This window comes from Aquarana catesbeiana, linkage group LG04, assembly GCF_042186555.1.
Source record: "Aquarana catesbeiana isolate 2022-GZ linkage group LG04, ASM4218655v1, whole genome shotgun sequence".
In the NCBI taxonomy this organism is placed as follows: Eukaryota; Metazoa; Chordata; class Amphibia; order Anura; family Ranidae; genus Aquarana; species Aquarana catesbeiana.
This window is the reverse complement of record NC_133327.1, coordinates 39,001,290-39,289,647: the sequence shown is the minus strand read 5'-3', so window position 1 is coordinate 39,289,647 and position 288,358 is coordinate 39,001,290. Positions and strand designations below refer to the sequence as shown.

General features: G+C 42.4%; 2 protein-coding genes and 1 pseudogene across 7 annotated transcripts in view; all 3 read left to right on the top strand.

Annotated features, from left to right (window-relative positions):
- LOC141139172 (cytochrome P450 2K4-like) overlaps positions 1-96,934 on the top strand; it is a 114,284-nt pseudogene extending 17,350 nt beyond the window's left edge.
- Positions 96,935-134,084: 37,150 nt separating this feature from the next.
- LOC141139169 (cytochrome P450 2K4-like) lies at positions 134,085-246,849 on the top strand. 6 transcript variants are annotated; one of them, XM_073625068.1, is made up of 13 exons: positions 134,085-134,207; positions 134,449-134,518; positions 135,014-135,098; positions 157,329-157,545; positions 160,141-160,337; positions 162,881-163,043; positions 169,646-169,795; positions 178,868-179,028; positions 206,864-207,040; positions 208,881-209,022; positions 218,571-218,755; positions 226,382-226,523; positions 246,013-246,849. In XM_073625068.1, exons 5-13 carry the CDS (start codon positions 160,155-160,157, stop codon positions 246,189-246,191), a joined length of 1,482 nt encoding a protein of 493 aa, XP_073481169.1. In that variant the 5' UTR covers positions 134,085-134,207; positions 134,449-134,518; positions 135,014-135,098; positions 157,329-157,545; positions 160,141-160,154; the 3' UTR covers positions 246,192-246,849. The 6 variants fall into 6 exon arrangements, with proteins under 6 accessions (XP_073481169.1, XP_073481168.1, XP_073481167.1 ...); XM_073625067.1 differs by having other exon boundaries at positions 157,304-157,545; XM_073625066.1 differs by lacking the exons at positions 134,085-134,207; positions 134,449-134,518 and having other exon boundaries at positions 134,884-135,098; positions 157,304-157,545.
- Positions 246,850-288,092: 41,243 nt separating this feature from the next.
- The window catches only part of LOC141139171 (cytochrome P450 2K1-like), a 69,664-nt gene continuing 69,398 nt past the window's right edge, over positions 288,093-288,358 (top strand). The window contains exon 1 of the mRNA XM_073625071.1: positions 288,093-288,239. The gene's annotated coding sequence lies outside the window, so the exon portion shown is untranslated. The remainder of the gene's footprint in view (positions 288,240-288,358) is intronic.

The following is a 288,358-nucleotide window of genomic DNA, read 5'->3' as shown; positions in this document are numbered from 1 at the left end:
TACAGTCCAGGGTCAGTGCAGGCAGAGATTGTCAGCAGTGCCGAAATATTGATCCTGGTAGTATGCATCAACATGGTCCATCCATGTGGTGTGGTCAGTTCATGCGACAGGCAGAGGCATGATGGCATAGGTCCTACAGGCAGCAGGCAGAAGTAGGGCCTCGTTCAGGACAGAATGGGGACGGGGTAGAGGCTTCTCCCACCCAAATCTCTTTGAAGCCTCTGAGTCTCCAGACCCTAATCTAGGAATGAGAAAACAAAAAAAGTTTTCTTCATCCAGAAAAACAATTCTGGAGCCCCTCACATATGTGAGACCCGTGTTATGAATCCCACTAGTCCAGTGGCAGGGTACAAGATCAGTCCAAGAGGCAGGCAAAAAGGATGGTCAAACAGTCCAGGGTCAGTTCCAGATCAGGCAGAGGTATGAACAGAATCGGTAGGCAGAAGCATGGTCGAATAACAAGCCAGGGTCAGTTCCAGATCAGGCAGAGATATAAACAGAATCAGTAGGCAGAAGCGTGGTCGAAAAACAAGCCAGGGTCAGTTACAGAGCAAGTAGAGGCATAAGGGGCGTGAAGGTAAATGGCAGGAAGTGAGGGTTATGTTTACCATACTTCACTAATAATTTAGTGAAGTATGGTAACGGCGGAAACAGTCACTGATGCAGAGGCCTGGTTGGGAAGGACATTGGGGACAATAAAAAGTAGTGTCTCTTCTCACTCCTCCTTTGGTGCACACCCGGCATTTTTTCTGCCATTTTGGCCTGTTGGTCTGGGGGGTATTTTTTCGGGAAAGTGGCGTTCGGAAAGTCTGCTAGTTACATCGGATCGAATGGTTTCTGGTGGGCCGTTCGGGAATACAAGGGCAGTGGTGATTTCCTCCTGGTAGCCAAGGAAGGATTTGGGGCTTGCAGTGGATTTATGATAAATAACATAGCTGTTATATATGGCCAAATTGAACAAATAAATTGAAACTTTTTTATACCACTGGTATGTTCGTCTCGTGGCAAGGTAGGGTTCGAGCATCTGGTCGTTGAAGTCGACACCCCCCATAAACTTGTTGTATTCGTAAATACATGTTGGCTTTTGGATTAGCCCATTCCTCCTGGTTATCTCCACGACAGTATTATTGGGGATTGATGAAAGGACGTAGACGTCCCTTCTGTCCCTCCACTTCACAGCTAGAATTTCCTCATTCCGTAAGCTCGCCATCTCCCCTCTTCTTAGCTTTTTGTTGACAAGGCTTTGAGGAAAGCCCTTCCGGTTCTTCCTTACGGTGCCACATGCTGGAGTCTTCTGTCTGTGAAGATTGCGGAACAGGGGCAGACTAGTGTAAAAATTGTCCACATATAGATGGTAGCCTTTCTCCAGGAGTGGGTTTATGAGTTCCCAAACGACTTTCCCACTCGATCCAATGTATTCTGGGCAATTAGGGGGATGTAGCTGGGTGTCCTTCCCTTCGTATACCATGAAGGCATAGGTATACCCTGTAGCTCGGTCACATAATTTATACATTTTCACCCCATAGCGGGCCCTTTTGGTGGGAATAAATTGTTTTATGCCCAACCTGCCACTAAATTTGACAAGGGACTCATCCACACATATGTGCTGGTCTGGGGTAAATAACTGGGGGAAGATTTCAGAAAAATATTTTAGTAGTGGGCGAATTTTATAAAGCTTGTCAAAATTTGGGTCATTTCGGGGAGGGCACTGGGTATTGTCATTGTAGTGTAGGAATCTCATAATCATGAGATATCTGGTCCTGGGCATTACAGAGGAATAGATGGGCATGTGGTGGATGGGGAGGGTAGACCAATAGGAACGTAATACTTTTTTTTGGTTAGTCCCATACAGAATGTGAAGCCCAAAAAAATTTTACACTCCTCCACTGTTAGGGCTCTCCATTCGTAGGGACAGGCATAATAGGATGTTGGGTTACTTGCTATGTATTGTTGGGCATATAGGTTGCACTGGGACACAATCGATGCAAGCATGTCCTCAGTAAAAATAAGGTCGAAAAAATCTATTGGTGAAAAATTTTCTGTGTCCACCTGGACTCCTGGCTGGGCAGTGATAGGGGGAATGATAGCTTCTCCTGAATTAGGAGGAAGCCATAAGGGGTTCTCAAGGGAGTAGGGAAGGCTGGCATGGGACCTAACACTTTGGGCCTGAGGTGACACCCCACTGGTACGTGGCCTTTGTCGAGGTACTGCGGTGCTGGTGGATGGCACTGCGGTGCTGGTGGATGGCATTGCGGTGCTGGTGGATGGCATTGCGGTGCTGGTGGATGGCACTGCATCCTCACCAGTACGTCTTCATCTGGAGGGCGGACTCTCATCCTCCTCCTCTGAGGCTGTCAGTGTACCACTGCTAAGGACAGGCTCGTAGTCCACTGATGACACTGATGTGGCAGGTGACACACAGGTGGCACTGATGTGGCAGGTGACACACAGGTGGCACTGATGTGGCAGGTGACACTGATGTGGCAGGTGACACTGACAGGTGACACTGATGTGGCAGGTGACACTGACAGATGGCACTGACGACAGATGGCACTGATGACAGATAACAGCAATAGTAATGAGCACTGTGGCACTGAATGGGCACTGTTGGGCTCTGATGTGTGTTTCAACTAAAAGGTTGGCACTCACAGTTTCACAGGTCGCTCTCCCTCCTCACACACGGTCTCTGTGTGAGGAGAGAAAGCCGGCAATGAGAGATGATCTCATGTGTTTACATTTGAGATCTCTCATTGGAAGCTCCGATCGCGCTGTAAACGGCCGCTGTGATTGGCCGTTTATGGCGATCTGTGACTGGCTGTGTCCAAGGGACACGGCCAGTGCAGAATTTCCCCAATGCGCGCTCGCGGGAGCGCGCATCATGGAAGTGAACAGGAGGACGTCCAGGGACGCCCTCCCAGCAATTGGAGTCTGCGCTGTAGCCGTCTTTCGGCTATAGTGCGGACGCCTAGTGGTTAAAAAAGAAAAACTGAAATATCACATGGTCCTAAGTATTCAGACCCTTTGCTCAGTATTTAGTAGAAGCACCCTTTTGATCTAATACAGCCATGACTCTTTTTGGGAAAGATGCAACAAGTTTTTCACACCTGGATTTGGGGATCCTCTGCCATTCCTCCTTGCAGATCCTCTCCAGTTCTGTCAGGTTGGATGGTAAACGTTGGTGGACAGCCATTTTTAGGTCTCTCAAGAGATGCTCAATTGGGTTTAAGTCAGGGCTCTGGCTGGGCAATTCAAGAACAGTCACGGAGTTGTTGTGAAGCCACTACTTCGTTATTTTAGCTGTGTGCTTAGGGTCATTGTCTTGTTGGAAGGGAAACCTTCGGCGGAGTCTGAGGTCATGAGCACTCTGGAGAAGGTTTTCGTCCAGGATATCCCTGTACTTAGCCGCATTCATCTTTCCCTCAATTGCAACCAGTGGTCAAGTCCCTGCAGCTGAAAAACAACCCACACAGCATGATGCTGCCACCATCATGCTTCACTGTTGGGACAGGTGCTGAGCAGTGCCTGGTTTTCTCCACACATACCGTTTAGAATTAAGGCCAAAAAGTTCTATGTGTAGGTGTTTTTTTAGCAAACTCCATGCGGGCTTTCATGTGTCTTGCACTGAGGAGAGGCTTCCGTCGGGCCACTCTGCCATAAAGCCCCGACTGGTGGAGGGCTGCAGTGATGGTTGACTTTCTACAACTTTCTCCCATCTCCCGACTGCATCTCTGGAGCTCAGCCACAGTAATGTTTGGGTTCTTCTTTACCTCTCTCACCAAGGCTCTTCTCCCCCGATAGCTCAGTTTGGCCAGACGGCCAGCTCTAGGAAGGGTTCTGGCCGTCCCAAACGTCCTCCATTTAAGGATTATGGAGGCCACTGTGCTCTTAGAAACCTTAAGTGCAGCAGATTTTTTTTTGTAACCTTGGCCAGATCTGTGCCTTGCCAAAATTCTGTCTCTGAGCTCTTCAGGCAGTTCCTTTGACCTCATGATTCTCATTTGCTCTAACATGCACTGTGAGCTGTAAGGTCTTATATAGACAGGTGTGTGGCTTTCCTAATCAAGTCCAATCAGTATAATCAAACAGAGCTGGACTCAAATGAAGGTGTAGAACCATCTAAAGGATGATCAGAAGAAATGGACAGCACCTGAGTTAAATATATGAGTATCACAGCAAAGGGTCTGAATGTTTAGGACCATGTAATATTTCAGTTTTTCTTTTTTAATAAATCTGCAAAAATGTCAACAATTATGTTTTTCTCTCAATATGGGGTGCTGTGTGTACATTAATGAGGAAAAAAAAATGAACTTAAATGATTTTAGCAAATGGCTGCAATATAACAAAGAGTGAAAAATGTAAGAGGGTCTGAATACTTTCCATCCCCACTGTGTGTGTGTATATATACATACATATATATATATATATATGTGTGTGTGTGTGTGTGTGTGTGTATGTATGTATGTATGTATGTATGTATGTATGTATGTATATATATATATATATATATATATATATATACACACACACACACACACACACACACACACACACACACACACTGGGCAAAATTATAAACGCAACACTTTTGTGTTAGCCCCTATTTATCATGAGCTGAACTCAAAGATCTACGACTTTTTCTATGTACACAATAGGCCTATTTCTCTCAAATATTGTTTACAAATCTGTCTAAATCTATGTTAGTGAGCACCTCTCCTTTGCAAATATAATCCATCCATCTCACAGGTGTGGCATATCAAGATGCTGATTAGACAGCACGATTATTGCACAGGTGTGCCTTAGGCTGGCCACAATAATAGGTCACTCTAAAATGTGCAGTTTTATCACACAGCACAATGACACAGATGTTATAAGTCTTGAGGGAGTGTGCAATTGGTATGCTGACTGCAGGAATGTCCACCAGAGCGGTTGCCCCTGAATTGAATGTTCATTTCTCTACCATAAGCCGTCTCCAAAGGTGTTTCAGAGAATTTGGCAGTACATCCAACCGGCCTCACAACTGCAGACCACGTGTAACCACACCAGCCCAGGCCCTCCACATCCAGCATCTTCACCTCCAAGATCATCTGAGACCAGCCATCCGGACAGCTGCTGCAACAATTGGTTTGCATAACCAAAGAATTTCTGCACAAACTTTTAGAAACCATCTCAGGGAAGCTCATCTTCATGTTCATCTTCCTCATCGGGGTCTCGACCTGACTGCAGTTTGTCGTTGTAACCGACTTGAGTGGGCAAATGCTCACATTCGATGGCGCCTGGCACTTTGGAGAGGTGTTCTCTTTACGGATGAATCCCAGTTTTCACTGTACAGGGCAGATGGCAGACAGTGTTTGGCATCGTGTGGATGAGCAGTTTGCTGATGTTAACGTTGTGGATCGAGTGGCCTATGGTAGCGGTGGGGTTATGGTATGGGCAGACGTATGCTATGGACAATGAACACAGGTGCATTTTATAGATGCCATTTTGAATGCACAGAGACACTGTCACGAGATCCTGAGGCCCATTGTTGTGCTATTCATCCATGACCATCACCTCATGTTGCAGCATGATAATGATGCACGGCCCCGTGTTGCAAGGATCTATACACAATTCCTGGAAGCTGAAAACATCCCAGTTCTTGCATGGCCAGCATACTCACCGGACATGTCACCCATTGAGCATGTTTGGGATGCTCTGGATCGGCGTATATGACAGCGTGTTCCAGTTCATGCCAATATCCAGCAACTTTGCACAGCCATTTAAGAGGAATGGACCAACATTCCACACGCCACAATCAACAACCTGATCAACTCTACGCGAAGGAGATGTGCTGCACTGCATAAGGCAAATGATGGTCACACCAGACACTGACTGGTTTTTGTAGCCCCCGGACCTCCCCCCCCCCCAATATAGTAAAACTGCACATTTTAGAGTGGCCAGCCTAGGGCACACGTGTGCAATAATCCTGTCTAATCAGCATCTTGATATGCCACACCTGTGAGGTGGATGGATTATCTCAGCAAAGGAGAAGTGCTCACTAACACAGATGTAGACAGATTTGTGAACAATATTTAAGAGAAATAGGCCTTTTGTGTACATAGAAACATTTGTAGATCTTTGCATTCAGCTCATGATAAATGGGGGCAAACACAAAAGTGTTGCATTTATTATTTTGCTCAGTGTATAATAGATAGAACAGGACTCAGTACAGAGCCTTGTGGTACACCACTAGTGGCTGGTCTTGGTTCTGAATGAACACCATTTACAACCACGCTCTGGTATCTATCCTTTAGCCAATTGCATATCCACTGAACCACCCAAGGGTTAAATCCTAGTTTGTACAGCTTTTGTATTAGATCATTGTGTGGAACTGTTTTAAATGCCTTGCTGGAATCAAGATATGCTATGTCCACAGCACCACCCTGGTCCAAAACATTGGTAATATAGTAAAAAAAAAAAACAGTCAGATTAGTTTGACATAATCTGCCCTCAGTAAAGTCAGGCTGCTTTGGATCCAGCAAGTTGTGTATTTTTAGGTGATCAGTGATCCTTCTTTTCAGGAGCGATTCCAATAACTTAACTACAACTGATGTTAAACTCACCAGCCTGTAATTGCCAGCTTCTACCTTGCTGCCCTTTTTGTGGATAGGTACTGTACAATATTAGCTGTCTGTCAGTCATGGGGAACTTCACCCGTCAGAAGAGATTGATTAAAAAGATCCATTAATGGTCCCACACCCACAAAGATATCTTAAAGTTCTCTTAGAACTCTGGGATGAATACTATCAGGGTCCATTGCTTTATTAAGTTTTAACCAAGCCAGTTCCTCTGCTCCCTCTGTCTCCAGAAATCCCAAAAATGAACCGTCATTACTAGAACTAATAGGATTTCCCAACTTGTTATTGTTAGTGCAATTTATTTCTGAGAAGACTCAACAGAAGTAATTGTTTAAATGGTTTTCTACCTCCAAATCTCCCTCAACATATGTGTTGTCCAGTTCTCACTTTAGTGATCCCGTTGTATTTTTTCCTTCTCTCGCTAATGTACCTAAACAAAAAAAAAAAAATTTAATAAATTTAGCAATTTCCTCCCCTTTCTGTACAGTAATGTGTTTGGCCTCCTTGTGTCTATTCTTATACTCTTCTTGGTCAGCTACAACTCCCATTTCCTTGAATCTTCTATATGCTGATTTTTTCCCTTTACTATCCTACTTACCTCTTTAGTGAATCATATTGGTTTTAAGCAGCTTCTTGGCAAATGTTTGCTCTTCTTGCAGGAGCACCATTCGATAACACTGCAATCGTGAATGCTGCTGTAGCCAATGTCATTGTTTCTATCCTAATGGGCCATCGCTTTGAGTACGATGATCCAAAACTTCAGAGGCTTTTGACAACCATCAACGATAACATAAGAATCGTCGGAAGCCCAATGGTTTTCGTAAGTTCACCTTTACTGCAACTCGTTCATATCTTATATGACCGAATACCGGTCAATTGGGCTTCTTAAATAATATATGAGTATACTAGCAAATGTGCTTGTGCAAAAGCAGGGTCATTTTTTAAATTGGTGCAGGTTGATGATTGTGTTATTTTTGTGCATATGGAAGGTTTCACATTAGGATATTACATTTCTATTTTGTCTATGAGTTAAAGTGCTTCTAAAGGCTGAAGGTTTCTATGCATGAAGGGAAAAAACCTTCTGTGTGCACCCCCCCCCCCCCCCCATCATCATCATCATCATCATCATCATTACCTGACCCACCTCTAATCCATCGACATTTAGGGTAGTCTTGGCTGTATGAGGACTCTCCCTCCTCATTGGCAGAGACAGAAGCAGGATCGCATTGGCCTCCACTGCTGTCGAACACAGCCAATGAGGAGAGAATGGGACCAAGCTGCGGCTCTGTCTTATGGACGCATAGAGTAGTGGCTCAGGAATGCACGTGCCATCTTGCCCCTAGGGCAAGTGGCTTTCTCTGGCGGCACTGCTCAAAGGGGAGGATCCAGGAGCACAGGTGGGGGACCCGAAAATAAGGAGGAACAGGGCTGCTCTGTGCACAATCACTGCAAAGAGCAGGTGAGTAACATGTTTGTTACTAAAAAAAAAAAAAAAAAAAAAAAATTTATATAGAAGCTTTGGTTTTATTTTGCACCCACAATGACACCTGATATGGCGATTTTTAGCTACCTCACTTATATGCTTAATGATACATAAAATAAGTGATTAAAACCTTTTATCTATATATGAATCAATAAATGCGGTTGCAGCTATAACCCATGAAATCAATAAGAAATGATAACTGTGCAAAAAGAATAACAATCACATTTATTTATACAGAAAATAAAGGTTAGAATAATCAGAGATTACCACATATAGCATAGTGATGTTACAAATGCAGTGTTGCCAGTCTACAAAGATAATTAATGCAAAAAGGAGATATAATTACAATTAACATACACATGCTATCAAGGTATTACCTAGGATAGAAAGAGGTTAACAGAAGAAAAGAAACATAAATCGATAATACAGATACATTACCTAGACAGCCCTTATGTTACCATTCTTGCAGGGAGGGGGGGGGGGGGGGGGTCACACCAAGAGGAAGAGAGTGCGAGTAGCTCTCTGTACTGCTTTTATACCCCCCCTGCCCCTACTCCCACCAATCCAGGTTTTACCCACCCTGGAACCTTGTCATTGGTCCAGAGTTGCATCAAATTCTGATTGGCTGTAATTTCAAGTCCAGTTAAACATCATGCTTAAACATTAGACTCTCTCTGGTGCCTCTTTGTCTGCCTTAAAACAGTCAGCCCTCTTTGATCTTAATATAACCAGTTCCAAAATTAGCATATCAAGCCTCCAAGACCAAGTGGAGACACAGCGTCTGATAGGGCCATCTCTACAAACAATAGGGTAACTTAGTTATCAACTGACCATTGAAGACAAACAGCTTCTGAGAGGCACTGAAAAGTAGTAAGCTGGGCCATAAAATATTAAGTACACACGTTCCTATAAAATATACATATAAAAAACGGGGCAGGGTAATTTGATTAGAAAGTCCTCACAATGGTTCCCTTGAAGCTCCTTGATATAAATATTACTTCCAAAATTTCTACATCAGTTCCCCCTGAAGTTCATTCTTGAACTTATGTCCTCCCTCAATGATCCTGTATCCACCCACAACAGTCCAGAAGCCCAAACCCTTCCCCACCACCACTGAGGCCTCCTCTTCCTTTCTTGAACACGCCGGAACCCATCAAGGTAGACTTGAGACAGCAAAGCAATCCTGGTGCCTTTGAGACTCCACATCCCGACCATGAGTGCCTGTGCTGCGATGTCTCCACGCTCCTCTGCCTTGGAAGAGCGGAACTCCAACATCAATGGTGGGATCCTGGCATATCTAATCCTATAACTTGGGAATATGGTGTAATGGTTGCACCGATTGGATCGGACCGCGAGACAGCACTTTTCAGCATGGAGAAGGAAGTTCTGGAGAGTCTTATTCGTTGCACATTGGTCTCAAGAAATTACTTGGTTGTCGTTGCTTCTTGAGGTGGTGGTAGGGCAGGCCTCCAGACAGTCGTGCATGAATACAAAAAAAAAAAAAAAAAAAAAAAAAAAAAAAAAAAAAAAAAGAAAAGAATGTCAGTGTACAGTTATTGAAGGAATGCCGGACAGGAGCAGTGGGTTGGCCATTAAGACTAAATGCTTATAAGGGGTGTAATGTGGATCAGTAAAGTGGGATCCCCACAGGGTGCAGAGTCAACAGCCAGTATCATCCATGGCCCTTGATGGTAGGGATAGTCAACACTGCCTGCTATTGCCAGGTCCCTGGGTTCACCACACCTACTCACGGGGCTCAGGTTAAAGCAGTAGACAGAATTACAGAAGACCTGGATGTCCAGGGTTACTTTGGTTTCACTGGGTGTAAAATATGGTCCTGGCGAGCAGGAATGCTCACGCCTCCTAATTTGTAAAAACAAAAATTATATGACTGATGTCTTAGTTACATTATTCTGAGGAGATAGATGATAGAAACCAAAAAGGAAAAACTTAGAGAGCATAATAATAAAGAATGAAAAGGAACAGAAGAGAGGTGAGTAATGAAAATGAATAAGAAAAATAGTAAAATAATGAAAAAAAAAAACAAAAAAAAACCCACTATAGATTTAAAGCTGCTCCAACCAAGATTTTTAGTTTAGCGATTCTATTTTAGACTGTTAAAGAGCATTGAAACTGTATTATTATTATTTTTTTTTTTAAATCAGTTGCACTAAAAAAAAAAAAATCTTTTGCTGACTGCTAAAAAATAAAAAAAAAACTCATCTCCCATACTAGTAATTAGCAGTATTTCTGCAGGTCAAGTACACAGATATTAACAATGAGAGAGAAAAAAAAAAAAAAAAAATTATAATATATATATATATATATATATATATATATATATATATATATATATATATATATATATTAGTTCTAGGGTCCTCTTTTAAATGTGTACAATACTCTACCTCTGTCTCTTAATAGTTACCCACATCGGGACAGCAACAGGGTGGAGTTTACTAAAGCTGTGGCCCTTGACTGTACCTGAATGATCTTTTCTCATTAAGAAACCTTAGTTTGAGATATTTGGTGTAGCAATACCTCTCGGTGGAGCTGCTGGTTTAAGCGGGTCTGTTACCTTCACTCTGCCTCCCTCTGTTTCACCGGCACCGGGTCTAGGGTTCCATTGAGTTTACTTCTGGACGACACACGCACCAACACTGGAGTACATTTTCAATGCTTTATTAAACAAACGACTTAGGAAATAGCAGGAAAGAGGTGGAAAGGAAACTTGCAGAAGAAACTCAAATATCCTCTTGTAGGGTTCTTTTGACAAATGTCCTGGTAGAATTTAGATACTATATGGAATGCGCTCCCCTCGTGGGACACACTCTCGCCTGGATAGGCCTCTCTCACCGGTCTAGCAGCCAGTACGCAGCACAAATCAAAGTCTCTGCTACAGACTTGTTTGGGAACAAAACCCGTACGATCCTCTGCCACAGGATGTATCAGATTTTCTGTAGTGAATGTCAGTCACAGTGCTTGAACCTTTAAGCCAACCCGGCAACACTATGCTGTATAGTTACTTTCAGATACGTCCTCCAACCGAGTCACCAGACCCCTCTATAGACCAGCACTCTGCCTGATCCCTCCAAGACTGGTCCTCCCCTGGGATCTCCTCGGTTGTCCAGCTTCGTCACACAGGACCGACAGCTCAGGACCATTCCTCGGCGGTAGGCCCCAGACAAGCGTCTGGACCCACCCCTGCACCGCAGTATCGTGGGCCTCCAGAACGAAAGGCCACGAGGTAGCTCCTTAACGCATACCTGTCGGCCAGGAGGGCCAGCAGGTGGCTGAAAAATTAACCCCAAAATATGGCGTCTGTCCCATAAATACCCTCACCCAGAATGCAACTCGGAGGACCACCTCCACCGAGTTGTCTCCGGGACAGAAGAGCAGCCATACGCTTCAACACGTTGCCTTTCCAACACTAACCAGTGGAAACAGGGACACCCACCGGTCGGCACGGAAACACACACACACACACACGTCAGCCAAGCTGGAACAGAGGCAAAAACTTAACCTTCCTAACGCACGAATTACTAAATTTACCTAACATGCGGTAGATTGCAAATCTACCAGTGCTACATTGGATTAACCTCTTTTGATCTTGAAATCACCCAAATCGTCCACTTCACTCCTAAGACATCCTGAATTCCAGCTCCCTTGTTACCTCCTCCCATGCTCAACCTCAGGACTGCTCCAGAACCTCTGGAACTCCCCCACCCCAATACGTCCAGCCAGGCCCTACCCTTTTCACACCTAGGTGATCCCAAAAAAAAAAAAAAAAAAAATTTTTTATTCCTGGAAGCCTACCCCGCCTCTACCTAAAATGTTACCTCAGCCAGCTCCATATCAGATAATTCCCAGCAGCTATTATTTTTGTACCACCCTGCTCTCCTTAGATCATAAACCCCTTGAGTAGGGCCCTTCTATTCATGCCCTGCACAGACCGTTGGGCAATTCTGTCGCCCAAACTACCCAACTTTTAACTCCTCCCAAATCCCAACAGAAGTTTCAGGGGGATGTCAGGTTTGCTATAAAGCCTTTCTTCAGGGTTGATCAGGGTACAACCCGGTGTTCCTGCTATATCCATGCCAAGGGCAAGAGGAGATGTACAATAGACTCCCCGAGTTAGTGTACCCTGCTGAGTACAATTTAACCTCCTGCTTAAAACGGTGCATCATTAGATATGCGATACCAGCACCAGTACCCTGGTCTCAGGTCTAAAGTATTTTTAACTTTGTTTAGGACCAGTTGGGACACTACCCCGGCATCCATTAGACACGACCCCCTTCTGTGCCAGCATTGTTGCCTTTGCCCATAGCACAACACCTTCCTTTCTCCAGCAGTTATCAGTACCAGTCATCTGAGGCTGCCCAGACTCAAACCATCAGAACAAGATGGACTCCAGGGTGTAACACAGTAGAGTCTGATAGGATAGTATCCAGATTGACCATGATATCTGCACAATGTTCTATCCCTGCCATTAGAAATGAGAACAGTGCAAGTTAGATTTTGACGATCCTGGAACTGAGTCATCCACCAATCTATTACGACTCATAGGCAACCTGGATACTATCCCCACCTGCCTGTCCTTGCAAACTGATGCTGGACAGAGCAAGTTGGCTTTCCTAACCACCTCCCTGATATATAGCACAAGACCTCCCAATGTGGTCTTGAGTATATCCAGCTCCATAGTGTTTTAAGGTACCCAGTGCTCCACCTCCAACGGCAGTCTTTATTAAGCCTCTCTTTATCCCAAGTATGGAAAATAGTCTGAATATCCAGATTGAAAACCACCTGCCAACAGGTACACTTGATTCTTTATAGAGGCTGCACACCTTTTCCCTCCTTTATCAATTCAATAATCAGACAATGTTATCCTTCACCCATACAAAATAAACTACCTACACTCTTCAGGACAGGACTCACATGAACGACAGGGGCATAGTGTAGCACTGGGGCACTGGTCTTCCTGGCATGCAGGACACAGACAACTAGTTAAGGTACACAAGGGGTCTAGGACAGGAAGGACGCCTGTGGGAGAATACAGCATGCCCACACATACAGGTGATACTCGAAAAATTAGAATATCGTGCAAAAGTTCATTTATTTCACTAATGCAACTTAAAAGGTGTAACTAATATATGAGAGACTCATTACATGCAAAGCAAGATAGTTCAAGCCGTGATTTGTCATAATTGTGATGATTATGGCTTACAGCTCATGAAAACCCCAAATCCACAATCTCAGAAAATTAGAATATTACATGCAATTAATAAAACAAGGATTGTACATATAATTTTCAGAGGTCTGATATTGTTCTAAGCATGCATATGTACTCAAAAGTTTTTATTAAGGAAAGGATGGTTTACAAAGTTCAAAGTGTACATGAGTACAGCAAATCAGCACAAACCGTCATGAACTTTCGAGACAAGAAAGGAAAACAAAACAATAAAAACATAACCATAAACACTGATAATGGTAGCTGGTCTCTAGCGAGACCCTGGCCTCAGATCACAGCATGGCATGCGAACTAGCACTTTAATCTTGGTAGCTTGTCTGGACCCTGGGCCAGCAAGATGAGCTACACAAAAAGGGGGAATGGGAAAGAAGTAAGGGTCGTTGATAAAAAGGTCCTTGGTGAGAGAGCCTAATGACGGATTTATCAATAGGGCGAGTATGAAAGTCGTTAGTGTCTATATGAGAAACAATGACATCTATCTTCTACAGTGGTGAACGTTCAGTCTGTGTTCCAACATACTAGAGGTGGTAAAGAGTAATGGTCCAAGTTAAAATGATGGTTTCAACCTGTATCAAGTTGTAAGTATTGGTCAGAGTACCAGAACACCACCCAGGGAGACCATAGCTTGTAAAATTTTTCAAAGGATTCCCTAGCAATGGCTACGGTTTCCTCCATGTGATATATATATCTCCTATGGAGTGAAGCCATTCGGAGAGGGAAGGAGTGTCCTTCGATCTCCAGTGTCTGGGAATCAGGATTTTTGCTGCATTTAGCAAGTGTCTTGTCAAAGACTTTTTGAAACATCTCATGGAGCAATCCGCAATATGCAGCACATAGGTTTGAGAGGGATTTTGGTGTCTGTAATGAGTTTGACCAGTTCACAGACCTTAGTCCAGAAGGGCCTCAGCAGGGGACAGTCCCACCAGATGTGTAGTTCCATGCCCTGAGCTTGCTCACATCTCCAACAAGAGTCTGAGGACAGTAGGTACCACTTTTTAACCTTAACTGGTGTGGCGTACCAATTTGTTAATAGCTTATAAGCAGTGGCGTAGCGTGGGGTGTGCAGGGGGTGCCGTGGCCCCGGGTGCAACATTTAGGGTGGCGCCAGTATGTGTCACTGGCAGCCTCCTCCTAATTTTGAATTTCTGTGTCCCCGGGCTCCAGCCGCCATGTTCAGTGTCCGGCGCCCTGTGATTGGGCGTATGGGGGTCATGTGAGGCGTAGAGCTGGCCTATCCTCGATCACTCCTGAAGTCCCGCCTCCGCACATGACCCCCATAACTCCCAATCACAGTGCACTGCGCCAGACACTGAATATGGCAGCTAGAGCGTGGGGGAGAGAAGCAATGTGAGCCCCCGCTATCTTCTCCTCCTCCTCCAGACTGATGCAGGCCAGCCAGACACGAAGGTGAGTGAGACTCCCTCGTGAGATTCGTGTTACTGGCTCCGGGGGGGGGGGGGGGGATGAGAAAGTCAGTTATTGTAGTATGGTGGGTATTTAGTGTAGTATGGTGGGTCAGTGTAATGGTCAGTAAAGGAATCAGGTTGGTCAGTGTTGAAATCAAGTAGGCTAGTGTAGTGGTCAGTATAGGAATCGGGTAGGTCAGTACTATTGTATTTGAAGGGACTCGGGGAGTGCTAAAAGTCCGCAGGTTAGGGGGGCGCAAATTATTTGCCTTGCCCCAGGAGCTGGCAACCCACGCTACGCCACTGCTTATAAGACATTTCTTGCAGTCTTGTACCAATGGAGCATTTGTGTGTGAAAATTGAGGCTTGTTGCCATTGTTTATCGGTAAAGTTTGTTTCAAGAGCTTTTTCCCCATCCTTTGTCCTATACCCCCCCTTTCGGTTTTGTAAGGGTTTTACGTTTTATGCATGTTTTTTCCCCATCCAGATAAAGGTGCGTATGATAGCCTTGAGTCATTTAAAGAATTTACAGGGGATTGGTATGGGCAGAGTATGGAAATGGTATAGAATCTAGGCAGTGTTACCATCTTAAGTATGGCAGCCCTGCCAAACCATGAAAAGGGTTTAGATGTCCAACCCTTAAGGTCTGTTTGTATGCGGTTTAACAATGGAGGAAAAGTTATAGGTATCTACTAGGCTGCCCGTAAGTTTTATTCCCAGATATGTGATGGATGAAGGTACCCACTTAAACGATCAAGCTAAACAATAAAACAATGGACCCCCTAATGGTGGACTTTTAAAGGCACTTGGATAAAATATTACAAAATATTAATACCAATGTAACTTATGAAATTTCAACATTAAAACCAATAGTAATATAACAAATACTATACAGAATGCATAATAGACATTTTTACATGTATGTACACAGTTTCAGAAGTATTCTTGCACCCGACGTGTTTGAGTAAATATACCTCCTTCCTCAGGGATGGGTGTAAGTTAGAGACATTTTTATTCTAAAAAAGGGTATATAAGACAAAATAGACATATATGTCAACATTCAAACATATATATATGGGTATAGCAATATGGTTTAATCTCCATGTATTTTTACACTTACACTATTGTGGTGTGTTACTGACTTGGCATTCCATATAATTGAAAATTAAAAGCAACAGCAGGGACACGGTCTGTCAACCATAGAAATTCTTGGTTCCAAGAGGAAACAATGGTTTTCAATTGTTAGAAATTTGTTTGGCATCCGTATTGGGAAAAAATTGAGATGAAAAAATTCATTCAAAAATATCTTTGGTGAGGGAGGGGGGTTAGATCCTCCCTTGGCCTTCCAACAAAAAGAGGAAGGGAGGCCAGTAGGGGGCGTAAGGATATAGTATTTCTGAGAATACACTGAGGCCGAAAGGCAAATCCTGCAAAAAAAGGCATAATAGAAAAATAAATGTGTCATATTTTCTGGAAATTACAAACACTATTTTTATTTATTTTATTATAGTTTTTTAATAGAGGTAGTTTGTGTGCAAACGATAAATCATACCTGAGAGTTATTAAGCGGCCCAGCTACTGATGTTGCTAGTGTATAGGGAGTAACTATAAAAGCAACAAATGAAAAGTCACCTGTTTAGTTAATTGGTACTTTTTGGATTTTTAAATCTTATATATAGACATCACAGATGCACTAACGTGTTTATTGTTTAGTTGTAACCTTTAGATAGATTTGTTACCAATTACTGGGAAATGAAAAAGCACTGAGCACTAGTAGAATGCTCTTAATGATACTCTCAATTACTTTAGTTTACCAAAATAGGATAACAGCATTCTTTTAATTTTAGATGGCATTTTAGTATGACATTAAGGTAGCACATAAGTGGAGTGGTAACAATCAAAGAACAAAGGAGATGTCTTACCTGAATGTTCCAAAGATAAGCAAACTTCTAACAGCACAGACCGGTGTCATACAGCAGAGTGTAATAGACATCCGGCTTGCTGATGTGCTATCAGTATAAAAACCCTCTTCCTACCAATCAGCTGTTGCTGCTAATTGCAACAGCTGATAGTGTGGGAGGGAGAGGAGACAGGATTTGGCATGTATGGCCCCCCGGGCTAAGTGCACGCCGCCTCGTCCATGACGCGCATGTGCGAGCCCGCACGCACGTCAGAGCGAGGCCGTCCACTTCACCAGCCAACACAGCAAGCTTCCCCAGCGGACTGAGCATGTCCCCTGGGGTCGCAATGTGGGGAACAGTCACAAGCTGTGTAGTGACTGTGCCCGCACAGTAAGCCGTCATGGGTTACATAGCCCTGGCAGCTTTGTGTGCCGGGCGACGCTCAGATTCAGAATCATACTTGGTAAACAGAAATTTTATTCCATGTATAGATGTGATGCACTTGATTATAATGCAAAACCTATTGGAAACAAGAAGGATTGGTGACAGATGTTATTTAAAATGACAGGGTTGCATAGAGTTTTTTTAGTTACATGGATCCAGGCATATTAAAAAGTATAGTATGAATATACCTCAATAGTTAGATGGAAGTACTTATTGAACGACATAGACATGTTGCACATTGTGTTCACTCATAAATAATGACATACATTTTTGGCAGGATCAACATGACTGGAACACATTTGAACATGGTGTAGGGCAAAAAAAACAGACATCTACTTAGTATAGTGGTTGATACTGGTTATTGGAGACACAGTTAAATTTAAATAGAAAATGTAGTCGCATCAAGTGATATATATTCTAGCAGGATCAAGTAGTGTATATGGTATCAAATGGTATTTTAGTATTTTGGCAGGATCAAATGTAGAAATACATGAACAATTTAGATGATATTGCTTATTGAACAATATAGGTATATTGCACATTATGTTTACTGACATACATTTTTGGCAGGATCGTCATGAGTGAATACATTTTTGGCAGGATCTACGTGAGCAAAACACATTTAGACATGGTATAAAGCAAAGGAGTAGAAATCTGCTTAGTATAGTGGTTGATATAAGTTATTAAAGACACAATTAGAAAAAGTTTGGTCATATCAAGTAATATATATTTTATATTTTAGCAGGATTAAGTGGTATATATCACATAAAGTGGTATTTTGGCAGGATCAATACAAAGCATTTCTTGTTGAAATATACTGTGCATGTTTCTATGTTGGCAAATTTTTTATTGTTCCCTTCCTCCCGAGGAGAAACCTTTGAGGAAGGGTTGATACCAGATTGTTTTGTTTAAACCGGGGGGCTATGTAGCTTTTAATCTTTGAATCCACCGTGATTCCATTTGCAATAGTATTTTGTTCCAGTCCCCTCCTCTGGGACTTGGGTGTATACGGTCCAAAATTAGGAACTTTATTTTCGGAAATTTTCCATCATGAACTAATGTAGTGTGTCGACTAAGAGGAAGGTCAGGGTCGTAAGTTTGCATACTCGTTACATGTCTATATGCCCTTCTCCAGAATTCTAATTTAGTTTTGCCAACATAGAAACACGCACAGTCGCATAGAAGCAAATAAATCACTCCTGAGGTTTTACAATTAGAGGGAGAGGGGGGAGCCATCCTGAGTAGGCACTACAGGAAACCCACATCGAGCAATTCTATCCTACACGCTACCAGTTTCCACCCCAAACCCCTTATGGACTCTATTCCTTATAGCCAGTACCTCAGGGTAAGACGGAATTGCTCAAATGATACAGTCTATAAAATGGAAGCCAACAAATTACGAGAAAGACTGTTGTTACGAGGCTATTCCCATGCCTCGTTAAAGCGATCTTTCAAAAAAGCCTCGTTACAATCTAGGAATGGACTGCTATACTTTCAAAAATCAAAAAATGACACAAATGCTATTAGAATTATCACCAGATATAGCAATCAGCATAAACATTAAAACTAGTATAAACAAATACTGGCATATGCTTCAATGTGACCCAGCACTGGGACAATTTGTCCCATCTAGGCAACTATTTACCTTTAAACGGGCTACATCTCTTAGGGACAGGATTGTCACCAGTGAATACAAAGGAGAGATGAATAAATCTCGTTGCAAGTATAAAGGAACTGTAATGTACTTATTGTAAATTCATGCTCACACAAAAAAATCCCACTCTCCCGAATGGCCAAATCTTCTACCCAAGGCACTTTTCTAATTGTAAAACCTCAGGAGTGATATTTGCTTCTAAGCGACTGTGCCTGTTTCTATGTTGGCAAAATGAAATTAGAATTCTCGAGAAGGGCATATAGACATGTAATCAGCATGCAAACTTGCGACCCTGACCTTCCTCTTGGTCGACATACTACATTAGTTCATGAAGGAAAATTTCCGAAAATAAAGTTCCTAATTTTGGACCGTATACACCAGTGGTTCTCAACTCCAGTCCTCGGGACCCACCAACAGGCCAGATTTTAAGTATTACCTTGGGGAGATGCAGACTAGAATACTGCAATCACTGAGCAGCAAAGGAGATCACCTGTGATATATTTCAGTTATCTTGCAAACCTGGCCTGTTGGTGGGTCCTGAGGGCTGGAGTTGAGAACCACTGGTATACACCCAAGTCCCAGAGGAGGGGACTGGAACAAAATCCTATTGTAAATGGAATCATGGTGGATTCATAGATTAAAAGCTACCCAGCCCCCCGGTTTAAACAAAACAATCTGGTATCAACCCTTCCTCAAAGGTTTCTCCTCGGGAGGAAGGGAACAATAAAAAATTTGCCAACATAGAAACATGCACAGTATATTTCAACAAGAAATGCTTTGTATTGATCCTGCCAAAATACCACTTTATGTGATATATACCACTTAATCCTGCTAAAATATAAAATATATATTACTTGATATGACCAAACTCTTTCTAATCGTGTCTTTAATAACTTATATCAACCACTATACTAAGCAGATTTCTACTCCTTTGCTTTATACCATGTCTAAATGTGTTTTGCTCACGTAGATCCTGCCAAAAATGTATTCACTCATGTCGATCCTGCCAAAAATGTATGTCATAAACATAATGTGCAATATACCTATGTTGTTCAATAAGCATTATCATCTAAATTGTTGATGTATTTCTACATTTGATCCTGCCAAAATACTAAAATACCATTTGATACCATACACACTACTTGATCCTGCTAGAATATATCACTTTATGCGACTACATTTTCTATTTAAATTTAACTGTGTCTCCAATAACCAGTATCAACCACTATACTAAGTAGATGTCTGTTCTTTTTGCCCTACACCATGTTCAAATGTGTTCCATTCATGTTGATCCTGCCAAAAATGTATGTCATTATGTATGACTGAACACAATGTGCAACATGTCTATGTCGTTCAATAAGTACTTCCATCTAACTATTGAGGTATATTCATACTATACTTTTTAATATGCCTGGATCCATGTAACTAAAAAAACTCTATGCAACCCTGTCATTTTAAATAACATCTGTCACCAATCCTTCTTGTTTCCAATAGGTTTTGCATTATAATCAAGTGCATCACATCTATACATGGAATATAATTTCCGTTTACCAAGTATGATTCTGAATCTGAGCGTCGCCCGGCACACAAAGCTGCCCGGGCTATGTAACCCGTGATGGCTTACCGTGCGGGCACAGTCACTACACAGCTTGTGACTGTTCCCCACATTGCGACCCCAGGGGACATGCGCAGTCCGCTGGGGAAGCTTGCTGTGTCGGCTGGTGAAGTCTGACGTGCGTGCGGGCTCGCACATGTGCGTCATGGACGAGGCGGCGTGCACTTAGCCCGGGGGGCCATACATGGCAAAATCCTGTCTCCTCTCCCTCTCACACTATCAGCTGTTGCAATTAGCAGCAACAGCTGATTGGTAGGAAGAGGGTTTTTATACTGATAGCATGTCAGCAAGCCAGATGTCCATCACACTCTGCTGTATGACACCGGTCTGTGCTGTTAGAAGTTTGCTTATCTTTGGAACATTCAGGTAAGACATCTCCTTTGTTCTTTGATTGTTACCACTCCACTTATGTGCTACCTTAATGTCATACTAAAATGCCATCTAAAATTAAAAGAATGCTGTTATCCTATTTTGGTAAACTAAAGTAACTGAGAGTATCATTAAGAGCATTCTACTAGGGCTCAGTGCTTTTTCATTTCCCAGTAATTGGTAACAAATTATAATAAACAAATCTACCCTGTTTCTAAAGGTTACAACTAAACAATAAACATGTTAGTGCATCTGTGATGTCTATATATAAGATTTAAAACTTCAAAAAGTACCAGTTAACTAAACAGGTGACTTTTCATTTGTTGCTTTCATAGTTACTCCCTATACACTAGCAACATCAGTAGCCGGGCCGCTTAATAACTCTCAGGTATGATTTATCGTTTGCACACAAATAAACTACCTCTATTAAAATAAAAACTATAATAAAATAAATAAAAATTGTGTTTGTAATTTCCAGAAAATATGACACATTTTTATTCTATTATGCCTTTTTTTGCAGGATTTGAAATAAGGAATTTTGGGACTTTGAATGTGGTTTTTTATTTTGTTATGTTGTATGCACTTCACTTGATCAAATAAATTTGTACCTTCATCTTAGCCACCTCCACGTTGTCCATGGCCTCATTCAAAGTCCCAAAATTCCTTATTTCAATTTCTGATTAAGGGATGGAGGAACATCAACATGTGCCTCATTTAAAGTCCCAAATCCCCCCTTTCTCTTTTTTGCAGGATTTGCCTTTTGGCCTCAGTGTATTCTCAGAAATACTATATCCTTACGCCCCCTACTGGCCTCCCTTCCTCTTTTTGTTGGACGGCCAAGGGAGGATCTAACCCCCCTCCCTCACCAAAGATATTTTTGAATGAATTTTTTTCATCTCAATTTTTTCCCAATACGGATGCCAAACAAATTACTAACAATTGAAAACCATTGCTTCCTCTTGGAACCAAGAATTTCTATTGTTGACAGACCGTGTCCCTGCTGTTTTTAATTTTCAATTATATGGAATGCCAAGTCAGTAACACACCACAATAATGTAAGTGTAAAAATACATGGAGATTAAACCATATTGCTATACCCATATATATGTTTGAATGTTGACATCTATTTCTATTTTGTCTTATATACCCTTTTTTTAGAATAAAAATGTCTCTAATTAACACCTACCCCTGAGGAAGGAGGTATATTTACTCCAAAACGCGTTGAGTGCAAGAATACTTCTAAAACGGTATACATACATGTAAAAATGTCTGTTATGCATTCTGTATAGTATTTGTTATATTACTATTGTTTTTAATGTTGAAATGTAATAAATTACATTGGTATTAATATTTTGTAATATTTTCTCCAAGTGCCTTACAAGTCCACCATTAGGGGGTCCATTGTTTTATTGTTTAGCTTATCACTGGATGTGGCACAAAAACATATACAGTAAGCTGCCGTTTCACAACAGAATCCTTAACCACTTGCTTACTGGGCAGTTAAACCCCCCTCCTGCCCAGACCAATTTTCAGCTTTCAGTGCTGTCGCACTTTGAATGACAATTGCGCGGTCATACAACACTGTACCCAAATTAAATTTTTATCATTTTTTTTTTTTTTTTCCCCACAAATAGAGCTTTCTTTTGGTGGTATTTAATCACAGCTGGGATTTTTATTTTTTGCTAAACAAAAAATTGAAAATTTTTGAAAAAAAAAAAAAAAATCATATTTCATAGTTTGTTATAAAATTTTGCAAACAGGTAATTTTTTCTCCTTCATTGATATGTGCTGATGAGGCAGTACTGATGGGCACAGAAAAGGTGGCACTGGCCACTGATGGGGGGCACTGATGGGTGGCAGTGATGGGCGGCACTGATGGGCACTGGTAGGTGGCACTGTGCAGCACTGTTGTTGTGGCACTGTGGGCACTGATGGGTGACGCTGGTGGGCACTGGTAGGTGGCACTGCTGCCTATTGCTAGGTGTCACTGGCAGGGGGCAGATGATTGGGACTGATGTCCCTCTCTTGGCCGCCGGTGATCGGCTTTTATTTTTTTCCTCCTCACGCTGTCAGCGCATGGAGAAAAAATAGCCGATTACCGGCTCTGTTTACATCACATGATCAGCTGTCATTGGCTGACAGCTGATCATGTGGTAAGGGGTCGGGACCGACCCCTTACTCTGATCTGTGATCAGGCGAGTCTCATAGACTCGATCACCGAGCGTGCTGCGCGCGCCCTGCAGGGGGTGTGCAGGCTGCTCGTTCATGGCACGACGTCAAGAGACGTAGTCTCGGCAATGTAGGTCTGCGCTGTTGCCGTCATTTGGCAATAGCGCAGATCTGAAGAGGTTAAACGAGCAAGGGGTATGTGCTCTGGCTAGTAGGGCAGGTGGTAGCGTAAGGTTGAGGGCTTCTGACTTGGTGTAATTTATTTTCATATTGGATACGTAACCAAAAAGTTTAAAGGCCCCGATTAAGTTCAGGATCGAGACATGTGGCTGTGAAAGAGAGAATAGGAGGTCATCTGCAATTGCAGCTACTTAATTTTTTTTTTTTTTTGTTTACAAATGATTTTATTGTTGCAAAAGGTCATAATTTGGTACAAATGTATAACAGAAACATAGATACATCTAATATATATCAGGGATATGCTTAATATGAGGTAAATGGTATATATCAAAAAGAACTTAGCAATACATTGTAAAAACGATATTGTTTATATCCCAGAATTATTTTTTTCCATAAGGTTATGTAAGTTACATCTCCATTTTGTTCTAGGCTGATAATAATCGGGCTACATTAGGTGTTATTCAGGGTTGTGGAATATCCCAAGAGGACTTTTTTTTTTTTTTTACAAAATGTGCATGGTGTCAAAGAGTGTGGTGGATACGCTCTGAAAGTTTTATTTGATCCATTCTACTCAGTACTTGAGACCAAGTAGCTGTTTGTGATTGCCAATTAAATGCTATTGTCCAGTGGATTGAGTTTAACAGTGTGTGAATTAATCTAATATGCTGTATGGGTATATTTGGTATGGGTGCAAACAGTAAACATATCTTAGGAGTGAGGAAATTTTTTTTGCCTATGATATGTTCGATCTTAGCTGCTGCTAGTGACCATATGGGATTCAAAATTTTACAGTTCCAGAAGGTATGTAAGATGGTGCCTTGATCAGCGCAACCCCTGAAACAAGTGGGGGAAACTGACAGCTAAAAAGTTAATTTTAGAGGGAGTTAGGTACCATCTGGTGTGTATTTTGATGGCTGTTTCTCTCGCCGAAATTGAGCGAGTACATTTTAGTAGGTTTTGGATCATAGTGGACCATTCTGGTAGTGTAAAAGATAAGTCCAAGTCAATTTCCCATTGTAGCATTGGTTTTGATTTTTCTGAAAGAAAATTAATTTAAACAGCGATAAATATGAGAGATCAAGCCCTTATCTCTTGGTGAGGAAATGCAGATTTGTTCAAATTGAGAATAAGGAGTGTGCAATGTTAGAGAGAAGTATTTTTGGTAGAATGTTTCAATTTTGGTCTAGTGGGGTAATTCTGAAATTTTCAGATTTATGCGAACTATATAATCTCTCAAAGAGTGAAATTTGTTATTCATAGATAAGGGTTTCAGAGTAGTGAGGTTGTATAATTTCTATATACCGAACATATTACGATTTCTAAAGGCCGGAGTGAAGCGTGGGTCACCTACAAAAGATGCAAGGGGGGGGGGGTAGAGCACATCAAATCAAATTTATCTTTATAACGATGCCATAACTGATATGAGTGGGCCACCACCCTATTTAAAGGAAAGCTATCTCTAGGATGAATTGACTTGGACCATAATATTCCTTGAAGATGGAATGGTATAATTGTTTTTCAAAATGCAACCAGGCCACTGGATTGGAGGGAGCAAACCATTGAGCCAACTGTGTAAATCTTGCTGCTAGATAATAACACCATAAGTTAGGAAGGCTCAAACCACCATTGGAATGAGATCTGTACATAAGAGAGTAACCGAACCTCGTTTTTTTTTATTGAGCCATACATTTATTTATTTCTCTTTGTAGTTAGTCTAGTGTATTTTTTTTTTTTTGGGGATCAGTATGGGTAGAGCTCTAAAGTGAAATAGTAGTTTAGGTAAAATTACCATTATGGTAGCAGTTATTCTCCCCAAAGGAGATGTGATAGTTAGACCATAATTTTAGTAGTGTTTTAATTTTTGAGAATAGTTGTGGATAGTTGGTTTGAAAAAGTTTTATATGGGGTAAGGAGGATGCCCAAATATTTAAAAGAATGTGATGTCCAGGCAAAAGAGAAACTCTCCTGTAAAGATGCTGTTAGTGGTGGGATATTTATAGGCATTGCCGTACATTTGGATAAATTATCCCCTAGGCCGGTGAAATCCTAGAATATTTCTAGTTCTTTGCTCAGGTTGGGAAGGGAAATTAAGGGGTCTGAAAGGAATAGCAAAACGTCATTGGCGTATAGGCTCAGTTTGAAGTCTATTAGGCCTTTGGCGTAGCCTTTAATATTGATATTTTGTATGGCACAAGCGAGGGGTTCGACGGCCAGGGCAAAAAGGAGTGGGGAACAGGGGTCACCCTTGTCTAGTACCTCTACCCAATGCAAAGAATTCAGAGTTTTCTCCAGGGAGTCTAATTCTAGTTTGAGGATTTTGATATAAGGCTCTAAAGCCATGCATGAATTCATTGCATAGATCGTATTTGGGGAGTAATAGTTCCAGGTATGACCAGCTGACACTATTAAAGGTCTTGTGAATATCAAGGCTGAGAATAACTACTCAGTTTGCATGTAAATGCCTGTACACACGATCAGACTTTTTGACAACAAACATGCAAATTAGCTGTTTTGGAGCAACATCTGACCGTGTGTACGCTCCATCGGACAAACTTTTTCTGTTTCCATCGGACTTTTGTTGGCTGTGCGAAACGACAAACTTTCCAGCAACAAAAGTCCGATGGAGCAAAGTCCGATTCTGTGTACACAAAAGCATCAGACTTTTGTACAAACTACAGTACGCGGCCTCGAATGTTTCTCAGCGACAGGGTACTGTACATCTCGCACTGGCTGCAATAGGAAAAACACATTTTCCTATTTCGGCCAGCGCAAGAGGGAATTCCCCTCTGGGGGCATTCCAGGCCCTTAGGTCTGGTATGGATTTTAAGTGGAACCCCTACGCCGAAAAAACGGCGTGGGGGCCCCCCAAATCCATACCAGACCCTTATCCAAGCACGCAGCCCGGCCGATCAGGAAAGGGGGTGGGGACGAGCAAGCGCCCCCCCTCCTGAGCCGTACCAGGCCGCATGCCCTCAACATGGGGGGTGGGCGCTTTGGGGGAGGAGGGGCCCTGCGGCCCCCCCTCCCCCAAAGCACCCTGTCCCCATGTTGATGAGGGCAAGGGCCTTTTCCCGACAACCCTGGCCGTTGGTTGTCGGGTCTGCGGGGGGGCTTATCAGAATCCGGGAGCCCCCTTCAATAGGTAATAACTCATTCACATAGGGTTTGGGGGCCGGGATCTGGGGGCCCCCTTATTAAAGGGGGCTCCTGGATTCCAATAAGCCCCCACCCGCAGACCCCGACAACCAACAGCCAGGGTTGTTGGGAAGAGGCCCTTGTCGTCATCAACATGGGGACAAGGTGCTTTGGGGGGGCCGCAGGGCGCCCTCCTCCCCCAAAGCACCCACCCCCAATGTTGAGGGCATGTGGCCTGGTACAGCTCAGGAGGGGGGTGCTTGCTCGTCCCCACCCCCTTTCCTGACCGGCCGGGCTGCATGCTTGGATAAGGGTCTGGTATGGATTTGGGGGGGACCCCCACGCCATTTTTTTTTTTCAGTGTAGGGGGTTCCCTTTAAAATCCATACAAGATCTAAGAGCCTGGTATGCCCCTGGAGGGGAACCCATGCCGGTTTTTTTATTTCAAATTTGGCGTGGAGTTCCCCATCAAGATTCATACTAAATACAGTGCCTGGCATTGGAGGGGATCCAAGTCGGATCCCCGCACCAGTGTGAACCCGGCTCGCAAGGTGTCAATCTCGCCAATAAAAGTGGCGAGATTGACTCAATATCAGACAACAATACAGAAGTTGACCAAAGAGTGGTGGTAAAGAGCTGAAAAACCACGTGATTTGGTGAAAGATGGCTGGAAAAGTCCTGCCGTCTGTATACAAGACAAACTTCTGGCCAACACCCTTTGTACAAAAATCCAAGGGAAAGTTTGTACAAAGTCCTATCGTGAGTATGGGGCTTTAGTTAGTGTCTTGTACTATATTTGTGACAAGCCTTAAATTATCTGTAATCTGTCTTCCTGGGATAAAACCCGTTTGGTCTGGATGGATTAGTGAGGTGATGACCGCAGTCATTCTGTCCGCCAGCAAATGGCGGAAAATTTTGAGGTCATTATTTATAACTGATATTGGGCGGTAATACTGTGGAGAGGTGTGATCTTTATGGGGTTTGGGTACTAGACACATGTTGGCTAGAAGAATTTCCTCTGGGAACATATTGCCTTGTAAGATATAGTTGTATAATTTGGATAAATGTGGAACCAAAATATGGGAGAATTTTTTTGATGATAAAGGGTAGAATATTCATCTGGGCCAGGTGCTATGGAAGTTTTTAGGGACTTAATAATCTCAATTATTTCTATAGCGGTGCATGGAGCATTCAATTTTTTCAATTTATTGGGCGGACAGAGTGGGTAGCAAAATATCACCAAGCCATTCCTGTGAAGAATGTTTTGGTGAAGAATGGGGAGCAGATAGCAAATTCCTTTAGAAATCTGAGAAGATCTCCATAACTTAGGGTGAGAGACTAAATTCCCGTTGGGATTGAGTAATTTGTACACATGTGGGGGGTTAGTAAATTGTTTAAGCTTTCTAGCAAACATTGTAGAGGCAGAGTTGCTATATAATAATTCTGCTTTGGACCATCTGAAGGTCTTTTCTGTGTCAGCAGACAATAATGTGTCTAGGGTTCTTCTTTTATTTTGGATTTGATTATATAAGTCAGAAGAAGGGGATTGGAAATGCTTGTAATATAATTTGTCTAAATCTTTAGTTAGGGTATTAATAATCATTAATTTTGATTTATTTTTGGCTGAGGCGGTATTAATTAGGTGACCTCTCATGACCGCCTTGTGTGCTGTCCACAAAGTGGTAAAAGATGTTGGGAGTTATATTATGAGTAAAGTAATCTTCCAATTTTGTTGAAAGTTGTTGGGTAATATTGGGGTCTGTTAAAAGAGACATTGATATGCCACTTATATGGGGTAGGGGCCATGCCTATGTGAGAAGTAGTGAAAGAGACTATGTGATGGTCAGACCACAGGGCATGTGTGGATGTCTGCATTAGATGAGTTGGCCATAAGGATTGGGGTTCTAAAAATATAGTCTAATCTGGCATACCTTTCATGTGGATGAGAGTAAAAATTATAAGCCCTTATACCAACATTATGAGCTCTCCATGTATCTATTAATTGAAGATTGTGTAGGGAGAGGGTGAGAGATTTAGGGAATGCATTTGAGGAATAGACAATTTTACTTCTATCGAACAGAATTTGCTGCCAAAATGAAGTCTCCTCCTACTATTAGGTGGGGGAATGATATTTGTCCAGAATATCAAAAAATGTTTAAAAAAATGTAGATTGGGCTTCATTGGGGGAGTAAATTGAGGCGATAGTAATTTGACGGACATTGAGAATGCCTTTTAGGATCAGGTATCTACTTTCTGGGTCTTTGTATACGTTTAGTATTTCCATGACTAGTGATCTCCTTGTAAAGATGGTGGTACCATGAGTCTTGGAAATGTAGTCTGTACAATAATGTTGGTGTCAGGGAAGGTTCCATCCGCTGATGACACTGCCTGATATTTGGCGTGCAGTACTGATATTTGGCATACAGCAGGTGTCTCCTAGCAGTCTGGAACTGCCAGGGGAGCTTTCCCCTGTTGATAGTATTATCTTTGGGCCGCAGTACTGGCATCCACCAGCGGATGGATCCTGGCAGTGTGGAGCAGACAGCACCTCTTGCAATCAGGTGTCACTTAAAACCAATTACAGGCATATAAATACCCGGCAAACACTCACATGTTTGGTATCTTCCTTGTGCCCTGACCTGCTACCTTGTGATCCGATCCTGAACCTGTTCCTGTGCCCTGAACCTGTGTATCTGTTCCTGTTTTCCTGTCCTGATCCCTATCCTGTCCCACCTCTTACCTTCATCCATGCCCTGCAGTCTGATATGTCCGTCCATCCTCTCCCTGTCCTGTGTTCCTTACCCCATCTGCTGATCTCCCTGTGTATGACCTTGGCCTGAGCACTATTTGCATTTGGGGTGTTACTTATTTACCACTTATCTTTAATAAACTTTATATTATTCACTTCACTATACGTTTTGGTGTCCTCTGTCGCAGATCACACGGTTCTGGTCACACATGTTCATGACAGTTGGTTATAAGACCTGTCAAAATATTGTGGGTGATTATTGGTGGCAAAGTGGGTTTCCTGCAGTAAGATAATATCCGCTCCTAATCTTTTATAATTGTGGAATGCTTTTTTATGTTTACTGGGCGAATTGAAACCTTGAACATTATGCAATAACACTTTAAGTCCCATTGTAGTTTTCATAGATATAGATTGGTTTGATAAAATGGTATGTGTTGTTTACTACCATAGGGGCTACAAAAACCAGAATTCTATATCCAGAGTAATCGCCCATACTGTTCACAAATTCATTGAAAATGGTGAATATAGTATTTATCAAGAAGAACATTAGAGATGATAACCCTATAGAAACTATCCATGTTGCATTGCATAATGTTAATTCCATATAATGCTTTAAGGAAAATACTGATTTTTTGTTAGACCTTTTAAAAGACTTCTAAAAATAGAGTAGAGTAAATTTTGTAAAACTATGAGAGGTATTATGTATAACTTTGGGGTCAGGGTGGGGTACACCGTCTGATCAAGAAAAACTTTGGTGTCCATTACTCACAAAAGGAGTCCCAACCATTGAAACAATAGATGGCATGAACAGTCGTATAAAATTTATCAGGAGCTGAACCATGTTTTGGGAACGCTATGTGAGCAGGGGGACAAACTAACTGAGGCAGAGCAGATCAGCCTCAGTGAGGATACTATATATAACAAAAATGTAAGTGCATAATGTATATCATATATTGCAAACTGAAAAGTAGAATGAATAAGTTTGTATAAAAGAAGCAATGATATACTAACTAAAGTCATATAATTTTTTTTTTTTTTATTATTATTACATTTTCATAACATTTGACATAGCCATTAGAACCACCTTCATAACATATTTATATTTATCACAAAGAGTCAACACATCTTTATCTGTTTCCCAATTCCACCCCCCCCCCCCCCAAAAAAAAAAAAAAAGGGGGGAAACTTTCCCTTCTCCTCCCTCCTCCAAATACCTTATATTAAATGTGCTCCCAATTCACCCAAACTAAGAGAAAAAAAATTAAGAGGCTTCTGTGAGCCATGTCCATATCACTCTTAACACCCAAAAAAGAAAAAAACAAACCCGAAAAAAAATAAATTATGAAGCTTCTATAAGCCACTAAAGTCATTTTAAAGGTGTGTAGATCAGGTATTTACTTTGAGCTGTCAATTAAACTTGCGAACTTTGTAAACTTTAATAACTTTTCATTGAACTTGAATGGAAAAGTGGAAGTCTTTAATCCTTCCATTAAATTCCCTTTTCCAATTTGTTGTATTTTTAATGAGAAAAAGACATGTTAGTTAAAGGACTGAGGCATCCTAATCTTCAGGCATCCATGTTTCTGAAGGATTGTCGCCATTTTCTTTGATCTCTGCATGTGGCTGGGGTAGCCCAGATAGGTGAAGTATGGAGAGTAGTAGGGGGTCTTGCATCCACAACCGGCTCTAAAAGACCCAACTTCACCAGGAGATCTGACACATTGAAGACCGTGTAGATGGTGCCATTGTGTGGGACTGTTAATTTAAGTGGAAATCCCCACCGATATCTAATATAAGCAGGTTGTAATACAGAAGTTATTTCCTTCAATTTGCGTCTCCTTTCTAGGGTAGCTTGGGAGATGTCGGGAAATATTAATTTTTGTGCCATCCAATTCAATGTTGTGCATATTTCTGGATACTCTTAATATGCTTTCTTTTGTGATGAAGTCTTTCATGCATAGAATGATTTCACGTGGGGGGTTATCTGGAGGTGGTTTAGGACGCAAGGCCCTATGTATTCTCACATGTAAATGAGGATGGGGTTAACTCCGGAAGGAGATTGTGGAACAATTTGGACGCATCAGGTCAGAGACTGATTCTGGAATGCCACGAATCCTTAGGTTGTTCCTGTGGTTTTGATTATCCAAATCTTCCACTTGTGATTGTAAATGAGTAGTTTTCCGCTAAGTGTTCAAAGTCTTTACTAAGATCGTTATGTGCAAGTGATCGCTCATCATGTTTGGTTTCCAGAATGTCTGTGCAACCTCCCAGGGTTGCTATTTCTTGTGTGAGTGTGCTTGTTGGGTTTTTTTTTTTTTTTGAAGCTCAAACTGTATTTTATCAGCAAGCTTTTCATAAATCTTGGTTAAGCTGGAATCCAAATCAGCTTTTGTAAGCTGAGAGGAGAACTCACTCTTTTGTGTGAAGGCAAACTCCTGCAGAGGGTCGTCTGCTGTCATTGGAGACTGTACAGACTGTGGTGAACCGGCGCCTTTTTGAGCCATTTTCTTCTGCTCTTTATTACGCAGCAGATATGTGGTCCAAGAGTGCTGTTGAGACTGGCGACTGTGCGTCTTCTTGCCCGACCGACAGCATGCACTGGTGTAAATTGAAAGGGCGATTATGGAAATTATCAGGGTACGTGGAGATTTCTCCCTGTGGTGTCAGTTATATCCTCGCTGATCTGATGGGGCTCCTAAAATAGAGGTGGCAATCTGCATCGCACCGCGTAAGCGCCCCCTTTAAGATGGGAACGTGGCCTTAAAGGGGTTGTATTAAGGTGAAAAAACATTCGACAATACTGCCACCCCCAGCCCCCCCGTTTTACTTACCTGACCCCCTTGAAAGTCCCGCGCTCGCTCCCGACATCCTCTTCGCTGCTCAGCCTGGCCACTGATTGGTTACAGTGGATGGATTAAAAGTAGCGCAGATATTGGCTCGTGCTGCTGTCAATCACATCCAATGACGCGGCGGGGCCGAGTGATACAGTGAGTGGCTATAGCCGCCGGCTGTATCACGGGAGCGTGCCTGCAAGCACTGCACACAATGCGAGGGAGCTCGCATTAAGGTGTTGCGTCCTTGCGGGGAGGAGCTGAAACAGCCGCCATGGGACCCCAGAAGACCAAGTTCAGGGCCACTCTGTGCAAAACGAGCTGCACAGTGGAGGTAAGTATAACATGTTTGTTATTTAAAAAAAAAAAAAAAAAAAAAACCTTTACAACCCCTTAATTCATTTTTATCACCTTCTTCTTATGTTAAGGTAGTGATAAACTTCAACCTTGCTGAGGGGATACAAATAGTCTGATGAGGGAGCTATGGAGCCCTGTTAGTGCAAGGATCAGGTACAAAAAAAAAAAAAATTCAGGGAAAGCAGAGAAACGTTGGTGGGATGTATCAATATGGCTGCCACTTCTATGAATGTTATTGAGAACTGCACTTCCTGAGGCAGTGGTGGAAGGGGGGACTTTGATGAGGGCTATATATTGCAAGCGGATGTGCTGGATGGTACTATTGAATTTGTATGAGTTGATCCAGGCACAGGGGGATAGAAAAGCCCCAGTAACCCTGCTGTCGGGTGAAGCAAGATGGCCGCTGCACATGGCTATGGGGACAGGGCCTCTGCTGCCATCAGCGCTAGTAATGTCAAAGGGACCCCTGTAAACCTCGATCAGAGTCTTGCTCTGTATGGTCGGGGTATGCCTGGTGTGTGGTGGGGTGTCTATCATGCTCAGGAGAGATAAGGAGGCTGCTGATGTGTGCCCGGGTGTAGCAAGATGGCTGCGTCTCACCTGTTTTCTTGCTGTTAACTCCGGACAGTTCAGGAGCGGTATCTCGGGGGTCGCGGGCACTAGGCTGAACAGCCGAATGGCTTGCATGGAGGGAGAGGGCCACAGGAGAGCCAGAGACCCCAGGAGGCGATGTCAGTACTGCTGCCGAGTGGGACAAGATGGCCGCCACTCCAAGTGAATAGGCTGGAGCTGCGGCCTGACGCTTGGATGTTTGGTCCAGGGAAGAGCGCCGCTCCAACTGCACCAGGTGGTCCAGTGGCTGGGAGACACAGGGGACCATGCAGAGATCCAGTCAGGACTGCTAGAAACTGAGATTCCTGCTATGTGTCTGGAATGCAGGAGCTCCTGTCTCACACATCCGCTCGGTTCAACGACCGGACACGACCCCTATTCAGCTACTTTATAAGTGTGGTCACTTATCTGGAAGCCTCTTATGTCCGGGTTTGCTTTAATTAATTGAATAAAGGGCTCTAAGGACAAAATAAACAAAAGAGGGGATAGGGGGCAACCCTGCCTGGTGCCATTGTTGATATCTACTGCCTCCAAAAGGGTACCATTTATTTTAAGCTGTCTGTGGTTTGTGATAAAAAGCCGCTATCCATGCCATCATGTGCGATCCGGGAACCGATGTGTCTGCAGGTAGAAAATAGGTAGTCCCAGGCCACACGGTCGAAGGCCTTCTCCGCATCACTTGACAGGAGAAGGCCTTCGATTCTCTTTGTGTGTGCAATGGATCAGGTTGAGGGCCTTTGTGACATTGCCACGTGCTTCCCTTCCCGGCATGAATCCCACCTGTTCTGGCCGAATAAGATTTGGGACAAAGGATGTCAACCTAAGGGCCAGAATTTTGGCCAGGAGTTTTAAGTCCAAGTTCAACAGAGAGATTGGCCTATAACTTGAACAGTCTGTAGGATCTTAGCCAGTTTGGGAAGCAATGTGATATGTGCCGACGTGAAGGTATTTGATGTGGGTGGTGAAGTCTTAAGATGATTGAGGGCACAGAGGAGGGGTGCCTTTTTAAGATGTCAGTAAAGGTTTTTATAATAATGGGCTGTAAACCTGTCTGGGTCTGGGCTCTTACCCGCTTTGAGAGCCTTAATAGCCAATAAAAGCTTGTTCTCTGTGATAGGTGATTCCAAAGATTCACACTCGGACGGAGTTAAAGTGGGCATTCGACTCTCCTCAATGTAGTTACGCAAAATGTGTTCTCTAGTGCCCTGAAAATCTGGGGGTTTGTGAGGCAAGGGCAGATTATAAAGCTTTGTGTCAGGTCTGCCAGGAGATTCCAACTGTCACTCCGGTTTCCTGACCGGTAGTCTTGTTATCCCAGTATCAGGCGGAAGGACGGTTGAGATCCTGCAGCCAGAATAAAGGGACCACAATAGATGGTGCAAACAGCCTAACAAGGAACCACCAGCAAATAACTCACGGTTAGTAGAGGCCAAAGACAGAAACCCGGTGGGTGAAAGGACAATCCAAGACAGTGGACCAAGGCAGAAGCACACAGGGGTCAACTAGAAAGCAATGTCGGAAACAGGCAGGATCAGCAAGGAGATCAGTGTAAATCCAAGGGGTAATCCAAGAATCGGAGTCAGGAACAAGCGAAGTCAGCAACCAGAAACAAATGACATCCACTAAACTAGCTCTAGCAGGAACCTATACTAGGGCAAGGATAGGAATGGGAAAGGGAATCGTTCCCGAGTTTCTAGCAATTCCAAAGAGGTGGCTTCTGCACGAGACTGCTTATGTTGGCTTTCTAATAACGCGTTTTTTTTTCTGCCAGCGACGCAATGACTTTGATGGCTTCCTTTTTCTTATGGGTGCCCAAGCAGATAAGTTCGCCATGTATGACGCACTTATGAGCTTCCCAAATTGTCATAGGTGACACGTCATCTGTTTCATTAAGTTGGAAATAGGTTTTAAGTGCTGCGGCAATTTGTGGACAGGTGGCGGGGTCACATAGTAACGTAGGATTCAGTCGCCAGCTGCACATTTTGTGAGGTTTGTCAGTCTGTGCCAGGGAGATTGACACCGGGCAATGGTCTGAGAATGGTTTTTATGCCTATGTTGGCAGCATGTAGCAGAGGTAGGTCACGTTGTGTGATGAAAATATAATCCATACGTGAGTGTTTTTGTTGCAAAGATGAGTAAAACCTAAAGTCTTTACCTGTTGGGTGTACCAGGGGCCAAGCATCAACCGATGTCAGAGTTCAGCAGAGTCTTAATTTTCTGTAAAATATAATATGAGATACTAGATTTGCCATTGGAAGTATCCTGCAGAGGAAGCAGAGGGATATTAAAATCCCCTCCTAATATGATACAACCAGTGGCAAAGCTTTTTAGTTCGTCCACAAGGCGGCGACAAAATGCCAAATGTCCCGAGTTAGGAAAATAGGCATTCGCAAAAATAATCTGTCTATTATGCCAAGTCCCCTTCAGGAATAAAAATCATCCCTGAGGGTCTGCATATTGTTGGGTCACCTTAAAGTTTGCATGTCTATACAACAAAATCAACACTCCCTTAGATTTGTGATCTGGGTTTGGTGCATGGAACACCTCTGGGAAATGTCTGTCAAACAGTCTTGGCACTGATTGAGTGTGAAAGTGTGTCTCTTGTATAAACGCAAAGGCAGGTTGTGCCTTTTTCAGTTCCCTTAAAAGGGATATCTGTCTTTCTGGTATATTAAGGCCCCTAAGACTGTGTGAAATCAGTGTGGGACACCTGCCCAGAGAAGAGTGTGCCATTCCTGCCCAGTTGAGTCTAAGCAGAATAAAAAGGACCTCTACTCGCCAAAAAAAGACACAAGGAGGGGAGGGGGGAATAGGGGAAAGGGGGTCCCCTGGATAAACAGGAGGATTAAGTAACAATGGGCACACGTCTACTAACTGTAGAGGGGCTCCTCTAGTTGTGCCTACCTTATGGCCCAAGGAGTAATTAAAAAAAAAAAAAGAGAAACTGGGCAAAAGGAGGAAAAACACTGTGGAGGCACTGAAGGTAGGGCACAGTGTGGGGTACGTGGGAGAAACTGGCAGGTTAGTTGGGGAATCAAATAATCCGTCTATATGGAAGGTAGAAAACGGCTCCTTCCCGCAGCCTAATAAAACATAATACAAATAAATAACTATAACACTGACTTATATAAGCATAGCACATGTTAAACGTAAACGGGTGACCCCGCCCCCTCTGACAACACAGGGAAAGCCATAGAGAAGTTCCTGTGTGTCAGAGGAGGGCGGGGTCACCGGGTGGCCCCACCCTCCGTTATATAAGAGGTGTCAGAAGAACCGAAGCGTCACACATCGGAAGACTCCCACTGAGGCGGATCATGCGGACGGAGTGGAGAAGAAGCCGGAGGAAGATGCGGGACGAGAAGAGCGAAGGAAGAAGAAGATGAGGAAGAAGAACACCGATGGAAGATCAGAAGAAAGAAGCTGAAAAAAGAGGAAATTAATAAAGGACTTGCCAAAAACCGGCTCTTGTGTTTTTTAACCTTTTTGACATTTTTTTTTTTTGTGAAATGGTAGGGGTACATTTGTACCCCATTACCAATTCACACAGGGGGGAAGGGCTGGGATCTTGGGGTCCCCTTGTTAAAGGGGGCTTCCAGATTCCAATAAGCCCTCCGCCCGCAGACCCCCACAACCACCGGGCAAGGGTTGTGGGGATGAGGCCCTACTCCCCATCAACATGGGAATAAGGTGCTTTGGGGGGCTACCCCAAAGCACACTCCCAATGTTGAGGACATGTGGCCTGGTATAGTTCAGAAGGGGGGGCGCTCTCTCGTCCCCCCTTTTCCTGCGGCCTGCCAGGTTGCGTGCTTGGATAAGGGTCTGGTATGGATTTTTGGGGGGACCCCACCGCCTTTTTTTTTTTTTTTTTTTTTTTTTTTTTTTTTTTTTTTTTTTACATTTTGGTTCGGGGTTCCCCTGTGGGGAAATTCCATGCCGTTTTTATCAATAAACTTTTATGTGTATTGCCGGACTGACAATTCATTATAGCTAGCGATAGTTTTTTTTTCCTTTTGTCAGACTGTTCGAAACATGTGCCCTTTTACAGGCATACTATAGACACCCCCCAGGTACTAAATTTAAAGGAATATTACACTTTTATTGTTTCACTTTAAGCATTATTAAAATCACTGCTCCTGGAAAGTCAGTTTTTAAAAACATTTTTTGCATTGATGCATGTCACTTAGGAGCAGGACCCAGGTCCCCAAACACTTTTTATGACAATAACTTGCATATAAGCATTTAAAATAAGCACTTTTGATTATTCATGTTTGTGTCCCATAGACTTTAACGGTGTTCAAACAAATTTTTTGCCTGTTCGCATGTTCTGGGGGGTGTTCGGCTCATCCCTAATAGCCACTGACTTTTGAGGATTGGATCCAACAAAAAAAAACAATTTTTGTATAAAGTTGTCTATGGAGGCTGTGATTTCCTTTTGTTCTGAAAGCCATGAAACCCAATTATTGAATCTGAGGGTTAACACACCAATAAAATTTTAGTAATAAACATTAAATTTTTCCTCCTAGAAACAAAATAAACCAATGTTTATATACCTGTAACAAGACATTAGCATATGAAACACAAACATACATTACATTTCATGAAGAAAGTCTTTCTTATTTGTTTTGGAACAGTGCACTTCCTTTTTTTTTTTTTTTTTTTTTTTTTTTTAATACTAAAAATTGAGCTCAATTTTAATTACCCTTCCACGTGGATTGTTTTATGGTATACCATTAATTTCACCATGGTGAGAAAAAAAATTTGCAACTCATAATAAACCTTTTAGCGGGACCATTTATCTACAACTCATAATACCTCACCACAAAGAACCTCTCTCTGGAGAACTGTCAGAACTCTCTCTCTGGAAAACAAACACATTTTAGTAAATGCATATTTACATATTTCAATTCACTATTACAGATATTTATCTTGGCTCAGGTAATTTGCATGTCAATACAACACACACACACACACACACACACACACACACACACACACACACACACACACACACACACACACACACACACACACACACACACACACACACACACACACACACACACACACACACGGTTAAAGACGAACTCTAGACATCACACATGTCAGCATGTTTTCTATAATAACCTGTATTTCTTCTTAAACCCATAACATTCGTTTGGGGATGGATTTCTGAAAGAATTTTAAACCATACATTTCATTAGCCCCTTCTCAGCCTGTATGGGTGCAGTCTCAGGATTTGAAACAAACGGCTTTGTTTTAGACGACTGAGAATGTTCCATGGCTACAATTGGATTAGTAGCTGGCTGTTTACACGATATGGGGGCAATTTAAAAAAGAAAAAAACTATTACCTTACAGGGATTTATTCCTGCAGAAATGCCAGGGATAGAACATGGTTGGTACATACCTTAGGTGTGGAGGATGTTCCCCTGAGTTCAGACATACCCAAATCCGTTGCTCTGTTATCGCCTCTATCTGAAAACTATCAGAATTGTGTTGTGGCTCTCCCTTTTTGTCAGCCACTGAACACTCTGCTGACAAGGACTGGGCAACTGAAGTCATATGGCCGTGTCATCTTTGTGTGATTAGCATGGTACAGATCTTCACATACTTTAAGTTTAACCTTTCTTAGAAAACCTCTTCCCCGTCCAAAAATCCCAATCACAAATATCCTAGTGCCCATATTTAACCCATCCTTACGGATGCTTGGACCCTGACCTGATTTCCCAACCTTTTTATAAGTTGTTCCTCCAGAGGTAGCGACCCTCTGGACTGTGATTGGGTTGACAGGTACCACCCCTGTCACCTTTGCTGCTTTTTTTTCACTACTTGTCAGAACAATTCCCTGTCCTGACTATAGTCCTTCAAAAAATTAGCCTGGAGATTTCCCAAACTCAATCCCCCCATGGACTTTTCTGAAGTATTTTAAAAGAAATGCTTAAATAAGGGCTATTACTTCTGTAATCTGAAGAATGATTAGCACAAACTTGGATAATCAGAACCCTATGAGTGCTTGTAGTAGGGATGAGCTGAACACCCCCGGTTCGGTTCGCAGCAGAACATGCGAACAGGCAAAAAATTTGTTAGAACACGCGAACACCGTTAAAGTCTATGGGACACGAACATGCAAAATCAAAAGTGCTAATTTTAAAGGAAGGCTCATATGCAAGTTATTGTCTTAAAAAGTGTTTGGAGACCTGGGTCCTGCCCCAGGGGACATGTATCAATGCAAAAAATGTTTTTTAAAATGGCCGTTTTTTTGGGAGCAGTGATTTTAATAATGCTTAAAGTGAAACAATATAAGTGTAATATTCCGTTAAATTTCGTACCTGGGGGGGTGTCTATAGTATGCCTGTAAAGGGGCGCGTGTGTTTCCCGTGTTTAGAACAGTCTGACAAAAGGAAATGACATTTCTAAAGGAAAAAGGGTCATGTAAAACTACTATTGCTAGCGCCGGCTATAATGAATTGTCGGTCCGACAATACACCTAAAAGTTCATTGATAAAAACGGCATGGAATTTTCAGTGATTTTAATAATGCTTAAAGTGAAACAATAAAAGTGTAATATTCCTTTAAATTTCATACCTTATGCCTGTAACGTGGCACATGTTTCCCGTGTTTAGAACAGTCCGAGAGCAAAATGACATTTCTAAAGGAAAAAAAGTAATTTAAAAGTACTCGCGGCTATAATGAATTGTCGGTCCCGACAAAAGTTCATTGATAAAAACGGCATGGGATTCTCCCACAGGGGAACCCCAAACCAAAATAAAAAAAATGGGTGAGGTCCCCCCAAATTCCATACCAGGCCCTTCAGGTCTGGTATGGATATTAATGGGAACCCCGCATCAAAATTAAAAGAAAAAGGCGTGGGGTCCCCCCCAAAAATCCATACCAGACCCTTATCCGAGCACGTAACAGGCCACAGGAAAAGAGAGGGGATGAGAGAGCACCCCCCCTCCTGAACCATACCAGGCCACATGCCCTCAACATTGGGAGGGTGCTTTGGGGTAGCCCCCCAAAGCACCTTGTCCCCATGTTGATGGGGAGAAGGGCCTCATCCCCACAACTCTTGCCCGGTGGTTGTGGGGGTCTGCGGGTGGGGGGCTTATCGGAATCTGGAAGCCCCCTTTAACAAGGGGATCTCAGCCCCCCTGTGTGAAATGGTAACGGGGTACAAATTGATGTTGTGGGGATGAGGCCCTTCTCCTCATCAACATGGGGACAAGGTGCTTTGGGGGGCTACCCTCCCAATGTTGAGGGCATGTGGCCTGGTACGGTTCAGGAGGGGAGGCGTCCTCCCTCTTCTCCTGAGGCCTGCCAGGTTGCATGCTCGGATAAGGGTCTGGTATGGATTTTGAGGGGGACCCCCACGCAATTTTTTTTTTTTTTGGCGCGGGGTTCCTGCACCATAATCAATTATGAAATTAATCGGCCAGTAACTCAAAGGGGTTGAAAAAACCAAAATGAGCCCTCTATAGTACAAAAAAGAGCAAACAATCGCTACTGCAAATATTACTTTCACAGTTCTACAGTAAAAAAATTAACCCCCTTACAGTAGTGATTATCTTCTCCTCCCTACACCACAAAGGGCCAACCCTAGCCTTCTCAACCCCATTATGTTAATAAACGTCTTAGACCTGGTTCACATCTATGTGTTTTTTTGTGCTTTTTACAGAAACGCACTACAGTTCATTTACATGGTTTCCTATGAGACACATTCAAATCTATGCCCCCTTCAGCCACATCTCACCCGGAAAGGGCCAGGGACTTTTTCTCAATGCAAAATGGTGCTCCATTGGCTCAATACACTTCAACGGAGAAGCTGCAGAAAAGCACGCAATGTGTTCCCGCAGCAACCCGTGTTTTTTAATCTGATCAACAACAAATTGGCCAAAAAATGCAAAAACGCAAATCGCAGAAAAATCACGTGCGCAAAGATCAAAAAGCACTGCAGAAACAGATCTAAAGCAAACTGCATAGGCATGCACCGAACCCCTTGCTGGCCATACGGACCAACCCCTAGATGAGAACACTCAGACAAAAAATCCTTATACATTCGCTGAATGAAAGAATGTTTGAAATTTTCTAACATTCTGTTTTTAAAATGAATGCAATTTCTGAACAAAAACCAGATACACTGTCTGAAAATTTCTTTGACCAAGAATATTGCTATTTCCATATTTTCCTGTCACTGTGGCCGAAAATGAACTATGACTTGACCCCACCAACGGTTAGAAAATCGAACGAACGTTCTTAAAATTAATTTTTTTTTTTTTTTTTTTTTTTTAAGGAAGACACTAATATATCTCTCCTCTAATAATTTATACAGTCTATCTCCTCTAATAGTGTATATACAGTATATCTCTCCTAATAGTATATACAGTATATCTATTCTGTCCGTTACTCTCAGAGCGGACTGGATATTTCACTCCCCAAACATATAGCTGGTTATTTATGCCTACCACTGCATAGAGATATCTAAGAATAAATTGCCCTTTCTTTTTTAACTTTACATATTAACTAAACACCACTTTTTTTTTTTTAAGGTTATTAATCGAAACAACAATCGTTAGTCGCAGCCCTAATTCATACACTTCAAGATTATTCAGTGTGACCTAGGCTCTGTTTCCACTAATGCAACTTGCCATGCGACTTTAAACACAAAGACGCATTACAAGTTGCAGCCCATTGATTTTAATAGCACCCGTTCCAATCTAAAGCTGCAACGACTATGAAAAGGTACCTGCACCACTCTGATGCGACTCTGACCCAGAGTGTAAATTTGGATCAAAGTCTCACTCAAAGCCACACCACAGTCACTCTAAAGTAGCACCTCAGTCACACTCTCAATCGTGCGACCTTGGAGTTGTACCAGTGGAAACGTAGCCCTATGACCACAGGTGCATTTCAATCACAACGATTGGCCTAATGTCATTCAAAGGGTCAACTGAACTTGCTTTTTGGCAGAGAGGCACATATCCTTTTCCACTGCCTCCAAGATTCCAAATCGAGCCCTCATCAGTCGCACTTAGTTTCATTCTATATATACATTTTACAAAATCGGTCTCATCAAAGTATTAGTATAGACAAAAGGTAAAAATTAAGTTCTGATAAGTTTGTTAGTCTGGGTATTCGGACGGGGGACAGGTAAATACAAAAGACATAAGAAAAAAATGCTTCGCGTTTCTGGGGTTAGGTATAAACCAGCTCTGTCTTCTATACAAGAAGTCACATTCACCCAAACATTAAACTTCCTCACACAGGGGCACCATATGATTTGGTGAATTTTACCTACCTCACTTATATGCTTAATGATAGATAAAATAAGTTATTAAAACCTTTTATCTATATATGAATCAACCAATGCGGTTGCAGCTATAACCCATGAAATCAATAAGGAATGATAACTGTGCAAAAAGAATAACAATCACATTTATTTATAGAGAAAAGAAAGGTTAGAATAATCAGAGATTACCACATATAGCATAGTGATGTTACAAAGCCAGTCTACAAAGATAATTAATGCAAAAAGGAGATATAGTTACAATTTACATACACATGCTATCAAGGTATTACCTAGGATAGAAAAAAGTTAAGAGAAGAAAAGAGACATAATAGATAATACAGATACATTACCTAGACAGCTCTTATGTTACCATTCTTGCAGGGGGGGGTGCACACCGAGAGGAAGAGAGTGTGAGTAGCTCTCTGTACTGCTCTCATACCCCCCCCTTTGCCCCTACTCCCACCAATCCAGGTTCTACCCACCCTGGAACCTTGTCATTGGTCCAGAGTTGCATCAAATTCTGATTGGCTGTAATTTCAAGTCCAGTTAAACATCATGCTTAAACATTAGACTCTCTCTGTGCCTCTTTGTCTGCCTTAAAACAGTCAGCCCTCTTTGATCTTAATATAACCAGTTCCAAAATGAGCATATCAAGCCTCCAAGACCAAGTGGGGACACAGCGTCTGATAGGGCCATTTCTACAAACAATAGGGTAACTTAGTTATCAACTGACCATTGAAGACATCAAACAGCTTTTGAGAGGCAGTGAAAAGAAGTAAGCTGGGCCATAAAATATTAAGTACACACGTTCCTATAAAACATACATAAATATATAAAATATACATATAACGGGGCATGGTAATTTAAATAGAAAGTCCTCACAATGGTTCCCTTGAAGCTCCTTGCTATAAATATTAATTTCAAAATTTCCACATCACACCCACAATATTATGCCATCAGTCAATGAACCTCCACCAACTGTCATACTGACTAATGTCACAACTACTAATGAAGTATTCCCATTTGGCCACAGAAGATTAAGCACCACTTATCCCTGGAGCACCTCTATGAACTCTGCATTTTATGCTTCCATAAACAGAAAACATAAAGACTCACCCAGTCATTTTTCTTTCTATCCATTTACGACTCGTTGATACTTTGCTTGTTCAAATTTTTTATTGAAGGTAAAAAACAAGAAATCACAACAAAATACATCAGAAAGACATCTTCTCCCTGGATATGGGGAGGTAATAGTAGTGTAGCAACACAATGATGAGTTAGAGATGTAGCCCTTTTGTAATAAAACATACGGAATAGAACAGTATACCAAAATACAACAACAGAGGACCATAAAACGTGGGTCAGCTAAAGGACGTGCAGGGGACTATGTTCTGATGGGGTTCAGAAACCAAATTGGTTCTTTAGGACCATGGGTATTTACATAGGATTCCAAGAGGAGTTGTCCTGTGGTTTAAAAAGAAGCAGATATTTGAGGGTCCTTCTGCCGGGTACAGGTTAAGTTGCATGGTATACCCGCAAGCATTAACAGATCATAACTCACGGGGTTTGTAGTTAGACAAGAACGCTTAACTTCAACTTGGAGAGCAGTTAAGTCAGTTAGAATTGTGAAGTTTACATCCAGGAGGAAGGAGCTAATGAGAGGGGGGAAAAGAGAGGAAGGGAGGAAGTGGGAAAGTTGGAGTAGAGAAAGAGGGAGATTGTTGATACTTTTCATGAAGTGCTAAGGACTTGTCATAAAGGCATCCTGGACTTGCTGAAGCCTTCATCAGAAGAATTTTGTATATTCTCCTGACTTCAGATCTTCTTTTTCTAGATTTATATTCTGTATCACATGTCAAAGATCTACCATTCCTTCCGCTGCCCACTTTAATACTGACAGGGAATTACCATCTGTCTATGAAAGCCTTTCTCCACCAGGGTTCCTCTAGAGATTACTAGTGTTCCTTAGACACGCAGCAATTTTAGCTTCTCAGGTAAGTTACCATTGACACTAATGATCTTTTTGGCTATCTTTAAGGAGGCATTCTTGCCACTGGCCACCAATTAAGGGATATTCTCCTCACTGACCTCTAGACAATTGGCCCCTGAGCTGTGGCTTTAGTAATAATTATCAGGGGTTTCCTGAGACCTGAATATTATATCCATGTGAAAAAGGTTGAGAGAGGCTGGTTTATGGGATTTAACATATTACCTATTTCATATATCTATTCCATCTATAAGTATATGTTGTTTTTTTTTTTTTTTTTGGTGAATTAGTCATTCTAGAAAATTTGACTATGAATGTGCTTAAATGCAGGGCCAAAACTGGGAGGGGGGGTGTTATATGTGCCCCGGGCATCGAATTGAGGGTGTCACCACCGTCCCATACTGCAGGAGGGGAATCCATAGGCTGTATTTTCCTTGCAGAAGCTGAAAGTCGGCTTCTTCTCTCTAACCGGCCAGCATTCAGTTGCTGCATGAGGAAACTACAGCCTAATAGTTCTAATAAATGCCACCCTATACACATGTAGCGCAGACAACCTTTGTTTCTAGCTCTGTGTATTATACAGTACATAGGTTGTGTTAGTGCCATCTTGTGGACAATTGAGAGAGTACAATACGTTTATGTTTCATGATCAAGTGAAATGACATGGAAGTGATTCATTGTTTACTTCGAAACTTTAGCTCTGACCCACCCACAATGCTCCTGGACAAGGTGAGAACTGAACTGTATTGTGGGAGGATATAAAAAGGGGGAGGAGCGGCCATCTTAGGTCTCTTGTTCCTGGGATGCGTGGCCTGTCAGCAGAACCCTGTGGGTGTGTGTGTCCTACAGGGTTGCAGCCTACTTTGCGAAGGAGCGGAGCAGCTGCAAGGATCCTGCCATCACATCACAGCATGCCGGAGCAGCTGAAGAGATCGTTCCGGAGACCCGTGGGGATATAAACGAGAACTCCTGGTCGTTTGTGAACGGAACAGTGTGACGGCGTGGTGGTGTCTTGATACGGACTGAGAACTGCTGAAACGGAGACATCCATCTGCTCGGATCTTGTGCGATGAAAGGGTTAACACCCAGAAGTTTGTTTAACTATTACATACACAGTTAGAACTGTTTCAGAGTGTTGCTGGGACTGATAGTCCCACGGAACAAGTGAAGTTGGAGAACTTTACACCAGAATAGACTTCAGTATTCAAGAACGGATGCTAGATGCTCGTTTCTTCATATAGCAACACTTAGTCAACCTGTTGGATTACAATTGTTTTAGTGTGATACATTACGCTGCGCAACACCCAGGAGGAACCCCTTGTGGATTACAATAATAAAAGCTAGCGAAGACTGAAGAAGTTCAGACTACGTTATCATTGCAGGGCCCTGCATTTAGTTACAAAGTATAGTGACTTTAAGGTCTAGAGCAGGGGGAGCTCCCGGGTATATTTATATATAATTAGATATATTTGTGTCTGTTACTGATTGTCACAACTATTCCTTATACTGTCACACTACATTGGTGTGATAGTATAGTCCTTGTAATAATTCTTTATATAAATATATTATTCATTCAAGGAAAGAAGTCATTGTTGGTTATTATTGACACACACAAAGTTGGAGAGCAGGAGATAAAATTTTCCGACAACAAAATCCGATAGCGTCAATTCTGACCGTGTGTGGCCTGTTCCGACGCACAAAGTGCCACGCATGCTCAGAAGAAATTCCAAGATGGAACAGCTCGTTCTGGTAAACTTAGCGTTCGCAATGGATACAGCACTTTCGTCACGCTGCAATGTTAAAAATGGTTTAATACAGCGCACTCTCTTCTTCTTTATAATGTGACAAGAATGAAGTAGTTTTGCTGCTCATATTCACACACACACTTCTCACAAACTTATTTCGTTACTATTTATCGTGATTCCATCAATATATTTTGATTTCTCACATCTGACAACATATTTTTTGTATATATTTTTTTTTTATATATTTTTTGTCTTTAATGTAGATTCTTTTTTTGTGTTTATTTATATTTTTTTTTTTTTGCGATTTTGATTTGTACTCCCGAAAATGTTTGTGTGTGTTTTTTGTGACAAGTTCCCACAACACCATTGATATGTTGTTCTATTTAATCTGTAGGAGATTGTTTGGTGTTGTTGTCTCTTGTTAATTTCACATTTTATGTTAGAAATGTACCTGAATCGTCACCAACAAACTGTCCTTTTTGGATGAAAACACACACAGGAGAGTATAATTTACCTAAAAAATGTTATTAAGGGCTCACAACTAAACAAAGAGGGAGGCAACGCTGGAGAAACTGCAGAAGTGGATGAAGCCTTGGACCCCCAGGGCAGACATCAACTATTTTTACGCAAAATTGGTGGCCTGAGGAGTCCTTATCTAAGGGAGGGCAGTCTGGTCCAGAAGTCCCAGAGATCATGAACAGCAGCAGATGACATCTGTGTCCCCAGGCTGTGGTCATACGAGAGACTGCAGCTTTTGTCAGACCAGACTGAACCCAGGGTCATCACTCTCTTGCCTTCCTTCCATGCTTCCTTACACGCGGTGGCTCTGGTGGTGGAGTTGTGGCAGCAGGAGGAGGAGGAGGATGGTCCAACTCAACCACGTTGGTCTTGGGTGTTAGTTCCCCACTCACCCCCTTACGTAGGACTTTATACAGAAGGTCCTCACAGAGCCTGCGTTGACCCTCCTGCATGCCCAGCAATTTGGTGGCAGCCATGCAGGCAAAGGCCTCTTCAGGAGTTGGTAAGGCTCGGAGGGACGCCGAAGCCTCCTGGATCAGCCTGAATGCTGAATCCTGCACAGGACTCGGAGTGGCCTTCCTGGCTCGTTTATATGGCAGGCGGAGGGGAGGGACCTGAGACTCAGTCAGGCTGTGACTGGTCCCTGGCTTCTCCTGGCTGACACTTAGCCCTGCCTCCTCCTGGCTGCCACTAATCACCGCCTCCTCCTGACTGCCACATTCCACAACCGCCTCCTGGCTGAGGTCTTCCTGTGTATGAAAAAGGGACATAGTTTTAGTATTTTTTCCATCAATCACACACAATTTTCACCTCCTAACTGCTGCAAATTGAATGTTAACAAATATAACAGACTATCCTTCTGAGCCCAGCAGTTTTCATTCTTGTCCCAATTTTGGGTGCCCACTACTGTCTATTGATATGTGAAACACTTTCAATTGGTGATCAATAATAACATCTAGTAAACATCATTTCTTTATTGCCCAGAAATCTGTAGAACAATACTATACCTGGCTCCAGCTGGGCTCCTCCACTTCTTCCTGGCTGGAAGGCCCAGGTTGGACAGCAGAAGCCTCAGCTGGGATGGAAGGAAGAGTGGAAGGAAGAGTGGAGAGGGATTCCCTGACTTCAGTGTGGTCTGAGAGAAATCGCAGTCTCTCGTAGTACCACAGCCTGGGGACATAAACGTCATCTGCTGCAGCTCCGGATCTCTGGGAATCTGTGACCTTCTTGCGCTCCCTAAGATAAGTGCTCCTCAGGCCACCAATTTTGGCTTTTAAATAAGGGATGGTTGCTGTGGGGACCACCGGCTTCACCAACTCCAGCAGTTTCTCCAGCGCTGCCTGCCTCTTCTGTTTGTGTTTTATAGTGGGGGTGTCTCACTTGCCACAGACAGGGCAGCTCCCTGTATTTGTCAATGAACAGGGGCAGGAAATTGTGGTCGTTGAACCCATCCATTTTCTCTGCAAGACACAACACAAGACAAACCCTAATGTCAGGCAAAACTCCTCTAATCTTGTTACAATATTCCATTTGGAAGCAGTATAGGTGCAAGTTTAGATCTTACCTTCGTTATCACGATCGGCGTGTCCGATGCTTCTTCCTCCGCTCACAGATCATACGTAATACGTACGTGTGTTACACTTTATACACACTGCGCATGTGTATAACTCCGCCCACCCCTGACGTTCTTTCTAGTCTATTCCCCGCCCCTTTTCGTTCGGCGTAGTGGGGGAAGAGCACATGGCGGATAGACAGCAGGTGCGGGCTAATTGTAGCGAGGAGGAGGAGGAGGAAAGGCCGGATCCGGACACGTCCCGATCCAGAAGGAGATTTAAGGACTCAAATATGTCCTTTGGGGAGATGTTGGAGATGGTGGACATCCTGAAGAAGGCTGACTATGATGGAAAGTATGGGCCTTACCCCAACCCCAATGTCCGAAAGGCCAAGATCATGGCGAAAGTGGTCAGGAGTCTGCACCGGAATTTCGGGGTACGACGATCGAAAGATTAGCTCAGGAAACGGTGGTCGGACCTCAAATTACGAGAACATGAGCAGTACAGAAAGATCCGGAGAGTGCTGCAAAAAAGTAAGTAGTTGTGCTGTGTTCCTATTCTTTATGTTTATTACGTTGGTGCTGCTCCATGTGCTTTTAGGAACTGTTGTACAGTTTAAAATGGCAACTTTCATGTTCATGGGCACATTATTTGTTCGGATCAAACATTTTTCTTTCCAACTATAAAATACCATTGTTTAGCCCATATGCATTTGGCCACCATTTTGACGCCCTATACTTGTCTGCAAAGAATTGGGTTGTGTAGATGGCTTTGTTACTAGAATGAAATGCAAACTAGATTCTGTGCAAGGAGAGGACACTGAGCAGCTGTTTTCACATCTGGACACTGGAGCACTAGTGTGGGACAAATGAACACCATTTTTATTAGGGGGCCACACAGGTGCTCCAGTGTATACTATAGGGGGGGGCTACATCTGTGAAGCTTGTACAAAACAGTTAAAGTATTGCATGTTGACAAAGGACACTAAAAAAGCTACATCTTGGAACTCTGCTAAAATTGACAATTGTACCCCACTTCCAAGCAATGTTTCATCTTTATAGTTCTGCCATCAAATATCTGTGTGCTAAGTATACCATTTTTGCTTTACATAGGGGATAAAAGACTCGGAGGACACCCCTCATCTGAGGAGACCAGAGCCCCCCCCTCTGGAAGAAGGGGAAATCCCCCCAACACAAGCTGAGCAGGAGGAGGAAGAAGATGTGGTGGAACTAGTCACCACAACAGGTGAGTGTCTGCTACCATAGGCTCAGATAAGAGATGGATGGCGGCATTTTTTTGAAACCTAATTTATTTTGGGGTTCCTCTCTTTTTAGGTGATCGTGAGGTTGTGGATCCAGATCCTTTCACATCCGAAAGTGCCCAGATCCTGATCGGGGAGATCATGGGGTGTAATCTACAATTGCAAAACATCAATGATGTTATTCCAAAAAATAAAAACATCATTGATGTTTTGGGGCGAGTTTAAAGCCCCTCCAAATCATTTTCTTCTTTTGTGTGCTACAATGTGCAAAATGTTTTTGTGATTTTTCCCAAAGCCAAATTTGGAGGATGCACCGAGTGTGTCAACATGTGCTATCTGCCATCACGGGAGATCAATGGACGCGTTTTTGAGGGTGCAACCCCTTCCTCAATAAAGTAACTGAGAGGAAGGGCTTGCTCCCCCAAAACACATCCCTTGATCCCCCGTGATGGCAGTTAGCACATGTTGACATTGGTAAATTGGTGTGCATCTTCCAAATTTGGCTTTTCCAGGGGTGATTTCCCCCCATCTGAATGCAATATCAAACACAGTTCCTAAATACTCATGTCTGATTTTTGCCTTCAAATTCAACCAAAAGTGACGTTTGTAAGTTAGATTTGTGTCTTTTCTTGTTGGTTTTACACAGGCCTGTTTTATCTAAAATGGACATTTTGAGTTTTGATAATGCCACCACAAAAATTGGTATACCACAAACATGTTGGTTTGTTTGAAAAACCTTTGGTAAATGCACATGTGATTGTGCAGGTATTAAAAAGATTGTTAATCAAGAATGTGTGGATTATTGTCTCAACGCTACAACACTTTTGGGGTGATGTAATTGTTGTTTTCTGAGAAAATGGGGGTTATTTCCTAAGGGCAAATCCACTTTGCACTACAAGTGCAGTTGCAAGTGCACTTGTAGTGAAATGTGTTTTTGCATTTAGTAAATAACAGCCAACAGTGCTTTGTATAAGGTTACACAATCACGCCATTTTCTGCACTCAAAACATTTCTGTCAGGGTCAGCTAAAACAAACACAAGCAAATGTCCACAAAGAATTTCTTTTTTTTTTTTTATTATAAAAAGGCTTCACAGATTGTCTGGCATATTGATAGCCCCCCTACCCACAAAGAACTCCAGGTAGCGTAACCGGACATCACGGGCACTCAGGGAGGGCAAGCCAGGACAGCCACTTTCAAGTGCCGTCAGTGTGGTTTGATGTATGATTCCGGCCTCAGGCCCAACTGAGCCAGCATAGTTGGCCGAATGTTTCCTTAAAAAGTTATGGAGAATACAGCACGCCAGTATAATATGGTTCAGTTTATACTCCGCCATATGGATGGGTGTCATAAATAGGTGGAACCGGCTGGCCAGGATTCCAAATGTGTTCCCCACCACTCTTCGGGCTCTGGCCATCCGGTAATTAAAAACCCTCTGTTCCGGGGTGAGGGACCTCATTGGGAATGGCCGCATCAGGTGGTCCCCCAGCGCAAATGCTTCATCAGCAACGAACACAAATGGGAGTCCTTCAACATTGTCCTCTGGAGCTGGCAAGTCCAAGCTGCCATTCTGGAGATGCCTGTAGAACTTCGTCTGGGCGATGACTCCACCATCGGACATCCGGCCATTCTTCCCTACGTCCACATACAAGAAGTCGTAATTAGCCGACACCACCGCCAACATCACTATACTATTGAACCCCTTGTAATTATAATAGTACGACCCCGAGTTGGGTGGTGGGACGATGTGGACGTGTTTCCTATCAATTGCCCCTCCGCAGTTAGGAAAGTCCCACCGCTGGGCAAAGTGGGAGGCCACAGTCTGCCATTCCTGTGGCGTGGAAGGAAACTGTTGAGGAAAAAAATAATAAACATTACTATTTTTTTCACAGAAACATGCCAAGCAGATTAGACACAAACATTATGGGGCAACCTCCAGATAGCATTTAGTAAGGGGAATTTAACAAGGCCAAAGTATAAGGTACACCTATTATATTCCCCCTCCCCCCCCCCCCCCCCCCCCTCTCATGGGCCATTTCTAACATTATAGGGGGTGTGTGGAAATCTTGGACAGGTAACCCTCTTCACTTCATTGAGAGATGAATGCCTAAATATAGGGTATTACTTTGAACAGACCCTCCTTAGTTACACTATTGGCAGTCCACTGGACAGGTAAGACGTGTCATAATACAAAGATATAAATACACATTGTACACATTTGAGGACATTTGGACATTCTGCTATTACCTATCAAGATAATAATAGGATCCCAAAAATGTAAACAGTACCATTTGAAAGTATACAGGCAGGCCCTTGCACTACATGCTTTGGGGAATTCATCCATAAATCTGAGCACTAAAGAGGTGGGTATAGTGTGTATGGGTTTGGCAAAGTCAGCAGATAGATGATTGAGGATAGAGAATTGGGATCAGCTGACTTAGCAGTTGGGGGAGGGAGGGTTACTAAAAATTATTTGGGGACACCACAAAAAATAAGCCTCTGGCACTCTGCCTGAATTTAAAGCAAAAATAACATTTCTCAACATTTTAGGGGGTGTTTGGGGTAAAGCACTACTATGGAGCCGATAAAATACATTGTTAAGTGACTACATGCAGTGAATATAGGCCAGGAGACACCATGCTGGGGAGGTTAGTGAAGGGCAAATATGTATGAAGGACCTAAAATAATAATTACATAAAAATCCAGCATGCATGAGAACAAAGGGGACATTCACAGCATATTACAATCATGGTAATTAGGGGATGAGGAAAGAAATACAATATATTAGCAAACATTCAATACAATAAAATGTGATATAAAAGGATAAAAATCTTACCTTCATATACTCCTTCTGTAGGACCTGGATGATGGAAGAACAGGTCTCTGGGATAATGATCCCCAGAGCCTGGGGGGAGATGCCTGTCGAGAACTTCAAGTCCTGCAGACTTCTCCCTGTCACCAAATACTGCAGGGTAGCGACCAACCTCTGCTCCGGAGTAATGCCTTGCCTCATGCAGGTATCCTGCCTGCTGATATAGGGGGTCAGCGAAGCCAACAGACGGTGAAATACGGGGTCCGTCATCCTGAGAAAGTTCCTGAAATCATCAGGATTATTCTCACGGATCTCACGGAGCAAAGGCATATGAGAGAACTGGTCACGCTGAAGCAACCAATTCTTGCTCCATGAACTCCTCCCCACCCTGTTCATGGACTGGACTTGTGTCAAGGTCAGGACCCCAACACCAAGCCCCCGCACAGCACGAACTCTACGAGGAGTACGCATACGAAACATGGCTAGAAAACGGTCGGCTGCTCAGAACGAAGTAACAGAACGCACTGAAGAACAGCAAGGCCTGTGAAGAGCGACCTGAAAAACAGTAACGAACGAACAAGAATACAATGACTACTTAAAGTCATGCGGAACTTGCTGCACGCACTGAAGAGCAGATACAAACCCACAAGCACAAACTGAACGGCAGAAAACGTTCTGAAAGCCTCGAGTCTTAAAAAGCGCGAATCGTCTCTCACCAAACTTTTACTAACACGAGATTAGCAAAAGGAGCCCAAAGGGTGCCGTGCTTGGTTCTGAACTGGCCTTTTCTAGTCTCGTCGTACGTGGTGTACGTGACCGCGTGGTTGGCGATCGGAAATTCCGACAACTTTGTGCGACCGTGTATAGAAAAAAAAAAGTTTGAGCCAACATCCGTCGGAAAAAATCCTAGGATTTTGTTGTCGGAATGTCCGAACAAAGTCCGACCGTGTGTACGCCCTATAAGTGTATGTTGTGGGTTAAAGTTGATACTCATATTATTATAACACTGCACTACATTTGTGTCAAGGGGATTGAACAATTTAAGAAGGGTGAGGAGCATAGAGGACAGGCCCGCTTAAACCAGCAGCTCCATCGAGAGTTATTGCTACACACAGGACTGACTCCCCAGGCTTTACATTTCCACACATACACCCTGTGCTTACTGCTCTGCAAACTGAGCACTCTGTACACCCTCGCCCTGCCCCCCGTTTCCCATGTGAAAAAGTAAACAGTTCCTTGGTTTCTAGCACACAATGACATTGCTCAGTTTGGATCCACCTTCCAGTAACCCAGAACTCCATGGAATGTTCATCCCCTCTCCCGGTCACAGCAAACATGACACATGTCCCAGCACTTCTGGTTGGGAATGGAGGTTGAGTGATCAGTATCCTGTTATATTGTACATTGACAGCTGATATCAGTGCAGTGCAAGGCGTTCAGCGTGTCGTCTCTCTTATGTTTATTTCTTCTGCTGGTGATCTGACCACTTATGGATAACGCTGCCTACAGGTCAGGCTGCTGCCCACCAGTCCCTGTGTAGTCTCCTGATTACTGCTGATACTAGGTTCCTGCAGGACCAAAACTAGGGGGAGCATTTGCCTCATGTGCCTCAGGCACAGCATTGAGAGGCACCGCCATCCCCCATCCCTATAGTTATTAGAGGGGTGCTGCCAGGAAGGAAGAAGAGCACACAGAAACAGACCTTATGAAATATACGCTTCTTGGCTCACTTCTTTCCTGGTGGCACCCCTCCTAATTGGTGCTGGATTAGAGGCTTGAAATCGCCTCATTCAACTCTCACCTACAGTACGCAGTGATTAATAAATGGAAGGAATATTTTTCTACCTACTTTATTTCTGAGAAATATGGAGAATGTGAAGCTAAAACAACCTACAGCAGCATGGAGCTGCTGGATATTAGGCCACGCCAAAATATGCTGGCTAAAGCTGGCTTCTCCAGGAAATGTGACATCCCTACAGACACAGCCCAGTAAATTGAGAGGCTGCCACCCATTGTTACTTTGGGTAATTTGTGAATGAAATGATGTGAGAGAAAACAGAAGCACTGTTGTTGAGCGGGAACACTGGCAAGATTGAGAAAGCAAGCACACAGGCCTCCCTTGCCTAGCCTCCTTCTAACAAATGCCAGATCTCTTGCTCCAAAAATAAATGAACTGCAATTGCAGATCGCCACGTACAGCTTGATTCAAAACTGCTGTGTGATGATCTTTACAGAGACATTGCTTCATAATTCCATTACAGATACTGCTATGCAATTATCTGGATGGACTTTTCACCGACAGGATAGAACACTAGACTCCCCGAAGAAAAGGGGCGGGGGGCTATGTATCTATATTCTGAATGCTTGGTGTTCAGACAGCAGGATTGTGTACAATCATTGTTCTCCAGATTTAGAATGCTTGGTTGTGAAATGTTGACCCTTTCATTTGCCAAGGGAATTCACGACAGTATTCATCCTTGCAGTATACATACCGCCAGATGGGAATGCTGCTGCGACTCTGGATACTTTGGCGATAGGTAAACTCCAATGTGCAGATCCTGATGGGGTGCTTGTGATTTGCTGGTGACTTTATCCAGGTAAATTTTGAGGTCCGCTTTCCAAGGATTCCATCAATTTTCAACTAGGGGTGCAAATACACTTGATATGGTTAATTCTAATGTTAGGGAAGCATACAGAGCTGTTCCATACCTTATCAGATCATACATCCCTCTTTCTCATTCCATAATATATTTCAATTAGGCAGAGAATTTCTCGAGAGAGCAAGGAAATAAGGATTTGGCCAGATGGCTCTCTCGAGCGGTTACAGGACTGCTTTGAGAAGACTAACTGACATTTTTGAACATCATGACTTAAATGCATGTACTGAGCTACATTACTACAGGACATTAGTGTGGACATTGTTACAAAAAGGAAGCATATTAAGGTTTTTCCTAATCAGAAGCCCAGGATGACCAAGAGAGTACGTTGTCTTTTGAGAGAACGGGATAGTGCCTTTAGGAATGGAGAGCAAATCTAGAGAGGGGCAAAAAAGAGGCCAAATTAGTTTATAAAAATAAAATTGAAGAATATTTTACAGGGAATGATGTACGGAAAGGTTGGAAAGGGATACAGCACAACCTAAATCACAGAGAACACTCAACAGGGTACAAATCTTAATATTCAATTGGCTGAGGAATTAAACAACTTTTTCTCACGTTTTGAGGAAGCTGTACCCCGGAAAACACAACGTTCAAGCCTGAGTATGGGAGATGCTGTACCTGTGGTACATGAATACGAGGTGCATCAGGCATTCAAGTTCATTAATGTTAGGAAATCAGCCTGTGGCTACCAACTTGCAGTGGTCTTTACTAATATATTTAATCAATCATTATCATTGGCTGTGGTTCCAACCTGCTTAAAATCTGCTATTATTACTCTGATACCCAAAAAGGATAGACTATAGGCCAATTGCACTCACACCGGGAATAATGAAGTGCTTTGAGGGACTGGTTTTACAACGTGTCAAAACAGCCTTACCAGGTAGCTTTGACCCCCACCAATTTGCGTATAGAGCCAATAGAAGCACTGAGGATGCTGTAGCACTTTCACTACCTGTGGCTTTAAAGCGGAGTTCTGCCCAATTAAAAGTCACAAAAAAGTGTAGCTACTGACTTTTAATAATCAGACACTCGCCTGTCCCAAGGTCCAGCGATGCAGGAGAACAAAGCTCCGTTCCTCTCCCCCTCCTCTCTGCGGTGCCAACATTGTAACTGTGGGCGCCCAGCTGTGGCTTCATAGCTGGGCACCCACTGCACATACGCGAGCTGTGAATGGCCGGGCAAACCTCTGGGACCTGAGACGGAGAATTGGTAGAGCGGGTTCCCATTTTTAAGTTTTTAGGAATTAATATTTCAGAAAATGTATCCTGGTCATTGAACGTGATGGCTGTCACCAAGAAGTATCAGCAATGTTTATATTTCCTAAGACTTCTCAGGAGAAATGGTCTAGGGAAACACATCTTGGAGTCCTTCTATCGCTCCTCCATTGAAAGTGTACTGACATACTGCATTTTGGCTTGGTATCCCAACTGCACACTAGCAGAAAAAGCTTCCCTTCAAAATATAATAAAAGCTGCACAGAAGGTGGTGGGATGCAGATTAGCTTCTCTAAATGAAATTTACAAGTCCCGCTGTGTCAATAGGGCAGGCAAAATAGCGAGTGACCCGTCCCACCCTGGAAAATATCTTTTTGAACTCCTGCCATCTGGCAGGAGGCTCAGAAAAATAAAGGGGAATACAAATAGATTCAAGGAAAGTTTATTTTCCAAAAGCTATCAAAGCCCTGAATGGAAATTTTGAAAAATAGTATTTACCGTATTTATCGGCGTATAACACGCACTTTTTTTCCCCTTAAAATCAGGGGAAAATCGTGGGTGCGTGTTATACGCCGATCCCCGCTAATTGTGAGCTATCGGCGGCGATCGCCGCCGACATTCACATAGTGAGTAGTTTTAAATATGGCGCCGCGGAGTTCGGAGGGACTCAGCGGAGTTGAACGAGCGCCGCCGAAATCACAGAGCCGAGATACACATAGTCGAGTGTATTCGGCTCTTTCCGGCGCCACTCAGTCACGCCCAGTCCCGCCATTGGATCTGTGTTATGTCCATCATTGGGCGGGACTGTGAGCGGCACCGGAAAGAGCCAAATACACATATCTCGGCGGCAATCGTTCAGTTCCGCTGGCGCCGAGTCCCTCTGAACTCTGCGGCGCCATATTTAAAACTACATGCAGCTATGTGTATGGCGGCGGCGGTAGGCATGGACACTGGGGGCAAGGCTGCACTGACCACTGGGGCAAGGCTGCACTGGGGCAAGGCTGCACTGGGGCAAGGCTGCACTGACAAGGCTGCACTGGACACTAACAAGGCTGCAGATGAACACTGATGAGGCTGCATTGATGGGCATTTTAATGTAAGTTTCTTTTCCTTAAACTTCCCTCCTAAAATTTTTTTTTCCTTAAAATTCTCTCCTAAACTTGGGGTGCGTGTTATACGCCGGCACGTGTTATACGCCGATAAATACGGTAATTGTAGGTGACTTTGCTTGCTGCTGTAGCGGGGGGTTCTTTTTTAGTGTTTTTTTTTTTTTTTTTTTTATTGGGGGTATAATTGTCTATATGTGTGTATGTTATGGTTGTTGTATGTTTACATATGTGTGGAGCTTTTAGAGAATTTCATTGTAATTTGCATTGCAATGACAATAAAGAATGTATCTATCTTATCTATCTATTGTGTCGGCCTTCACATTTACTGATATACAGTGGGGATGGAAAGTATTCAGACCCCCTTAAATTTCTCACTCTTTGTTATATTGCAGCCATTTAAATTCATTTTTTCCTCATTAATGTACACACAGCACCCCATATTGACAGAAAAACACAGAATTGTTGACTATTTTGCAGATTTATTAAAAAAAGGAAAAACTGAAATATCACATGGTCCTAAGTATTCAGACCCTTTCCTGTGACACTCATATATTTAACTCGGGTGCTGTCCATTTCTTCTGATCATCCTTAAGATGGTTCTACACCTTCATTTGAGTCCAGCTGTGTTTGATTATACTAATTGGACTTGATTAGGAAAGCCACACACCTGTCTATATAAGACCTTACAGCTCACAGTGCATGTCAGAGCAAATGATAATCATGAGGTCAAAGGAACTGCCTGAGGAGCTCAGAGACAGAATTGTGGCAAGGCACAGATCTGGCCAAGGTTACAAAAAATTTCTGCTGCACTTAAGGTTCCTAAGAGCACAGTGGCCTCCATAATCCTTAAATGGAAGACGTTTGGCACAACCAGAACCCTTCCTAGAGCTGGCCACCCGCCCGAACTGAGCTATCGGGGTAGAAGAGCCTTGGTGAGAGAGGTAAAGAAGAACCCAAAGATCACTGTGGCTGAGCTCCGGAGATGATAGAGTTATAGAAAGTCAACCATCACTGCAGCCCTCCACCAGTCGGGGCTTTATGGCAGAGTGGCCCGACGGAAGCCTCTCCTCAGTGCAAGACACATGAAAGCCCACATGGAGTTTGCTAAACACCTGAAGGACTTCAAGATGGTGAAAAATAAGATTCACTGGTCTGATGAGACCAAGATAGAACTTTTTGGCCTTAATTCTAAGCGGTATGTGTTGAGCAAACCAGGCACTGCTCATCACCTATCCAATACAGTCCCAACAGTGAAGCATGGTGGTGGCAGCATCATGCTGTGGGGGTGTTTTTCAGCTGCAGGGACAGGACGACTGGTTGCAATTGAGGGAAAGATGAATGTGGCCAAGTACAGGGATATCCTGGACGAAAACCTTCTCCAGAGTGCTCAGGACCTCAGACTGGGCCGAAGGTTTACCTTCCAACAAGACAATGACCCTAAGCACACAGCTAAAATAACGAAGGAGTGGCTTCACAACAACTCCGTGACTGTTCTTGAATGGCCCAGCCAGAGCCCTGACTTAAACCCAATAGAGCATCTCTGGAGAGACCTAAAAATGGCTGTCCACCAACGTTTACCATCCAACCTGACAGAACTGGAGAGGATCTGCAAGGAGGAATGGCAGAGGATCCCCAAATCCAGGTGTGAAAAACATGTTGCATCTTTCCCAAAAAGACTCATGGCTGTATTAGATCAAAAGGGTGCTTCTACTAAATACTGAGCAAAGGGTCTCAATACTTAGGACCATGTGATATATTTCAGTTTTTCTTTTTTAATAAATCTGCAAAAATGTCAACATTTCTGTGTTTTTCTGTCAATATGGGGTGCTGTGTGTACATTAATGAGGAAAAAAAAAGAACTTAAATGATTTTAGCAAATGGCTGCAATATAACAAAGAGTGAAAAATTAAGGGGGTCTGAATACTTACAGTCCCCACTGTATACTGGGGGTAAAATAAGTATTGAACACGTCACCTTTTTTCTAGGTAAATATATTTCTAAAGGTCATATTGGCATTGAATGTTCACCACATGTCGGTAACAACCCATGCAATCCATACATACAAAGAAACCAAAACAAATAAGGCTTATTTATGTATTCGGTACTCTTGAACTTCTCTCTCTGGGCAGGGGGTTGGTGGTGTGTGGATAGAGAACTTTGCTTTTTTTGCCAAAAATATGTAGAAGAATATGTATCGACCTAAACTGAGGAAAAAAAAATGTTTTTTTATATATTTTTTGAGGATATTTATTATAGCAAAATGTAAAAATTATTGCGTTTTTTTTTCAAAATTATTGCTCTTTTTTTGTTTATAGCGCAAAAAATAAAAACCGCAGAGGTGATCAAATACCACCAAAAGAAAGCTCTATTTGTGGGGAAAAAAAGGATGTCAATTTTGTTTGGGAGCCACGTCGTATGACCGCGCAATTGTCAGATAAAGCGACGCAGTGCCGAATCGCAAAAAGTGCTCTGGTTTAGGCTCCAGCGAAATGGTCCAGGGCTTAAGTGGTTAAAAATTAGAATTTCTTCTCCAACCTGTCATTGTCTACTTTGCAAGCTTTACGTAGTCTTGAGGTCAATTAGATCAGTTTTCCCCTAATGGAGGCTTTGTGTGCTGCCCATAGAGTGATTGGGAAAATGTAATTGACATCATTCAAATAGAAAATATTCCTGGATGACTTTTTTGATTTCACAGACATGGGTAAGGTTGCTAAGGATTGAGGCGTTTAGTCTCCAGCTGTACCCCTGCTATTGTGCTGTTGGTCTGTTCATTATTAGGCGGAGGAAGGAGTGGCCTGAGTCTTTTTTATGATGGATTTCGTCACCAGCGGGATATGATTTGTCAGTATAAAGAAATGTTATCAAGGAGAGTGTCCTAGTTCATAGTACCTAAAAACAGGGTGACACTGTAGGTACTTTGAAGAATTGTGCCAACGTCCCCAAAATTGTGAATGTGACCATATGAAGACTAAAAAAGTGGGACTTTGGGGGCACAAGGATATTTAAACTACAAAAACATAGGTATGGTTTTTAAATTTTATTAAACAAAGTACAAAAAACAGACATATAGGTTTAAAAACAATTCCAACTAAATGTAGAACCTTAATTCATACACCAAATGGATCCTATCCTGCATTAACCAATAATAGCTCTTGTATCTATTGTATACATTCCAACATTCAAAATTCAAAGGAAAAGGAAACCTTCCCCAAACAAGTGGTAGTTATGAATGTGGAACTGAAATTGAATGGAGTTGCAGGTCTGGTAGTCCAGATGGGATGCTCTCTAACTGCTCAACATGTTTCACGTTGCAAAACGCTTCTTCAGGAGCTAGAGGTTCTGTTAAATATACACAAAAAAAGAGAAGGGTATCACAATACCAGTATTTGTACACTGTTATCAAAAACGTAAGCATACAGAATATATACATGTAAAACCAGGTATTATGGAATTTCAACCCCCCTGTGATGACCCATGGAGAAAGCCCTATAAAAGATAATGGTCTCCCTGGGATGGGCGGCACAGCCCGGTGGTCTGGGGAAGCCAATCAAAGTGACATATGCGGCGCTATAAGGTGTGTACCAGAAAGATGTACCATGCAGTAGGTTACAGAATGAAGAGTAGCTAGTAATCTCCACATAGGGACTATAGATCTAAACGATCTCCTATGACCATCAGATATTTAAAAACATATTAAGAATATGCAAGGAACACAGGAATGGTGCAATTGTCACAGAGAATATGCAAATTAGATGATCTAAATAAACCCCCATTTGGTGTGCCGCATTGTACAATCACAACATTGCTGGATAATTGGTACATCAATACGAGGATAAATATAGGGGCAAGTGTTCTGGGTATGGCAATAGTAAAATAGGGAGAGAAGGGGAGAGGGGGCGGGGGAAGGGGGAGGGGGGGGGGGGACAGAAAGGGAAGGGGAAGAAGAAACGAAAATCAAACAGGAAAATATCCTGCATGGCAGTCCAGACAGGTTAGAATCTGTACATTAAAGCACAGGGGAGATATATCAAAAGGTATTTGGCTTACCATCTGTGTGTAGTGGTTTGAAAAAATACTAACAGTGGAACAGACAATCAATTGATTGCAGACAGACCATGGGTAGTTGTATCTGAGGCATATCAAGAAGCAGCGGTCAGAGCCAGGGACTTCCAAGGTAATAGAACCCCGTGCAGTCTGAGGTATAGGTAATAGCTATCACAAGCTATGGTTCTATTATATAAAGAGAGCATGATATAAGTTTTCAGAGATAATAGTCAGCGTAAATAGCATAACAAACAATAGTTTAAAAAAATCGTAAGATAGTAGCTCTAATAGTAGGGTGTGTGGGCTTACCCAGGGACAAATGGAAGACAATTCCGGGATACACCGCTGCTTCAGACCAATGTATCCTCCATTACCTTAACAGGACACCGCAATGTCCTAAAATAGGAGACCCCGACCGGAAGATGCCGGCTCCGTGGAGCGCAGCGTCTCCCGGCCCCATTGCGGGCTGCTGCGCATGCTGCGCCGGTGGCGTTGTTCGGCGCATGCCATACCTATGTTTTTGTAGTTTAAATATCCTTGTGCCCCCAAAGTCCCACTTTTTTAGTCTTCATATGGTCAGTATAAAGAAATGATCTATTCTAGCGAAGGTATTGTGAGGACTAGAATAGTGCGTATAGTCCCGTGCCTTTGGGCTGCCTGGCGGGACAGATATGGTCCTTGCCCAGAGGGCGGGTTTTATCTGTCCCCGCGTCAAAAGCAATATTAGAGTCTCCTCCGTAGATGACCAGGCCTTCGATAAGTGGGTCTAGAGTATGAAAGAGGGTCTTAAAAAATTTAGATTGACCCCTATTTGGCATGTAGTACGAGACGAGGGAGTAGAGCTGGTTGTCAGAGAGACATTTCACGAGTAGGAATCTACCTTCTGGGTCTTTAAATTCAGAAACAAACGATAACTGAGATTTGTGGGAGAAAAACAAGCCTACTCCTTTAGTTTTAGTGTCAGAATTTGCTAGGTAGAACCTGGGAAATTTAGAGTGAATGAAGGAGGGGGTATAAGATTTTGGGAAGTGTGTGTCTTGAAGAAACAATATGTCTATTTTTTGTTCATGGTAATACTGGAGGATTTTCCAGTGTTTAATGGGAGAGTTAATCCCCTGCACATTGTGTGAAACAATGCGTAGGGCAGATCTAGAAGTGGTAAGATCAGCCATGGAGCAGCCTAGGAGGTAATGCCAATGATCTCCAATCGCCCACCTTCCGCCTGGTGGATGGCCCAGAGTCCAGGAGTGCGAATAAGTCCATAGTAATGCCTTCCAGGGTCCTGCAAAGGTGCGAGATCACATGCGTCACTAAAACAAAAGTAGAGTTAGTAAAGGGCAGAAAAAACAGAAAGAAGACTAGAGAGATAAGGGGTAAGAGAAGGCTTCAAGGGTAGGGGAGGAGTATATCCACCATACCCTGAGAGACAAACATGGTACCCCCCAACCAGTTGGGGAGATCCTGACAAGGAGAAAATTCTGCAGCTCCGAGTACAGGAGGAGGTGCATTATTACAGCTCTGTCCACAGCACTCCCTGATATTAGGCTAAAATACAAACTTGAACAAACTAGGGTGCACCACCCTTAATAACTGTAACATGGTAACATTAAATGAAGGTTAAACTAAGGTAGGCATGATAACTGCTGGGGATTCAGGAAGAGAGGGGTAAGATGTTATAGGGACGGGGATGATCCCTCTGAAGGGGGATGTGGGGAGCAGACTTCTAGGGAAGGAAACAGGGTGAAAATTGAGGGAGCTCCAGGGTATAATGGTTATGGGGCCTAAAAACTAATCTACTGCCTAGTTACTGTTAGAGGGGACAAGGACTGTGACTGCCCCCTGGAAAATCGTGAGGACAGCAATCAAGGCTAGGAGAAAACCGAATCTAAGAGAGTTAAGTAGTCCACCAATTCCTTGAGATCCAGAACTATATAAAGGATAGGTTGCACCGTGGTGATTAGTTCGAGGCTCGGTGCAGTAGATTCAGGTGGGTCTTGAGAAAGTCCTTGTCCGGGGTAGAAGAAAGCCAGTAGAGGGGCTAGTTATAACCAGAAAATATTATAGCAGTGCGATAAGTTATAAGAGACAGGCCTGAAAAGAAGGGAAAATAGGAGCTCCTGACGTCAATTGGTTTGTGAATCCAGGTGGGCATTAATTCCCGAGGGGGCCTAATGGGCCCAGTCCCAAAAAAGGGGGGATGTTAGGAGGTAAATGAAGACTATCTCCAGATCAGGGGGGTATTCCTTCTTTGGCTTTTTTATTTTTAGGCTTCTGCCACAGAGTTGAGTGGGCTAGATGGAGGAGATCGTTTGGTCAGGCTGGAGGTGGAGGACTGCATTGGAGAAGGTGGGTCTTTGGGAATTGTCCTCAGTTTCTGCAGTAGATGCTCTCCTTCTGGAAATGTAGAGAATCTGAAGGGCTTGCTATTAAACTTGAACTTCAGGCTAAAGGGGAAAAGCCACCAATATTTGATGTTCTTCTGTGTCAGTACCGTCAGAAGGGGCTTGAGTGTTCGCCTTCTCTGAATGGTGAAAGGAGAAATATCAGCAAAGATTTGGATTGGATGTCCCATAAGATGGATTTGTGGAGTGGCACGAGCCCTCCTCATAACTTCCTCTTTAACATTGAAAAGAAAATGAGAGAGAGAGAAAATCACTCCCTCATAAGGTAATGGGATTTTAACGGATGCATTTTTTACAAAGTGTACATGATTTAAAATAGATACAATAATAACATTCAGTCATATGTGTATTTGACCAGAGTTGATACTCAATCCTAAGCGCTTGAAACAGATGCTTGTGTGTATGGTTTCGCAGACTACTTATCTGCTTCTTCGGGGCTGTTCACCATGCATCTATATCATTGTTCAAGTTATAAAAAGATATGACATTAGTATCAAAATAGAGAAAATTTAGTCAACATATTCACAATATTAACAATATTTTATTAAAGTGCTCACCAAAACGTTTGGCATTAGGTCACCGCAACATCGGGGGGGGGGGGGGGGTGGGGCAGAAACAAATCACATCCAGTGATTATAAGGTCATATCAGAATCACCAGTATGGTCTGATGGACATCGGACCATGTACAGGGCATGGATATTGGATCTATAATTATCTAAAAATAAAAACATATATGTTGAGATGCAAAACATCTTACATCGACATATATGTCCACAATGGATACAGAAATAATCAGAACAATGCATTGATCCGGTGGCGTGCATCAGTATAACTAGAGATAAAAACTATAGCCAAATGCCTCAGCACATATCTAAATAAATAACGATACTTGTCCCATATACTCATATCAAAGAACATAAGCAGGATATATAGGTTGTCAAATAGACAATCATCCAATATCCCCATATATATCACAGAATTGGTATGTTAGGCTGGGGGTAATGAAAAAGAAAAGAAATTGATGCACTACTGATAGTTGAAAATGTATAGCCACTGGATAATATTGCATGGAACCAGATATCAATCTAATAAAGGCAGAGTAAAGATTCAACAGGGAAGATAAAAAATATAGTTAGCTACTTGATCAGTGTCTGCCAAAGGGTCGGGAACGCATGCATGTAATGCTAAAAAAAAAAAAGGTACAATTGCACCACGGTCTAGAGCCAGTCCTTCCGCGTCGCCGTAATGTGTGCCCTGGCAGAAGGCTAATCAAGGCTGCCCTTAAATACACGATCCTACCGGAAGTGAGTGAGTCGGAAACAGCTCACTGACATCACTTCCGGTGCGGGTGCCCTAGGTATTGCGCATGCGACTTGACCCCCCAGCCGCCATGTAAACAGCGGATGAAGGGCCAGAAGCGGAAGTGCCACCAAACTGCCAGAATAGAAACCGCAGATGATTTTCGAGAACTAAGCCTCCTCGTCCACAAGGGGCACCCGAACGTCAAGTCAAAATAACCAACACTGATATAAAATTCGTCCACTCTCAATGATGCATAAACGCCCGCAAATCATCAGCCAAAACATTTACAATATTAAGATATCCATCATAATAAAATACAATTACATGAATAAAGAAATAGCAAATATAACAATAGTGAGTTTAGATGGCTACATAAGGATTCCTCTTTATATAGGAATCGCCACAATCCTATGATCATAAGCTGTCTAAGGGGGCAATAATAAATAGGGATGAGCCCGATGTTCGATTAGAACATCGGGTGTTTGCCTGTTCGCCGAATAGCGAACAATTTGGGGTGTTCGTGGCAAATTCGAAAGCCGCGGAACACCCTTTAAAAGTCTATGGGAGAAATCAAAAGTGCTAATTTTGGGGGATCTGAGTCCTGCCCCAGGGGACATGCATCAATGCAAAAAAAAGTTTTAAAAATGGACGTTTTTTCGGGAGCAGTGATTTTAATAATGCTTAAAGTGAAACAATAAAAGTGAAATATTCCTTTACATTACCTGTATCCCCTTTCCTTTACCTGGAGGGGTGTCCATAGTATGCCTGTAAAGTGGCACATGTTTCACGTGTTTAGAACAGTCCAAGAGCAAAATGACATTTCTAAAGGCAAAAAAGTCATTTAAAGTACTCTAATGAATTGTCGGTCCCAGCAATACACATAAAAGTAATTGAAAAAAACGGCATGAGATTCCCCCACAGTCCATTAACAGGACTGGTATGAATATTAAGGGGAACCCCGAACCAAAATTAAAAAAAAAAATTGCATGGGGGTCCCCCAAATTCCATACCAGGCCCTCCAGGTCTGGTATGGATATTAAGGGGAGCCTGCGCCAAAATTAAAAAAAAATGGTGTGGGGGGCCCCCCTCAAAATCCATACCAGACCTTTTCAGGTCTGGTATGGATTTTAAGAGGAACCCCGTGCCAAAATTATTTTAAAAAAATGGCGTGGGTGTCCCCCCAAAAATCCATACCAGGCCCTTATCCGAGCACGCAACCTGGCAGGCCGCAGGAAAGAGGGGGGCGAGAGAGTGCCCCCCCTCCTGAACCATACCAGGCCACATGCCCTCAACATGGGGAGGGTGCTTTGGGGTAGCGCCCCCCCCAAAAGCACCTTGTCCCCATGTTTATGGGGACAAGGGCCTCATCCCCACAACCCTTGCCCGGTGGTTGTGGGGGTCTGCGGGCAGGGGACTTATCGGAATCTGGAAGCCCCCTTTCACAAAGGGACCCCCAGATCCCGGCCTCCCCCTGTGTGAAATGGTAACGGGTACCCCTACCATTTCACAAAAAAAGTGTGAAATGGTAAAAATGACAATACACGCCTTGAGACAAGTCCTTTATTAAAAAATAAAAAAATAAAAGTGTCCTACCAAGTCCATTCATCTTCTTCTCTCAGTCCAACGGACCGGAAAAAAAAAAAAGCAAGAGGCTTTTTTTTTTTCTTTTTTGGTCCGTCGGAGAGAGAAGAAGATGAATGGACTTCGTGGGACTTTTTATTTTTTAATAAAGGACTTGTCCCAAGGCGTGTATTGTCATTTTTACCATTTTCACACTTTTTTGGTGAAATGGTAGGGGTACCATTTCACACAGGGGGGAGGCTGGGATCTGGGGGTCCCCTTGTTAAAGGGGGCTTCCAGATTCGGATAAGCCCCCCGCCCGCAGACCCCCACAAACACCGGGCAAGGGTTTTGGGAATGAGGTCCTTGTCCCCATCAACATGGGGACAAGGTGCTTTGGGGGGCCGCTACCCCAAAGCACCATCACCATGTTGAGGGCATGTGGCCTGGTACAGTTCAGGAGGGGGGGCGCTCTCTCACCCCCCTCTTTTCCTGCCGCCTGCCAGGTTGCGTGCTCAGATAAGGGTCTGGTATGGATTTTTTGGGGGGACCCCCACACCATTATTATTTTTTTTTTTTACATTTTGGCGTGGGGTTCCCCTTAAAATCCATACCAAACCTGAAAGGCCTGGTATGGAATTTGGGAGGACCCCCGCGCAATTTTTTTTTTTTTTTTTAATTTTGGTTCAGGGTTCCCCTTAATATTCATACCAGACCCAAAGGGCCTGGTAATGGACTGTGGGGGTATCCCAGGCCGTTTTTTTCAATGACTTTTTTGTGTATTGCCGGGACCGACAATTCATTATAGCAGCGAGTACTTTTAAATGACTTTTTTTCCTTTAGAAATGTCATTTTGTTCTCGGACTGTTCTAAACATGGGAAACATGCACCACTTTACAGGCATATTATGGACACCCCCAGGTATGAAATTTAAAGGAATATTTCACTTTTATTGTTTCACTTTAAGCATTATTAAAATCACTGCTCCCGAAAAAAACGGCCATTTTAAAACTTTTTTTTGCATTGATACATGTCCCCTGGGGCAGGACCCAGGTCCCCAAACACTTTTTATGACAATACCATGCATATAAGCCTTTAAAATTAGCACTTTTGATTATTCATGTTCGTGTCCCTTAGACTTTAACGGTGTTTGTGTGTTCGAACAAATTTTTTGCCTGTTCGCATGTTCTGCTGCGAACCGAACCAGGGGGTGTTCGGCTCATCCCTAATAACAAATACAGAAATTCCTAATTAGACATCTGCTATAGGAAAGGTTTAAAGGATGATAATTCTGTATTCATTGCTGGCGGGCTAGTTGCTCTTTGATTATAAATCCATTTTGTTTCTTGTTGGAGGATCTTTTTGTCAAAGTCACCCCCTCCTGTTGGGAATGACCTCAAGGGCAAAAAATGAGACGAATGAGGGGTCATGGTCTCTTTAACACTATAGTAGTGTGGCTTGACTACAATGTCACAAGGCAGTCCATCAGGTTGGGGGGGGGTCCCAGGGCCCTGCGGGCCCGATCAAGCTCCAGTTTGTGGTCTTGGATGTCTCGAAAGAGGCTTTTAATGAGGGAATGTACTGATTTTGTTATATCCGTGACGCTCTGGGGCAGTCCTTTGATTCTAAAAGTAAGCCTTCTTGACCTATTTTCAAGGTCGTAAATTTTGGCCATGGCCCCCTCTAACTGGTTATGCAAGTCTTGGAAGTGATCGGTGTTCTGGTTAACCCGATCTATTGTGGTGTCCACTTTATTTTCAATGGTCTCAATGCGAGAGCCCAGAAGTTGGAGATCTGATTTAATGTCAGAAGTAATTCTAGCTGCAGTCTAAGCTATGCCCCTGTCCAGCATTTCTGCAAATCTGGTGAACATGAGGGAAATGTCATGGGGCTGTGAGGTGTGCTGCCCCATCTCCTAATAGGTCACATTGGGCTTCGGTGAGGCTGCGACTGAGGGCGACATGAGGATGTCATCCAGGGTTTGGTTCAGGAGGGACACTGTGGAGGCTGGTGATGTTGGGCCCCCGGTTGATGTGAAAATGGGGGCCCCTCCACATACCTCCTCTTGTAGTGAGTCCCGCCAGGGAGATGAGACCGGGATCCCTGTGTGAGCTGCCTCGTGTGGCGGCCATTCCGCCGCCATCTTGGATTCCTCGGCCGCCCCTGGAAGTACTGCAAATTGAGTCGGCAAGCCTCATTTAGCCGACCCCCCGGCATAAAACGATACCTGCGGGCTTCCTGGGTGTTCCGGTCCCGAGCTGGCTTCACTGGGGTAATGTCACCCGCTGCTTGGAGCATCAGACGAACGGAGCGGGACGGAGCTCTGTGATCAGGCGTCCATTTCACAGAGCGCTGCGCATGCTCCATTGCATTATTTTTTGCAAAATAAAACTGTGTATAGGGAGTTTTTATCAAATGCCAAAGGAAGAAAACAAGCTGGAATTTCATTGCTTGTGTATTGATGCCTTCTCATTTGTGTGATCCTCTATTTCCTTACTGTATTCTTATTTGACAGCTGTGTGACAATTGCCATGGAATATGAATAATACAACATGCAAATAGCTAATTCGATGGAAAGCTTATTTAAACCTATTATTTGTGTTATCTGTGTTTATAGAATGCTTACAAATCACTGTTTGTCCTATTTCTAATATATAAGGGCCAATGCTTCTCTTTTATTTCAGCTGTATAATTCATTTCCATCTCTCGTCCGTTGGCTACCTGGGAGCCACAGAAAAGTCGTGCCTCACATAGATGAACTGCATGCCTTTATCAGAGAAAACCTTCACCAACCAGAGGAACCAGCTGGATATCAATGACCTGAGAAATGTTGTTGAGGTCTTCCTTGTCAGACAAAAGGAGGTATACATCATTCTTTGTAACCTGTGTCTTTAATATTTTTTAATTAAAGGGTGTCCACAAAAGGGTGGGAACCTTAGTCTAGGTGTAAAATTCTGGTCTACAGGCCTGCTTGTTCCTTTCTAGGCATGTGCAAAATGAAAAAATTCGTTTAGTTTTCGTTTCGTTTTAATTCGTTTATTTAATTAATTTAGTTTAGTTAGATTCGTTAAATTCATTTAAATTCGTTTTTCTCAAATCAGTTTCGTTTTTCGACTGAATTCGAAAATCGGTCGAATTCAAAAATATTTCATCCGGATTCGATATTATTTCAACAGCATTCGAAATTATTTCAACTGTATTAGAAATTATTTTTAAATCGCATTTGAAAATATTTCTATTTTCGAATTTGATAATATTCAGATAATATTCCTCTTCAGCAAACCAGAAGAACGCTGCATGGTTTCGGGTCACCAATGGCAGTAAAAGCTGTGAGAGGGATTGAGCGCACACCCAGACTGCATCCGTCATCGTGTGAATAAAAATGATTACATACTTCTTCCTCTCTCTCCTCTCTCTCTCTCTCTCTCTCTCTCCTCTCTCCTCTCTCTCACTCTCTCTCTCTCTCTCTCCTCTCCTCTCCTCTCTCTCTCTTCATCTCTCTCTCTCTCTCTCTCATCTCTCTCTCTCTCCTCTCTCTCTCTCTCTCTCTCTCTCTCTACTCTCTCTCATCTCTCTCTCTCTCTCTGTCTCCCAGAGGCGTATCTAGTGAAAATGGCACCTATGGCAAGCACTGAAAACTGCGCCCCCTGTCAAAAAAAAAAAAAACAGCTAATAAAACTACAAGTCTTTAACCACTTCAACACCCCGGAAGAATTTGCCCCCTTCATGACCAGAGCACTTTTTTGCGATTTCGGCACTGCATCGCTTTAACTGACAATTGCGCGGTTGTGCGACGTGGCTCCCAAACAAAATTGAAGTCCTTTTTTTCCGATAAATAGAGCTTTCTTTTGGTGGTATTTGATCACCCCCTGCGTTTTTTATTTTTTGAGCTATAAACAAAATAAGAGCGACAATTTAAAAAAAAAACGCATTATTTTTAGATTTTGCTATAAATAAATACTCCCCAAAAATATATAAAAAAAACATTTGTTTTTTCCTCAGTTTAGGCCGATACGTATTCTTCTACATATTTTTTGGTAAAAAAAAAAAATCGCAATAAGCGTTTATTGATTGCTTTGTGCAAAAGTTATAGCGTTTACAAGAAAAAATAATAATACTTATATATATTATTATTTATTCTATTCTGTTCTATTGTTACTCTATTCTATTCTATTTTTTTCTATTCAAATTTGAATTCATTCTATATGAATTTCAAATTTCAGAAGATGGCTATATATATTATATATAAATATTATTTATTTTTTTTTTTTTTGATCTGATCTATTGTTTTTCTAAGATATTATTTTCTATTCTATTTCAATTCAATTTCATTCTATATGAAATATAAAACCATTTTACGAAATTCGAATTTCTTATAGAATGAAATTGAATTTGGATAGAATAGAAAATAAGATCTTAGAAAAACAATAGATCAGAAGAAAAAAAAATTATATATATATATATATTGTTATTTTCCAATCTTTTTTCAAATTCGAATTTCAGAAGATGGTCATATTCTGTTGTATTTTAATAAATTCTATTAAATTCTATTCTATTCTTTACAATTCTTTTATGTTTATTGTATTGTTTTTATTATTTTAATTCTATTTTATTGTATTCTTCTTTTTTAGAAATCAATTTATATTTTTTCTAATTCGATTCGAATTTGTTTTCGAATCGAATATATTTCGAATTTTGGTTTAGAATTCGATTCGAATTCGATTCGAAACATTTCGGATTCGTTTACAAATTCGTATTGTATTGTAATTCGGTATTTCGGATGCATCCGAATGTCCGAATAATGAAAATTTCATCCGAATTTCTATTCGGAACTAAACGAAATGCACATGTCTATTCCTTTCACAATCTAATGAGGATCATCTGTCCACTACTGAGTACTGTATGGGTTTTACTTCCTTTCTTTTACCCTGCAAAGTAAAAGCATAATGTGCTAGTATGCATTGTATACTAACACATTATGTGACACTTATCTGCAAATGAAGTGCTGTCCCCACTGCAGGCCGCATCCATCTTCGCCACTCTTCTTTCCGGGGGCGCGGACTCCGGCTCTGTGACTGGCCGGAGCTGCGTGACGTCACTCCTGCATGCATGCGCTAGTATACACTAAATATCTCCTAAACCGCGCACATTTAGGAGATATTTACAGTACCTATAGGTAAGCCTAGAATACTTACTAATTACCTATATGTACAACTTGCAAAGGGAGGTTTACCAGCCTCTTTAATGCCACTAAATGCAGCTATATCTACAAATCATGCTACTTGTGCAGGTTATGTCACATCTCAGCTGTTGTTACAGAAATGTTCATTTGAAAAACTACTAGTGTGTGGCCAGCTGTTGGTTACAGTTTCTGGAATGGAACCTGGGGCTCTAGCTAATAGGCAATACTGGCTATACTACTCCCATTGTGAGCAATGAATGAAAAATCTGCAAACAAATGTGTTTTTGTCTGTGGCTACATTGGAGAGATTCCCATTCACTTTCTTTCCTAGAAGTGGGTAAAAATCTCCCAGCAATAGAACCCTGGTAGAGGTTTTAAACCTTTCCCTACTTTTTTCAAAACAAATCAAAAGCTTTGGCTGGAATTGGTCTTTAAATCTTGATGGTCAGCATGTCTTCCAGTCAGCTAACCTTTTTAAGGTAAACTCAGTGTATTGATACAGTGTAGGAGCCACAGGATTATTTTCCAGGTCTTCTCCATAGGCTTCACCCCGCAGCCAGGCACACAGGCTTATTAACGCGTTTCTTCAATGACTAGTCTAGGGGTGTTTTTTGTTTTTGGATAGGGTTGAGGGAATTGGGTGGGATACTCCAAATCAACCATATACATTTGAGGACTAAGGTTGGTTCACACTATGCGAATTGGATGCGGGTTTGTCCGCATCCAATTCGCAAAGCAGGAGATTGTGACCGGCTTTCTATGGAGGCGGTTCACACATCTCTGCAGCAGCTCTGGTGCTAATTGACAGCAGCAGCCCTGTGCATCTTTTGATCCATTTGAGGTCCGAATTCCACCCAAAATTCAGAACGAAATTGGACCTGAAAACAGTGAATGGAGATGCACCGGACTCCTGCTGTGAGCCGCTGCGTTCTCAATTGTGAACCTAGCCTTAGGTATTCTTCTGAACAAGCTATATTAAAGTCTATGCTTGTAGCAGTAGACTTCAACTTTAAGGTGATGGTAGTAGAAGTAGTTAACTGTGAATTCCTTTCTTAGAGCAACAAGAGCAGAGTCCCTTTAAGCCAAAGGTTAGTTGGACAAAGTTCTAAGTAACACTAGTCTGTATCTCCTTTAAATAGACCCCACAGATGACTTTCTCTAGCACCTGAGGGGTAGCAAAAGCACAAAGGTCCCCAAGATCTCTCAAGCTGTCACGTACCTTACAGCGGAGCCCAAAATGATGAGGGTGGCCTCTTGCACGGTTCTGGTCCAAGCACCCCTGGTGGTGGGTACAGGGAGTGCGAGGGCAACGAAAGGGTGCAGGTGCCTGCAGGCAGAAGGCTGGAACTTGGAGATACAGGAACCTCTGCTGAGGAGATGTGGAAACTGATCACCAGACTTGTTCAACGGGAGCCCAGATCAGGATTAACTGCAGAATCAAGAACAGGCAGGAGTCAGCAACAGGCTGGCAGCGGGGTACCGAATCAGAAGGCAAAACCATAGTCAGAAACAGGCAGAGGTTGGCAACAGACGGGGCATCAGGGTACAGAATCAGAAGGCAGAGCCATAATCATAAGTCCAAGCCAAGGTCAGTATTGCAGGTAGAGGCAGGTTCAGCAGGCAGGGGAGATCCAAGAGAATGATCAGAAGATGGCCGGGTTTTCAGGAACAAGGTCAATCAGGCAGAGTAACAAAAGGAACACAGGAACAAGCTGAAGACAATCCAGCACTGATGCTAGGCAGACTCTCTGTTTATATAGGGTGCTGTGTGCCAGGATTCGCGCCAGCGTACGTGCGTGCATGCGCATTAGCACCTTAGCGCATTGGCGCATGGGCGTTGGCACATTAGCGCATTGGCACTCGCGGGTGCGCGTTAGCACGTTTGCATAGAGGTGCCACTGTGCATGCCCACCCTGAATCTCATTTGCCTCTGGCTACGGTTCCATGCATGCACATTGGCATTAGCAGAACGAGAATTGGTAGCTGCTGCACGGAGACGGGTGCTTGCTGTGTGAGTTCTCTGACACAAACGTTTGTACTCACACAAGGCCCAAAAATAGCTGGTCGCTTCCTTCCAGCTTCGAAGCCACACCTTACTCTGGTGATACCTGACCAGATCTTCAGCCTCCAGGCTGGACTAATCCTTTCTGGGAAAAGACCTTGAGCTCAGTGTGCTGACAGTGTATATGTGTGTGTGTATGTATGTGTGTGTGTGTGTGTGTGTGTGTGTGTGTGTGTATGTGTGTGTATATATGATAGATAGATAGATAGACACTGAGCAGATCTTAGCAGATCTGACTGGCAGAATGCAGCTGCACTGAGTACAGTGAACAAACTATGCTTTTACCTAACAAACAATTACACCAACACAAACTAAATCCTATCTACTGCCACACCAGCACTTGGTGCCTCCATGTTTTTAATAACATATTTTCTTTAAATTTTGACCAAGGGTTTCCAAAACCTTTTAAATCGGGCTGTATACCAGATGAAGGTTGAGTACCTCATGGCTGTATCATATGAATTCCAGGGAAAATATAATGACAATTTTTAACTGTGTGAATTTCAGGAAAAGCCAAATCCAGAGTCATATTTCAGTGATGCAAATCTGACAACTCTTATCGCGGACTTGTTCGCTGCTGGAATGGACACAACCTCTGCTACTCTCCGATGGAGCCTTCTGCTAATGATGAAGTACCCAGAAATCCAAAGTAAGTCATTTTGTTTTTGTGCTCTTTTATTTAGGCATGACAGAGGTTCTCTTCATTTACCTCAATTATCTGATGGCTTCCTTGTGACCACTCACACCACAGGGAATCTATAATTAGGTGCCATATATAGTACGGAGTTCCTTTGGAGTTTACTGTTGTGCTTATATTTAAGTTCAGCAACCAGCGAGAATTAATTCTGCTGAGTTCATTTGGTGCAATATGAATACTGATTGGTTGTATTGGATTTGGGTTTCTGATGCTAAAAAAGAGGACAAGTTGGCAGTGTCTCTAGAAAGGTCACCCCCTGACCCCCATATACTCGCTATACCTGTGCCCCCTCAAGGCCACTTACACCTGCAGCCAGAACTGAGATTGACTATGGTGGCGACGTGAGGGACAGTGACATCGCTCCCCTGGTCTGGAATAGAACCCCATAAGAACTAGTTCTGACCAGCTCAGTAGATTGTTTTAAAGAAGAGCTGAATGCATTCCTAAATTTACAAAATATAACTGGTTCCTAAAAATTATAGGTAATAACGCCAGGGGAAGTTGATACAGAAAATATATACATATTGGCCTAAACTGATGAAGAAATTTGATTTTTTTTCACTTTTTTTTATTGGATATGTTTTATAGCAGAAAGTAAAATTATATATTTGTTTTTTTTTTTTTTTCAAAATTGTCAGTCATTTTATGTTCATAGCACAAAAAAAGTAGAGCTGATCAAACACCACCAAAAGAAAGCTCTATTTGTGGGGAAAAATTGTATTTGGGTATAGCGTCGCACGAGCACATAATTAAAATAACACAGTGCTGTATCGCAAAAAATGGCCTGGTCATGAAAGGTGGTAAATCTTCCGGAGCTGAAGTGGTCAAAAGGTTATCTGCTTAATTTACAGTGTCAGATTTTAGGTGACCTCTGACTCTCTGACACAAGATGACCAAACAAAGTAAGTATAATTTAAGAGGCCAGATGTATTTTTTTTTTATGAACATAAATTCACAATTATATAAATAAAGACCTAATGAAGAGATGTTTGCATAAGCCAAATCAGGATTGTTTTAAAATTTTTCGTTAAAGTTGCAAGGTCCAGGACTGATTTCTTCATCTGTGCTTTAGCCTAGGTTCACATTGAGGGTGGGTTTGAATCCAGTAATGCAGTCCGACTTCGGAAATGATTTCACAGACATCTGCGCGGGTTCATACACAGATGTCCATTCAAATCACCCCCAATGTTGTCAAAAGTAGTACAGAAACTACTTTTGAGAATCTGTGCGATGTCGCAAAGTCATCATTGCACCGATTCACATTGTGCCTTTGCCTGCAATAGCTGCCGATTTGGCATGTCAAATCGCATACCAAATCGTCCCAATGTGAACGTGAACTTTCTACTCTTTGATTTTCTCTCTGGCAGGTGCCTGCAATCATTCATCATCAGTACTCTACAGTATATTGGCTAATTTTACTTGTCATGCTGTCATGCCTATTTTTATATTTCTTTTCACTGCTCACTGAGACCTTGGCCGAAGCAAGTATACAGGTTGGCTGATCTGACTGTGAGCATGTTCTGGGTCAGTGGTGCTTTAGGTACTAATGCAATGATGAGGATGACAGCCCTGGAACCTACACACTTTAAAGTGCATTAGTAGTAGCACGCACAACACATTTATCCTGGCAATTTTGTTTAATGAACTATTTAATTGGACAAAATGTAAAAACTTTGAATAAGAGGCTATATATCTATATCTTGATGACAGAAAATGTCCAGACTGAAATTGAAAAAGTCATTGGTTCAGGTACTAATGCAATGATGAGTATGACAGCCCTGGAACCTACACACTTTAAAGCGCATTAGTAGTAGCACGCACAACACATTTATCCTGGCAATTTTGTTTAATGAACTACAGTCAGGTCCATAAATATTGGGACATCGACATAACTCTAATCTTTTTGGCTTTATACACCACCACAATGGATTTGATATGAAACAAACAAGATGTGCTTTAACTGTAGACGTTCAGCTTTAATTTGAGGGTATTTACATCCAAATCAGGTGAACGGTGTAGGAATTAAAACAGTTTGTATATGTGCCTCCCACTTTTTAAGGGACCAAAAGTAATGGGACAATTGGCTGCTTAGCTGTTCCATGGCCAGGTGTGTGTTATTTCCTCATTATCCCATTTACAAGGAGCAGATAAAAGGTCCAGAGTTAATTTCAAGTGTGCTATTTGCATTTGGAAACTGTTGCTGTCAACTCTCAATATGAGACCCAAAGAGCTGTCACTATCAGTGAAGCAAGCCATCATTAGGCTGAAAAAACAAATCAAACCCATCAGAGAGATAGCAAAAACATTAGGTGTGGCCAAATCAACTGTTTGGAACATCCTTAAAAAGAGAGAACTCACCGGTGAGCTCAGCAACACCAAAGAAACCAGAAGACCACAAAAAACAACTGTGATGGATGACCGAAGAATTCTTTCCCTGGTGAAGTAAATACCCTTCACAACAGTTGGCCAGATCAAGAACACTCTCCAGGAGGTAGGTGTATGTGTGTCAAAGTCAACAATCAAGAGAAGACTTCACCAGAGTGAATACAGAGGGTTCACCACAAGATGTAAAGCATTGGTGAGCCTCAAAAACAGGAAGGCCAGATTAGAGTTTGCCAAACAACATCTAAAAAAGCCTTCACAGTTCTGGAACAACATCCTATTGACAGATGAGACCAAGATCAACTTGTACCAGAGTGATGGGAAGAGAAGAGTATGGAGAAGGAAAGGAACTGCTCATGATCCAAAGCATACCACCTCATCAGTGAAGCATGGTGGTGGTAGTGTCATGGCATGGGCATGTATGGCTGCCAATGGAACTGGTTCTCTTGTATTTTTTGATGATGTGACTGCTGACAAAAGCAGCAGGATGAACTCTGAAGTGTTTCTGGCAATATTATCTGCTCATATTCAGCAAAATGCTTCAGAACTCATTGGACGGCGCTTCACAGTGCAGATGGACAATGACCCGAAGCATATTGCGAAAGCAACCAAAGAGTTTTTTAAGGGAAAGAAGTGGAATGTTATGCAATGGCCAAGTCAATCACCTGACCTGAATCCGATTGAGCACGCATTTCACTTGCTGAAGACAAAACTGAAGGGAAAATGCCCCAAGAACAAGCAGGAACTGAAGACAGTTGCAGTAGAGGCCTGGTAGAGCATCACCAGGGATGAAACCCAGCGTCTGGTGATGTCTATGCATTCCAGACTTCAGGCGGTAATTGACTGCAAAGGATTTGCAACCAAGTATTAAAAAGTGAAAGTTTGATGGATGATTGTTAATCTGTCCCATTACTTTTGGTCCCTTAAAAAGTGGGAGGCACATATACAAACTGTTGTAATTCCTACACCGTTCACCTGATTTGGATGTCAATCAAATTAAAGCTGAAAATCTGCAGTTAAAGCACATCTTGTTCGTTTCATTTCAAATCCATTGTGGTTGTGTATAGAGCTAAAAAGATTAGAATTGTGTCGATGTCCCAATATTTATGGACCTGACTGTATATAATTGGAAGAAATGGAAAAACTTTGAATAAGTGCATATATATCTATATCTCGATGACAGAAAATGTCCAGACTGAAATTGAAAAAGTTATTGGTTCAGGAGAACCTCGGGTGATGCATAGAAAACAGATGCCATATACTGATGCCGTCATCCATGAAATCCAAAGATTTGGTAACATTGTGCCAACAAACGTTCCACATGCCACTACTCAAGATGTGACTTTCAAAGGATTCTTTATACCCAAAGTGAGTATCACAATTTATCTTTTATTTTATATCAGGGGTAGGCAATCTTAAAGATCTGGAGATCTATCTGAACAAAACAAGAGAAGTCAAAGATCACTGGGCACAGTGTCGCCGAGTGCCATCTTCTCACACCTGATTTAAACTTTTAATTGCCGTACTACCGTGTATGCAATCACGTGAATTGCACAGAAATTGTGAGTACAAATTAGGGGCAACATATCGCCTCCTCACCACCTGTCAAAGCACACTCAGATCGCTTTTCAGAGGAGCAGCAGTGCCTGCTGAATTTGTGAATGAGCCCTTAGTTGCATTAGGCAGTGCCACCCTTAGGGCTCATTCACAGGTAAAGTTGGGAGGGGGGTAAAACAGCAGGATATAATAGACATCTATTGCTAAGTGCAGGAAAGCTGCAGGTACACCGTACTGCACCCACAGCGTGAGTAAACTGCAGTGCATCAGTGTGAAAGCAGACCTATACTATTATGCCCAGTGTATTGCTTCACACTGACCTGAGGATCTCCTCTTTGCTGCTGCTGGCACCACTCTGGAGACCGCTAGCTGGGATAAGAGGTGGAGTGCAGTTGGTAGGACAGGAGCCAGCACTACAGGGGAGGCATTGGCTTATGTGGCTCTTTCTCTCCACTACAGCTTCAACTGTATGAGTAGCCCCTCTGCATTGCAATCTGTTTGATGCTCTGGAATGGCGGGTCAGCAAACCCAGACCTCGATCTATTAGTCACCCGTCCGTCATATACTGGTAGAACCCGATCTACAGGTTGCTGACCCCCGTTTTTATATGAACTAAGCAATTTTTAACAAAGGTTGTTGCAAAATGACTGGATGTAACTAGTTCAGAACCACATCCCTAATACATAGTGTGCAAAAAAGTTCCTCAAAAGTGGGACTTTAATGGACCATGAACAAAAAATTATTCTTATAAAACAGAAAATATATTGTTGCATAAATATTAGTATTACACAGTACGTGATATATGATAAAAACAGACACATGGTAAAAATGAACAACATGGGACAAAAAACTGGATTAACCCAATTCCACTGTCAGAGGAACAGAGGAAATCCAACATGTTTCAATGAAGTAGAAGTCTTCTTCAGGGACAATGGGCTGAAGAATTTCAGATATGTGTGATTAATCCCATATGTTGTGCATTTCAACCAAGAGAGATCAAAACTCAAAAAATAAGAGGAGACGGAAAGTGTCCAAAAATGTGCACATTCCTACATGGGGTCACTTTTGGACACTTTCCATCTTCATTCTGTTTTGGTTCCTCTGTGTTGCTCTGGCGCTCCGGTCTCCTCTTATTTTTTGAGTTTTTTTATCTCTCTTGGTTGTGTAATAGTGTGTAATACTAATATTTATGCAACAATACATTTTCTATTTTATAAGAATCATTTTTTGTTCATGGTCCATTAAAGTTCCACTTTTGAGGAACTTTTAAGCAATTTTTAAATGCATTGGTTAAAAAAATGCTGGGTATGAAAAAATACATTTGTTTTTTATTCTTGGCGTTGCCTTCATTTAGAATGACAGGTGATCACTGATTTTTTTTTTTTTTTTTTGCAGCAACCTGCGTACGGGGCCAAATTAAAATGTTAAATGGTCAATCCAGTTAAAGCCACAAAAAAAACTCCAGTTCACTTCTAATCTATTAACATTGTTGTCAATCAAGATGAAGGTGGCACTCCTTGGACCCCTGAAGCACTTTGCCTACTTTTCAGACTGGAAACACTAAACAACCATTGGTTGGGGGAATTCACAAATAAAATGGTTGTGGTGCTCTAAACCATCTCACTTGGGTGAATGTCACCACAATAATGTTTGCTTCTACCAAAGAAGGAAATTTGTTAAAAGTGACAACAGCTTGGGGCTACCCGATCCTTTGCTGAAAGCATACAAAAAACAATGAAGTATAAAGAACAAATACTCATAAATTAGGTGAACACCATCTAAACCGACCATCGCTAAGACCCCCTGCGTGCAAGTAGGCAGCAATTTTACAATGACAGTTTCCCTGATTAACCACTTGCCACCCGGCCTATAGCACATTGATGGCTGGGCATTGGCTTTACCCTTCTGACTGGACGTCATATGACATCCTTTATGCCAAGGCGCTCGTGTGTGCCCCTGGGTGGCGCGCAGCGCGGAGATCCCTGGTGCGGTGTGTCCCCTGGACACAATGCATCACTGATCACGATAAAGTGCCTATGCTCTTTATCATGTGAACAGCTGTACTCAAATCACAACTGATCACAGTGTAAATAGTATATGCTGGTTATCGTCATTCCTCTCCTCATGCTGACAGCGACTTTCCTCAGTGGGGACATGCACACAGATAATCAGTGCAGCCCCATCAGTGATGCCTATTAGTGCCCATCGTTGCTGTATATCAGTGCCGCCTATGAGTGCCCAATAACACCGCCTCATCAGTGCCGCCTATCAGTCCGTCAGTGTAACTTCATCAGAACACATCAGTGAAGGAGAAAAATTACTTATAATATTTTGTAAATAACAAAAACTAAGAAAACTTTTTGAAAATTTTCGGTCTTTTTTCATTTGTTTAGCAAAAAATAAAAAACCCAGTGGTGATTATATGCCACCGAAAGAAAGCTCTATCTGTCTAAAAAAACAATGATAAAACTTTGAGTACAGCGTTGCATAACTTTGCAATTGTTATTCAAAGTGCAACAGCGCTGAAAGCTGAAAATTGGCCTGGGCAGGAAGAGGGGTGAAAGTGTCCCGTATGAAGTGGTCAATTCGCTTTAAAGTGAGGAAAACCTTAACAATGATGGTCTCCTTATTTGCTCCTCTTTGGTCTTTTAAATATACCACTGACATTTTGTTATTTTTTGCACTTATCAAACAAGTATATCTGTTGATGCTGCCAGAAATCAAATAAGCTCAACTTTCGGTGCTTTCTGACTGTGTTTTATCAATTAGCATTGATTTCAGCTCTCTTTATGAAATACCAAACATCTCCTCCTTATGTTGGGAAGAATGGGAGGTAATCTGTAGCCCTAACACACTTGCTGCCCCAAGGGGACAATGCTGCTCCTTTATAGATACAGTACAGTACAATGAATGATCATTGTTATCCTAGGACATAAAGGGGGTTATTTACTAAAGGAAAATCCACTTTGCACTGCAAGTGCACTTGAAAGCACTGTAAGTGCACTCGCTGTAGATCCGAGGGGGCCATGCAAGGAAAATAAACAGCATTTTAGCTTGCACATGATTGGATGATAAAATCTGCAGAACTTCCACTCATTTCAGATCTACCCCTTAGATCCAGAGCAACTGCACTTCCAAGTGCACTTTCAGTGCACTTGCAGTGCAAAGTGGATTTCATAAATAACCCCCAAAGTGTGTCACTGGTAGGAGCAATAGGTAAAAATAAAAAAAGAAGAAAAGCCTGAAAAAAAATCAATCACCAGATTTAAGGACTGGTAAGATGCCATGTTACATTTTTGTTCTTGTGTTTAGACAAATTTTAAGCTATTTTGGAACATGTCCAAGGAACATAAAACAATGAGCCCCTATGTTTCTATCATCTCCAGTACATGTGTGCGAGGTTAAGATTGAAAGATTGAAGAAGTTCTGGAGATACTAGAAATACATCTTTTATGTGTCTGCATACATATGCACGGACAAATTAAATGTATCATGTAAATAAATTAACACAAAATGTTACAAAAACACTTGTTTAAGTAAAAATCCATCTAAAATGCTGTGTCACTTAAAAAAAACAAACAAAACAAAAGCAAAAACAAGATGGAATGCTTTCACTGTTTTACTCTTCTACCTTGATCATGAAGAGCAAGAAGCATGCAAACTAAGGCAGATCCCGTTTATTTATAGGGCTGAACAGAGATAACAATGAGAGGTGGTGGCTTCACAATCAGCCAATCAGACACTTGTATACATTCAAATAGATATCAGGTAGTGACGTATGCGATCGCTCGTGTGCAGAGCAACATGTGCAGTTTCTGATCAGGACTCTGTGCATACTCCCACAGTTTACTATTGACGCGAACCGTACTCCACGAGGCTCAGCGGGCCATGCTTTGTACGATTATACTATTGTTCCCATGTACTTAGGTCTGTTTGCCAGGAGTGTTTATGCAGTCGCCTTGAGGTAGCCAGTCACTTAGTGAGGCATTATCGAACATCCCTTAAATGCCGAACTGATCTCCATGTCCATGGGAAGGTTTCCACAACTAAAAGCCTTTCACCAGTGTCTGTATGTGCGGACACACTCGCATGAGCGTATGGCAGCAAAACTCACGCTGGGAGACATCTGGCAATCTACATTAAGGAAAATTTCCACAACATACCCTCTGCTGGTTGGGACCATTATAGGCAAAGAATGTACTGTATGTGAACTTATATAGGTGTAAATCTAAAAATATAAATCTCTTTATTGGTACAATTTCATTAAAATCCACTATGCAATAAAAACTGCCGCTACATAATACACGTATGAATTGCAAAATTGTAGTTACAACAGCAACCTTGACCACAATTATATAGATTCCTAGGCATTTCATGGTGTTTTTATATTTCTAAATATATAAGCTCACATACATTCTTTGCCTATAATATTCCCAACAAGCAGAGGGTATTCTTTTCAATACAAATAACATGTGGTGTCTCAAAAATACATTTTAATTTCTTTCTTTTACTGCTGAAATATGATTACTCTGTCTCCAAGATTGCTTTTCATTAAAATGGATGAGTTTCTTTTTTAGCAAATACATATGATTTTGTATATTGTTTTTCTAGAAGAAAAATTTGTTGTTCATATTTCTGGCTGAAAGAAGCCAACGATTTGCCTCCAAACGTGCCTCCTATCAAAGGATGAGATTCTCTTGCCCAAATATGCCATTTTTAAAATCTGTACCTGAAACTATTTAGTTTCAGGTAAAATTCCTCACTCAAATAGACCTAATCTTTGCCTCAAAATTATTTTCCCATTAATAAGGTTGATATTTTCTGCAGAAAATCTGTACAGAAATTATACTACACAAAGATTGTGTCTGTTTTTATATGTATTAATGAAAACTGCATGCTCTTACCCTCAAACAATGGCCTATCCAAAAAAGCTTAAAAGGTGTACTTAACTACTTCAATAAAGCGAATTCACCACTTCATACGGGGCACTTTCACGCCCTTCCTGCCCAGGCCAATTTTAAGTTTTCAGCGCTGTCACAATTTGAATGACAATTGTGCAGTCATGCAACACTGTAACCAAATACAATTTTTGTAATTTTTTTTTTCCCACAAATAGAGCTTTCTTTTGGTGGTATTTTATCACCACTGGGTTTTTTATTTTTTTGCTAAACAAATTAAAAAAATATCTAAATAAAAAAAATTGTTTTAGTTTCTGTTATAAAATTTTGTAAATAAGTATGTTTTCTTCTTCACTGACAGGCACTGATGAGGCTGCACTGAAGAGCACTGATAAGGCAGCACTAATGAGGTGGCACTGATAGGTGGCATTGATAGGCAGCACTGATGGGCAATGATGGGTACTGATGGCTGGCACCAATGGGCACTGATAGGCATTAGCGATGGGCATGATTGGCATCTGTGGGCACTGACAGGCATTATTGATGGACACTGATTGGTATTTGTTATGGGCACTGATTGCCATGTGTGATGGGCACTGCTTGGTATCTGTGATGGGCAACGATTGGCATCTGAAGGGCACTGATTGGGTTCTGGGGTGGGTACTTCTGATGGGGGCTGTGCAGGTAACGAATGCCCTGATTATCAGCGCAGACCCCCCTGTCACGAGAGCCGCTGATTGGCTCTCCTCTACTCGCGCCTTGTCAGCGCCATCTGAGGAAAGCCGATTACCAGCACTTCCTGGTAACCACTGTGATCAGCTGTGATTGGTCATCGCGGATTATGCGGTAAAGAGCCTACATCATTGGCTCTTTACCAAGATTTGAGATGCGTGTGTGGAAGCGACACGCTGCACCCCCGATCACCGCTAGGGGCATGTGCACATGAGTGGCTTATCCTGCGTCATATGACACTCAGTCAGGATAACTGATGTGGTTAAATTCCCTTGTATTTTTCTGTTTTTACATTTCAAATACAAATTCATTATTTTTCCTAGAGGGGAATAAAAGAGTACCTGTAATTCCTTATATTGTTCTGCTCTTTTGTCTGGGAAAAAATAATCCATTTTTATTATTGGAATATGCAATCTGCTTATTGTATGGCAGACAGCAGCCTGTCAAAGCAGGATTATTGCTTATTTTTAGCTGTAATCTACTTTATCTCCCTCAGAAAAACCTGCTTGGCCAAAAAAATGTACATGCTTAGAAGCAAATCTGTCCATTTTTGTCTTTTTTCAATCTGTGAAAAAGGAAGCCAATTTTTAGCATGTGGATGCAATCTGCTTACTCTCTTCCTCAGAAATTGCTGCCTCTTTCAACAAAGGCTTGAAAAATGTGGTGCAAGTTTGTTCAAAGTTTACATTTTCAGTTGTTCATTTACCTATTTAGTTCTAGATGAAATATACATTCTCAGTTGTTTAGAAACTGCAGCCTGTCTAGTCTTTCATCTCCGAAAACAAGATACTGAATTTTTTCTTCAAGATGTGACATGCTTGCTCTCCCCCTTAAACATTGTGACCAATCGAAAAAAAAACTCAAAAAAAACTCAAAGGTGAGAGGCAAATCTATGCATATTTTTCTTTAAAATTTAAAACCAATAGACAGTATTGTTTTTCTTTCTAGAAGCAAGATGCCTATTCAGTCCCTAAGAGATTTCAGCCTGTGCAGAGGGGCTTAATAGCTGTGGTGCTAAATTGATTATTTTTTCCTCAGTCAAACAAACAGTCAAATCTAAAATTTTTCCCTAGTCGTCTTCCAGGCCAGCCCTTGAGAGATGTAGCCCCTCCCTCGAATCGGATAACATTTTGCCCCTTTTAGATTTTTAAGGTGGTCCCTGGCCAGTTTTTGTGTTTTCTCCATCCAAAGAGGACATGTTGCCTGAGGGACCAATGGAGGACTCCATCTCTCAAGGGCTTCTAACAGGGAAAGCGCGTGTATGTGAGACTCTGGGTTTCCGGGGAAGAGTTCTGTCTTACCCGAGTATCTTGGTGGTGGAGGTCGATTCTGGCCTCAGTGATCCCTCCTTGGCAGCGGGCGTGTGGTGATCCGGTCCCCCTCCCTCTTAGCCCAGGCTGGGATGAGAGGTGGCTGGTGTACTCATTCCCTTGGAGGCTCCAGCAGGTGGTATGTCCCTCTTCAGCCAGACGCCTCCTGACCCAGGCACACTGGCGTGTCCCTTCCAGGGCAGAATGACATCATCTACGTGCACAGAGGGGAAGTGGTTTAACCCCTTAAAGGTGCAGGGAGGAATGGATGGCTGGCTGGTACTCCATGTGGACGTTGCCACAGGTGCAAGTGTGAGCGCTACACAGCCCGTGGATGCAAGAGGATGAATCAGAAGGACATTTTAGGTTGTCCTTGGATGATGTGGAGGACCTCTTGGGGGCCTTTTTATAAAACATTGGAAATTTGAGGAAGATAAGGTTCACCTTTCCAAACATGACATGATGTATCAAGGTCTTCAGAAAAAAGAAATCTAAAGTATTCCCAGTTCACCAAGTGTTGTCTAGGGTGGTATGTAAGCCTTTTTTCACAGCCAGTCACAAAAGGAGATTTCCATTTCATGATGACCCACAAGCAGTATAGAATAAGTATCCAAAAACTAGATGCTCCCCTTTACAAAGTTTCCAAGAGGTCGGTGCTTGCCTTTGAGGATATGAGTCACTTAAAAGACTATATGAACAAAAGCGGGGATATAATTCTAAAGAGAGCATGGGAAACTAGTGTGGCCAGCTTGAAACTCACTTAGCCACAATGTGTGTAGCAAGAAACCTGGATTTCTGGCTTTCCCAGCTACAGAATCACACCAAGAACGGCACACCTGGAGAGGAGATCCTCAAGTCCTTACCAGTCCTCTTTAAAGCACTTGGTTACCTTTCTGACGCATCAGGGGAATCAGTGAAGCTCTCCGCAAGGGCAGGAGGCCTGGCAGTGGCAGCAAGAAGAGGTATCTGGCTCAAAACTTGGTTCAGGGATTCGGCATACAAGTTAAGGTTATGCAATCTGGCCTCTTCCAAAGACCTTTTGTTCGGGCTAGGGTTGGATATAGTCTTTCCTACCGAGAAACAAAAAAACGGTCCAAAAAAGTTTTTTTCGTGGACAAAAAGATCACAAGAAGAAATGAAAGATCAACCTAAAAAGCACTGGACAGGTCATAAAGGAGAACCAAAGAGCAACATTCTCTTTGACTACAGGATGCTAGTAGGAAGAAGACTGGCTACCTTCCTACCACAATGGCAAAAGAGAACAGCCAATAGGTACATATTAAACATTGTTGTCAAGAGTTACACTCTGGAGTTCAACGCTGTCCCTCCAGAGAGGTTCCTCTTGACAAAGCTTTTAAGGGACCCTGAAAAGGTTCATGCACAGCCCCTTCTATTGGGAGAAATGGTGGACCATGAGTGCTTATTCCAGTCCCAAAGGAAGAAATGTGCAAAGGTTTCTATTCTCATGTGTTCCTAATCAAGAAGCCATAGGGGAAGTTTTGCTTAATCCTAAATTTGAAGCCCTTGAATCAAGCAATCTGTTACAAAGATTCCATGTGGAGTCGATTTTTTTCAGTAAAAAAACATTCTTCAACCCAAAGTGTTCATGGTGACCATGGACTTGAGAGATGCCTATGTCCACATCCCCATTAGGGAAAGCTCCCAAAAATTCTTAAGATTGTCAGTGGAGATAGCCTGGAAGGAACATGACTTCCAGAGCAGGGCTCTCCCCTTCGGCCTATCCTCATCACCAAGAATATTCACAAAGGTGTTGCTTTGACACCTCTGAGGTTGAAGTCCATGACAGTGGTTCCTTATCTGGACAACCTCCTGCTCGTGGACCCCACGGAAGCACAGCTGACAAAAAAATCTTATGTAAGCTTAGCAATGACTAACGCCACTGGGGTGGATACTCAATCTAGTCAAATCTTTGTTCCCCCAATTTCTTCTGGAAGTATTGGCTTCTGATCCACTGACCTGAGATGGTACCCTAGAAAAAGAATAAAGTCCAGAATCTCATCAGGAGAACAGGTTCCTTACAGAACAACCAACTAGTGTCTATCCGAGAGATTATGCCTGTTCTGGGCTTGATGACATTGGCAATTCTGGCCGTCCAGTGAGCCAAATTCCACCTAAGACCCCTATAAGCCTTTCTATCTGTGGGAGCAAAGACAGAGAGATCTAGACATGATGGATATTCTTCCTGCAGCAGTGAAGAGCGCATTGTGGTGATAGAGGAATTGCATAAATTTAAGTCAGGGCTTAGTCTGGTCTTTCCCTATTTCTCACAAGCTGACAACGGATGTGAGCAGATGGGGTTGGTGGGCCCATCTGGCTGACCATCCAGCCCAGGGGAAATGGTTCCAGGAAGAAGGTTTGGCTTCTTCAAATTGGAGGGAACTTACAGCAGTAGCAAAAGCAATCTCTCACTTTCAAGACCAGTTGAGGGGACGCCATGTTCTAGTCCTTTCAGACAATTCATCTACAGTAGCATATGTGAACAAACAAAGGGGCACAAGAAGTCCAACCTTGATCAAGGTTTCAAATCATATATGCCTTTTGCAGAAAAAAAAATGTATGACAGTGGTTCACCTCAAAAGAGACTGAAATCAATTTTTCAGATTTTCCTCTGTCGCCAAGAAACATCATAGGAAGAGTGGGAATTACACCCAGAGTTTTTCACAGAGATCACAGCACATTGAGGAACGCTGGAAATAGACCTGTTTGCGTCCCGCAAGAATGTAAAATCGGATCTTTTCTATTCGCTAAATCTGCGAGATCCAGACTTGGGGATTAATGTGCTTCAATATCCCTGGAGATTCAAAAAATGTTGTACCTTTTCCCCAGTGCATCTGATTCCCCGGGTTCTCAACAAATTCCTGTGTGAACAATGTTAATTCTGAACGCACTGTACTGGCCAGAGAGAGCTTGGTTTTTTCAGCTACTCTCCCTTTCAGCAAACCAGCCCTGGCTGCTTCCTCGCAAGGAAGATTTGATGTGTCAGGTGCCTTTATCAGGTTTCAAGCTGGGAAGTTTCAACTGGACGGCCTTGCTTCTGAAGAAGACATCCTGAGATCAAAGGGGCTTTCAGACAGAATTGTGACAACACTTCTAAGTGCCAGGAAGCCAAATACTAGAGCCATTTACAAAAAATTGGGGAAGTAATGTAATGTTTGATACATGGAGAATGGTAGATTAAAACTGGACACACCACCTTCCAATACCAAGGAGCAAGATCTAGTGTCAGGAGGTGTTTATTGAGATATCTGGATGCTACAAGACAGTTTTGGTCATTAGACCTAAAAAAAAAAGGAAACCAAGCATCCAAGAACACCTTGGCTAGATAGATTAAGTCAGCCATTCTGGAGTACTATAGAGTTGACGAGGGCTACAAGGGCTTCAGCAGCTACATGTGTGGAAAAGGCTGGTGCTAACCCAGAGCAAATCTGCAAAGCGACGACCTGGTTAAAGTTCTCCACCTTCCACCTCATCTGGACCTAATCTCCAGCCAGAACCAGACTTTTGGGAGGAAAGTCCTACAAGTGGTTGTTGTCCCCTAGCCTGGTGAGTACTTGGTTATCCTCTCAAGGGCTGGCCTGGAAGATGAATGGGGGGGAAAACCGGAGTTATGCCCCGTACACACGGTCGGACTTTGTTCGGACATTCCGACAACAAAATCCTAGGATTTTTTCCGACAGATGTTGGCTCAAACTTGTCTTGCATACACACGATCACACAAAGTTGTCGGAAAATCCGATCGTTCTAAACACCGTGACGTAAAACACGTACGTCGGGACTATAAACGGGGCAGTGGCCAATAGCTTTCATCTCTTTATTTATTCTGAGCATGCGTGGCACTTTGTCGGTCGGATTTGTGTACACACGATCGGAATTTCCGACAACGGATTTTGTTGTCGGAAAATGTTATATCCTGCTCTCAAACTTTGTGTGTCGGAAAATCCGATGGAAAATGTGTGATGGAGCCTACACACGGTCGGAATTTCCGACAACAAGGTCCTATCACACATTTTCCGTCGGAAAATCCGACCGTGTGTACGGGGCATTAGACTTACCGGTAACTCTGTTTCCAGTAGTCTTCTAGGACAGCACATTCCCACCCTAAGTATAATCTGTTGTGGGGTTTTGTTGTTCTGTATGTTTTTCAGACCCGTCCTTCGGTTCCCGTGGGTGACTGGCCAGGGACCCGAGGGCCCACCTTAAAAATCTTAAAGGGGTAACGTGTTTCCTGATTGAATGGAGGAGCTGCATCTTTCAAGGGCTGTCCTGGAAGACTACTGGAAACAAAGTTACCGGTAAGTCTAACTCCAGGTTTTTTTTAATTTTACAGGTGCAATATGCCCACCCCGTCAGCCAGAAAGTCCAGCCTGTCCATACAGGCTTACGATCCGTGGTGCAATACAGTAACATTTTTCCATCTTAAGTCTCAGAAATTTATGTACTATGTTTGGGTCTTCAGTCATGAAAAAAAAACACTGTTATTTGTTTTATCAAGATAGAGAAAATTGAGTACTGTCCGTGATACTTTTTTTATTTGCATACCCCAAAAGCTTGTCCTGAAAAATTGTATGTTAGTGCAAATAAAAAAAGTATCACGGACAGTACTCAATTTTCTCTGTCACAATTGCACTAATACGGCTACAATCAAATCAAGTATTTTATCAAGATGAAATTTGCATGCTCTGTCTCTCTCTGATATAGCATCTTAGCTAAAAAGGAGTATGTACTGGCCAACAAATCATTTCCTATTTTCTTACCAGTGGCTCCAGAACATTTCAATCTAATTAAACACAATATTTCTGACTCCTGACTATGAAATAATAAACAGATTTATTTTTTTTCAGAATACCATATGCCTCATTTTTTTTCTCTAACATAGTGGCCAAGTACAAATGCTTGCATACATTGAAGCACGTTTATATAATATTTATGGCTGCTGTCTTTGAAATATCATCATACTCTGTTAAAAACAGACTTTTCTCTCACTCTTTTATTGCTACTCTGTGTTCCAATTAACTGCTTAAGGACTGCCCCATGTACAGACAATGTGGCGGGGAAGCCCTTAAGCACAAAATCACGTACCTCTACATGATTCCTTTCATCGGCTCTGGGGGCGTATGCGCACGCTGCTGGAGCCCTGCTTCCACTGTGATTGGACACAGTGGGAGCCAATCAGCGGGTCCGGCATTTGTTTCGAGAGAGGCAGAACGGTGGTCTGCCTATGTAAACAAGGCAGATCGCCGTTCTGCTAATAAGAAAGACAGACTGTGTGTTTCTGCTAAGCAGGAACACAAATCTGTCTTTCTTCAGTTAAAACATCCTCCACACAGTAAGAAAGCACTCCCAGGGAACACAGTTAACCCTTTGATCACCCCTGATGTTAACCCCTTCCCTGCCAGTTTCATTAGTGCAATGATAGTGCAATTTTTTTAGCACCGACCACTGTATTGGTGTCATTCGTCCCCAAAAATTGTTCGTGTCAGATTTTTCTGCCACAATGTCAGTCTCGCTAAAAATTGCTGATCGCCACCATTACTAGTAAAAAAAATTAATTAATCCATAAATCCATAAATCTATCCCATAGTTTGTAGACACTATAACTTTTGCGCAAACAAATCAATATATACTTATTGGGATTTATTTTATCAAAAACATGTAGCGGAATACATATTGGCATAAATTGATGAAGAAATTAGATTTAAAAAAAAAAAAATATTGGATGTGTTTTATAGCAAAAAGTATTCAAATATATTTTTAAATTTAAAATTGTCGGCCTTTTTTTGTTTATAGCGCAAAAAATAAAAACCACAGAAGTGATCAAATACCACCAAAAGAAAGCTCTATTTGTGGGAAAAAAAGGACATCAATTTCTTTTGGGTATAGTGCTGCACGACCGCGCAATTGTCAGTTAAAGCAACGCAGTTCAGTATCGCAAAAAATGACCTGGTCAGGAATGGGGGTAAACCTTCCGGAGCTGAAGTGGTCAAACTACATACATAATAATCTACAACCACTATGCCATATGTTTAGCTGGTGTTTCTGCAACATGTCACTGTATTTTTTTCTTTATTTGCCTTAACAACTGCCTCAAGTGTGCGTTTGTGGTTTTGAGGTGTTTTGGTGCATTCTGGGTTGAAATTTTTGTACTTTGTACACAATACAGTGCGGTGCTAAAAAGAAGATCACAAGTTACAAGTGTCAAGTTACTTGTTAACATACAAGTCAGTAGAAATATAAAAGAGGATTGATTCAGAAGGTCAAATGCAAGTCAAAAGGAGGGTGTATCCGGATTAGGAGGAGTCAAATCCAGGTCATAAGTATCTGTGAAAGAACTCAGAAGCCTCTCACTTTAAACTAAAGTGGAAACTATTTGCACGTAAATGCAAGTTTCATTCATCCATCTGCTGGACATTATGATTGATCCAAACATCTCACATCTCACATCTCTTTCCTTTGCAGAATACACAAGTGATTCCATTACTGTATTCCGTCCTAAGAGACAAAGAGCACTTTGCGAAGCCAGAAGAGTTTTACCCTCAGCACTTTCTGGACTCGAAAGGAAATTTTGTTAAGAATGAAGCTTTTATACCATTTTCTGCAGGTGAGTAATTCTAAGGATGGAAACTTTACAGTGGCCTGAAACAGTGACAGACTGTCAGTAAAGGGCACCAATGCAGAAGTTCAATACAAGGGCCATTGTAAACAAAATCACAAAATTTAGTTTTCTAAGATGCAAATAAAGTGCCATATTTTTAAGAAAATGAGCATGCCCTTTCCACTCATTAATCATGGTTACATATTTTAATGCACATGTATCTTGATACATATGGACAAAGCACATGCATTTATGTATTTAGCACAATGTATTGGAAACTTTGCAGCCTCAAAAAAAAAATGCTGGTGCTTCATCTTTCACCACAATGTCCCCTAAAAAGTATATCTAATGCCAAAATATTTTTCTTATAAAGTATGAAAGTGTTAAAGCCCCTGTGAGGCTCTTTTTGCCCTTTGGCTCTCCAACAAGGGAGATCTCCCTTCATTTTCTATCCTGGAGATTGAACAGCAAATGAGAACAGATCCCTCCAAAATGAAGGGGATGCCTAATTTATTTTATGAGTTTCCATGTCTGTTTGCCCCTCTGTTATGTTTTTCCATAAAACCTTGACCTTAAATCTTTGGCTGGCTGGTGCATAGTTGCTCAGTCATGCCTTGCCCTGAGTGTTAGAGCCTGTGTTACTGTGGCTATATATGGAGGTCAAGCCAATTTTCTCTCTGCTGGAGGAGTCCCTTTGTAATCTGCCTTTTCCCTTTCTTCACTGTCCATGATTTGAAGTGCAGAGGCCGGCGCTGCTCATTTTTACTTTAGCATGGCTGTGCAGGGCAGAAAACCCTTTGCTTCAGGACCACAACAACACACTTCAACCAGCTCTTAACCTCTTCAAAATTACGTAGGCAAATAGGAATGCTTCCCAAAAAATGCCAAAACTGCTGAAAGGGCATCACTGGAAGTGATTTCTGACATCACAAATTCCTGCCTTTCTACCTTACCTGGCTATTACACATAAACTAAGAAGCAGATCCACATGCCGCGCAGGCCTAGATGCCCCCCTCCCCTCTTCAAGCCTACCTTCCAGGCTGGAAGTATAGCAAACAACTGCAGCCAGTGGCCTAGAGTCCATCCAAATCTCCCGTGGTAATAAAAAAAAAAGATGGGGTGAGATGGGGGTGTCGTAAAGCCTAAACATTTTTTACCTTAATGGCGCATTTCTTGCATTAAGGTAACAAATGTTTAGACATCACTATTCCCCCTTACCCCCTTTAGATTTTTACCTACCTGAATGGGGATACTCTGCGGAGGGAAAATGCAGAGAGTGCTGGCAGGGGACCTGACAAGAGGGTGTTTGGGGCTAATGGAATTGCATAGAACAGGTACGTATAAACCTGTTTGCTATTATTAAAAAAAAGTATTTACAATCACTTTAATACTTACAAAGACCGGGGGCGTGGCCAGGGGTACTAAATGGAACTAGAGGAGCTGGGTGACAGAGTCAACCATATAGAGAACAGGATGGGGGATTATGCTCGGGCTCACAATGAACTTTTAGATGCTCACAATGACCTTACAGAAGTAATCTGCTATATGAATATTAAAATGGCGGACTGGGAGGACTGGTCTCGTTGGAATAATGTTAAATTCAGGGGCATAGCTGAATCAGTCCCTGCCGCTGAACTCCTCTCGTTCCTACAGAATATGATAGCAGAATTGCTTCCTTCAGTGAATCCCTGGAATTTGATAATTGATCAAGCTCATTGACTCCCAAAGCCATCCTTCCTCCCTAAAAATCCCTAGGGATGTAATGGAGAAGATTAATTAATGCACGTTGCGAGACAAAGAAATTCCCTGCCTGAACCTTACACTGGAATATTGTTATATGCAGATCTCTCCCAAGCGACTGTTTTAGCTCGCAAAACCTATTGTTTACAGTGTGTTTCCTGTTGAAGGAGGAAAAATCATGTCTTGGGTAGCTGTCCTCAAGTATGAAGAGGGGAAACTTTCATTTAACAAAAATTTTAAATAGCCACAAAAGGATATTAATAAATTTAGTGTGCACCAAATGCCTTTGAAAACCCATGAATTACTTTGTAAAAGTAGCAGTGACATCATCACTATGCTTCACATAGTCTGTGCAGAATGCAAAGCTATGGGAGGGACCAGCAGGTCCCCTTACTATGGGCTGCCTGCAGAAAACTACAGGAGGGTTCGGCTATAACACCAGTACCTGCACAAAGAGAACTGTAGCTCTAATTCGTTTTTATTATAGAAAGTTCAAAGCATGCTGGATTGCTGCACAAACCTGAAAAAATACACAAAGTATACAGTATTTCCAAGTAAGAATACCCATGCCAATTGCCTTTAGACACCATTTTTTTATTTAGGAGGTTAGCTTTAAGTCTAGCCATGACACTGTAACAGATAATCAGTGCAGAGGAAGTTCAAGTATGAAAAAAAGGACAGGTAATCAAAAACTTTTCCATAAGGACAGCCAATCAAAAAATGTTCTAAAGTCTAAAAGGCAACATATGCAGATGACACTTAGAGGTTGATTTACTAAAACTGGAGAGTGCAAAATCAGGCGCAGCTCTGAACAGAAACCAATCAGCTTCCAGTTTTTTTTTTTGTTTTTTTTTGTAAAGCTTAAATCCAACAAGCTGAAGTTTAAAGCAGATTGGCTACCCTGCACAGCTGCACTAGATTTTGCTATCTGCAGTTTTAGTAAATCACAACCCCCCCCCCCCCAATGTAAATTATGTGTTTTCAACTAGATGGACACACAACAGTAGAAAGATGTCTGTATTACACCTAGTAAATATTTATATTTAGTTATTTAAAAAAATTGATTTCTTCACTTTACTTTTTTTTCCTAAGGTAAGAGAAGTTGTGCTGGGGAGACCTTGGCTAAAATGGAGCTGTTTCTGTTCTTTACCACATTGCTGCAAAACTTCACCTTCCAGGCACCACCAGGAGCAGAACTGGACCTCACAGGAGCTGTTGGCTTTATAACCCATCCACTCAAGCATGACATCTGTGCAATTACTCACAATTAACACAAACTAGAAATAAATATAGGATTAAGGATCTGAATGGTCAAAATATTCCCATGTATATCTGTAAAACTGAACAAGATAAAGAAAATGAGCTATGAAGATAAATAATAACAGCTAATGGTTAATAAATTAGTCAGCCAGAAATAATTTAACAAGTTAGTATAGGAATTAAATTATACAGTACTAATATAGGGCAATAAGTTCTGAAGAATAATGTACATTGACTGTAAAGTACACAAACCATCCCTGGCCCTCCTGAACTAAACTATACTAGAAAATAGGGATGAGCCGAACACCCCCCCCCCCCCCGGTTCGGTGCAGGGCAGAACATGCGAACAGACCAAAAATTTGTGCGAACACACGAACCCCGTTAAAGTCTATGGGACTCGAACGTGAAAAATCAAAAGTGCTAATTTTAAAGGCTAATCTGCAAGTTATTGTCCTAAAAAGTGTTTGGGGACCCGGGTCCTGCCCCAGGGGACATGTATCAATGCAAAAAAAAAAGTTTTAAAAACGGCCGTTTTTTTCGGGAGCAGTGATTTTATTAATGCTTAAAGTGAAACAATAAAAGTGTAATATTCCTTTAAATATTGTGCCTGGGGGGTGTCTATAGTATGCCTGTAAAGTGGCACATTTTTCCCATGTTTAGAACAGTCTCTGCACAAAATGACATTTCTAAAGGAAAAAAAGTCATTTAAAACTGCTTGCGGTTGTAATGTAATGTCCCCCCCTCCTCAGCCCATTACCAGGCCCTTTGGGTCTAGTAAGGATATTAAGGTGAACCTCGCACCCAAATTTTTTAAAAAAAGGGCGTGGGGCCCCCAGGCCCTATATACTCTGAACAGCAGCAGTATACAGGTGGTCCCCGGGTTACAAACAAGATAGGGTCTGTAGGTTTGTTCTTAAGTTGAATCTGTTTGTAATTTGAAACAGTTACATTTTGTAAGTGTAGCTCCAGCCAAAAAATCTATTTTTAAGCTTTTTGGATAACATAGGGAAGGGTTATCATCACCCCTGTAACATTTGTTTTGCTGTCTGTGCCCCTGTTCAGAATATTTCACCTCACTTTCTTTCCCAATGACAAATTAATTTTGAAAATTTGGGGTTATTAGGGAAACAAGGATTGGTGATAAAGCATCAGTGGGGAGACACTTTTTTTTCCCATATTAACTCTTGCAGGAAAGAATTTCACTTCCTAGGGGTAGATTTCCTCTCACTTCCTGTTGTCTCCCTCCGTTTGTAAGTCGGATATTTGAAAATAGGGGACCACCTGTATATACTATACGGCCTGCCCTATACACCCCGTGGAAAATTGGGCCTTAGGTGTTGGTAGTACCAGAGCACTGTAAGCCTTCACAGTTGCTCTTGGTGGGCACTGGAATCGGTCCTGCTGTGAAATATTATATCAAGAATTTTAATGACGTGCCCCCCCGTTAAACAGGAGCAGAAAAATTGGGCCTTAGGTGGTGGTGGCACAACACTGTAAAGCCTCACAGATACTTTTGTTGAGCGCAGGAACAGGCCCTGCTGTGAAATATTAGATCAAAAATTGTAATTACGCGCCCCTGTTAAACAGGGGCAGAAAAATTGGGCCTTAGGCGTTGGTGGTGGTGGTGGCCTAACACTGTAAAGCCTTACAGATACTTTTGTTGAGCACAGGAACAGGCCCTGCTGTGAAATAATAGATCAATAATTGTAATTAGGTGCCCCTGTTAAACAGGGGCAGAAAAATTGAGCCTTAGGCGGTGGTGGTGGTGCCACAACACTGCAAACCCTCACAGATACTTTTGTTGAGTGCAGGAACAGGCCCTGCTGTGAAATTTTAGATCAAAAATTGTAATTACACGACCCTGTAAAACAGGGGCAGAAAAATTGGGCCTTAGGTGGTGGTGGTGCCCTGAACCGAAAATATTCTTAGAAGCTATTATTATAAAAATTGAGGAGGAATAGGATAGTCACTCAGCATTAGGGATGAGCTTCGAGTTCGAGTCGAACTTATGTTCGACTCGAACATCGGCTGTTCGCAAGTTCGCCGAACAGCGAACAATTTGGGGTGTTGGCGGCAAATTTGAATGCCGCGGAACACCCTTTAAAAGTCTATGGGAGAAATCAAAAGTGCTAATTTTAAAGGCTTATATTCATGGTATTGTCATAAAAAGTGTTTGGGGACCTGGGTCCTGCCCCAGGGGACATGGATCAATGCAAAAAAAAGTTTTAAAAACGGCCGTTTTTTCGGGAGCAGTGAATTTAATAATGCTTAAAGTGAAACAATAAAAGTGTAATATCCCTTTTAAATTTCGTACCTGGGGGGGGGGGTGTCTATAGTATGCCTGTAAAGGGGTGCATGTTTCCCGTGTTTAGAACAGTCTGACAGCAAAATGACATTTCAAAGGAAAAAAGTCATTTAAACTACTCGCGGCTATTAATGAATTGCCGGTCCGACAATACACATAAAAGTTCATTGATAAAAACGGCATGGGAATTCCCCACAGGGGAACCCCGAACCAAAATTTAAAAAACAAAATGACGTGGGGGGTCCCCCTAAATTCCATACCAGGCCCTTCAGGTCTGGTATGGATATTAAAGGGAACCCCGGACAAAATTTTTAAAAAATGGCGTGGGGTCCCCCTCAAAATCTATACCAGACCCTTCAGGTCTGGTATGGATTTTAAGGGGAACCCCGTGCCAAAATTAAAAAAAAAACAGCGTGGGGTCCCCCCAAAAATCCATACCAGACCCTTATCCGAGCACGCAACCTGGCAGGCCGCAGGAAAAGAGGGGGGACAAGAGAGCGCCCCCCCTCCTGAACCGTACCAGGCCACATGCCCTCAACATTGGGAGGGTGCTTTGGGGTAGCCACCCAAAACACCTTGTCCCCATGTTGATGAGGACAAGGGCCTCATCCCCACAACCCTGGCTGGTGTTTGTGGGGGTCTGCGGGCGGGGGGCTTATCAGAATCTGGAAGCCCCCTTTAACAAGGGTACCCCCAGATCCCGGCCCTCCCCCCTGTGTGAAATGGTAAGGGGGTACCCTACCATTTCACTAAAAAACTGTCAAAAATGTTAAAAATGACAAGAGACGGTTTTTGACAATTCCTTTATTTAAATGCTTCTTTCTTCTTTCTTCTATCCTCTATCTTCCTTCGGTTTCTTCCTCCATCTTCTTCTTCTTCTGGTTCTTCTGGTTCTTCCTCCAGTGTTCTCGTCCGGCATCTTCCTCCCCGGCATTGGCATCTTCTTCCCTTCTTCTCCTCGGGCCACTCCACATCCATGATGGCATGGAGGGAGGCTCCCACTCTACTCTTCTCTTCATCTTCTTGTCTTCATCTTCTTGTCTTCATCTTCTTTTTTGGGCTGCTCCGCATCCATGATGGCATGGAGGAAGGCTCCCGCTGTGTGATGCTTCTCCTCTTCTGATGGTACTTAAATAATGGGGGGTGGGGCCACATGGTGACCCCACCCCCCTCTGACACCCGAAAAGAAGATGAAGAGAAGAAGACGAAGAGAAGAGCGGGAGCCTCCCTCCATGCCATCATGGATGCGGAGCGGCCCGAGGAGAAGAAGGGAAGAAGACGCCGACGCCGTGGGGGAAGATGCCAGATGAGAACACCGGAGGAAGAACCAGAAGAAGAAGAAGATGGAGGAAGAGACCGAAGGAAGATAGAAGAAAGAAGAAGCATTTAAATAAAGGAATTGTCAAAAACTGTCTCTTGTAATTTTTAACATTTTTGACAGTTTTTTAGTGAAATGGTAGGGGTACTTTTGTACCCCCTTACCATTTCACACAGAGGGGAGGGCCAGGATCTGGGAGTACCCTTGTTAAAGGGGGCTTCCAGATTCCGATAAGCCCCCCGCCCGCAGACCCACACAACCACCGGCCAGGGTTGTGGGGATGAGGCCCTTGTCCTCATCAACATGGGGACCAGGTGTTTTGGGGGGCTACCCCAAAGCACCCTCCCAATGTTGAGGGCATGTGGCCTGGTATGGTTCAGGAGGGGGGCGCTCTCTCATCCCCCCTCTTTTCCTGCGGCCTGCCAGGTGGTGTGCTCGGATAAGGGTCTGGTATGGATTTTTAGGGGGACCCCATGCTGTTTTTTTTTAAATTTTGGCACAGGGTCCCCTTAAAATCCATACCAGACCTGAAGGGTCTGGTATAGATTTTGAGGGGGACCCCATGCCATTTGTTTTTTTAATTTTGGCGGGGTTCCCCTTAATATCCATACCAGACCTGAAGGGCCTGGTATGGAATTTAGGGGGACCCCCCACGTCATTTTTTTTTTAAATTTTGGTTCGGCGTTCCCCTGTGGGGAATTCCCATGCCGTTTTTATTAATGAACTTTTATGTGTATTGTCGGACCGGCAATGCATTAATAGCCGCGAGTAGTTTTAAATGACTTTTTTTCCTTTGAAATGTCATTTTGCTGTCAGATTGTTCTAAACACTGGAAACATGCGCCCCTTTACAGGCATACTATAGACATCCCCCAGGTACGAAATTTAAAGGGATATTACACTTTTATTGTTTCACTTTAAGAATTATTAAAATCACTGCTCCCGAAAAAACTGCAGTTTTTATAACTTTTTTTTGCATTGACCCATGTCCCCTGGGGCAGGACCCAGGGGCCCAAACACTTTTTATGACAATAACTTGCATATGAGCCTTTAAAATTAGCACTTTTGATTATTCATGTTCTTGTCCCATAGACCTTAACGGTGTTCGCGTGTTCGAACAAATTTTTTGCCTGTTCGCATGTTCTGGTGCGAACCGAACAGGGGGGTGTTTGGCTCATCTGTACTCAGCATATGCAGTCTTCAAGGGATCCCACATCCATAGAAAAATCATTCAGTTACATCAGCATCAGGTGCTTGGTAGCTGGTGATCCAAGACTGATTCATTTTTATGAATGTGAGCCGATCAACAGAGTCTGTGGACAGGCTCACTCTGTGATCGGTTATAAAGCCTCCAGGAGCACTGAATGTGCATTCAGAAAGAACACTGGATGCAGGACAGGCCAGTAGCTTGATTGCATTTTGAGCAAGCTCTGGCCAGTGGTCCATCCTCAAGACCCAGTAACCCAGTGGATGTTCTGGTGGAAAGGTCTCCAAGTCTGATCTTGCCCCTAGATATTCCTGCACCATGTAATTCAGATGCTGGCGATGGTTGCTGGCACCAATCAGACCTGGGCACGGAGGACTGAAGAATTGTCTGAAGGCATCGGTCAGCCAGCCACCTTCTCCACCACTCTTTCTGTGACTGAACAAAGCCTCAGCAACACATTGTCCAGCACCAGGAAACTGTAACCTCCTAGGCTCTGGAAACGCATTGCACAAACCTTTCTGCAAGGCCTCCCAAAGATGTTTCATCCTCTGCTCCCTCTGCGAAGGCTGGATAAGTTCTGCAACCGGATCAGGGAGGCCATGCAGCGTAGGTTTGCAGAGGCATTCGATCCTGAGTCCTCTGGGTCACTAAGGATCACATGATCCTCAACCACCTCCTCCCAGCCACGTACAACTCCATGGGTTTCTAGGGACTGAAAACGATCCCTTGGAGACTGCTGCTGATGCTGAGTGTTATCCTCCACCTCCATGCTGACACAATCCTCCTCCTCTTCCTCCTCCTCTTCTTCTTCCTGTGTGATCGGTAGGCCTGCAGGAATACTAGTATCTTGATAAAGGGGGCCTTGAGAGGTAAGGAAGTCCTCCTCTTCCTCCCGCTGTTCTGCCTCAAGTGATGCATGCACTGTCACTGCTTACCATCCTCACCATCCTCATGGCCTCCTCAAATGATGACAGGACAGTGCATGCATCTTTGATCAGTAGCCACTGGTGTGGCGAAAAAAAAGCCAAGATCTCCTGACCCTGTCCTGGTGCCATACTCACAGGTACTCATTGATGGCCCTAATCAGACCAACTTAAGCACCGCATGGCATTTTTTTGCCTAAGTGCTTGCATAGCCCCTTGAACACCTACGGAGCACCTACGCTGGTTCAGAGGAGAAATCTGCAGAGGAAGAGGCCATAGAGGAAGAAGAAGAGGAGGGGGTGCAGGAGAGCTGTGGCAGAATCACCACTAGCATTTTGGAGGTGTGGTGGTGGAACAAGCTCCAACAATACTGAACCCTGTCTTACATCATTCCCAGCTGCCAGCATAGTTACCCAGTGCGTCGTGAAAGAAAGGTAACATCCCTGTCCATGCCTGCTGGACCATGAGTCAGCAGTAATATGCACCTTACTGCTGACCGCCCTGTCCAACGAGGTCAAGACATTGCCTTCCACATGCTGGTAGAGAGCCGGAATGGCCTTCCGTGAAAAGAAATGGCATTTGGGAACCTGCCACTGAGATACCACACATTCCACAAATTCATGATAGGGGGCAGAGTCTACCAGCTGAAAAGGCAGCAGTTGCAGTGCTAGCAATTTGGCCAAGCTAGCATTCAGACGCCGAGCATGTGGATGGCTGAGACCGAATTTCCTTCGATGTTTTAGCAACTGGGGTAGGGAAATTTGCTTGCTAAAATCCGATGTTGGTGTACCGCTAACAGATTGGCCGCAAGTACTTGGGACACCTATTTCTATACCTTCATTCCTCTTAGTGCAGGTTTCTGAGAGGACTGGAGGTATAGTGGGGTTGGAGATCCCAGCTGATAAGGAGTAAGGAGAGGTCCGCCTTGTTCTTTGATGTGGGTCTTTTAAGTGCTGGTGCCAACGGACTGCGTGGGAGGTCGTCATATGTCTGGTCAAGCATGTGGTGCCCAAGCAGCTGCTGTTTTGGCCACGCTTGATACGTTTCAGACATATGTTGCAAACAGCGATCTGTGCGATCTGCTGCACACGTATCAAAAAAGGCCCATACCAAAGAACTTTTCAAAATATGCGGGGAGTCAGCAGTGCCCTGCACCTGCTTAGCTCTGTGGTGTGATGCAATAGGGTGGCTGCCCCCTGTAAGGCATTCTACCTCGTTGGAGATGTGCGTCCTCCTCCTCATCTCTTCTATCAGGCACCCAAGTTGAGTCAGTGACCTCATCATCCCCTCCCTCCTTGTCACTGGAGCAAACTTGGCAGTATGCTGCAGCTGGGGGAACATGACTGCAGTTTCTTGACCTTCTTGGGCACCCCCCCTCTCTATAAGCTGATGTTACTCCCTTCCTCAACCTAGGTACCATCATCGGAGCCTTCAAATCGCTGCGCATCCTCCTGCAGCATGTACCCGACACTGTGGTCGAATAGTTTGGGGGACTCCTCCGTGCATGATGGTGGGGCTAGGGAAGGAGTGGCTGTTAACATGGAGCCGATGGAATAGGCCACTTAGGCAAACTACTCTGAGCCTGGGTGACAGAGGATGAGGAGGATGAGGAGGGCTTTGTTATCCATTCCACCAACTCTTCTGCATGTTGTGGCTCAATAATATGGCCAGCTGCAGGAAAAAAGGACAAGCGTGCCCCACGGCCATGTACTGAGGATGCACCATGTCCACGACCAGCAATGTTGACTGTAGACACAGAGCCTGCTTGCCCTCTTTTAGTGGCCTGTGAGCGTCTGCCTCTCCTTGGTAGCCTTCCAGACATGCTGTAAATTTTGTTTAGCAAAAAAACAGGAAAATTTCACAGGGAATGTATGAAAAACAAAATAAATAAAAACAAATTTCAGGAGTAACTAAATACATTTATTTTTTGGACGAAAACGAAATTCCGAAACAAAATATTTCAGTGTGCACATGTCTACTGCCTACTTACCCTAAGAAGACAGAACTGTTGCCTGCTTCTGCTGTGATCATGGGCTGTTGTTACAATGTTTATGCATATTCTTTTTTTTTTAATCTGTTTTATTGCAAACGACAGAGCATCCAAATCGCAGTATAACAAGCAAATATTCATACAAAACATCAGTTCTGTACATGAAATACAACAATAGTGCAATAAACGGTATTACAAAATAAACAAAACAACATAAATGTGTCTCCTGAATTCAATATGTTATCTATAAATTACACGTAGCACCCTCTAGTGTGTTCCTTGTGTCAGAGTAGATAAAATATATTTTAACTCATGTCTAAATCCTGTGAGTCTGTAATTGGGTCAGGGTTTATTAGAGGTCAGGGCTGGATGATTCATACAGGCAGCTCTCTGGTCCTCCCCCTGGTTCTGGAAAGTTGGAGAACATTCTGGAAGCTGGAAGGTGGAGGCTAGGAGGGTTGTTCTGCATTTTTAGTGGAATTTAGCCAATCCCCAGTCATTGGGCCTGGCAAGGGACTAAGTGAGCCCTTAAATAGGAATTCATGCCAGCAAGGGAGTCAGGTGGAAGATGGAGATGCAGTGCTAAGGAGACTGTCAGTGACCCTTGAGGCGAACCCCCTAGTCTGGGGGGAGTGCTCTGCCTCAGTCCGGGGCCTGAGAGCTGGCCTGGGAGGATCCTGACCACAGGAGATGTTTGGAAGGAATCTTCCCTGAGAGGCAGCAGGAGCAAGAAGGGCAGCATGAGTACTACAGCACAGTGCAAGGGGGGAGACTGCAACATGTAGCAGGTATCCATGGAAGATAGTGGTGTGCTTAAATCTTCCCTACTTCGCCCTTGGAGATATCTGGAGAGTCATTTGGGTAGTCTAGTGATGAGAATCAGCCAGATGGGCTGGTGGAAGAGCATCCAGGTGGGCTAGCATTTCCTGCAGTGGTAAAACTGGGACCAGTGTCCACGAGGGAGTTGGAGGTACTCCAGGATGCAGTTCACAAGGATTTGGATTTTGTGGGAATTTCAGAGACCTGGTTCAACAGCTCTCATGATTGGCTGGCAAACATTCAAGGGTATACCCTTTACCGCAAGGATAGAGAAGGTAAAAAAAGGGGAGGGGTATGCCTATATATCAAGAATAATGTACAAGTGAATGTGAGAGATGACATCACTGAGGGAGTTAGGGAGGAGGTGGAATCCTTATGGGTAGAGCTCCAAAGGGATGAAGCTAAGAGGGAAATAATACTGGGAGTATGCTATAGGCCCTCTAACCTGAGGGAGGAAGTGGAGACAGATCTCCTATCACAATTTGGATTAGCAGCAATGATGGGAAGTGTTATCATAATGGGGGGATTTTAATTATCCAGACATAGACTGGGCGGAGGGAACCGCGCCTTCATTTAAGGCTCGCCAGTTCCTTAATGACTTGCAGGACAATTTTATGGGTCAGATGGTAGACACACCAACTAGACATAAAGCATTACTGGATCTACTGATTACCAACAATACAGACCTGACCTGTGGAAATACGGGGCAATTTAGGTAAAAGCGATCACAGATCAATTAGTTTCAGTATAAATCACACAAATAGGAAACATAAAGGGAATACAAAAACACTGAATTTCAAAAGAGCCAACTTCCCTAAACTACAAACCTTGCTAAAAGGCATAAATTGGGATAAAATATTAGGAACAAAGAACACAGAGGAGAGATGGGTTTGCTTTAAGAGCATATTAAATAAGGGCATTAGCCAACGCATCCCATTGGGTAATAAATTTAAAAGAGCGAGCAAAAGTCCCGGATGGCTTAACTCCAATGTAAAAATGCATATTAAAGCAAAGGAGAGGGCCTTCAAAAAATACAAGGTTGAGGGATCATCATCAGCATTCAGACTTTATAAAGAATGCAACAAGAAATGTAAGGGTGCAATTAGGACGGCTAAGAACATGAAAGACACATAGCGGAGGAGAGCAAAAAAAATCCCAAGAAATTCTTTAAGTATGTAAACAGTAAAAAAGGGAGGACAGACTATATTGGCCCCATAAAGAATGAGGAAGGACATCTGGTTACAAAAGATGGGGAGATGGCGAAGGTATTGAATTTATTCTTCTCCTCAGTCTTCATGAGTGAATCGGGGGGCTTCAGTAACCAAAACTGCAGTGTTTATCCTCATGACACAACACAGGAAGCACCTCCATGGTTAACAGAGGATAGAATTAAAATTAGACTTGAGAAACTTAACATTAATAAATCACCAGGACCAGATGGCTTGCATTCGAGGGTACTTAGGGAACTCAGTCAAGGGATTGCCAGACCGTTGTTCCTAATTTTTACAGACAGTCTACTGACAGGAATGGTACCAGCTGATTGGAGAAAAGCCAATGTAGCACCAATATTTAAAAAGGGCCCAAAATACATCCCTGGGAATTACAGACTCGTTAGCCTAACATCAATAGTATGTAAACTCTTGGAGGGGATGATAAGGGACTATATACAAGATTTTAGTAATGAAAACAGTATCATTAGCAGTAATCAGCATGGATTCATGAAGAATCTACTAACCTTTTAAGAGGAGGTGAGTTGCCATCTAGATAAAGGAAGGCCCGTAGATGTGGTGTATCTGGATTTTGCAAAAGCATTTGACACAGTTCCACATAAACGATAACTGTACAAAATAAGGTCTGTTGGCATGGACCATAGGGTGAGTACATGGATTGAAAACTGGCTACAAGGGCGAGTTCAGAGGGTGGTGATAAATAGGAAGTACTCGGAATGGTCAGGGGTGGGTAGTGGGGTTCCCCAGGGTTCTGTGCTGGGACCAATCCTATTTAATTCGTTCACAAACGACCTGGAGGGTGGGATAAACAGTTCAATCTCTGTATTTGCAGATGATACTATGCTAAGCAGGGCAATAACTTCTCCGCAGGATGTGGAAACCTTGCAAAAAGATCTGAACAAATTAATGGGGTGGGCAACTACATGGCAAATGAGGTTCAGTGTAGAAAAATGTAAAATAATGCATTTGGGTGGCAAAAATATGAATGCAATCTATACACTGGGGGGAGAACCTCTGGGGGAATCTAGGATGGAAAAGGACCTGGGGGTCCTAGTAGATGATAGGGTCAGCTCATGCAATGCCAAGCTGCTACTAACAAAGCAAACCGAATATTGGCATGCATTAAAAAGGGGATCAACTCCAGAGATAAAACGATAATTCTCCCACTCTACAAGACTCTGGCACCTAGAGTATGCTGTCCAGTTCTGGGCACCAGTCCTCAGGAAGGATGTACTGGAAATGGAGCGAGTACAAAGAAGGGCAACAAAGCTAATAAAGGGTCTGGAGGATCTTAGTTATGAGGAAAGGTTGCGAGCACTGAACTTATTCTCTCTGGAGAAGAGACGCTTGAGAAATGATATGATTTCAATATACAAATACCATACTGGTGACCTCACAGTAGAAATAAAACTTTTTCGCAGAAGAGAGTTTAACAAGACTCATGGCCACTCATTAAAATTAGAAGAAAAGAGGTTTAACCTTAAACTACGTAGAGCAGGGGTCTCAAACTGGCGGCCCTCCAGCTGTTGCCAAACTACAAGTTCCATGAGGCATTGCAAGGCTGACAATTACAAGCATGACTCCCACAGGCAGAGGCATGATGGGACTTGTAGTTTTGCAACAGCTGGAGGGCCGCCAGTTTGAGACCACTGACGTAGAGGGTTCTTTACTGTAAAAGCGGCAAGGATGTGGAATTCCCTTCAACAGGCGGTGGTCTCAGCGGGGAGCATCTATACCTTCAAGAAACTATTAGATAAGCACCTGAATGACCACAACATACAGGGATATACAATGTAATACTGACACATAATCACACATAGGTTGGACTTGATGGACTTGTGTCTTTTTTCAACCTCACCTACTATGTAACTATGTAACAACACATTGTGCTACTTTCTAAGGGACTATAAGCCTGTAAAGGGCTGTTGCTGATCTAAAGAGACTGCTAGTTTTCTAAAGAGGGATCAATCAGAGCTGTGCAGACCAAGAAAGAGGAATCAATTGGAGTTGTACAGGATAAAGGAGTAGAAGCAATTGCAGCTGTGTACATAGGGAGGAACTTGTCCCTGGTTTTTGTCACTATCAAGTTGGGCATCCCATAATTCCTATCCCCATCCAAGTTGTTACCCCCTAATAAAAACACAAAACAATGTTCAAGGACTGTTCAATGTGTTTGGATGAAAGCTGAAGTTGTTGTGCCTGGCTGTGCAGCAGTGGGGAACCCCGTCATCTGCAACCCCTATGGGGATAGTGCTACATACGTATAAAAAAAAAAAAACACGTGCTCACAACAGACTAACACTCGGCATACCTTAGGAGCCGTATGGAGAATATGATTAAGTCCCTGGTTAGCATAGATGTAGATGTGTATTATACATCCCAGATGTATAAGGGCAGTAGTTTACAGGCTATGAATAATGTTTCACGTAACAGAATTCATGTGTATATAGGCCATTGTTCTTCATCTAATAAACTCAGCAAACAAACTTCAGGGGTTAAGGGGAGCCAGAGTGGAAATTGTAGCAGAAAGTAGTTCCACAATCTGTCTGCAAAATCTGTCAATCACCAGACAGGTCCAAATTACATGACTGATCACACCTGAAATAGAGGTAGCAAGGCGATGCATGGCATGTAATCTATCAGGGGTGAGATAGGTTTGGTGAATAATATAAAGCTGAATTCATTTACTGTTAACAGCATGAGAGACTGCCAAGTGAGAGGAGCAAGCTTCCTTCCAATCCTCGTCTGATAAATAAGGAATCAGGGTCTGCCATGACTTCTGCCTGAACTGTGTAAAACAGATAGGATGCTTTAAATTTCTAGCACTATGGAACTCTTAAAGCGGAGTTCCACCCAAAAATGGAACTTCCGCTTTAAAGGAAGGTGACCCCCTGACATGCCACATTTGGCATGCCATTTTTTTTTTGGGGGGGGAGCGGATACCCTTTTTTTAGAGGGTTCCAGCTCCCACTTCCTCCTGGCGCCCCCGTGGTGCCGGAAGGGAGATCACCTCTCCCCCCTCCCTCTCAGAAATCATCTGGAACAGGTCACAGGTCCCAGATGATTGCCTGGCCAGTCACAGCACATAGCTCGCGCATGCGCAGTGGGTTAGCCGGGCGCCCACAGTTACAATGCTGGCACGCAGTGAGGAGGGGGCTTCATTCCCCCACATCGCTGGATCCTGGGACAGGTAAGTGTCTGATTATTAACCACTTTACGCTTTGGCGGCTCTCCCTGTCACAGGGGGGGGGTCTGTGCTGATATTCAGCACTAAGGATGAGCCGAACACCACCCCGTTCGGTTCGCACCAGAACATGCGAACAGGCAAAAAATTTGTTTGAACACCGTTAAAGTCTATGGGACACGAACATAAAAAATCAAAAGTGCTAATTTTAAAGGCTTATATGCATGGTATTGTCTTAAAAAGTGTTTAGGGACCCGGGTCCTGTCCCAGGGGACATGCATCAATGCAAAAAAAGTTTTAAAAACGGCCGTTTTTCTCGGGAGCAGTGATTTTAATAATGTCTAAAGTGAAACAATAAAAGTGTAATATTCCTTTAAATTTCGTACCTGGTGGGTGTCTATAGTATGCCTGTAAAGGGGCGCATGTTTCCTGTGTTTAGAACAGTCTGCCAGCAAAATTACATTTCTAAAGGGAAAAAAAAGTCATTCAAAAGTGCTAGAGCTAGTGCCAGATATAATGAATTGTCGGTCCGGCAATACACATAAAAGTTCATTGATAAAAATGGCATGGAATTTCCCCATAGAGGAACCCCGAACCAAAATGAAAAAAAAAATGCGTGGGGGTCCCCCTAAATTCCATAACAGGCACCTCAGGTCTGGTATAGATATTAAGGGGAACCCCGCTCCAAAATTTTTTAAAAAATGGCGTGGGGTCCCCCCAAAAATCCATACCAGACCCTTATCCCCCTTCCTAAACTGTACCAGGCCACATGCCCTCAACATTGGGAGGGTGCTTTGGGGTAGCGCCCCCCCAAACGGGCAAACAACCAATGTTCGAGTCGAACTCGTGTTTGACCCGAACATAACGCCCATCCCTAATCAGCACATTGATTATCAGCACAGACCCTTCAAATGTAACAACCACCTGCCAATCAATGCCCAGAAGTGCCAAAACAATAAAGTGTGCCAGTGCCCACCACAGTGCCAATCACTGCCCACCACAGTGCCAATCACTGCCCAGCAGTAACATCTGTCAGGACTTCTCAGTACCTAATCATCAGTGCTGCCCATCAGTGCCACCTGTCAGTGCCAATCAGTACCGCCTATCAGTGCCAATCAGTGCCGCCTGTCAGTGCCCATCAGTGCTGCCTGTCAGTGCCCATCATTGCCGCCTGTCAGTGTCCATCAGTGCCACCTATCAGTGCCCATCAATTCTACATATCAGTGCCTCCTCATCAGTACCCATCAGTGCCACTTTATCAGTGCCCATCAGTGCTGCCACATCAGTGTCCGTCAGTGAAGGGGAAAACAAAAGTTTATGACAGAAACTTAAAAAAAATCCTTTTTTTTCAAAAATGTTGGTCTTTTTTAGTTTGTTTAGCAAAAAATAAAAACCGCAGAGGTGATCAAATACCACCAAAAGAAAGCTCTATTTTTGGGAAGAAAATGATAAAAATTTAGTTTGGGTACAGTGTTGTATGACCGCGCAATTGTCATTCAAATTGTGACAGCGCTGAAAGCTGAAAATTGTCCTGGGCAAGAAGGGGCGTAAGTGCCTGGTATTGAAGTGGTTAAAAGTCAGCAGCTGCGGTATTTGTAGCTGCTGAATTTTTTTTTCCTTTTTAAAATACTTTATTTCGTTTTTCAAAGGCAACAACAAGAAATAGAAACACATTGCTTTGGTACAATCACAAATGTGTAGAAAGTACAACAATGGTTACAGTCTAATGGTCCATTTTGATGAATGCATAGATCAAAATATAACATCAGATATTGCCACAATAGTTACAGACATACATTTGGGGATATTACTACCGTGCATTCTGGATTTGTAGCCAGGGTTTCCATGCAGTGGTGTATTTGACATAAGTGTTGTTTTTCAGAGTGGAAAGTTTTTCATAATCTTTCACTAAATTTAGTTGGAAGTAGTGAACCTGAGTGTGAACATCCCCTCCAACAATGGCCATCATCCAGGTTTGCAAATTTACACATTTGGAGGGTGGTAAGGTACCATCTGTGATGGATTTTTTGTGACAATTCCCAGTAGTTAACGCATTTTGACGCTGTGTGATTATATTGTATAGCTTTCCACCATTGTGTGTCAGAGAGAGAAGTTTGCAGATCTCTTTCCCACCTATTTAATGCTGCTGTTTTAACAAATGTGGTTTTACTTTGAAGGAGATTATATAGTATAGTAATACCTTTCGTGTTTGGGGATTTGGAAGTCCAGAAGGACCATGCTTTATGGGGTAACTTGACACCCAAAGTGTGTTTTTGTAGGTATGAGGCTATTTGCCTATATGTATATAAACCTTGTGGAGGTACTTGATATTTGGTTTGTATGTTTTCGAATGTAATAGTTTGATTGTGTTGAATTAATGAGGTTAATGATTGGAGTTTGATATGTGACCAGTGTTTGAGAGATATTGTGGGGAGGATGAAGTTAAGGGCTTCTATAGGAACAGGAATGACTTGGTCATCTTCCATTGGAGATATGTTCTTGGAGAAATATTTCCAAGCTGCTAGAGCAGCTGAGATTGTGGGATGGTTAGTTTTTTTTTTTGTGGATACCGATTGTGCTAGGAAAGAACCTAGGGTACCTTCCTGTAAACACATTTTTGTTGATAAACCTCCATTGTTTGTTAAATGTTGGTGTGAACCAATGTTTGATTTGGTCTAGAATCACTGCTACATAGTAGTCTTTGACGTTGGGGAAGCTCATCCCTCCTGCAGATTTTCGCTTTATAATAGTTGCGTAAGGACACCTTGGTTTCCGTTTTAGCCATACAAAGGAGTTTATAGTTCATTTTAAGATGCTAAAGAATTAATCAGGGATCGCTATAGGGAGAGCTCTATATATGTAAAAAGGCTTTGGAAGAGTGATCATTTTGAAGGCTGCAGTTCTGCCAGCCCATGAGAGATGTTGTTTACATATCACTTGGACGTTTTGTTTGCACTTATTAATAAATGGCAAATAATTACATGTATATAGGTTGGAAGTTGGAGATGTTAAAGAGATACCTAGATATGGCATAGAAGTGGACACCCAATGAAAAGGAATTTGGTTTTGAGGAGGGATGAAGTAGATTTTGGTACTTTTACATTTAGGACATTTGTTTTAGAGTCATTCATTTTGTAAAATGAACATGAGTTAAAAACATTTAGTATTTTGCATACGTTTGCAAGGGATGGAGCCAGTTCTGTTAAAGTAAGGATTATGTCGTCCGCAAATAATGTAATTTTGAATTCCTGCTCTGAAATTTTAACTCCTGAGATACAGGTGGATGTGCACATTTTTTGAGCTAGGGGTTCCATCATTAATGTGAAAATTAAGGGGGATAGGGGGCACCCCTGCCTTGCGCCATTGGTAATGGTAAACTGATCTGAAAAGACTCCATTTGTGAAGACTCTGGCGGTAGGGTTAGAGTACAGGGCAAAGATAGCTGACATGATGTTGTCTTGAAAGCAGAAATTTCTAAGAGTATGCTTCAGGTATCTCCAATGGATCCTGTCAAATTCTTTTTCGGCATCCAAGGTTACAAATAGGGTTGGGATATTTTTCAATTCTGTATAATGTAGGAGGTTCCTAATTTTCCGCGTGGCATCAGGGGCTTGCCTTCCCATGGTAAATCCCACCTGGTCAAGGTCTATGAGATGTGGCATAATAGGGGATAATCGTTGGGCTACTAGTTTTGCGTATAATTTAATGTCTGTGTTTAATAAAGAAATGGGGTGGAAATTTGGGGGGGAAACTGGCTCCTTCCCTGGTTTTGGTAGGGTTACAATGTTTGCAGACAGCATTTCACTTGTGAGTACGCCAGAGGACACAGCAGCATTGAACACCTGACACATATGTGGAACTAGAGTTTTATCAAAAGGTTTATAATATTCAGCCGAAAAGCCATCAGGTCCAGGGGCTTTGCCATTAGGAAGAGCTGAAATAGCTTGTGATATTTCTTTTGTGGATAGAGGGGCATTAAGGGTTGCTAGTTGCTCTATAGATAGTGTGGGGAGGTTCAGGGATTCTAGGAAACTCGAGATTCCTAAGTCTGTTGGTTGTGTGATTGATGGGTCATCTTTTAAGTTGTATAATGTATTATAATACATTCAAAATGCATTGGCTATGTCTTTGGGATGGTACAATTTATCTCCTTTGGTAGGATGATGGATGTATGGAATTTTTTGTTTGATTTGGGTCGCTAGTAATTTGCCTGTTTTATTGCCAGCTGCGTAAAAGTTAGCATGTACTTTTAATAGGGATTTGGTATGTTTAGCATTTAGAAATGTCCTGAGGTCATTCATGGCCCTAAAAAATGTGTTACTAGTTGATGGTGTGAGGTACTTTTTGTTCGACTGCTCAAAACGACTGTTCGGTTATTATGGCCAGGAGCTCTGCGAGCCGCTGTGTCCTTTGGTGTTTAGCTTGAGAGCTAATTTTAATAAGTATCCCTCGGATATATGCCTTGTGTGCAGTCCATAGATTGGTAGAGTTACTAACTGATGGTACATTGAGGTCAAAATAATCCTGTAGATTAGATGTTTTTGTATGACAGCTAGATTAGAGTGGTCTGACATCAGTTGATTGTCATTCCTCCAGTTGGATGTAAAGGAGTTTTCCAATTTGTTGCTCAGAGCCAGGGATATGGGTGAATGGTCTGACCATGTAATGGTGTGTATTTCTGATTTGATGGCATCTTGAAGGTGCTGTTTGTCACCAATAAATAAGTCTATTCTGTAGTAAGTGCAATGGGGTTTAGAGAAGAAGGTAAAGTCTCTTTCCGTGGAATGTTGACATCTCCAAATGTCAAACAAGTCATTGGTATGTAAAAAGGAGAGTAGATTAGTCTGTTTGGGCTTTTTGGGTGCAGGGCCTTTGGTGTCTATGGAAGCATCAGGAGGTAGATTAAAGTCTCCGCAGATGATTGTGTGGCCTTGTTTGATTTTGTTAACCTTTTTCCACAATTTACGAAGATATCGTAGTTGACCAGTATTGGGGGCATATGTGTTCATAATTGTGTAGGTAGCATTGTTTATTTCGCAAACTAGGTTGAGATATCTTCCTTGTGGATCAGCAGTAGAGGTGGCCAGCTTAAAAGCTACTGTGTCTTTAATGGCAGTGAGTGCTCCTCTTGTTTTGTTTGGAGAGTTGGCGAAGTATATGTGTGGGAATTTTTTGTGTGCCACGTTAGGGGCTTTGTCATGGCATAAATGCGTCTCCTGAAGGCACAGGATGTCACATTGGAATTTGTGGGTTTCTTACCAGAGAGAGAAGTGCTTATGTATACCAGTATAAGGAGGTGGTTGACTTACGTTTTCTGAAGATTTCCAGGAGATTATCCACTCTAGTTGGTTCTTTGTGTGTACAGTAGTATTGTAGTACCAATGAGTGAAGATTTATAGTAAGCTGTTGACTGTACTATATGGTAAAAAATCAACAGGTAAACGAGTAACAAAAAAAATTTAGTTTTTATTTACTTCTATTTTTTTGTGTGTTTTAAAAAACAAAGAGAACAGCAGAACTCTGCATGTGCGGTAAATACCATGTCTTATATTGGGGGTATAAGGCTGATGAGCTAGGCTCAAGCAGGCATTCCAGGGCTTATCGTAGGCCTGGTAAGGCTGGAAGAAATTAAGTTATCATTTCATCTGGGGGATCAAAGTCGTCCCAATCGCTATTATTGCGATTGCGTTGATTTCGGCTTTGCTGATGTTGCTGTATTGGCTCCAGGATGTGCCATTGTCGCAGCAGCGATAGGCCTTCATCAAGAGTGCGGACAATGTAGGGCTTATTTTCTTTTGTGATTATTAGCTTAACCGGATGACCCCATTTATACTGTATCTGGTGATTTCGGAGGGGTTTGGTAATGGTAAAAAGATTTTTGCGTCAGTGTAAAAGGCCAGATTGCTGTAAGGTTGAGGATATGCATCTGGGTTGCGAGTAGCGCTCATCAAATTTTCCTTCACGTGAAAGAGGTGGATTCGGACTATGGTATCTCTCGGAATGGTGTCTGGGAGATGTGATGGCTTGGGTAGCCGGTGTATACGGTAGATAATTAGTTCTCCTGAAGGGTTATCGGGGAGAAAGGCTGTCATTACTTGGGTGAAGTATTCCTTCAAGGCAGATTGTGGAATGGACTCTGGTATAATTTTTAGGTTGTTCCTTCTGGAACGGTTCTCCAAATCTGCTATTTTGGCTTTCATCCATTCAATATCCTCTGCTTCCTCATTTTGAACATCTACAATATCATTAAAAGAGGATGTTACTTCTCCCAGTTTTTGTTCTATGTTTGTGACTCTCTCTCCCAGAAAGGAAATTTCAGTGGAAAAGTTATGCATCATGTTGGTAATGTCAGAGTGAATGGAGTTTTGTAACGTTAACAACATGCCGTTCTGTGTCCGCTGGTGCCATCTTGGGGTGATCGTCAGTTTGGCTGCAGGAAGAACTCTGAGTTTCCATGGAGCCGATCGCTCATTCCTCCTTTTCAGCATCTCCCTGGTTGTCTCGGGGTTCTTGTGCGGCTGTACGCTGGTAGAGAGAGAAGGTTGCCTTCCATGTCCCTGTCGCCCTGAAAAGCCGCTGTAGCCCAGAGCGAAGCTAGCAGGCAGCCATCTTGGTTGGCTTCCGGCCATGCCCCCTCTGTAGCTGTTGACTTTTATTTTATTTTTTTAAAGTGGAACTCCGCTTTATGCGTACTTTTTCCCATGATTCGGGGTTGTCCATTTGTAATTGTTTTGTTTATAACTCAACATTTTGCTTCAGCTTGTAATTTTCTTTGTGTTCTTATATCCATTGTACATTGCTCATTGTATTCTGATTGCAAGGCAGCATATACAAAACAAAAAATTGTACAATGATGTACCTGGTTCCTTACATTTAATAAAAATATTGAAAAAGAAAAACTGAATGTTAGTGCGAATAAAAAAAGATTCCTGTTTTTTTTCATGTTTTTTTTGTTTGGGGGGGTGGCAAACAACCACCCCCCGTGGCACCTCAAAGCCCACTACCCCCCCTCCACTCATTGTCTGCAGGTCGGTCCACTTACCCCATCTAGGCAGCAGGCATCGGACAGAGGTGGGAATCGGGCAGAGGCAGGATTGGTGCATTGACGGACATCAGGCTGCGGCGGGCATCAGGTAGCGGCTCCTGTGTCTTTTCCTCCTCCCTCCTCCTCGCTTATGCCCTGCCTCTCCTCCCCTTCTCCTAGGTGTCCAATAGGATCGCCTATCCTTTCAGCCAATCAGGTGATGGGTATCAGACCTGCTTCCCGACTGGCCGGTATCAGGTGCTTCAAAAAAATACCCCCACCGCTATAATTCAGGCGCCCGCATCCTGAAAGGGGCCGGACGCATGAATAGAGGGTGGCAGCGGCGATGAATAGAGCATTGCATTGCCGCATCGCTAGAAGGTGGAGGGGGTGGCGGCCAGGGATAGAGGGGGCAGGGCATGAGCCCCTCAATGGATGGGCCGCCACTGGTCAGTTTTTGTTTTAAACGGTTCTGAAACTTTATCTTAAACATACAGCATTTTGTCTATGGATCCTTTGGAGAGAATTTCTTTCGCTTCCTGTGACAACAGGACAGTTAAAAAAATAAATGTTGTGAACATTTCTAATGGCTCCTCCCTCTACTAAAATGTGTAATTGTTTTTATCTGCGTACCTATTGCAAAAAACGTCCATCATTTCCCCTGACAGGCAGTGACAGAAAATCTTTCCAAAAGAAACAAACTGGATAAAAAACATCCTCATTCTATCCAAAACACAATAAAAAAATTGTCTGGAGTTGGGTTTTAAATTAGCTGTGTGAGGGATAGGGGCATTGAGGAAACAGAGCTGTAATTGAAGGCTGAAAACGCTTTCCATTAAAGGGATCATTTGGATCTAATATTTCACACATTAAAAATGTTAAAGTGTAAAATTTGTAAATAATTGATACAGACTCTTCAAAATCAAGTTTTGGGGTAATGGGACCAGAAAAGTTATTTAGCTATTAATAGTGGGCATCATCCCTCTGGTAAAGGAATAACCCAAGGGGGAAATTAATGAGGGTACAGAAAAAAAATTCTCTAATGTCCCATACACACGAGCGGATTTTACGTCAGAAAAAACTTGGATGGCTTTTCCGACGGAATTCCACTCAAGCTTCCCTTGCATACACACGGTCACACAAAAGTTCTCTGAATTTTCGACTGTTAAGATCACGGTGACATACAACACTACAACAAGCCGAGAAAATGAAGTTCAATGCTTCCGAGCATGTGTAGGAATTTTGCGCATTGGAATTTGTACAGATGATCGCATTTTCAGATAGGAACTTTTCCTGACCAAAAAATAGAGAACATGCTCTCGATCTTTTGCTGGCTGGAATTCCACCAGCAAAAGACCGATGGAGCATACACACGGTTGCATTTTCCAACAAAAAGCTCTCATCGGTGTTTTGCTGGTGGAATTTCCAATCGTGTGTACACGGCATAAGAAGGATGATTATCTTGCACATTCACAGATTTTAAAACAGAGATTTGTTGACAAGGGTTACTCCCATTGATTGATAGGACTGTGCAAGATATAAGAAAGATCCTTAGGCTGGCCAAACATTATACAATTTTCTTATTCAATTTTCTTCAGATTTACCTTCAACTACTGTATGTAGTGCAAGGACCTGCTTGATTGCATATAAATAATTGAAAGTCTTTAGGTTTTACCTCATAATATATGGTTTGGGTAAATCTAAAGGAAAATTGTACAAGAAAATTGTATAATGTATGGCCAGCCTTAGGGACTACTGCTTGTGGAGTGATAATAATAGAGCAAATATTGCCTAAGAGCAAGATGGAGCTACTCACCAGTATGTGAGGGTCTTGAGCAGATAGTGATTTCCTTATCAGGCTCCCAAATGGATCTCCCCATTGATCCCATCTCATATCCCCTTTCGTCAGCTGAGGCAATTCTTGGCTGTGTACCTGGGTCAAATTACAGTAGTACTTCAGCCCCTTCTCCTCTGTGTTTATACTCTACTCCTTGACACATGGCCTTTACTCCTTCGTGAGGTAAATGAACCCAACTCTTCTGTCCAGCCTTGATAGAATGAAGCCTTTGGGAAAGAGCATCAGCGTCTGTCTCCCACCCCTAGTCGGTATTTCAAGCTGAACTGAAACTCAGACAGAGCTGCCAGCCACTGATGCCCAGTGGCGTCCAACTTTGCAGTGGACAGTAGATAAGTCAATGGGTTGTTGTCAGTCTTCACCACAAAGCCCTGTACAAGGTAAAGGTACAGATAGTCGTGTAGCTTATCTTCCACGGCCCACTTGAGGGCCAAGAACTCCAGGTTATGCATAGAATAATTCTTCTCGGGGGGGGTGAGGCTGTGACTCACATAGGCCACTGGACAGAGTTTCCCTTCTGACTCTTGGTACAACACACCTCCAAGGCCATCTCTTCTGACTTCCACGTGTAATTCATATGATTTAGATGGATCAGCATAGGCCAACACCGGCACTTCAACCTGGCTCTCCTTCAGCCGTTCAAAAGACTTTTCACACCTCACTGTCCATTGTTCCTGGGTGGACTCACAAGGCAACCTGGGGCCTCCCTTCTGGGTTTTCTGCTGGTCCCCCTCCGTTTGCTTTTGTAACAGCTTGTTCAGCGGCCGGGCAATCTGTGAGAAGTTTTTCACAAATCTTCTATAGTATGAGCAGAAACCCAAGAATGACCTCAACTCTGTGCTATTCCCTCGGCGGACACCACATGCCCTAGGTACGTGACTGAGGTCTGTTAAAACTGGCACTTCTCTAAAGACCACTTCAACCCCTCTGCATGTCGTCGCTGGAAAACTTTCTCCAACCGAACTTCATGCTCCTCCAACGTTCTGCTGAACACAATGATATCTTCGAGGTAAACTAGCACTTTTACCAAGTTCATGTCACCCACAGTGTTCTTCATCAGTCTCTGGAAAGTAGCAGGGGCCCCTGTTAATCCCTGTGGCATTCAGTCAAACTCGAAAAACCCTAGAGCGCTGATAAAGGCTGTCTTTTCTCGGTCATCTGGAGGGACGGGGATCTGGTAATATCCATTCTTTAAATCCAGTACACTGAACCATATGGCCCCTGATAGGCATTGTAGGGCTTCTTCTATGCGAGGGGTTGTGTACTGATCTGGAATAGTTCAAGGTTCAAGGTTCGGTAGTCATTGCACATACGAAGGGACCCTTTCTTCTTCCTCACTACCATGATCGGGGAGGCATAGGGGCTCCTGGACTCCTTAATGACCCCTGATCTCTTCAATGCAGCCAGCTGCTCTCAAAAATCCTCAAGATCACACAAGGGGATTCGCCTCGCCCTTTCTCGAAACAGCTTATCTTCGGTCAGTCAAATTCGATGTTGAGCACTCCTGGCACAACCCACATCAAAGTCATTCTTGGTGAACATTTTCTCCCATCGAGCTATCTGAGCTTTGATTCTCTTTTTGCAAGCAGAGGGTAGATTTAGGCAGTGAACCGTTCTTCCATCTTCCTTCTGAACTACCTCATTCCCCGCCACTGGGGTGGCGGCGCTCTCTTTTCCGATCACAATACGGGGCTTCAAGCTGATTGGGTGACTAGTGATGTTCCTCACGCTGACAGGAATTCACCCCCCATTTCTTAGTAAGGCCCGAGTGGGTACGATCTCCGGGACCAATTCTATTCCAGCCTCCTCCTCTGCTGAATCAGCCTCCACCACCACGTAACAGCCCGGCTGGTCCCATGACAGCTTGACAGTGGCTTTCAGACAGGCCCTCTCCCTAGGCTGCAACACCTTCTCATGGGTGTCCAATCTCCACAATCTTTCCACTCCTTCAGCAGGTGCCTTCTTCTCTTGTAACACTCGCTGGAACACCTGCCTCAGCTGAGAATGAATCTTTCCTACTGGAGTGCCCTCCAAGGCCACAGGAGTGAGTAGTCTCCTTACAAGATTGGTGTTGGTGCCTATCAATAAGGATTTTCCGCCTGCCCCAATGACAGCCAGCGTATCGAAAGTCTCTGGTTTTCCTGCCATGGCAGGATCGAAAGTTATCTTAATGGGTATGTATCCGTTGTATGGCTACTTCTGGGTCCCTATGCCCCAGATCTCTAACTCTTCAAGCTTGCACAAAGGGATATGTTTCAAGTACTTGTGGTAAAAGTCCCAATACAGCAACGTCACCTGAGCTCCAGTGTCCAGTAGGGCTTGTGTATAGATGCCCTCGACTTGTACTGAGACTATAAGGGAGGGCCCCATTAAGTTCTTTGGTATGTTTCTCACAGGTGGCTCCATAGTTTGCACCCTAGCCACCCTCTTGTGAGGCATAGGAGTTGGTCTAACTATTCGTTCAGAAGTGTGTGCATTGATTTCCTGCCTCTTCCCTGAGGATTTTGTTTCTTTCACTCGTTTAGGTAAAGAAGGGGTAGATGTAACAGATGACTTGCGTCCTTTCCTTTCCTTGACTCTTTTCTTGGTTTTGGAGTGCAGTTTCCCCTCGGGAACTCTCAACTAGCTCCTTCACTGAGGTCCCCTGAAGTTTCCCATGGGCTTTGGGAAAAGTAATTTTTGTAATGCTCTCAGGATTTCCATGAGTAATTGAGGGCTGATGCCAGACTTGGGGCACTCAGCTCGGAAGTTTCCAACCTCTCCGCACCTGTAACATCTCTTCTCTCACCCCTGGTACCGTTTTAGCTCATCTTGACGAGTCCCTTGTTCCTAGACCTTCGCTTGGGTCTCCATCACCTGCATCAGAGCATGATACATTTGGGTTCAGACCTGAGCTACTTGGGCCATCAGTTTGGTTGGCCCGAGGTCTGCCACTGGCTTATTAGTGTCAGGAAGGGCCAATCCCTCCGTTTTTCAGACTCAATTCCACTATCTTCATCCAACAAATCCACCATCTCCCAATGAGCAGCTCTTGCCACCACTTTCTCTTTGTTCCCATAGAGCCCAATTCTCTCGATCTTTGGCTTTTCTCTTCTAATAGAGCCTCCTCCTCTTGTACTTCTCTTATCAGTTCAGGGTGTGTGGGTACCACTTGAGTTCTCTTCAGTAGTAACTTCAATACAATAGAATGATTTGGTCAAGCCCCTTGCAGAACCCTGTCCAGGCGAGCCTGGTCAACATCTTTGGAGTCAATACCCCTCTTGAGGATAATTTGATGCAGCATCCTGTCTATTCGAGAGATGTATTCGGACAGACTCTCTCCCTTCTGCTGGTGGGTGTGGTTGAATTTGTACATCAGGTCTGTGGTAGTTTCAACCCTCCCAAATGCAGCATACAGAGCATCTATGTAGTCAATGGTGACACACGCTTTCTTGCCCATCCTCAGATTACGGATCACATCGGCTGCTGGACCTCAAAGGCTCTCACTAAGCTGTTGTGGTTTCACAGCCTCTGGAACACTCCACTCTTCATCCACGTTTCAAACTCATCTTCCCCCACAGGAGTCGGCAGTTGTCCTGAGAAGAACCTAAGTCTTCGATAGCTCTGGTTGAATTTCCAGATCCATTCTTCACTAATCACCTAGTCGGCTCATATCCATGTAGAAAGAGAGAGGAGAGGCACTGGCCCCTTGAGAGTCAGCTCCCGCAGGTAAGGGGCCCTTCTCCTGAGTTCTGGTTGAGGGCTGCCTCTCAGTCTGTTCTCCCCCCCACTTTGAGTGGGGACACTTTAGCAATCACCCCTTCAGCCAGATGTGCCTCTTTCTCCTGAAAACACATAGGTACCTCTTCCTGCCATTCTAGTAGTACCCTGACTTGATCCGACTCATATGTGGCTTCATTTTCCATAATGTAAGCCCGATGTCCTGGGACCAGAGCTCTCAGACACCTTTTGATCTCTTTCTCAGTTTGCTCACTTCCTGAGATCTCTAGAACTGTGCTCTTCTCTGTTGGAGCCCCTGAATTCTGCCCCAAGCAACTGCGGCTATCAAAGCGACTTCCTACATGGATTGTGGCTCTTGTCTAGGTCAGTTAGAGCCAGCTGCAGATAGCATCCCGGAGGAGCCCCCAAATGTAGCATGACCTACTAAGGGGCTGCTTGGAATTACCTGCTCATCTGCACTGGCATGACCTGATGAACATTCCAACCCACCTGACACTATGAGTTCAGACATATTTGCACCACCTTATAGTAATAAATCGGACAACTCTGGCGTTTATGTTCTGGTAATGTTTACTAGAACAGTTCAAAGAAGATATTGCCACAAAGAGGAGGTAATAGATCTGCTGAGTTTTGGGCAACAGCGCCAACTCAGCAAAGGAATTCCTCTGAATAACACAAACAAATATTTGCAGGTAAAACAGTCTAGTATATACACATGTACAGTGGAATTTTACTTGCACCTGAAATGATTAAACAAGTTAGATGATTATACTGACAAACATCTAAAGGGGGAGACCTAGGCCAGCCTATAAACCTATAAACCTAATGAGAGGTCAGACTTAATGGCATTGGTATAAGGACCCTTGTAGCAATAATGACAGTAATCTCCCCGTTGCAGATCTGATGATCTTCACTGGCATGTAGGAGCTCTTTAATTGTATCCAATAAGATGTAATAGCAAGCAATAAGATTTCTTGAAATGGTGGTAGCTAAAGGTGTCTATGCACAGTGTTCAAGATAAGATCAGTAAAGTATTCCCAAAGTAAAGATGTCTGTGCAAAGTGTCCCAATGAAACTGTGAGAAAAGGATTTGTAAATGTGGGCAGTTGCCCTCTCACCAATGACCAAGCCGATTTAATGCCCTCCAGACAGCAGCTCCTGTAGCAACACATGTGCAGCTGATCCGCCGCATCGATCTCCTGATGTGATGCTCTGAACATAGGTTGGCGGGCGGCCGAGGTGGGCTAAATGGATGTCCAACAAACAGTCAGCAATGCTAGGCCCCTCTTGTCCAGTTTGTCCAGTTTGGCAGTTGGTAGACCACAACCTCTCTCTCCATGAGATCCAGGCAGGCAGGGCTTTGACTTCTTATATAGTTCTCCCCAGCAATCTCTCCAATGGCAGCAAAGATCCCTGGGATATGAAGTCCATGCTCAGAGTTATGTGAAGCAATTAACAGTTTGAGGAACTACTCATCCCACAATCCCTTTAGCTTGGCTCACAAAAGCGATGTCAGTTGATAACACTGGGCACTAGAGGACACATGCAATGCATAGAAATACTAGAGGGACACTGTACTTTACAATTGTAGTCCACATTGCTACATAAGTATACCTTTTTTTTCTTAAAAATGTGAGTATCCTAGACAAGCTGCAAGCAAAAAAATGAATAGGGGGATTCTGGGGGAGAGGAGTCTGTAGGTAACAGAGATATGCTGAATGGCTTGCTGCCTATCACCCAGGACATGGCGGAGGGGAGCATAAAAATTTTTGACTTGGCAAGCCACACATAAGATGTGGCTATATGGAGACTGCAAAGTGGAGAAAAACACTTCACTGATGCACGCATTGGCCTTACTTCATGTCCAGCTCCAGGGAGAAGAGATAAATTAATTCTTTAACAGACAGGGAGCCATGGTGGTGCTCTCCATGCAACCCATTACTGACAGCACCCAGGGAAAAGGACATCACTGACCCATTTGTGGCAGACAACTGTTCAAGAAAATGCTTCAGGATATAGGAGAAAGACAGTAGATGATCACGCTCAAAAGCAGAGACCTATCAACCTCTCCCTCTGAATGCCCCATCAAAGAGACTGTAAAATTACTCTGCCACTTTGAAAGAATGGTGAACATAAGGTCTATCTGGAAAGAAGGTAATTGATACGATCCAGATACTCCGCTGCCTGTGCCACTAAATTACACGCCACTGAGGAAAAATCACCTGCTATTGTTTCTCTGGAAGCCGCCACTTCCAGGAATGTTGATCTTATGTGTGTAGGCAAGTGCTGTCTACTTTCTCCACTGAAGGTGGTGCACAACTGCAGCAACATTGCAGGGGTAGAGGAAATAGAAAAGACCATGGTTGCTCTATGGTTTTCTGGGTCACTAGGGGACCTATCCAATTGAATTATGCTGCCCATGTGACTCTGGCGGCCATCTTTTGTCAGGTAGAGTCTATTTAGAACACTGGCTTAGGGGATTGTGGTGCAATTCGCGTATGGGTAGTGTGGGGATAGGCCACCAGTTTGACAGGGAAAGTATTAGCGGGAGGGAGAGGTTTCAGCCAAGAAGGGCAAGTGCAGGGACACGCTAATCTTCCTGAAAGCCTCCCCATTAAGGTACAGATCAACCAGGCTGCATTCTATGCCTTGTGACAGATGCTGGTCAGAGAATCCGAGACCTGCTGCTACACTGCTAAAACACATGTGTTAGTAAAACTGTACATACTGTCACAACTACTTTGTGCATCTGGGTGGATTATACCTTGTTTTTTTTCAGGATAAATTGTACTTCATTTGTTGGTAAATGGTAACAGATATTTCTTTATTTAAATTTTATTATAAAAGTAAAACTAACCCAAAATATATATTAAAAAAAACAAACACTTTTTTAAAATGTTGCGGTATATTCCTTGCTATTCCTATAATTTACAAACAAAGAACAACCCAAAATAAATTCTCCTGCTCCTTTCGATCACAGCAATACCATTTATGTGTATGTTAGTTGTTGTTTGTACCCGTAGTAGGGCCCAGAAACAATAATGCACTTTTTGCATTTTTTTTATCCTGCCTAAAACACACTGACATTGACACTAACTGACACTGATATTAATTTATTTTTATTTGATTTAATTGTACCCAAAAATATGCTTATTATATAAATGTATAACCTTTGAACCCAACATTGACCCAAACACTATCCCTGGCAACAAACCTTTATTTTGTTCTTTTTTCTTTATTTTTAATTTTTACTTAATTTGTTTTACACATTTATTTTTAGATTCATCTCCTGCAAAAAGAGGAAGATACAACATATATACAAAAGAGGAAGTAAACACAGGGGTGGGCTAACAGTCACTGAACACTGTGATAGCCAATCAGAGGCTATGACGGTGATCAGGTTACCCAGAACCGGGAGTCCCACGTCCCGATTGTTAGTACCATAACCAGGGGTTCCGGGCAACAGCCCAGGCTCTGTGCTGCTAGCATGCTGTGTGGCTGCTCCCAGAACAAACAGAGATAGGCATATATGTGGCCCCACAGAAAAAGACCCAAATCTGTGAGGCCGCATACAGTGCATCCGGAAAGTATTCACAGCGCTTCACTTTTTCCACATTTTGTTATGTTACAGCCTTATTTAAAAATGGATTAAATTCATTATTTTCCTCAAAATTCTACAAACAATACCCCATAATGATATCGTGAAAGAAGTTTGTTTGAAATCTTTACAAATTTATAAAAAAAAAAAATCCCATGTACATAAGTATTCGCAGCCTTTGCCATGGCACTCAGAATTAAGCTCAGGTGCATCCTGTTTCCACTAATCTTCCTTAAGATGTTTCTACAACTTGATTGAAGTTCACCTATAGTAAATTCAGTTGATTGGACATGATTTGGAAAGGCACACACCTGTCTATATAAGGCCCCACAGTTAACAGTGCATGTCAGAGCACCAACCAAGCCATGAAGTCCAAGGAATTATCTGTAGACCTCCAAGACAGGATTGTATCAAGGCACAGATCTGTGGAAGGGTACAGAAAAATTCTGTAGCATTGAAGGTCCCAATGTGCACAATGGCCTCCATCATCCATAAATGGAAGAAGTTTGGAACCACCAAAACTCTTTCTAGAATGGGCCGCCAGCCAAACTGAGCGATTGGGAGAGAAGGGCCTTAGTCAGGGAGCTGACCAAGAACCCAATGGTCACTCTGAGAAAGCTTCAGTGTTTTTCTGTGGAGAGAGAGAAGAACCTTACAAAAGAACAACCATCTTTGCAGCACTCCAACAACCAGGACTGTATAGTATTGTGGCCAGACGGAACCCACTCCTCAGTAAGAGGCACATGACAGCCCATCTGAAGTTTGCAAAAAGGCACCTGAAGGACTCACAAACCATAAGAAACAATATTCTCTGGACTGATGAAACAAAGATTGAACTCTTTGGCCTGATAGGTAAGTGTCATGTCTAGAGGAAACCAGGCACTGCTCATTACCTGGCCAATACCATCCCTACATTGAAGCATGGTGGGGGCAGCATCATGCTGTGGGGATGTTTTTCAGTGACAGGAACTGGGAGGTTAGTCAGGATCGAGGGAAAGATGAATGCAGCAATGTACAGAGACACCCTTGATGAAAACCTTCTCCAGAGCACTCTAGACCTTAGACTGGGGAAAAGGTTCATCCTCCAACAGCACAACAACCCCAAGCACATAGCCAAGATAACAAAGGTGTGGCTGCGGGACAACTCTGTGAATGTTCTTGAGTGGCCCAGCCAGAGCCCAAACTTGAACCAGATTGAACATCTCTGGAGAGATATAAAATGGCTATGTACCGATGCTCCCCATCAAACCTGATGGAGCTTGAGAGGTTCTGCAAAGAAGAATGTGAGAAACTGCCTAAAAATTAGGTGTGCCAATCTTGTAGCATCAAATTCCAAAAGACTTGAAGCTGTAATTGTTGCCTAAGGTGCTATAACAAAGTATTGAGCAAAGGCTGTGACTACTTATACACGTGTGATTTTTGTTCATTTTTATTTTTCATAAATTTGCAAAGATTTCAAACAAACTTCTTTCACATTGTAATTATGGGGTATTGTTTGTAGAATTTTAAGGAAAATAATGAATTGAATCCATTTTGGAATAAGACTGTAACATAACAAAAGTGGAAAAAGGGAAGCGCTGTGAATACTTTCTGTATGCACTGTATATGTATACGGTCAGTGGGAGGGGGTTCATTTAAGCGTCAGGGTCACTTTAAAGCAGGACTTACAGTAAGTTGCAAGGTCTTAATAGGTCCAGGCTCCCTCTACTTGTAAAAATCACTATCTAATAGAACTTCAGAACTGTATCAGTTTTGGGGAAAAAAAATGATTGCTGCCTTAATGCCATCTCCTCTCTGCGGCGTCTAATTGAGGGTGACATCATTATCCTTCGGCGAGAGACTTTTACACTGGACTGGAGTGACTTCTTGCGATTTTGGGGTACTTATTGTTCCTCAGGCTAACTTTTTTCTTTACGGGCACATTTGTGACATGCTGTTAGGCAACAATTTTTACAAAGGGAAGGGGCTAATAAATAGATCTTGCATTATATTGCATAGAGCTAATAAATGTATATTGGATTATACTGCACGCAGCTAATAAATGGATCTTCCATAATACTGAACAGGGCTGATAAATGGATCTTGCATTATACTGCATAGTCCACTTTAATGGGAATAAGCTGAACCAAAACTTTATATTTAATTTTGCACAGTTGCATGCCCTCCTTTTTTGTACTGAAATAGCTTATTCTGACTTCACTGCATACTGTGAGCTTCTCACAGTGTGCATTAGAAGGATGCAGGGTGTTACAATATGCAATACAACAGGTCAAGAGTAGTCCTAAGGCTGCATTCACACCTGAGCGTTTCAAAACGCTCGAAAAACGCTCATCTCAAAACTTCCAGAACACCCTAAGAAGCAAAATCCCATGCATTTAAATGGCCCCTGTTCACATATAAGCATTCTGTCGCCTGTAGCAAAATGCCTGAAGCTCAAAAAAGTACATGAGCTTCTTTTTAGGCAGATTACAGGTGTTTTACTGCTTTTTACATTGGTGACCTTTGGACCTCGAAACGCCTGTACAAAAACTCCCAAAAAGATGCCAGAAAAACGCCTGAAAATGATACGCTCAGGTGTGAATGTAGCCCAATGCCCCGCACACACGGTCGGATTTTCCGACGGAAAATGTTCGATGGGAGCCTTTTGTCAGAATTTCTGTCGCACAAAATTTGAGATCGGGTTCTCAAATTTTCCGCTAACAAAATCCGTTTGCGTAAATTCCGATCATGTGTACACAATTCCGACGCACAAAGTGCCACACATGCTCAGAATAAATTACGAGACGGAAGCGCTCGGTCTGGTAAAACTAGCATTCGTAATGGAGATAACACATTCGTCACACTGCAATTTTTTAATTAGTTTAATGCAGCGCATTCTCTTCTTCTTTAGAATGCTAGAAGAATGAAGTTCATATGTGTGTCATATTCACACAGCGTTCTCACAAACTGATTTCTTTATTATTTCTTGTGATCTCATGAATAATATTAATTTTTTTTTTCGTCAGATCTCCATAATAATGTTTATAATTTTTGTTTCTTTCTTCTTTTTTTTTTTATCAAGATCTACATTTTTTTTCTAGTGCTCTCCATAATATTATTTCTCATTTCGTGTGTCAAGTTACCACAACACCATTATTATCTAGTATTTTTTAACCTCAAGGAGGTTGGTTGGTGTTGGTGTCCCTTGTTAATTTCACATTGTATTTAGGAAATGTACCTGCATACTCACAAACAAACTGTCCTTTTTGAAGTAAAACACATAGGCATATATTTGTGAAAAATAAATAGCCATTTATTCTGGGTCATAACAAAATAAAGAGGAAGGCAACGCTGGAGAAACTGCTGAAATTGGCGAAGCCTTTGTACCCCAGGGCACACATCAATTATTTTACAGTCAAAATTGGTGGCCCGAGGAGTCCATATAATAGTGAGCACAATCCGGTCCAGGACTACAAGAGATAAGGAACAGCAGCAGATGACATATCTGTCCCCAGGCTGTGGTCATACACAGCCTTCATCTTTTGTCAGACCAGACTGAACTCAGGCCATCATGCTCTGGTCTTCCTTACACACTTCCTTCCAGGCTGTGGCTCTGGTGTTGGAGTTGTGGCAGGAGGTGGAGGAGGAGGAGAAGGACCATGGTTCACTCACTTTGGCTTGTGAGTTCACCCCTCAACCCCTTATTTAGGGATTGTAAGATCACTTCCTCACATAAGAGGCGTTGGCCCTCCTCCATTTCCAGCATTTTGCAAAATGTCATGTAGGCATAGTCCTCTTGAAGACTGTGGGGGTTTCTGAGGGCCGCAGTAGCCTTCAGAAATAGGCCAAGTGCTGCCTCCTCCAGGTTACTCCTCTTCCTGGCACTTTTTTGTGGAAGGCCGAGGGGAGGGACCTGGGATTCAGGCAGGCTACTGGGCTCGGCCACCTCCTGGCTGCCACTTACCCCTGCCACCTCCTGGCTGCCACTTTCCATGGCCTCCTCCTGGCTGAGACTTTCCTGTGTATGAAAATGGGACATAGTTTTAGAGTTTTAGTTTTTGGATCATCAATCACACACAATTTTCAGCTCATGACTGTTGCAAATTAAATGTTAATAAATAGAAAAGACTATCATTCTGACCCCAGCATTTTTCATTCTTGTCCCAATCATTTGTGGCCACTACTGTCTATTGATATGTAAAACACTTTGTGAAATCAGAAATTAGTTATCAAAACTAACATATATTTAACATCATTAATTTGGAAACCAGAAATATTTTTAAGAATGCTATACCTGACTAAAGCTGGGCTCCTCCACATGTTGCTGCCTGGAAGGCCCAGGTTAGTCATTGGAAGCCTCAGCTGGGGGGAAGGAAGCCTTGAAGGAAGACTGGAGAGTGCTGGCCTGGGTTCAGTCTGGCCTGCCAGAAAATGAAGTCTGTCATAGTACCACAGCCCGGGTACATAAATGTCATCTGCTGCAGCTCCTGATCTCAGGGAATCCTGGACCTTCTTGCGCTCCCTATTATAAGTGCTCCTCATGCCATCAATTTTGGATGTTAAATACTTGATGTCTGCCGTGGGGATCACCGGCTTCACAAATTCAAGCCGTTTCTCCAGCGCTGCCTGCCTCTTTGTTTGGTTATTATAAAATGGGTGGTTCACCTGCCACAGACAGGGCAGCTCCCTGAACATATCAATGAATATTACTAGAAATTCCCTATCATTGAAGGGATCCATTTTCTCTGCAAGACACAAGACAAACCCTAATATCAGGTGAAACTCTCCTAATATTGACCCGATATAGGCCTCAATCTATAAGCAGTATAGGCCAGTGATGCACCAAGTTAAAATTGTACCTTCGTATAACGATCGTCGCTTCTGTTACTCTGTCCTCTGCTCACAGATCGTACGTAGGACACACGCGTGTTACACTTTATATACACTGCGCATGCGTGAAATCCACCCACCCCTGACGTTCTTTCTAGAATATTCCCCGCCCCTTGTCTTTCGGCGCAGTGGGAGAGCACATGGCGGAGAGACAATAGCTGCATGCAGAGGAGAGCAGCAAAGATGAAAGGCCGGAGCCACGAACCTCCCGATCCCGGAGGAGATTGAAGGCCTCAATTATGGCCTTTATAGAGATGGTGGAGACGGTGGACATCTTTAAGAGGGCCAACTATGATGGGAAGTATGGACCGTACCCAAACCCAAATATGAGAAAGGCCAAGATGATGCCTAATGTTGTTAAGAGTCTGCACAGGAATTTTGGGGTACGGAGATCCAAGGATCAATTGAGGAAACGCTGGTCAGACCACAAATTGAGGGAGCAAGATCAGTACAGAAAGATCAGGAAACTGCTTCTAAAAAGTAAGTACTTGTCGTGTGTTCCTATTATTATTATTACTCGCATGCTGCTCCATGTGCTTTTCTTTACTGTTGTACAGTTTAAAATGGCAACTTTCATGTTCATGGGCACAGTAATCAGTCATAGGAAACATCGTTCATTTGCCCACTTATAAGATGTTTTTGGCAGATACAGGTTAACTACATTTGTTCAAGCCTATTTGTATTAAAATAAGTTTGTTGTCTAGATGGGTTTGTAATTAGAATGAAATGCAAACTTGAGTCAGTGTAAGGAGAGGACACTCAGCAGCTGTTTACACATCTGGACACAAGAGCACTAGCGTGGGACACCAGAACAAACTTTTTGGGTGTCCCACACAAGTGCTCCAGTGGATACTTGGGGTGTCTCCATGTACTTTAACAAAAAAGGGAAGTATGCCAGCTTTAGAAAGGAAATAAAATATTCTTCAGCTTGATACTCTTCCAAAACAGACACACTTACAAGCAATGCTTCATATTTCTGCCCTCAAATATCTGTGTGCTAAGTATACCTATTTTTCATTCACATACAGGAGAAAAGACTCGGGACATCAGAGGACACCAGGGACCCCCCACCTCCTAAAGAAGGGGAAATCCCAAAACTACAAGCAGAGGTTAAGGAGGGAGATTTTATGAAGTGGGCGAAATTGTCATCACAACAGGTGAGTGTCTGAGACCACAGCTTCAGGTAAGAGATGTATGCCTGCGTATTTATAATACATGGTGTGTTTTTTTCTTTTAGGTGATGTGAATGTTGTGGAAGAAGGATTTCATTTCACCAGTGAAAGTGCCCAGATCCTCATCGGGGAGAGAATGGGGTGCAATCGTGATTTTGAAAATATAAAGGGAAACATCAATGATGTTCAACAAAAAATGAAGAACATCATTGATGTTTTAGGCAGAATATAAAACTCACAAAAATTGAACTGTTTTATCATGTATTTTTGCTTTGAAAACAAATTTATAAAGTATTTTAAAAGCCAAATTTTGAATATGCACACGGTGTGTCAACATGTGCTATTTGCCTTCATGGGATATCAATGTACGCGTTTTGTGGGTGCAACCCCTTCCTTGCAACTCAATTAGGTAAGAGGAAGGGGTTGCACCCCCAAAACACGTCCATTGATCTCCGATGATGGGAGCTAGCACATGTTAACATTAGGCATGGGATCAGGAGTGAAATCCCCAGTTTGAATCCCAATTTGTGTGCATCTTCAAAATTTGGCTTTTACAGGGGTGACATCACCCCATCTGATGAAGGCAATATCAACACAGTTTGGACATACTCATGTCTGATATTGCCTTCACTTTGTCAAAGTTGAACTTTGTAAGTTCCGGGTTGTGTATGTTATGCTTTGAAACATGCCTGTTTAACCAAAAAAAGGAAATTTACAATGTGAAAAAAAAGTTATACACCAAAGATGTTGGTTTGTTCCAAAACCCTTTTCTAACACACATGTGAATGTGCTTTGAGTAAAATATTTTCTACTCAACAATGTGTGGCTTCTTCTTTCAATGCTCAATAGCAATTTTTGTAGTCAGTTGGTTTTTACAATGACAATGGGGGTTAGTTACTAAAGGCAAATCCACTTTGCACTACAAGTGCACTTTCAGTGCAGTTTCAAGTGCACTTTTGCAGTGCACTTGGAGTGCAAAGTGGAATTTCCTTTAGTAAATGACACCCACAGTGTTTTATAATTTGCCACAATCACGCCATTTTCATGACTCCCCAAAATTTTTTCATGGTGCTGAAAATGAAGAATATTTTTCTCAGTAATGCATTACATAATGTAAATTGACAACAAAAACAAGGTGTGTGTGTAGCAGACCCACAACATAATAATAGTTCACTGAAGAAGAGATTGTCTCCTCATGTATCAAATAAATTACATTTGCACTATTGAAGAAAATGTCCGAAAAGAAAAGCCCATTGGAGAACCTAGGAGACAGCTAATAGAAACCCAGGCAGTAAATCAAAGGAAATCTTTCAGTTTAAGTTCAAACATTTAGGATAAAATGTTTCTTAAATATTTTCTGGCATATCAATGGCCCCCCACCTGCAAAGTACTCAACATACTTCTGTCTTACTTCGCGGGCGCTTTGGGGGCAGGCCAGGATGGCCAGCTTCAAGTGACGTCAGGGTTTCTTGTTGAACTCCGGCCTCAGGCCCAACTGAGGCTACATAGTTCATTGAATTTCTCCTTAAATAGTTGTGTAGAATGCAGCATGCAAGGATTATATGGTTAGGTTTATATTCCGCCATGTTGATTGGCGTAAGGAATAGGTGGAACTGGCCATTATCCCGAAAGCATTCTCCACCACTCTTCTGGCTCTGGACAGACAGTAGATATAAACCCTCTGGTCTGGGGTGAGGGTCCTCATGGCTTCAAAACGGTTGGCTGTTCCGTTAGAACGAACTAACAGAAAGCACTGAAAAACAGAAAGGCCGAAGCTGAAAATCAGAAATGAGCGGACAAGAACGCACTGAAAATCAAATACGTAATATAAATACAAGCACAAACTGAAGAGCAGTAACGATCGGAAAAGCAGGAGGCTGAAAAGCGCAAATAATCTGTCACCAAACTTTTACTAACATGAGATTAGCGGAAGGAGACCAAAGGGTGGCGCACTTGGTATTGGACTTCCTCTTTCTAGTGCCGTCGTACGTGTTATACGTCACCGCGTTCTTGACATTTGCAAATTCTGACCAACTTTGTGTGACCGTGTGTATGCAAGACAAGTTTGAGCCAACATCCGTCGAAAAAAAAAACATGGATTTTGTTGTCGTGTGTACGTGGCATAGGAGTCAACAGTAAAAAAAACTATTTCTTATTATTTAGTTCCTGTTTTTATATGGTCATGTATATTACACAATTTTGCAGAAAGTACATCAATTGCCTTGAGGTTTGATAATTTATGGTCCATTTGCTCTTGGATTCTGTTTTAATTTCACTTTTGGGCGTTCTCCAAAATGCTATAGGTGTTCCTCCTTAACTTTATCATGCATATAATTAACACGTTTTACTCATTGCCAGTTACTTGAGATATTAAGATATTCAGGAGGAAACAATACATAGAAGAAGGTAAGAGACACAGTTTCTATCAGTCTTGCATATGTTAACATGTTGTACCGTATGCCAGTATCTTAACCTGGTTGACCCATAATAGACCCTGAGGGTGCACACAAGTGGCACGTTCTGAAGGCTGTCATGATGTCCAGTCAGAACGGTGAAGCCCCCGCCCGGCCGTCAATCTACTATAGGGCAGGTATAATTTTTCTGATGCTTTATTATAGAACTTAGATAGGTAGTGGGTAATGGTAGGATACTCTAGTAACACTTAGCAACAATTTAAGGACCTTGAACTTTCTCTGGTAGAACTACAAGCCAAGCCGTCATAGAAATAAAGAGTGGACTGGACTCTGAAGTAGCGACTTGAGGAGATTTATCTTCCTCTGTAGACAGTCCAAGCAAAGTCCTTTCACTGGGAATTTAATAGACTAAGCTCTTCAGGACACCAGACACAATGCCCACTTTAAATCTGTTGACACTAGCACACAAGAGACTGCTTCAGTCTTTAGGATCTCTCTCACCAGTCTGTACCCATTAATATCCTTGGAAATATTAGTTGCTTCCTTCCAATATCCTTGCAGCACTTTCACCCTGTGATACCAGACTAGATCCTCAGTCCTCTACGTCATCCGCCCGAAGCCTCAACAGCCTGCAGGCACTAAGAAGCACACAGAAGTCCTAGGGGCTAGCAGCCCCCCCTAAGCTGTGATCTCTGTCTCAGGGAAAAAGACCCAGCTGCTCTCTGGCTCAGAGTAACCCAGGTGTTGGCCAGGACTATGAATTTTCAGGTGCTAATTCCTGCCCACCAACGTCCAGAACATTTTTGGACCAGCCAGGGGGAAGCAATTTATTTTGCAGGCACTAAGACATAGAACAGGCCAGAACAATCAACACTTCCAGACTGATTACAGAGAGCCAATAATAAAATTTACCTAACAATGAACTGTAGCTCCACTAGATACAGTGTGCCATAACTAATACTAGCATGTAGGAGAGTGCTACATAGATGTTATATGTATAATAACAATTATGGCTATATTATCTATGCCACTTTTTTTATTCCTGATGAAAGGACAAGGCATTGTATACACTTTTCATCTGATTCTACATTGAAATAAACCTGGATCTCATGCTTTCTCAAATAGGGATCCTCCAGAGGTTTGCTAGGGGTAATTGAGCAATTTCTACCTCTCATATGTAACCATTGAAACCAATAATCATTTTAGGTATCTGTAAGTTAGCATCTTTCCCACTAAGCACCATTGTAAAAATAATTTGTACCACTAACCATCATGTTAATGTACTATGGACTGAAAATGTAGTAATAACTGGCAGGAGTTCCCTAAGACCTGTGAGTTATTTCAAGGGTTCCCTTGTGTTTGGAGAGTTGAGAAAGGTTGGTCTATCTGGACCACAATCATGGTGTGGCACTTCAATCCTAGACTCGCCCATAATTTTAATTTATCTGAGCACAGTGAATCAGATGATAATGCATACTGTATAAAGGAGGGTAGCACAATTGATATACAGAGCACAGCAGGAAAGTGTTGAAAGAGGTTTCTCAAGCTCATTGGCAATCACTCTTATCCCCAAGTCTAAGAAGGTGTTGAGTGATAAGTCACTGGAATGGGAACTTTACCTCAGAAAACAAGGTTAAATATTTCTGGAGCAATGCCACAGTGAATAAGTATTTTTTCAGAAATTGGAACAGATGCCTCAGGGCTTTTTATCATAAAAACAAGCTGGTAAAAACAAGTGTGGAAAGCTGCAATTAGTGGACTTAATGATGTTGACGGTACCTGTTTTGGAACGCCCTGAGTTTAGTTAGCAGTGAAAGGGATAGAATCTTTTTAAAAGGAGGTTTGTGCTAAACCTTCATTGGAATACGTGTCACAGTCTGGAACAAAACGCTAATACCAATTCAAAAAGGGACAAAAATATGCCATAGGTAAGCCACCATCCACTACAGGGAAAACAGTACAGAGGAATGGAGTTATAAGTGGCAAAATTGCAGTGCACATCCAAAATTATAAAAGGAAAAGCTAAGGTATAAAAAAAGTGGATTGGACAACAAATTCTGATTCTTATATTTTTACAAAATGTTATTAAATAATATCATTCTATGACAACATGTGAAGAAAACGGATTGTGTGATAACAAGTCTCTGTCTTTTCTTTTCTTTTCTTTAGGCAAAGGATCAGACAAGAAGGAAAATTCAACATATCGAGGGACATTTTGAGAAAGTTGGATAAGAAAGAAGTAAGAGAATCTTGGTGATCATAGTTAAAAGAACAGATGAATGAGTTGTAAAATAATATTTCAGGACCCACAGTTGGTCACTCTTCTTTATTGGAGAAATAAGCTACAGTTAAAAGCTGCATTGGGGTCCAGCCACCAATTTTATTTTCCTATAAGTTCATCCTTGGTCAAGGTGTCTGCCAGATGGATACATTAAGCTGCAATGGGGTCCTGGCCACCAATTTAATTTTTTTAACACTTCATTTTTTATCAAGGTGTCTGGCCAGATGGATACATGCCAGTAGTAAAGCATGGCTACGCCCCAGTAGTTGCGGTATAACTCAACAGGAGAAACTCGTCTGTCATTATTTAATTCATGTATGTATTTACAGACTGCCAATATATAAAAACTGTAATATAGTTAAGTGTCCCACAAAGCACATACATTCCCCCATGGTTTGACCTTCACTAGTCATTCTTTTTTGCATCTTTCATGAATTCCCTGGGAATAACCAGTCTTCGTTTGTAAGAATGCTAGCTGTGCTGCCTGGCAGGGTTATCTGGATCACAAGAATTTCTAAACAGAATTAAAAGTTGCCAGGTAAGACACTTTACTTATGTGAATTTTGCTTGTGTTTCCTGTGTTAAGAATTTTGCCCCTAAATGTTAGCCCATTAAGTGTATTTAATCCTGATCATTGTTATCTTATTAATTCATCCCTTTGCCAGTAAGATTTCCTGTACATATCCTTTTTTTTTAGCAACATAAAGATCTTGCTGCAAATACCTGATGGCCATGCCAGTCTCCCTCCCTTCTTTGAACATTCTAACCTCGACAATGGGATAGGCAGTTTGTGTCTCTCAGTTCAGCCTTCACTGAACCCTGCTTGGAATGAAAGTAGGAATACAGGGAACATACTCCATGCCTCCTAATTTTGTTAGTCGATGCAGCCATGCCCCCTCAATCAATGTGGTCATGTTCCATTCAGTTAACTCCCCTGCTCCCCCACACTCAGAAAGAGGGATGGGAAGATAGCTAAGTGTTAAATACATTTTAAAAATAAAGGTAGCAGCCTCTTTTTTCGGAAGATTGTGCTAGCATACAAACTTTTGAATGGTGTTTAAATGCCTTAGTGTAATTCCCATTGTATGGCTTTTACACTGTATGACTTTACATAAAGTTTAAGTATGTGTAGCAAGTATATTTATTTCAAATTCTCATTCCCAATTAAAAGTATTTAGCCAGTGCTTTGCACTCTGGAGGCAATTTTTACCCAGTATGTATGTCTCAGATGGAAGGCAAACTGTGCAGTCTTGTGCCGGCTCCTGGTTCTTAGCAGCAAAGACTTTATCAAGTCATCTGGCCAGGCGAGGGTAATAGCAAAGCATGAATTTTGCTAAAAGCGCTGTTTAAATTAATACCACATAAAAGTGGACCTGTTCCCAGGTATGGACATTAAATGATTTACATATTCTTAACAAGCAAAAAAATGGGAAGCTAATTTACCTATTTTAGAGTATATATTCTGTCTTGCCTGTTACAGGCATCGACTGGATTTCACAAACCTCACAATATTCTAATCTGCCACTAGAATCTGAAATGATTTGTCCTTTTGACTTGAAAGCTGTTCTCCACAGCAAACTGAATGCTTTACCCGATAATCTCAAATATAATCTATTCAACTGGGACACAGTCAAAGCCTGGAGGGAATCCCGCAAAAAACGGGTCTTTCCCCATACAGTGGGGAAACAAATTATTTGATCCCTTGCAGATTTTTGTAAAGTTGCCTACTTACAAAGAAATGAAGGGTCTATAATTGTTATCATAGGTGTATTTTAAATGAGTGAGACAGAATATCAACCAAAAATCCTGAAAAACACATGGTACAAATGTTATAAATTAAGTTGCAGTTCAGTGAGTAAAATAAGTATTTGATCCCCAAACAAAACATGACTTCATACTTGGTTGAGAAACCCTTGTTAGCAAGCACAGAGGTAAAACGTTTCTTGTAGTTGGTGACCAGGTTTGCACAAATCTCATTTTGGTACAATCTTCTTTACAGATCTTCTCTAAGTCCTTAACCATAACCACTTAAGGACCGAGCCTCTTTTTGAGATGTGTTGTTTACAAGTCAAAAACAGGTTTTTTTTGCTAGAAAATTACTTAGAACCCCCAAACATTATACATTTTTTTTCTAACACCCTAGAGAATAAAATGGCGGTCGTTGCAATACTTACTGTCACATCGTATTTGCGCAGCGGTCTTACAAGCACACTTTTTTTGGAAAACATACACTTTTTTTAATTAAAAAATAAGACAAGAGTAAAGATAGCCCAATTTTTTTTATATTGTGAAAGATAATGTTACGCAGAGTAAATTGATACCCAACATGTCATGCTTCAAAATTTCACAAGTTCGTGGAATGGCGACAAACTTTTACCCTTAAAATCTCCATAGGCGACGTTTAAAAAATTCTATAGGTTGCATGTTTTAAGTTACAGAGGAGATCTAGAGCTAGAATTATTGCTCTCTCTCTACCGATCGCGGCGATACCTCACATGTGTGGTTTAAACAGCGTTTTCATATGCGGGCGCTACTCACGTATGCATTCGCTTCTGCACATGAGACGGGGCGTGTTTAAAAATGTTTAATTTTTTTTCTTATTTATTTTACCTTTTTATTTTTTATTTTTACACTGTTTTAAAAAAAAATTGTGTCACTTGTATTCCTATTACAAGGAATGTAAACATCCCTTGTAATAGAAAAAAAGCATGACAGGACCTCTTAAATATGAGATCTGGGGTCAAAAAGACTTCAGATCTCATATTTACATGCAATAAAAAAAAATTGTCATTTAAAAAAAATGGCCCCCAACTTCCAGACCGCCCACTGTCGTTATATGTTGGTACTTTGAAGGAAGATATCGTTGTTATGGCAGCAGCTAGCTGCCATAACCCCAGTATCCTCTTCTTCAGTGAGCGGTCCAGTTTAAGATAAAAGTGGTCTCTGCAGTGGATTCACCACAAGATCACTTTTATCGGCAGCGGGAAAGGGCCCCCACGCCGCGCTCCGGTGCTCTCCGCCCCTTATTGGAGCCGTCGGCAGCTGCAGAGGAGATTGCGTCTGTCCCCTGCCTGGGCATGGAGACGAGTGTGGAAGATGGCCCCCACCCATCTCCATATCACTGCAGGGCAGGAGCGATGTCAAAACGTCACTTCCGCCCATAGCTCTTAAAGGGCCATTTTTTTAAATTACACTTTTTTTTAAATTGCATTTTAATGTAAATATGAGATCTGAGGTCTTTTTTACCAGAGATCTCATATTTAAGAGGTCCTGTCATGCTTTTTTCTATTGCAAGGAATGCTTACATGTATGTTCGACTCGAACATCGGGTGTTCGCCTGTTCGCCGAATAGCGAACAATTTGGGGTGTTCGCAGCAAATGCAAAAGCCACGGAACACCCTTTAAAAGTCTATGGGAGAAATCAAAAGTGCTCATTTTAAAGGCTTATATGCATGGCATTGTCATAAAAAATGTTTGGGGACCCGGGTCCTGCCCCAGGGGACATGGATCAATGCAAAAAAAAGTTTTAAAAACAGACTTTTTTTGGGAGCAGTGATTTTAATAATGCTTAAAGTGGAACAATAAAAGTGAAATATTCCTTTAAACTTTGTACCTGGGGGGTGTCTATAGTATGCCTGTAAAGCGGCGCATTTTTCCCATGTTTAGAACAGTCCCTGCACAAAATGACATTTCTAAAGGAAAAAAAGTCATTTAAAAGTTCTCGCGGCTATAATAAATTGTCGAGTCTGGCAATACAGATAAAAGTCATTGAAAAAAAAGGCATGGGGTCCCCCCAGTCCATTACCAGGCCCTTTGGGTCTGGTACGAATATTAAGGGGAACTCCGAACCAAAATTTAAAAAAAATAATTGCGTGGGGGTCCCCCCAAATTCCATACCAGGCCCTTCAGGTCTGGTATGGATATTAAGGAACCCTGCGCCAATTTTTTTTAAAAAAATGGTGTAGGGGTCCCCATCAAAATCCATACCAGACCCTAAGGGTCTGGTATGGATTTTAAGGAGAACCCCGTGCCAAAATGTAAAAAAAAAATGCAGTGGGGGTTCCCCAAAAAATCTATACCAGACCCTTATCCAAGCACGCAACCTGGCAGGCCGCAGGAAAAGAGAGGGGGACGAGAGAGTGCCCGCCTCCTGAACCGTACCAGGCCACATGCCCTCAACATGGGGAGGGTGCTTTGGGGTAGCCCCCAAAGCACCTTGCCCCCATGTTGATGGGGACAAGGGCCTCATCCCCACAACCCTTGCCCGGTGGTTGTGGGGGCCTCCCCCCGTGTGAAATGGTAACGGGGTACAAATGTACCCCTACCATTTCACCAATAAAGTGTCAAAATGGTACAAAAGACAAGACACAACTTGGGACAAGTCCTTTATTAAAAAATAAAAAAATAAAGATGTCCCACGAAGTCCATTCATCTTCTCTCGCTCCGCTGATGGACCAGAAAAAAAAAAGCCGCAAACCGACCTGCCTCCATGGGAAGCAGATGCCGTATGACGCGTCCTCGCAGGCGACAGTTCTTTTATAACTGAGGGTGGGGCCACACGATGACGTTCCCGGGTGACTGCACCAGGGGACTTCCCTATGGCTTTCCCTGGTGTCAGAGGGGGCGGGGCCACACGGTTACATAAACAGGTGGCCCCGCCCCCTCTGACACCCTGGGAAAGCCATAGGGAAGTCCCCAAGCATCAGAGGGGGCGGTGTCACCCAAGAAACGTCACCGTGTGGCCCCGCCCTCAGTTATAAAAGAACTGTCAAAGCGAAGATGCGTCATTGTCCCCAAGCTGTGTCTTGTCTTTTTTAACATTTTGACGCCTTTTTTGTGAAATGGTAGGGGTACATTTGTACCCCATTACCATTTCACACAGGGGGGAGGCCGGGATCTGGGGGTCCCCTTGTTAAAGGGGGCTTCCAGATTCTGATAAGATCCCCGCCTGCAGACCCCCACAACCACCAGGCAAGGGTTGCTATTCCAAAATCACCCTCCCCATGTTGAGGGCATGTGGCCTGGTACGGTTCAGGAGGGGGGCGCTCTCTCATCCCCCCTCTTTTCCTGCGGCCTGCCAGGTTGCGTGCTTGGATAAGAGTCTGGTATGGATATTTGGGGGGACCCCACGCCATTTTTTAAAAATATTTTGGCACGGGGATCCCCTTAAAATCCATACCAGACCCGTCTGGTATGAATTTTGAGGGGGACCCCCACGCCATTTTTTTTTACATTTTGGCGCGGGGTTCCCCTTAATATCCATACCAGACCTGAAGGGCCTGGTATGGAATTTGAGGGGACCCCCACACAAATATTTTTTTAAATTTTGGTTCGGGGTTCCCCTTAATATTCATATCAGACCCAAAGAGCCTGATAATGGACTGGGGGGATCCCATGCTGTTTTTTTCAATGACTTATTTTATCTGTATTGCCAGGACCGCCAATTCATTATAGCCGCAAGTACTTTTAACCACTTGCCGACCGGGCCATAGCCGAAAGACGGCTGCAGCGCGGTCGGCTAGTTCTGGGTGGACGTCCGTGGGACGTCCTCCCAGAATACTGCTCTCGCGCGCCCCCTGGGGCGCGCACCCGAGAACTTCCGTGACCTGATCGCGGCCGTTTACCATGTGATCGCTCCGTCAAATGACGGAGCGATCACATGTCAACAGACCGGCGTTATGTCATGACGCCGGTTCCTCCCTCCCCTCTCTGTACCGATCGGTACAGTGTGAGGGGAGAGGGGGAGGGATCGGATGGCAGCACCGCTGTGGGCTGCATGTGTAGTGCACACAGCGGTGCTCAGTGACAATTGCAGTCACATCCATCCATCCCTCCATGCTCAGCCATCCCTGCAATACTCTGCATAATACCCCGCAATACTCTGCATAATACCCCGCAATACTCTGCATAATACCCCGCAATACTCTGCATAATACCCCGCAATACTCTGCATTATACCCCGCAATACTCTGCATAATACCCCGCAATACTCTGCATAATACCCCGCAATACTCTGCATTATACCCCGCAATACTCTGCAATATACCCCACAATACTCTGCAATATGCCCAGCAATACTCTGCAATATACCCAGCAATATACCCTGCACTACTCCGCAATACTCTGCAATACCCCGCAATTTTTAACCAGTTCCCGCCCACAGTCATATGACGTCCTTGACTTTGAGCGGGGATATCTGAATGATGGGTGCAGCTACAGGCATCATTCAGATATCAGCTTTTTCAGCCGGCGATTTCCTACACCATAAGAATGATCATAGTGGCTGTTCCACTGCTTGATCATTCTTACGGGAGGCGAGAGGGGACGCCCCCCCCTTCCCGCCACCCTCCGGTGCTTCTACCGACTCACCGCTACGATCGAAGCCAAGATCGTTTTTTTTTTTTTTTTTATTTCAGGCTTCCCAGCCTAGAGGTGAGATGTGGGGTCTTATTGACCCCATATGTCACTGTAAAGAGGACCTGTCATGCCATATTCCTATTACAAGGATGTTTACATTCCTTGTAATAGAAATAAAAGTGATCAAAAATTTTTTTTGGGGGGAAAAAGTGTCAAACTAAAATAAATAAAGTAAAATAAACAATAAAAAAAAAAAAAAAAAGTTTAAAGCACCCACATTCGTGTGCTCGCATGCAGAAGCAAACACATACGTAAGTCCCGCCCACATATGAAAACGGTGTTCAAACCACACATGTGAGGTATCACTGCGAACGTTGGAGCGAGAGCAATAATTTTGGCCCTAGACCTCCTCTGTAACTCAAAACATGTAACCAGTAAAAAATTTTAAAGCATCACCTATGGAGATTTTTAAGTAGCAACGTTTGGCACCATTCCACAAGAGTGTGCAATTTTGAAGGGTGACATGTTAGGTATCTATTTACTCGGCGTAACTTCATCTTTCACATTATGCAAAAACATTGGGCTAACTTTACTGTTTTATTTTTTTTTAAAGCACAAAACAGTTTTTTTTCCAAAAAAAAAAGCGTTCGAAAAATTGCTGCGCAAATACCGTGCAGGATAAAAAGTTGCAACAACCGCCATTGTATTTTCTAGGGTCTTTGCTAAAAAAAATATATATAATGTTTTGGGGTTCTATGTAATTTTCTAGCAAATAAATTATTATTTTTACATGTAGGAGAGAAATATAAGAATTGGCCTGGGTGCTCCAGAACGCCTGGAGGTGCTCCGTGCATGTTGGGCCTCTGTATGTGGCCACGCTGTGTAAAAGTCTCACACATGTGGTATCGCCATACTAATAGAGTAATAGTAGAATGTGTTTTGGGGTGTAATTTGTGGTATGCATATGCTGTGTGTGTGAGAAATAACCTTCTAATATGACAATTTTGTGAAAAAAAAAAAGAAAAAAAAAAATCTTGATTTTGCAAAGAATTGTGGGAAAAGATGACAATTTCAAAAAAACTCACCATGCATCTTTCTAAATACCTTGGAATGTCTTCTTTCCAAATAGGGGTCATTTGGGGGGTATTTGTACTTTTCTGGCATGTTAGGGTCTCAAGAAATTAGATAGGCCGTCAGCACTTCAGGTGTGATCAATTTTCAGATATTGGCACCATAGCATTTGGACTCTCTAACATTCACAAAGACCAAATAATATACACCAAGTTGTACTTATTTTTACCAAAGATATGTAGCAGTATAAATTTTGGCCAAAATTTACAAAGAAAAATTACTAATTTGCTAAATTTTATAACAGAAACAAAGAAAAATTCATTTTTTTACCAAATTTTCAGTCTTTTTTCTTTTATAGCACAAAAAATAAAAAACCCAACGGTGATTAAATACCACCAAAAGAAAGCTCTATTTGTGTGAAAAAAAGGACAAAAATTTCATATGGGTACAGTATTGTATGACTGAGTAATTGTCATTTAAAGTGTGAGAGCACCGAAAGCTGAAAATTGGTCTGGTTAGGAAGGGGGTTTAAGTGCCCAGTGGTCAAGTGGTTAAATGACTTTTTTTCCTTTAGAAATGTCATTTTGTGCAGGGATTGTTCTAAACACGGTAAAGATGCGCCACTTTACAGACATACTATAGACACCCCCCAGGTACGAAATTTAAAGGAATATTTCACTTTTATTGTTTCACTTTAAGCATTATTTAAATCACTGCTCCTGAAAAAACAGCTGTTTTTAAAACTTTTTTTGCATTGATACATGTCCCCTGGGGCAGGACCCAGGTCCCCAAACACTTTTTATGACAATACCATGCATATAAGCTTTTAAAATTAGCACTTTTGATTTCTCCCATAGACAATTCATTATAGCTGCAAGTACTTTTTAATGACTTTTTTTCCTTTAGAGATGTTATTTTGTGCAGGGTCTGTTCTAAACACGGGAAACATGCGCCACTTTACAGGCATACTATAGACACCCCCCAGGTATGAAGTTTAAAGGAATATTTCACTTTTATTGCTTCACTTTATGCATTATTAAAATCACTGCTCCCGAAAAAACGGCCTTTTTTAAAACTTTTTTTTGCATTGATACATGTTCCCTGGGGCAGGACCCAGGTCCCCAAACACTTTTTATGACAATAACTTGCATATTAACCCTTAAAATTAGCACTTTTGATTTTTCACGTTCGTGTCCCATAGACTTTAACGGTTTTCGCATGTTCGAACAAATTTTTTGCCTGTTCACATGTTCTGCTGTGAACTGAACTAGGGGGGTGTTCAACTCATCCCTACTTGTAACTTGAATATAAGTGACACAATTCACCGTCCCAACAGGCTCGCGTGCAGAAGCAAATGCATACGTGACTAGCGCCCGCATATGAAAACGTTGTTCAAACCACACATCTGAGGTATTGCCGTGATTGGTAGAGCGAGAGCAATAATTCTAGCCCTAGACCTCCTCTGTAACTTAAAACATGCAACCTGGCGAATTTTTTAAACATCCCCTATGGAAGGGTAAAACTTTGTCGCCATTCCACGAGCGGGCACAATTTTGAAGCGTGACATGTTGGGTATCAATTTACTCTGCGTAACATTATCTCTCACAATGTAAATAAAATTGGGCTACTGTTGTCTTATTTTTTAATTCAAAAAAGTGTATTTTTTCCAAAAAAAGTGTGCTTGTAAGACCGGTGTGACAGAAAGTCAAGGTCGGTGCAAATACGGTGTGACAGAAAGTATTGCAACGACCGCCATTTTATTCTCTAGGTTGTTAGAAAAAAATGTAAAATGTTTGGGGGTTCTAAGTAATTTTTTAGCAAAAACTTGTTTTTAACTTGTAAACAACAAATCTCAGAAAGAGGATTGGTCCTTAAGTGGTTAAGAGCTATGGTCGGAAGTGACGTTTTGATGTTGCTTCCGCCCTGCAATGTTATAGAGACGGGTGGGGGCCATCTTCCCCTCACTCATCTCCATACCCAGCAAGGGTGAAGATCTGATCACCCCCGCCACTGCCAACAGCTCCGATAAGCGGTGGAGGGCACCGGAGCACGGCGGGAGGGGGGCCCCCACTGCCGATAAAAGCGATCTCATGGCAAATCCGCCACAGAGACCACTCTTATCAGAAAGCAGACCGCCGGCTGAAGAAAAGGATACCGGGGTTATGGCAGCTAGCTGCTGCCATATCAATGATATTTCTCTTCAAAGTAAGGACATATATCGGGGTGCGGTGGTCCGGAAGTGGTTAAAGCGTTTGTTAACCAAAATTTAAAAAAATAGATTATATTCCTTTAAAGCATGTTATACAGCACAGTGCTTGTGCTGTGTAATTTGGCCTCTATATCACCTGAAAAACCTGGCTGATCCTGCCTGGCTATACCCTCCTCCCTGTAAACTGACCACGGTGTAACATGGCTGCTGAGCCCTGACACCGTGGTCAGTTTATGTGCCTCTGTCATTCACAGCCCTGTTCTGTCCTTCTCTGTGCTCTTGTGTGCTCCTCCCTTCTCCCCTCTCTGCCTGTCAGCTCTGTGTCCGCGCCTGCCCCCCCTCCTGCTGCTCAAATAACAGTTCCTTTTTTTTCAGCATCCTCTCTGTGTAATTATGTAATCTCCCCCTGTGACTGTGCTTTGTAAAAATACGCAGCTATATACCTGTTTTGCGAGCGCTGATCAGTGATCACGTGACCCGCCCTCTCTCTCCTCTCTCGCATGACATCTATGGCAATGAGCGGGGCCACCTCTCTCCTCCTCCCCTCCTGACAGACGTCAGCAGGGATTCTTGGCCCTACCCACTGCAGCTGTCAGGCTGAGCGAGGAGAGAGGCGGCGGGTCATGTGATCACCGATCAGCACTCGCAAAACAGGTAAATAGCTGCTTATTTTTACAAAGCACAGTCACAAGGGGAGATTACATGATTAAACAGAGCGGATGATGTAAATTACATATAGTGGCTTAACAACCACTTTAAGGTTTCTTGGCTGTCATTTGGCACCTTGAAGTTTCAGCTCCCCCCATAAATTTTCTATAGGATTAAGGTCTGGAGATTGGCTAGGCCACTCCCTGACCTTAATGTGCTTCTTCTTGAGCCACTGCCACTAATGTGTCAGTGGAAAAAGATATAGCGCCCACACTTACAGAAGTCGTCTCTAGGGTAAACTTACATTGCTCACATGAATACTCTTATGCCAGCATCCACAGCAATAGGGAAAGCTTCAGCCGGAAATGGGAAGTATGGATTAAAACCTACAACTTAACCAATTTCTTTTGAGAAACTAGAATATACTGTCAGGTAATTTAACAGCAAGTAACCTATAAGTAGCAGGTGAGGACTAGTAGTAGTTGTACTACGGCTGTAGTACCATCGCTACTTGTTTTCTTCTCAATGTTATGTTCTTTGGTTTACTCTTTCGTTTTATATCTGATGTTCTCTAAAAGGTCAAGATTTGTATCTCTAGGTAAGACTGACAACCTCTAAAAAACAGGTTTATGTACAAGAGATGCAAATATAACTCACATCTAGGTTATGACATCTATAAATATAAGGGTTAAAATTACTACTACTACTACTACTATTGCAATCAGCTTATGATTATTTACCCATGACAAAATATCTTGAAATGTGGAACAAAACCTGTAAGAAAACCGACTTGTTACTTAAGATTGTCTGTACATGATGCAACTATGTAAATTTTTGACCTTGTAACTGTTCAAAACCAATAAAAATCTCAATGAAAAAAAAAAAAATCTAAAATTATTTCTATCTTTCTTAATTTTAAGCTTATCAATGTCTTTCAACACAAGATCTTTAAATAGTGAGATTGATGGAGGTACATGTCCTGGTGGGTTGAAGAGTGAGGCATTTGATAACCCCAATCATCTAACTCCTCCGATATGGTCCTCGATCAACCTCGGGGGCTGTGAAAGAAAATATCTTTTAATATTAATCTTTCGTATATATTTTTGGACATCGATAAATGCTCCGAATTTACTTTTGGTTTATCAGGGGTAAATTTTAAGCCATGATTTAACACAAATTTTTCATTGTCAGTAAGCATTTTAGCACTTTCAATATCCCAGCATCCTTTATACTCTTCTCCTTTTTTGATCGGTACCTCCTCCCCCCACTGTTTCCTCTCTCAGTCCTCCACCCCTCTTGCTTTTTTTAGGGCCTTTCAGGAAAAAAGAAGATGGTGGTGGAAGACCCTCAGTAGGATGCTGCAATCGCCCTGGGGAGTAATAACCAGGGCTCTACCATCCTGATGGCCTATGTCGAGGATGTGAGGATCTTGGCATGTGATAAGTGGGATGTTGAACAATATGTCTATTATCATATTCTTCCGTGTAATCACCATAGTTTCTATCTAGAGGCTCATATTGATTATAAAGGGGTACCTCATCAGTGTATGGTCGTTGTGAATAATTGTATCGAGCACGACCATCGCTTGAATTATTATTGTGAGGAGGACCTCGAGTGGCCTGTGGGTGGTTTTTATTTTTTATTTTTTTATTAGAGTAAATAACCTTCTGTAATCAGGATCCCCAGCCTCTCCTTATACTTACCCGAGCCTGATCCAGCATTGGGCTCGAGAGGCAGCAGCAGGAGCCATTGTCAATCAAATGTTGTGATGAGAGATTGGAGAGGCAGGGCCGATCTACACTGTCTGTGTCTATGAATGCAGACAGCATGGCCTTCTAAGCAAATGGCTATGTGGGTACTTGCCAGAGAAGAGGAGCCAGGAGCCCTGGACCCCAAAAGAGGAGGTTTGGGGCTGCTTTGTGCAAAACCATTGCACAAAGCAGGTAAGCATGACAAATTTAATATAAAGGAACTAAAAAAACTGAGGTTTAGATTCACTTTAAGGGTACGTGTGTGGGGAGGTTGAATCATATTTCCGCATAGAGGCCACAGAGGGACAGCAAGCCAAGTTAATTGCACACTTAAAGTGGTTCTAAAGACTCAAGGTTTTTTACCTTGATGCATTTTATGCATTAGGGCAAAAAAAAAAAACCTTCTGGGTGCAGCTTCCCCATCAGCCCCCCTTATACTTACCTGAGCCCCATCTCAATCCAGCGATGTGCACAAGAGCAGCAGCCCTTCTGGGTCACTTTATTCTCATTTGCTCACAAACAGCAAGAGCAATTGGCTCCTGCTGCTGTCAATCACACCCATTGATCCAATGAGGAGAGGGGAGGGGTGGGGCCAAGCCACACTGTGTGTGAATGGACACATTGGAGTGTTCCTACTTGAGTGTCTACATAGCAAGAAACTTGTTATTAGGGGCACTCGGCAGGGGGGAGGAGTCAGGACCACCAGCAGAGTAGCTAAAAGAAGAGGATCAGGGCTGCTCTGCACAAAATCATTTCACAGAGCAGGTAAGTATAACGTGGCTATTTTTTAAAAATTCATTCCTTTAAAATTCCCTTAAGTTTTTACTTTATGTGGGCATTTAACAGTTTGAGGCTAAAGGCCACTTTACACTTAGAGCCTCACACACTTAAAGAAGGACCACATCTCTACTTCAGCCGGTGGCTAGGTTTGTTTCTACCTGCCATGACATATGACTTCGAAGCTTTGCTGAGCAAATACTTAACCCCACCAGCTTGTTCTCACAATTCAGCTGTGCACCTTTAGTAAGATTCTGCTACTAGGCACATGGAAGCCACCAAATTTCTTATTGCAAGACCTCTCACAGAGGCCAGTAGAAGGAGCTGTGCGCTCCGAGCGCGTAGCCTTTGAAGGTACAGCCCCGTCTTCCGATCCTCCGGTGACGTCACTTCCGCCGGTCAGCGTGAGACGTCCACTGCTGCAGAGAGTTCCTGTCTCCTTCCATCCACTGCCACTAGGACCCAGCCGATGGAGCCTGCAGGACGATATTACACCCCGGGCTGAGTACCTATATTTGAGCACCTTTTAACCCTTTATCTTGTAAGTGTGTTTTTTTCCTTTGCGATATTAACCACTTGCCCACTGGACACCTTTACCCCCTTCCTAATCAGGCCAATTTTCAGCTTTCAGAGCTCTCACATTTTGAATGACATGTACTCAGTCATGCAAAACTGTACCCATATGAAATTTTTGCCCTTTTTTCACACAAATAGAGCTTTCCTTTGGTGGTATTTGATCACAACTGGGTTTTTTATTTTGTGCGCTATAAATGAAAAAAGACTGAATATTTTGTAAAAAAATGCATTTTTCTTTGTTTTTGTTATAAAATTTAGCAAATGAGTAATTTTTCTTCATAAATTTTGGCCAAAATGTATACTGCTACATATCTTTGGTAAAAATAACCAAATTAAGTGTATATTATTTGGTCTTTATGAAAGTTATAGAGTTTACAAGCTATGGTGCCAATCACTGAAAATTGATCACACCTGATCACACCTGATGTTCTGAAGGCTTATCTCATTTCTTCAGACACTTACAAGCCAGGACAGTATGAATACCCCCAAATGACCCCTTTTTGGAAAGTAGACATTCCAAGGTATTTAGTAAGAGGCATGGTGAGTTTCACAAAATTGTCATATTGTCAGGTAATTTTCTGTCACACAGAATATGCATACTTGCAACTACACCCCAAAATACATTCTGGTACTCCTCCTGAGTATAGTGATACCACATGTGTGAGACTTTTTTGCAGCCTGGCCACATACAGAGGCCCAACTTACAGGGAGCACCATCATGTGTTCCGGGGACATAAATTACCCACTTAATTTCTTGACTGCCTATTACAATTTTGAAGGCCCTAGAGCACCAGGACAATGGAAACACCCACAAAATGACCTCATTTTAGAAAGCAAACACCCCAACACATAATCTAGGAGGCATAATGAGTCTTTTGAATGTGTCATCTTTTTACACAAGTTTTTGGAAAACGTGAAAAGAAAATGAAAACGCATTTTTTTGTACAAAAAGTTGTCAATTTATAAGGTATTTCTAACACATGGCATGTACATAGCAAAAATTACACCCTAAAATACATTCTTCTACTCCTCCTGAGTATGGCGATACCACATATGTGAGACTTTTACACAGCCTGGCCACATACAGAGGAACAAAATGCAGGGAGCACCATCAGGATGAGCGCTGATATGGCATGGATGTGGCATGGATGAGCACTGATGTGACATGGATGGGCACGGATGAGCACTGATGTGGCAGGGATGAGGCATGGATGAGCATGGATGTGGCAAGGATGAGGCAAGGATGAGGCATGGATGTGGCACGGATGAGCACTGATGTGGCATGCATGTGGCACGGATGAGCACTGATGTGGCATGGATGAGCACTGATGTGACATGGATGAGGCACGAATGTGGCATGGATGAGGCACGGATGTGGCTTGCATTAGCATGGATGATGGGGTGGTCATACGTCCTCCATGTTTCCCTCCAAGCAAGGTTCACATGAGAGGCTTACCCTGGGAGGGTTCTTCAGGGCTACGCTAGGCACTTAATATGGGTTAGTCTCCTACACATCAGGTACCACCACAATCTCTGATGCATTTTAGGAGGCACACAGAGCGCTTACCCTCTCCACCTGTCCAATGGATCATCGTTACCTCACTCCCAGTAACGATATGAAGAAATACAAATGACTCTTGTATTTAGACAATATTTGCTTATCCCTGAATTCAGCTTTGAATTATTTTGAGTCACTGCCACACTAAATATGTACTAGGAAGTAGAATTTGTGCTTCAGGGCTTTAGAGTATACAAAGAACCTTTACAGGAAGAAAAAAGTATGCTTTCTTTTATAGCATGGAAATTAGCACAAAAATTAAAATATCTTTAATTTAATTTGGTAAATGTTACTTGTTTTGGAATGTTCTAAGACCAAATGCAATAATGTCAAGAAAGAGATAGAATCTTTAAATTAGAAAGTTTGTACTAAACACTCATTGCATGTCACAAGCTGTAAGAAAAGTGGAAAAAAAGTGATACCAGTTCAAAAATAGACTAACCACTTGAAGACCGACATGTAAAACACCATTCCTATTCAGGCAGTTTTTCATTTTTCAGCACTGTGAGAATTTTACTGACTATGACACTGTACCCTAATTAATTTCATATCATTTTTTTAGACAGACAGAGCTTTCTTTGGGTGTAAGAAATAATCACTAATATTTTTTTTTTTTACCATATAAAGGAAAAAAAGGACTGAAAACTGAGAAAAACTATTTCCCTTAGTTTCTGTTATAAAACTTAGCAAATAAAAAATCCCTCCTCATGAACTTAGGCCAAAATGAATTCTGCTACATTTCTTTGGTAAAAAACAAAACAAAAAAATAAGTGTATATTATTTAGATGGTGTGAAAGTTATAGAGTTTACAAACTATGGTATAGAGTATATTTGAAATGAATCAACCTTGATGTTCTTACTGCTCTCATTTCTTCAAGCCCTAAATTGTCAGGGCAGTACAAATACCCCCAACATGACCCATTTTTGGAAAGTAGACAGTCCAATGTATTCCATAAGAGGCATGGTGAGTTTTTTTGAAGTTGTAATTTTTTGTCATAATCTTATGGAATATAAGAAATTAAATAAAATTAGCTTTTTTTCACAAAATTGTTATTTCTCATACATAGGATAGGGATACTTACAAATACCCCAAACACATTTTGCTATTACTCCCGAGTATGTGGATACCACATGTGTGAGGCTTTTTCACAGTCTAGACACATAAAGGGGCCCCAAATCCAAGGAGCAGCTTTGGGCTTTAAAGGAGTTGTAAGGGCAGAAGTTTTTTTACCTTAATACACAAAAAAAACCTTTTGTGTATAGCAGCCTCCCCAGCGCCCCCTAATTAATTACCTAAGCCCCATCTCTCTCCAGCCATGTCCACGATGTCTAAGTCATCCAGGACACTCCTCCTGATTGGCTGAGAAACAGCAGCGGTGCAATTGGCTCCCACAACTGTCAATCAAAGTCAGTTAGCCAATCGGGGGAGAGAGGGGGTGGGGTCAGGTCGGGGCTCCATGTCTGAATGGACACACGGAGCTGTGACTCGGCTCCAGTACCCCCATAGGAAGCTGCTGGCTGTGGGGGCACTCAATAGGAGGGAGGGGCCAGGAGCAGCAAAGATGGACCCTAGAAGAGGAGGATCCAGGCTGCTCTATGCAAAACCAACTGCACAGAGGAGTTAAGTATAACATGTTTGTTATTTAAAAAAAAAAAAAAAAAAACAAGACTTTACAATCACTTTAAAGAGACAAATTATGCAGCTAATTTCCTGACACATGTTTGGAGGCCCTGGAGTGCCAGGACAGTACAAACATCCCCAAAAGGACCACATTTTGAAAGCAGACACCCAAAGAAACTTTTGAAGACTTTATTTTTTGCCACAAGTTTTTGGGAAATGCAGAAAAAAAAAGTTATATGTGAACCGAATTCAAACCTCTATAGATATAAGAATGAATAGTGGCTCTACCGTGAAACAGACAAACTGCTGTGAAAACTACAAAAATAAAAAGGATCAAACTCTCAGTGAAAATAAAATAAATTAAATAAAAAACTATGTCTATAAGCATACAGCATCTAAATACTGTGTTCAAGTAAATGTGTAACACCCTGTGACAAGTGTAAAATATATGTAACACTCCTCAAAGAGTAATACGTGAATGGTGCAAATGCATAAGACCAGTCCATATATAATGTGAACAGCAAGTAACAGATGAACCCTATAAGATGAATGTGTCACTTCTCAAAGAAATAAATAAAACAATCCATATATAATATGAACCAAAACAAATAAAATAAAATAAACATACACCTCGTGACAAGTGTAAAAGGTATATATCACTTATCAAGGAATGATAAACTGTTTAATAAGTATAAAAAAAACAGTCCATATGCAGTGTGAACGGAAGTTTAAAAAGTGATGAAATCTCCGGTAGGAAAACAAAATGTGAATCTTGTAATCATCTACCGCACCTCAGTGATGTGATTCCACTACCCTCAAAAATGCAAACTCACCAGCTGCTATAGCCTCACACTCTGGTGTTTGGCCAGAATTGCCTCAACCCGCTCATATGGGGTTTAAAATACGATCTCTAGAGTCCAATGGTGTATATATCAAGTACTCTTCCTGAAGTGATAGCTCCACATGTGAATCAAAAAGAGTGCTCCAATAGTGTGATACCATTCAAAAATGTATTAATTGTACTCACATGCAAAAAAAATCATCACAGCAGGCAACAGGCAAATCACATCAAAGCAATCCATGCAGTGGTGTAAACCAAATAGCAGCGGTCTCAGCGGACCCAGGGAGTGTGGATGCTGGTAACAATCTCACCCGCTCCTAAGACAAATCCTCCGCTTCCCACTGCTCCGTGTCTCAACACTTACGTCACACATGCTAGAATGCCGTATAACCACACCCCGACATGTTTCGTCACGAGGACTTCTTCATGGAAAAAAAGTTAACCTAAAACTCCAATCCTCCAGGAGTATTCACCATGACATCAAACAAGTCAAACAAATCCTTTAAGTAGCATTCACACTTTTTTTTATAAAAGTACAGTGGTATGCTCACAAGTTGCATTACCCTAAAGCATAAATCACAGTGTAATCGACTATCATTTTTATTTATTTATATCATCAGATATAGCCACTTGCATGGAAATAAAATAGCCACAACAGACGACATTTTGCAATAGTGATAATAATAGCATGTAGGGTATCTATCTTTCGGCCTAACAATTTTCCAGGTCAGAGCATTTTGTTCACATTAAGGCCCAATTCACACCTATGCAATTTTAGTGATTTTTGTATTTTGCAGATTTGCACTACAGAACTTGTTCAATAGGAAACCATGTTAAATGGACTGTACTGCAAATCTGCAAAATGCAAAAAGCACTTAAAAATGCATAGGTGTGAATCAGACCCTAAAGAGTATTTGATCACAATGTGCCACACTTTACAACCACAGTCCAACTAGCTTAAATAGTTTGAACAGACTTATGTCATCTGCATCAAAAGTAGATAAACAAGCGCTTAGCAGTGATAATAATTCCTAAGCACTAGTTGCTGGATAATACCTGTCAGTACTGCAGGAGGTAATGTTTGTTAGCCATCAGTCTGGCTATATGCTGTTCTTTGTCAAAGAGGGATCACAGGCTGTGGGAAAGCTGCCAATGAATGCTCATGCTCCCACCCCCAAACGGATTCACCTTTTAACTCTTACTGCTATCAGCAGGAGGATTCCTGAATTGGAACCATACAAATGTAACAAGGTGCAGGATCATTAAATATCCAATTTAACTCTTTGCCACCTGCCCACAGTAGATTTACTGTGGTTGAGTGACCCAGGCAGGCCAGACAACGTACCGATAAGTCACTGGCTTGCTTCCGGGTTTGGGGCATGCAGCGCCCCCTGCTGGCCAGTGCTGTGACTGGACACAGAATGTGTTTTGCAGCTGATTTCAGCCACCGATTTTGGCAGAAGTCAGCTGATTGGCCAATCACACACAGAGTTCTGTATTTACAGAAACACAGCAATCTGGCTGTTTATTCTCCCTGCAAAGCAGGGAAAAAAAGACAGATAGAAAATTAAAAGTAGCTCACATTGTTATGGCACACAGTTAATCCTTTGATTGGCCCTAGATTTTAACCCGTTCCCAGCCAGTGTCATTAGTACACCATCAACATGGGGACAAGGTGCTTGGGGGGGGGGGGAGCACTCCCCCCATGTTGAGGGCATGTGACCTGGTATGGTTTACTCATCACCCCCTTTTTTGAACTGCCAGGCTGCATGCTTGGATGAGGGTCTGGTATGGATTTAGAGGGGAGGCACACCGTTTTGAAAAAACATTTGGTGTATGTGTAGCGCACTACTCCCTTGGGAGCTGCTGATTTGTTCATTTGCCTTTTTCCATCCTGCTTCCCTCCGACCTCCCTATGCAATTCCCATTTCACAGCAGACAAGTTGCTGAATTTTTATGTTGCTTTATTTGAAACTGATGGTAGGACAGGTCAATCAAGAATCTGAGATGTACTGATAAATCCCATTTTTAATGCGTGTGAGATATTAATCCATAGCCGTAGCTTTGTAGATTAAACTCCCTCTGTTAACTGTCCTTTCCTGTTTTCTGAAGTACACTTCCTATTTGGGCAGCTAAGCATCACTCTGAATAATGTCATGAAAGTTGAAACTCAAAGTCATAGGCCTCACCACCTATATCCGTGACTTGCAGTGTCCATCTTTCATCACTAACCCCAAGAAGTGTTTCCTTATTTCTGAATATCTTCACTGGGTTTGCACTCCCTTTGCACTCTCCCAACAACAGTCCATATTCTACTAACAAAAAGCTGTTTCCCAGTCTCCTTTTTCCGCTTAGTTGCTACTTCCTCCTTCGTTACTTGCTGACTTCTGCTCCAGGGAACCCGACCATGGCCTCCCCAGAGTCACCTTCGGCTATCCAGCTCCAGGATCTCTGAATTCCTAGTCACTTCAATCCTCCCGAACTACCTCCTCCTGATGGCTTCTCCATCCCTCCACTTCGCATGGCACGTTCCCCTCCCCGGCAGGGGAACGCCCTAACACACCAGCTACTCCATGCTTTCCTCATTTCTCCCTCCTCAACTCCCTAGGACATGTGACCCCCCCTTTTTATGAGAGACCACCTTCAAGACCACAGAAATTAACCATTGGTCACTTCTTTCACATGGAATTTCCTGCCACTCAGGTCTCAGCCCATCCTCTCTTGCCAGCAGAATCCACTCCCAAGCAGAGGAGGTATCCCTGAGCCCAAGTGTAGGTGGCCACACCCCCTGCTATTCTAGCAAAACACCACTAATCCTCTACCAATGTTGGTAGGGGCACTACATATGCATTGCTGGGTTTTTTTCAACATTTTTAATTGTCAACTTTTTTTTTTTTTTTTAACTTGTATTTTTATTAAGATATTGCAGGTTACAAATGTAGAAACATCAATTATACGGGGTTAACAGGAGTGTAACAAACACTGTAGATAAAATATGAAGAGCTTGCATTAGGTTCTGCAAGTGCAGAATAGATTCGGTATATTAACAATAGATGGCACGTGGCTTTTTTTTTACATTCAGCTGTCAATGGGGAACCTGCTGACAGCTGATGAGTCTTTGGCTGTGCAGGACATGGTGGCTGACTTCCCAGGGCTCTCCTTAGCAACCAGCTATTTATCCTATTTATCAAAAAATAACGTGGGTGTCCCCCCGACCCTCATGCTAATATTTGACAAATACCGCATGTGATACCACCCGCAAAACCCTGGTGGTAAATATTACATCGTTTTTTACTCTCTGGTACCCGGCTCTGAGTCATGAATTAGACTTGATTTACTGCATGCGATAATGTATGCAAATGAGTAATATTATACCCTTATCGCATTCGGTAAAGTTTAGTGAATTGACCCGTATGTCTGTTACACAACAAAAGTAAAGAGAAACTTGAACAGTATTTGGCTCAAGTAAGTAACACATTTTGGCAAAATGCTGAGTGTATTGCACACAGACAATGAAACTGAATGTACAGGCACACACAGGCGATTCTCAGAATGCATGGCATAATATTTCAAACTACTGTACCATACAACCTTGAACAAAACGGCATTGCAGAAAGGATGAACCCATTCTATATTTGAGAATGGAAGAACCATGCTATTTGATGCAGATATGTCAACCACATACGGGGGTCAATTATAATAGCATGATATCTCTAAAATCAACTACCAGGAAAATCACCTGAGAAAACTCTATATTAACTGTGGAATGGAAGGGACCTAAATTTAAACCATCTAAAAAAATTGTAAGCAAAGTCTATGTGCACACCCTCAAAAATAAAATTGTACAAAATGGGATGCTTGTGCAAAGGAAAGTTTACTTGTGGGGTACACACTGTTTTTTTTCTAAAATGTTGGTCTTTTTTTTGTTTATATTGCAAAAAAAAAAAGTAGCACGGCCCTGAATAGCAAAAATGCTCTGGTCATGAAGGGAGTAAAACCTTTTGGAGGACAAGTGGTTAATAAGTAAATGAATCCATCATTATAACTACACCAAAATAAAATAAATCATAACAAATTACATTAAATTTGATTATATAAACCTAGGGTGATTTTTTTAATTATTTAAAAATCCCATCTAATGTATATTTTAAAAATTAAATTATCACTAGAAATTAGGTGTAAAAAAAAAGTCACTGAATAAAAAAACAAGGTTATTACCTGCAAACTGTATTTCCAGGAATCTTCCAGGACAGCTACCCGAGAGAGGCCCCTCCCACCTAAGCAGGAAACACATGATCCATATTAGTTAAAAAGCCATCATATAGACAGCCCGTGAGTAGTAGAAAATTAACAAAGGCTACAACCAGTTAAAAAACATACAGATAAATACAAAAATAAACCGGGTGGGAACTAACGGTGTCCTGGAAGATTCCTGGATAGAGTTAACAGGTAATAACTTTGTTTTCCCAAATCATCTTCCAGGACAGTTACCTGAGAGGATAGGCTAGAATTACCTGCTTAGGGCGGGACTCCTGCTTGCAGAACCTTCCTACCGAAGGTTTGGTCTGCCCTGGACACAAGTTCCAGCCAATAGTGCCTTGGAAACTTGACCAAGTGGCCACTCTACAGATCTGGCTAGGGGAGGCACCTGCTTTTTCTGCCCAAGAAGCTGCCAATGTCTTCCTGTTTCTCCTCCCAGCCAATCAGGAAGCGGGACCTGAGACCCCATCCGCCGGGAGTCCTAAGACCCAATTGGCCGGGACATGGAGAAGACAGAGGGGGGAAGCCACCGCCGCAGCTGTGACCTGCATGCAGTAAGTGCAGGGCAGATGGGAAGCCTAGCAGGCCAGAGGGTGTGTGAGCGAGCTAGTGAGCTAGTATGTTTCTTTCAAATCAGACTAAAACCCTGATGTTTCTTCCAAAACAACTCATCCATGACACAAAGATCTTTTGTTAGACAGATGGTTTCTTGGCACATAAACCACATATTTTATAATATTTCCTATTTGACTTTCTAAGCTGCTTCCTTACACTCTTAAATGAGAACAGCAAACATAGTCATAAGTCATAAGTCACAGGATGGAGCAAATGGCTGTGATGCCATCACGTTTTATTCATTTTTTCCTTATGCAGTGAGAAAGCTCAACCCTCTGCTGCCTGTGAAACATTTTTATCCAGTTCCCTTTGCTGTGCACTATTTGCGGTGATGTTGCTGTGCAATTTGATTTGACTTTTTGGCTTGCAGTTTCTGAAATGCTGTGTTCTTAGTGCTGTGTGCAATTGCTGTGGAAATATAAGTGACTTTTAATAAATTTTTACATCTACACTATGGAGTTTCCCCCGTTTTGTTTTCATTGAGGGGTCTGGATGTGTGGAGGATTGAGGGAAGATAGTTGACCTTCCCTCCCACAGCTGTGGAAGTTTAACACCTGAACCCAAAGAAAGTGTCTTTTGATTATTCCATTGAAGAAAAACAGGAAAAACTTTCTGGATTACTACCCATGTGGAGATCACAGATGCCGGCAGGCGAATGCAACAAGCTTAAGATCTCTATAATTTGAGATCCTACAAATTCGGTAAGTGGGCATTTCTACTTTACCTATAGCGGGAAGATTATTTATTTGTTTGTTCCAAAGCAGAAGATTCATGATTGATCTACAATACAAGCTATCCTCATATGGACTTTATCTTTTATGACACATCACAAGGGTGTTTATTTCTGCTATTTTTTTAAAGAGGAACACGTAATTTAATTGGTGTGTTGAAAGATTATGAACGCATAGATCTATACAATTGATTTTTTTCACATAAGCACCAGTTTTAATAGGAACTTGGTAACTTTTTACTTATATTTCGCCATTTAAAAAGTTATTCATTTAACCCATTGGTATAAGTAAAAGGAAATGGAGTAAATTAGTTGCTCCTTATTTATGACATATAAACACTTTGCATAAACAAGATATTTCAGCTAGTTTGAATAATGTGTCTATTTTTTAAAAACATTTCTTCACGAGAATAGTGGTGAATCACGGAAATGTAGTTGTATACATTGTATTCAGATACATAGTTATTGGTGGCGTGCTTGTATTTGTTTGTTAAGAAGAACACACGGTGTACCCACTATTCCCTTTAGTCTGCAGTCTGTTCTGTTAAATGAGAACAGCAAACATAGTCATAAGTCACAGGAACGTGGTAAGAAGAACACACGGTGTACCCACTTGACTATTCCCTTTAGTCTGCAGTCAGTGAGTTGTTTAGTCCAGGATTCCAACACCAGAAGAATTTTCACTCTGCACTCTGATAACATTAAAACAGTACTGAAGCAATATCCCATGTTGGAGCTTCTAACCTTGATCAGCATTTTGTGCAGGACCTCTTAGACTTTACGTCCAGAAAAGTTTTGGAACACTAGCCGAGGTGATCTTACACTCACTAACACTGGAGAATCCAATATCAGGAGGTAAAAGAGACAAGGAGAGACTCTACTCTCCAGAACTAGGCTCTGCAACCAGAACCCTATCAGTGCTACCAAGTGACTGCTAGAGGCATCAACTGCCAAGTAAAGGGTACTGCCATCACCTAACATCATATAGGACTGTGTGGACCTAGTTTGGACTGGTGTTGATATTTTCACATTGGTTTAAGATGCTTCTGAGATCATTCAGTATGCATTGACATGTGCATTTGATCTGCAGTTGACCTCTTTTTGACCCGCATTCGACCTACTTTAAGAAAAAAACCTAAAGGTAAGACTGTAGTGCTCTGTTCCCTACCTAAGGGGAAGGTAAGGTAGGTAAGAGGAAAAAGCTTGTGTTTTGGGCTTAAACAGAACATTAGCCTTTAATTACCTGTGTCTGTCTCTACTCCATTAAAGATGCCTTGTTAGATGGAATATTTCATAACCCATTTTTAGTACTCAAATGAAAATTTTGCATTGATAATGCAGTACTTCATGTCAAGTGTTTTTTTATGGACCCATAGCAGACTTTCGGCTTCATTTAATACGTTTAAAATGATCAATTTTTTTAATAGTTTAATAAAAAAATAAAAACTGGCTTTAATGTTTACTTTAAAACCAAGACGTGTTGTGCTGTCCAACAATTAAAGCGGAGTTCCACTCAAAAATGGAACTTACGCTTTAAGGGAGGTCTCCAGACCTAAACCCTATTGAGCATCTGTAGGGCATCCTCAAACAGAAGGTGGAGGAGCACAAGGTCTCCAACATCCACCAGCTACATGATGTCGTCATGGAGGAGTGGAAGAGGACTCCAGTGGCAACCTGGGAAGCTCTGGTGAACTCCATGCCCAAGAGGGTTAAGGCAGTGCTGTAAAATAATGGTGGCCACACAAAATATTAACACTTTGGGTCCAATTTAGATATTTTCACTTACAGGTGTACTCATTTTAGTTGCCAGCGGTTTAGACATTAATGGCTGTGTGTTGAGTTTTTTTGAGAGGGGCAGCAAATTTACACTGTTATACAAGCTGTACACTCACTACTTTACATTGTAGCAAAGTGTCATTTCTTCAGTGTTGTCACATGAAAAGATATAATAAAATATTTACAAAATGTGAGGGGTGTACTTACTTTTGTGAGATACTGTATAATCAATCTATTAAATACAAAGCCCAACCAAAATAAAAAAACAGAAAAAGCATCACACGTTTCATAACTTACAGTCAGTAGGCTGTGTCCCTTGTGTTAAAGCCTCTTCTTTTAAATTAAACTCTCATCCATCCATTGATGGCAGTAAATAGAACTAAAGGGCTGTCATAAGCTCTCATCAAGAAAGCCAGACTATGCACACCCTTACCACACAGCTCCACCATTCATAGAAGCCATACTACAGCTACTATATCCTTGGAGGAAGATTTAATCTAAAAGAATCAGCACAAGAGACACATCCAAATCACTGTAAGTTAAGTCTCTTGTGCTGATGTTTTTGCTTTGGCTTCACCTAAGCTTTAAATGTTTGTTTTTGAGTTTGGATACAAAAATGACTTCCAATTTGCACTGAGATTTTTTACCGGTATACGAACTTTGCATCTATATTTTGATTAAATGTTTTTATATACTTTTTTTCATGAGAATAACATTTTCTATTTTTCACTTGTGGATGCTTTTTGACCATTCCTACTCTTCAGCTTATGATTCTCCCTTTTATCTCCAGGTGTTGTCACAGACATGTATCTAATGGATCCAATAACAATTATCCTCTGCATTGTTACCTGTGTTTTTCTGGCAATTTTTCTATATGGACAGAAGAAAAATGTTCATAAAAACTATCCCCCGGGACCTCCTACTTTTCCAATCATTGGAAATGTACACATTATAAGCATGGAAAAACCTTATGTAACATTTCACAAGGTAAGATCCTGTGTATACAAATGTACAGTTAAAAGAGGTCCTTCACCTAAAATAATGGAGAAGTGTGTTTCCTGTATCCAATAGTAACATATGGACATTGTCACTGGGATTGAAGTGACGGAACTGCAAGGTTTGGTGGAGATTGGCACAAGCTCTGCGGTACCGACTCAGCAATACTACACATCTGGAAGAGGTGTTTTCTCTAAACAAAGCTGTGTCTGTAGTGCAGTAGTGTAAATGGTGTAATAAGTATGGCCATGTATTACAGGGTGTGCAAGTTGTCCAGCTTACGTCTAAGTTTAGAATGCCCCCTTAATGCTGAATTCACATGACCGCGGCTTTTGCCTGCCATGCAGGCATTAGCTAGCTCTGTTTCACGATGTCCCCATCGGGAGTGTCAAGCCCTCCCCACAGCTAGTACAACTCTTCCGCCTTTCACCTGACAGCAACATTACTATATAGACAGCATCCTTTTTTAACGTGGGAATTTACGACCTCTGCTTACACACACAACACCCATCCAACAGCATAGATTGATGCATCCATATTTTTGTGAAGCTCCAAACTACAAGTAAAAAGGTCACTAAAATGCATAATTCATATCCAGAAAATGTTGCCAATGTTCTAAAGTCAGAAAAGGCACACAGTTTATTTTAAGGTTTGTTATAGCACGCATCATAACGTAAGTTATGGTAAAGCACAGGAGTGTACTTTGTAAGATTAGGCCGTGCACTATCGTTAATATTAACCTGTTCACAACCGCCCCGCACAGATTTACTGTGGCAGGGTGGCCGCTCTGTGCCAGATCACATATTAGGTACGTGATCTGACACTTCTTGTTCTGGGGTGCACATGCACGGCTCTGGCGACCCGCTCCTGCTGTGATTGGACACATCAGGAGCTATTCAGCGGGTCTAGCAGACCGAATGTCCACTGGGACCTCCCGATCGTTGACGAGAGAGGTACTGTAGAAAGGCAACCTGCCTATCTAAACAAGGCAGATCTGCTAGTAGGGGATACAGAGATCTTGTGTTTCTGCTAAGCAGGAACACGGACCTCTGTCTTCTCACACCCAAACCAACCCCCACCCAACAGTTAGAAAGCACTCCCTAGGAGCACACTTAACTCTTTGATTGCCCCTGATGTTAATCCCTTCCCTGCCAGTGTCATTAGTACAGTGATGGTGCTTTTTTTAGCACTTATCACAGTATTGGTGTCACTGGTCCTCAAAAAGTGTCACTTAGTGTCCAATTAGTCTGTCGCAATGTCACAGTCCTGCTAAGAATCGCTGATCGCCGCCATTACTAGTAAAAAAAAATGTATCCCATAATTTGTAATTTCATAACTTTTGCTCAAACAAATCAATATACTCTTTTTGGAATTTTATTTACCAAAAATATGTAGTAGAATACATATTGGCATAAATTTATGAAGAAATTAGATTTTTATTTTTTTTTAAATATTGGGTGTGTTTTATTGCAGAATGTAAAAAATATTGTGTTTTTAACCACAATTGTCAGTCTTTTTTGTTTATAGGGCAAAAAATAAAAACCACAGAGGTGATCAAATACTACAAAAAGAAAGCTCTATTTGTGGGAAAAAAAGGCATCAATTTTATTTAGGTACAGCGTTGCACGACCACGCAATTGTCAGTTAAAGTAACACAGTGCCGTATCCCAAAAATGGCCTGGTCATGAATGGGGGGTAAACCTTCCAGAGCTGGAGTGGTTAATCGCAATTCAATGCACATATATTGTACATTGTGCTGCAGTGAATGCGCTCTAAAGCACACCAAAATGCACACAGGGGAAAATTCTTAGTCCACTGTGGCATGTCAAATTTGAATTTTTTTTTTGCAAAACAGACTTATTTTTTTATTTATTGAGGTACAGTCCACCAGGCTGAATGATGCTCAATAGTTGGTGAATAGCAGAATTATATTTCCTAGTTCCTTTTGAGGACAAGTCCGTATCATGTCAGTTCAAACTCCTTAAGAACCTACTCACTTTTTACAAGAAAATAATTTCTTCCAATGTCCCCACAACTCAATTATGGTTCTCTACAGCCAACTCATTGTTCTGGAAAACTATTCATATACAGTAAATATAGAATAATACCCATAAATTCAATAAAGTGTAAACTGGCTGGTTAACAAACACCAACTGAATGATAGAATCCCACGTGTGATGCAATGTTCTGTTTCCCATTATATATTGCTTCGATTAATTGGATAGCAAAATGTAATATGTATAATGACTTCAATCTTCTCAAAGTATTTCCATTTCTATTTATGTGTTGGTTGTTATATAGAATAGGACACCTGTACTTTTTCTTTTTTTAGAAATGTTTTAATAGTTTTTTTTTCTGAACTTTAAAAACATTTTATATATATATATATATATATATATATATATATATATATATATATATTTATATATTGTACATTTGTTAAAGATCACCTAGAACTGCCATTTCATCTGATAAATCACCCACTGGCTTCTCATAGGTTGAACTATTTAATTTTTTTCTTCTTAATAATGCAGCTTGCTGAGAAATATGGCTCGGTGTACAGTCTACAGATAGGGACACAGAAGATGGTTGTGCTCAGCGGGTACGAGACGGTAAAAGATGCTCTGGTCAACCATGCTGAGGCATTTTCTGGGAGAGCCCATTTGCCAGTTTTTCTAGACATTGCCAAGGAATATGGTAACTATTTTTGTATATATTTTGTTATTGTATGGCTGAAATATATACAGAAAAATAGAGTATACTATCCTTTTTTCATCCAGGGTGCCGTGGCAGTCTGGAGTGTCCTCTGTATTCTTCAGGGATGCCTCGCCAAAATTGGCGCAAAATGCCCAAAAGCATCTATATGTTCTTATGATATTTTTATTCATATTTCTACAATAAAAGAAATTTTTTAAGAATTTTGCTTCTGTTCTTACCTCAGTGACAACTTCACACCTTAAAAAGTCCTACCTTTTCTGTTGGAGGGAGTCTCCCCTCCCATTCATTCCTTTTTTCTACTAGTGTATAATACAGGATGTGGATGTGATGTTTGTCCCTGGAACTGGTTAACTATAATTGAGATATGCCCAAAAGTATGGATGAGCCCGATGTGTGAGTTGAACGTAAGTTTGACTCGAACACCGGGTGTTTTGGCTGTTTGCCGAGTTTAAACCATTATGGGATGTCCGCGGGAGATGTGGGTGCCCACGGAATGCCCCATAATGAACAGTGTGACCGTCAATGCGCTGAGAGATTGCGCATTGATGGCTGCTGATTGGCCAAAGCATGCACCTAACCTGCATGCTTTGGCCAGTCACAGCGCTCTCTGCAGAGGTGCCTTTGGCCAATCATGGCTCAGGGGCCGGAGTCCACGCCCCACACTATGTTAGGCTGCTTACATAGCAGCCGTACATAATTTTATGAATGAGAACAGCAAAATGACATTTGTAAAAGGAAAAAAATGTCATTTAAAACTGCTCGCAGCTGCAATGTATTGCCAGATCCTGGCAATATAGATAAAATTCATAAAATCCTTGAAAAATTTTTTTTAAAAATGGCATGGGGGTCCCCCCTAAAATCCATGCCAGGCTCTTCAGGTCTGGTATGGATATTAAGGGGAACCTCGTGCCAAAATGTAAAAAAAATAGCGTGGGGGTCCCCCCCAAAATTCATACCAGGCCCTTCAGGTCTGGTATGGATATTAAGTGGAACCTCGTGCCAAAATGTAAAAAAAATGGCGTGGGGGTCCCCCCCAAAATCCATACCAGGCCCTTCAGGTCTGGTATGGATTTTAAAGGGGAACCCTGCACCAAGATGAAAAAAAAATGGCGTGGGGCTCCCCCAAAATCCATACCAGACCCTTATCCAAGCACATAACCTGGCAGGCTGCAGGAAAAGGGGGGCGAGAGAGTGCCCCCTTCCTGAACCATACCAGGCCACGTGTCCTCAACATGGGGAGCTTGTTTTGGGTCCCCCCCAAAACACCTTGTCCCCATGTCGATGGGGACAAGGGCACCTTCCCTACAACCCTTGCCTGGTGGTTGTGGAGGTCTGTGGGTGGGGGGCTTATTGGAATCTGGAAGCCCCCTTTAAAAAGGGGACCCCCAGATCCCGCCCCCCCTATGTGAATGGGTAGGTGTACCCCTACCCATTCACCAAAGAAGTGTCAAAAAAGTAAAAATGACAGGAGAAAGTTTGGGACAATTCCTTTATTAAAAAAAAATTAAAAATGTCCCATCATGTCTATCCATCTTCGATCACAGTGCAGATGGACCGAGGAAAAACAAAAAAAAATGGAAAAACTCCACCTCGATGGGAATCTTCCACCGACTGCAGGCTTTTTGCATTGACAGCTGTTAAATAGCTGAGGGCGGAGCCACCCAGTGATGTAAACGGCTGACCCCGCCCCCTCTGACATTATGTAATGTCACATAACATCAGAAGGGGCAGGGGTCACCCACTTACATCACCGGGGGGCCCTGCCCTCAGCTATATAAGAGTTGTCAGTGCAAAAAGGCTGCAGTCATAGGATGCCTCCCATTGAGGCGGAGTTTTTCTTTTTTTTTTTTCTCGGGTTGTCGGATGGTGTAATCGAAGATGAATGGACATTGCAGGACATTTTTTTTAAAATAAAGTAATTGTCCCAAACTATCTCCTGTCATTTTTACTTTCTTGACACTTTTTTGGTGAATGAGTAGGGGTACAATGTACCCGATACCCATTCACATAGGGCGCAGGATCTGGGGGTCGCCTTGTTAAAGGGGGCTTCCAGATTCCGGTAAGCCACCCACCTGCAGACCCCCACAACCACCGGGCAAGGGTTGTGGGGATGAGGCCCTTGTCCCCATCAACATGGGGACAAGGTGTTTTGTTGAGGGCATGTGGCCTGGTACGGTTCAGGAGGGGGGCTCTCTCTCATCCCCCCCTTTTCCTGTGGCCTATCAGGTTCCGTGCTTGGATAAGGGTCTGGTATGGATTTTGGGGGGACCCCATACTGTTTTTTTTTTCATTTTGGCTCGGGGTTCCCCTTAAAATCCATACCAGACCTGCAGGGCCTGGTATTGATTTTTGGGGGACCCCAAGCAATTTTTTTTTTTTTGGTGTGGGGTTCCCCTTAATATTTATACCAGACCCAAAGGGCCTGGTAATGGATGCTGTTTTTTTTTCAATGATTTTCATCTATATTGCCGGGATTCGACAATACATTGCAGTCACGAGCAGTTTTAAATGAAATTTTTTCCTTTAGAAATGTCATTTTGTGGTACTGTTATAAACACAGGAAAGATGAGCTACTTTACAGGCAGACTAAGGACACCCCCCAGGCACGATATTTAAAGGAATATTTCATTTTTATTGTTTCACTTTGAGCATTATTAAAATCACTGCTTCTGAAAAAAATGTCCATTTTTAAAACTTATTTTGCATTGATACATGTCCCCTGGGGCAGGACCCGGGTCCCCAAACACTATTTATGGCAATAACATGCATATAAGCCTTTAAAATAAGCACTTTTCATGTTCTTGTCCCATAGACTTTAATGCTGTTCGCGTGTTGGCACACATTTGTTGCCTGTTCGCAAGTTCTGGTGCGAATCAAACCAGGGGGTGTTTGGCTCATCCCTACCCAAAATTTGTCAATGAACCAGTGAGTGGAACAAGCCTGCCTTTTGTTACACAAAGCTATAGGTTTTTATTGTGCAGTATGGTGCAACTTGGGCACTGTGCAGGCTAGCCACTAGCACCCTAACAGTTTTCGTTTACAAATGTGGAGAAATAAATTATCTCTAATATTAGGGGGGCCACGTGTGTACATTCTGCTGCTTTGTGCATCATTTTAAAGGGTGCCTTGAATGAAAAAAAAGGTTGAGAAACTCTGGTATATAGTACTGCAAATGAAATAGTTAAACATGCAGGACTTCACAAAAAAAAATCTCAAATAATATAATAAACCATCTACCCTATGATGCATATTTTATTGCAATTTGATGCTTTTTAACATACAGTGCATCTGAAAAGTATTCACAGCGCTTCACTTTTTCCACATTTTGTTATGTTACAGCCTTATTCCAAAATGGATTAAATTAATTATTTTTCTCAAAATTCTACAAACAAAACCCCATAATGACAATATGAAAAAAGTTTGTTTGAAATCTTTGCAAATGTGTTAACGATAAAAAAAACAAAAAAAATCAAATGTACATAAATATTCACATTTTACAAGTAAAAAGGCGCAATAATAAGATACCTCAATATAATGTTCCTAATAGTCCAAAGGGCAGGGATAAATATATATAAAAAAAAATAAATAAATAAATATATATATATACTATATAATATATAATATATATAATATATATATATATATATATATATATATATATATATATATATATATATATATATATAGAGAGAGATGAGTCTGTCAGGTACAGATACATCTCTGAGCTGAAGAGAAGGGGGAGGACTACAGGTCACAGCGAGTCCATAGATTGCTGGCACCACATCAGATGCAACCAGGATAGGGTGGGATGGCTGAGCACAGCAAATTCTCCTTCAGCTGTCCAGATGGCACATCGAGATTGGATAGGGCCAATGAAGAGACTGTCAAGCCAGATGTGTGTTTCGGGTTTAGTTGTATGGGAAAGTCTGACGCCAGAGCCTGTCGCTGGCCATGCTATGGTGTCCACAAGGCTTGTCCAGCGTCTGCAGTATGGTAACGACACAGCCGTGTGATTGGAGCCAAAACGAGGCTTGGGAAGCAAGCACAGCGTGGCACCGGGCTGTGACGTCACAGCTGTGCGATGCGTTGTGTTTGCTTCCCAAGCCATCCCACCCTATCCTTGTTGGATCTGATGTGGTGCCAGCAATCTATGGACTCGCTGTGACCTGTAGTCCTCCCCCTTGTCTTCAGCCAGAGATGTATCTGAACTCAACCCTACAGTTTTCCATGTGAGTGGATATATGTTTTCTTATTAAATGTTTTTTGATATATACTCAGAGGCGCCCCTCTCCTTGTTTTTCACATAAATATTCACAGCCTGTGCTCAATACTTTGTTGAAGCTCCTTTGGCACCAATTACAGCCTCAGGTCTTTTTAGGTATTATGCTACAAGCTTAGCACACCTATTTTTGGGAAGTTTCTCTCATTCTTCTTTGCAAGACCTCTAATGCTCCATCAGGTTGGATGGAGTGCGTCGGTGCACAGCCATTTTCAGATCTCTCCAGAGATGTTCAATCGGGTTCAAGTCTGGGCTCTGGCTGGGCCACTCAAGAACATTCTCAGAGTTGTCCTGTAGCCAATACTTTGTTATCTTGTCTATGTGCTTAGGGTCATTATCCTGTTGGAAGATGAACCTTCTCTCCAGTCTGAGATCCAGAGCGCTCTGGAGCAGGTTTTCATCAAGGATGTCTCTGTACATTGCTGCATTCATCTTTCCCTCGATCCTGACTAGTCTGCCAGTTCCTGCTACTGAAAAACATCCCCACAGCATGATGCTGCCCCCACCATGCTTCACTGTAGGGATGGTATTGGCCAGATGATGAGCAGTGCCTGGTTTTCTTCAGACATCACGCTCGCCATTCAGGCCAATCTTTGTTTTATCAGACCAGTGAATTTTGTTTCTCACAATCTGAGAGTCCTTCAGGTGCCTTTTGGCAAACTCCAGGCGGGCTGTCATGTGCCTTTTACTGAGGAGTGGCTTCCCTCTGGCCACTCTACCATACAGGCCTGATTGGTGGAGTTCTGCAGAGATGCTTGTTCTTCTGGAAGATTCTCCTCTCTCCACAGAGAAACACTGGAGCTCTGTCAGAGTGACCATCGGGTTCTTGGTCACCTTCCTAAGGCCCTTCTCTCCTGATCGCTCAGTTTGGCCAGGCGGCCCACTCTAGGAAGAGTTTTAGTGGTTCCAAACATCTTGCATTATGGATGATGGAGGCTAATGTGCTCATTGGGACCTTCAATGATGCAGTACATTTTCTGTACCCTTCCCCAGATCTGTGCCTCGATACAATCCTGTCTCGGAGGTCTGCAGACAATTCCTTGAACTTCATGGCTTGGTTTGTGCTCTGACATGCACTGTTAACTGTGTGACCTTATATAGACTGGTGTGTGCTCTTCCAAATCATGTCCAATCAACTGAATTTACCACAGGTGGACTCCAATCAAGTTGTGAAAATATCTCAAGGATGATCAGTGGAAACAAGATGCTCAATTTTGAGTGTCATTGCAAAGACTGTGAATTTCTATGTACATGTGATTTTTTTCGTTTTTTATTTTTAATAAATTTACAAAGATTTCAAACAAACTTCTTTTACATTGTCATTATGGGTTATTAATTGTTGAATTTTGAGGAAAATTATGCATTTAATTAATTTTGGCATAAGGCTGTAACATAACAAAATGTGGAAAAAGTGAAGCACTGTGAATACTTTCCAGAGGCACATATACCAACATTTCTATACTGTGTCCCTTACCAATTGAGCTCTGAAAGATTTTACCCCCTTCATGACCTGGCCATTTTTGCTATTCGGCAGTGCACTACTTTAACTGGCAATTGTACAGTCATGCAACACTGTACCCAAACGAAAGTGTGACAGTGCTGATAGCTGAAAATTGGCCTGGGCAGGAAGGGGATGGAAGTGTCTGGTATTGAAGTGCAGGCAAAATAAAATGCAGAAAGATCAGCACAAGGGACATAACATACAGTCAGCAGGATATATACCTTCTGCTGGTGCCCCTTCTTTTAGTTGAGATCCTCCTCTGTCCATGGCCCCTACCCTGCCCGCCATAATTTTACAGTGTAATAGGAGTTAATACAACTAAGGGGCTGTCACAGGATCTCATCAAGAGAGAGACTATGCTTGCTCTTTCCACCCAGCTTTTCTAAGAAGAGGCATCAGCACAAGGGACATAACCTACTGACTCTAATTAATGTCCACTGTGCTGATTTTTTTTGTTTATTAATTAGGCTGCACTTAGGTTTTAAGGCATCTCCCAGGCATTTTTAATATAATTGTGTATGTTTAATGTTTTATTCTGAACATGATTAAAATCGCTCACAAAATTAAATATAAAAAAAAAAGCATTGGTACAAGTGCCCCTGGCAGTAGGGTAGGTCCTAACATCAGCATCTAATACAGGTTTAATATCACTTTAAGCAGATTGTTTGATGAATTGGTTGCAGAGTTTCTTACCTGAAGATTATGGAGCACCTATTTTTCAAACATAATAAAAGAAAGATTTTAGGTTTACAAACACTTTATTCTAATAGGTTGTGTATGTTATTTTATTTTTTGTTTTAGGTATTGTATTTTCTAATGGTAATAACTGGAAAGTCATGAAACGATTCGCTCTGTCTACGTTGCGAGATTTGGGGATGGGGAAGAAAACAATAGAAGATAAGATCTCGGAAGAGTGCAAAAATTTGGTAAAAATCTTTAAAGCTTACAAAGGTCAGTAATGAGTTCTGATTTTGTTGCTACAGATTTATAGGTTTTCAGTGTCGTACAATGTCACACTGTCCAATCATGGAATCTGATTGGCTGTTTGCCTTTAAAATGTTGCCACTGTGGGTACTGCCTTATATACCATACAAGGCAGCTCTTATTTCCCTGTGATGTTACAGTTACAATACAATAAAATACAAGAGGGTTAAGAAGGCCCTGCTTATAAGAGCTTACAATTTAATTCAAATGACTGTGTAAAGAAAGTAAAGTACCAAACCTGCTACTCTTCTTTTTTTTTTTTTTTTGCTACTTAGTACTAAAACATAGAGAAAATAGCACAGATGCTGTGGGGCGACAGCCTTGTCTTCTGCTGCCACCTAGAGAGAGCTGTTTAAATCAAAACCTCATGGTTTGGTATATTATTTGCAGTCCTATACATGGCCACAATGCAGTACACTATGGAGCAGACCCATTACAACTTAAGGAAAAGAAGCAGAAGAGCCGAGTCACCCATAGCACCCAATCCAATTTTTTGTTTCATTTCTATTAGTTCATATGTGCAAAAGATCTAATTTTTAGCTCTTTTCTCCTGGTTAAATGTATTAGCAGCAGGTTGAGCCATGGTTCTACCACCCTCCAACTTCCCACCTTAACTAGGGTATGCAGTCACTCAGCACTATGCACATAATGAGGCAAAAATTAAATGGCATCCGACTTTCAGGAAGTGATACTGCCACAGATCGCGACTCATTCAAGTGGATGTGGTTGTGCTGCAATGCGCACAGTTGCAGCACAGTAGGTCATTATTTTGAGGGTTACATAGTTAGATAGTTAGTCTGGCTGAAAAAAGGCTGACACAAGTCCATCTAGTTAAACCAATAGAGAAAAAAAACAAAACATTATATATATATATATATATATATATATATATATATTAGGGCTGCGAAAATTAACGATTAATTCCTCGATCAATCGTTAATTTTTTTGATCCACCAAAATTCTTTTGATCGATACTCACCTCTCCGCCAGCTTCCGGGTCTTCAGGGAGTTCCATCGGTGATCCGGTGATGTCACAGACATCGACGTCACCGGACTCCTCCCCCCTTCCCCAATCATTGACGGTGCCAACACTGGACAATGTTAAAGTAATGGAATACAGCAGGCGCCTGACCAATCCAATCATGGCCTGAAAGGCTTCGACCGAGTGGGCGTGTCCGTGAATTGCAGAAGTGTGGCTGTGAGTCGGTTTTGTGATTGGCCGGACACGTCCCATGCTATTGATACGGGACCCTTGCTGGGAATAAACAAGCATTGGAAGGCATTATGAAGGTGAGTGTGTTGTCTGTACTGGACAGGTCAATTGTGGAGGAGGAATCGTGGTGATTTAAAGTATATATACAGCTTGAATCTATATTTTAGTTTTAGATTAGGTCATGCAGAGAGAAAACACCTCTCGGTTTAGGCTTTGCCTTGTGAATCCCAGTGTGGAGCTTTCATTTCACTTTCTGTCCCAGAGACACAACGGGAAGTGAAATGGCATTCCCATTTTAGATGGTTGTCAACAGGACTGGTATACCCATTGGAGGCATTACCGAGATAGCAAGCAATTGAGCTGCAAGTAGGAAAATGTCTTGTTAAAGTGGAGGTCCACCCTAAAAACAATGCAATGCAAGGAGATCAGCTAAAAGTAGTTGGATCTGTATGTGCATTATAATTAATCAAATTAGTCAATTAATAGAATAAAAAAAACTGGATTAATCGAACACGAAAATTTTAATCAGTAACAGCCCTAATATATATACACACAAATACAATCCTATATATACGGTACACAATCCTATACCCATAGTTGATCCATAGGAAGGCAAAAGAAAAACAATAAAGCATGATTCAATTTGCTCCAGCAGGGGAAAAAAATCCATCCTGATACCCCGAGAGGCAATCAAATATCCCCTGGATCAACTTTACCTAAAAATGTTGGTATCCAGTTATATTATGTGTATCTAGGAAATAATCCAGGCCTTTCTTAAAACAATCTATTGAGCTGGCCAGGACCAGCTCTTGAGGGAGTCTATTCCACATTTTCTCTGCTTTTACTGTGAAGAGCGCCCCCTTGTCCTCTGTGATGTTCTTAAAGTGAATAACTCAACACTCAAATAAAACAGGAATGTAAAACTTTGAAAACCTTTGATGCAACTGGAACATTTTTAGCGTAATTAAAATGGAAGTTCAGTTGGACCTTAGAGCCATAGAAACAGAAAAGTGGCAGCAGAAAAAAGACAGAGTAGTCCATTGAGTCTGCCCATTTTCTTTGTTTTATTTTATCGTTAACATTTTTAGATGTATGTTTGTCCCAAGCGTGTTTGAAGCCATCTACTGTTGACTGTCCCACTATCTCTGCTGGACGTTTATTCCAAGCATTACCTATCCTTTCAGTAAAATAATACTTTCTAAAATTAGTTTTGAACTTTCCTCCAGTTAGTTTGAGGTCATGTCTACGTGTTCTTGATTTCAGCCCTCCTGAACCTTATTCACCACCTTGATGTATTTAAAAGTTTCCATCATGTCTCCCCTTTCCCTTCTTTCCTCCAGATTGTACATAATAAGTTCCTGAGGTCACTCTCGATGTGTTTTATCCTTCAGATAAGGATACCTGGATACCGATTTTTGTTACCTGTCTCTGGACTCATTCTATCTTATCAATATCTTTTGTGTAAGTGAGTAGGCAAAGGCCATGAATTCAGATGTTGCAGGCAATCCACTTGTTAGTAATATTTTTTCCAGATTGGATGAGCAGGATCACCGCATGGATCAGTTTGCCATAGCGTTACTGACTCTCCCGAATAGCACTGCTCACCTGGAAACTCCCACTATGGCTGCTCCGGTACAACCTGTATTTCAGGCCGTCCCTGCTGCTGCTCCAGTCACGGTGCTGTCACTTGCCTCAAATATTACCTGTATAAGATGTATGTCTGGTTCCGCTCCGCTTCCCAGCGATTGAAGGGAGATCCAGTTCAATGTAGAGGGTTTCTCAACCAGGTTGAGATTTACTTTGAGATGCTGCCCCAGGTTGCCACAATGCAGAGAGAAATGTTTTCAGAAAGTGGCTAAGGTCTTGTGCATCCCTTCACTCTCTGCCATGCTGGAGGAGTACCGCAAATTTTGTGATGTTTTTGATAAAGGTCAAGCTGGTAATTTACCTCCGCACCGGTCGTATGATTGCGCAATTGACCTTCAACCTGGTGCAATACCTCCTCGTGGTCAGGTCTACCCTTTGTCTGTCTTGGAGGACAAAGCCATGGAGGAGTATGTGGCCAATGCACTTTCTCAAGGATTTATCCATAGATTCTCATCTTCTGCTGGTGCTGGTTTCTTCTTTGTGAAAAAGAAGAATGGTGAACTGAGACTTTGTATTGTTTATAGGGGTCTCAATCGCTTCAGGATTAAGAACGCATATCCGATTCCTTTGATTAAGGAGTTATTTGACCGCCTGATTGATTTGTGAGGGGCATATAATCTCATGGGGATCAAGGAGGGCAACAAATGGAAAACTGCGTTTAATACCAGAACAGGCCATTATGAATACCTCGTTATGCCGTTTGGTCTTTGCAACGCTCTGGCAGTTTTCCAGGAATTTATCAACAATGTCCTCAGAGATTTGTTGCAGCTATGTGTGGGGGTTTATCTCGACGATATTCCCATATTTTCCAAGTCCCTAGAGAGCCATCACACAGATGTCTGCCAAGTGCTACAGAGGTTGAGAGGTGATAACCTGTATTGCAAATTGGAGAAGTGCGAGTTTCATTGTGAACAGGTTTAATTCCTGGGTTATGTCATTTCCACTGCTGGTTTTCGATGGACTTATAGAAACTTGCGACAGTACAACAGTGGCCCCGTACCATGGATTTATGACCATTGCAGCGTTTTCTTGGCTTTGCCAATTATTATTGGAAGTTTATTCATAACTTCTCGTCTCTGGTCAAGCCCCTGACTGATATGACCAGAAAGGACGGTAACCCACAGAATGGGTCTCCAGATTCCATTAATGCCTTTGAGAGTCTCAAGGCTGCCTTTGCTTCTGCTCCTGTGTTGTGTCATGGCCGGGATACATAAAAATGTTCATAATTCATGAAACACTCAGCCAAGGAGTCGTCATTCCAGGAGAGCGTCCTCCCCCTCCCCCCCAACAGAAAAGGTTGATTAAATTATCCTCTCCAGTGGAAGGTTGAAGTCAATATACAAACATTATGTTGAAGCAGAGTAACCTGAAAAATGGTGCCACTTAACACGAAACCAACTGACAATGATCAAACTAGTGTTTTGAGATCCAGATAGCAGAGCCTTTGATTAAAGAAAAGCCAGAGTAAATAACCCCATTGTGAAGGTTTTTTCGGTGTGTGGGGGTCCCACACGCCAACATACACCCTTTGAACAAACACAAATTTGGTGATAAGCAACCACTCCCCATCTCGCTGGACATTGCTGCAAGGACAGATCAAATATACATTCTTTCCTTTAAACAGTGGTGAGATACTGACCATATAATTATTGATAATATTTTTCTCTTCCCAAAATCATAGGAATTGTGTCTTACTGTTTACATTTTGTCTTATCCAATACTGTGTGAAGGTTAGTTTAGTATTTAATAATTGTCCCACATTATTGGCCTTGTGTGTTGAAGCCGTTTGTGGGTGAAATCAAAATCAACCTGTATTACAACAAATTTGGCTACTGTGGTCCCAGGGAAATTATTTATTTTGTAGAAATCCAAACGAAGAGACCCAAATGTTGCCAACATCCCAATTTAAACAATATTATATATGGAGTACCCCCCAGGGAAATAATAAGGCACTTTAGAGGCAACTGATCAAAATGTTTTTAGACAAAAGTATAGAAATATATTAATATAAAATATGCGGTGCAAACAACACCAACAGCATTTGCATATAAGCCAAAGACAAAATCATATATCAAATATAAAAATGCAGATACTTCAATGTTAAGCCCAACGCATTTCTGGACCTATGTAGAGTCCTTTCTTCAGGAGCATTTCATACAAGGTAATACTGCTACATTGATATTCTATAATGAGACAAAATCACACATCAGAATCAGAATCGAGGTCAGAGAAATGAGCATTGTCAAGTCAAGTAAAGACAAACATACCAGTCAAGTGGAAAGATTGCAACACAAACGGCCACTCAGAATGTAGCCGAGGATGGAAGCAAGCTCGGCTGCTGCAGAGAGGTCTGTGTGGGTATAGGGCCATGTTGGTACTCAAAAGAAAAATGAGGAAACATATGATGAATCAATGGGTGGACAAACTGCTATTGCCCCCACAGCAAAGACCCAAACAGTACTACTGTAAGATGATGGTGTCGACCAGTGCCCAGAGGGAGAACAGAAACCCTAAGAAAGAGCAAATATATTTCATAAATGCATTAATTGTAAATATATAGCCGTATAAAAAACACAAAAGCAGTATTGACATGAAAAAAAACAAAAAACGTTTGGCGCTGGATATTTGGCATAGAAATCAAAAGCCCCATGTATATTTGATTTAAAGCAATGATTAATGAGTATAGATGGTATTCATAGTGGTCAAAGGTCATAAAAATTTGGCTACTGTGGTCCCAGGGAAATCATTTATCACCCTATTCAATCTGATAGCTCTGTTAAATGAATCTTTCCTTCAAATTGATAATATCTTTCTGTTGACTCCGCTAGATATACTTTGTATTTCTTCCAACCAGAGAAATTTAGAGGATTGTCTTCCCGAGCGACAAGAGATATTATGTTTTTGAACTTAAGGCGCAATTACCGCAATTTTTATCTAACATAGTCATTTGTGCTACCCTGGGGTTATTTGCCAAATATTAAGGAAAATAGTTTTATTGCCGCATTGATGTCTTTGGTAGGGTGTTTGAAATATTAATCACCAGAAATCCAGGTTCTGCATGAAATTGTATAATTATACTTGTAAATTAATGAAAGTTATTTACTTATTAAGCTTATTGAGAGATATTTATACGTTGGTAAGAATTCCCCATAGATTAAAGAACTCAGGAAATTATTGTGATATGTTACTGATTGTCTGAACAAAGTTCACAATTTTACCGTAAGGTTGGAGGCACTGAGCAAAACACTGAGATTCTAATAATTCAAATTCCCCATATGTATTACTAAGATTCTATACCACACTCACAACAGTTGGTACATCCTGATCCTATGGTACCTTTCATCCTTGAGGTTGATGCATCTGAGACTGGAGTTGGTTCCCTGTTGTCTCAACATCCTACCTCTGAGAGCGCTATGCATCCTTGTGGCTACTTGTCCAAGAAATTATCTCCTGCGTAATGCAATTATGAGATTGGGGACAGAGAGTTGTTAGTGATCATTTTAGGCCTTAAAGAATGGAGGCATCTCCTTGAAGGTACTACTGTGCCGGTTCTTATTTTGACTGACCATAAGAACCTCACATTCTTGTTTGAGGCTAAATGCCTCTCTCCCAGAAGGGATGGGCTCTTTTCTTGTCACGTTTCAATGACATAGTCTCATTTTTACCTGGCAATAAGAATGTAAGGTCTGATGCTTTGTCACAACAGTTTTCCTTCATTTCCAAGATGGAGTCGGTTCCTGTTCCTGTGATTCCTCCCGATCGTATTCTCGCTACAGTTTGCACCAGTCTCACTTCTCCTTTGGGTGACAAAATTCTTGCCGCTCACATCCATTCTCCTCCTGAGAAACTTTGTGACAGCTGCTTTGTCCCTCAGAGTCTCCGTACTGCCATGCGCCAGACTTACCATTCTCCCAAGGTTGCTGGCCACCAAGGGAAGAATCAACTCTTTTGGGCCATTTCCCAACAATTCTGCTGGCCTAGTCTATGTGCTGATGTAGCCGCCTTCGTAGCTGCTTGTTCCGTGTGTGCTCAGAGTAAGACACCACGATACCTTCCAGTGGGCCTCCTACAACCCATATCCAATGGAGAGAAGCCTTGGACCCATCTGACAATGGATTTCATTGTGGAGTTACCCAATTCTCAGGGCAACACAGTAATCCTTATGGTGGTTGACCGGTTCTCTAAAATGTCTCATTGTATTCCACTTAAGAAGTTGCCCACATCTAAAGAACTGGCTTCCATTTTTGCTCGGGACATCATTTGCTTACATGGGCTACCAAAGGTGATCGTCTCAGACAGGAGTAGCCGGTTTTTGTCCAGGTTCTGGAGAGCCCTTTGTGCACAGTTGGGATTTTAGCTTTCTTTCTCCTCTGCGTATCACCCGCAGTTCAATGGGGCCGCAGAAAGAGCCAACCATGCCTTGGAACAGTTTTTACGTTGCTACATTTCTGACCACCATAACAACTGGTCAGTTCTCTTACCTTGGGCAGAGTTTGCTCACAATAGTGCGGTCAATACTGCTTCCCAGTTGTCTCCATTCATGTCGAATTATGGTTTCCAATCTTTCTTGTAGCCTGACTCATTTGTTCCTCATCACATTTCTGCATTGAAGGAACATCTCCATGGTCTTCGTTCCACTTGAGTACAGGTCCAAGAGTCCTTGCAACATGCCAATGATAGGTACAGACTCCGTTCTGACCACAGACGCTTACCTGTGCCTTCCTACTAAGTTGGGGACAGGGTCTGGCTGTCATCTCGCAACCTCCGACTTCATGTTCCCTCATTAAAACTGGCACCATGGTTTATTGGGCCTTTTCTTATTCTCTGTAGAATCAACCCAGTGGCTTACGCTTTAGACCTTCCTTCTAATATGCATATTTCAATTGTATTTCATGTCTCCTTATTAAAACCTTTGGTATGCAACCGTTTCACCACTTCAGTACCACGTCCTCACCCAGTTTAGGTTGGGAACCATGAGGAATATAGATGTTTTCCCTTCAAACCTGGTGGTCCTCCAAGGGGAAGAGGTCCTTGAGGAGGGGGTACTGTCAGGCCTGGCCTCAGCCCTTCCTTCTCAGAGCTCTGTGCTCAGCTGTCGGCTAATTGTCAAAGACTCTTCCTTCCACAGTGACTCACCTGGTCTTCATTTTCTGATCGTCAGCTGGAGCTGCTGGTTATATAAACTCCTTGGATCAGATCTTCAGTGCCTTTGCCTTGGTCAACATATCCAAACTCTGCTGTGTTTTCCTGTGAAAGACTTTTGCTTGGCTGACCTCTGGTTCCTGATCCTGTTTGCTGCACCCGACTTCGCTGATCTCTGGACTCTTGTTTTTCTGGCTTGTTCTGACTTCCCCTCCTGGTTACCGCACTCTGGCTATGTTTTGACTATGTTTGCTCTGTTTATACCATTTTTATCATTTTAATAAATAGTGCGAGGTCCAGAAAGTTGTGTATGTTTAGGTGATCAATGATCCTTCTTTTCAGGAGTGATTCCAATAACTTAACTACAACTGATGTTAAACTCACCAGCCTGTAATTGCCAGCTTCTACCTTGCTGCCCTTTTTGTGGATAGGTACAATATTAGTCATGGGGAACTTCACCTGTCCGAAGAGATTGATTAAAAAGATCAATTAATGGTCCCACCACCATATCTCAAAGTTCTTTTAGAACTCTGGGATGAATACTATCAGGGCCCATTGCTTTATTAAGCTTTAACTGAGCCAGTTCCTCTGCTACCTCTGTCTCCAGAAATCCCAAAAATGAACCATCAATACTAGAACTAATATGATTTCCCAACTTGTTATTGTTAGTGCAATTTATTTCTGAGAAGACTGAACAGAAGTAATTGTTTAAATGGTTTGCTACATACAGGTCTCTCTCAACATGTGTGTTGTGCCCAGTTTTCATTTTAGTGATCCCATCGTATTTTTCCTTCTATCACTAATGTACCTAAAAATGGTTTTCTCCCCTTTCTTAATACATTTAGCAATTTCCTCCCCTTTCTGTACTTTGGCAGCACTGATAATGTGTTTGGCTTCCTTTTGTCTGTTCTTATACTCTTCTCGGTCAGCTACAACTCCTGTTTCCTTGAATCTTCTATATGCTGCTTTTTTTTCCTTTACTATCCTACTTACCGCTTTAGTGAATCATATTGGTTTTAAGCAGGTTTTTCTTGCAGGAGCACCATTTGATAATACTGCGATTGTGAATGCTGCTGTAGCCAATATCATTGTTTCTATGTTAATGGGCCATCGCTTTGAGTATGATGATCCAAAACTTCAGAGGCTTTTGACAATCATCAACGATAACATCAGAATCCTCGGAACCCCAATGGTTTTAGTAAGTTCATCTTTACTGCAACTCGTTCATATCTTATATGACCGAATACCAGTCAATTGGGCTTTTTTAAATGATATATGGGTATACTAGCAAATGTGCAAAGAAAAGAAAACAAGCCAAGCAGGTTTGTAAAGGGGCTTCAATATGGAACTCATAGCGGCATAGATACAAAGTTAATAATAAAAAAGAGACACAATTCCAATAATGTATGGCTATTAGACACAATAACAGTAAAACCTTCACCAATATTAAAAAATCATGACAACATTGTCACAATAAAAGTGAAAAACATAGCAGCCCGGGCTCATTTGCACCCACACAGACACTCAGCACACTAGCGGGGGAGGGGTGGGTATTAGACTCAGTGTTGAAAGTCTAAAATCAGCCTCCATTGACAACAGGTATGGATATACCACAAAAGCAGGAATCTCCTGAGTAGAGAGGAAGTAGTGGTGTCTCAGTAGGAAAAACGGACATATCAACCCTGAAAATCAGTGAGATAATACAGTCAGCTGTGAAGAGGATAATCCAGCATATAGTATAAAATTACTGACATGAAATGTATGGATGAGCTTCAAAATATGATAGGCATCTAGACTTGGCTATAAGGAAGCATATAATATAGATCTTTGGTCCCTGGTGCAGATAGCCGCCACAGCCAGATGGCATAGGATTTAGCATATACAATGCATGGAGAAAAGTCTAAATGGCGGTACTGCAGCGTCCCTGACACAATCTTACCAGCCGTGCTGCTTGTTTCCTTAGTCCGGTACCGGTTGACTCAGATGTCCAAAAAAGCCAGTCCCTGTGACGGTTCAGGTAGTGGAAGCAGTCATCCTTTGCCTGGCAGTAGATGTACATGTACACTGATTGTCAGTAGCGGCCCCACTTTGTGTGTTGATGAGTGGAGAGAATATACGCTACATGTGTGTGGCTCCAAGACTGGGCTGCTAAACACCGTGGTGTTTAAGCATTTCGCTCAGTTGTGTGAGCCTCCTCAGAACGATGCAATGGACTGGTCAGTGGGCTTATAATAGGGATGCTCCTGCCGTTTCAAAATGACGCCCTTAAAGGGCCATTGCCTTTCTGTTTAGTTGTTTCAATCTTACAAAAATAAAAGTATCAAAACAGTATGGTTACATTTCAAGGGACTAAGAATAATAATAATAATATAGATTTTTTTGGCTGGGTAGTTGATAAGTAAAAAACATTCATTCCAAACACACCTATAATTAAGTATAATGTAATAGAGGTTTGAAAATAGATGAAAATTTTTAGAAGCGGAGCGAAATAATAGATCATAAACATTATTTTTAATGGGTTAGGATAAAGTATATATCTCATAGTGGGTATTAAAATGTAGATTGATCAAGTACCAGCATGCCTATGATAATATGGGAGAAATTAAGATAATATACATCTCCTAAGCAAGAAGAGAAGAACATAGTTATGGTTCAAGGAAAGGTTCTAAGCTAAATTCAATATTTAACCCCTTCGGGATGATAGTTTGTAAATTAAATATCCATTCCTTTTCTTTTCGCAGAAGGATAGCGTCGTAATCATCTCTGCGTTTAGGTAAAGATAGGGCAAAAAAGCCTTTTACTTTTAATCCCTCGATAGAGAATTTATGAAACCTCTCAAAGTTTGGATTATCTTTATCCTTACTTTTTTGAATGTTTCTAATGTTACAAAGGTGTTCCCCTATATGTGTACGTAGCTGTCGCTTCATTTTGCCCACATAGAGCTTTTGATAGGGGCATTCCAGGATGTATAAAACTTATTCTGTGCCACAGTTAATAAACCTTTTAATCTAGTAAGTTCTTTCACCGTCCATGTCAGTAAATTTATCTGTATGCTGTGGCAATGACCACATGGAAACATACCCTTAGGCCGAGATATTTCCGTCAGCCAATTCTTGGATGGAGTGCGTGTAAACACAGAATGTACCTGATTATCTTTGAGGTTCCTGGCTCTCCTGGATACTACGAATGATAGACAATGGACTGTTCCCACCATCTAAGATGGAGGCACGCGTATGCAGCCAATACCCTTCTTCAAGCCTCCAGTCACCATCCAACATCGCTCATTAAAGGGATCCTAATAGGGCAGTTCCTTCTAATTCGAAGGAACTGTTCAAGCAAAACTACATATCAATCTGAGTCAAATGAATTATATAACAGATTTAGGCAATGAGGCTACTCCCACTAAAACATTAAATAAGCATGCAGACGAGCATCTTCAACAGAACGTAGAGACCTCCTTGTCCCTAAACAGATAAAAGACTCTCATTCCCAAATCACAATATCCCAACCTTCTTCTGTACGTATAATCACTCACTATGGGGTCCAATGGGAGGAAGTCCGGTCAATTTTGACCAAACACTCTAATATCATGGGCCCAAAACCCCTACTAATATCCCTACTAATATCCAGGAGAGCCAGGAACCTCAAAGATAATCTGGTACATTCTGAGTTTACACGCACTCCATCAAAGAGTTGGCTGGTGGAAATACCTCGGCCTAAGGGTATGTTTCCATGTGGTCATTGCCACATTTGCCTCCATGTTGAGCGCACAGATAAATTTATTGTGATGGACAGTGAAAGAACTTACCAGATTAACCACTTGGCGTCCGCGCTATAGCCAAATAATGGCCACAGCGCTGACAGCGTGAGGAGAAAAAAAAGCAGATCATCTGCTTATGTGCAAGGGACATCGGTCCCGAAGAGGAAGGAGACACATCTGCCTAATCTGTGCCCACAATTACCACCTGCCTGTGCCACCTGCCAGTGCCCACAGTGCCCACCAGTGCCACCTATCAATGCCCACAAGTGCCACCTATCAATGCCCACCAGTGGTGCCAATCAGTGCCTCATCAGTGCCACCTAGCAGTGCTGCCTATCAGTGTAACCTACCAGTGCCGATCAGTGCCCATTATTGCCACCCATCAGTGCCCATCACTGCCACCCATCACTGCCCATCATTGCCACCTATCAATGCCCATCACTACCAGCTATCAGTGCCACCTATCAGTGCCACCTATTAGTGCCACTTCTCAGTGCCCACCAGTGCCACCTATCAATGCCCTTCAGTGCCACCCATCAGTGCCACCTCTCAGTGTCACCTCTCAGTGCACACCAGTGCCACCTATCAGTGCCCACCAGTTCCGCCTTTCAGTGCCCACCAGTTCCACCTTATCGGTGCCCATCAATGCAGCCCATCGGTGCCCATCAGTGCAGCCCATCGGTGACCATCAATGCAACCCATCAGTGCCCATCAGTGCAGCCTATCGGTGCCCATCAGTGCAGCCTCATCAGCGTACATCAATGAAGGAGAAAAATTACCGGTTTTCAAAATTTTATAACAAAATATAAAAATATATATATATATATATATATATATTTTTTTTTTTTAAATCGGTCTTTTTAAATTTTTTAATAAAAAATTAAAACCGCAGAGGTGATCAAATACCACCAAAAGAAATCTCTATTTGCGAGAAAAAAATGATAAAAATGTGTAAAAATGTTATTATCTATCGTTATTATCTATTTTATTGTTTATTATCTTTATTATCTTTTCATGTGACAACACTGAAGAAATGACCCTTTGCTACAAGTGAAGGACCTCTTTTAACTATACATTTGTATACACAGGATCTTACCTCGTGAAATGTCACATAAGGTTTTTCCATGCTTGTAATGTGTATATTTCCAATGATTGGAAAAGTAGGAGGTCCCGGGGGATAGTTTTTATAAACATTTTGCTTCTGTCCATATAGAACAATTGCCAGAAAAACACAGGTAACAATGCAGAGGATAATTGTTATTGGATCCATTAGATACATGTCTGTGACAACACCTGGAGATAAAAGGCAGAATCATAAGCTGAAGAGTAGGAATAGTCAAAAAGCCTTCACAAGTGAAAAATAGAAAATGTTATGCCCTGTATTCACGGTCGGACTTTCTGACGGAATATGTGCGATCGGAGCTTGTTGTCAGAAATTCCGACCGTGTTTGGGCTTCATCGGACTTTTTCCATAGGAATTTCCGACACACAAAGTTTGAGAGCATGCTATAAAATTTTCCGACAACAAAATCTGATCCTTTAAATTCCGATCGTGTGCAGACAAATCCGACGGACAAAGTACCACGCATGCTCAGAATAAATTAAGAGACAAAAGCTATTGGCTACTGCCCCGTTTATAATCCAGACGTACGTGTTTTACATCACCGCGTTCAGAACGATCGGATTTTCCGACAACTTTATGCGACCGTGTGTATGCAAGACAAGTTTGAGCCAACATCCGTCGGAAAAAAACGATGGATTTTGTTGTCGGAATGTCCGATCAATGTCCGACCGTGTGTACAGGGCATTATTCTTATGAAAAACAGTGTATAAAAACATTTAATCAAAATATAGATCCAAAGTTTGTATACCGGTAAAAAATCTCAGTCAAAATTGGAAGTAATTTTTGTATCCAAACTCAAAAACAAAAATTTAAAGCCTAGGTGAAGCCAAAACAAAAACATCAGCACAAGAGACTTAACTTGCAGTCATTTGGATGTGTCTCTTGTGCTGATTCCTCTTCTTTTCGATTAAATCCTCCTCCAAGGATATGGTAGCTGTAGTATGGCTTCTATGAATGGTGGAGCTGTGTGGTAAGGGTGGGCATAGTTTGGCTTTCTTGATGAGAGCTTATGACAGCCCTTTAGTTCTATTTACTGCCATCAATGAATGGAGGAGAGTTTCATCTAAAAGAAGAGGCATTAACACAAGGGACATAGCCTACTGACTGTAAGTTATGAAGCGTGTGCTGCTTTTTCTGTTTTTTTATTTTGGTTGGGCTTTGTATTTAGTAGATTGATTATACAGTATCTCACAAAAGTAAGTACACCCCTCACATTTTGTTAATATTTTACAATGTAAAGTAGTGAGTGTACAGCTTGTATAACAGTGTAAATTTGCTGTCCCCTCAAAATCACTCAACACACAGCCATTAATGTCTAAACCGCTGGCAACAAAAGTGAGTGCACCCCTAAGTGAAAATGTCCAAATTGGGTCCAAAGTGTCAATATTTTGTGTGGCCACCATTATTTTCCAGCACTGCCTTAACCTTCTTGGGCATGGAGTTCACCAGAGCTTCCCAGGTTGCCACCGGAGTCCTCTTCCACTCCTCCATGACGACATCACAGAGCTGGTGGATAGTAGAGACCTTGCACTCCTTCACCTTCAGTTTGAGGATGCCCCACAGATGCTCAGTAGGGTTTAAGTCTGGAGACATGCTTGGCCAGTTCATCACCTTTACCCTGAGCTTCTTTAGCAAGGCAGTGGTCGTCTTGGAGGTGTGTTTGGGGTCGTTATCATGTTGGAATACTGCCCTGCGGCCCAGTCTCCGAAGGGAGGGGAATCATGCTCTGCTTCGGTATGTCACAGTACAAGTTGGTATTCATGGTTCCCTCAATGAACTGTAGTTCCCCAGTGGCAGCAGCACTCATGCAGCCCCAGACCATGACACTCCCACCACCATGCTTGACTGTAGGCAAGACACACTTGTCTTTGTGCTCCTCACCTGGTTGCCGCCACACACGCTTGACACCATCTGAACCAAATAAGTTTATCTTGGTCTCATCAGACCACAGGACATGGTTCCAGTAATCCATGTCCTTAGTCTGCTTGTCTTCAGCAAACTGTTTGCAGGCTTTCTTATGCATCATCTTTAGAAGAGGCTTCCTTCTGGGATGACAGCCATGCAAACCAATTTGATGCAGTGTGCGGCATTTAGTCTAAGCATTGACAGACTGACCCCCACCCCTACAAACTTTGCAGTAATGCTGGCAGCACTTATATGTCTATTTCCCAAAGACAACCTCTGGATATGACGCTGAGCATGTGCACTCACCTTCTTTGGTCGACCATGGCGAGGCTTGTTCTGAGTGGAACCTGCCCTGTCAAACCGCTGTATGGTCTTGGCCACCGTGCTTCAGCTCAGTTTAAGGGTCTTGGCAATCTTCTTATAGCCTAAGCCATCTTTATGTAGAGCAACAATTCTTTTTTCAGATCCTCAGAGTGTTCTTTGCCATGAGGTGCCATGTTGAACTTCCAGTGACCAGTATTAGAGAGTGAGAGTGATAACACCAAATTTAACACACCTGCTCCCCATTCACACCTGAGACCTTGTAACACTAATGAGTCACATGATACCGGGGAGGGAAAATGGCTAATTGGGTCCAATTTGGACATTTTCACTTAGGGATGTACTCACTTTTGTTGCCAGCGGTTTAGACATTAACAGCTGTGTATTGAGTTATTTTGAGGGGACAGCAAATTTACACTGTTATACAAGCTGTACACTCACTATTTTACATTGTAGCAAAGTGTAATTTCTTCAGTGTTGTCACATGAAAAGATATAATAAAATATTTACAAAAATGTGAGGGGTATACTCACTTTTGTGAGTAATGCAGCGTACACACGATCGGATTTCTCGTCGGAAAAGCATATGACGGCTTTTCTGACGGAATTCTGCTCAAGCTTGGCTTGCATACGCATGGTCACACCAAATTCCGACCGCCAAAAAGGCGGTGACGTACAACACGTACGACAGGTCTACAAAAGGGAAGTTCAAAACGAAGTGCGCCACCATTTGGGCTCCTTCTGCTAATCTCGTGTTTATCTCATGTTAGTAGAAGTTTGGTGAGAGACGATTCGCGCTTTTCAGACTCAAGATTTTCAGGTCGTTTTAATGCTGTTCAGTTTGTGCTTATGGGTTTGTATCTGCTTTTCAGTGCATGTAGACAGTTCGTATCTGTTTTTTCAGTGAGTCCCTGTCTGCTCGTTACTGTTTTTCAGCTCGCTCTTCACAGGGCTTGCTGTTCTTCAGTGTGTTCTGTTAGTTTGTTCTGGCAAGCCGACTGTTTTGAAGCCATGTTGCGGGTACATGCTCGTCATAGAGTTTGTGCTATGCGGGGGCTTGGTGTTGGGGTTTTAGCTTTGACACAAGCCCAGCCCAGTCCATGAACAGGGTGGGGTGGAGTTCATGGACAAAGAATTGGTTGCTCCAGCATTACCAATTCTCTCATATGCCTTTGCTCCTTGAGATCCGTGAGAATAATTCTCATGATTTCAGGAATTATCGTTTGTTGGCTTTGCTGTCCCCTTATATCAGCAGGCAGGACACCTGCATGCGGCAAGCCATCACTCCGGAGCAGAGGCTCATCACCACGTTGCGGTACTTAGCGACGGGGAGAAGTCTGCAGGACCTCAAGTTCTCAACAGGCATCTCCCCCAGGCTCTGGGGATCATTATCCCAGAGACCTGTTCTGCTATCATTCAGGTCCTGCAGAAGGACTATATTAAGGTAAGTTTTCTCCTTTAACATCACATTCTATGTATTTAATGTTTGCTAATATATTGTATTTCTTTCCTCACTCCCTGATTACCATGATTGTAATATGCTGTGAATTACCCCTTTGTCCTCACGCATGTTGTAATATTTTAATGCTCCTTTTTTGTCCTTCATGCATATTTGCCTTCACTAACCTCCCCAGCATGCTATCCTGGGCCCATATACACGTATAGGCTAGTCACTTAACAATGTATTTTGTCAGCTCCATTGTAGTGCTTTACCCTAAACACCCCCTAAAATGTGTACAAATGTTATTTCTGTCCTAAAATTCAGAGTGCCATAGGCTTTTTTGGGGGTCCCAAAATCATTTGGAACCCCCCCAACCGCTAAATCAACCATACCAATCCTCTATCTGCGGACTTTGCCAAACCCATGCACATTATACCTACCTCTTTTTGTGGTCATATTTATGGATGAATTCCCCAAAGCATGTAGTGAAAGGGCCTGCCTGAATACTTTTAAATGGTACTGTTTAAAGTTTTGTTCTCCTGTATAAACACCAACACAAAAACTCGTATTGATCATTGAAAGAAGAAGCCACACATTGTTGAGTATAAAATCTTTTATTCTGGGGGCAGGAGGCGGAGCCTAGCAGAGCAGACATGCATTGTTAGAGCACCACACCGCTGAGGAGAGAAGAGAAGGACAAAGCGGAGCCTGCAGGCTCAAAAGGTATCCATTTGAACCTTTTTGCCCCAGGGAACAAACTGTGAAAGTTTGGGCAGGAAATATGGTACTGGGAGGAAACCGTGGCAGAAATAAAAATCACCTCACAAAGAGCTCACAGGCACGCACTGCAGCTGAAGCAGCTCCAGTCACCTCACAAGATACAGCATCAGGGCGCTCTCACAGACAGAAAATGTCACAGCAAGACTCTCCATTTGAGTCAGATACAGAACAAATCCTCTCACAAACTTCTCCACAAGCCTCCTCAGTATCCCCAGTAATATTATTACAATTTGAAAAGATGCTTCATAAGGCTTTAAAACAAACCTCAGACCAAATAACAAAAAGCCTAACCAAAGAAATAAGAGAGCTGGGAAACCGCACCGCAGCCTTAGAAATAAAAATGGATGAAATTGAAATTACAACCCAAGAAAATATAACAGAATTGGAACAATTAAAAAAAGAGAATTTAATACTTCAAACTAAGTTCGAAGATTACGAAAATAGAGCCAGACGTTCAAACTTGCGCATAAGGGGAATACCTGAAACTGTGACAGACCTGCAATCTACTATTACTGCTCTATTACAAGAACTAAAGCCAGATATCCCTATTGAACGTTTAGAACTGGACAGAGTACACAGAGCCCTCACAGCCAAAAAGAAAGATGGACCCCCACGTGATATAATCACAAAATTTCATTATTACAGAACGAAAGAACAAATACTAATTGCTGCAAGAGAAAAAAAGGAACTTAATTTTCAAGGACACAATTATCAAATTTTTGCTGACCTATCCCAACTTACTATTACTAAAAGACGATCCATGAAACCCCAACTAATGGAACTGCAACGCCACAACATTATGTATCAATGGGGCTTCCCCTTTTCAGTCAGATTTAACTACCAAGGTACAATTTACAGAAGCAGATCAGCAGATGAACTACAACAAACCCTTTTAAAATTAAATCTGACAGAACCCACAAGCAGCAACACTCCCACACGCAGAAGAATGGCATCATCTTCACCTTCAGGCAGCACTCAGAAAATTTCAGAACAAAATGGGAATCATCATTCTCACAAAAGAGGCCTTTATGCCACATCATCCATGGACCAAGAAGATTCAATGGACTGACATCCTAATTCCTGATATCTCTTCATTTATTATACTAAGAGATGGTTCTCTATAAAAAACCTATATTTATAACTGAATGTAACTGCATTCTGATAGTCACACACTGTGTGGTATCATGTTACATTCCAGTTATATTTCTTATTACTTCTGATTCATATAGCCTTAGAATATATAAGTGAAATAAGGAAATTCTTGTTCAGTTATATATTATCAGGTAATAACAATAGATTTATTACTTTTTAGGACAAATATATTCAATAATCCAGAAGTAATGGAAGCTTTTTCTTTCTTTTCTTAAAACAAATATATTATTACCTAACTAGTTCCTAGAATTATGTTTTTGTTTATTCTAATCTGAAGCAATACAACCTCTATTTTATGAGTTAACATATCTAAACAGTTACATATGAATAAAATATGTAATTGTTTACTCTAAAAGGGTTAAAATCCCAAATAATTCAAACTATCTTCATCAATACCAAAGTTATTAACAGTACCTTTCTAACTGAATTATTTAGCCTAGGGCAAGACTAACCATATACAACCACCCTGGAATAAATAATTTCAACAAAAACTATATTCTGCACTCCAATTAATGAAACATCATTTTGATGTCTTTTGACATAGCACTTCTCTCCTATAAGCGGAAGATCCGTGTACCCCCATTAGCCCTCCTCATTCTCCCAACCATATTATGTGGGAGTGTGACAAAGGCACTTATTCCCCGGAGAGAGATATTTATTCTCTTTCACGGGTAAATTGTGATTACTTGCAAAAAATAATTTATACAATGTATCATCTAATCTCATATGTTTTTTGTTTACTCTTTACTCCAGAATTCACTGGTTTCTTTTCTATCTATTCATCTCTTCAGTCCACACAGGTTGATCTGCGCAGTCAGCTCTGCATAACAAAAAGTAAGTCAAAACTATTTGATCTATTGCCATGGCACCACTGAATATACTTTCCCTGAATGTTCAGGGAATAAATGTCCCTCAAAAAAGGACCAAAGCCTTCCGTACTTTCCATAACAAGAAGGCTCACATAGTATGCCTCCAAGAAACACACTTCACCAAAGATTCTACTCCAAAATATATTTCTCCTTTTTATCAACAAATTTACACGGCTTCTGCCTGTACCAAGCAAAGGGGAACTCTAATTGCATTTCACCGATCCACACCATTCACCTTATCATCAGAAATTAAAGACCCAGAAGGTAGATACCTGATACTCATGGGTTATATAATGGATACAGCAATCACGGTGATTTCCTACTACGCTCCTAACAAACAACCTACACCATTCCTCTCACATATATTACAAGTGATTAATACACACAAAATAGGAACAGTGATAATGTGTGGGGATTCGAACCAGGTCCTCCTCCCATTTCTAGATAAATCACCTTTTACACCATCCAAAATAACCTCTAGATTACCTTTTTCTCAACTTCTTTCCAAATACAATCTAGTAGATTCATGGAGAGAAAGTAACCCAATGAAAAAGAAATTCACTTATTTCTCACACACTCATCAAACCTTCACCAGAATAGATCATATTTTTCTAACAATAGGAATGATACCAGAAATTATTGCATCAGATATAATTCCGATTCCGTGGTCTGACCATAATGCAGTATACACTACTATAGCCTCAGCCATACCAAAAGCGCATGACCCAACGTGGTACTTACCGGACATAATGCTCAAACACCCACTACATCAGATGGCCATTGAACAAGCTTTAAAGGAATACATATCAATTAATAATACAACAGACATTTCCCCAATAACACTGTGGGAAGCTCATAAGCCTGTCTTGCGTGGTACAATACAAAGACAAATGGCACTATTTAAACGGGAACGCAAAAATCTAGCAAAAAAACTAGAACTCAATTTTAATGCAGCCTACATATCATTTCAAGATAATCCATCTCAGAGTACAAAATCTCATCTGGAAAAATCTAGATTGGAATACGATCTATTTCTCACTGAGTCAGTTGATAAATCCCTCAAACGCTCCAAACACAATTTCTACATGAATACAAACAAACCAGGTACATATTTGGCTCGGGCATTAAATTCAACTAACAAATCTTTCAAACCAATACGTTTGAAATTATCAAAAAATGTTTACACTTGTAATCCAGTTAAAATAGTCCATAAATTTCACTCACATCTCGCAACTTTATACAAGACAAACAATGAATTTAATCCTACAGAGGCTGAATCCTGCTTCTCAAAAATAACCTTACCTGAGTTATCTCAGAATCAAAAAAGCAGTTTGGATGAGCCTATAACTATAGATGAAGTTTCTAACGCCATAAAAGACCTAAAACTTAACAAAAGACCAGGCCCAGACGGCTACTCGGCTTTATACTATAAAACATTCTCAGAAATACTCTCTCCCATTCTCACTGAAACTTTTAACAAACTTCTAGATGGACATTCTTTTCGGCAAGAAACACTAATGGCAATTGTTTGTATGATCCCAAAACCCCTTTCTGATGATACTTCCTGTGTGAATTATCGGCCTATCTCTCTGTTAAACCTCGATATTAAATTATTAGCAAAAATAATAGCAAAACGCCTCAATAGCATTATAGGAAAATTAATACATAGAGATCAAGTAGGCTTCATGCCAAATAGACAGGCAGGCGATAATATACGCAGGGCAGTGTTATTGGCACATATTGCTAAAAAACGGAAAATCCCTTTATGTTTTCTATCCCTCGATATTAACAGGGCATTTGACACAGTATCCTGGCAATATATGCAATATTCATTACAAAAATGGGGTTTTGGACCCCACTTTTTAACATGGATCAAAGCATTATATAATAAACCCAAAGCCTATATAAAATATGCTGGATACAAATCTGAAGCCTTTAATATCGAAAGAGGTACCCGACAGGGTTGCCCATTATCTCCCTTATTATTTGCCCTTATACTCGAACCCATGGCCCAATACATCAGAACAAACCAAACTATAACTGGCATTGAAGTAGGAGGTATTACACACAAATTATGTATATTTGCAGACGATATATTACTTTTTCTATCATCACCACAGGTCTCTGGTCCTAACTTAATACCAGCTCTTGATGGATTTGCAGCCCTATCCGGCCTTATGATTAATCCTAAGAAATGCCTAGTGCTTAATATTTCACTCACAAACATGGAATTGATCCCGGCTAGGGCTGCACTCCCATTCACATGGGCAGAAAAATCAATCCCATATCTTGGAATTCATTTAACAGCATCTCATTCTGACTTATTCTCAACCAATTATCCTCCTGTATTAAGACAGATCACAAATCTAATAAAACAATGGTCGCAACTTCCTTTATCCTGGATAGGGAAGATTAATGCAATCAAAATGACTATTCTACCCAAATTGCTTTATTTATTCAGAGTCCTCCCTATTCCAATTCCTTCCTATTTTTTGAGAATAGTACAAAAAAGACCAACTTCGTTTATATGGGGCTCTTCTAAACCACGTATACCTATACACACACTACATCTTCCCAAAAATAAAGGAGGCCTGGGATACCCTAATTTTACTAACTACTACAGAGCAGCACATTTGGCCAGTCTGTCCAAATACCATGCAAAACAGGAAATCCCATTATGGGTATTTATAGAGGCTTCAGAAAATGACCCTCTATTAATATCAAATTTATTATGGCTTGATCCTAAAGACCGCTTTAAAATTCATAATCCCATAACTAAACACTTCTTATCTCTCTGGGATAAACTAAAAAACAAATATCAGTTACAATCTCCACACAATCCTCTCCTTTCTTTTATCAGAAATCCGGCCTTTTATCCGGCATGGATCTACCCAAATTCTTTTAAAGCTTGGACAACATCAGGCATTCAGACACTAAATGACTTCATAGCATCTAAATCATTCCTTTCATTCCCATCGCTTAGAGAAAAATATGATCTACCAAACTCTGAGATATTCAGATATCTCCAAATCAAAAATTTCTATACACCATTCCTAAAGGGGGATACACCATTATCCCAATTATCCATTTTTGAATCAATCTGTACAAAAGATCCATTTGCTAAAGGTACAATTTCATCACTTTATAATCAATTATATGGAGTAGCAAATCTTAATAGACCCTCTTACGTTCAGAGGTGGGAGGAGGACCTGGGACGAACTTTAGAAGACACGGACTGGTCTAACATATTGCTCACATCTAAGTCATCCTCACCCAACATCTTAGCACTGGAGACAAATTATAAAGTCCTAACTCGCTGGTACCTTGTACCCGCTAGAGTGGCAAAATATTCACCTAATACCTCAGCTCTTTGGTGGACGTGCCCAGTAATCCAAACCTTCTGGAAGGAATTCTTCGTGATTGCATCTAAAATATTTAAAAAAATAATACAACCAGATCCATATTTAACTTTACTTAATCTAAAACCGGAATGGTTAACACTCTCTCAATTCAAACTTATGATCCAACTAATAACGGCTGCAAAACAAACAGTGGCCAAGGCATGGAAATCTCCTACATTGATACTAGCAGAAACAATTCACAGAATGAATAATACAATGTCCCATGCTAAGATGGTAGCCATCGATCAAAATCAAATTCCAAAATTTGTAAAACTTTGGCATCCTTGGATAAAACAACAGTTCCTGTCAAACTTCAATGACTCTGTCCTGTTGCCATGGTAACAGATTAAATGACTTACAGAGACACCCATTCTAAGGCTTCAAAGAGAACTAAAAAGAATAATAAACTGACGAGCGGGACAACCTTGTGGACCATACCTCTTCCTTTCAACCCTTTTTCTTCTTTCTCTTTCCTTTTCTCCACCTTACGATTAAAGCTCATTATCAGAATTTATTTGACCTATATACACTCTACTTGTAAACAATATGTATAGTAGGTATAAATCATTTAAATACCTACAAAAGTAACTAAGGAAATGATATATATCTTTAATTTAGGTTTACGTGAACCCAATGTTTAATATTTGAAATTTCATGATATTTACCTATATAAACCCTACTGTAAAACAATGAGCTTACTTTATAGATCCTTGTAAATTACTTTATGTATCTTTATAACATTGTATACTCAATAAACTTCTTTTGACAAGGAAAAAAAAAATCTTTTATTCTGTGCACATTCACATGTGCGTTGTAAAACATATTTCTCTTAAAAACACCAATTATTGGTTTATTTATTTATTTTTTTATTTTCAGGGTACATAAACAGGCATGTTTCAAAACATAACATACACAACTCAGGAACTTACAAAGTTCAACATTGAAACACTGAAGGCAATATCAGACATTATAGTGTCCAAAATGTCTTGATAATGCCTTCATCAGATGGGGTGTCACCCCTGTAAAAGCCAAATTTTGAAGATGCACACAAATTGGGAGTCCAAATGGGTAATGTCAACATGTGCTATCTCCCATCATGGGGGATCAATGGACGTGTTTTGGGGGTGCAACCCCTTCCTCTCATCTACTAGAGTCATGAGGAAGGGGTTGCACCCACAAAACGCGTACATTGAGATCACCTAATGGCAGATAGCACATGTTGACACACCATGTGCATCTTCAAAATTTGGCTTTTGTATAAATACAAAAAACTTTTTGGGGTAATCGAAAAAGAAGAAGAAAACATGATCGGATTTGAGAAAAAGGGATTATATTCTCCCCAAAAAATTGATCATGTTCTTCATTTCCTGCTGCATAAAGTCAAGGCGATTTTGCATCACGTCTATCTCCCCATTCCATGCCATAATTTGTTGAATGAGGGTTTGGGCTCTGGCCCTACTGAAACATTCCGCCGCTTCCTCTTCTACAACCAGAACATCACCTAAAATTGTTGAAAAAACATGTATTTAGAAATATACAGGCATACATAGTTTACCTGAAGCTGGGGTGTCAGACACTCATTTTATGGGGTGCCCATCTCGCCCACTTCCTCCCCCTCTCCTTCCTCCAGATCCTCGGGGGACTTGGGCTAACTTGCCAATCAGGCTGGCGAGGTCGGGGTCCCTGGGATCCTCTGACTGTCTGAGTCTTTTCTCCCCTATGATAATGAAACAAAAGGTATACTTAGCACACAGATATTTGAGTCCAGAAATAGGAATATGAAACATTGCTTTGAAGTGGTGTACAATTGTCTGTCTGGGAAGAGATCCAAGTTGAAGACATGATTAAAATCCCCTTTTTACCAAGCTGGAATACTTACCTTTTTTGGCCAAGTTTCACAGATGGAGACACCCCAAGTATCCACTGGAGCACCTGTGTGGGTTACCCTAAAAATGTGCTCTGGTGTCCCACACTAGTGCTCCTGAGTCCAGATGTATAAACAGCTGCTAAGTGTCCTCTCCTTACATTCCACTGAATCAAGTTTGCAATTCATTCACATGTCAAAGACATCTAGACAACAATGTCCAAAACTTCTTTTAATAAGACAAATTAGCATGACCAAAATGTAGTTATAACCCGGTATCAGCAAAATACATTGTATTTATTGGCAAACAATCAATGTTTCCTATGAACAATGTTTCCTACGAACAATGTTTCCTACGAACGATGACTGTGCCCACGAACATGAAAGTAGCTATTTAAAACTGTACAACAGTAAAGAAAAGCACATGGAGCAGCATGCAAGTTTAATAATCATAACAGGAACACACGACAAGTACTTACTTTTTTGAAGCACCTTCTTTATTTTGTGATACTGATCCGGCTCCCTCAGTTTTATGTCGGAACAGCATTTCCTTAATTGTTCTTTGGACCGTCATACCCCAAACTTGTGCTCCAGAGTGTTCACAACTGTAGTCATGATTTGGTCCTTTCGCAAATTGGGATGGGTGTACGGACCATGCTTTCCATCATAATCCTCCCTGCACAAGATCTCCACCATCTCCACCATCTCCACCATTTTATTAAAGGCCATGTTGGTGGCCTTAAATCTCCTCCTCCTGGATCCTGACGTTGGGGGCTCTGGGCTTTTCTGCTCACTAGATGACAAATTGCCAACCACCTGTGTCTCTGCCATGTTGCTCCTACTGCGCACTGAAGAGAGAAGGGGCGGGAATATTCTTGAAAAAAGAACGTCAGAGGTGGGCGACGCGGGCAGAGTTTCACGCATTTGCAGTGTATATAAAGCTAACACGCGTGTGTCGTAACTACGTTCTGTGTGTGGAAGAAGGAACGGAAGCGACGAACGTAATAACAAAGGTAACTTTTTTTTATTATGCACGATTTATATAGCGCCAACAGTTTACGCAGCGCTTTACACTGTATAGGGGGGACAACATTACAGAACAGTTCAATACAAAAGATACAGAAGGGCCCTGCTCGTAGAGCTTACATTCTAAAGGGAAGGGGTGGTGGTACAAAATATAATAGCTGCAGAGAATGATTTGATGGGGGTGGCTGGGGTACAGTTCTTAGGTGGGTGTGGAATAGGCTTTCCTGAATAAATGAGTTTTCAGGGATCTCCTAAAGGTGGACAGGGTAGGGGCTGATCGGACATACTGGGGCAGGGAGTTCCAGAGGATGGGAGAGTCTTTGGAGAAGTCCTGAAGGTGAGCATGGGAGGAGGTAACAAGGGAGCTAGCGAGCATGAGGTCCTGAGAGGAGCGGAGGGGACGATTTGGGTGATATCTGCAGATGAGGTTGGCGATGTAGATGGGGCGATGTTGTGAATGGCCTTGTATGTTATGGTTAGCATTTTGAATTTTACATGGTGGGGTAGGGGAAGCCAGTGAAGGGATTGGCAGAGAGGAACAGCAGTCATGGATTGGTTAGTGAGGTGTATTAGTCTAGCAGCAGAATTCATATTAGACTGAAAGGGGGATAGCCTGCTTAAGGGTAGGCCATTAAGGAGAGAGTTGCAGTAGTCAAGGTGGGAAATAATCAAGGAGTGAATAAGTTGCTTTGTGGCGTCATTAGTCAGGAAGGGTCGAATTCTGGAGATGTTGGGACATGAGTGGCCTATACTGATTCTAGATTGAGGCCTATATTGGGATAAGATTAGGAGAGTTTAGCCTGATATTTAGTGATTTTGTCTTGTGTTTGGTCCTTCAGGAAAAATGAAACAATTTAAAGATCCTGATTTTATGGGACAATTCATAGATCGATACAAAGATATGAGGAATTTATGGGAGGTGAAAAACCCCTTATATAGAAATAAACCAGCAAGGAAGGCATCATTGGAGAAACTGCTGGAATTTGTGAAAATGCAGGTCCCCAATGCAGACATGACGTTTGTTGAAAATAAAATTGGTAGCTTGAGAAGCACATATAGGAAGGAGCTTCAGAAGGTCCAGAAGTCCCTGAGGTCAGGAGCAGCAGCAGATGATGTGTATGTACCCAGTCTGTGGTACTACAACAAGATGCGTTTTCTGGATGACCAGATGGAAGCCAGGGAATCAGTTTCGACTCTTCTGGCCCCCCTTCCATCCAGCCTTCCACCCACTCTTCCCTCAACCCCAGCTGAGGCTTCCGAGGACCAACCTGGGCCTTCCATCCAGGAAGAAATTAAGGAGCCCAGATGGAGCCAGGTATAGTATGTTTAAGCATATTTTTTGTGGGAAAATGATTGTTGTTAACTAGATGTTATTACTAACAAATGAATGATTTAACAAAAAGTGTTTTACATATCAATAGACAGTAGGGGCCAAATGATTGGGACAAGAATGAAAAATGCTGGGCTCAGATTGATAGTCTTTTCTATTTATTAACATTCAATTTGCAACAATCATGAGCTGAAAATTGTGTGTGATTGATGACCCAAAAACTAAAACTATGTCCCTTCTTCATACACAGGAAGACCTCAGCCAGGACAAGGCTCTGGAATTTGGCATACAGGAGGAGGCGGGGGGAAGTGGCAACCAGGAGGTGGCCAGGCCCAGTCACACCTAATCCCAGGTCCCTCCCTTCCGCCTTCCAACCAAAAGGCCCAGGAAGGGGAGGAACAAGGAGGAGGCAGCGCTGGGCCTCATTAAGGAGGCTAATGATGCCCTGAAAGCCCCCCTCAACACTTTAGAGGCCTGTAGAATGTATATAGCCTCAAATTTGGAGCAAATGGAGGAGGGCCCACGCTGCAAATGTAAAAAATTAATTTGTGAGACCATCCATAAGGGGTTGAGTGGCCAAATGATGGATGACGTCCACTTATGTATGCTCACCCATCCTCCTCCTCCTCCTGCCACAAGTCCACCTCCAGAGCCACAGCCTGCAGGAGAGGCTGCAGGAAAGGGTGCAGGCCAGCGTGGAGGGAAGGTTGCAGCGAAGAGAAGAAAGTGATTGCCTGGGTTTAGTCTGGTCTGACAGAACACGCAAGCTGTGGTAGTACCACAGCCTGGGGACATATATGTCATCTGCTGCTGTTCGTGATCTCTGGGAGTCCTGGACCAGATTGTGCTCCCTATTATATAGATTTCTCAAGCTACCATTTTTTTTATCCACAGAGTTGATGTATGCCCTGGGGGCCAAAGGCTTCGCAAATTCCAGCAGTTTCTCCAGCGTTGCCTTCCCTCTTTATTTTGTTATTAGGAGCCAGAATAAATTGATTTTTAATTTATGAAAATACTTGCCTATGTATTTTTATTAAAATAGGACAGTTTGTTTGTGAGTAGGCAGGTACATTTCAAAAATACAATGTCAAATTAACAAAGGACACCAACAACCTCCTTGAGGTTTACAAATACAAGATAATAATGGTGCTGTGGAAATGTGACATACAAAATAAAAAAAATATGGAGATGACTATAAAATAATAAAAATAAAAAAAAACAGGAGATCTTGATTAAAAAAAAAGACTATAAAAAAATAAATAAACATTATTATGGAGATCTGGCTTTAAAAACAAAAAAGATTATTCATGAGATCACGACAAATAATAAAGAAATAAGTTTGTGAGAACTCTGTGTGAATATTAGCAGCAAAACAACTTCATTCTTCTAGCATTATAAAGAAGAAGAGAATGCGCTGCATTGAAAGATTTAAAAATTATCTGTGTGACGAATGTGCCATCTCCATTACGAACAGTAGTTTTACCAGACCGAGCAGCTCGTCTCCTACTTGATTCTGAGCATGCGTGGGTTTTTTGCACGTCGGAATTGCCACAGACGATCACATTTATGGATAGGAACTTTTCCCGACTGAAAATTCCGCTAGCAAAAGACCGATGGAGCATACACACGGTCGCATTTTCCGACAAAAAACTCTCATCGGTCTTTTGCGGGCCGAAATTCCGACCGTGTGTACGCGGCAATACTGTATGTACATGTATAGGGGGACACCTTTGTAGTATTAGAAACATTAAAAAAAGTAAGGATAAAGGTAATTCAAAATGGGGTCCCATAGCACAGCACTTTGAGAGATTTCATAAATCCTCTATCGAGGGATTAAAAGTAAAAGGCATTTTTGCCCTATCTTTATCTAAACGCAGAGGTGATTATGACACTATCCTTCTATGAAAAGAAAAGGAATGGATATTTTGTTTACAAACTATGATCCCGAAGGGGTTAAATATTGAATTTAGCTTACAACCTTTTCTTGAACCATAACTATGATCTTCTCTTCTTGCTTAGGAGAAGTATATTATCTCCCATATTGTAATAGGCGTGCTGGTACTTGATCAATCTCCATTTTAATACCCACTATTAGAAACACCTAAACAGAAAAGCAGTCGCTCTTTAATCACTTGCCGACCGGTTCACGCCGATATACGTCGGCAAAGTGGCACAGGTGCGCATAATCACATCGCTCGCGGCCGCAGGCCTGGGGCGCACGTGCTTCCCCGCTATGCCTGTGGCGATCGGATTCGTAGCAGAAACGATCGGTCTTCAGGTCCAGGCCAATGATTTCTGGCCTGGACCTGTTGATCGGTTCTGGCGAATGAATATGCTTCCCCTGTCTGTAAGTGTAAACACTGACAGGGAAAGTGATGTCATCGCCCTCTCTGGAATTCTTTCCCGTTCCAGAGAGAGAAGAGAGAACATCTTACCATGAGTTGCACAACACTACACTAACACCAGTACACATAGGTACACTTGTCCCCCGCCCGATCACCCCCCCAGTTAACCCCTTCACTCCCTGTCACTGTGTCATCAATTGCAGTTTTCAGATTTTTCACTGATCATTACATTGGTGTCACTTGTGACTCTAATCGGTGTTAGGGCAATTAAAAGTAGACCCCATTAGGTCTAGGGTACCCCCCAAACCCCCATAATAAAGGTTTAACCCCTTGATAGCCCCCCAGTTAACCCTTTCACCCCCTTTCTCAGTGTCACTAATAGATCTTTTTTCTGATCGCCATATTAGTGTCACGGGTGACGCTAGTTAGCCAGTTAGTTGATTAGTTTCACCGTCAGGTTTTTATAGAGTCAGGTACCCCCATATATTACCTAATAAAGGTTTTAACCCCCTGATTGCCCTAGTTAACCCTTTAACCCCCTATCACCAGTGATCACCTTATTAGTGCCTTGGGTGACGCTGGTTGGTTAGTTTTTTATAGCGTTGGGGCACCCGCAATATATTACCTAATAAAGGTTTAACCCCCTGATCACCCGGTGGCTGACATCAGTTAGGTTTTAGCATCAGTCAGGGTCTGCGTCGCCCCAGGCAGCGTCAGATTAGTACGGAACGGATCAATATCTGATAAGATCTGTCTGATCAGATATCAGATCTATACTAGCGTCCACAGTAGTTTAGGGTTCCCAAAAATGCAGCGGGATCAGCCCAGATACCTGCTAGCACCTGTGTTTAGCCCCTCCACCCAGCCCAGCCCAGCCCACCCAAGTGCAGTATCAAACGATTACTGTCACTTACAAAATACAAAACAAATAACTGCAGCATTCACAGAGACAGGCCTGATCCCTGCAAATGCTAACAGTTTTTTTGGTAGCGTTTGAAGCAGTCGGGTGACAGTCAGGTGCTCTTTTTTCCTGTGAGTTTCACTAGTTGTACCAGTAAATTTAGAGGCCACAATGTCCAATCGAAGGTACACTAGTAAAGAGGCCTACACATTTCTGAGCATGACAGATGAGAGTGAAGAGGAAGTCACTCATCTGTCAGATTCAGGCTCAGAATACGATCCTGTAGACAGCAGCGGCACCCTGACAGATAGCTCTGATGACAGAGTAGTGTTCCCTGCCAAGGTCAGGCATACCCAACCCCGTTCTGCTGCTGTTGTTGAGGTGCAAGAACCGCAGGGCTCTCGTATGGAGCAGAAAGCCAGTACTAGTGCCGCTCATTCTTCTGGTGAAATGGCAAGCACCAGTGGCCTAGTACACCCTGGCCGTAGTCAAACCAGTACTGCAGTATCACGTGTTAATGTGGCGAGTCCCATAAGTGCAGTTCAAGCTGATGAGGTGGCTAGCACAACTAGTGTCCCGCAGCCACCAAGAAGACAAAAGACAGACCCGTCGAGCCCATAGTGCCCTTCCTGCTGCATTTGCCAATCCGAATTGGTAGCCCACCACTTCTGCAGCACCCGTACTTCCCCCATTCACTGGGCAACCCGGAATTCAGGTGGAAACAGTTGATTTTACGTCACTTGATTTTTATTCTCTGTTTTTCATGGAAGATTGCTATAGATCTATTGTGGACCAATGCAATTTGTATGCTGGTCAATTCATCGCCGCTAATCGCCAGTTGACTCTTGCCAGAGATTGAAGACCTATCATGGTCTCCGAATTAAAGACCTTTCTGGGCCTATCCCTCCTCATGGGCATAACTAAAAAAAGTGAGTTGCGGTCATATTGGTACACTGACCCAATTCACCATATGCCCGTGTTCTCTAGCTCCATGACCAGGGCTAGATTCGAGCTGATCTTGCGATTTATGCACTCCAACGACAATGAACTCTGTCGTCCTCGAGGTGACCATGAATATGATCGGCACCACAAAATTCGGGCCCTTGTAAACCACTTCAAACATCAGTTTGCAGCCTTGTTTACTCCGGATCAAGTTGTCTGCGTTGATGAGTCCCTGATTAAGTTTTCTGGCCACTTGTCATTCAAACAGTATCTTCCCAGCAAGCGTGCCAGATATGGGGTCAAGATGTATAAGCTCTGTGAGAGGGCAACAGGCTATACATATAGCTTTATGGTTTACGAGGAAAAAGATAGTCACATGGAGCCGTAAAACTGCCTAAGTTACATAGGGAGCTCTGGTAAGATTGGGTGAGACTTGATGTCACCCTTATTCAGAAAGGGGTACCACTTGTATGTGGACAATTATTACACAAGCGTGCCACTTTTTTAGTCACTTGTTTGATCATGGAATTTGGGCATGTGGCTCCGTGAGATCTAATCGCCGGGGCTTACCCCAGCGGCTTGTAGATTCCCGTCTTAGGCTGGGGGAGAGAGCCTGTTTAAAAAGTAATAATTTGCTCACAGTGAAGTGGAGGGATTCACGGAATGTTTTTGTTCTGTCCTCCCTTCACGCAGACACGACTATCCAAATTCAAACGGTGACTGGTGTTGTGGAGAAACCACTCTGGGTCCATGAATACAACCTTAATATGGGAGGTGTGGACCTCAACAACCAGTTGATGGCGCCGTACTTAATTGCCCGAGGCCAGACGCTGGTATAAAAAAGTGTCTGTGTACTTATTTCAATTGGCTCTGCTGAACGCTTATGTGCTATACAAAGCGTCAGGACAAACTGGATCCTTCCTTAAATTCTAGGAAGAGATCGTCACAGCCCTTCTGTTTCTAGACAGTGCTGTGCCCCAACTTAATAACGCAAATGCAGTAAGCCGGCTGCATGGGAGGCATTTTCTGTATGTCCCCCCTGGTACCCCTACCCAACGATCATGCCAAAGAAGATGTCGTGTCTGTAGCAAGCGTGGATATAGGCGTGACACCCGCTATTATTGGCTCTCCTGTCCTGACCATCCTAGTCTTCACATTGGTGAATGTTTAGAATGCTACCACACACTAGTGGAGTATTAGCGTAGGGTACAGCACTGCACAGACTAGGACACACTTTCACAGGGTCTCCAAAGATGCCATCGCATTTTGAGAGACTCAAACCTGGAACCGTTACAGTTACTGTTACAAATAAAAGTGTAAAAAAAAAAGTAAAAATCAAAAAAAAAAAAAATATATATATATATAAAATAAAAAAGCCAAGAAAAGTTGTTTTTTTAGTGCTCTCTCTCTATTGTTCTCTCTCTATTGTTCAGCTCTTTTTACAATGTTTTATCATGTTTGCTTTTAAGGTATGTAATTCTTTTATACTTTACTGTTTACTGTGTTTTATTGTTATCCATTATTTTCTTTTCAGGTACGCCATTCAGCTGCAGCACTGATTTATTTATCTTGACAGCAACAGTTAAAAAAAAAGAGCATATATTTCAAAGAATGGGGGCAGGGGTGGAGGGGCAATTTGCCCCTAACATTAGGGGCGGATTGTCCCCATGCTTCGGCATATATTTTTTACTCTTTTTTTGGCACCGATTGTTGTGGTTTTATTGAATTAATGTTTTATTGTTACCATTGTTTGCTTTTGAGGTACACCATTCAGCTGCAGTACTGATTTATTTATCTTGACAGCAACAGCAATTGCTCTCACGATACGTAAATCAGTGACTTCAGCGCTGTAGGAGGTGATTTCACCACCACAGTTAAAAAAAAAATGGTGCATGTATGCCCATCATTAGAAGTGGGTGGATGCAGGGAGGTATTCTAATGGTGGGCATACCCACCGATCAATATATTTTTTTCGTTCAGCCCACAGGCTGCATGAAAAAAAAGAACATTACAATATATGCCCAACAAGGACCAGCAACGTACTGGTATGTTGCTGGACTTTGAGTGGTTATACCAGAATGATGCCTGCAGGTTTAGGTATTATCTTGGTATTGTTCTTTTCAACCAGCGGTCGGCTTTCATGTAAAAGCAATCCTAGCAGCTAATTAGCCGTTAGACTGCTTTTACAAGCAGCGGGAGGGAACGTGCCTCTCCCGTCATCTTCCTTGGTTTTCTGGGTCTCTCCTGTCCCACCAGGGAAATTGATAATGCAGCTGATGGTTCCGCCAGCTGACCATAGAGCTGATTAAAGATCAGAACAGCTCCAATCATCTCTATGGCCTAAGAAACAGGAAGCTACGAGCATTTCATGACTTCGGTTTCACCGGATATAAACAGCGCCATTGGGAAATTGGAAAAGCATCTTATCACACCGACCCCAAAAAAAAAAATTAAGAAAAAGAAAAGAAAGCACAGCTGTCCCCCCGTGCTCGTGCGCAAATATGAACGCAAGCGTCGGTCTCTTGTCATATGTAAACAGCAATTGCACCATGCATGTGAGGTATCACCTCGAAGGTCAGATCAAGGGCAGTAATTTTAGCAGTAGACCTCCTTAGCAAATCTAAAGTAGTAACCTGTAAAGGCTTTTAAAGGCTTTTAAAAACGTATGTAGTTTGTCACCGTTGCACAGTTGTACGCAATTTTAAAGCATGCCGTGTTTGGTATCTATGTACTCGGGATAAGATCATCTTTTATATTCTATCAAACATTTGGGCAATATAGTGTGTTTTAGTGCATTAAAATTCAAAAAAGTGTTTTTGTTTCCAAAAAAATTGCGTTTGAAAAATCCGTTGCGCAAATACTGTGTGAAAAAAAAAAAATTGCAACACCCACCATTTTAATCTGTAGGGCCTCAAATATATAATGTTTGGGGGTTCAGAATAATTTTCTAGCAAAAAAAAAAAAAATTTTTTCCATGTAAACGAAAAGTGTCAGGGCTTTGTCTTCAAGTGGTTAGAAGAGTGAGAGTGGGTGATGTGTGGCATAAGCTTCTAATGTTGTGCATAAAATATCAGGACAGGTTAACCCCCCCAAATGACCCTTTTTGGAAAGTAGACACCCCAAGATATTTGCTGATAGGCATGTTAAGTCCATGGAATATTTTATATTTTGCCACAAGTTTTGGGAAAATTACAAACTTTTGGGTTTTTTTTGGCACAGAGTTGTCACTAAATTATATATTGCTCAAACATGCCATGGGCATATGTGGAATTACACCCCAAAATACATTCTGCTGCTTCTCCTGAGTATGGGGATACAACATATGTGAGACTTTTTGGGAGCCTAGCCGTGTACAGGACCCCAAAAAACAATCACCACCTTCATGCTTTCTAAGGGCAGAAATTGTAATTTCACTTCCTCACTACCCATCACAGTTTCGGAGGCCATGAAATGTCAAGATAGCACAAAACCCCCACAAATGACCCCATTTTGGAAAGTAGACACTTCAAGCTATTTTCTGAGGGGTGTGTTGTGTCCATGGAATATTTTATATTTTGCCACAAGTTTCAGGAAAATTACAATATTTTTTTTTTTACACAAAGTTGTCACTAAATGATATATTGTTCTAACATGGCATGGTTATATGTGGAATTACACCCCAAAATACATTCTGCTGCTTCTCCTGAGTATGGGGATAGCACATGTGTGAGGCTTTTTGGGAGCCTATCCACGTACGGGGCCCTGAAAACCAAGAAAAAAAAGCGAGATCTGCAAAATACTCAACATGCCTCTCAGCAAATAGCGTGGGGTGTCTACTTTCCAAAATGGGGTCATTTGGGGGGGGTTGTGCTATCTGGGCATTTCATGGCATCTGAAACTGTGATAGGTAGTGAGGAGTATAATCAAGAATTTACGCCCTTAGAAACCCTGAAAGCGGTGCTTGGGTTTCGGGGTCCTGTACGCGGCTAGACTGCCAAAAAATCCCACACATGTGGTATCCCCGTACTCAAGAGAAGCAGAAGAATGTATTTTGCGGTGTAATTTCACATATGCCCATGGCATGTTTGAGCAATATATCATTTCAGTGACAACTTTGTGTAAAAATGTATTTATTTATTTTTTTGTCATATTTCAATCACTTGTGACAAAAAATAATGTATTCAATGTGCTTAACAAGCCTCTCAGCAAATTCCTTGGGGTGTCTACTTTGCAAAAGGGGGTCATTTGGGGGGGTTTGTACTGCCCTGCTATTTTAGCACCTCAAGAAATGAGATAGGCAGTCATAAACTAAAAGCTGCGTAAATTCCAGAAAATGTACCCTAGTTTGTAGACGCTATAACTTTTGCACAAAGCAATAAATATACGCTTATTATTTTTTTTTTACCTAAGATGGGTAAATGTCATGTGGCTGAATGCTTTTTGGCCTAAATGTATGACTAAAATTGAGTTTATTGTATTTTTCTTATACCAAAAAGAAGAAAATATCATTTTTTTTCCAAATTTTTGGTCTTTTTTTGTTTATATTGCAAAAAATAAAAACCGCAGAGGTGATCAAATAACACCAAAAGAAAGCTCTATCTGTGTGATTGGTCACAGTGATTACATGCTACAGACAAAGCACTGTATCATGTGATAGCTGTGGCCAATCACAGAATCACAGCTATCCCGATAGTACATAATGGCTATGAATGGATGCCATTCATAAAAGGATTTCTTATAACAGTGATCATCACTGTTATTAGCATTAATAGCATAAAAAAAAATACTGATCACTTCCCTAGATTTTTAATTTTTTTTACATACTGTCACCAATCAGTATTCCTGATCACTGCCACACCAGTCATATGATGACGCTGTACTGCTCCGGTGACAGCGTGTAAAAAAAAAAACAGTGCAAAAAAGAAATAAACAAAGTTATTTATTTTCCAAAGAAGTGTGACAAAATGTTACAACTTCAAAAAATTCACCATGCCTCTTAGACTTCCTACTTTCCAAAAAGGGGTAATTTAGAAAGTATTTCCTGGCATTTTAGGGCCCCAAGAAATAAGATAGACAGTCAGTACATCCGACAGATCAGTTTTCATATACAGTATATGTACCAAAGCTTGTAGACGCTATAATTTTCATACAGACTAAATAATATGCACTGTTTTGGGACACGTTTACCAAGGAATTATAGCTGTATAAATTTTAGCCTAAATTAATGAAGAAAAAATTACTTATTTGCAAAGTATTATGACAAACTATGAAAAACTTGTTTTTTCAAAACTTTTGGTCTTTTTTATTTTTTAGCAAAAAATAAAAAAAACACTGGTGAATCACCACCACCACCACCAAAAGAAAGCTCTATCTGTCTCCAAAAAAAAAAAAAGTTCATTTGAGTACAGTGTTGCATGACTTTTGTAATGGTCATTCAAAGTGTGACAACACTGAAAGCTGAAATTGGCCTGAGCAGGAAGGAGTTGAAAGTGTCCGGTATTGAGGTGGTTAAGCACAAAAAACCCTACAGTAATGAATCTGTATCCATATGACTATCAATATCAGCACCTAAAAATGCGTTATTATTTTTTACAAAATAAAACTGTGTATAGGGAGTTTTCATGAAATGCCAAAAGAAGAAAACAAGCTGGAATTTTATTGCTCGTGTATTTATGCCTTCTCACATTTGTGATCCTCTATTTCCTTACTGTATTCTTATTTCACAGCTGTGTGACAATTGCTATGGATTATGAATAATACAACATGGAAATAGCTATTTCAATGGAAAGCATATTTAAACTTATTATTTGTGTTAGCTGTGTTTACAGAATGCTTACAAATCACTGCTTGCCCAATTTCTAATATATAAGGGCCAATGCTTATCTTTTATTTCAGCTGTATAATTCATTTCCATCTCTCATCCGTTGGCTACCTGGGAGCCACAGAAAAATTGTGCTTCATATAGATGAACTGCATGCCTTTATCAGAGAAACCTTTACCAACCAGAGGAACGAGCTGGATGTCAATGACCTGAGAAATGTTGTTGAGGTCTTCCTTCTCAGACAAAGGGAGGTATACATCATTCTTTGTAGCCTGTGTCTTTAATATTTTTCATTAAAGGGTGTCCTGAACGGGTGGGAACATTAGTCTAGGTGTCAATTCTAGTCTACAGGCCTGCTTGTTCCTTTCACGATCTAATTGAGGAACATCTGTCTTCTACTGAGTACTGAATCAAGAGAGTACTGTATCTTTAATGCCACTAAATGCAACTATATCTACAATCATGCTACTTGGGCAGGTTATGTCATATCTCAGTTGTTGGTAAAGTTATCCCACTTTTACCTTTATGTTACAGAAATGTTCATTTGAAAAACTACTAGTATGTGGCCAGCTGTTGGTTATAGTTTCTGTTATGAAACTTGACGCTCTAGCTAATAGTCAATATTGGCTATGCTACTCCCATTGTGAGCACTGAATGAAAAATCTGCAAACAAATGTGTTTTTGTCTACATTGGGGAGATTCCCATTCACTGTCTGTCCTAGAAGTGGGTAACAATCTCCCAGCAATAAAACCCTGATAGAGGTTTTAGCCTTTCCCTACTTTTTTCAGAACAAATCAAAAGCTTTGGCTGGAATTGGTCTTTAAAGCTTGATGGTCAGCATGTCTTTCAGTCAGCTAACCTTTTTAAGGTAAACTCAGTGTAGTGCTACTCCCATAACAAGAATACTGTCTAGGTCTTCTCCACATGTTTCATCCTGCAGCCAGGCACACAGGCTCAATCACACGCTTCTTCAATGACCAGTCTAGGGGTGTTTTTGTTTTTGGATAGGGTTGAGGGAATTGGGTGGGATACTCCAACAACAACCATATACATTTGAAGACTTTCAGTATTCTTCAGGACAAGCTATATTAAAGTATGTGCTTGTAGCAAACAGTAGACTTCAGCTTTTAAAGTGGTGGTGGTAGTAGTTAACTGTGAATTCCTTTCTTAGACTCACAGGAGCAGAGTCCCTTTAAGCCAAAGGTTAGTTGGACAAAGCTCTTCAGGACACCAGCCTGTGTCTCCTTTAAATAGACACACAGATGACTTTCTCTAGCACCTGAGGGGTAGCAAAAGCACATAGGTCCCTGAGATCTCTCAAGCGTCTGTACTCACACAAGGCCCAAGAACGCTTCATTCCAACTTCGAAGGGACACCTTACTCTGGTGCTACCTGACCAGATCTTCTGTGGGCAGTCCCCCTAGTCAGCTTTCTTTAGATCTAGAGTCTCAGCATCCAGGCCCTCAGGTGGCCTTCCTAAGGGCTCACGTTGGCAGACATAACAGCAACTTTGCCTGAGAGGGCAGCGTGCCCACTAGGCTGGACTAATCCTTTCTGGGAAAAGACCTTGAGCTCAGTGTGCTGACAGAATATATATAGTCTTCCTACATGCCATCAGAGTATGCCTCTGTGGGATAGGCCAGGGCTGCATCAATATTTATGATGCCATGTGCAAAGCTACACACCTATCATCCAGAAACTTCTCAAGTTCCCTGAATACAGAAGAAGCTGTCAGACAGAATGGCAGCAGTGGAGCACACTGAGCAGACCTGACTAGCAGAGTGCAGCTTCACTGAGTACAGTGAGCAAACTATGCTTTTACCTAACAAACAATTACACCAACACAAACTAAATCCTATCTACTGTATCTAAATCTAGCACCTAACTAGGAGGGTGCAACATCTGCAATTGGTACCTCCATGTTTTTAATAACATATTTTCTTTAAAGCGGAAATATCTATTTTGGCCGCGGGTTTCCAAAACCTTTTAAATCTGGCTCTATACCGGATGAAGGTTGAGGACCTCATGGCTGTATCATATGAATTCCAGGGAAAATATAATGACATAATTCTTAACTGTGTGAAATTTAGGAAAAGCCAAATCCAGAGTTATATTTTAGTGATGCAAATCTGACATCTCTTATTACGGACTTGTTTGCTGCTGGAATGGACACAACCTCTGCTACTCTCCGATGGAGCCTTCTGTTAATGATGAAGTACCCAGAAATCCAAAGTAAGTTTTTGTGCTTTTATTTAGGCATGACAGAGGTTCTCTCAATTTACCTCAATTATCTGATGGCTTCTTTGTGACCACTTAGATCACAGGGAATCTATAAATAGGTGCCGAATATAGTACAGAGTTCCTTTTGGATTTTACTGTTGTGTTTATACCTTGAACAGGTATTCATACCCCTTGAAATTTTCCACATTTTGTCATGTTACAACCAAAAACGTAAATGTATTTTATTGGGACTTTATGTGATAGACCAACACAAAGTGACACGTAATTGTGAAGTAGAAGGAAAATGATAAATGTTTTCCGAAAATGTTTTACAAATAAATATGTGAAAAATGTTTTGTGCATTCGTATTCAGCTCCCCTAAGTCAATACTTTGTAGAACCACCTTTTGCTGCAATTACAGCTGCAAGTCTTTTTGGGTAGGTCTCTACCAGCTTTGCACATCTAGAGTGAAATTTTTGCCCATTCTTCTTTACAAAATAGCTCAAGCTCTGTCAGTAATTTTCAAGTCTTGCCACAGATTCTCAATTGGATTCAGGTCTGGACTTTGACTGAGCCATTCTAACAAATGAATATGCTTTGATCTAGACCATTCCATTGTAGCTCTGGCTGTATGTTTAGAGTCGTTGTCCTGCTGGAAGGTGAACCTTTGCCCCAGTCTCAAGCCTTTTGCAGACTAACACGTTCTCTTCTAAGTTTGCCCTGTATTTGGCTCCATCCATCTTCCCATCAACTCTGACCAGCTTCCCTGTCCTTGCTGAAGAAAAGCATCCCCACAACATAATGCTGCCACCACCATGTTTCACGGTGGGCATGTTGTATTCAGGGTGATGTGCAGTGTTAGTTTTCTGCCACACGTAGTGTTTTTCTTTTAGGCCAAAAAGTTCAATTTTGGTCTCATCTGACCAGAGCATCTTCTTCCACATGTTTGCTGTGTCCCCCACATGGCTTCTCGCAAACTGCAAACGGGACTTCTTATGGCTTTCTTGCAACAATGACTTTCTTCTTGCCACTCTTCCATAAACGCCAGATTTGTGGAGTGCATGACTAATAGTTGTCCTGTGAACAGATTCTCCCACCTGAGCTGTGGATCTCCGCATCTCCTCCAGAGTTACCACGGGTCTCTTGGCTGCTTCTCTGATTAATGCTCTCCTTGCCTGACCTGTCAGTTTACGTGGATGGCCATGTCTTGGTAGGTTTGAAGTTTGGCCCTCATGATGCTGTTTGTTTATTGGGTTCTCTTACAAACCTCTGAGGGCTTCACAGAACAGCTGTATTTATACTGAGATTAAATTACACACAGGTGGACTCTATTTACTAATTAGGTGACTTCTGAAGGCAAATGGTTTCACTAGATTTTAGTTAGGGGTATTAGAGTAAAGGGGGCTGAATACAAATGCACACCACACTTTTCACATATTTATTTATACAAAAATTTTGAAAACCACTTATTTTTCCTCCACTTCACAATTATGTGCCACTTTGTGTTGGTCTATCACATTATATATATATTTATGTTTTTGGTTGTAACATGACAAAATGTGGAAAATTTAAAGGGGTATGAATACTTTTTCAAGGCACTGTATTTAAAGTGGCGTTTCACTCCCAAAAAAAAAAATTCATTGATGTGCATAAAAAAAACATTTGGAAAAAATTTTCTTTTTTTACTCACCTACCTCTAAATGCCTGTTGCTAGGGCGTCCCTCGTAATCTGCCTCCTTCAGTGCCTGGGCTCAGTGGGCATTGCAGAGGGCTAGGTTGCCATAACAACTGGGCGTGCACTTCCGCCGCCACCCGTTGTTATGGCAACCTGTATACTTTACAGCGCCGAGACGATGCATTACTGCGCATGTGCGAGAATGGGGCACAATATCCCGGAACTAATTGCTTGTGGGCTTCACATGCCCACAAGCAAAATAACAACGGCCAGAGCACAGTCATCAAAGTTTTTTTAAAAGATGAAACAGGACATCGGAGGACAATTTTAATAGGTGACGTGAGTGTTATAATAACATTGTAAACGCTTGTGAAAGGTTCTAAAAAAAAAAAATTGAGATTGTAGTTGGAACTCCGCTTTAAGTTCAGCAACCAGAGAGAATTCATTCTGCTGAGTTCATTTGGTACAATATAAATACTGATTGGTTGCAATTGTTTTGGGTTTCTGGTGCTAAAAAAGACTGTCACCTTGACCTTGTCTCTGGAAAGGTCAACTGACCCCCATATGCCTGTGCCCCCTCAAGGCCACTTGCGCCTCTGCAGCCAGAACTGAGATTGACTGTGGTGGCGACCTGGGGGACAGTGGGGGACAGTGACATCGCTCCCCTGGTCTGAAATAGAATCCCTCAAAAGAACTAGTTCTGACCAGCTCAATTTAATAAATATAACTGGTTCCCAAAAATTATAGGTAATAACGCCAGGGGAAGTTGATACAGAAAAATCTCATTGCCACCTGGGTGATCAGGAAGGAATTTCCATCCCTGGGGCAAATTGGACCATGCCTTATTGGGATTTTTATCTTCCTCTGAATCGGCTGTGGGTATAGGATTGCGTATATGGAGGTTTTCTATGTATTTATTTTTTTTTACTATTGGTTGAACTTGATTAGAATACTAGATCATTACATAAAATATATTTTTAATGCAGCTGGTGTAAGTATCTGAGTTTGCCATGTTATCAGCAACTTGCAAACCCCTATACTACTGTACACCACCTAAACAGGTAGAGGGTAGGGATGAGCTTCGTGTTCGAGTCGAACCCATGTTCGACTCGAACATCGTCTGTTCGCCTGTTCGCCGAATTGCGAACGATATGGGCATATATATATATCCCAGCTTAGTGCAGCTACAGGCCATTAGTATGTCTGGAAGGCCAAGAAGGAGAGGCAGACAGTCACAAGCCAATAAGAGAGGGCAAGCGGGCTCTGTGTCTAGTGCTGGTCATGGAGACGGTGCATCCTCATCAGCACGTGGCCGTGGGACAAGCTTGGCCTTTTTTTCGGCAGCTGGCCGTGTTGAGCCGCAACATGCGGAAGACTTGGTCGAGTGGATGTCCAAGCCGTCCTCATCCTCCTCATCCTCTCTCACTCATGCCCAGGGTACTTTGGCAAAGCAGCGGCCTCTTCCCTTGGCTCAATGTCATCAGTGACTCCTTCCCTAGCCCCACCATGTCCTCCTGAGGAGTCCCTCGAACTGTTTGACAACAGTGTTGGGTACATGCTCCAGGAGGATGCCCAGCGTTTGAAAGGCTCTGATGATGATACTGAGCTCGATGAAGGCAGTAATGTGAGCACGGACAGAGGGGTGCCCAAAAAGGACAGCAATCTGGCAGTCATGCTCCCCCTGCTGCAGCATACTGCCAGGTTTGCTCCAGTGATGAGGAGGGAGGGGATGATGAGGTCACTGACTCAACGTGGGTGCCTGATAGGAGAGAGGAGGAGGAGGAGGTGGCACATCACCAACGAGGCAGGATGCCCTCCAGGGGACAGCCTAAGGGCAGCACCTTGACTGCATCACACCCCAAAGCTCCACATGTGCAGGGCGCTGCAGTCTCTGCGTGTTATTCAAAAAGTTCTTTGGTGTGGGCCTTTTTTGAGACAAGTGCATCAGATCGCACCGCTGCTATTTGCAACATATGTCTCAAGCGTATCTCGCGTGGCCAAAACATTTCCCGCTTGGGTACCACATGCTTGACCAGACATATGTTGACCTGCCATGCAGTTCGTTGGCAAGCGTATCTAAAAGACCCACACCAAAGAACAAAGAAGACCTCTCCTTGCTCCTCATCAGCTGAGATCTCCAACCCCACTATACCTTCAGTCCTCTCTGAGACCTGCACTGAGAGGAATGAAGGTGTAGAATTAGGTGTGTCACAGCCAAGTACTTGTGAGCAATCTGCTTTTGGTACACCGACGTCAGATTGTACCAGGCAAATTTCCCTGCCCCAGCTGCTGCACCGCCGAAAGAAGTTTGCTCCCAGCCATCCACATGCCCAGCGGTTGAATGCTAGCTTGGCAAAATTGCTAGCACTTCAACTGCTGCCTTTTCAGTTGGTAGACTCTGCCCCCTTCCGTGAGTTTGTGGAATGTGCAGTTCCTCAGTGGCAGGTACCCAAACGCCACCTTTTTCTCACGGAAGGCGATTCCGGCTCTCTACCGGCATGTGGAAGGCAATGTCCATGCCTCGCTGGACAGGGCGGTCAATGGTAAGGTGCATATTACCGCTGACTCATGGTCCAGCAGGCATGGACAGGGACGTTACCTAAGTTTCACGGCGCATTGGGTGACTCTGCTGGCAGCTGGGAAGGATGCAGGACAAGGTGCAGTAGTGTTGGAGGTTGTTCCGCCACCACGCCTCCAAAATGCTAATGATTGTGACACACCTCTCTCCTCCACCCCCTCCTCTTCTTTTTCCTCCATGGCCTCTTCCTGTGCTTTGTCCTCGGAACCAGCGGTGCTCCGTAGCCGTTCAAGGGGCTACGCAAGTACGCAGGCCAAAAGATGCCATGCGGTGTTTGAGCTGGTGTGCTTGGGGGACAGGAGCCACACTGGGGCAGAGGTTCTGTCAGCTCTGCAGGGGCAGGTTCAGAGGTGGTTGACGCCACGCCAACTTAAGGCAGGAATGGTGGTTTGTGACAATGGCACCAACCTCCTCTCTGCCCTCCGACAGGGACAAATGACCCATGTGCCCTGTTTGGCTCACGTCCTTAACTTGGTGGTGCAGCGGTTCTTGGGCAGGTACCCGGGCTTACAGGATGTCCTGAGGCAGGCCAGGAAAGTCTGTGTGCATTTCCACCGGTCATATAATGCCAGTGCTCGGCTGACGGACCTCCAAAAGGAGTTTAACCTGCCCAAGAACCGCCTAATCTGTGACATGCCCACCAGGTGGAACTCAACGTTGGCCATGCTGCAGCGGCTGCACACGCAGCAGAGGGCCATCAATGAGTACCTGTGCGACTATGGCACCAGGACAGGGTCAGGGGAGCTTGTTTTTTTTCCCCATGCCAGTGGGCCATGATCAGGGATGCATGCACTGTCCTGTCACCATTTGAGGAGGCCACGAGGATGGTGAGCAGTGACAGTGCATGCATCAGTGACACTGTCCCCCTTGTCCACCTGTTGGAGCACATGCTGCGAGGAATAATGGACAGGGCACTTGAGGCAGAACAGAGGCAGGAAGAAGAGGACTTCCTTAGCTCTCAAGGCCCCCTTTATCCAGACAGTGTTCCTGCGTGCCCGCCGATCACACAGGAAGAGGAGGAGGAGGAAGAAGATTGTGTCAGTATGGAGGTGGAGCCTGGCACTCAGCATCAGCAGCAGTCTTTAAGGGATCAGTCCCAAGAAACACATGGACTTGTACGTGGCTGGGAGGAGGTGGCTGCGGACCATGTCGTGCTTAGTGACCCAGAGGACTCCGGACCGAATGCCTCAGCAAACCTACGCTGCATGGCCTCCCTGATCCTGCAAAGCCTGCGGAAGGATCCTCGTATTCGTGGTATCAAGGAGAAGGACCAATACTGGCTGGCAACCCTCCTTGATCCACGTTACAAGGGTAAGGTTGCGGACCTTATCTTGCCATCGCAGAGGGAGCAGAGGATGAAACATCTTCGGGAGGCCTTGCAGAAAGGTCTGTGCAATGCATTCCCAGAGACTGGGAGGTTACAAACTCCTGTTTCTGGACAACGTGTTGCTGAGGCTTCGGTCAGTCAAAGAAGGAGCGGTGGAGAAGGTGGCCGTTTGACCGATGCATTCAGACAATTTTTTGGTCCGCAGCCCCAAGGTATGATCGGTTCCAGCAACCATCGCCAGCGTCTGTTTTTCCATGGTGCAGGAATACCTAGGGGCAAGATCTGACTTGGACACCTTTCCCACTGAAAATCCTCTGGGTTACTGGGTCTTGAGGACGGATCACTGGCCAGAGCTTGCACAGTATGCAATTGAGCTACTGGCCTGTCCTGCATCCAGCGTTCTTTCGGAACGCACATTCAGTGCTGCTGGAGGCTTTGTAACCAATCACAGGGTGCGTCTGTCCACCGACTCGGTCGATCGACTGACCTTCATAAAAATTAATCAGTCTTGGATCACCACCAGCTACCAAGCACCTGATGCTGATGTAACGGAATATTTTTTTTTGAAATCTCGGATCCCTTCAAAGACTGCCTATGCTGATGCTGAGTGACTATCCCTGAGTAATTATCCTCTTCCTCCTCAATCATCACGCTGATAGCTTGTAAGAACATTTTTGGTTCTGGGCACCACCACCAGTGCCTAAGGCCCAATTTTTCAGCCCCTGTTTAACAGGGGCATGTAATTACAATTTTTGATGCAATACTTTGCAGCAGGGCTCATTTCTGCGTTCCAACTAGAGTATCTGTGAGAGGTTGCAGTGTTGTGGCACCAGTGCCTAAGGCCCAATTTTTCAGCCCCTGTTTAACAGGGGCGTGTTATTACAATTTTTGATGCAATACTTTGCAGCAGGGCTCATTTCTGCATTCCAACTAGAGTATCTGTGAGGGGTTGCAGTGTTGTGGCACCAGCACCAGTGCCTAAGGCCTAATTTTTCAGCCCCTGTTCAACAGGGGCATGTAATTACAATTCTTGATCTAATATTTCACAGCAGGGCCCATTTCTGCACCCACAAAGAGTGAGTGAGGACTTACAGTGTTGTGGCACCACCACCACCAAAGGCCCAATTTTTCTGCCCTTGTTCAACAGGGGCATGTAATTACAATTCTTGATCTAATATTTCACAGCAGGGCCCTGTGAGGGCTCACAGTGTTTTGGCCACAACAACACCTAAGGCCCAAATTTCTGCTGAGTATATAGGGCAGGCCCCTACTTTCAAACATCTAACTTACAAACGACTCCTACTTGCAAACAGAAGGAGACAACAGGAAGTGAGATGAAATCTACCCCTAGGAAGGGAAATTCTCTCCTGTAAGAGTTAATATGGGAAAAACATTTCTCCTTTCAACTGATGCTTTCCAATCCTTGTTCCACAAAAAACCCCAAATTTTCAAAAAACATTTGTCATTGGGACAAAAAGTGAGGTGAAATCTTCTGAAGAGGAGGAAAGACAGCAAAACAAATGTCACAGGGGTGATAACCCTTCCCTATGTTTTCCAAAAAGCTTAAAAAAGATTTTTTGGCTGGAGCTAAACACGTTAAAAATTTACCCGTTAAAAATTACAAACAGATTCTACTTAACAACAAACCTACAGTCCCTGTCTTGTTTGCACCGCCTGTATACTGCTGTTCAGAGTATATAGGGCCTGGTGGCCCCACACCTTTCCTTATTTTAATTTGGGTGCGGGGTTCCCCTTAATATCCATACAAGACCCAAAGGGCCTGGTAATGGTCTGGGGGTTACCCATGCCATTTGTCTCACTGATTTTTATCCATATTGCCAGGACCCGACATTACATTAAACCCGCAAGCAGTTTTAAACGAGATTTTTTCCTTTAAAAATGATATTTTGTGCAGGGAGTGCTCTAAACACGGGAAACACGCGCCACTTTACAGGCATACTATAGACACACCCCAGGTACGATATTTAAAGGAATATTTCACTTTTTTTTTTTTTACTTTAAGCATCATTAAAATCACTGCTCCCAAAAAAAACGTCCGTTTTTAAAAGTTTTGTTTGCATCGATACAAGTCCCCTGGGGCAGGACCCGGGTCCCCAAACCCTTTTTAGGACAATACCATGCAAATTAGCCTTTAAAATGAGCACTTTTGATTTCGAACGTTCGAGTCCCATAGACGTCAATGGGGTTCTAACGTTCGTGCGAATTTTCGGTCCGTTCACAGGTTCTGGTGCGAACCAAACCGGAGGGGTGTTCGGCTCATCCCTAGTAGAGGGCAAATGTGTTGACAAAGAATAAGACGATAGAAGGAGAAAGCAGAGAAAAAAGAGGGATGAACTTATCTGCTGCTGTCCATTCAGCTTTCAGCAGGCTGTGGTGGGGAAATAAACCAACTGTATTTACTGCATGTATAATTGGTATAATTCACCAATCTTTGCGGTTCTGGGGGCTGTGCAATCAGCAGCTAAAACAGCTCCCACCATATACTGCATGTATTTCATCTGTATTTAGCTGTTTGCTTAACTGCTTCTCTCTCTTCCTTCAGTCAGTCCATCCCCCACGCAGTTAGAAATCACTCTCTAGGAACACACTTAACCCTTTGATTGCCCTCGGTGTTAACCCCTTCCCCGCCAGTGTCATTTATACATTGAAAGTGCATTTTTTTAGCACTAATCACTGTATTAGTGTCACTGGTCCCCAAGAAGTGAAAAGTGTCACTTAGTGTCCAATTTGTCTGCCATAATGTCGCAAAAAAAAAATCGCTGATCACTGCCATAAATTGTAGATGTGATAACTTTTGCGCAAACCAGTCAATATATGCTTATTGGGATTTTTTTTTTTACTAAAAATATGTAGAAGAATACATATTGGCCTAAATAAAAATATTTTTTTTTTTCAACATTGTCGCCCTTTTTTTGTTGAAAGAACAAACAATAAAAAACGCAGAGGTGATCAAATACCACCAAAAGAAAGCTCTATTTTTGACACTTTTGACACTATTTTGGGATCATGGACATTTATACAGTGGTCAGAGCTACAAATAGTCACTGATTACTGTATAAATAACACTGGCAGGGAAGGGGTAAAACACTAGGGGACGATCAAGTGGTTAAGTGTGTTCCCTGCATGTATTCTAACTGTAGGGGGATGAGCTCACTACAACATGATCACTGCTTCCGATGACAGGGATCAGTAGAACCCTGTCATGTTGCTAGGCAGAAAAGGGAAATGCCTTGTTTACATAGGCATCTCCCTGTTTTGCCTCTCCTCGCCGCAATTGCGGGCCGCAAGCGAACATCGAGTTTGCGGGACCCGCGGGTACGCTAGGCGGCAAATTCAAAGGGATGTACAGGTACACCCTTTTGCCTGCCCATGTCATTCTGCATAATTCAGCGTGCGGCGGTTGGCAATTGGTTAAAGTTGCATGGTCCAGGACTGATTTCTTCATCTGCGCTTTAGCCTAGGTTCACACAGAGGGCGGGTTTGAAACCGGCAATGCAGTCCGACTTCGGGAGCAATTTGACAGATATCTGTGCGGGTTCATGCACAGATGTCTATTCAAATCGCCCCCAATGTGGCCAAAAGTAGTACAGGAACTACTTTTGGGAATCGGTGCGACGCCGCAAACTCTCTCCTGTCTTCCTCAGCCTTTTAAAATATGGGTTTTGTCCCTCTTTGAGTAGAGTGCCTATTCTTGTATTTCTTCTCACTACTCACTGAGACCTTGGCCAAAGCAAGTATACAGGTTTGCTGCTCTGACTGTGAGCATGTTCTGGGTCAGTGGTGCTTTAGGTACTAATGCAATGATGAGGATGACAGCCCTGGAACCTACAGAATTTAAAACACATGAGTAGTAGCATGCACAACACATTTATCCCAGCAATTTTGTTTAATGAACTATTTAATTGGACAAAATAGAAAAACTTTAAATAAGAGCCTATATGTCTTTATCTCAATGACAGAAAACGTCCAGACTGAAATTGAAAAAGTCATTGGTTCAGGAGAACCTCGGGCAATACATAGAAAACAGATGCCATATACTGATGCCGTCATTCATGAAACCCAAAGGTTTGGTAACATTGTGCCAACAAACATTCCACATGCCACTACTCAAGATGTGACTTTCAAAGGATTCTTTATACCCAAAGTGAGTATCACAATTTACCTTTTATTTTATATCAGGGTTAGGCAACCTTAAGAGTCCATTCACACAGGGGTGACTTTGGATCCGACTTGAAGTTGCCCCTAGTTGCCTCAAGTCGCATGACATGATAAAATCAATGCAAGTGAATGAGAGCCATCTTAATGCACACTACTGCCCTATACTAATATGCCCAGTGTATTGCTTCACACTGACCTGAGAATCTCCTCTTTCCTGCTCCTGGCACCTCACTGAGACCGCTAGCTGGGATAAGAGGTGGAATGCAGTTGGTATCACTCCATGGGACAGAAGCCAGCACTACAGAGGAGGCTTTAGCTTATGTGACTCTTTACCCCTACTACAGCTCCAACTTTACAAGTAGTCCCTCTGCATTGCACTCTGTGTGATGCTCTGGAATGGCAGATCAGCAAACCCAGATCTACTAGCCACCCGTGCGCGATATACTGGTAGATCGCGATCTACAGGTTGCTCACTCCCGTCTTATATGGACTAAGCAATTTTTAAATACATTGGTTAAAAAAATGCTGGTATGAAAAAATACATTTGCTTTTTATTCTTGGTGTTGCCTTATTTTATAATGACAGGTGTTCACTGATTTTTTTTTTTTGTGTACAGGGCCAAATTAAAATGTTAAATGGTCAATCAAGTTAAAGCCACCAAACCAGCTGCTGACAAGGCCATGCCTACAATCACATTGGAAAAAATAACCTTAAAGTTTCAGTTCACTTCTAGTCTATTCACATTGTTGTCAATCTAGATGAAGGTGGTACTCCTTGGACCCCTGAAACACTTTGCCTACTTTTTGGACTGGAAACACGAAACGACTATTGATTGGGGGAATTCACAAAAAATGGTTGTGGTACTCTAAACCATCTGACCTAGGTGGATGCCACCACAATAATGTTTGCTTCTAACAAAGAAGGAAATTTGTTAAAAGTGACAGCAACTTGGGGCTACCCAATCCTTTACTAAAAGCATACAAAAAACATTGGCCAAATACTCCAAAAACTGATCCCCTCTTAGTCCCCTTTTTCTTTCTTCTTGCCCCCAACCACCCCCACACCCCTCTGAATAAATAAATAAATAAAATAGGTGAACACCAACTAAACCTACCATCACTAGGTCACCGCTGCGAGTAGGCAGTAATTTTACAATGACAGTTTCCATGATTAACCACTTCCCGCTCAGTCTATAGCAGAGTGACGGCTGGGCAGTGGCTTTGCCATTCTGACTGGACGTCATATGACATCCTTCAGAACGGGCGGCTCGTACATGCCCTCGGGGATGTTGCACAGCGCAGAGAACCGTGGTGCGGAGTGTCCTTCGGACACAATGCATCACTGCTCACGGTAAAGAGACTATGAAGTGAGTCTTTACCATGTGATCAGCTGTGTCCAATCACAGCTGCTCACAGTGTAAATAGGAAATGCCGTTATCTGCATCGCTTTCCTCAGTGGGGACATGCACACAGTGCAATGATTATCAGTGCAGCCCCATCAGCGATGCCTGTTAGTGCCCCCAGAAGTGATTCCCCTCAGTGCTGCCTATCTGTACCCATCAGTGCTACCTATGAGTGCCCATCAATTCTGCCTCATCAGTGCTGCCTATCAGTGCCCGTCAGGGTAGCTTCATCAGCGCACATCAGTGAAGGAGAAAAATAACTTATTTACAAAATTTTATAACAGAAACTAAGAAAAACCTTATTTTTTTTCAAAATTTTCATTTTTTTTTTTCATTTGTTTAGCAAAAAAAAAAAATAAAAAACAGTGGTGATTAAATACCACCGAAAGAAAGCTCTATCTGTCTAAAAAATGATAAAATTTTGTTTGGGTACAGCGTTGCATGACTGCGCAATTGTCATTCAGAGTACGACAGTGCTGAAAGCTGAAAATTAGCTTGGGCAGGAAAGGGGGGGTGGTGCAAGTGCCCCGTATTGAAGTGTTTTATTCACTTTAAATGATGGTCCCCTTATGTGCTCCTCTTTGGTCATATAAATATACCACTGGCATTATTTTGCTGTACTTGTTTGATAAGTGCAAAAAATATCTGTTGATGCTGCCAGAAATCCAGTAAGCTCAACTTTCTGCGCTTCCTGACTGTTTTATCAGTAGCATTGCTGTCAACTCTCTTTTTGAAATACCAAACATGTCCTCCCTATCTTGGGAAGAATGGGAGGTAATCTGTAGCCCTAACACACTTGCTGCCCCAAGGGGACAATGCTGCTCCTTTATAGATACAGTACAGTGAATGAGCATTGTTAAACTAGAACAAGTGTGTTACTTGCAGGAGCAATAGGTAAAAATAAAAAAATAAAAGCCTGAAAAAAAAATCATTCACCAGATTTAAGGACTGGTAAGATGCCATGTTACATTTTTGTTCTTGTGTTTAGACACATTTTAATCTATTTTAGAACATGTCCAAGGAACATAGAACAATGAGCCCCTACGTTTCTATCATCTCCGGTACATTTGTGTGAGGTTAAGATTGAAAGATTGAAGTTCTGGAGATACTAGAAATACAACTATTGTGTATCTACATACATATGCATGGACAAATCTTATTTCTTATGTAAATTAACCCTTCATTTTCACATTTTGTTTTAGAAATGGATGCATAGGTAATCTTCCCACTGAAAATTAAACCATGAGATGCATACAAGGAGTGTAGCCTATAGAGATGAGCTCAGGCATGTTTGGATTCTAGTCCAAACCCACCTGAGTTATCCTGTCAGAGAGCTGCCATCTGTTCATCATATGCCAATCATAAGCTGTCAAGGAATTACCCTCCCTGCAACCACACATATACCAGTGTTAATGGATAGGTGTGGCTGCAGACAAAGTGTCCCTTGGCCACTTATGATTGGCCAAATACAGTGACCTGATGGGAACCCTCAAGTGGGTCCAAAGTAGGATCTGAACACACCTGAACTCATAGCTACTGCTGAACAGTCCCCCAAACACTGCTGTGCTGCCCCAGTTCACTCCATTTTCATTCATTTGCAATCCAGTGATCCTGGAAAGCACCTGCTGGTGATGCTGGAGCACAAATTGCAGCCTTTTTTCCTCTCCTTTTTACACATCATACTTATAGCGCTAAGAAATTTATTGCAGAAACAAATCAGATTTAAATACCAGAAGATTAAGGTGATACTTTTCAAAGAAGTATGAGGGTTGTCATAGCTGGCATCCTGAAGAAAATGTTAGTTGTCTGGTTGTCTTTGACTTTAAGACACTAACCCCAAACATACTGTAAAGGAAAGTCACAAAAGTGTCTGAATTTCCTACCTCTATAATTGATCAGGGCCAGCTTCTCAGAAACGACCCTGTGTACATGTACTGATAAGAGAGAGGAGAGTTCAGGAGCAGTTGCAAAAAATGCCCAACTGCTCCTAAATGTCCGTTTAGCAGCAGCAGTGTACATGAGGCTTTAGATGACTTTCAAGTGAGACTAGAGCTTCAAACATGTGCCTGACCAACAGGTTTGTGCCCATGTCATGAAGAGGTCTGTATGTTCCTGTGTATTTAGGCTGCCATTGTTGACCTCTTCTTTTGAGAAGCTTCCAAGCTGTCAAAGCTGGCATTTTGACTTCAACTTTAATAAATGTCACTAACCTAAAATATGTAAACAGATAATAAATGCTGACACTTTTCCAACAACCAGACAGTTAGCAATTTAACCTCTTGCCAACTGAGCTATAGCAAAATGACAGCTACAGTACAGTTGGCCAGTTCTGGGAGGACATCATATGATATCCTCTCATGCTTGGCCCACTGCAGCACGCACCCAGCATGCTCTGTGATTGCTGTGTCCTTTGGACACAGCTGATCATAGATCGGGGTAAAGAGCCAATCACAGTGGCTCACAATGTAAATACACTTGACGGTGAGAGATGGTAACAGGCTAGTGTAAAATGGGACATCTGCACTGATAATCAGGGCATTGGTCATCAGTGCCGGATTATCAGTGCTGCCCATCAGTGCCACCAATCAGTGCCCATGAGTGCAGCCTCATCAACGCACATTAGCAAAGAAGAAAAAATACCTGTTTGTAAAATTGTATAACAGAAACTAAGAGAGTTTTTTTTTTTTTCAAAATGTTTGGTCTTTTTTTGTTTGTTTAGCAAATAATCCAGTGGTGAATAAATACCACCAAATGAAAGCTCTATTTGTGTGAAAAAGATAAACATTTCATATGGGTACAGTGCTGGATGAGCACGCAACTGTCATTCAAATTGCGACAGTGCTGAAAGCTGAAAATTGTCCTGGGCAGGAAGGGGGTAAAAAAAGCCCAGCAGTCCCTGGGGGGGATTGTTTTTTGATGTATGTATAATAAGAATAAAATAATAGGAGAACTGAAATAAAAATGTGATATATTTGAGCAGAAATAATGTAATCACTTGAATTTATCGAGTATATGATATATGTATGAAGTGATGAAACTATAAGCTGTTGTACATTTTTTTTGTTCTTGTGTAAAAGAAATAAAGAGATAAAAAAAAGCCCAGCAGGCCAGTGGTTTAAAAAAACAGAACAATTGAATATTTATGGTTGAAATATGGCTTCTCTCTACTTCCAAAATGTAATCCTATGTTATATTTAAAAGGATGATATTCTGTGCATTAAACCTTTACAATTTTTAACCTGTTTCTAAAAATGTATAGCTGTGTAATTATATTGTTATGGCTTTATTTGGATTACTCTCTCTTATTAAAAAGAAGAGATTTGGTACAGCACATCAGTACCATTATAATATACTGTAGTGTCTTAAAAAATAACGGTCTAATTAATTGTTTCTGGCTGAAATATGACTTGCACTGCTTCTGAAACCTCCTTGGGTTAAAAAAGATGTGATTTCATGCATCATATTTTTATGTTTGAGAAGCAAAATATTCATTTCATATTACTGCCTAAAAAATGCCTACTTCCTGCCTCCTAAATTGCCTTCTATTAAAATGTAATAGTTCCTGTGCCTCAAATGTGTGTACTGTGTTTATGCAGTGTCTCTGGAAAAATAAAGCTTCACCTATTGTTTCAGGGAGAAATATGTCTACTCTCTTCCTCCAAAACTCCATCACATTCGAAAATAATGTTATTCAGTTCAGAAAATAGTTCAGTTTAATTTATAAAATGCTTTTGTGAACAATACATTTTCATGTAATATTAATGGCTACAATATGCCAACTCCCTACCTACCAAATTGTCTCCTATAGAAAAGGATAGGATTTTGTTAACCACTTCAGCCCCGATTCGGCACTGCGTCACTTTAACTGACAATTGCGCAGTCGTGCGACGTAGCTCCCAAAAAAAATTGATGTCCTTTTTTCCCCACAAATAGAGATTTCTTTTGGTGGTATTTGATCACCTCTGCGGCTTTTATTTTTAAACAAAAAGAGAGCGTCAATTTTGAAAAAAAGCACAATATTTTTTACTTTTTGCTATAATAAATATCTAAAAAACATTTTTTTTCCTCAGTTTAGCCTTATACGTATTCTTCTACATATTTTTGGTAAAAAAAAAATCACAATAAGCATGTATTGATTGGTTTGCGCAAAAGTTATAGCGTCTACAAAATAGGGGATAGTTTTATGGTTTTATGGCATTTTTATTAATAATTTTTTTTTACTAGTAATGGCTGCGATCTGCGATTTTTATTGTGACTGCGACATTATGGCGGACAGATAAGACACTTTTGGCGCTATTTTGGGACCATTCACATTTATACAGCAATCAGTGCGATTGGAAATCGCACTGATCAAGTGGAAGATTTCCTCAGTCACCAAGAAATGTCACAGGAAGAGTGGGAATTACACCCAGAGTTTTTCACGGAGATCACAGCTTGTTGGGGAACGACAGAGATAGACCTGTTTGCGTTCTGCAAGAATACAAAATGGGATATTTTCTGTTGCTAAATCTGCGAGATCCAGCCTTGGGGATTGATGCTCTTACAAATCCCTGAAGATTTAAGAAATGTTATGCCTTTCCCCTAAGGCATCTGATTCTCAAATTTATCAACAAATTCCTGTGGGAACAGACAATGTTAATTCTGATCGCACTATACTGGCCAAAGAGGGCTTGGTTTTTTTCAGCTACTCTCCCTTTCAGCAGACCCGCCCTGGCTGCTTCCTAGCAAGGAAGATTTGATGTGACAGGGGCTTTTATCTGGCTTCAAGCTGGGAAGTTTCAACTGAACAGCCTGGCTTCTAAAGAAGACATCCTGAGGTCAAAGGGGCTTTCAGACAGAGTTCTGACAACACTTCTAAGTTCCAGGAAGCCAAATACTAGAGCCATTTACAAAAAGACGTGTGGAAGAAATGTAATATTTGGTACATGGAGAATGGTAGACTAAAACTGGAGACATCACCCTCCAATACTAAGGAGCAATATCTAGGCCTCCTGGACATCAGAAGGTGTTTATTGAGATATCTGGAGGTTACAAGACAGTTTAGGTCATCAGACGCCCTGCTTTTTCTGTATGCGGGCAAACAGAAAGGAAACCAAGTATCCAAGAACACCTTAACTAGATGTATTAAGTCAGCTATTCTGGAGTGCTATAAAGCTATGCAGCTTTCTCCTCCTCAAGATCTTAGGGCACACTCTATGAGGGCTTCAGCAGCTACATTGGCGTAAAAGGCTGGTGCTACCCCAGAGCAAATCTGCAAAGCGGCGACCTGGATAAAGTTCTCCACCTTTGTCCAACATTATCATCTAGACCTAATCTCCAGCTAGAACCAGGCTTATGGGAGGAAAGTCCTGCAAGCGGTTGTTGTCCCCTAGCCTGGTGAGTACTTGGTTATCCTCTCAAGGGCTGGCCTGGAAGATGACTGGGGAAAATCGGAGTTAGACTTTCTGGTAACTCTATTTCCAGTAGTCTTCCAGGATAGCACATTCCCACCCTAAAGTATAATCTGTTGTGGGGTTTTGTTGTTCTGTATGTTTTTCAGACCCAACTTTTGGTTCTCTGGCCAGGGACCTGAGGGCGCACCCTAAAATCTTAAGAGGGTAATGTGTTTCCTGATTGGAGGGAGTAGCTGTATCTTTCAAGGGCTGTCTTGGAAGACTACTGAAAACAGTTACCAGTAAGTCTAACTCCATTTTTCATTTAATTTACAGGTGCAATATGCCCACCCCGTCAGCCAGAAAGTACAGCCTGTCCATACAGGCTTAAGATCCGTTGTGCAAATCAGTAAAATTTTTCCATCTTCAGTCTCAGAAATATATGTACTATGTTTTGGTCTATTTGTACTTACTGCCCAACAAATAATTTCTTATTTTCTTACTAATGGCTCTAGAAAATTTCACAATATAGTGCTGTGCTAAAAAGAAGATCACAAGTTACAAGTGTCCAGTGACTTGTTAACAAGTCAGTAGAAATATAAAAGCGGATTGATTCAGCTTAGAAACAGGTCAATGGCAGGTCAGAAGGTCAAATGCAAGTCAAAAGGGTATATCCAGGTTAGGAGTCAAAGCCAGGTCATAAGTATCTGTGAAGGAACTCAGAAGCATCTCAGTCTGAACTCAAGTGCAAACTATTTGCACCTTAATGCAGGTTTCATTCATTCATCTGCTGGACATTATGATTCATCCAAACATCTCACACCTCTTTTGTTCGCAGGATACTCAAGTGATTCCATTACTGTATTCCGTCCTAAGAGACAAAGAGCACTTTGAGAAGCCAGAAGAGTTTTACCCTCAGCACTTTCTGGACTCGGAGGGAAACTTTGTTAAGAATGAAGCTTTTATACCATTTTCTGCAGGTGAGTAATTCTAAGGATGGAAACTTACAGTGGCCTGAAACAGTGACAGACTATCAGTAAAGTGCACCAATGAAGAAGTTCCATACAAGGGCCATTGTAAACAATATCATAAAATGTAGTTTTCTAAGATGCAAATAAAGTGCCATATTTTTAAGAAAATGAACATGCCCTTTCCACACATTAACCATAGTTACATAATTTCAATGCAAGTCTATCTTGATGTATATGGACAAAGCACATGCATTTCTGTATTTAGCACAATGTGTTGGAAACTTTGCAGCCTCAAAAAAATGTGGTGAAAGAGGAAGCACCAGCAATGTCCCTAAAAAGTATATCTAATGCCAACATATTTTTCTTATAAAGTATGAAAGTGTTAAAGCCCCTGTGTGGCTCTTTTTGCCATTTGGCTCTCCAACAAGGGAGATCTCCCTTTATTTTCTATCCTGGAGATGCAACAGCAAATGAGAGCAGATCCATCCAGGATGGGGGTGCCTAATTTATTTTATGGGTTTCCACATCTGTTTGCCATTCTGTTATGTTTTTCCACTGTGACCTTAAATCTGGTGCATAGTTGCCTTGCCCTGTGTGTTAGAGCCAGTGTTATGCCCCGTACACACGGTCGGATTTTCCAATGGAAAATGTGTGATAGGACCTTGTTGTCGGAAATTCCGACCGTGTGTAGGCTCCATCACACATTTTCCATTGGATTTTCCGACACACAAAGTTTGAGAGCAGGCTATAAAATTTTCCGACAACAAAATTCGTTGTCGGAATTTCCGATCATGCGTACACAAATCCGACGCACAAAGTGCCACGCATGCTCAGAATAAATAAAAAGATGAAAGCTATTGGCTACTGCCCCGTTTATAGTCCCGACGTACGTGTTTTACGTCACCGCGTTCAGAATGATCGGATTTTCTGACAACTTTGTGTGACCGTGTGTATGTAAGATAAGTTTGAGCCAACATCCGTCGGAAAAAATCCTAGGATTTTGTTATCGGAATGTCTGATCAGTGTCCGACCGTGTGTACGGGGCATTACTTTGGCTAAATATGGAGGTCAAGCCAATTTTCTCTCTGCTGGAGGAGTCCCTTTGTAACCTGCTGTTTCCCTTTCTTAACTGTTTGAAGTGCAAAGGCCGACACTGCTCATTTTCACTTTAGCATGGCTGTGCAGGGCAGAAAACCCTTTGCTTCAGGACCACAACACACCTCAACCAGCTCTTAACCTCTTCAAAATGACCTAGGAAAATAGGAATGCTTCCCAAAAAATGCCAAAACTGCTCATAGGGCATCACTGGAAGTGATTTCTGACATCACAAATTGATGCCTTTCTTCCTTACCTGGTTATTGCGCATAAACTAAGAAGGAGATCCACACACACCACGCAGTCCTAAATGCCCCCCTCCCCTCTCCAAGCCTACCTTCCAGGCTGGAAATATAGCAAATAACTGCAGCCAGTGGCCTGGAGTCAATCCAAACCTCCCGTGGTAATAAAAAAAGATGGGGTGAGATGGGGGTGTCTTAAAGCCTAAACATTTTTCACCTTAATGCATTTCTTGCATTAAGGTAACAGTATTGGGGCCAATGGAATTGCACAGAGGCAATGGAATTGCACAGAGCAGATACGTCTAAACCTGTTTGCTATTAATTAAAAAAAAAAACAAAGCATTTATAATCACTTTAATACTTACAAACACCGGGGGCTTGGCTGGGGGGGCGGAGGATATGGATGTCTGAGCACAGAGTTCCATCACCGCGGGACTCAGTGAGTGGCCTAGAGCAATGGGGAGAGTTCCTATTAACTCCCCAAAGAGTGGTGACACCTTGGGAAGGGCGGTGAGCTATGGGGAAAGGGGAAAATAGAGGGGGGTCCTGCAAATTGACCAATTTTTTTTTTTTTTTGGTCTGGCGGTTGCTCCAGGAATCCAAGATGGCACTGGCGCTGCCACCTCGGCTCGAGTATACTGACAGGCAGGGGTGGCTGCTGCTGCTGCGGACACAAGGCAGAAGCAGACAAAGGAGGGACACAGCACAGGAGGAAAGCTGAATGATTACACTTCTACAAGCCCAGTGAAGCAAAGGAGGACGTTGGAGGCTGATGAGTGTCAGTCCTTATGGAAATGAATCTATATCTGATGTTAATAGATTTGGAGAGCAGCTGGACTCTCTGGACTTTCCCCACAGCAGGCCAGCCGATATTAGGCACTACCCTTAAGGACATGCTAATTACACTCAGGGGAGCCCTTCAACATGATATTTCTACCTTTATGAAGCAAACTAAATGGAACTAGAGCAGCTGGGTGACAGTCGCCCATATAGAGTACAGGATGAGGGATTATGCTCGGGCTCACAATGAACTTGTAGATGCTCACGATGACCTTACAGAAGAAAACCGCAACATGAAAATTAAAATGGCGGACCTGGAAGACCGTTTTTTGTCGGAATAATGTTAAATTCAGGGGCATAGATGAATCAGTCCCTGCCGCTGAACTCCTCCCGTCCCTACAGAATATGATAGCAGAATTGCTTCCTTCAGTGAAACCCTAGAAATCCCTAAGCCATCCTTCCTCCCCGAAAAAGTCCCTAGGGATGTAATAGCGAAGATTAATTTTTTCCATGTTAAAGATCAATTAATGCACTTTGCGAGACAAAGAAATTCCCTGCCTGAACCTTATGCTGGAATATCGTTATATGCAGATCTCTCCCAAGCCCTCCGCAATAATAATATAATGTACAGATGTAAATTCCCTACCAAACTGGAGATTGACAGAAATAACTTGTCCTTTCTAGTCACCACTCTGGAGGACGGCCTTAAACTGTTGAGGATCAACCTTTCCATAGCCAGGATACTTCCGCATGGTGCGCTGGCTCCAGAAAGTGATTCTCGGCCACAGGTGTCCACCGAGTCACTTTTCTATTCGATTTTGGGAGTTGTTTACCCTACAACCCTCATCTCGCCTACCATGCTTATACTCTAAAAACCCGCCGGCTGGACTCAAAATATGTCCAGGTTTTTCCTGTACCCTGGGGGACAGTTTCTTACCTTTTTTTACCTTGTTGTCTTGATTTATTTTTCAATGTTTTTCTCGGTTCTCAAGGGTTTTCTGTTCCTGCTATGTTCACGTCAGTACATGCAGTTAGCTTACCGTCAAATGATTATGACTTCTTATCATTAATTAATGACTCTCCACTATGGTGCTCAAATTTTTGTCAGTAAATGCCAAAGGCCTCAACAGCCCTTACAAATGCAGGGCACTCCGGGAGGAGGCAATGGATCAACACTGTGACATTTTATGTGTGCAGGAGAAACACTTTGCGGCCATTAACCCTCCACGGTGCTCTGAAAACAAATTTCCTCATATTTTTCAAGCAAATTTTCAAAAGAAAAAGAGGGAGGTTATGGTGGCAATCACGATTAAACTGCTCGACTCCAGACTGGATGAAGCAGGAAGATATATTATTCTGGTAACTGAGCTGAACGATGTTACCTATACCCTTCTGATAGTACACTCTCCGAACTCCCACCAACTCCGTTTTCTACTAGACGTGTGCAATTCGTTTCGACCTGAGTTTGTTTTTTAACAAATTTCGACAAATTTGTGAGTTCTGAAATATCCGAATTAACCAAAACCTGTTTAACAAATTTTTCTGAATATTCGTGAATTAGAATTTTCCCAAATTTGGAAATCAGAAAATTTGGAAATTCGGAAATTTGGAAATTCAAAATTTGAAAATCCGAAAACCCAAAAATTTGAAAATCTGAAATAATAACTAACTAATAATAACTGGACTATTAGTAACTATTAAATTATAGGTATTGGAATTTTCTTTAAAATTTGGCTGTTAGTGAACGCAACAAATATGAATATATGTGAAATAACAAATGCCGTATCTAAACGAATGGAACAAAACAAATTAATAATAATAAACAACAATAATAATAATAAAAACGTTTTATTATTATTATTTATTATTAGTTCATTCCGTTCCATTTGTTTAGATCCAGCATTCGTTATTTCGGATAATTTATAACTTTGGATAAATTCGTATTCGTTATGTTCACTAACAGCCAAATTTGAAAGGAAATTCCAATACCTATAATTAAATAGTCAGGTATTATTAGTTAGTTTGCGGATTTTATTTCTTGATTTTCAAATTTTTGCATTGCGATGATAACGAATAACACGAAAAAAAACCCCAAAAAACAAAAAAAATGTAATGAAAACTAAAACAAACGCATTTTTCGGCAGTGCACATGTCTACTTTTTACTGAAAACAGTGACCAAGGCAAGGAAAGTATAAAAGGGGCATTTATTAGTTTGTGGCGACCTTAACACCGCTATGGATCTGGAATTGGACACTACCTCCAGATTAAGAATGAGCCGAACACCCCCCAGTTTGGTTCGCACCAGAACTTGCGAACAGACCAAAACTTCGCAAAAACGTTAGAACCCCATTGAAGTCTATGGGACTCGAACGTTCAAAATCAAAAGTGCTCATTTTAAAAGCTAATTTGCATGGTATTGTCCTAAAAAGGGTTTGGGGACCCGGGTCCTGCCCCAGGGGACATGGATCAATGCAAAAAAAAGTTTTAAAAATGGCTGTTTTTTCGGGAGCAGTGATTTTAATAATGCTTAAAGTCAAACAATAAAAGTGTAATATCCCTTTAAATTTCGTACCTGGGTGGTGTCTATGGTATGTCTGTAAAGGGGCGCATGTTTCCCGTGTTTAGAACAGTCTGACAGCAAAATGACATTTCAAAGGAAAAAAGTCATTTAAAACTACTCACGGCTATTAATGAATTGTCGCTCCGACAATACACATAAAAGTTAATTGATAAAAACGTCATGGGAATTCCCCACAGGGGAACCCCGAACCAAAATTAAAAAAAAATGATGTGGGGGTCCCCCTAAAGTCAATACCAGGCCCTTCAGGTCTGGTATGTATATTAAGGGGAACCCCGCGCCAAAATGAAAAAAAAATTGGCATGGGGTCCCCCCAAAAATCCATACCAGACCCTTATCCGAGCACACAACCTGGCAGGCCGCACGAAAAGAGGGGGGACGAGAGAGTGCCCCCCCTCCTGAACCGTACCAGGCCACATGCCCTCAACATTGGGAGGGTGCTTTGGGGTCCCCCCTAAAGCACCTTGTCCCCATGTTGATGAAGACAAGGGCCTCATCCCCACAACCCTTGGCCGGTGGTTGTGGGGGTCTGCGGGCAGGGGGGCTTATCGGAATCTGGAAGCCCCCTTTAAAAAGGGGACCCCCAGATCCCGGCCCTCCCCCCTGTGTGAAATGGTAAGGGGGTACAAAAGTACCCCTACCATTTCACAAAAAAACTGTCAAAAATGTTAAAAATGACAAGAGACAGTTTTTGACAATTCCTTTATTTAAATGCTTCTTCTTTCCATCTTCTTTCTTCTAACTTCTTTCTTCCTTCATCCTTCGGTTTCTTCCTTCATCTTCTTCTTCTGGTTCTTCTGGTTCTTCTGGTTCTTCTTCCGGTGTTCTCATCCAGCATCTTCCTCCGCGGCGTCTCCTTCTCTTTATCTTCTTTTCTTCATCTTCTTCTCTGGGCCGCTCCGCATCCATGATGGCATGGAGGGAGGCTCCCGCTGTGTGACGCTTCTCCTCTTCTGACGGTTCTTAAATAACGGAGGGCAGGGCCACCCAGTGACCCCGCCCCCTCTGACACACAGGGACTTGACAGGGACTTCCCTGTGGCATTCCCTGTGATGTCAGAGGGGGGCATGGTCACCCGCCCTCCGTTATTAAAGAACCGTCAGAAGAGGAGAAACGTCACACAGTGGGAGCCTCCCATCCAATCGTGGATGCGGAGCGGCCCAAGAAAAGAAGATGAAGAGAAGAAGGCACCTCTGAGGAAGATGCCGGACGAGAACACCGGAGGAAGAACCAGAAGATCCAGAAGAACCAGAAGAAGAAGATGGAGGAAGAAACCGAAGGAAGATAGAAGATAGAAGAAAGAAGATAGAAGAAAGAAGAAGCATTTAAATAAAGGAATTGTCAAAAACTGTCTCTTGTCATTTTTAACATTTTTGACAGTTTTTTTGTGAAATGGTACCATTTCACACAGTGGGGAGGGCCGGGATCTGGGGGTCCCCTTGTTAAAGGGGGCTTCCAGATTCCGATAAGCACCCCCGCCCGCAGACCCCCACAACCATCCGGAAAAGGGTTGTGGGGTTTAGGCCCTTGTCCTCATCAACATGGGGACAAGGTGCTTTAGGGGGGACCCCAAAGCACCCTCCCAATGTTGAGGGCATGTGGCCTGGTACGGTTCAGGAGGGGGGGGCTCTCTCGTCCCCCCTCTTTTCCTGCGGCCTGCCAGGTTGCATGCTCAGATAAGGGTCTGGTATGGATTTTGAGGGGCACCCCTATGTCATTTTTTTTTTTTATTTTGGTGCGGGGTTCCCCTAATATCCATACCAGACCTGAAGGGCCTGGTATTGAATTTAGGGGGACCCCCACGTCATTTTTTTTTTAAATTTGGTTCCGGGTTCCCCTGTGGGGAATTTCCATGCCGTTTTTATCAATGAACTTTTATGTGTATTATCAGACCGGCAATTCATTAATAGCTGCGAGTAGTTTTAAATGACTTTTTTCCTTTGAAATGTCATTTTGCTGTCAGACTGTTCTAAACACGGGAAACATGCGCCCCTTTACAGGCATACTATAGACACCCCCCAGGTACAAAATTTAAAGGAATATTACACTTTTATTGTTTGACTTTAAGCATTATTAAAATCACTGCTCCCGAAAAACGGCCATTTTTAAAACTTTTTTTTTGCATTGATCCATGTCCCCTGGGGCAGGACCTGGGTCCCCAAACACTTTTTATGACAATACCATGCATATAAGCCTTTCCGTGGCATTCGAATTTGCCGCGAACACCCCAAATTGTTCGCTGTTCGGCAAACTGGCGAACAGCCGATGTTTGAGTCAAACATGAGTTCGATTCGACCTCGAAGCTCATCCCTACTCCAGATCATCTTTCCAAAAGCATGGCCTTAAACCTTTTTTTTTCCAGGAAGCTTTGTATGACCCCTGGAGATGCTTGAATGCCTCGGAAAGGAACCATTCCTTTTATTCTAACTCTCATAACTCGTACTCCAGAATATACTGTTTTTTGACTGATAAGTGTTTATTACAGAAGGTAATTATGGCTCATATCCATAATATCTCGTGGTCAGAGATATTTTCCTGGATATTGTGAATGGCCATTCTGGTATTAATACTTCTTTATGGAGAAACAATATGTATGTTACTGTATGTCTACTCCTATCTATGCTGATGTCATTAAGTCGCAGTTGGAAAAAAAATTTTCTTTTAATGCTAAAAGTGCTAGTAATATCTTTACTCTCTGGTGCTCTCATAAAGCCTTCATCAGGGTCATATTAATCCAGATGGCATCCAGAGAGAAAAAGAAAAGAACTCAGCGAATATCTTCCTTACTCTCAGAAATAGCCTAGTTGGAGAGGTTGCACAAACAGAACCCCCAAAAGTCCACATTGTCCAACCTTAAACTACCTTAAACTACTTAGAAATGAACTGAGAACCTCTCTAGTGGAAGACCACAATACATTTTTCAAATGCCTGCAACTATCTACTTTTTCTCAAAAAGGTAAAGCAGGGAAAATATTGGCATCCCAACTTAAACAAAGACAGGCCTAAACGAGAATTACCCAGCCTAAACACCATAGCACAGGGAAATTAGCGGTTAACCCATATGACATAGCACAAACTTTCCACAATTACTATGCTTTATTAAATAATTTAAAAGGACGACTCCAGTATCCCCCAACCTTCTTTAGCGGATATTTCTTCCTTTCTAAATATTCTTCCATCAGTGGTTTCAGCCGTCTTAGCCCAGATCAACCACCCTATTATTATCCAGGATGTCACTAAAGTTATTAAGGGCCTTCCCTTAAACAAATCTCTGGGTATAGATGGCCTCTCCTCTGAATACTACAAAGCCTTCTCCTCAATTTTGAGCCCCCATTTAGTAAATGTTTTTAATGCAGCTGCCACAGTGGAGAAAATCCCTAAAGAAATGCTGAAAGCAGTGATAGTGGCGTTACCTAAACCAGGCAATCAACCTAATCAGTCACAAAACTTTAGACCAATATCGCTCTTAAATTCAGACCTAAAAGTGTTCTTGAAAATCTTGACAAATAGAATACTGGACATTACACCCCTCCTCATTGGCCCAGAACAGGTAGGGTTTGTTAAAGGAAGGCAAGCCCCAGATGGCACGAGAAGGATTCATTTGATCCATTATGTGGAGTCCGGTCGGGTGCCTTCTCTGCTTCTAGCTCTGGACGCGGAGAAGGCATTCGATAGGGTTCCCTGGGAGTACCTTTCCAATGTCCTGGTAAAACTTCTTTTATCCATACCACAATTATGTCCTTGTGCAAAAACCCTTCTGCAAGGGTATTTATATCAAGTACGTTGTCCAAGCAATAATGGGAGAGTGATCATTTCTTATCAGCAAGCAGGAATATATTAGCTGAGTATTGAAATTATGCTTTGGAAGCTTCTTGGATACAGCACACAGCTTTACTTTTACGGAGGATTAGCAATTATGTCTTACAGCATAACAAACAGGAGCTAACCACAAACAAGTGCACTGAACTTGTATAGACAGCACATCCTGTTATATCATAGAATACATGAACTATACACTATAATACTACAGTGCCACCTGCTGCATAGGTGGGTATAATGCATACAGTATTGTCAGTTTATGAGCAACCATGCTGTTCTTCCAACAGATTACAGCTATGTATGATGGGGGGCAGGAACAAGGGCATAGTATGGGGGAATAGATGGCAGGAAGGGACGGGTGGGAGAAAAATAATGGGTAAGGAGCAGCGGGGAAACCCCCAGCACTAATCCCTGAGACTATCGCTGGGCACACAACTGTATAAGCCCCCAAAGACAACCAAATGTACATTAAATGTAGATACCAGAGAAAGAGGGAAAATAAAGAGGAAGGTGAAGAAAAGGAAGACGGGGGTCAACCCGGAGCTCATTGGGGAGCCGAGATATAACAAATCCATGGATCCCATATCTTGTCAAGCTTTTTGGAATTGTTATGAAGTTAATCAGTTAGCTTGTCTTTAACCATGATCCAATCGAGTTTACTCTTGACGTAATCAAGGGGAATAACCAACTGCTTCCAATGCCTAGCAATTGTGATCCTTGCTGCCAGCAATATATGAATGATATATTTTACCGACCTCCTGGGCACTTCATCAGGCAGTTTGTGATAAAGAGCTGCTTCTGGGGATCTGAGAATGTTCACCCCTGTCACCGAATTTATATGATTAAATATCCTAATCCAGAACCTAGTCACGAGGGGACATAGCCACCAAATGTGATGCATCGTCCCCAACTGGCCACAATGTCAAACAATTTGGTGATGTGGAAGGATGCATTTTGGCTACCCTAATCGGAACCAAATACCAGCGCAGGAGTTTTTTTTTTAATTAGCTTTGATTAGAGTTTTATTGAGTCCCATTGCTTCATAAAAGTAAGTTTTGAGTTTGGCTCAGTGAGAGGTATATACACCACAGATATACACCCCCTCAGAAGGCCCCTGGATTGGTAAGATATTTTCGAAGTTCGTAAGTGTAAGGGGCCCCACCAGTAAGTTGAGTTTAGATCTGGCAAAGGATGCGATTTGATTGTATTTGAATATTTCACTTGAAGACAGCATCCTAAAAGTGTTTCAAGGAATATACTTGATCTCCATTAAGATTATCACCAATTCTTAATAGCCCCTTATTAAGCCACCACTGAAATGATCTGGGTACCACACCAAATCAAGTGCTCATTTTAAAGGTTTAATATGCAAGTTATTGCCATAAAAAGTGTTTGGGAACCCGGGTCCTGCCCCAGGGGACATGTATTAATGCAAAAAAAAGTTTTAAAAAAACGGAAATTTTCGGGAGCAGTGATTTTATTAATGCTTAAAGTGAAACAATACAAATAAAATATTCCTTTAAATATCGTTCCTGGGGGGTATCCTTAGTATGCCTGTAAAGTAGCACATTTTCCCTGTGTTTAGAACAATACCACAGAAAAATGACATTTCTAAAGGAAAAAATGTCATTTAAAACTATTCGTGGCTGTAAAAAAATGCCCCCCCCCCCCAATCCATTACCAGGCCCTTTGGGTCTGGATATTAAGGGGAACCCCACGCACAAATTTTTTTAAAAATGGTGTGGGGGGCCCCCAGGCACTATATACTCTGAACAGCTGTATATATACTATACGGCCTGCCTTATATACTCTGCATAAAATTGGGCCTTAGGTGTTGGTGGTACCAGAACACCTTAAGCCCTCACAGTTACTCTTGTTGGGCGCAGGAATGGGCCCTGCTGTGAAATAGTATATAAAGAATTGTAATTACATGCCCCTGTTAAACAGGGGCAGAAAAATTGGGCCTTGGTGGTGGTGGTGTCACAACACTGTAACCCCTCACAGATACTCTTGTTGGGTGCAGAAAATTGTAATTACATGCCCCTGTTAAACAGGGGCAGAAAAATTGGGCCTTGGGTGGGGGTGGTGGTGCCCTAAATTAAAAATATTGTTGGAAGCTAGCATCATCAAGATTGAGGAGGAATAGGATAGTTAGCATAGGCAGTCTTCAAGGGATCCCAAATCCATAGCAAATTCAATCAGTTACATCAGCATCAGGTGTTTGATAGCTGCTGATCCAAGACTGATTCATTTTTATGAATATGAGCCTATCAACGAAGTATGTGGACAGGCGAACTCTTTGATCCATTGCAAATCCTCCAGCAGCACTGAATGTGCGTTCAGAAAGCACGCTGGATGCAGCACAGGCCAGTAGCTCAATTGCATATTGAGCAAGTTCTGACCAGTGGTCCATCCTCAAGACCCAGTAACCTAGTGGATGCTCTGTTGAAAAGGTCTCCAAGTCTGCTCTTGCCCCTAGATATTCCTGCACCATTTAATGCAGATGCTGGTGATGGTTGCTTGAACCGATCAGACCTTTGCGCTGAGGACTGAAAAATTGTTTGAAGGCATCGGTCAGCCGGCCACTTTCTCCACCGCTCTTCCTCTGACTGAACGAAGCCTCAGCAATACGTTGTCCAGCACCAGGAAATTGTAACCTCCCAGGGTCTGGAAATGCGTTGCACAAACCTTTCTTCAAGGCCTCCTGAAGATGTTTCATCCTCTGCTCCCTTTGTGAAGGCAGGATGAGTTCTGCAACCTTACACACTGTATTAGATACTGTGTACACCGCCTGAATTTTATTAGAAACTGTACTACGGCTGCACTGTATTTTATACTGTGCACACCACCAGAAGTGTAGTAGACACTGTACACACTGTATCAGATACTGTGTACACCGCCTGAAGTGTATTAGAAACAGTACACCACAGAATGCACTGTAGATATAGGCTACACTGGGTGCAGAGTATAGACGAGACTGTGTATGTGTGTATATATATATATATATATATATATATATATATATATATATATATATTAATACACTGCCTGAACTGACTGAATATAGAGTGAACACTGAATATATAGTCTATGCTAAATGCAGAATATATATATATATATATATATATATATATATATATATATATATATATATATATATATATATATACAGTATCTCACAAAAGTGAGTACACCCCTCACATTTTTTTTACAATTTAAAGTAATGAGTGTACAGCTGGTATAACAGTGCAAATTTGCTGCCCCCACAAAATAACTCAACACTCAGCCATTAATGTCCAAACTGCTGGCAACAAAAGTGAGTACACCCCTAAGTGAAAATGTCAAAATTGAGCCCAAAGTGTCAATATTTTGTGTGGCCACCATTATTTTCCAGCACTGCCTTAACGCTCTTGGGCATGGAGTTCACCAGAGCTTCCCAGGTTGCCACTGGAGTCCTCTTCCACTCCTCCATGACGACATCACAGAGCTGGTGGATTTTAGAGACCTTGCGCTCCTCCACCTTCCATTTGAGGATGCCCCACAGATGCTGAATAGGGTTTAGGTCTGGAGACATGCTTGGCCAGTCCATCATCTTTACCCTCAGCTTCTTTAGCAAGGCAGTGGTCATCTTAGAGGTGGGGTCGTTATCATGTTGGAATACTGCCCTGCGGCCCAGTCTCCAAAGGGAAGGGAATCATGCTCTGCTTCAGTATGTCACAGTACAAGTTGGCATTCATGGTTCCCTCAATGAACTGTAGCTCCCCAGTGTCGGCAGCACTCATGCAGACCCAGACCATGACACTCCCACCACCATGCTTGACTGTAGGCAAGACACACTTGTCTTTGTACTCCTCAGCTGGTTGCCGCCACACACGCTTGACACCATCTAAACCAAATACGTTTATCTTGGTCTCATCAGACCACAGGACATGGTTCCAGTAATCCATGTCCTTAGTCTGCTTGTCTTCAGCAAACTGTTTGCGGGCTTTCTTATGCATCTTCTTTGGAAGAGGCTTCCTTCTGGGATGACAACCATGCAGACCAATTTGATGCAGTGTGCGGCATATGGTCTGAGCACTGACACGCTGACCCCCTACCCCTTCAACCTCTGCAGCAATGCTGGCAGCACTCATACGTCTATCTCCCAAAGACAACCTCTGGATATGACGCTGAGCACATGCACTCAACTTCTTTCGTCGACCATGGTGAGCCCTGTTCCGAGTGGAACCTGTCCTGTTAAACCGCTGTATGGTCTTGGTTACCATGCTGCAGCTCAGTTTCAGGGTCTTGACAATCATCTCATAGTTTAGGCCATCTTTATGTAGAGCAACAATTCTTTTTTTCAGACCCTCAGAGTTCTTTGCCATGAGGTTGAACTTCCAGTGACCAGTAAGAGAGTGAGAGCTATAACACCAAACTTAACACACCTGCTCCCCATCCACACATGAGATCTTGTAACACTAACAAGTCACATGACACCAGGGAAAGAAAATGGCTAATTGGGCCCAATTTGGGCATTTTCACGTAGGGGTGTACTCACTTTTGTTGCCAGCGGTTTAGACATTAATGGCTGTGTTTTGAGTTATTTTGAGGGGGCAGCAAATTTACACTGTTATACAAGCTGTACACTGACTATTTTACATTGTAGCAATGTGTTATTTCATATGCAATCAAATACACTGCCACTAATTGAATAACCTGCCAGCCTAATCTAAATCAAGCTATCTCTCTGTCCACAGCAACAACACTACACATGGCCACCTTGTAAGCAGCCTTATATAGTGTGGGGCTTGGACTTAGTCCCCCTGAGCCATGATTGGCCAAAGGCACCCTGCCTTTGGCCAATTATGGCTCTCTTAGCAGAGAGCGCTGTGTTTGACCAAAGGATGCAAGTCAGGTGCATGCTTTGGCCAATCATCATGCAGCAATGCATTGCAATCTCGCAGCGCATTATGGGGTGTTCTGCGGCGCTCTAATTTGCTGCGAACACCCCATAATGTCTGCTCTTGGGCGTACGCCCGATGTTCGAGTCAAACTTATGTTCGACTCGAACATCAAGCTCATCCCTATTAACGATCCTATGGCAAAGAGATGGCAAGAAAGTGCCTCAACAGAGACCCAAAGGTGAACAGAGCCTTTAGCAGTAGTGTAGGCTAATTGGGCAATTTGAGCTGCTTGAAAATATGCCTGTAAATTGGGAAGACCAAGCCCACCCCTAGATTTTGGGGTATATAGTGTCTGTTTCTTCATCCAGTGTTTCCTCTTGCCCCATACGAAGCACAGAATGTCAGCTTGCAGGAGCTGCAAATCTCCCCTTGGGACTGCCCAAAGCAATTAATTTAACTAATGGAACAAGACAAGGGTGTCCATTGTCTCCTATCATATTTTCTTTGGCTATCAAACCTTTTGCAGAGGCTATTAGATCAAACCCCCATATTAAAGGACTGCAAATCGAAGGATATGAGAACAAAGTAGGACTCTTTGCAGACGATATTATTTTATCCCTTGCAGACCCGATCCACTCACTTACAAAGGTGCAGGAACTAATTGAGATATTTGCGCAAATTTCCTACTATAAAATTAACACAAGTAAGTGTCACGTCCTCCCTATGAGTATTCCACAAGTTATGCTTGTCCAACTGAAGCGTACATTTCCCTTTAGTTGGGATTCCCCTTCAATTACATACTTGGGCACTAAACTTCTCATCCAAGTTACTGTATGAAGCTAATTTCCCACCCCTTCTCTGTGATATAACAGAAGACCTTAATTAAGTAAAATTCCATTATGCTGGATTTGTAAAGCAGCGGCCCTTAAAATGCAAATACTCCCGAAATTTCTTTATGTCTTTAGAACTCTCTCAATACCCCCCCCACACACACACACACACACACACACACATTTTTTTTATTAAATGTAATATTTTAATTTGGAATTTCCTCTGGCAAGGTAAGAAAGCAAGGATAGCTTTCGCCACGCTCACTAAGCACAGGGAATCCGGACGCATAGGTTTACCAGACTTGCTAGCCTACTACAGAGTGTCATTACTTGATCAGTTAAGGCAGCCTTTCTCAACCTTTTCAACACAGAGGAACCCTTGAAATAGTTCTCTGGTCTCGGGGAACCCCTGCTAAAAATTAGAAATCTACAACTCATGATACATTAGTGTTATGGTCAGTGGGAAGAATGGTCCTTACACTTGTGGTCATTGGGAAGAATTGCCTCCTTACAGATAGCTGAAAAGATCAATGGTATGAGTGGGAACTTATCTGAGAGGCAGAAATTGCCCAATGCTGAAGGAACCCCTAGCAACCTCTGGTGCAGGGGTCTCAAACTGGCGGCCCTCCAGCTGTTGCCAAACTACAAGTCCCATCATTCCTCTGCCGGTGGGAGTCATGCTTGTAACTGTGAGCCTTGCAATGCCTCATGGGACTTGTAGTTTTGCAACAGCTGGAGGGCCGTCAATTTGAGACCCCTGCTCTGGAGGAACCCTAGTTGAGAATCTGGAAACAAAATGGAATACCGCGCTATATCAAAAACAATAAGTGGACAGCTGCTGTTAAAAGTGAGATACACACAAAAGGTAAGAAGAAAAGGAAATGTAGCAGCACTAAGATTGAAAACGGTAATAAGTATGACTATAGTAAATGAATATCACAGGTGCTAATAATAAAAAAGTGTTTGCTGACATAAATAATATCAATGATAAACACTATTAAATAAATCACTAAATCAAAAGCAAGTGCTAAAAAACATTAATAAACTAATGCTGATAGTGACTGCATAAAAAAAGTCCTTAATTGGGAGGATATAAATTGATGAAAAATGAATACCTCCTAAGTGATACCAACTTAAGGTGTTCAAAAAATATTAAATATAATGTTCAAAAAATATTCAAAAAAGTTCATAAATATAAATATAAATAAAAAAGGTAATTCCGTGACAAATCCACCACCGCATCCAAAAAGTGACCACTATAAGAAATGCAAGCTTACCAAACAGCAAGCAAGGGAAGCTTGTGACCTCAACCCGGTCAGGGCCTCTATCCAAAAGCATGCAGGTGACTAATCCCAAGCTGGTATCAGAGACAGAGCAGGTGTCTCAGGGGGATTCAGCGTTCACTGGATAATGTGGATGATCAGCGAGCTCTCCTGAGCCAAGGACCTCCGACAAGCGGTCATATAGGACCCAGAAAAGAAAGGCTCACCATAGCGTCATACCATTAAATAAGTTTAATAAAGGGTAAAAAATATTGTACTTACAATATTTTAAAAACAAAACAGCAGTAAAAGCCGGCCGGCTGTGCGTGGACACCCGTCCACTAGAAACACTGGTACGCGGTGACGTCAGCACGTCAACTCCTCCCGATGCACGTTTCGTCAACAAAAATAACATTGTCTTTTTCAATTAGCAAGTGTGAATACAAGACAGTGATCCCTTAAAGTATAAAACGGGCATGAGGGGTATATAGTTGGCTATCAATCATCTTCTTGAAATGACTACTGGGACATTTTCCAAAAAAATTACCACAGATGGTACATGACCCCTTATAGGCTATCCAGAATCTTTCCTAACACTTTCAATCTTTGCTGGAGATTATGTTACCAAACAGGTACATTATACCACATTTTGTGGTCCTATGCTGGCATTAAACCATTCTGGAACTCAATAGGGAAAACTAATTGAGGAGATCACAGGTGGTGACAACCCTCTGAAGCCTGAATTTGCACTTCCTAAAATAGGAATAAATACTTATCCTAAACTTCAAAGGACAGTACTAATGCATATTTTATTTGCAGCTAGAGTATCCATAACCACCCACTGGAAATCTCAATCCACCCCTAAAGTGGAGCAAGTTGTAGCATGTTTAACCGCTAGTTGACCAGCCACCGCAGTTGTACTGAAGCAGGTTGACACGGCTGCGCAAATAGCCGCAGCTGTACGTCACATTTTATAGACATCACAGCAGGTGCGCCGATTGTCCCCGGTGCCGATGCGCATGCCCAGTGGGCGCGGTGACCGTCGGGCACCCATGATCGCTCATGACAGAGCGAGAACCGGGATCTGTGTGTAAACACACAAATCCTGGTTCTCTCAGGGGAGAGGAGACAGATCGTGTGTATGAACACCGATCTCTCTCCTCCCCTAATCAGTCCCATCCCCCCTACAGTTAGAACACACCTAGGGAACACAGTTAACCCCTTGATCGCCCCCTAATGTTAACCCCTTCCCTGCCAGTGACATTTATACAAATATAAAAATCACAGATCACCTCCATTACTAGTAAACAAAAAAATAATTATAAAAATGACATAAATTTATCCCCTATTTTGTAGACGCGATAACTTTTGCGCAAACCAATCAATATACACTTATTGCGATTTTTTTACCAAAAATATGTAGAAGAATACATATCGGCCTAAACTGAGGAAAAATGTAAAAAAAAAATTGGGATATTTATTTTAAAAAAATGGGATATTTATTATAGTAAAAACTACAAAATATTGTGTTTTTTTTTTCAAGACTGTCTCTTTTTTTGTTTATAGCGCAAAAAATAAAAATCGCAGAGGTGATCAAATACCACCAAAAGAAAGCTCTATTTGTGGGGAAAAAGGGACATAAATGTTGTTTGGGTACAATGTCGCACAACCATGCAATTGTCAGTTAAAGTGACGCAGTGCCGTATTGCAAAAAATGGCCTGGTCAGGAAGGGGGCAAATCCTTTCGGGGCTGAAGTGGTTAAACATAAAATGTCAGTACGAAAAACTGCTAGCACTTAAAAATATCAAACTCACGACCTTTCATACTCAATGGCATGTTTGGCTAAGTCATCCCAAAGCTTCCCCAAGTTTGTCAGTGTTATAGTGTCTCTGCGTATTTACCATGAGAATAAACCTTAAATGGCAGATTACTAAAATTAGCAGTTGTATTACTCCTGAACATTTGTCAATTGTACTGGTAGTAATGATTCCTTTTTTCTATGTTTTTTTCCTCTTTTGTTGCTATGTCCCCTTTGGCTGTATCCTTACGATGCTTTGCTGTGAAGAAGTAGGGGGATCCCCATAGCTGGACATTTGGGGTGTCCGGTCTTCTGGGGGTCCACCTACTGTCTCTTCTTGTCCTTTTGCACTGAGGGAAATTTTTCTATTGTTTCAGATTGCTTTTTCTTTTTCTAATGTTAACATATGTTCCATTGTTGTTTGGTTGCTACGAAAAAGGACTTACACCTGTGTCATTTATGTCTTGGTCAAAGTTGTAAATTGTACTAACCTGGTGTTTGTACCTATATTTGGCATATTTCAATAAAAAAATGTTTAAATACTTACAAACACCAACTACTCAGAGGGAGCCACAGACCACAATCAACCAACCCTAAGAAAACCTAACAACGTTATGCTGTGTGTTCCTAAATGGTCAGAAACAGAATGTAAATGAGGATGAGGGGGGTAACAAGGGATTTTAACTATTTTTTACAGTGTGTTTCCTGTTGAGGGAGGAACAATCATGTCTTGGGTAGCTGTCCTCGGGGATGATTAGAGGCAACTTTAATTTAACAATAAGTTTAAATAACCAGAAAAGGATATTAATAAATTTTGGGTGCACCAAATGCCAATTTGTAAAAGTAGCAGCGACATCATCACTATGTTTCACATAGTCTGTGCAGAATGCAAAGCTATGGGAGGGCCCAGCGGGTCCCCTTACTATGGGCTGACTGAAGAAAACGGGAGGGTTTGGATATAACACCAGTACCTGCTCAAGGAGAACAGCATCTCTGATTGTTTTTTATTACAGAAAGCTCAACACATGCTGGATTGCTGCACAAACCTGAAAAAAATAAACAAAGTATACAGTATTTCCAAGTAAGAATACCCATGCCAATTGCCTTTAGACACCATTTTTTTCATTAGGAGGTTAGCTTTAAGTCTAGCCATGACACTGTAATGCCGCGCACACACGAGCGGACTTTACGGCAGACTTGGTCTGCCAATCTTTCTGACGGTCTTTGTAGCGTAGGTGCGCCGGACTTACAAACGGATGGACTTGGACACACACGATCACACCAAAGTCCGACGGATTTGTACGCGATGACGTACGACTGGATTAAAATAAGGAAGTTAATAGCCAGTAGCCAATAGCTGCCCTAGCGTCGGTTTTAGTCCGACGGACTAGCATACAGACAAGCAGATTTTTTGACCGATCTCGAGTCCGTCGGAAAGATTTGAAACATGTTTCATTTCTAGATCCGTCGAACTTTTGAGGAAAAAAATTCCGCTGGAGCCCACACACGATCGAATTATCCGACGGAGTCCGGTCCGCCGGACCAAGTCTGCCGTAAAGTCCACTCGTGTGTACGCGGCATAACAGATAAACAGTGCATAGGAAGTTCGAGTAAGAATAAAAGGACAGATAATCAAAAAAATTTCCACAAGGACAGCCAATCAAAAAATGTTCTAAAGTCTAAAAGGCAACATATGCAGATGACACTTATGCTGCGTACACACGGCCGGACTTCCCGACAGAAAAAGTCAGATGGGAGCTTTCGAACATTCCGACCGTGTGTATGCCTCATCGGTCTTTTTCTGTCGGCATTTCCGACGGACTCAGATATAGAACATGTTCTAAATCTTTCCGTCAGACATGCCGACGGAGTTTACGCGGCATTAGAGGTTGATTTACTAAAACTGGAGAGTGAAAAATCTGGTGCAGCTCTGCACAGAAACCAATCAGCTTCCAGTTGTGTGTTTTTTTTGTTTTTTATTAAAGCTTAATTCGAACAAGCTGAAGTTTAAAGCTGATTTGCTACCCTGCACAGCTGCACCAGATTTTGCACTTTCCAGTTTTAGTAAATCACCCTCCAATGTAAATTATGTGTATTCAACTAGATGGACGCACAAAAGTTAATGTCTGTATTACACCTAGTAAATATTTCTATTTTGTTATTATTTAGAAAAACGGATTTCTTCACTTTACTTTTTTTTTTTAAGGTAAGAGAAGTTGTGCTGGGGAGACCTTGGCTAAAATGAAGCTGTTTCTGTTCTTTACCACATTACTGCAAAACTTCACCTTCCAGGCACCACCAGGAGCAGAATTGGACCTCACAGGCTCTGTTGGTTTTACAACCCATCCACTGAAGCATGAGATCTGTTCAATTACTCGCACTTAGCACAAACTGGCAATAAATATGGGATTAAGCATCTGAATGCTCAAAATAATCCCATGTACATCTATAAAACTGAACAAGATAAAGAAAATGAACTATGAAAATGAATATTAACAGCTAATAGTTAATAAATTAGTCAGCCAGAAATAAGTTAATAAGTTAGCATAGGAATTACATTATACAGTACTAATATAGGGCAATAAGTTCTGAAGACTAATGTACATTGACCGCAAAGTACACAAACCATCCCTGGCCCTCCTGAACTAAAATATACTAGAAAACTTCCACGCCAGCTGCCTACTTACCCTAAGAAGAGAGCACTGTTGCCTGCTTCTGCTGTGATCATGGGCTGTTCTCACAATGTTTATGCACATTCCTCTTTAAAATATGTTTATTGCAAACGACAGAGCATCCAAATCACAGTATAACAAGCAAACATTCATACAAAACATCAGTTCTGTACATGGATTTTCTGTGCTGGATTCATTTGTATGAGCACATTTGATCTCTATATTTTGAAATCCAACAGATCTGGTAAGCGGCTATTTTTAATTTGAAGTAGAACACATCGAGTGAATATTGATTTTTTTCACCTGGTTGAGCTTTTGAACACTGTTTGGACACGTTTTTTGGTATTATAAAATAAACAAAACAACACAAATGTGTCTCCTCAATTCAATATATTATCTAGAAATTACATGTAGCGCCCTCTAATGTGCTACTAGTGTCAGAGTAGGTAAAATATATTCTAACTCATATCTAAACCCTTTGAGTCTGTAATTGGGTCAGGGTTTATTAGAGGTCAGGGCTGGATGATTCATACAGGCAGCTCTCTGGTGCCTCCCCCTAGTTCTGGAAAGTTGGAGAATGTTCTGGAAGCTGGAGGGCGGAGGCTAGGTGGGTTGTTCTGCATATTTAGTGGAACTTAGCCAATCCCCAGGCAGTAGGCCTGGCAGGTGACTAAGTCAGCCCTTAAATAGGAATTCATGCCAGCAGGGGAGTCGGGTGGAAGATGGAGATGCAGTGCTAAGGAGACTTTCGGTGGAAGTTGAGGCAAACCCCTTAGTTTGGAGGGGGGGGGGGTGATCTGCCTCAGTCCGCTGCCTGAGAGCTGGCCTGGGAGAATCCTGACCACAGGAGAAGTTTGGAAGGAGTCTTCCTTGAGAGGCAGCAGGAACCATGAGGACAGTGTGAGTACTACAGCACAGTGCAAGGGGGGAGACTGCAACATGTAGCAGGTCTCTCTGGAAGATAGTGGTGTGCTTACATTTTCCCTACCTTGCCCTTGGAGATCTCCAAAGAGTCATTTGGGTAGACTGGTGAAGAGAAGCAGCCAGGTGGGCTGGCATTTCCTGCAGTGGTAGAGCTGGGACCAGTGTCCACAAGGGAGTTGGAGGTACTCCAGGATGCAGTTCACAACACATTGTGCTACTTTCTAAGGGACTAAGAGTTCCTAGCCTGTAAGGGTCTGTTGCTGATTTAAAATAAACTGTAAGTGGAAGCAATTGGAGCTGTGGGTATAGTGAGGATAGGGATGAACCTAACACCCCCCCCCCCGGTTCGGTTCGCACCAGAACCTGCGAACGGACTGAAACTTTGCACGAACGTTAGAACTCCATTGAAGTCTATGGGCCTCGAACGTTCAAAATCAAAAGTGCTAATATTAAAGGCTAATTTGCATGGTATTGTCCTAAAAAGGGTTTGGGGACCGGGGTCCTGCCCCAGGGCACATGTATCAATGCAAAAAAAAATTTTAAAAACAGTCCTTTTTTCGGGAGCAGTGATTTTAATGATGCTTAAAGTGAAAAAAAAGAAAGTGAGATATTCCTTTAAATATCGTACCTGGGGGGTGTCTATATTATGCCTGTAAAGTGGCGCATGTTTCCTGTGCTTAGAACAGTCCCTGCACAAAATGACAATTTTAAAGGAATAAAAGTCATTTAAAACTGCTTGCGGCTTTAATGTAATGTCGGGTCCCGACAATATGGATGAAAATCAGTGAGACAAAAGGCATGGGTACCCCCCCCAGTCCATTACCAGGCCCTTGTATGGATATTAAGGGGAACCCCGCACCCAAATTAAAAAAAGGAAAGGCGTGGGGCCCCCAGGCCCTATATACTCTGAACAGCAGTATACAGTCAGTGCAAACAAGTCAGGGACTGTAGGTTTGTTGTAGAATCTGCTCGTAATTTTGAACTGGTACATTTTTAAAGTGTAGCTCCAGCCAAAAAATCTATTTTTAAGCTTTTTGGAAAACATAGGGAAGGGTTATCACCCCTGTGACATTTGTTTTGCTGTCTGTGCTCCTCTTCAGAAGATTTCACCTCACTTTCTGTCCCAATAACAAATGTTTTTAGAAAAATTGGAGTTTTTAGTGAAACAAGGATTGTTGATAAAGCATCAGTGTCCCTTATTAACTCTTACAGGAGAGAATTTCTCTTCCTAGGGATAGATTTCATCTCACTTCATGTTGTCTCCTTCTGTTTGCAAGTAGGAGACATTTGTAAGTTGTATGTTTGAAAGTAGGGTCCTGCCCTATATACTCTGCAGAAATTGTGGCCTTAGGTGTTGGTGTTGCCACAACACTGTAAGCCCTCACAGGGCCCTGCTGTGAAATATTAGATCAAGAATTGTAATTACATGCCCCAGTTGAGCAGGGGCAGAAAAATTGAGCCTTTGGTGATGGTGGTGGTGCTGGTGCCACAACACTGTAAGTCCCCACAGTTACTCTTGGTGGGCGCTGGAACGGGCCCTGCTGTGAAATATTAGATCAAGAATTGTAATTACATGCACCTGTTGAACAGGGGCAGAAAAATTGGGCCTTTGGTGGTGGTGGTGCTGGTGCCACAACACTGTAAGTCCTCACAGTTACTCTTGGTGGGCGCTGGAACGGGCCCTGCTGTTAAATATTAGATCAAGAATTGTAATTACATGTCCCTGTTGAACAGGGGCAGAAAAATTGGGCCTTAGGCACTGGTGCTGGTGCCAAAACACTGCAACCCCTCACAGATACACTAGTTGGAGCGAAGGAACGAGCCCTGCTGCAAAGAATTGCATCAAAAATTGTAATTACATGCCCCTGTTAAACAGGGGCTGAAAAATTCGGCCTTAGGCACTGGTGCCACAACACTGCAACCCCTCACAGATACTCTAGTTGGAGCGTAGGAACGAGCCCTGCTGCAAAGAAATACATAAAAAATTGTAATTACATGCCCCTGTTAAACAGGGGCTGAAAAATCGGGCCTTAGGCACTGGTGCCACAACACTGCAACCCCTCACAGATACTCTAGTTGGAGCGTAGGAACAAGCCCTGCTGCAAAGAATTGCATCAAAAATTGTAATTACACGCCCCTGTTAAACAGGGGCTGAAAAATTGGACCTTAGTCACTGGTGGCGGTGCCCAGAAACAAAAATATTCTTACAAGCTATCAGCATGATCATTGAGGAGTAAGAGGATAGTCACTCAGCATAACAGGATAGTCACTCAGCATTTGCATAGGCAGTCTTGAAGGGATCTGACATTTCAAAAAAAAATTATTCGGTTACATCAGCATCAGGTGCTTGGTATCTGGTGATGATCCAAGACTGATTCATTTTTATGAAGATCAGTCGATCAACCGATTCGGTGGACAGGCGCACCCTGTGATTGGTTACAAAGCCTCCAGCAGCACTGAATGTGCGTTCTGAAAGAACGCTGGATGCAGGACAGGCCAGTAGCTCAATTGCATACTGTGCAAGCTCTGGCCAGTGATCCATCGTCAAGACCCAGTAACCCAGAGGATAATCGGTGGGAAAGGTGTCCAAGTCAGATCTTGCCCCTAGGTATTCCTGCACCATATAAAACAGACACTGGTGATGGTTGCTGGAATGGATCATACCTTGGGGCTGCGGACTAAAAAATTGTCTGAACGCATCGGTCAGACGGCCACCTTCTCCACCGCTCCTTCTTTGACTGACCGAAGCCTAGGCAACACGTTGTCCAGGAACAGGGTTTGTAACCTCCCAGTCTCAGTGAATGTGTTGCACAGACCTTTCTGCAAGGCCTCCCGAAGATGTTTCATCCTCTGCTCCCTCTGCGACGGCAAGATAAGGTCTGCAACCTTACTCTTGTAAGGTGGATCAAGGAGGGTTGCCAGCCAGTATTGATCCCTCTCCTTGATACCACAAATACGAGGATCCTTCCGCAGGCTTTGCAAGACCAGGGAGGCCATGCAGCGTAGGTTTGCTGAGGCATTCAATCCGCAGTCCTCTGGGTCACTAAGGACGACATGATCCGCAGCCACCTCCTCCCAGCCACGTACACGTCTATGGGTTTCTTGGGACTGTAAACGATCCCTTAAAGACTGCTGCTGATGCTGAGAGCCAGGCTCCACCTCCATGCTGACACAATCCTCCTCCTCCTCGTCCTCTTCCTGTGTGATTGGCGGGCACGCAGGAACACTGTCTGGATAAAGGGGGCCTTGAGAGCTAAGGAAGTCCTCCTCTTCCTGCCTCTGTTCTGCCTCAAGTGCCCTGTCCATTATTCCATGCAGCGTGTGCTCCAACAGGTGGACAAGGGGGACAGTGTCACTGATGCATGCACTGTCACTGCTCATCATCCTCGTGGCCTCCTCAAATGGTGACAGGACAGTGCATGCATCCCTGATCATGGCCCACTGGCGTGGGGAAAAAAAACAAGCTCCCCTGACCCTGTCCTGGTGCCATAGTCGCACAGGTACTCATTAATGGCCCTCTGCTGCGTGTTGCAGCCGCAGCAGCATGGCCAATGTTGAGTTCCACCTGGAGGCATGTCACAGATTAGGCGGTTCTTGGGCAGGTTAAATTTCTTTTGGAGGTCTGCCAGCCGAGCACTGGCATTAAATGACCGGCGGAAATGCACACAGACTTTCCTGGCCTGCCTCAGGACATCCTGTAAGCCCAGGTACCTGCCCAAGAACCGCTGCACCACCAAGTTAAGGACATGAGCCAAACAGGGCACATGGGTCAGTTGTCCCTGTCGGAGGGCGGAGAGGAGGTTGGTGCCATTGTCACAAACCACCATTCCTGGCTTAAGTTGGTGTGGCATCAACCACCTCTGAACCTGCCCCTGCAGAGCTGACAGAATCTCTGCCCCAGTGTGGCTCCTGTCCCCCAAGCACACCAGCTCAAGCACCGCATGGCATCTTTTGGCCTGCGTACTTGCGTAGCCCCTTGAACGCCTACGGCGCACCACTGGTTCCAAGAACAAAGCACAGGAAGAGGCCATGGAGGAAGAAGAAGAGAAGGGGGTGGAGGAGAGAGGTGTGTCAGAATCACCAGTAATGGCATTTTGGAGGCGTGGTAGCGGAACAACCTCCAACACTACTGCACCCTGTCCTGCATCCTTCCCAGCTGCCAGCAGAGTCACCCAATGCACGGTGAAACTTAGGTAACGTCCCTGTCCATGCCTGCTGCACCATGAGTCGGCAGTAATATGCACCTTACCGCTGACTGCCCTGTCCAGCGAGGCCAAGACATTGCCTTCCACATGCCGGTAGAGAGCCAGAATCGCCTTCCGTGAGAAAAAGTGGCGTTTGGGAACCTGCCACTGAGGAACCGCACATTCCACAACATCACGGAAGGGGGCAGAGTCTACCAACTGAAAAGGTAGCAGTTGAAGTGCTAGCAATTTTGGCAAGCTAGCATTTATCCGCTGGGCATGTGGATGGCTGGGAGCGAATTTCTTTCTGCGGTGCAGCAGCTGGGGCAGGGAAATTTGCCTGGTACAATCTGACGTTGGTGTACCGATAGCAGATTGCCCACAAGTACTTGGCTGTGACACACCTAATTCTACACCTTCCTTCCTCTCAGAGAGGACTGAAGGTATAGTGGGGTTGGAGATCCCAGCTGATGAGGAGCAAGAAGAGGTCCTCTTTGTTCTTTGGTGTGGGTCTTTTATGTACGCTTGCCAACGAACTGCATGGCAGGGCAACATATGTCTGGTCAAGCATGTGGTGCCCAAGCGGAGATGTTTTGGCCAAGGGAGATATGCTTGAGACATATGTTGCAAATAGCAGTGGTGGGATCTGATGCACTCATCTCAAAAAAGGCCCACACCAAAGAACTTTTGGAATAATGTGCGGAGACAGCAGCGCCCTGCACATGCGGAGCTCTGCGGTGTGATGCAGTCAGTGTGCTGCCCTTAGGCTGGCCCCTGGAGGGCATCCTGCCTCGTTGGTGAAGTGCCTCCTCCTCCTCCTCTCTCCTATCAGGCACCCACGTGGAGTCAGTGACCTCATCATCCCCTCCCTCCCCATCACTGGAGCAAACCTGGCAGTATGCTGCAGCAGGGAGAACATGGCTGCCAGATTGCTGTCCTTCTTGGGCACCCCCTCTGTCTGGGCTCACGTTACTGCCTTCCTCTAGCTGAGTACCATCATCGGAGCCTTCAAAACACTGGGCATCCTCCTGGAGCATGTACCCAACACTGTGTTCAAACAGTTCAGGGGACTCCTCAGGAGGACATGGTGGGGCTAGGGAAGGAGTCACTGATGCCATTGAGCCGAGGGAAGAGGCCGCGTTGGCAGCTGCTTTGCCAGACAAAGTACCCTGAGCCTGGGTGAGAGAGGATGAGGAGGATGAGGACAGATTGGTCATCCACTTGACCAAGTCTTCCGCATGTTGCGGCTCAACACAGCCAGCTGCCGAAAAAAAGGCCAAGCGTGTCCCACGGCCACGTGCTGATGAGGATGCACCATGTCCACGACCAGCACTGTTGCCTCTAGACACAGAGCCTGCTTGCCCTCTTTTATTGGCTTGTGACTGTCTGCCTCTCCTTGTTGGCCTTCCAGACATACTGTTGGCCTGCAGTGAGATGTAGCTGCACAAAACTGGGATGTATATATATACCGATTATACTGCATCTAGCAGAATCAACTGCCTGCCTGTAGTATTATTAGTATGAGAACACCTGCACTTGTCTTCAGGTAGCTATACTGTAGGTGCAACTGTGCAGGGTACACAGTACAGTAACTGGAAATACGTCAAGAGCCTACACAAGTACCTGGCTTCAGGTAGTTATACTGTAGGTGCAACTGTGCAGGGTACACAGTACAGTAACTGGAAATACGTCAAGAGCCTACACAAGCACCTGGCTTCAGGTAGTTATACTGTAGGTGCAACTGTGCAGGGTAAACAGTACAGTAACTGGAAATACGTCAAGAGCCTACACAAGCACCTGGTTTCAGGTAGTTATACTGTAGGTGCAACTGTGCAGGGTACACAGTACAGTAACTGGAAATACTTCAAGAGCCTAAACAAGCACCTGGCTTCAGGTAGTTATACTGTAGGTGCAACTGTGCAGGGTACACAGTACAGTAACAGGAAATAAGTCAAAAGCCTACACAAGCACCTGGCTTCAGGTAGTTATACTGTAGGTGCAACTGTGCAGGGTACACAGTACAGTAACTGGAAATACGTCAAGAGCCTACACAAGCACCTGGCTTCAGGTAGTTATACTGTAGGTGCAACTGTGCAGGGTACACAGTACAGTAACTGGAAATACGTCAAGAGTCTACACAAGCACCTGGCTTCAGGTAGTTATACTGTAGAGGGAACTGTGCGGGATACACAGTACAGTAACTGGAAATATGTCAAGAGCCTACACAAGCACCTGGCTTCAGGTATTTATACTGTAGGTGCAACTGTGCAGGGTACACAGTACAGTAACTGGAAACATGTTAAAAACACCTGCCTGCCTGTAAGTATTTTAGGAAGAGAAAAACAGGATCTAGTTAAACTGAATACAGTGTGTGTATATATATATATATATATATATATATATATATATATATATATATATATATATATATATATATATATATATATATACACACACACACACACAACACCTGGGATGCATATATATACACAATACACTGCAAGTGCAGCTAACTGACTCGACCTGCCTACTCTATCTAACTTAAATCACATGACACTGTCTCTCTGTCTATCTATCTCTCTCCACCGCAACACACTACACAGGGCCGACGTGCAGGCGGCCTTATATAGTGTGGGGGGTGTACTAAACCCCCTAAGCCATAATTGGCCAAAGCCTCCCTGGCTTTGGCCAATTATGACTCTCTGTACATACGGCGCTGTGATTGGCCAAGCATGCGGGTCATAGTGCATGATTGGCCAATCATTAGCCAGCAATGCACTGCGATGCCGCAGTGAATTATGGGCCGTGAGGCACCACTCAAACTTGGCGCGAATGGCCCATAACGTTTGTAATTCGGCAAATGACCAATCACACGATGTTCGTGTCAAACATGCGTTCGACTCTAACATGAAGCTCATCCCTAGTGAGGAACTTGACCCTGGTTTATGTCACTATCAAGTTGGGCATCCCATAATTCCTATCCCCATCCAAGTTGTTACCCCCTAATAAAAACACAAAATGATGTTCAAGGACTGTTCAATGTGCTTGGATGAAAGCAAAGTTGTTGTGTGCCTGTCTGTGCAGCAGTGGGGAACCCCGTCATCTGCAACCCCTACGGGGGTAGTGCTACATACATATACAAAAAACATGTGTCCACAACAGACTAACACTCAGCATACCTTAGGAGCCATATGGAGAATATGATTACGTCCCTGGCGTTAGCGTAGATGTAGATGTGTATTATACATTCCAGATTTTGTTGTCTTTCCTAGGACAACCTTTATTTTCATAGATGACCTTTTAATGCGGGACAGTATGGTTGACTGCGTGTACCCACTGGCGTACAGAGGGTGGAGAGGACTGCATCCGTTTAAGGGCAGTAATTCACAGGCTATGAATAAATGTTTCACGTAACATAATTCTTGTGTACCTAGGCCATTGTTCTTCAACGTAATTTAAATAAATAACATTTTTAAATAACCAAACTTCTCTATATACTTTGGGAGTCTTCAAGAGCAACAAACCCAGCTTGGTCACTGCGACCAACTTCTTTTTAACTTGTAGGCCTCCAGTTGCAAGCCGCCGACTCATAGACGGTACTCAACCTACATTTTTACCCCCTTCCTGGTTAACCCCTCATTAACCGGAAGGTACCTGAGAACCCCATACCACAGATGCGTCCAACCATGTTATATATATAACACCATCTTCTCTTCCTCCAAAGACCCACCACTGCCACAGCACGTAAGAGGTAACACCTTACTCTTGCGTGCACCTCCATACCCTCAATGCTCTCTGGATTCCTTCCTGCAACCCCAGTGCCCACAGATCGATTCATATGGCATTAAGGTGCACCCCATCACTCCACAGATACCTCCAGGTATCAACTTCCAGCTCTCTATGACGGATGGCCACTCCCTTATTCCTAATCACAAATCTGCCCACTTCTTTGTTTACCTTCACTCAGGCCCTGTCCACTTTTTTAACTGACCAAGCCCACCTCCAGGACGTCCTGCCCACCATGTCCAACCAAACTATGATCATCCCGGGAAAAGCCGTATGTAAACGTAAGAAAAACAAATTTCACGTCTCGTATGACCTCCCGCATAGACCTGGCTCCCATATCATTCCCCCCTACATGTAGCACCAAAACATCCAGTGCCCTATCAAGGCGGGAGAACCTGTGTACCTCTGGAAGCACCCTATTCCACAGCATACCTGGCCCCCCGATCCATTGCACCTGGGCTTCCTGTCTGGGGATGCCCAACTGCCTACCGTTCGGCCGTACATTAGCTCGTCTGGCCCCCCCAGAATACGTACTAGGCCAACCTCTCCTCCTGTAAACAAGAAGATGACAACACAAAACAGTAAGCTCCCCCCACAAATCCTGTAACTCAAATAACAGCAGAAAGAAACCCCATGTGAAACCTACTTATGCATTAAATGTGGGCAGATATAGAGCTTAAATCTGTCCGAATCCCACCGCCTAATGCGTTTGACTGCTTGGTCACTAAAGCCCACCCGGGAAGCCTCTGTGGCCGCCCCTATGCAGAAATAGTGGGAGGTGTAACTGATTGGGTCGTAACCAGCCGCTGTTAAACACTTGCAAAATACCGCGATGAACTGGAACCTCAACAAGGCCGACCCATCCCTATGCATAAGAAACTAGCCTTCTGACTCTGGACGTAAGTCCCAGAAGGATTCCACTGCCCTTACCGGACATATGGTAGACTCTGGAATTCGAAACACATCAATTCGTGTGCCCTTACTGCCCTGGTCAGTTTTAGACTGACTTATGCACAGGCTGACTGAGTCCTCTAAACAATCTACTTCCTGTTCCAAAAGTCCCCCTTGTGCCAGTTTTGACGGGCTCACTAGCTCACTAATCCTTAACGCCCCAAAGAAGGCAAGAGCAAAAGCTGCTTGGAATAAGGAACATTTGTAGTCTGAACTACAAATATTGCCCAAATGCAAAAATAATTCCTGTAACATGGCAAACGAAACTGGGCGCCTACCATCCCTCCTCTTATAAACACTCCTGTCCCCTTTAGCTGCCTGTTTCACCTAAAAATCCTTCGTATAGTGACCGGTGACCTTGTAACTTGAAAAGAAAGGGTAAACCCGACAACTTACGATCTTTGGCGGCTGCCGAGATCCCCTTTTCTAACCCTATATTAATTAAATAAATTACCGCGTGGTTCACCTCCCAACCATCAGGGGTAATCTCTAACCTGTGCAAGCATGCTAACCATGCTAACCATTCCTGACATACCTTAGAGTAGGCATACCAAGTAGCCGTACTCACTGAGCGTTGAATCCACTGTGCTGCATTTCCAAAGCAATGTTCCACATCCAGTCGGGACAGGCGACCCCATGTTGCTCCGCGCCTGGTGCCAACTCCCGGGAACCTGTCCCACTGTAAACGAAACAAAGCATCAGCCAAAGTGTTGTAAACCCCCGGAAGGTGTACGGCATAAATTAAAGCATTCAAATTGCAAACTGTGCAGGACCAAATGACGCAGCCACCGAACCACCGGCTGTGACGCCGCTGACAAACGGTTAACCACATGGACAACACCAAGGTTGTCACAATTGAAGCGCACCTTCAAGTTGCGGAATGATTTACCCCATATTTGCATTGCCACTACAATCGGGAAAAGTTTGAGGAGGACCAGGTTCTTCAAACCAGCCTCTCCCCACGCTGGAGGCCAAATTGCTGCACAAAAGAAAGCCCCATAGTCCATCGAACCAGCTGCATCTGTGAACAACTCCAAATCGCAGTTGCTGATGGGTCCCAACATCCATAGAGCACATCCGTTGAACGACTCCAGGAAGTCATGCCACACCTGCAAATCCACCCCGTGTTCCCTATTCAAACTCACAAAACGAGTCGGCGCCTTGATCCCAGCCGTCGCTGCCGACAGTCATCGGCAAAAGACCCTACCCATGGGAATTATGCGGCAAGCAAAATTTAGCTTACCTAACAATGACTGTAACTGTCGTAACTGGATATTGCACTTTTCTATGGTCTCTCGCACGTCTGACTTCAGGGCTTCAAATTTGTCCTGAGGCAATCGGCATTTCATCCCTATTGAATCCACAATGCCCAAGAAAACAATGTTTGCCGTGGGGCCCTCCGTTTTCTCGGGAGCTAATGGGACACCAAAGCGCTCGGCTATATATTGAAATGTTCCCAACAGGACAGAGCAGATGTTTTAAGCCGGTGGGCCGACACATAAGAAGTCATCCAGGTAATGAATGACCAAGTTGAGCCCCGAGACATCCCGTACCACCCATTCCAGGAAGGAGCTGATTGTTTTGAAGAAGGCACAGGATATGGAACATCCCATAGTATGCTCCATTGCATGTACAGCCCAGCAGCCTAAAGCTTTCTGGGTGAACCGGCAACAGTTTTCGCCATCAGTGCCCCACACCCATACCGGTGAACCCATGATAACGCTGCATCAAAAGAAGTGTAAGTCACCGCACACTCCTCCGGAGCAATAGCATCATTGACTGACCCTCCCTTTAGAAAGGAAAGGTGATGAATCAACCTAAACTTGTGTGGTTCTTTTTTAGGAACTACTCCCAATGGAGAGACCATCAGGTCCTGAAGAGGAACCGTACAAAAGGGGCCAGACATACGCCCCAAGTTGACCTCCTTCGATAGTTTTTCCGAAACAACTGAAGGATGCAGCATGGCGGAACAAATGTTCTTTGCTATGGGCGGGACAGCTTTATCAGAGCCGTGTTGCATCCAGTGCAGAATATGTAAAGCCCGAATGGTGTTATCTTTGGCCTCACGGCCTTTCATAAAGCCCGTCTGATCAGGGTGAACTAGCTTCACTATATGGTCCTGTATTCGAAGGGCCAAGATTTTAGCTAAAAGCTTAGTATCAGAATTTAACAGGGAAATAGGTCTGTAGTTGGCACAGTGTTGAGGGTCCTTCCCTGATTTAGGGAGTACCATAATGTATGCCAATAGGGCTTCTGGGGGTAATGGATTAATGGAGGCATTGATCGAGTTAAAATAGCTACATAATGGGACCCCTAATCTGGAAATAAATTTCTTGTAATATGAATTCGTAAAACCGTCCGCCCCTGGACTTTTACCTATTGACAAGGTCGATATTGCTTTGTTTATTTCATTAATAGAGATTGGTCTATCTATTTCCTCGATCACCACAGATGGCAGCAAAGGCAACGCCGAGTTTTCTATATAGTCTCGGAGCTCCGATATTCGCTGTTCTTCCATAACGTTCAACGAGACAGGTTGAATGTTATATAAAGCCTCATAAAATCTATGAAACTCTGTTGCTATGGCTTGAGTTTCCACTATCATTTTATTTTGAACTATTAAATTATGAGCATGTCTGGAGTCCTGCTGTTTTTTGAGCTGTCTGGCTAATAGTCGGCCACATTTATTCCCTTGTTCATAGAACCGATGTGCATAATATCTGTACTCATTTTTGGTTTTACGGTCTACAAATTGCATCACAGGGTCTCCAATTGTTGAGCATCTGCTGGGTCCAAATATCTTTTATGTTTAATCACTAGCTCATTAATCTCTTCCAACAGATCTATTATCTCTTTATGTTTTTCTTTTTTAATCCGAGACCCATGTGCTATCAGTTCACCCCTAATGACTGACTTCCCAGACAGCCTGTTCAGACACTTCTCCCAGCATGTTTATTTCAAAATATGTTTTTATTTTAAGAGATAATGCCTTCACTACGCTATTATCATCTAATAGTTATTCATTTAACCGCCAGGTCTGTTCTAGGTGGCCTGCAGAAACTGAAAGAAGGGTCACAGTTATAGGAGCATGATCTGAAATTGTTATTGATTCTATAGTAAATGAGTGGATCCTTTCCAGGTAGAACTGATCCACAAAGAAAATATCTGAACGAGAATAAGTGCCATGTATTTTAGAATAGTAGCTATAATCCCGTATCCCATTATGTGTTGCGTGCCATCCATCCACCAAATGAAGAAAGTGCAGAAGCTGTTTTATGTGTTTTAACACTTTGAAATATATGGGGGTTTTACCCGTTGATGTATCTATACTTGGGTCTAAGGTAAGATTAAAATCCCCCCCCCCCCCAGAATCAAAAATCTCTCCCTAAACTTCTCCAACAGCTTCAGAGTCTTACTTGAAAATTAACCGTTCCTGTATTTGGCGCATAGATTGAGCCAAATGTAGAACAATAACCATGCAGCCTACCCTTTACAAAAAGAAAACGACCCTTAGGGTCCATTTGTGAGGATATTAAAAGCACTGGGCATGTCTTTCTAAAGGTTATTGTCACCCACCCTTGCAATAGGAGATGGTGCATGAAACCACTGGTTGAACTAATGTAAGGGCATATTCGGTGTAGACCCCTTCACAAAGTGTGTCTCCTGCAAGAAGACCACATCCGCAGTATGGTGGCACAGTTGTGTATATGATTATTCCTGCGCTATCATGTGTGTTACAGCAGAGCTATTGGGAAAAGCTGCCTGCACCAAATAGGGTACAACCAGACCCTGCTAACAGATAAATGTAATATAAGGGTGGTGCTTCGCTAATCCTAGCAAAAACAATAATTATATCAAAATAATAATACTAATCAACTAGAGGGATAAATAAGTACACTTAGGTGTGGATACAAATAAATAAAAAAGTTATGGATAATATGTGATCAATCCTGCGTAAAAACCAAACGCTAAAAAAGAAAGTGCAAAGTGCAACTACAATATATATGATAACTATCAGTGAATATCCATATCCAGAAGTTACACTGTGAAAATAGCAAAAAGGTGCAAGAGTAATTGTAGGAGTAAGTCCTCCTATATAAAGTGCAAAATATTCAATGTAACAGTAAATTCCTGTGTGTAGCATACACATAACAGGCATAGAAAACAAAGTGACTTGTGCAGTAACAAAATCCACGTGACTGATAATACATGAACCTTAAATCAATCAAAGTGAGTGAACATATGAAAGTCCTCCTTCACAGAGTGAAACCGGCTTCCTAGCATGCACATATTGCAGTGAAGTGCTCAGATATATCAAAACAGTGCTCCTCTTCGTGTTCAGACACACACTAGTAAGTAGTGGCCCCTTACCTTAAGGTAATGGGGTAACAGCATATGACCAGTGTTGGGAGTACCATCCTTTATTTTTCTCCTCTTGCCTCGCGGTCCTAATCCCGGAACATTATTCCCTCAGGTGATAAAGGGGCACGGAAATAGAAAGAAGGAAGGTCCCAAATAGCGTAATATTGTCAGGCTAAAACTTGACTTTATTAGTATAAAACATGGGTACTCACTGAACGGCAGTAAAATAGTGGCTTATCTCCAACGAGCGGGACAGGACAGGCACCTATGCTGATTGAGACTTACGAGCTCGCCGCTCGTTGGAGATAAGCCACTATTTTTTTTTTTTTTTTGCTAGAATTAGCGCAACACCACCCTTATATTACATGGTGGCACAGTTCCTGCCAGAGGCGACTCCTTTTCTGGGGTAAACATGGACCTCTTCCATTATACGATATCACCTTTATTGGGCCTGCCATAGCTGATAATCCTACTGCCTAATCCTACTGTCTAATGTATGTCTCTCTTTGCTCTTTGCAAATGCCCCTGGAGAGGAAAAAAAAAATCATCCTGTCTAAATTTTAACTAATATAGTTTTAATAAGTGAATCTTCCTTCCTCTTGGTATTCCTTTTGAAAAGAAGGAGCCAATTGGAAGGGAGGAAAGGACTAATATCCATGATTTCTTGAGACATTATCTGTATAAGTCGTTTATATTCAGTGTGTCCTTCGTTGATTAAAACTTCAATTTGCGTGTACAAAATTCAGCAATGGTGAACGATTCATTTTGACAATCTGGATCTAAGGAACAGGTCTTTATGACCCTGAAGCCTCTAGGAAAGATCATTCCACCACTGCTGATTAGCAGAATGGATCACTCCTTCTAATTTCTTAAATTGAATACATAAATTCACACAAACCCAATATAGCAAGAGAGTCCAATATAGTAGTTCCTTGATGTTAGATGTGATGCACCAGGGCTGCTTTCTAAGAGTAGAAGTGACTCAAAGGTAACTATGAAAAAAGGTAGCACCTCTAAGTGCAATACTACAAAGTTTTTTCAATCAAAGAGGATTAAGAAAACCTACAAAATTCACATAAAAAAGGGCTCATTTAAAACATGCTGCACGCTGCCGATGCCTTCCACCCTGGTTCCAAAACCTGGAAACCATCTTGCCAACATCTCAAACCCATGCCGACCCCTGGAACAATATAACGATAGGCAGATGCAATCTTCACCATGCAGCATATCTGAGATGGGACGTTTTTTATGCAAATTTTGTAAGTGTTCTTAATCCTCTTCTATTGAATAAACTTTGTGGTATTGCACTTACAGGTGCTTCCTTTTTTTTCTTTTCATAGTTACCTTTCAGTCGCTTCTACTCTTGGAAAGTAGCCCTGGTGCATCACATCTAACATCAAGGAACTACTACAGTATATTGGAATCTCTTGTTATATTTGACTTTATTTTTAACATAAGGTCAGAGATACCTCTTTAGCTTGGAGCACCCATACACTCTCCATTTTAGTTGACAACAATCAACCAACCCTTGGAAAACATAATAATGTATTTCTGTGTGTTCCAAGATGATCAGAAATAGAATGAAGCTTAGAAAGGCGGGGGGGGGGGGGGGGGGGTTAACAGTGGCTTTTAACCATTGTTTGGAGTTGAAGGCTGAAGGAGAAAATAATCAGACTGGTGGATATTTAGGGGCAATTTTACTTTAAAAATAACTGAGATAACCACAAAAAGATATTTATCCATTTGATCTGCACCAAATGCTCTTGAAAACCCATTTATTACTTTGTCAAAGTAGCGATGTCTAAAAGGCAGCATATGTAGATGACTAAGTAAATTATGTGTTTTTAACTAGATGGACACACAAAAGTGTAAAGACCCTATGGTCGTAAATATTCCTATTTCGTCATTATTTCAAAAACTTATTTCCTCTATTTTTTTTTTTTTGTTTCCTAAAGAAAGAGAAGTTGTGCTGGGGAGACCTTGGCTAAAATTGAGCCGTTTCTTTTCTTTACCATATTGCTGCAAAACCCGCCCATAGCAATTGCTGCAAAACTTTCCAGGCACCACCAGGAGCTAAACTGGACCTCACAAGCAATTTTGGCTATACAATCCATCCATTGAAGCATAAGATCTTTGCAATTCCGCGCAAATTAAAGTGACCTAGCACAAAATATAGGATTAAGGATCTGACTGGTCAAAATAATCCCATGTACATGGGTAAAACTGAACAAGAAAAAGAAAATAAACTATGAAGATGAATATTAAAGTATAACTATTGTAAAAGAAAAACTTTTTTTTTAAGTTTTGGATAGAACGGAGAGTTTTTATTGCTGTCTGTGCTCCCGTTAGGGAGATTCACCCTTTCTATTTGTCCTGTTTACTATTATCTTTTAAAGCTAAAGTAAAATAAAATCCCAAATTTTGGGTTGACCCCAGAAAAGTAATAGAGGGGAGACCTTCCAATGGGGACACTAGCTCTGGTTCCCTGGGGGTCCCCAAGGAATTCCCTTAATTTTAAGCAATTTCCTCCCACTTCCTATTTGGCTATGAGACAGGAAGTGAAGGGAAATCTCCACAATTGAACACAGATGCCGAAAAAAAAATCTGACAGGGGTTATAACCCTCACCTGTTGTACCCAAAATGAAAAAAAAATGCCTATAGTTCTACTTTAACTACCAACAATTCATAAATTAGTCAGTCAGAAGTAGATTAACAAGTTAGTATAGGAATTATATTATACAGTATAAGAAAATGGGTTCTAAAAGAAGTACTAAACTATACTAGAAAACTCCCACCCCAGCTGCCTACTAACCCCAAGAAGACAGCCAGACAGCACTTTTGCCTGGCTATGCTGTGATCACAGACTGTCCTTAATTTCTCACCATGTTTGTGCACATTCCTCAAATTGTTTTTACACCCCAAAAATAATACATTACATGCAGCCAATGTCATTAAAAACTATCTTTAGTGTAAAGAAGAAAAAGGAGTCCTGGAAAAGATGGTTTGACACCCACAGAGCCCTGATCTCAACATCATGGAGTCTCTTCTGGGATTACATGAAGAGACAGAAGGATCTGAGGCAGCCTACATCCACAGAAGATCTGTAGTTCGTTCTGCAAGATATTCGGCACAACCTCCTTGCTGGGTTCCTTAAAAAAACTGGGTGCAAGTGTAGAAGAACTGAAAATTTGATGCTGTTTTGATGACAAATCTTGGTCACACCAAATATTGATATGGTTTGGATCCCTCTTCTGTTCATTCACTTTTCATTTTGTTAATTGATTAACACCTCTATTTCGCAAAGCATTCCTAATTCACAGCATTCTTGCACACTTGCCTAAAGTTTGTAAAAAGCAGGAGTAGCTATGGCGCTGCCCTGATGGAGTTAGAGGGATTTAGTTCCCATAGTGAACAATTCCTCTATATATTTGCATGGTATATAATTCCTGTGAAAACTTGAGTTTTACTTCTAAGTGGTAAACTTTAAACCATAAATGAAAATTCCTATATATACCAGAGATAATAGCGTGAATATTTTGGGTGTTAATTACCTCATTATAGTAAAAGTGAAATTAAAAAATAAAGTGCCACAGTTATTTCATTGGCTTGGTTCAATACAGTAAAGTGCATTGGTGCAAAAAAACAGTGCTGTTGAATACAATAAAGTGACTGGTGCTAAATCATACAAAAATTCATACAAAAATCAAGCATAAAGAGTGACTAATGTGTTTGTAACCAGTGTTATTGGAAAGGAAAAGTTCCATTGGTTGTGAAAAAAGTGAAAAAAGTTCTTTTGAAGTAATTTTAAGATGTTCAATCTCTGGGAAACAAATTTCTGTAGGAAAACTTCTTATCCAGGTGCTGGCTCTTTAATAGTGCCTTATCTGCATACTCTGATACTGCTTGCACTCACCGGATTTTCTTTCCCCTACTGGGGTGCAGGCAGTCACAGTATTTGCCACTGTGTAGCAATCATAGATGTCTCCGGTCTGTGCTTTACATGTTGTTTTGGCGTGTTACATATGAAAGAAAGGAGGGATGCCCATAGCGTAAAACCGTATAGGAACCTTTATTAAAGCTAGTGAAATATTTGTACTCACATTTGCAAAGATAAAAACGAGCATGAGAAAGATATCAAAGACAGCTTGGTTAGAGGTGCTGCAAGACATCCGTACTCCCGCCCTATGCGTCTTTCATCAACAGACTTCTACTGGGGCGTTCATCTTGCTACACCTCCTCAGTTTAAATAGTGTGCCCTGTAATTAGTGCGGTTGCGTGTTATTATCCGGCAGCCATTATTGTAAAGATTTTGAGGACTGGAGCCTAGTGCGTTTTCCTGCTCAAATGTTTTGTCGGCCATTTTTGTGAAGGTATGAAGACCGAAGCCTAAGCCACACGCCTGCGCAATCATATTAGTCATATTAGTAAGGGAAGGCGGAGTCCGAGCCGCCAAACAAAGGACGTCACCAGTCAGCACTCAGCCTCACTACCTCCTCCTTTACTTCCTGATAGGCCAGCATCCGGGTCGGTGACACGTCTAAAGTACTGCCAATTGTTTTTATTTTTAAAGGTTTCTGTGTTTATGCACTTACTGGCCACACTTTTAAAGAGTGCTACAACAATTCAACACATAAATTGCAAAAAATACATAGATTGCAAAAAATAACCAGTTTAAAATGACAAATTACGAGTAATTACCAAAAAAGCAAAACATTTTTTAAAGTATAAAAGGAATTTTAAAATGTTTACGTAGGGTCCTAAGTACTCTGATACAAAAAATCTTTGTACCTCAAATACATCAGTGCTTATTTATATATGTTAAAAACTAACATTGTGTATCGTACTAATATAGAACTTTAGTTTTGGAGGAAAACCAGTAATGTGTACCCTATGGGTAAATTCAGTGATCGAGGTCACCAATGAGTGTTATGGTAGGGAAATCCCTATCCATAGGGCAAATTTGTGTCAGGGGGACCCCCACTTTCGATCCTATATGGTATAATATATGAGTGTTTAGTTGTTAGTATATGTGCCCGAATGCCCTTTACATTGTTTTAAAATTAATTTAAAATAAATTTAAAATTAAAATTAAAATTGGAGTAAATTTTTTGGGGTTGTTTTATTGAAAAATAGTTGGGGCGCATTTTTTCTATTCCACTAGGGAATACTTTAATATTGATATAGCATACTTGCTTATACTTTTTCATTCAGAGCTTGGGAATTATGAGATGGTATATATTTGAAATATATTTGAATTTATGAGATCTCTGATGTTATATTCTTTTCCACTATTTGCTGATCTAAATGTTGTTATTTTCCTATTTGTTTTTTTGCTGCTTTTACATGGTAGGCACTTCCCACGTTTAAAAAATCCTTTCAAATTTTTTATTATTTTTTATCTGCTTTGGTGGATCCAAGGTGTTGTGCACTAATTTATTTCTGAGTGATGGCGCATTTTTGTATAGATGAAACTGGGCTTTCTTGGCAGTATGGAATTCAAGGTTTTATCTGATTGTAGAATGGGCCAGTGTTTCTTAATTATGGACTCCGTGATTTTGTATTGTCTGTTGTAACCTGTTAAAAAGGCCATGTCCATATTTTTGTTCTTTTTCTTGATGTTACCGACTGGTTTCCCCTCTATTAGTGTGTTTCTATCCATTTTTTTCACCTTGTCCTTTAGGTTCATTAACTTTTTCTTGTTGTATCCTTTTTCGACAAATCTGTTGATTATGATGTTTGCTTGTTCTTCGTAATCATTTACGTTACTACAGTTTCTGTGTATCCGCATTAGTTGTCCCTTTGGAATGTTTCCAATCCACTGTGGATGGTGGCAACTTCTGGTTGGAATGTACCCATTCCTGTCGGTGCTCTTAAAGAATGTCCTAGTGTTTAAATACCCATTATTTTTGTATTGTATTTTTGTATTGTATTTAAACACTAGGACATTCTTTAAGAGCACCTACAGGAATGGGTACATTCCAACCAGAAGTTGCCACCATCCACAGTGGATTGGAAACATTCCAAAGGGACAACTAATGCGGATACACAGAAACTGTAGTAACGTAAATTATTACAAAGAACAAGCAAACATCATAATCAACAGATTTGTCGAAAAAGGATACAACAAGAAAAAATTTATGAACCTAAAGGACAAGGTGAAAAAAATGGATAGAAACACCTACTGGTTTCCCCTCTATTAGTGTGTTTCTATCCATTTTTTTCACCTTGTCCTTTAGGTTCATACATTTTTTCTTGTTGTATCCTTTTTCGACAAATCTGTTGATTATGATGTTTGCTTGTTCTTTGTAATCATTTACGTTACTACAGTTTCTGTGTATCCGCATTAGTTGTCCCTTTGGAATGTTTCCAATCCACTGTGGATGGTGGCAACTTCTGGTTGGAATGTACCCATTCCTGTAGGTGCTCTTAAAGAATGTCCTAGTGTTTAAATACAATACAAAAATACAATACAAAAATAATGGGTATTTAAACACTAGGACATTCTTTAAGAGCACCGACAGGAATGGGTACATTCCAACAAGAAGTTGCCACCATCCACAGTGGATTGGAAACATTCCAAAGGGACAACTAATGCGGATACACAGAAACTGTAGTAACGTAAATGATTACAAAGAACAAGCAAACATCATAATCAACAGATTTGTCGAAAAAGGATACAACAAGAAAAAATTTATGAACCTAAAGGACAAGGTGAAAAAAATGGATAGAAACACACTAATAGAGGGGAAACCAGTAGGTAACATCAAGAAAAAGAACAAAAATATGGACATGGCCTTTGTAACAGGTTACAACAGACAATATAAAATCACGGAGTCCATAATTAAGAAACACTGGCCCATTCTACAATCAGATACAACCTTGAATTCCATACTGCCAAGAAAGCCCAGTTTCATCTATAGAAAAGCCCCACCACTCAGAAATAAATTAGTGCACAACGCCTTGGATCCACCGAAGCAGATAAAAATAATAAAAAATTTGAAAGGATTTTTTAAATGTGGGAAGTGCCTACCGTGTAAAAGCAGCAAAAAAACAAATAGGAAAATAACATTTAGATCAGCAAATAGTGGAAAAGAATATAACATCAAAGAGCTCATAACCTGCAACAGCACCCACGTGACCTATGTTCTAGAATGTCCGTGCCACATACAATATGTGGGCAGGACGACAAGACAGTTACACGTTAGAATCAGGGAACATATAACAAATATTAAAATTGGATATCACAAACACAGCTTCTCAAGACACTTTAAATACTTCCATAATAAAGATCCGGCTTGTATGGTCTTCTACGGGATTGACAAAATGAAAGGACACTGGAGGGGAGAGAACAAGAAAATTAAAATCTCACAAAATGAGACCAAATGGATCTTCCTGCTGGACACCCTCCAACCAGCAGGAATGAACATTGATGTTGATTTAAATTGTTTCCTTACAAACTTCTAGATCCATGAGCAAGTAACAATTCCAAATATACACTATCTCATAAATTCAAATATATTTCAAATATATACCATCTCATAATTCCCAAGCTCTGAATGAAAAAGTATAAGCATACTATATCAATATTAAAGTATTCCCTAGTGGAATAGAAAAAATGCGCCCCAACTATTTTTCAATAAAACAACCCCAAAAAATTTACTCCAATTTTAATTTTAAATTTATTTTAAATTAATTTTAAAACAATGTAAAGGGCATTCTGGAACATATACTAACAACTAAACACTCATATATTATACTATATAGGATTGAAAATGGGGGTCCCCCTGACACAAATTTGCCCTATGGATAGGGATTTCCCTACCATAACACTCATTGGTGACCTCGATCACTGAATTTACCCATAGGGTACACATTACTGGTTTTCCTCCAAAACTAAAGTTCTATATTAGTACGATACACAATATTCGTTTTTAACATACATAAATAAGCACTGATGTAGTTGAGGTACAAAGATTTTTTGTATCAGAGTACTTAGGACCCTACGTAAACATTTTAAAATTCCTTTTATACTTTAAAAAATGTTTTACTTTTTTGGTATTACTCGTAATTTGTAATTTTAAACTGGTTATTTTTTGCAATCTATGTATTTTTTGCAATTTATGTGTTGAATTGTTGTAGCACTCTTTAAAAGTGTGGCCAGTAAGTGCATAAACACAGAAACCTTTAAAAATAAAAACAATTGGCAGTACTTTAGACGTGTCACCGACCCGGATGCTGGCCTAGATTTTAGCAGGAAGTAAGGGAGGAGGTAGTGAGGCCGAGCGCTGACGGGTGACGTCCTTTGTTTGGCGGCTCGGACTCCGCCTTCCCTTACTAATATGATTGCGCAGGCGCGCGGCTTAGGCTTCGGTCTTCATACCTTCATAAAAATTACAAAAATGGCCGACAAAACATTTGAGCAGGAAAACGCACTAGGCTCCAGTCCTCAAAATCTTTACAATAATGGCCGCCGGATAATAACACGCAACCGCACTAATTACAGGGCACACTATTTAAACTGAGGAGGTGTAGCAAGATGAACGCCCCAGTAGAAGTCTGATGACGAAATGCGCGTAGGGCGGGAGTACGGACGTCTTGCAGCACCTCTAACCAAGCTGTCTTTGATATCTTTCTCATGCTCGTTTTTATCCTTGCAAATGTGAGTACAAATATTTCACTAGCTTTAATAAAGGTTCCTATACAGTTTTACGCTATGGGCATCCCTCCTTTCTTTCATATGTAACACGCCAAAACAACATGTAAAGCACAGACCGGAGACATCTATGATTGCTACACAGTGGCAAATACTGTGACTGCCTGCACCCCAGTAGGGGAAAGAAAATCTGGTGAGAGCAAGCAGTATCAGAGTATGCAGATAAGGCACTATTAAAGAGCCAGCACCTGGATAAGAAGTTTTCCTAGAGATTGAACATCTTAAAATTACTTCAAAAGAACTTTTTTCACAACCAATGGAACTTTTCCTATCCAATAACACTGGTTACAAACACATTAGTCACTCTTTATGCTTGATTTTTATATTAATTTTTGTATGATTTAGCACCAGTCACTTTATTGTATTCAACAGCACTGTTTTTTTGCACCAATGCACTTTACTGTATTGAACCAAGCCGATGAAATAACTGTGGCACTTTATTTTTTAATTTCACTTTTACTATAATGAGGTAATTAACACCCAAAATATTCACGCTATTATCTCTGGTATATATAGGAATTTTCATTTATGGTTTAAAGTAGGGATGAGCCGAACACCCCCCTGTTCGGTTCGCACCAGAACATGCGAACAGGAAAAAAGTTCGTTCGAACATGCGAACACCGTTAAAGTCTATGGGACACGAACATGAATAATCAAAAGTGCTAATTTTCAAGGCTTATATGCAAGTTATTGTCATAAAAAGTGTTTGGGGACCTGGGTCCTGCCCCAGGGGACATGGATCAATGCAAAAAAAAGTTTTAAAAACGGCCGTTTTTTCAGGAGCAGTGATTTTAATAATGCTTAAAGTCAATCAATAAAAGTGTAATATCCCTTTAAATTTCGTACCTGGGGGGTGTCTATAGTGTGCCTGTAAAGGGGCGCATGTTTCCTGTGTTTAGAACAGTCTGACAGCAAAATGACATTTTGAAGGAAAAAACTCATTTAAAACTACCCGCGGCTATTGCATTGCCGACAATACACATAGAAGTTCATTGATAAAAACGGCATGGGAATTCCCCAAAGGGGAACCCCGAACCAAAATTAAAAAAAAAAAATGACGTGGGGGTCCCCCTAAATTCCATACCAGGCCCTTCAGGTCTGGTATGGATATTAAGGGGAACCCCGGCCAAAATTTAAAAAAAAAAATGACGTGGGGTTCCCCCTAAATTCCATACCAGACCCTTCAGGTCTGGTATGGATTTTAAGGGGAACCCCGCGCCAAAAAAAAAAAAAAAAAAACGGCGTGGGGTCCCCCCAAAAATCCATACCAGACCCTTATCCGAGCACGCAACCTGGCAGGCCGCAGGAAAAGAGGGGGGGACGAGAGTGCGGCCCCCCCTCCCTCCTGAACCGTACCAGGCCACATGCCCTCAACATTGGGAGGGTGCTTTGGGGTAGCCCCCCAAAACACCTTGTCCCCATGTTGATGAGGACAAGGGCCTCATCCCCACAACCCTGGCCGGTGGTTGTGGGGGTCTGCGGGCGGGGGGCTTATCGGAATCTGGAAGCCCCCTTTAACAAGGTGACCCCCAGATCCCGGCCCCCCCCCTGTGTGAAATGGTAAGGGGGTACATAAGTACCCCTACCATTTCACGAAAAAAGTGTCAAAAATGTTAAAAATGACAAGAGACAGTTTTTGACAATTCCTTTATTTAAATGCTTCTTCTTTCTTCTATCTTGCTTCATCTTCTGGTTCTTCTGGCTCTTCTGGTTCTTCTGGTTCTTCCTCCGGCGTTCTCGTCCAGCATCTCCTCCGCGGCGTCTTCTGTCTTCTTCTCCTCGGGCCGCTCCGCACCCATGGCATGGGGGGGAGGCTCCCGCTCTTCTCTTCTTCTCTTCTTTTCTTCTTTTCTTCTTTTCTTCTCTTCTTCTCTTCTTCCTATTCATTTTCTTCTCCGGGCCGCTCCGCAATCCATGCTGGCATGGAGGGAGGCTCCCGCTGTGTGACGGCGCTCCTCGTCTGACAGTTCTTAAATAACAGAGGGGGGCGGGGCCACCCGGTGACCCCGCCCCCCTCTGACGCACGGTGACTTGACGGGACTTCCCTGTGACGTCACGGGGAATGCCACAGGGAAGTCCCGTCAAGTCACCGTGCGTCAGAGGGGGGCGGGGTCACCGGGTGGCCCCGCCCCCCTCTGTTATTTAAGAACTGTCAGACGAGGAGCGCCGTCACACAGCGGGAGCCTCCCTCCATGCCAGCATGGATTGCGGAGCGGCCCGGAGAAGAAAATGAATAGGAAGAAGAGAAGAAGAGAAGAAAAGAAGAAAAGAAGAAAAGAAGAGAAGAAGAGAAGAGCGGGAGCCTCCCCCCCATGCCATGGGTGCGGAGCGGCCCGAGGAGAAGAAGACAGAAGACGCCGCGGAGGAGATGCTGGACGAGAACGCCGGAGGAAGAACCAGAAGAACCAGAAGAGCCAGAAGAACCAGAAGATGAAGCAAGATAGAAGAAAGAAGAAGCATTTAAATAAAGGAATTGTCAAAAACTGTCTCTTGTCATTTTTAACATTTTTGACACTTTTTTCGTGAAATGGTAGGGGTACTTATGTACCCCCTTACCATTTCACACAGGGGGGGGGCCGGGATCTGGGGGTCACCTTGTTAAAGGGGGCTTCCAGATTCCGATAAGCCCCCCGCCCGCAGACCCCCACAACCACCGGCCAGGGTTGTGGGGATGAGGCCCTTGTCCTCATCAACATGGGGACAAGGTGTTTTGGGGGGCTACCCCAAAGCACCCTCCCAATGTTGAGGGCATGTGGCCTGGTACGGTTCAGGAGGGAGGGGGGGCCGCACTCTTGTCCCCCCCTCTTTTCCTGCGGCCTGCCAGGTTGCGTGCTCGGATAAGGGTCTGGTATGGATTTTTGGGGGGACCCCACGCCGTTTTTTTTTTTTTTTTTTGGCGCGGGGTTCCCCTTAAAATCCATACCAGACCTGAAGGGTCTGGTATGGAATTTAGGGGGAACCCCACGTCATTTTTTTTTTTAAATTTTGGCCGGGGTTCCCCTTAATATCCATACCAGACCTGAAGGGCCTGGTATGGAATTTAGGGGGACCCCCACGTCATTTTTTTTTTTTAATTTTGGTTCGGGGTTCCCCTTTGGGGAATTCCCATGCCGTTTTTATCAATGAACTTCTATGTGTATTGTCGGCAATGCAATAGCCGCGGGTAGTTTTAAATGAGTTTTTTCCTTCAAAATGTCATTTTGCTGTCAGACTGTTCTAAACACAGGAAACATGCGCCCCTTTACAGGCACACTATAGACACCCCCCAGGTACGAAATTTAAAGGGATATTACACTTTTATTGATTGACTTTAAGTATTATTAAAATCACTGCTCCTGAAAAAACGGCCGTTTTTAAAACTTTTTTTTGCATTGATCCATGTCCCCTGGGGCAGGACCCGGGTCCCCAAACACTTTTTATGACAATAACTTGCATATTAGCCTTTAAAATTAGCACTTTTGATTTCTCCCATAGACTTTTAAAGGGTGTTCCGCGGCATTCGAATTTGCCGCGAACACCCCAAATTGTTCGCTGTTCGGTGAACTTGCGAACAGCCAATGTTCGAGTCGAACATGAGTTCGACTCGAACTCGAAGCTCATCCCTAGTTTAAAGTTTACCACTTATAGGGCGTACACACGGTCGGACTTTGTTCGGACATTCCGACAACAAAATCCTAGGATTTTTTCCGACGGATGTTGGCTCAAACTTGTCTTGCATACACACGGTCACACAAAGTTGTCGGAAAATCCGATCATTCTGAACGCGGTGACGTAAAACACGTACGTCGGGACCATAAACGGGGCAGTGGCCAATAGCTTTCATCTCTTTATTTATTCTGAGCATGCGTGGCACTTTGTCCGTCGGATTTGTGTACACACGATCGGAATTTCCGACAACGGATTTTGTTGTCGGAAAATTTTATCTCCTGCTCTCCAACTTTGTGTGTCGGAAAATCCGATGGAAAATGTCCGATGGAGCCCACACATGGTCGGAATTTCCGACAACACGCTCCGATCGGACATTTTCCATCGGAAAATCCGACCGTATGTACGGGGCATTAGAAGTAAAACTCAAGTTTTCACAGGAATTATATACCATGCAAATATATAGAGGAATTGTTCACTATGGGAACTAAATCCCTCTAACTCCATCAGGGCAGCGCCATACCTACTCCTGCTTTTTACAAACTTTCTAATACACTCCACCTAGGTGGCATTGTACTTGTAGAGGCAGCAGCCCTATACCCCATTAACATCTAACCACTGCGCGAATTTACCCTACATATCCACACTTGCCTAAAGCCTGGTACACACTAGTATTTTTTTTTCGTTCAACCCAGCGGACTGAGCAAAAAAAAACTGGAGAGCTCGGGAGGATTCGCTGTACTAACTATGCAATGTCATTTCAGCAATCTCATCCACTGAGCTATTATTTTCTGATTCCACCCCCCCCCCCCGAATCAGCACATTCAGCCACTGGCTGAGAGCACTGATCGGCAGACCTTTTTCTGTCATGCCCCTTTGTTTGAAGCTGGACATTTGACCGGCTTCTGTCAGGCCGGCTGCCATGCACATGGGCTAAATGTTGGACAGTTTCTTTTATTTTCTTATTCTTTATTCTTTTTTTTTGCCCAATATTCTGTCCGTGTGTACGGGGCTAAATTGCACAGTACTGTACTGTTCACACAAAGCAATGTTCAATTTCACACCAGAATAGAGGACAAAACAACCACATTTTACACAAGACCAGAGCTAAAAAAGCTCTCACAAGTAGAGTAGAGGATTTATCTTTGAGTCCCTGGGTTATTATCCAGTTTGCAGGCCTTGGCTTCTTGAAGAAAGACTGGATGAAAGTCATGAAGGACAATAGTTGTGATCCACAGTTTAAACTCCTGTATCTGCAGCCTGGCAGCCATCACAAGAATGAAAGTATAATGTGTGTGGAGACTTGTTCATTTTACCACCAGCTATAGGAAACAACAGTAAGCCATATGACTGCATCTCCAGATCAGACATGTACACTACTTTAAACTATAGCAGATTGGGAAGCTCCAGGTCTTGACTAAGTGGTGGCTGCTCTGGAGGGTGTACAGGACATGTGCATGCAGAGTTCAAATGTCAGTATCATAAGGCACAGCTGAATCATATATCACCTACTGTATAGATAGAATTGAAAAATCCATTTAGATAAGCAGAAAAACACTATTTTTTTCAATAAATGTTATTACAATTTTTATGGAAAAGCCATACAATTTTAAGTTAGAGAGTTCAGTCAACTTGTCTTATACATATAAGTGTCTACTTTGAAGGTAGTGGGTAAGCAGATTAAGATGAATATATTCATATGCCTATCTCCTTCATTATAACATTAGATATTATAGGCTCCTACACCATCATTCAAACACTACTTAACAGTGGCGGCTGGTGAAGTTTTAGGATGGGGGTGTGCCAGACCCCACTCTTCCTTTTTGACCCCTCCCACTTCTCATAAGCCTCACCCCTTATATAATCCACCTACTCCGTCCCCTGTATTCCACTTGCTTCCACCCATAGTGTCAGGAGTATATAGCTTAGCCCCACAGATCAGATTGAAGGCGCACGGGCATCGTCCCCCCCATCCCTGCCGCCACCCCCCATCCATGCGCCTGGCCCCTTTCAGGACACCAGGCACATGAATTCCTATGGCAGGGAAACTACAGGCTTCAAAATAGTTAAAAAGTAGAGGGGGGGGGGGTGTTTAATACCAGTTATTAGGTTACTATGGTCCCTATACATTGATTTATCCACTTACTGTATTACCCTTCCCTGCAGGGGTATGAGCCCCATGTGATGTCTTCTTATGTGTACTGTTAAGATTGTATGGTTAACGTCCATGTTTATCCTTGAAAACTTAATAAAGTTCTTGGAAAAAAAAACTTTGTCTTATACAATATTGTAGTTTAAAATTGTACAATAAGTTGTCATGTATTACAAATAAAGTATTTATCGGCATATAACATGCACTTTTTCCCCTTAAAATCAGGGGAAAATCGTGGGTGCGTGTTATACACCAATCCCTGCTGTCTCTGAGGGAAGAGGAGCGAGCGCCGCTGAATTACATAGAGTCATGATCTCCTGTGTACCCAGCGCTCAGTCAAGCACAGCCACGCCTCCTGGCCCCGCATTGGGCCGCTGTTCTGTCTATCATATGAGCAGGGCCAGGAGGCGTGGCTGTGTGACGGAGTGCCGAGTACACAGGAGATCCCGGCTCTGTGTAATTCAGCGGCCCTTGCTCCTCCTCTTCCCTCGGAGACAACAGGGATAATCCAACACTGGTGAGGCTGCAATGATGGGAAAGGTGAGGCTGCAGATGGGCACTGAGCAGGGTGCATTGTTGGTCAAATTATAGGCTGCAGATACGCACTGAACAGGCTGCATTGCTGGTCAATTTATAGGCTGCAGATGGGAACTGAGCAGGGTGCATTATTGGGCAATTTAATGGCTGCAGATGGGCACTGAACAGGTTGCATTGTTGGGCAATTTAATGGCTGCAGATGGGCACTGAACAGGCTGCATTGTTGAACAATTAGTATAAGGGCCTGCTACATGGGGGAAACCCATGTAATTTTTTTTTTTTGGGGGGGAGGGGGTTGGTTTTGCTTTCTTTTTAAACAAGAATAAGATGCTAAAAAAAGCATGCATTTTCCCCAAAATGAATAACTTGATGAGGGTCTGTTTTGAATTTTAAGCAGAAACCCCACCAAATAAAATGTGGGGTTCCAACCAAAATCTATAACAGATTTGTATTTTTAATGAGGCTTTGGTATAGATTTGAAGGGTGACCCCATGCAAAAAAAAAAAGAATCCATATTAGACCCCCTATACCAACATGAAGTCTGGCTGGCTAGGAAAGAGGGGGCAGTGATTGTGCGCCTTCCTCCTGAACCATACAAGGCTACATGCCCTCACATTGGGAAGGTACTTTGCCAGGGAAACCCCCCTTAAAAAGCACCTAGTTCCCATATTATTAAGGACAAGGCCAGTGGATGAGGGGTCTGTGGATTGGGAGCTTATCAGAATCTGGAAGCCCCCTTTATTTTTTCCATCCCATGTGTTATGTATAAGTTACTCTAAGTCAAACAAAAAGTTTGAATGTGTGAAAAGTTTGAAAGATCTCTATAACCCGATGAAAGAAAAAACGTTGACTGTTTACGTTGATTCGATGTCACAGTTTGGGTCACAGTATGTGAGTGTTGGTTGGTAGGCTATTATACATTGGGCTATTAAAGTTCTGCAGCATGTTTCATGTTGAATCAGGGTGACATTTTTACGTTTCAGTCCAGTACCCACAGGATCAGGTGAGGGTAGCTCACTTCAGTACTGTAGATCCTATAGCCCAACATAGGGTTGCAAAGTCTATTTAACATTAGAAAACAAGTTCAGTCTTATGTGACTGACTTCTTCTACCTATACCTTGACCTGATTAGAGTTACATGCAGCACAGAAGGCAATGATGGTCAGGAGGTGTAGAGATGGCTGCAACAACAGGGCTACGTGCCTGTGTCCTTGAACCAGCTACTGTTGTTTTTTGTTGAAGAAAGTTTGTAGCTTCTTCAGTTCTTGGCCTGGATAAGCTATGAAACAACATTACAGAACAAGTCTACTCAAGGGGCGCCTGTAAATGTACGTGGGGTGGTCCTTAAGTGGTTAATAATACGTAAACAATACCTGTATGGATAATGACACAATATACCAGTGCATTTATTGTATAAAAGCACCCTAGCACCTAGCACCCTAGCACCAACATGTAAAGAATACCCTGGGCGGGCACCAGAGCAACAAAGGGAGCTCACTGGGAAACAGGAGCACAAGGTAAGACTACATGAAAGAACTTAAAGTGACACTAAAGGTTTGAATATTTTTTTTTTAAAATAACAAACATGTCATACTTACCTCCACTGTGCAGCTCGTTTTGCACACAGTGGCCCCGATCCTCGTCTTCTAGGGTCCCTCGGTGGCTGTCTCGGCTCCTCCCCACTTCTGAAAACCCCCTCTGGGAAGCGCTCTCCCAAAGAGGTTACCTTGCAGGAGCGCTCCCGAGACCTGTATTCAGCGTCCATAGCCGCCCACTACAGGACTCGGCCCCAGCCCTTGCGTCATTGGAGTTGATTGGCAGCAGCACGAGCCAATGGCTGTGCTGCTATCAATCTATCCAATGAAGAGCCAAGAAGAGCCGAGAAGACAGAGCAAAGGAAGAGCGCATTTGCAACGCGGGACTTTCCAGGGCTCAGGTAAGTAAAATGGGGGGCTGGGGGGTCAGTGATCGTAAGATGCTTTTTCACCTTAATGCATAGGATGCATTAAGGTGAAAAAACATGAACCTTTACAACCCCTTTAACCACTTCAGCCCCGGAAGGTTTTACCCCCTTCCTGACCAGAGCACTTTTTACAATTCGGCACTGCGTCGCTTTAACTGCTAATTGCGCGGTCATGCAATGCTGTACCCAAACGAAATTTGCGTCCTTTTCTTCCCACAAATAGAGCTTTCTTTTGATAGTATTTGATCACCTCTGCCGTTTTTATTTTTTGCGCTATACACGGAAAAAGACCGAAAATTTTGAAAAAAAATGATATTTTCTACTTTTTGTTCTAAAAAAAATCCAATAAACTCAATTTTAGTCATACATTTAGGCCAAAATGTATTCGGCCACATGTCTTTGGTAAAAAAAATGTCAATAAGTGTATATTTATTGGTTTGCGCAAAAGTTATAGCGTCTACAAACTAGGGTACATTTTCTGGAATTTACACAGCCTTTAATTTATGACTGCCTATGTCGTTTCTTGAGGTGCTAAAATGGCAGGGCAGTACAAAACCCCCACAAATGACCCCATTTTGGAAAGTAGACACCCCAAGGAATTTGCTGAGAGGCATGTTGAGCCCATTGAATATTCATTTTTTTTGTCCCAAGTGATTGAACAATGACAAAAAAAAAAAAAAAAAAAAAAAATTACAAAAAGTTGTCACTAAATGATATATTGCTCACACAGGCCATGGGCATATGTGGAATTGCACCCCAAAATACATTTAGCTGCTTCTCCTGAGTACGGGGATACCACATGTGTGAGACTTTTTGGGAGCCTAGCCGCGTACGGGGCCCCGAAAACCAATCACTGCCTTCAGGATTTCTAAGGGCGTACATTTTTGATTTTACTCCTCACTACCTATCACAGTTTTGAAGGCCATAAAATGCCCAGATGACATAAAACCCCCCCAAATGACCCCATTTTGGAAAGTAGACACCCCAAGCTATTTGCTTTGAGGCATGTTGAGTCCATGGAATGTTTTATATTTTGACACAAGTTGCGGGAAAGTGACAAATTTTTTTTTTTTTTTTTTGCACAAAGTTGTCACTAAATGATATATTGCTCACACAGGCCATGGGCATATGTGGAATTGCACCCCAAAATACATTTAGCTGCTTCTCCTGAGTATGGGGATACCACATGTGTGAGACTTTTTGGGAGCCTAGCCGCGTACGGGACCCCGAAAACCAATCACTGCCTTCAGGATTTCTAAGGGCGTACATTTTTGATTTTACTCCTCACTGCCTATCACAGTTTCGGAGGCCATGGAATGCCCAGGTGGCACAAACCCCCCCCAAATGACCCCATTTTGGAAAGTAGACACCCCAAGCTATTTGCTGAGAGGCATGGTGAGTATTTTGCAGCTCTCATTTGTTTTTGAAAATAAAGAAAGACGAGAAAAAAAATTTTTTTTTTTTCTTTTTTCAATTTTCAAAACTTTGTGACAAAAAGTGAGGTCTGCAAAATACTCACTATACCTCTCATCAAATAGCTTGGGGTGTCTACTTTCCAAAATGGGGTCATTTGGGGGGTTTTTTTGCCACCTGGGCATTCCATGGCCTCCGAAACTGTGATAGGCAGTGAAGAGTGAAATCAAAAATTTACGGCCTTAGAAAGCCTGAAGGCGGTGCTTGGTTTTCGGGGTCCCGTACGCGGCTAGGCTCCCAAAAAGTCCCACACATGTGGTATCCCCGTACTCAGGAGAAGCAGCAGAATGTATTTTGGGGTGTAATTTCAAATATTCCCATGGCATGTTTGAGCAATATATCATTTAGTGACAACTTTGCGCAAAAAAAAAATAAAAAAAATAAAAAATTGTCTCTTTCCCGCAACTTGTGTCACAATATAAATTATTCCATGGACTCAACATGACTCTCAGCAAATAGCTTGGGGTGTCTACTTTCCAAAATGGGGTCATTTGGGGGGGTTTTGAACTGTCCTGGCATTTTATGCACAACATCTAGAAGCTTATGTCACACATCACCCACTCTTCTAACCACTTGAAGACAAAGCCCTTTCTGACACTTATTGTTTACATAAAAAAATAATTTTTTTTTGCAAGAAAATTACTTTGAACCCCCAAACATTATATTTTTTTTTAAAGCAAATGCCCTACAGATTAAAATGGTGGGTGTTTCATTTTTTTTTTCACACAGTATTTGCGCAGCGATTTTTCAAACGCATTTTTTGGGGAAAAAACACACTTTTTTACATTTTAATGCACTAAAACACACTATATTGCCCAAATGTTTGATGAAATAAAAAAGATGATCTTAGGCCGAGTACATGGATACCAAACATGACATGCTTTAAAATTGCGCACAAACGTGCAGTGGCGACAAACTAAATACATTTTTAAAAGCCTTTAAAAGCCTTTACAGGTTACCACTTTAGATTTACAGAGGAGGTCTACTGCTAAACTTACTGCCCTCGATCTGACCTTCGCGGCGATACCTCACATGCATGGTGCAATTGCTGTTTACATTTGACGCCAGACCGACGCTTGCGTTCGCCTTAGCGCGAGAGCAGGGGGGACAGGGGTGCTTTTTTTTTTTTTTTTTTTTTTTTCTTTATTATTATTATTTTTTTATCTTATTTTTAAACTGTTCCTTTCATTTTTTTTTTTTTTTTAATCATTTTTATTGTTATCTCAGGGAATGTAAATATCCCCTATCATAGCAACAGGTAGTGACAGGTACTCTTTTTTGCAAAAATTGGGGTCTATTAGACCCTAGATTTCTCCTCTGCCCTCAAAGCATCTGACCACACCAAGATCGGTGTGATAAAATGCTTTCCCAATTTCCCAATGGCGCTGTTTACATCCGGCGAAATCTAAGTCATAAAATGCTCGTAGCTTCCGGTTTCTTAGGCCATAGAGATGTTTGGAGCCACTCTGGTCTCTGATCAGCTCTATGGTCAGCTGGCTGAATCACCGGCTGCATTTTCAGGTTCCCTGTTGAGACAGGAGAGCCAGAGAAAAACACGGAAGACGTTGGGGGGGAGGGGCATTCCCTCCCACTGCTTGTAAAAGCAGTCTAGAGGCTAATTAGCCGCTAGGATTGCTTTTACATGAAAGCCGACCGCTGGCTGAAAAGAATGATACCAAGATGATACCTAAACCTGCAGGCATCATTCTGGTATAACCACTCAAAGTCGTGAATGGCGTACCTGAAGACAAAAAAATGGTTAACAATAAAGCACAGTAAACGGTAAGGTATAAAAAATTGCATACCTGAAAAGCAAACATGATAAAACATAATAACAATAAAACATTGCAGAATAGAATACAGTAAAAAAGAACAGAACAATAGAGAGAGAGAATAGAGAGAGAAAGAACAATAAAACGACAACTATTTTTTTTTTATTTTATATTTTTGTATGTGTTTTTTTTTTTTTTACACTTTTTTTTGTAACTGTAACTTTTATAACTGTAACCGGTTCCAGGTTCGGGTCTCTCAAAATGCGATGGCATCTTGGGAGACCCTGTGAAAGTGTGCCTAGTCTGTGCAATGCTGTACCCTACGCTAATACTCAACTAGTGAATGGTAGCGTTCAAAACATTCACCAATGCAAAGACCAGGATTGTCAGGACAGGAGGGACAATAATAGCGGGTGTCACGTCTATATCCGCACTTGCTGCAGACACAACATCTTTTTTGGGGGGGTTCGTTGGGTAGGGGTACTCGGGAGGACATAAAGAAAATGCCTCTCATACAGCCGACTGCATTTGGTTGGGGATGTGAATGGGGGAAGTACGGGCGCCGCAGAAGCGGTGGGTTCCCAATTAGGATTGGCGAATGCAGCAGGAAGGGCATTATGGGCACGACGGGCCTGTGTTTGTCTTCTTGGTGGCAGCGGGACACTACTTGTGCTTGCCACCTCACCAGCTTGGACTCGCCACGTCACCAAGTGTTACTGCAGTGCTGGTTTGACTACGACCGGGGTGTACTAGGCCGCTGGTGCTTGCCAGTTCACCAAAACGCTACCAAAAAAACTGTTAGCGATCGCAGGGATCAGGCCTGACTCTGCGAACGCTGCAGTTATGCGTTTAGTGTTTTGTAAGTGACAGTGATCGATCGATACTGCACTTGGGTGGGCTGGGCCGGGCGGAGGGGCAAAACGCAGGTGCTAGCAGGTATCTGGGCTGATCCCGCTAACACTGCGTTTGTGGGAACCCTAAACTGCTGGGGACGCTAGTATAGATCTGATCGGATCAGATATTGATCCGATCAGATACTATACCACTAAGGGAGGTGTACGGTGCGTGCGTGGGTGTTAGCGGTACTGGCGCTAACCTGACGCTGCCTGGGGCTGGTGCTTGCCAGTTCACCAAAACGCTACCAGAAAAACTGTTAGCGATCGCAGGGATCAGGCCTGACTCTGCGAATGCTGTAGTTATGTGTTTAGTGTTTTGTAAGTGTCAGTGATCGATCGATACTGCACTTGGGTGGGCTGGGCTGGGTGGAGGGGCAAAACGCAGGTGCTAGCAGGTATCTGGGCTGATCCCGCTAACACTGCGTTTGTGGGAACCCTAAACTGCTGGGGACGCTAGTATAGATCTGATCAGATCAGATATTGATCCGATCAGATACTATACCACTAAGGGAGGTGTACGGTGCGTGCGTGGGTGTTAGCGGTACTGGCGCTAACCTGACGCTGCCTGGGGCTGGTGCTTGCCAGTTCACCAAAACGCTACCAAAAAAACTGTTAGCGATCGCAGGGATCAGGCCTGACTATGCGAACGCTGCAGTTATGCGTTTAGTGTTTTGTAAGTGACAGTGATCGATCGATACTGCACTTGGGTGGGCCGGGCAGAGGGGCAAAACGCAGGTGCTAGCGGGTATCTGGGCTGATCCCGCTAACACTGTGTTTTTGGGAACCCTAAACTGCTGGGGACGCTAGTATAGATCTGATTGGATCAGATATTGATCCGTACAGATACTATACCACTAAGGGAGGCGTATGCTGCGTGCGTGGGTGTTAGCGGTACTGGCGCTAATCTGACGCTGCCTGGGGCGACGCATATCACCGCCGGGCGATCAGGGGGCTAAACCTTTATTCGGTAATAAACGGCGGGTGCCCTGACACTATAAAAAATAAACGAACTAACCTGCGTCACTCGTAACAGTTATACGGTGATCAGTGGTGAAAGGGTTAACTAGGGGGCAATCAAGGGGTTAAAACCTTTATTAGATAGTATATGGGGGTCCCTGTCGCTATAAAACACTGACGGCGAACCTAAATATTTACGTCTCTAACTAGCGTCACCAGCGACACTAATACAGTGATCAGAAAAATGATCGCTTAGTGACACTGGTGACAGGGGGTGATCAAGGGGTTAAAACTTTATTAGGGGGGGTTAGGGGGGTATCCTAGACCTAAAGGGGGGTAATACTAACTGCCCTAACACTGTAACTGTCACAAACTGACACTATGCAGTAATCAGAAAAAAAAAAAAAAAAAAAAATACTGCTAATGTCAGTTTGTGACGGGGGGGGGGTGATTGGGGGGGGATCGGGGGGCGATCGGGGGGGGATCGGGGGTGTAAAGTATGCCTGGCATGTTCTACTGTGTGTGTTTGTGTTGTGTGCACTTACATGTCTTCTCTCCTCGGCGCTGGACGGAAACTGCCAGACCGAGGAGAGATGACATCACATCCTCTGCCTGTGTGAAACTACACACAGGCAGAGGAGGATTCCCATTGGCTGGGAGCGATCGCGAGGGGGGGGCCACGATCGGATGGTCTCCCCCTCGCCTCCCGACGCTCCCAGTCAGATGCCGACCGCCGATGGCACCGGGGGGGGGTCCGATCGGACCCCCCGCCCGCGGGAGGCAGATCACGTACAGGTACGTGATTCTGCCTGCCCGTGCCATTCTGCCGACGTATATATACGTTAGGCGGTCGGCAAGTGGTTAAAGAATCATATGTGGACTTAAATCACATAAAAACTGAACCCATTAAGAGATGAAAAGTGGGTGGTGAGCACCTCCTCAGAACTTCCTTAGGTAGCCAACCACATGTGTCAAGAGACAGAACATAAAATAGAATTTGCTTTACCTGTAGGGGGAATTAGGGGGCAAGGTGCTACGTTTATCCACCACCCAAGTCCTCTTGAATTGGGGCTCAGGGGAGCGACAAGTGCAAGTGGGATTACTACGTGAGTTACCCGTGGAAGTACATTTGGGGAACGATTTTGGGCATTTAACTTCCTCATATGCCCCAGAGGCCGCCATGGCTGTGACCACCCGACATCACAGCCAACTTCAAGGCAACTCCACTCCTATGGGGACCCAGGTAAGACCAAATCCTCCTACATTACCCCTACTTGACAACCCTGTGTCCTGGGATTCTCCCTCCGACATTAGTCAAGAGATTCAGAATGACCCAACTTTAGCTGGTTATCGGGACAGGGCGGGCAAGGATCCAGGGGGTTGGGGGAAGACAGAATAGAGTAGGAGGGGGTTTCTTTATCGTTACACTGAGGAAATGGGCACCGGGAAGTGACAGGGTCCCCACAAACAGCTAGTTGTACCCCAGAAATACAGACGGGAGCTATTGCGGCTGGCTCACAACATCCCCTTGGCCGGACATTTAGGGATAGCTAAGACCCGGAGTCAGTTGTCTCATGCTTTCTTCTGGCCCAGGTTACATGCTGAGGTGCGAGAATACTGCCGGACCTGTGAGTCAGAAAGTAGGGAAGACAGGGGATCACCCAAAAGCCTCACTGCAACCCCTACCAATCATTAGAGAACCCTTTAGCCGCATGGCGGTAGATATTATAGGCCCACTGGCCCGCCCCAGTGCTACTGGGAAGAAGTATATTCTTACGGTGGTGGATTCCACCCGGGGGCCATTCCCTTATCCAATATCCAGGCTGATACAGTAGCAGATGGCTTACTGTGGGTAGTCACTAGGGTAGGGTTTCCAGAGGGCATATTGTCCGATCAGGGTACCCAGTTTACAGCCGAGCTGACGCAGCAGCTCTGGCGTTTCTGTGGGATTAAACCCCTCCAGAGAGCCCCCTACCACCCTCAGACTAACGGGCTGTGTGAGAGATTTAACAAGACCCTGAAGCAGCTGCTTCGGGCCTTTGTGGAGAGTAGGAAGGATTGGGAGAAATATCTTCCCCATCTACTGTTCGCCTATAGAGAGGTACCCTAAGAGTCCACAAGGTTTTCCCCATTTGAGCTGTTATATGGGCGAAGGGTTAGGGACCCTTAGAATTAGTGAGGGCCCAGTGATAGGGGGTAGAGAATCCGGAAGGCCTCCTCATCCTTAGTTATGTCTTGGAACTCAGGGAGCGACTGTGGGAACTTACCGATCTAGTCTATGAGAATATGCAATTGGCCCAGAGTCAGCAGAAGGTTTGGTATGATTGGTCTGCGTGGAATCACACCTTTTATATCGGACAGAAAGTCCTGGTACTAAAACCCCTGAAGCAAAATAAATTACAGGACTCCTGGTAGGGCCCCTATCAAGTGGTAAAACAGCTGTGCGATACCACCTATGTGGTTGCCAGCTGTGCAGACACAAAAATTAAAGGACGTTCCACATTAATATGATGAAGGCCTATCATGAGAGGACTGAGGCAGTGAGCCATATGCGCTCCTGCCACCGGGGACTCTGAATATCTACCGATGCTGGAGCTTCCCAAAATCAGGAACTGTTCTGGGGGTGTGGAAGATTACGGCTAGGAGATAGATTAGGATCCCAAGAACGAGAACAGGCAAGAGAATTACTGTGTTCTCGGAACTCCCTGGGTACACTAACATAGCTGTGCACAAGTTAGAGACCCCCGAGCAGAAGCCCCTGAGACAACCAGCCTATAGGATTCCCAGAGCAGTGCAAGAAGGGATGAGAGCGGAGATTAGGAAGATGTTCGAGTTAGGGGTGATCGAACCATTAGCAAGCCCCTGGGCTTCCACTGTAGTATTAGTCCCAAAACGGGATGGCACAACCCGATTTTGTGTAGACTATAGGCGACTCAATGACTGTACTGTGACAAATCTCTACCCTATGCCCCGAGTGTACGAATTGCTGGACAAAAAATCTCAGGGACATTATCTGACGACTATTGACTTGTGTAAGGGCTACTGGCAGATTCCCTTGGAAGTGGAAGCAATTCCAAAGTCGACCTTCATCACCCCGTTCGGCCTTTACCAGTTTCGGGTAATGCCATTCGAGATGAAGAATGCTCCGGCTACCTTCCAGCGGATGATAGATGAACTCCTCGATGGTCTGCAAGATTTTGCATGCGCATATCTTGACGACATCGCAAACTATAGCCAGACATGGGAGGAACATCTTAGACACGTGGAAATAGTGCTAGATAGGATACGAGCCGCTAACCTGACCCTGAAGCCAGACAAATGTAATATTGGGATGTCTGAGGTGCAATATCTGGGACATAGAGTGGGATGTGGGCAGCAGAGCCCAGAACCTCCAAAAAATCAAGGACATCCTAAACTGGCCAGTTCCCAGAACCAAGACCCAGGTACTTGCATTTTTAGGGACAGCAGGGTACTACAGTTTGTACCCCACTATAGTGATATAGCCAAACCCCTGACGGACCTGACCAAAAAGACTCTCCCTAGACAGGTCCTGTGGTCCCCGGTGTGCGAGACAGCGTTTCATCAGTTAAAAACTGCCCTAACGCACGCTCCCATACTGGCTTCACCTGATCCTAACAAACGTTTTGTCATTCATACGCCTCCATGTTTGGACTGGGAGCCGTACTAAGTCAAGTTGGCGATGACAGGAAAGAGCACACGGTGGCGTATCTCAGCCGCAAGTTGTTACCCCATGAAGTTGGATATGCTACCGTGGAAAAGTGTTTGGCCTTAGTCTGGGTTTTAAAGAAATTGCAGCCCTACGTGTATGGACGCTCTTTTACCGTCATGACGGACCACAATTCCTTGATATGGCTTAATCGGGTGGTGGGAGTGAATGGCCGGTTACTAAGTTGGAGCCTGGCTTTGCAACTGTACAATTTCACCATACAATATCGGCCAGGGCCTCAAAACGGGAATGCGGATGGGTTATCCCTGCAGACGGACCTGGAACCTTAAGACTACTTTTCCAACATCCCCAAGTTGACCCATTCAGGGTCCCACTGTGGCTGTTGGACTGTTTCCGAGGGGGAGTATTGTCATGAATCTTGGAATACTGAAGTATTTCTCCTTTGATTCTATTACGCAGTGGTGGGTCTTCTGCCCTGTCTTAAGGCTAACCCCCTCCAGACGGCTCTGTGGTCTGGAAGGAATGCATTGTCCTGTGTTTGACCGTTTGTTTAAGTACTTTCATTACCCCCTGGGGCTTCTCTGTGTCATTACACATATCGGTCCTCCTATTCAAGCTATCGGACCAATCCCTGCTGACCCTGTTTTAGGTCCTCATCTACATGGCCAAGAAGACCTGAGTGAGGACTAGAGTTTACTTTCCAATTGACCAATAGGAAAGTGGTTGTTGGGGCGGGGTGTTCAAACTGCTATGTATAAAAGTGTGTTGTGTGCATCCAATAAATGAGAGATTCCTGTTTGATCTTACATACAGCCTGCCTGGTGTTTGTTCTGAGCTATCACAACTGAATTCGAACAGCACATAGCTGTAGTTCTAATACCGGAGCATCGGATGACCAAACCATCAGACGTTGCAATCTGCAATCTGATTGAATAGCCACAGAGGAGAGTCGGGAGAGTGGGAGCGAGCCAGCAGGGGTTCGTTACAGATACCTATTAGCAAAAGTGCCTTGAAAAAGTATTCATACCCCTTGAAATTTTCCACATTTTGTCATGTTACAACCATTTTTTGGTTGTAACGTGGCAAAATGTGGAAAATTTCAAGGGGGACTTTGTTCCAAATTAGGGACAGTCCATCAAAATCAGGGACAGTTGGGAGCTATGCAAATGTTGGCCAGGAGTGTCAAATTAATATTTGTAAGGCAGGATGGGATGGTTCGACCTCTCAGAGTTTTTTGACCAGGCCTTAGTCCAGGTCTACACCTAAGCAAGGGATTTATTTAACTTTAGTCAAAGCTGCAGAGTTTGTTTTTATCTAGAGGCGCCTCTTACCTGCATATGCAGTATTTTGTTAAATGTGAACTAACCCTTACTACGTTAATCTTTTCGATCTCTTTTCTAGTTGGTATGAGCGCTCAGTGGATTTGTTATGTAGATGATAGAAAGATAATGAGTTTGTGTTTAGTCTGCATTGCTGTTGAGCCAAGAATTAGATGCTCATCACAACACAGTTCCCTTTACAGTGAATACTATATATGACAAAGGGTACATGTTTTCATATAGGTTTCAACAATTGTCAGGTCAAACAAGTTTTCTCCAGTCATTGTTATATGTTCCGCATACAATATGTGTGGGGGTGGCCTCCCTGGAATGAAGGCTGCCCTAGCATTGCAAATCTCTTAAGCGTCTTCATATTTTATTGTAAAGTGCAGAAGTTTGTATGAAACCTAGGACTGGACTGTTTCCTTACTGTAAAAGGTAAGACACCAAACAAAAAACATGATATACAGAATGCATGATGGAAAAAAAAATCTTGTGAACTTTATTAACTGTGCACAATTTTGAGTAGAATTATTTTAAGATTGTATATAAATTAG

What these genes read in the sequence shown, in the direction of transcription:
- LOC141139169 (XM_073625068.1), top strand. Translation starts at nt 160,155, where the DNA reads ATGTATCTAATGGATCCAATAACAATTATCCTCTGCATTGTTACCTGT. An exon ending in CTTATGTAACATTTCACAAG is followed by an intron (nt 160,338 to 162,880) that starts GTAAGATCCTGT and finishes TTAATAATGCAG; the next exon opens with CTTGCTGAGAAATATGGCTC. An exon ending in GAAGTACCCAGAAATCCAAA is followed by an intron (nt 209,023 to 218,570) that starts GTAAGTTTTTGT and finishes TCTCAATGACAG; the next exon opens with AAAACGTCCAGACTGAAATT.